The 250,392-nt window shown below is 45.1% G+C and overlaps 1 protein-coding gene across 3 annotated transcripts; it reads left to right on the top strand.

The window, feature by feature from the left end:
* Positions 1–60,787: 60,787 nt before the first annotated feature.
* coro2ba (coronin, actin binding protein, 2Ba) lies at positions 60,788–235,774 on the top strand. Of its 3 annotated transcripts, none has more exons than XM_068018131.1 (12): positions 60,788–61,255; positions 153,346–153,546; positions 172,987–173,103; positions 196,886–197,035; positions 198,399–198,563; positions 208,932–209,048; positions 213,769–213,873; positions 215,030–215,126; positions 220,386–220,498; positions 223,208–223,298; positions 226,671–226,807; positions 227,627–235,774. In XM_068018131.1, the coding sequence occupies exons 1-12, from the start codon at positions 61,241–61,243 to the stop codon at positions 227,756–227,758; spliced, it is 1,440 nt and encodes a 479-aa protein (XP_067874232.1). In that variant the 5' UTR covers positions 60,788–61,240; the 3' UTR covers positions 227,759–235,774. The 3 variants fall into 3 exon arrangements, with proteins under 3 accessions (XP_067874232.1, XP_067874231.1, XP_067874233.1); XM_068018130.1 differs by lacking the exon at positions 60,788–61,255 and adding an exon at positions 61,268–61,354; XM_068018132.1 differs by lacking the exon at positions 60,788–61,255 and adding an exon at positions 64,620–64,685.
* Positions 235,775–250,392: the final 14,618 nt, after the last annotated feature.

Genomic DNA, 250,392 nt, shown 5'->3' with positions numbered 1-250,392 from the left:
GCTTGGAGTAAAAATTTTCTTTCAGAACGCTCCTGTAAAGTACCTTGCTACATTAGAGGCCCTACATAAATGCAAGTTGTTGTTGCATTAGCCATCCCTAGTTGCAGACTAGAGTTAAAGATGCAATGGTGGACTGGAGTCACATATAAGCTAGGTCGGGTGGCAGGTTCTCTTTGCTGAAAGACATTGGAGAACCACCTGGACTTGTGTGAGAATCCAATCATTTTTCTGCTGTTAACCCACAAATTACTAGATTTATTGAATTCAACTTCACAAATGACCATGCTCGGATTTGAAATCTTAACTCTAGTTTCTTAGCTTGGTCGTACAACTGCTAGGTACCAGAATATTGAATGGCCGCATCCCTTCAGAAATGTCGAAATCTGCTATCTGATATATCTGCAGCATTATTTAAGACAAACTCCTGTCCTGGTGCACTCTCAGTGTAACTACTTGTGTTCAAATGTTTGTGGTAATACCATTGAGTTCCCAATTTCACAACAATACAAGTTAAATTGCAGAAAGTGATCTGAAAAACGCTGGAATCACATGTAAAAAAAATGATCAGCCACCATAAAGCAATCCTAAAGATCTGAGGTCTGTATAGAGGTTTTGAGATGCCAGTTGTTCATTGAATTGTCAGATTTCTGGGGATTGTTTCAGTTTTTTTTAAGGCTGCTTGTCAGCATTTGCCAGCTTTCCAGTTGTTAGGACATTGCCAAGATTGTAACACTATCGCTAGCTGTTAAACTGGAAGCAAGAACAGACTTGCATTTCTATAGCGTCTTTCACAACCTCAGGACATCCCAAAGTGCTTTACAGCCAATGAAGTACTTTTGAAGTGTAGTCACTGTAGGAAACACGGCAGCCAATTTGCACACAGCAAGCTCCTATAAATAGTAACATGACCGGATAACCTGTTTTAGTGATGTCCGTTGAGGGATACATTTTTTAGTTCCACCTGAGAGGGCAGACGGAGCATTGATTTGTTGTCTCATCCTAAAGACAGCACCTTCGACAGTGCAGCATTCCCTCAATACTGCACTGAGGTGTCAGGCAGGATTCTGTGCAGTGAGAATGCTACGGACTAAGCCAAGGCTAACACCTTGGAATTCATGAAGGATAAAGATATGATGGTAAATAAAACACAAGCTCCTCCAACCTGTCATCCATCGTCTTGGGTTCTGCTGAAATGGAAGTTTATAATCAGGTATTTCCTTAACCTTCCAACACTGGCACAAACATTTCCCAGGCTGCCCTTCACACAAACGCTTCCAACCTCCAATTTACACATTCTTGTATTTCAACCACACTAATCTGCTGTAGGCACTGAACTGGGTCTTAAAAAGGCAAAATCTCAGTGGTCTTAAATAATGCCACGTCTTGATTTGGCATGCTCTGGATCTTATGTGGACTGGGAAAGGTTAAAAAAGGAAAACACTTTTTTTTTTCATTCTATTCTTTATACAGTCTGGAAGCTAGGCCAGTTTACATGGGTGTGACCATTCCAAATATTTTGGCAATTCCTGACTGACCTCAGACTAGCCAGAGTGCTCTAATTTGATAATTCAACTTTCTGAAACATACAGTACAGCAAATGCATGCACTTCACTGGACATGTTGGCTTTAACTGCCCTCTCGGAACGGCAGGGAATTGGTCTTATAATGACTTTAGGGAGGGAAGACATGCCGTTTCTCTTAACCATCATCTGTAAACAATTCAGTCCATTAGGAGCACCCACGCATGGTGAGGCAATCTTGATCGTGATGCCAAATTCTTACAAGTTCGTGGTATTTTCATTTTCTTAAGAGTTTCTCTGAAAAGATCATCATCGATGACTGTCTCAGAAGATGTCATAGTAGATACAAATGGATAAGATCTTAAACCTTTGCTGTGTGGAACCTGCTGTCATTATCATTTTCGGCACAGTAGTGTAGTGGTTCTGATAATTAGCTAGTAACCTAGAAGTCATGAGTTCAATTTAGGGATATAGGAACAAGAGGAGGCCATTCAGCCCCTCAAGCCTGTTGTCGTTCAGTTCAATCATGGCTGATCTTAACTCCATCAGCCTGCTTTGGTTCTGAAACCCTTGGTAACCTTGCCCAACAAAATCAATCTCAGTTTTGAAATTTTCATTTGACCCTCAGCCTCAACAGCTATTTGGGGGAGAGAGTTCCAGATTTCCACTACTCTTTGTGTGAAGAAGTAACACCAGATTAAAAAAAAAATCGGAGAAGTCTCCAGATTGTTGTAAAATCCAACCGGGTCACAACTGCCCTTCAAGGAAGGGAATCTATCCCTCCTACATGGTCTGGTCTACACGTGATTCCAAGCCCACACTATGTAGTTAACTCTTAATGGGCTCTGAAGTTACCTAGCAAGCCATTCAGTTGTAAACAGTCACTGCAAATAGACCAACCGTCACCTTCTCAGCATGGCTAGGGATAGGAAATTAATGTGACCTTGCCAGCACCACCCACATCTCGTAAGCAGGAAAAAGAAAGGGTTTCATCAGCTTACTCTCTATAGCTCACATTTGGACTGGACAATTCATCTCAACTGGTACTGACGTCAATATACATCACACATCAGGGAGGCCTAGATATATATACAGATCACTAAAAACCAGACCACCTGGACAAAAAGCAATCAAAAAGACTAATGGAACGTTAGTCTTCATCTCAAGTGGATTGAAATACAAAAAGGAAGAGGTGATGCTTCAGTTGTACAAAGCCTTGGTCAGACCACATCTGGAGTACTGCATTCAATTTTAGTCACCAAACCTCAGAAAAGATATAAAAGCAAAATACTGTGGATGCTGGAAATCGGAAATAAAAACAGAAAGTACTGGACATGCTCAGCAGGTCAGGCAGCATCTGTGGAGAGAGAAACAGAGTTAACGTTTCAGGTCCGTGACCTTTCATCAGAACAGACCTGAAATGTTAACTCTGTTTCTCTCTTCACAGATGCTGAGTATTTCCAGCACTTTCTGCCTTTATCGCAGAAACGATATTCTGATCTTAGAGGGGCTACAGCGGAGTTTCACCAGAATGACAACTTGTACATCCTGGTTTTGACTCTGCGTGTCTCAGTGAAGATTCTTGAATCCGATTGGCTGAAGAGCCCTGCTGCTGCTTGCCCTGCTCACACACCTCACACTCCCTGTCGAGGGCGAAAGGTCTGTGGGCAGATGCAAGTGTAGTGAGCAGTAGGCACCATTCCTTTGCCACTGACAACAAAATCCAGATCAATTTAGAGTTGAATTGGCAGTTTAAAAAGAAAAAAAAATATATTAGATTTCTAAACACCTTATCATATCATCAAAGCATTAAGCTTCATAGTGATTTATTTTCACAGTCCAATGGCTTTTTAATGGTTTATTTGCAGTAATAAAGCTACTTCGGAAGTTAGGGCATTTTTAACTATTGTAATAATATTTATTTTAGAGTCACATTGTGAGTGCTGGGATCAAACTAAGCAATTGGGTCCATGGAAACAGACGATTTCTCATGAATGCCAGCAGTCTGAGGGTTAAGGCTGCATGTGAATTGTATCCTTTTTGGGTGCTTTTCCCATTTTCCTAAGGATGACAGATGTAATATTTGTTCATCTTAGTGAGCACCTGGAACTGTGAGAGGCAAAAAGGTTCACAATATATATTAACCCCAATGTATAATCAGATCAAAATAGCTTAAGATAAGGAGATTGTCTGGTTATGTGCTTGTAATAAAGATACCATAGTAGAGGGAAGCATGTAGCTCAATGAGTAACGGCAGCATATTGTGCAGTGTTAAGATCATGGAGCAGAAGATTCGGGTTCCATTCCCACTCTGTACTCCACTATAAAGGCCTGCTCGGGTATAATATTGAAACCCAATCCGAGCCTGGCTCGGGACCTTTGATTTTTTTTCCCGTGCCTGACCCGACCCGACCACCGTAATAAAGTTAATTATATCAAACATACCTTGTCCAAATGTTTTGATCCTCCGTTCCGGCAGCAGGCTATTCCTGCAGGATCCTGCAGAAGTTCCCTCCCTGAGCAAGGCAACACTGTGTCCGTGTCCAGCCTGACCCCACCCGAGCCCGTATGACGGACCCGGAAGAGAGATCCAACCCGACCCGAACCCGACACACCTTGTCGGGTCTGGTCGAGTTCGGGTCGGGAAGCCGTGCTTTACGCCACTAACTGGTCTTAATGGACAGGACAGCAATTTGCTAAAATTGGATTCTTTTTCTGGAGATCCTGCTGAAAAGCATGGTAGATTTGGGCTTGGTTTTTGATCGGTTGTGATGTCAACAACAACAACAATTTGCATTTAAATAGCACCTTTGACATTATAAAAAATCCCAATGCGCTTCACAGGAATGATATCAAAACCAAATTTGAAACCAAGCCACAATGAAGAGTCTTTAAGAGGGAGTTGGATTGGTCCTTTACTGGAACAGAGATTGCATCATATAGAAGGCAAGTGGATCAACAGATAATGTACACAAGGTCAGTGTGATATCCTGGACTGGTTTTGAGGGGGTTACAGAGGAATTTTCCACAGACTTTCCCCCCTTTATTGGCCCTGAGTTCTTTTGCCACTCCCAGGAGATTATATGGCCGGGGCTGAGGCAGGGAAGGGGTGTGGGTGAGTGCTTGCCAAGTGTCTAGTCATAAAGCTCCAGGCATTCTGAGGGGCAGGCTTGATGGACTAGCTGGTCTTTGCCTGCCCATTATCTTTGCCTGTTCATATGTTTATATCACGTATTTACAGTGTAAAAACATCCCAAGGTGCTTCACGGAGGTGTAATCAGATTAAAACGGACCCGTCAAATAATTGGGAGCTGTTACGAAAGTTTGGTCAGAAATTTGGGATTTAAGGAGGAGAGGGAGGTGACAATGTTTAAGGAGGCAGTTCCAGAGTGTGGGGCCTAGACAGTTCACCAATGGTAGGGCAAAGGGAAGAAGTTTGCAGTAAAAGGCCAGAGTAAGAGGAATTGATAACTTGGGGAGGGGGTTTATAAGGCTGGAGGAGGTTACAGAGACAGGGATGGACAAGGCAATGAAGAGATTTAAACATGAGGATTTTAAATTGGAGGCATTCTAGGCCAACAAGGATAGGTAAGCAAGACCTGACCAGGAATAGGCTAACGGGCAACCGAGTTTTGGATGAACTAAACTTTATAGAGGGTGGAGGATGGGAGGCCAGCCAGGAGAGCATTGAAATACTCAAATCTGGAGGTGACAAGGACCTGGATGATGGTTTCACCAAAGGATGGGCTGAGGCAGGGTTACAGATGGAGGCAGGTGATGTTACAAAGGTGGTAGTAGATGGTCTTTGCGTATGGCAGCTCAAATCTGGATTGAATAGGATGTTGCGATTGAATATAAATTGGTTCTGCTTCAGACAATAATGGCCAGGTGAAATAAATTTGAAGTCCCTGTGGGCTGTCTGTTCAATAGTTCACAGCTGACTTCATAATGATAACAGCTATGGTTTTATTTGAGCTTAAATGAGATTTAATACATTACCGTATTCAAGCAACAGTTTATAATAAATATTAGAGAATTATATTACCCGTTATTGTCCTCTGGGTAGAAAGCATGGCCCATTCCTTGTTCCTGCTAATCAGATACTCGCCTGCACCGATGGTGGATTCAAAATTGGCTTAGCTGTAGGAAACAAAGAGTGATGACAGACGGCTGTTTTAGTGACTGGAAGCCAGTGTCCAGTGGCATACCACAGGGATCTGTGCTGGGTCCCCAATTGTTTGTCATTTATATAAACGACATAGATGACTATGTGGGGGGTAGGATCAATAAGTTCGCGGATGACACAAAGATTGGCCGAGTGGTTAACAGTGAGGTTGAGTGTCTTAGGTTACAGGAAGATATAGACGGGATGATCAAATGGGCAGAAAAGTGGCAGATGGAATTTAACGCTGAAAAGTGTGAGGTGATACACTTTGGAAGGAGTAATGTGACATGGAAGTATTCAATGAATGGCCTGACACTGAGAAGTTCCGAGGAACAAAGGGACCTTGGCGTGTTTGTCCATAGATCTCTGAAGGCAGAAGGGCAGGTTAATAGGGTGGTGAAAAAGGCATATGGGACACTTGCCTTTATCAATCGAGGCATAGATTACAAAAGCTGGGAGGTCATGTTGGAGTTGTACAGAACTTTGGTAAGGCCACAGCTGGAGTACTGTGTGCAATTCTGGTCACCACATTATAGGAAGGATGTGATTGCATTGGAGGGGGTGCAGAGGCAATTCACCAGGATGTTGCCTGGGATGGAACATTTAAGCTATGAAGAGAGGTTGGATAGGCTTGGGTTGTTTTCGCTGGAGCAGAGAAGACTGAGGGGTGACCTGATCGAGGTGTACAAGATTATGAGGGGCATGGACAGGGTGGATAGGGAGCAGCTGTTCCCCTTAGTTGAAGGGTCAGTTACGAGGGGTCACAAGTTTAAGGTGAGGGGCGGGAGGTTTAAGGGGGATTTGAGGAAGAACTTTTTTACCCAGAGGGTGGTGACGGTCTGGAATGCCCTGCCTGGGAGGGTGGTAGAGGCGGGTTGCCTCACATCCTTTAAAAAGTACCTGGATGAGCACTTGGCACGTCATAACATTCAAGGCTATGGGCCAAGTGCTGGCAAATGGGATTAGGTAGACAGGTCAGGTGTCTTTAATGCATCAGTGCAGATTCAATGGGCCGAAGGGCCTCTTCTGCACTGTATTATTCTGTGATTCTGTGATTCACCTATCCCAACTGATGCCCTTCCTGGCCTTTCCACATTGAAAATGATGTGAACCCACCAGGATAAAATGCAAAAACTTCAACTGTGGAGAAACACATCCAATCATAGGCACAGCAGATCTGTGTCCGGAACAGGCCTTGGGCCTCCCTTATCTGCTTTTTAGCCTTAGCACAAACTTTTTCATAGAATCATAGAATGATTCTGTGCTTGTTTTCTGTTTCCATGGTAATGACACACTCAAGACCTTGAGGACAATGAAAATTAAAATCTTTTTTAACATACTTTTCCCTAATTTAAGCAGAGGAGAAATAAAACTATTAATAAAACTATAAACAGGCAATCTTAATATTAAACTACAAGCTAGCAAAAGCTTAATGATGAAAATTATAAAAAGGAATTGATAGTTATCTATGTTTCAATAACTCGCAAAAGTTTGAGCATTCCCACAGACAGAAGGAGATAAGACACAAAACTGTAGACATCTCTTATTCTTTTCCCTCGCTTTGGTAGCAATAACAAGGCCACTTGTGATGCAACCCCGCTCTGCGGTCAGCAAAAAGTCCAAGGCAGTCTGTTTCTGCAGAGCTATGCTTTTAGAGAAAAGCTTAGGGTCATTTAACCCTTGCAATGCTTGACGCCCCCAAAATATCCTCAAAAGCCCATATTCTCACAAGGGAGGGAATCAATGGCAATGATACGGAGTTCGTGGCAGGGGTTGAAGACAATGGTTCCAGTCTTCTCAATGTTTAACTGGAGAAAACTGTTCTCATGGGATATTGGACAAGCACTCTGAAAACACAGAGGCAGTGGAGGAGTCGGGAACTGGTGGAGAGATACAGCTGCGCGCTATAAGTGTGCATGTGAAAGCTGAATACATGTCATCAAGGGATAGCGTGCAAATGATGCAGAGGACAGGGCCAAGGGCGGATCCTTGGAGCACTCCAGAGGTAATAGTGCTGAGATGGGAAGACTTGCTCTGGCTGCCATCATATAACAAAATGAGGAAAATCCCATTGAACTGGACAATGAACAAAAGTCATTGGGGGACAATGGTGTTGGGAACAGTGTCATAGGCTGCAGAGAGGATGAGAAGGGATAATACACCACGACCACATTTGGGGCTTTGGTTATGGCTGTTTCACTGCTGTGATATGGGCGCCAACCTGCTTGGAGAGTCAAATATGAAGTGGGAAAGATTTGCACTGATTTGCGGCGTGACAAACACGTTCAAGATCTTTGGACACAAAAGGGCGCTTGCAAACACAGAGTGTGGACTTTATAAGAAGGAGTGATGATGTCGGTTTTGAAAGGAAAGGGGGCAGTACCAGAGGAGAAGGAATCCTCTACAAAGTCATATAGCATGGGGACCAGGAACGTAAACTGAGCAGCAATTTACTGGAAATAGGGTCACGGGAACAGGTGAGGTTTGTGAGCAAGATGAGCTCAGAAAGCGATTACTAGGAGAGCAATCCGAGAAAGATGTTCAGGACTAGGACAGGGAAGAGTGTGGGGGAGCTTTGATTCGGTGGGCAAGGAGAAGGGAGCTTTGTGGTAGAGGCAGCGGAATGGATGGTCTCAATCTTAGTGAAAAAGAAGCCCATGGAGGAAGCTGGGAAAGAAATTTAAGGAGACGGTCGGCAGTGAAGAAAAGAAGTCAGAGGTTAACTTTTCTCTCCAGGTGATCCTGAAGTCGGAGGCAGTTTTGGCGGAGGGGAGTGAAGCCTGATAGCTGAACCTTTTGTTCTTTTTCCACCCTCCCCCATTTCACTTGACTTAAAACCGATTACATTTCAAACTTCTCCTCATTCTGATGAAAAGTCATGGACCTGAAACATTGGGGGGAATTTAATGCCGGCGGTGGGGGTCTCAACATTTGGAGAAATCGACGCCGAGATATTCGCGTCGCCTCTTTGCTGGAAGGCCCGCTGAATTTAGTGCAAATCAGGCACTTAAGTGGACAGCGGCGGGCCTTCCATAGGAATTAAGACCCCGCCGCCGGAATCCTGCCTTTGGAGAGCTGCAGACCAATCAGAGGTTGGCAGCTGCTACACCACCACGCAAGTGGTGGCTGCTGCTGGAGGTGACTGTCCTGGAGGCTGAGGAACGTCGCTGGAGCCAGGCCTCAGGTAGGTCAGGGTGGGAGGGGTATCGTGGGATGGGGTTGCGGGGGAGGGGGAGGGGGGAGGGGCTCGGCAGTGGGGTGGCCCTCAGCAGGCCCTCCCCTTCCCAATGCCAGGTCCCTCGGTCAGGCACTAAGTGCCTTTGAACGAGGACCCTCACTGTGCCACCTGCGTCACCCCCACCCAGAGCTGGGAAGCAGCCCGCACTGTTTTTGCTAACATGGTAATTGCGGCTTATTGTGGATAATTGAATAATTGTGACGGAAAAAGACCTTTATTTGGGGGTTAATTTCCCAGTTAAGGACCTCAATTAGCGGTGGGGTGGGAAGGCCGTTCAGAGGCCTTCCCGCCCTGGACTAAATTTCAGCGGAGGTGGGATGGTGGTGGGGGCGAACATAAAATTCCACCTGTTTCTCTCTCCACAGATTCTGCCTGAGCTACTGAGAGTTTCCAGCATTTCCTATTTTTATTTCAGATTTCTAGCATCCTCAGTATTTTGCTTTTGTGTTCCATTAGCAGTCAATGTGCTCCAGTCAGATGGATCGATAAAGCGGTTGTGTGTGAGATATGCTTAACTCTGCATTCCTTGGCATTAAGGGAGTGAAAATGGGGGGCCATTTGGGGAGAGGAGGGGTGGCATCAACCAGAATGAGAGGAAGTATAGAGTTTGTTGAGGACCAGAGCAACAAAGATGGACATGGGGGAATGGTTGAGCAGGTCAATGGCTGCAGAAATGAGTGACCACTACTATTGACCCATCGCCCAGGGTCATGCGTAAAAGGATGGGCACTTGAGTAAGGGCTGGTTAAGCCCATGGAATTGCAACCCAGCAAGAACCAATACCTTGAGATAAGGAGAAAGACTATGTTTATTTTTTAATTACAAGGTCTTTTTCTAATAAAAAGTAAAAGATTGGCATCTTGAAACGTGCTCCCTCACCATCAAACTCATCAGGGATTGTTGATTAGCCTGCCCACTGTTTCCTGGCATCCTTTCATGAGTAACTTAACTTTGCATGCCCTTTAATCTTTAATCCTTTTCAACTTTTACTTTAATTAAGAGCAACCCTAAACTAGGAATGCTGAGGTTTACATTAATTGCAGAAAATATTTTTTGGTTAAAAAAAGACTATAGTTTTTCCAACCCCATGAGTAAGGTTCATGTATAATGGGCTCGAACAAAACACATTTGCCTAGGAGAACATTCTTTGGTCTAAGGAAGGGAGAGAACTTGGCAGGAAAAGTAGCTTACTCATGTTTTTATGAAACCTTTAAAAAGATTGATACAGTGGCTTATATTGACATTTTTTAAACTAGTGTTTGTTGACTCTTAGTCAAACCCAAGAGGTTGACTCGTAGAATGGAATGAGCTCAGACGAGATTGTTAGTATCTAAGAACTTCCACATGTATTTCTTACCAAAGTGACATTGACTGCATCCAGAGACAGAAAAGAGAAATAGATAATGTCATTGTTGGAGTATTCCCAGCACAGCAATTATCTGGCTACTATAACTATGCCATCCCTAACATGCTGTTATTAAATACGTATTAATTTTCTTCCATTCTGTGCTGAAATCAAGACTCAGCACACTGCCTCCAGCTCTATCTCCTTCTTTTCCATGACCTCAAAACTGTGGACCTTCTCATCCCAGTCTTTTCCCTTCTTCCTATGATCTTTCAAACCAGCTTTTCAAATTTAACTACTTCCTGATTTACCTCATCTTCTCTCCTGCCCTCTTCATGGCGTTCAATGTTTTGGACTTTGTGTTCATCCAGATTCCTTATAAAAAGAAAGTCAATCATATATCAAAATCCTCATAATCGAGCTCCTTGTATAACCTTGATAGCCCAATAAGCAGGAATACCATTTCGACAACTAAACAGACAAGTAAAGACTGGGCGTTGCAACAGTATCCATGGCATCGTATCCCAGCACCTTCAGGAGTGGAGGGAGGGGCAAAGAAAGAACGATTTGCATTTATACAGCAACTTTCACCACTCAGGCCAACCCAAAGTGTTTTGCAGGCAATCTTTACTACCTTTGAAGTGTAGTTACTGTTGAAATAGAGACAAACACAGCAATCAATTTGTGTACAGCAAGTTCCCACAAACAGCAAAGAAATAACAATCAGATCATCAGTTTTAGCGATGTTGGTTGAGAGATGAATATTGACCAGGATACCAGGGAGAATTCCCTTGCTCTTATCTGAACGGATCTTTAACGTCCACCTAAGAGAGCATATGGGGTCTTGGTTTAACGTCTTATTCAAAAGACAGCACCTCCGACAGTGCAGCCCTCCCTCAGTACTGCACTGAAGCATCGGCCTAGATTGTGTGCTTACGTCTCCAGAGTGGAACTTGAACCCACTATTTTACTCTGAGGTGCCATCAATCTTACCAATAACCTCATCATTGATCTTCTTCCACAGAACTGGAAGCCGAATAAGGCAGGAATAAGACATCTTGACATGCTAGTTATTAATAGTTTAAGCACGTGCCTTTTTCACCCTTTATTTTAGCATAAGAGATTCTTTTGACCGAGATGTATAGGCAACAACATCATCTATGCATTGGGAGCACTAATGAAATTGCAAATGGTTTATTAAAAGGGATAAACGCAGAATCTCTCCTTCTGCCCCCACCATCCCCTCTCCATAGAAGGTCCAATTTCACTGAATTTGTAAGGAAATGGGGACACACCTAATCACCAGATCAATGGGGGTATATTTCACAATCTACCATTTGGACCACCAGTGTTGATCATGACTCTACAGAAGATTAGGCACAACATCTAGCAAGGATATAACATCAACATCCAATCTATAGACCAGCCAGTCAATACGTTCTATTGCTAGAGATGACTCCACCCTATTTCACCAAAAATCATGACTCAAACACTAGTAGGTTAAAAGGGAGAAAAGGAATAAGTCCTGCCTGTACTGGGATAGTTCCAGACATAGATAGCAGATTCCTGCCCACCATATACCAAGGATAATAGTCAACTATGGTGTCCCCAATGGCCAGGAGAACCTGCAGTGTGACTTTTCCATGTGCTTCCATTGCAGAGCACATGAAACAAATATGGAGGGAATTTGAGAAAGTGATGTCACGGTAAACATCACATCACAAGGAGCGGTGTTGGAGGTTAGTTACAGGGAAATATTTAACTTAACCTACCTCTAACTTAATATAGATCAAGCAATTAATTCTTATTTATTTCTGGTAAGTTTAGATAGAAATCTAATAAATAGAGGCATGATAGGGCACCTCAACTCTGTTAAATGCACATCCTGCTCCATGTGGGAACTCCAGGCCACTTCTTGTTTCCTGGACAACCACATGTGCAGGAAGTGTAGTCATTGGAGGCGCTCAACCTTTGACTTTTGGAGCTTGAGCAGCTGCTGGCGTCACCGCAGTGCATCCGGGAGACTGCGGGCTACATGGATAGCATGTTTCAGGAGGTGGTCACTCCACAGCTTAAGAGGGAATGGGTGACCTCTAGGCAGACAAGGAGGATGAGGCAGGTAAGACAGGAGCCTCCTGGATGCATTTTGCTTGCAAACCGGTATTCAGTTCTGAATACTGGTGAGGGTGATGGTTCCTCTGGGGAGTACAGTCACAGCCAATTCCACGGCACCATGGGTGATTTAGCTGTACAGGGGTGGGAGGAGGAAGGTCAGGAAAGCAATAGTGATAGAGGATTCAAAATTTAGGGGAACAGACAGGCATTTCTGTGACCACAATGGTGATTCCAGGATGGTATGTTGCCTCCCTGGTGCCAGGGTCAAGGATGTCACTGAGTGGCTGCAAAACATTCTGAGGGAGAAGGGTGACCAGCCAGAGGTCGTGGTCCATATTGGTACCAATGACATAGGTAGAAAGAGAGATGAGGTTCTGCAGGCAAATTTTATGGAGCTAGGAAAGAAATTAATAAGCTGACCTCAAGGTAGTAATCTCCAAATTACTCCCAGTGCCAAATGCTAGTGATTACAGAAATAGGAGCATAGAGCAGATGAATGCGTGGCTGGAGACATGGTGCAGGAGGGAAGGCTTTAGATTTGTGCGGCATTGGGACTGGCTCCAGGGGAGATGCGACCTGTACAAAGCCGAAAGGGTTACACCTCAACAGGAGCAGGACCAATATCATGGCAGGGTGTTTTGCTAGTGCCGTTAGGGAGGGTTTAAACTAGCTTGGTAGGGGGATGGGAACCTGAGTGTCAATTCAGAAGTGAGAGAAACAAAGCTAGAAATGGAAGGCAGAAAATTAGTAAGCAAGTGTTGAAGGCAAAGGAAACAAAGGCTAGAAAACTGACAACAAAGGAGTTTGGCAGTGTTTAATGGTGTAAACTTTAATACAAGGAGTGAATAAGGGCACTGATAAACATATGGAAGTATGATATCATAACTATTAGTGAAACATGCCTTAAAGAAGGGCAGAAACGGGAGCTCAACATCCCTGGTTACAGGGTTTTCAGAGGAGATAGAGAAGGGGGATAAATAAGCAGGGGGCAACTGGCGTATTGGTTAAAATAACAATTACAGCTGTGAGGAGGAATGATATACTAGAAGGATCATCAAATAAGGCCATATGGGTTGACTTGAAGAATAAAAAAGGGGCAATCACATTCCTGGGAGTGTACTATAGACCCCCAAACAGTCAGAGAGAGATAAATGGGCAAATGTGTAGACAGATTTCTGAGAAGAACAAAATCAAATGGCTGTAATAGTAGGAGATTTCAACTACCCTATTAGTATCTGGGATAGATTCAGTGTAAAGAGTATAGAGGGCACAGAATTCTTAAAATGCATTCAGGAGAACTTATTAGCCAGTACAAAGTAAGCACAATAAGAGAAGGGGTAGTTCTGGACTTAGTTTTAGGGAATGGAGTTGGGCAGGTGGAAGGGGTTTCAAAAGGAGACCATTTTGGTGGTAGTCATCATTCAGTTAGATTTTGGGTAGTTATGGAAAAGATCAAAGTTAGACCAGGACTAAGAGTTCTCAATTGGGGAAACGCCAATTTTATTAAGCTGGTTGATAGTGAGGAAGAAAGCTATAGACTGCAGGAAGATATCAATGGTCTAGTTAGGTGGGTGGAACAGTGGTAAATGAAATTCAATCTGGAGAAGTGTGAGATAATACATTTGGGGAAGGTAAATAAGTCAAGGGAATACACAGTATATGGTTGGATACTGAGAAGTGTGCAGGAACTGGGGGAACTTGGAGTGTATGTCGACAGAACCCTGAAGGTGGTTGGACATGTAAACGAGATGGTTAAGAAGGCATATGGGATACCTTCCTTTATTAGCCAAGGCATTGAATAAAAAAAGCAGAGAAGTTATGCTGGAGCTCTATAAAACAGTAGTTAGGCCACAGCTAGAGTACTACATACTGTTCTGGTCACCACATTACAGGAAAAACTTGATCTCACTGGAGATGGTACAGAGGAGATTTAAGAGAATGTTACCAGGACTGGAGAATTTTAGCTATGAGGAATGATTGGATAGGCGAGGGTTGTTTTCTTTGGAACAGAGGATGCTGGGCAGAGATTTAATTGAGGTGTATAAAATTATGAGGATCCCAGATAGAGTGGATAGGAAGGACTCATTTCCTTTAGCAGAGAGGTCAATAACCAGAGGGTATAGATTTAAAGTAATTGGTACAAGGATTAGAGAGGAGTTGAAGAATTTATTTTTCCCCAGAGGGTGGTGGGGCTCTGGAACTGACTGCCTGAAAAGGTGGTACAGGTAAAAATGCTCATTGCATTTGAAAAAAAACACTACAGGGCTACGGACAAGAGCTAGAAAGCAGGATTGAGAGGATTGCTCATCTTCGGCCAATGGCCAAGTGGCCTCCTTCTGTACCGTAGGTTTCTATAATAGCAATGCTTTTTTTTCAACATACAAATGAGACTGTGTTTCAGTGGCCTCTGGTTTTATGAAACTGATGGTATGAAAGATTGTTGGTCAAAAGGATACTGTGTGACATGAGTTTGAGAGTTCAGTCCCACAGATAATAAATACATTTTTAAAATTCAAAATTATTCCAGTTGTAAGAACTTTAACGCTAATACATTAAAAAAGGCCAAACACCAATAATGAATATAACGATTCTACCCTTGATGAACCTCACTGAAAAGATTGATGTTGAAACACCTTGTTCCCTAAATTCGTTCAGTCCTCACTCACTAGTTATTCTAATCAGTGAGGTAGTGCATGGCACCAGTAATTCCATTGAAAATAAGCTCACCACATCTGTCCACAAATTCAGACAGTAGCCTGGAATCTACCCAGAATCAATCTTTAAACCCCCCCAGGGAGTGCTGCAGAATGCACTCAGCTGGTATCTAATTACTGCAGAATGTTTTCCCTGACTTCATATTTCTGTCTGGTTTGTGTATCTGACCAGCTGATGGAAAGCAACAAATGCCTAATATAAAATGATAAAACCAACTGAAACTGTTTAAGTTGCGGTGCTAGTGTTGCCAACCCTCCAGAATTGCCCTGGAGTCTCCAGAAATGAAGGACTAATCTCCAGGGCACAGCTGTGAGAAAAACCAGGGAGAAAAATCATTGGGGTGTTAAAAATTGTATTTTTTCTAAAAATCTGTCTTTGAACACATTTGATTATAATAATATCATACTGGAAGTGGGGGAAGAAAAAGGTTGTTTTTGACTGACTCTGCTGCCTATATCCTAACTCACACCAAGTCCCATTCACCCATCGCCTCCTGTGCTTGCCGACCTACAAGGCTCCCAGTTAACCAATCATTTTATAATTCTCATCCTTGTTTTCAAATCTCTCAATGGCTTTGCCTCTCCCTCTTTCTGTAGTCTGCTCCAGTCCCACAATCCTCCGCGATATCTGCACTCCGCTAATTCCGGCCTCCTGAGCATCACTGATTTTTACTGCTCCACCATTGGTGGCCGTGCCTTCAGTTGCCTAGGCTCCAAGCTCTGGAATTCCCTCCCTGCACCTCTCCTCCTCTTTAACTCACTTCCTTCCTTCAAGACATACCTTAAAACCTAACCCCTTGACCAAGCTGTTGGTTATCTCCTTATGTGGCTCAGCATCATATTGTTTCATAATGCTTCTGTGAAGCCCCTTGGAACGTTTCATGATGTTAAAGGCGTTATATAAATACAAGTTGTGTTGTTGTTGCTGTTGACAGAATCATCCAATCGGGTAATGAAGCGTGTTCAAGGGGAAGGTTATGAAGTTTTTTTTTTGAGTTATGAAAAATTGTGATAATGAATAAGGAAAGACTGTTTCCTCTGGTCAGACACTCAGTGATGAGAACGCATCAATTTAAAATTAGCATGAAGTGAAGAGAGGTTAGGCAAAATTTATTTTTGTCAAGGGATTTTTGGAGCATGGATTGCTTTGCCACAGGTGTTGGATAGAGCAGAGGCTGTTGCATCTTTTGAGGGAAAAATGGATAAGTATTTGAAGCAGGACTATGGGGGGAGAGAGAGCAGGATGGTGGGATTAGTTGCTGATTGATCTAGCAAAGGATCAACATGGCCATGAAGGGCTGACTAACCTTCTGTGCTGTAAGCTTTGATATTCCTACTAGAGAAGCCTTGAACATGATCCCTCTGTAAAATATTTTAATGTGCTACAGTCCATGTCTGATCAACCATTGCTAATAACATCAGACTAACAGAGCTCCATATACATTATTGCCCCTGGACTTATTTAGTATAATGGTGCCAACTGATTATAGAAAAATTGCACTTAAACTAAAAAAAAACTTTCATGTTGTGCAGTACATTTCCATGATGCTCTTAATTCATCATCTCACTTGCTCCCACTATTAAAATGGTCCAGTGCATGGAACTATTCAGCCTTAACCTTGCGCAGTACTGACCATAACTGGGATTGTTCAAGGGAGTTCCTGTTCCCTATAAGATTTGGCTACAGTTTATGTCACAAATTACTTGTTTCTTGAAGAGGTGTTTATAGAATTAATAGGAGAGAAAGTAGGAAAATTTTAAGGAGCACTCTCCCTGCAATGTGTTGTGCGGGAAAGATTTACATGAATGGTTTCGGAGATCAGAGGCTTCAGTTACGAGGGTAGATTGGTGACGTTGGGGCTGCTCCTTTTATAGAAGAGAAGGTTGAGAGGAGATTTGATAGAAGTTTTAAAATCATGAGGGGTCTGGACAGAGTAGATAGAGAGAAACTGTTCCCATTGGCGGAAGGGTTGCGAACCAGAGGACACTGATTTAAGGGGATTGGCAAAAGAAGCAATGGCGACATGAAGAAAAACTTTTTCATGCACGAGTGGTTAGGATCTGGAATGTACTGCCTTAGAGTGTGATGGAGGCAGGTTCAATTGTGGCTTTTAAAAGGGAATTGGATAATTATCTGAAGAGAAAAAATGTGCAGGGCTATGGGGAAAAGGAGGAGGAGTGGGACTTGCTGAGTTGCTCTTGTGCTGTAACCATTTATTCTATGGTGTTTGCTTTCCTAATGGCCATGGGCTATGGACATGCTGGCCACCAATGATAGGAGTGTGGGGAGGGGAGATCATGTGATGACACCTCTAGGAAGACATCCAACCAGAGTTGACAACCTTAAGTTACACTTCTACTGAAATGAGCAGTCTTACCAGTAACAGACAGGTAGGAGCTCCTTCATACTTGGGGCTCTTTTCTCTAGAAAAGAGAACACTGAGGAGTGACCTAATTGTGGTCTTTAAAATTATGAAGGTATTTGTTAGGATAAACATAGAGAAGATGTTTCCACTTGTGAGGGGAGTCCAAAATTAGGGGACATAAATGTAAGATAGTCACCAATAAATTCAATAGGGAATTCAGGAGAACCTTCTTTATCTGGAGAGTGATGTGAATGTTAAACTTGCTTCCACATGGGATAGTTGAGGCGAATCACATAGGTGAGTAAGTGGATGAGGGAGAAAGGAATGGAAGGATATGTTGATGGGGTGAGATGAAGTAGGGTAGGAGGAGGATCATGTGGAGCATAAACACCAGCACAGACCAGTTGGGCTGAATGGCCTGTTTCTGCTCTGTAAATATAGTGTAATTTGCATAGCCTGGTCTGGAGGGATCTCTGTGTTCATTCATGTAAAGATTGGACATAAATATTGTGGTGGATTTTTAACCCCCATTATGTTTCCGGTGATAAACCAGGCTGGGGAATTAGTTTCCGACCTGATGGCAGCATAAGGCCATGGCAATTTTAATTGCTGGAATAGATGGGAAGCAATTGCCAAAATCATCCAGCCCATGGGCCACTCCCCATGATATAGGGGCATGTGTGGATTGGGGTTCTGGAATGATCTCCCAGGAGGGAAGGTGTGTGGGGCAAGTCCGGGGCAAAGGAGGCTTAATTTCCCTTGTCTGACCCTGAGGAGTGCTATTGCTCCCCCTTGGCCCCTGCAAAGAGAAAAAAACTCACCTTGCCAGGTCTCTGCACCTCCCGATCCTCTTCTGATGGTTTCAGGCTGGCGGGCGAGCAGCAGCCACTTCCACTTCCACTCAACATTGAAATCGGGGCCCAGTGACATCATCAGCCCTCAATCTGCATGTTTAAAGCAGGATCCCACCAGCTTCAGGAACTGGTCTCTCAGATGCTCAGGTTAAAATCAGCATTGCCACAAAATCAGCGGACACATTACGTGAATTTTAACGCTCTACCCGTTTGGTTTCCACTGGGCGAGTTGGGTTTTGGTCGCCTGAGGCGGTGGGAGAGGAACGTTTCAGAGTATGATTTCAATTTTTTGCCCCTGCGTACGTTCTAGCCTGAACATTTAACAGTGCGACATTCCTTCAGTACCAGAGCTTCAGCCTAAGGTGATGAGATCAATTCCTGATGTGAACTAAATGTATAACAGCTGCACCACACACTAATGTGTAAACCAGTGAAACATTTTGATAAAGTACTCTTTCACCAACCATACTCCAGAAGGAACTGCGCTGACAATGATGGATTAAAATCTAATGCTACATAACTAGGTACGCTGAGAGCAGGCTGCCAGTATCCATTACAGTGAGTGCTGGAATCATTCGAGGAAAATATTACATCGAGTCAGTATTATGCTTGCAAGTGTTACATCTGGATTCGGAATGATGTGTCAGTCAATGGGAAATGATTTGGCCTATTGGAATTCTGTGCTTGGATTAAAATCTGCTCTCATGTTAAGTCAAGTGTACTTGTAAATACTTTAACAATTGGATAGATCATTTTCTAAGTTCACCTGCTCCTTGGTTCTTTCCTCTGTGAATACGCATTCATTTATGTTATTAGTAATGACATAGGATTAGGTTTGATAAATGGTCCACAAGGCCCCAAAGTCTCCACAAGGGTTTGTTACCAATTCAGGATGATCATAGCTACCTTCTCTGATTGAATGGTGCCAGTCTCTCCCTTAGGTGCTTTGAACATTTGTTTGTGTGGAGGTTGACTCCCACCACCTTGTGTCTATTTGTGCAGGACCCAGTGTGTAGCACTGAAATGCTCTGCCAATCTGGCCACATGTCTGTGTTTTACAATAACTTGCATTTATATAATGCCTTTAGTATTATCAGACAAAATCTGACACAGAGTCACGTAAGGAGATATTAGGACAGGTGACCAAAAGCTTGCTCAGAGAAATAGGTTTCATGGAGGATCTTAAAGGAGGAGAGAGAGGTGGAGAGGTTTAGGGAGGGAATTCCAAAGCATAGGGCTGAGACAGCTGAAGGCAGGGCCGCCAATGGTGGGCGAAGGAAATCAGGGATGCACAAGAGGCCAGAATTGGAGGAATGCGTGTTAATTGCGTGTTAATTGTGTGTTAATTGTATATTAATTGAGTTTAATTCTATGCGAATGGTTGACATTAACACTCGTGTCCCTATAAACAGACACAGACTGCAACTGTTGGGTTAAGAAGTGTATGCTGAGAATGTCTATTTCTAATAAAGGGTGTTCCAATGAAACTCAATGCAAGCTTGATGCACCTCATCTTTCAACTGGGCATTTTACAGCCTTCTGGACTCAACATTGAGTTCAATAATTTTAGATCATAACCTCTGCACCATTTTGTTTCATTTTTCTTTACTAGTTTTTTTTATTTTTCTCTCTCTTGTTTCTGTTTTTATGTTCCTTTCTTTGCTTTTCGTGGCAGCTGTTCATGATCTTGCCATTCATACCTCCTCTAGACACATCTTTTGTTTCTTTACTTGTCCCATTACAACTTTCTTTTACCTTGCACCATCAACCCTTTTGTCATTTAATCTCTCTTGCCTTCCACCCTATAACAGACCTTTCCTTTTGTTCTTTTTCCCACCCTTCCCACTTTTACTTGCTTAAAACCTGTTACATCTCTAACTTTTCTCAGTTTGGATGAAATGTTAACTCTGTTTCTCTCTCCAAAGTTGCTACCTGACCAGCTGAGTATTTCCAGCATTTTCTGTTTTTATCTCAGATTTTCAGCATCTGCAGTATTTGCTTTTGTGTAAAGCATGAATCCAGTTCTCTCCATAGAACCATAGAAAAATTACAGCACAGAAGGTGGCCATTCAGCCCAACGTGCCTGTGCCGGCCGAAAAAACTAGCCGCCAAATCTAATCCCACCTTCCAGGACCTGGTCCATAACCTTGCAGGTTACAGCACTTCAGGTGCATGTCCAGGTACCTTGTTAATGAGTTGAGGGTCTCTGCCTCCACCACTGTTCCTGGAAGTGAATTCCAGACACCCACCACCCCCTGGATGAAAAAGTTTTTCCTCATGTCCCCTCTAATCCTTCTACCAATCACCTTAAATTTGTGCCCCCAGTAATTGAAAACAATTCAATGATAGTTTCATGGCACCATTGCTGAGATTATCTTTCAATGCCAGATTTTTTTTTAATGAATTGATTTTATTAATTCATTAAATTTTAAATTCCAGCAGCTGCTATGGTAGGATTTGAACCCATATCCCAGGGCAGTAGCCTGGGTCTCTAGATTACTAGCACAGTGACATTACCACTGTGCCACTGTCTCCTTCACCAACCAGCTTTCTGGCAGAGACTAATGGGAAGCTCTTGGATGGTTGTAGGTTTGGAGAAGCCTTCGGAGATAGGGAGGAGTGAGGACATAGAGGGATTTGAATACAAAGATGAGAATCTTAAAATTGAGGCTCATGTACTTCTTCAATCTCTGTAGAGGCCAACTGAGCTAACAATGGATGAAGCAATCCTTGGTTCAAATCATGAGCAAATCAAGACCATGACAGATGGGCGACACAGTGGCGCAGTGGTTAGCACTGCAGCTTCACAGCTCCAGTGACCCGGGTTCGATTCTGGGTACTACCTGTGTGGAGTTTGTAAGTTCTCCCTGTGACTGTGTGGGTTTTTGCCGGGTGCTCCGGTTTCCTCCCACAGCTGAAAACTGATAGGTAAATTGGCCATTATAAATTGCCCCTAGTATAGGTAGGGGAATTGAGGAAAGGTGGGGATGTGAGAGGGTAATGGGATTAATGTAGGATTAGTATAAATGGGTGGTTGATGGTCGGCATAGACTCGGTGGGCCAAAGGGCCTGTTTCAGTGCTGTATCTCTAAATAAATAAATAAGACACACAGAGCAATGAGACTGTTAAGAATTGCTCAAAAAGATTGGGACAACTTCTGCCTGCACACTGTTACAAGTATTACGACCGAGGCAGGAGGAGTGAACTGTTAATTCAGTCCCACCTCTCCACAGGTCACAGCATATCAATAAATTTTCCAAATTATCGAAACAAGCAATTAGATACTCTATCTGTCCCCAGAATAAAGCACACCAACCAGGTTTCTTTAATCAACAACATAAATTAACTATTTATTATAAAACCAAGTCTTAACCAATAATGAAGTAAATATATACAACAAATCAAAGTATTAAAGCCCCATATTATTATTGTAGTCCTCACACACATACATCCAAAACCTGGCTAATCGGGAAAAAGGGATTTTTGTTTACAACTGTTACAAAGGAATAGAAGGAATAAAATAAACTTATACTGAAGCGAAGAGTCCCAAGCGAGGTGTCCCAAAGTTGAATAGTTGGATGCCACTCGGAGTCTTTCCAGGTGAGGCTGATGAACAGTCCGTTTTGGGTAGGCATTCAAAGAAATTCAACTGCAGAAGCTTCAGATAGGTCTTCCGTCAGGTGTGCAGCAACAAGTTCTTACATACATTCGATGCAAAAGTCCTTTTTAAAGATGCAAGGTTTCTGCAAGCATTCAGGGTTTCTTAAAAATTGCAGAAGGCAAGAGTACCACTTCATACAGGCTTTTGGTTTTCACTCACAGGGATTCTTCAAAGAGGGTAACAGTTATCTGTTGTTTTCTTCTGATCTCCTGGCAGGTCCATATGCAGATTCCAACTGCCTGCTTTCAGTCCAAATACCAGCATCTTTTATCAGTTCAAAATGAAACCATCTTTTTCAAGCAAGTCTCATGCTAAGTCCTAAATTCTCTCTTGTCACAGCAAAGGGTAACTCTTGGGTCAAAACCCCCTGCTATGTTTACTGGAAATCACATACTTCCCAGAAAAACTTGTTTACTGGTCAATCTTCTTTAAAAAAAAATCACCCAGAGGTCAGCCTCTTCAGTTTTAAAAATACAGATTCCAAGTTTTGACAAAAAATATATGGAAACTCCGTAACACAAGGATAAAGAAGAATTGAATGTTAGCCCACTCCACTGGGTTGTCGAAATCAATTTAAAAGGTACAAATAAAAACATAAAATGCTGAAAACACTCAGCTGATCAGCAGCATCTGAGTTAATGATTCAGGCCAATGACCTTTCATCAGAACTGGAAGATATTAGTGTTTTAATAGTTTTTAACAGCCAGGAGAAAAGTTGGGGGAATGGAGGATGCAACAGAGAGGAAGGTAGGGAGGATAAGAAAAGACATGATTTTGCAAAGCAAAAGAAGGGACAAGTAGAGAGACAAAAGATGAGTCCAGAGGAGGTGTAAAAAGTCCAATCTCTTTGTACACTATCCTTCTGTCCCGAATGGCAATTTACTCCCTTTGCAGATTTCTGCTGCACCACTTGCTTTGTGTTCTGATTTTTAGAAGCCTCTTTCTGAGCCCCCTGTGGAGATCTCAGAAATGGTTTCCAACATCCAGATACAAAGTCTCTGAATAACCAGACATGGCTAATGAATCGTCCATTATTTGCGTCTCTGAGAAATCTTCCCATCTTGTATTGTAATCAGCATTCATTTGCCTATTCATCCATAACTCACCCTGGGACCTGTCTTGGGAAGTGGGTTCCTATCAGACAAACTTTAGCTAAAAATAAACCCAACATCGTAACATGTCTGATGCCCAAACCCTTTCTGGAAAAGTTGGCCAAATAACCCTGAACTGTGACAGTGTCCTTAAGGTCAAGGGTTGCTGCACATAAGAGGGAACAGCACAATTATGTAACTGCATCATGAGATTGGTACAGTCAACTTTATGTGGCATGCACTAGGTGTATTGTGGGGTGGCATACTGTGCTTTCATTTCTGAGACCTGAGCTTGAGTTCAATCAGACTTCATCTTTCTAACAATGATAATGTTTTAGAGTGAAATTATGCTGGGCAGTCTTTAACCAGTTCTTCCGAGGGTGGAGTGAAATAGGGAAAATAAAGAAAAAAAGAGAAAGAGAGGTAAAGAAAGAAAGGAAAAATGAATTTGTATTTATATCGAGCTTTGCCAGTCCTCAGGATATCCCAAAGCCATAGCCAATGAATTACTTTTGAAGTACAGTCACTTGAAATGCAGCTAAACATGGCAGCCAATTGGCGCACAGCAAGCTCCCAAGAATAACAAATGAGATAAATAACCAGTTAATCTGTTTTGTTGGTTAAAACATAAATATTGGCTTGGATATTAGAAGAACTCTCTTGCACTTCATCAAATAATGTCGAAACGTTTTGACTCAGATGTGATACCACTAAGCCAAACTGACATTTGAAGTTGCTTCTACGCATCATATACCTGACACTCTGGCAGTAAGTAGGAAAGTGCAACATTCCTCAGGCCCATCATCCTTTGCCTCGATCAATGCCAAAACTTATTTGGGATAATTTTAACCATGGGTGATGGATGATATTGAACTGGCCCATTATACATTCCATTCGATTTTCCCTTTCATTGCCATTGAAGGAAGTGGGAGATGTAGAAGAGGCTAAAGTTGGAGGAACGTAGAGTTCTTGGAGGGTTGTAGGGCTGGAGGAAGTTACAGAAATAGGGAGAGTCGAGGCCATAAAGGGATTTGAATACAAGGATTAGAATTTTACATTTAAAACATTGGTGCAGTTGGTTCCAATATAGGCCAGTCAGAACATTGAGAGTGATGGGTGAGCGGGACTTGATGTGGTTTATGATTCCAGCAGTATAATTTTGGATGAGCTAAGTTGATAGAGAGTGGAAGAAACCAATAGCACTTATCTTAATATTTCTTATTTAAACAAGTATGCACAGTGCTCCAGTGATTAAATGGATACATGTACTGTCTGGTGTGGTGCTGAACCATATAGAACTGGAAGGTTGATCCCTGCCCTGAGTCTAGTTAGCTAACCTCAGATCTGGACAGTTACAATTAGTTCAAGTTCACTTGAACTTGAGGGGAAAATTAACCAGAGCTCCCCATTTCAGGTCACAATCCAGTGACCTCTACTGAGAAATGTACATAGGTGGATGTTGGGTGAGGACTGAATTAGGTTTGTTTGTGATGCCTCCTGCTGCCTAATAGCCAGCTGACAAGGACGATCTAGACTTGCACATGGAAAATGGCCAATTGGACAAACTAGTGGAGTGCTGTCCAAACCCATGGAACCATCTTTCAGCATAAAGCTTCAAGGAAGAAATAAAGACTAGAAAGGGCCAGATCAGTCAAAGACTATTAGATGTCTTTAAATTGTCATCAGCATGTATATCTTTCCTGAAACAGTGCTCATTAAACTGACAGTTACACATAGATCTCTGAAGAGCTTAGTGGATACATGAAGGCAATCTGAACCTCAATGAGTGGCTCCATTTGCTCCTCCACTAGCCACAATGCTGCTCCCAGGAATATAGACAGTTATACGACTGCAGAGGCAGGTAGGTATATTCTTGTATGAAGAGGCATTCATTGAACAATGTGAAAAGTTCAGCCAGAACCTAGGCTAAATAGAGGTCACGTTTGTACACTTAATCCCCAACAAAGATCCTTGCCAACACGGCGTCAAAGTTGTCTTTGAGCAGTCAGTTGCTACTGTTGTTGGCAGACACAACACTGACCTTACACTGCCAAATGCAGCTTCCCAATAACTTCACTTGCTGCTGCTATTCTAACTGTCTCCCACCACAATTGATTAACCAAAACCCCAACAAACTGTTACACAGAATTAAAAGCACAGAAACAGGCCATTCGGCCCACCTGGTCTATGCTGGTGTTTATGTTCCACATGAGTCTCCTCCCACACTACTTCATCTCATCCAAATAGCATATCCTTCTATTCCCTTCTTCCTCATGTACTTATCTAGTTTTCCCTTAAATGCAGCTACGCTATTCGCAACTACTCCTTGTGGTAGCGTGTTTCACATTCTAACCACTCTCTAGGTTAAAGAAGTTTACCCTGAATTGGATTTATTAGGGACTATCTTACATTTATGACCTCTAGTTTTAGTCTCCCCCACAAGTGGAGACACCTTCTCTCCGTTTACCCTATTAAACCCCTTCACAGTTTTAAAGACTGCTATCAGATCACCCCTCAGCCTTCTCTCTCCTAGAGAAAAGAGCCCCAGGCTGTTCAATCTTCCCAGATAGTTATAATCTCTCAGTTCTGGTATCATCCTTGTAAATCTGTTTTTTTGCACCTTCTCCAATACCTCTGTATCTTTTTGTAACATGGGCGGTGGAATCAGACCTCTAACTCCTTCCTTTGTTTAATTGAGAAAGCTAGATGGTTGACCAAGACCCAACAGGGGCAGAACAGCACCAAGATTTAGGAGATAGAATGCAAGCCACAATGGGCTGAATGTTCAGGCCCTGCTGAGATCGGGAGTGGAACACTACCCACCATATTGAATCCAGCTGCTCTGTAGGTATCTGTGCATGGAAATGAATGAAACTCTAATTTAAATATTTAAATAGGGTCTTACACTTGTTGTTGGTCCCTTTTGTGATAACTGGCCTGCCCCAGTAACGGATTCGCCATGTGATAAACTCACTCAGCAACTCGTGGAGCTACCAATAGCAAGGATATTTAGAGGGTTCATCCACTACATGCTTCATTGCTGGTTTGTCCTTTTTGGATGCTGGTTGACTTCTGATCTTTTTTTGGCCTGTTTCAGACTACTATAACATAATTCTGACTTTTGAGGAGAAGTTTCTACTGGTGCTGCACTGTTTTCGGCAACTTTCAAAGCCGTTTTGCTGCAGTCATGGGTAATCTGGTAGGTCTGCCTTTGTGGCTGGAGGATGAGTGGGAGCAGCTGGGAGGCCAGGAGGGAGCAGGAGAAGCTGGGAGAAGAGGGAGAAGAGGGAGGAGGAGGCCATTATCATACAGTGGGTCTTCAGAGAGTACATCTCCTGTCTAAACCTCTTGAAGGATCAATGTCTTAAGCCCCTTACTTCGCAAAGCAGCCCCTGTCATGCAGCTACATCACCTTCTGTAGCCACACTTTACAGGAGCGCTAGGAATAATATACGAGTGCACAACACAGACACTAAGGGCTTGCACAAGACTCAGAAGCCGCCTTCTGTTCCACCAGCTGTGATGTGTCCACTGGTGGGGACGGCATGGGGGGAAGGGTGAGCAGGCAGGCTTGATCTGCTCCGGTGGCAGCCTCCAGTCACAAGCTGCACACGCACATTCTCCTGCAAAAAAAAGGGGAGCGTGTTAGTGACTGTCTCGTGGCGTGTTTAGAGAATGTGCCTATCATGGAAGAACAGTTAGCATTGCAGTGTGTAAGGTGTGAGATGTGGGGATGTGATGGTTGCAATACTGGTGAGTGTGCGAGTATTAGGGCAAAGAGGCAAGTGATGCGTGGTATAGTGATTGTAGCAGAGTGAAGGGGAATGGGGGAGAGGCATATTATGAGGCTGGAGGTGTGAGAGAGAGTAAGAGAGAGTATTCGTACCTTGACAGCTCTGGCCAAGTCATTGAACTTATTTCTGCATCGCAGCCATGTCCTGGGAATTAAGCATTGATCACCTATGCTACGTCTGCTCACTGACAGTGGCATGTTGCCTGGAGGGCTTGCTCCCCCACACAGGATCCTCACCCCAAATATCAGTCTACATGTCCTCCACTCCGTATCTTCAGCGCATCCACCCTCCATTACCAGCACCCGCCGTTCAAGAAAATGGGAGTGGTGCTCTTCTTCGGAAATGACACTATGCAATTTTTTACAACCACCTGAGAGGCCCCTTGATTCAAGACAGCACCTCTGATAGTGCTGAAGTTTCTGGAGCAAAACTTGAGCCCACAAGTTTTTGACTTAGAGGCAGGCATGCTACCTGCTCTGCTCAACTGATTAACAAGAACAGTTTCCTACTCTGATTTGTTTACCGTTAATTAAACGTGGGAATTTTCTTTGAAAATGCAAACTTCAGATTCAGACTTTAGCCCCCAAACAAGCTGACCAATAATGACTGAAATTGGAGCACCAGTTCTCTCCGAAACCTCGACTTCGAGACAAGTCACTCTGAGTAAAGTAAAGATGGAAAGCGAGGGAAAGACTTTGGGCAATTTCCCAAGTACAAGTCTAGTCTGATCTTTAGACAGTTCAGAAAGAGCCAAACTATGACACAACAGATGGATACATACCATGGAAAACTAGATTGGTGCAGTGAAGGCAAATATCAAATTCTCCTTTACTGAAACAGAATATTTGATCATGTCATTCCAGTTTGTTAATAATCTACACACCACCTCTACTATTACACTTGGAAGCTGTTTATATAACAGCCTGTGTCCAATATTAGACATATTTATGGCTATTACTTGGCTGTGTGCCCCATAATCTAAAATTAGTATCAGACCTGTATCTTTTTCTGCTCTGGCCCCAGTGGTAGCACACTGCGGGATTCATCTGTACTGGCTAAACGTTGATCTACATTTTTATATCCATTTCCAAGAAAAAAAAATCATCCTGGATTATTGTTTTAAATCACAGGAAGGAATTCAGTATCAGTGTCTGAAAGGAAGCTATTCAGGATTTTCCAGGCACTGCTTAATGTTTGCCAAATTTAGGTTCTATTATAAATAGATGATTTGTTAACTGTACCTGGGAGATGTTCCCTATTGTAGACTATTGTCATTAGCACCACTCCGTGGCAATGCAGACATATGAAACTGATGTACAGGAAAAGATTAGTTTGTTCATCAAGTCTGCCCCACACTCGTGATGACTGGATGATCGTGACTAAACACTCTCCTCACTCCTGCACCCCTGCCCTTCCCCCATCCGTAACTATGTAATCTCCTTGGAGAGGCAAAAATAGAGGGCCAATAAGGGAAAAATTACACTGGAGAATTCTTCTCTGACCACCCCTCACCTCAGGTGGTCAACACCAGTCCAGGAGTAACGAGTATGTCTCGCCATTACCAGTTCTACATTGGTCAGTGAAGCTCTTCCAATGGGTTATTGCAAAGACATACAAAAGCCAGCAGGTTTTGAGGGGGTCATTCTCTGATTGCACGCTGGAGGTGGAGAACCCTGCTCTGATGTCATAGTGCTCATTAAATTACCCCTCAGGTTTGATGCCTGCCCTGTAGGGATATCGGAACTGGAGTAGGCCATTTCGCCCCTCAAGCCACTTCCACCATTCAGTTAGATCATGGTTGATCTGTAACTTAACTCCATCTACCCGCATTGGCTGTTTAAATCTTCATAACCTGCCGAGTAAAAATCTCTCCATTCAGTCTTGAAATTTTCAATTGACCCCCAGCCTCAACAGTTTTTTAGGGGAGAAAGTTCCAGATTTCCACTACCCTTTGTGTGAAGAAAGGCAGCACAGTGGTGCAGTGGTTAGCACCGCAGCCTCACAGCTTCAGCGACCTGGGTTCAATTCTGGGTACTGCCTGTGCGGAGTTTGCAAGTTCTCCCTGTGACTGGGTGGGTTTTCGTCGGGTGCTCCGGTTTCCTCCCACAGCCAAAAGACTTGCAGGTGGTTAGGTAAATTGGCCATTATAAATTGCCCCTAGTATAGGTAGGGGAATTGAGGGAAGGTGGGGATGTGAGAGGGTAATGGAATTAACGTAGGATTAGTATAAATGGGAGGTTGATGGTCGGCACAGACTCGGTGGGCCGAAGGGCCTGTTTCAGTGCTGTATCTCTAAAAAATGAAAAAAAGAAGTGCTTCTTGACATCACATCTGAATGTCCTTCATTTAATTTTAAGCTTGTGGCCGTTTGTTCTGGACTCCTTGTCACCTGACCTCATACACCTGACCTCATCCTTTTATTAGTTTGAAAACCTCAATTAGGTCACCCTGCAACTTTCTAAATTCAATAAAATACAAACCAACTTTATGCAACCTGTCCTCATAATTTAAGCCTTTAACCCCTCGTGCTGATCTAAGTCAGAGTGGGCGCTTGAATTGACATGTTCCTCGGCTAGCAAGAGTGGATTGGGGGGGTGGGGGGGGGGGAAGGGATGGGTGGAGGAAAAAAGTATTGGCCAGGCTCAAGGTGGGGCCTGTGGACATCAGTGAGGTCAGGTGCAGATTCAGGTGTGTTGTGTGTGTGTCCTCAGCTTCCCCATCCTCTCCCCCCGCTCCCATTGTTGGACAGACTGCTGACACTACCTGAAGATTGGGAAATTGGGTGAGATATAGGAGCAGAGCCAATGCCTGAGGAACCAGTAAGGTTCAAGAAGAAAGCAAGAAAACTGGAAAAACAATGAAATTCATTCAGACGTTGAGTTTAAAATATCTCTTGGGCATTTTGCAATGTGTGCTGTTCCTTAGATTCACAACCCTTGGACATATTCTCCAGTATCACTCTTCTCACAGCTTTTACTATCTCCAAGCAACTGAAGCAATTGGGTTGTGGAATTTGCTTTTCTATATTTGAAAGATTATGTAAACTTTCTGGGAAGGCATTACACAATAAACCTCAATAGTTCTTCACAAGTTGCACATTCCTCCCATTTTATGTTTAAAGTTGGAAATAAACCAATAGTTGTTGATCACCAGAGGGTAAATATTAAGATTATCGGCAGCATGAGAGGCCAGTGCACTGCTGTCTCCAGAGCTCCCACATCTAAAAACGATACACAAGTCTCCAGTCTGTACGCAGTTAGCGGATTTCAGCTGGTCAGCAGCTGGTGTTAAAGTGAAGCTAGGTGCAGTGGAGTAAGGAGAGGAAAATCAACTGGTTGCTATTTAGTAAGCCCATGTGGTGAGTGTGTAAGACCATTTGTGTGTGTGACTGAGAGAGTATGTTTTTTAAAATTTGTTTTTGTGGGATGTGGGCATCGCTGGCTAGGCCAGCATTTATTGCCCTTCCCTAAATTGCCCTTGAACTGAATGGCTTGCTAGGCCATTTCAGAGTTTCCTTTTAAGAGTCAACCACATTGTCGATACATGGAAAGTCATGGATGCACCACGTGTCCTAAACAAATACATCTGCAGGAAGTGTCACCGACTGCAGAAGCTTCAGGTTTTGTAACGCGAGCAGCAGCTGGAGTCACTGTTGTGCATCTGCGAGGCAGAGGACTACGTGGATAGCACGTTAAGGGAGGTGGTCACACCGCAGGTTAGGAACATGCAGGCAGAGGGGGAATGGGTGACCACCAGGCAGTCTAAGAGAACCAGGCAGGCAGTGCAGGAGTCCCCTCAGTCTATCTTGCTTGCTAATTGGTTTTCCATTTTGGATACTGGTGAGAGCGATGATTCCTCAGGGGAGTGCAGCCAGAACAAAGTCCGTGGTACCACGGGTGGCTCAGCTGCACAAGAGGGGAAGAAGAAGAGCGGAAGAGCAATAGTGATAGGGGATTCAATAGTCGGGATCAGATAGGCATTTCTGTGGCAGTAAACATGACTCCAGGATGGTGTGTTGCCTCCCTGGTGACAGAGTCAAGGATGTCATGGAGCGACTGCAGGACATCCTTCTGGGGCAGGGTGAACAGCCAGAGGTCATAGTCCACCTTGGTACCAATGACATAGTTTGGAAGAGGGATGAGGTCCTGAAAGCAGATTTTAGGGAGTTAGGAAGGAAATTAAAAAGTAGAATCTCCAAAGCAGTAATCTCAGGATTACTCCCAGTGCTGTATGCTTGTTAGCATAGGAATAGGAGGATTGATCGATTGAACATGTGGCTGGAGAATTGGTGTGGGAGGGAGAGCATCAGATTTCTGGGGCATTGGGACCGGTTCTGGGGAAGGTGGGATCTGTACAAGATGGATGGGCTACACCTTAACATGACCGGAACTACCATCCTCGCAGGAAGATTTGCTAGTGCTTTTGGGGAGGGTTTAAACTAGCTTGTTAGGGGGATGGGAACCTGAGGGGTAGCTCAAATTGGAAGGAAGTAAAGCTGGTAACAGGAGGTGAAAAATAGCAAGTGACATTAGAAGGCAGGCGAAACAAAGGCGAGCATCAACTAGGCTTAGAATGCAAAATGTCAAGAAGACACGGTTAAGGGCACTCTACCTGAATGCACGCAGCATTCGCAGCAAGGTAGATGATTTAAAGACCAAATAGAGGTAAACGGGTATGATCTAATTGCCATAACAGAAACGTGGCTAGAGGGTGACCAAGACTGGGAAAGGAATATTCAAGGATATTCGACATTTAGGAAGGACAGGCAAAAAGGAAAAGGAGGTGGTGTTGCACTGATAATAAGGGATGGGATCAATACATTAGTAAGGGAGGATCTCAGATCGGAAGAACAAAATGTGGAATCTGTTTGGGTGGAGCTAAGAAACAGCAAGGGGCAACAAACATTGGTAGGAGTTGTTTATAGGCCACCAACCAGTGGTAGTGTGGGGCATGGTATTAATCAGGAGATTCGAGAAGCATGTAGCATGGGTAATACAATAATCGTGGGTGACGTTAATCTGCATATAGACTCGGTAAACCTAATGAGCACTAATGCTGTGGAAGATGAGTTTCTGGAGTGTGTTAGGGATGGTTTTCTAGAGCAGTATGTTGAGGAACCGACTAGAGAACAGGCTTTTTAGATCTAATATTATGCAATGAGAAAGGGCTAATTAATAATCTTGTTGTAAAAGAACCTTTAGAGGTGAGTGACCATAATATGATAGAATTTTACATTCTGTTTGAAAGTGAGGTAGTTCAATCTGAAGCCAGGGTGTTAAATTTGAACAAAGGAAATTATGAAGGTATGAAGGGCAAATTGGCTGAGGTGGACTGGGAAAATACATTAAAAGGTATGACAGTACATAGGCAATGGATAGTCTTTAAAGAATTATTACATAATTTACAGCAACTATACATTCCTTCAAGGCACAAAAATCCCAAAAGTAAAGGCAGTCAATTGTGGATACAAAGGAAGTTAAGGATTGTATAAGATTAAAAGAAAATGCGTATAAAGTTGCCAGAAATAGTAGTAAACCTGAGGATTGGAAGGATTTTAGAATACAGCAAAGGAGGACGAAGAAACTGATAAAGAAAGGGAGAATATAATATGAATATAAGTTAGCAAAAAATATGAAAATGGACTGTAAAAGCTTCTATGGGTATGTAAAAAGGAAGCATTTGGCTAAGACAAATGTGGATCTATTATAGGCAGAGTCAGGAGAATTTATAATGGGGAAGAGAGAAATGGCAGAGAAGCTAAATGATTACTTTGTGTCTGTCTTCACTGAGGAAGATACAAGAAATCTCACAGAATTAAAGATCCAAGGGATTAGGGGGAATGAGGAATTGAAGGAAATTAGTATTAGTAAGAAGGTTGTATTGGAGAAATTAATGTGGCTGAAGGTTGATAAGTCCCCGGGACCTGATATTCTACATCCCAGAGTGTTGAAAGAGGTAGCTATGGAGATAGTGGATGCATTAATGATCATCTTCCAAAATTCTATAGATTCTGGAACAGTTCTTGCAGATTGGAAGGTTGCAAATGTCACCCCGCTATTTAAGAAGGGAAGGAGAGAGAAAATAGGGAATTACAGACCTGTTAGCCTTACATCAGCCATTGGGAAAATGTTAGAATCTATTCTAAAGAATGTGATAAATGGACACTTGGATAATAATGATCTGATTGGACATAGTCAACATGGAATTATGAATGGGAAATCATTTTTGATGAATCTGTAGGAGTTTTTTGAGGTCGTTACTAACAGAATTGACAAAGGGGAGTCGGTGGACATGGTATACTTGGATTTTCAAAAGGCCTTTGATAAAGACCCCCACAGGAGGTTGGTTAGCAAAATTAAAGCACATGGGATAGGAGGTAATATACCGGCATGAATTAAGGATTGGTAAACAGGCAGAAAGCAGACAGTAGGAATAAATGGGTTATTCTCGCGTTGTGATTAGTGGGGTACCACAAGGATCAGTGCTTGGGCCCCAGCTGTTCACAATATATATCAATGATTTGGATGTGGGGACCAAATGTAGTATTTCCAAGTTCACAGATGATACAAAACTAGGTGGGAATGTGTGTTGTGAGGAAGATGCAAAGCAGCTTCAAGGGGATTTGGAAAGACCTAGTGAGTGGGCAAGAATGTGGCAGATGGAATTTAATGTGGAAAAATGTGAGGTTATTCACTTTGGTAGGAGGAATAGATATGCAGAGTATTTCTTAAAGGGTAAGAGATTAGAAAGTATAGATGTACAAAGGGACCTGGGTGTCCTTGTCAATAAGTCACTGGAAGCTAACATGCAGGTGCAGCAAGCAATTAAGAAGGCTAATGATATGTTAGCCTTTATCGCAAGAGGATTTGAGTACAGGAATAGTGAAGTCTTGCTTCAATTGTATAAAACCTTGGTTAGACCGCACCTGGAGTACTGTGTGCAGTTTTGGTCCCCTTACCTTAGGAAAGATATTATTGCGATAGAGGGAGTGCAACGAAGGTTTACCAGACTTGTTCCCAGGATGGCAGGAATTGTCCTATGAAGAGAGATTGGGGAAAATGGGCCTAAAGGCCTGCTCGGGTCTGCAAATGAGACCTGACCCGAGCCCAACAGAACCACATCCGACCCCGACCCGGCCCGAGTCCTTCCATTTTTTCCCTCGCACGACCCGACCTGACCATCAGTTAACTTACCTTCCTTTTTTCACTTTGTTCCTTACCTGCACAAGCTTAAAATAACGAAAACAAAACTACCTTTAAAATCCAAAAAGTAAATTAACATTAGAGTCACTTACCTGAGGTTGTGATAGAGCGTGTCCGATCCGGCCGGACCTGACCCGACCCTAAATGCCGGACCCGGAAGTGCGACCCGACCCGACCTGAACCTGACACGTCATCGGGTCCCATCGGGTTTGGGTCGGGTAGCAGGCCTTTAATTGGGCCTATATTCTCTAGAGTTTCGAAGATTGAGAGGTGATCTCATTGAAACCTACAAAATACTTAAAGGGATAGACAGGGTAGATGTAGGCAAGATGTTTCTACTGGTTGGGGAGTTTAGAACCAGGGGACACAATTTCAAAATAAGGGGCGGCACAGTGGCGCAGTGGTTAGCACCGCAGCCTCATAGCTCCAGCGACCCGGGTTCAATTCTGGGTACTGCCTGTGCGGAGTTTGCAAGTTCTCCCTGTGTCTGCGTGGGTTTCCTCCGGGTGCTCCGGTTTCCTCCCACACGCCAAAGACTTGCAGGTTGATAGGTAAATTGGCCATTATAAATTGCCCCTAGTGTAGGTAGATGGTAGGGAAATATAGGGACAGGTGAGGATGTGGTAGGAATATGGAATGAGTGTAGGATTAGTATAAATGGGTGGTTGATGGTCGGCACAGACTCGGTGGGCCGAAGGGCCTGTTTCAGTGCTGTATCTCTAAAAAAAAATAGTTTCATGGTCACCATTAGACTAGCTTTTAATTCCAATTTAATTAATTGAATTCAAATTTCACCATCTGCCTTGGTGGGATTCAAACCCATGTCCACAGAGCATTAGCCTGGGCTCTGCTGTGAATGTGCAGTTGTGAGTGTGCACATGCGTGTGTGTCGTGTCAGTGTGCAGGTGCGAGTGTGTATGTGTAGGGGTGTGTATCTGTGTAGGGTGTGTGTGTAGGGATGTGTGTGTGAGATTGTCAGCGTGTGTGAGATTGTCAGCGTGTGTATATCACAGGACAGGATAGGACTCACCAGCGACGTTCCCCAAATTTGAATAACCTGCCGACACTCACAGTCTGAGCTCGGACATGAGGAATGATCACATGAGTCAGGCACCACATCTTGCTACTGCCCTGGAAACATATCCCAGGAAATAGTAAATCCTTTCAGGAGGAAACGGGACAAAGTTGGCAGGAAAATAAATAGGGTGCACCAGTAGTATTCCATCAGTCTCGGAGAAGGATCATTGTTATGTTAAGTTGGGCACTGCCAAAAGCCATCATTACACACACAGCAACCATGTGCTGCCGTGGTATTCTGCACTATATTAAGCCTTGGTTCCAACTTCTGTTGCCGTGCCAGTGCAGCTCATGTTTTCACTGATTATAAACATATTCACTGCTTGGAAAACCCTTCTTTCGTGTTTACAGACAAAACAGAAAACCACTAGCTAAGATCCACCCGAAATCTCAGATACATTCAAAATCTGGGATGTACACATTTCAGATCTGAGATGTGGCATTTTAGCCATTGCTTCTATTCGTTTTACTTGAGAATATAACCCAGCCCTGACACGAGGGAGTCAACGTTAAGGCTCTGTCACCATCAGGCAGATGCCTGGACCACCCGTGTAAAGGCCCCAGCCAATATTCCGGATGTCATACTGGGAATGTATTTCCATTTCTTGGCTCACTGCCATCGTGTTCCTGTTGGGCGAATGCCGTGAACATCAGCCAAAGTTATTACTTGAGGCCCAATTTTAACTTTGTGCAAGTGGATGGGTTTTGAATATGTTAACATCAGGCCCATTGATGTATCCATAACTGGTGAGCCTTCCATGGCATTGCTCATGGTGAGTCATCTGATGCAAGGAAGGGGCAGGGTGCTTTTGATGCAGAGGGTACATTGGGAAGATACTGGGTGGGGTCTATTCCCTTGAGTGTAGGCGATTGAGAGGTAATCTGATCGAAGCGTTAAAAGTGTTAAAAAGTGTTTGATAGAGTAGATATATGGAAACTACTTCCTCTGGTGAGTAAACCCAGAAAAAGGGAAAATAGTCTTAAAATTGGTGCTCAAGCATTTTGGAGTGAAATCAGGAAGGACGTTCCCTCACAATGGATGGAGGATATCTGGAAATCTGGCCTGTAAAAGCTTGTGGCTACTGGGACGATTTCAGCTTCAAGATTGATAGATTTCTTTTGGAGAAAGGGATATGGGATAAAGATGGGGAAATGGAGTTGAGGTGGAGATCAGACATGATCTAATTGAGTAACAGAACAAGCTCATGGCACTGAATGGCCTTGTCTTGTTCATATTGCGGCCTCCCAGAGGCATCACCATTTTGTTCCTGTGTCCTGGCTATAAGGTAGTGAGCTGCCAGAATGAGGAATACATATTCCACAATTTTCCTTTTTGAGTAGGAAGCAATCTTGGAAGGGAATTCATCAAGGAAGCACAGACTCTGATATTACTGGTGAAAAACCATGGGCTGTGTTCCTTTGGTGTGCCGCCTGTGAGGGATTTAAAGACAGAAAGACCGTGCCTTTAAGTACAGCACCTTGCAGAACCTCAGGATATCTCAAAGCACTTCCGCCGGCATTGTTCCCCATTGGAAAGTGAGAACAGTGGATTCAATCCTGCTAAATTCTGTTCTGTAAATATTTCATGAAGCAGGAAAGATGCAAGAGGAGATTTTCATCCCGTCAGTCGAACAGGGTTTCACTTCAAGCCCCAGGAAGGATGCTGACTAGGCTGCTTTCACATCCTGCCCATCCCCCACCTTCCCACTTCTCCCCTCTTGCCCTTCCCCCTCCCCTGCACTTTCCCCCTCCTACCCTCCCACTTCCCCGCCCCCCCCCCCCATGCCTTTTCCACTTCCTGCCCTTATCTTCCCTCCTCCCGCTTTTCCCTCTCCTTCCTACCCTCCCCTCTTTCCTACTCCTGCCCGTCCCCCTTCCAGCCCTTCCCCCACTCCAGCCCTTCCCTCTTCCACTAGTTCCCTGGGTTTCAATGTCTGATGTAAGTCTGTAAACATTACACAAATTGTTTTGCATTTCAAAGCAAAGAGGAGGTTAGAATTTCACCCATTCTAAGTCAATGGGGAACGGTTTCATCCAGTAACTTTCAAGAAAACATATTAAACACGACAGACCAAATCCTCTGAGGGATTAATGAATTACTTCAAACGTCTGGTCTGGTACAATCCAAACAACACAGGGCAGGGTCCTGTTACTGCCAGTGTTCTGTAATTGAAGTGCGGGACCTCAGTGATAGAAACTGAGTTTCACTGTGGTACCAACAGATATTGTCACAGAAACATCTCATGATTCATCTCAGCGTTCTCCCAGCGATGAGCGGGAATACTCCCCACGTGGTGCTAAGTAGATCAGATCCCCAGTCCAAGCTGAGTTATACAAACTCAGCCAAAACAACAGCCTGACTACTAGGCCTCAGCATCTCTGGGCTGGGCTGAGCTGAGCTGAGCTGGGCTGGACTGAGATGGACAGAATAAACATCAGACAGGGCTTCTGGTCCTGAATACTGTCCAGTGACGACTGCTGGAATGTGTGTGTGTGAGACTGGGGGTTGAGGTTACATCAAACTGCCAGGAATAATGAAAGGGAGATTTTGCATTTATATAACTCCTATCACAATCTCAGGAGATCCCAAAGTGCTTTACAACCAATGAAGTACTTTAAAAATGTAATCATTTTTGTAATGTAGTTAACACAGTAGCCAATTTGCACACAGCAAGATCCCACAAACAGCAATGTAATAATGACCAGATCTGTTTTACTGATGTTGGTTGAGGAAGGAATAACAGCCAGGACATTGGGGATAACTCCCCTGCTCTTCTAAGAGGGCAGAGAAGACCTCGGTTTGACATCTCATCTGAAAGACTGACCCTCTGACAGTGTAGTGATCCATCCCTCAGTATGGCACTGAATTGTCAGTCTGGACTATGTGCTCCAGTCTCTCAACTGGGGATTAAACCCACAACCCTCTAACTTACAAGGGAGAGAGTGCTACCCAGTGAGCCAGGGGCTGATAGCCTATACAGATATATGACTATGGTAGGGTCCACCCATGCAAGGCTACACTTCCTGGTTAAGAGGGTTGACAGCAAACTTATAAATTAGGTACTTGCATCTAATCATATTATTTGCCATTTTAAAATGCTTTTATGAAGAGTTTCATTTTATGGCCATTTTAAATTAGAAATGCAATGTAACCTCTGCTTTCTGAGCAAACCCTTTTCTTTTAGAATGTGTTTCCTTTCAGTTTTATTGATGCTTCTTTTCAGGGTAGCACAACCTCTGTGTCTGATTGTAGCAGCCACGCAATATTGGGACACTGACCGAATGAGCAGTCCGGCCCTCGTGTCCTGTACCACACATCGTGATGGAAGGAGGGCCACCTGCAGAGGCAGCTTTCAGCAGCTGCATCTTCCTGAGCCAGGACAGCTGTGACAGGGCAGAGGATCCTCAGAGGAACCACTTCATTCCAAAAAATACAAGGTTTTAGTGAATTTTGTGGTCAATGAGGTTTGTGCTGGGAATCTAATGGAATCACATCTCATTCAGGAATGCAGGAACAGGAGAAAACCATTCAGCCCCTTGAGCCTCTTTCACCCTTCAATTGGACCATGGCTAATCTGTATCTTAACTCCATTGTTACCACATGGAGTTATTGAGGCAAGAACACAAGAAATAGGAGCAGGAGTAGATCATACGGCCTGTCGAGCCTGCTCGACTATTCAATATGATCGTAGCTGATCTTAGTCTTCAACTCCACTTTCCTGCCCACTCCCTATATCCCTTGATTTCCTGAGAGACCAGAAATCTGTCTATTCCAGCCTTAAATGTATTTAACGATGGAGCATCCACAACCCTCTGGGGTAGAGAATTCCAAAGATTCACAACCCTTTGAGTGAAATAATTTCTTCTCATCTCAGTCCTAAATGATCGGCCCTTATCCTGAGACTGTGCCCCCATGTTTTAGATTCCCCAGCCAGCGGAAACAATCTCTCAGTGTCTACTCTATTCAGGCCCTTCAGAATCTTGTATGTTTCAATGAGGTCGCCTCTCATTCTTCTAAACTCCAGAGAGTATAGACACAACTTTCTCAGCCTCTCATCATAGAACAAAGAACAAAGAACAAAGAAAATTACAGCACAGGAACAGGCCCTTCGGCCCTCCAAGCCTGCGCCGATCCAGATCCTCTATCTAAACCTGTCGCCTATTTTCTAAGGGTCTGTATCTCTTTGCTTCCTGCCCATTCATGTATCTGTCTAGATACATCTTAAAAGACGCTATCGTGCCCGCGTCTACCACCTCCGCTGGCAACGCGTTCCAGGCACCCACCACCCTCTGCGTAAAGAACTTTCCACGCATATCCCCCCTAAACTTTTCCCCTCTCACTTTGAACTCGTGACCCCTAGTAATTGAATCCCCCACTCTGGGAAAAAGCTTCTTGCTATCCACCCTGTCTATACCTCTCATGGTTTTGTACACCTCAATCAGGTCCCCCCTCAACCTTCGTCTTTCTAATGAAAATAATCCTAATCTACTCAGCCTCTCTTCATAGCTAGCGGGACAACACTCTCCTCCTGGGACCTCTGCTGTACCGCCTCCGATGCAAATATATCCTTCTTTAAATATGGAGACCAAAACGGCATACAGTTTTTCAGGTGTGGTCTCGCCAAAGCCCTGTGCAATTGTAATATTTAAGGGGAAGTTGGATACGTACATGAGGAAGAAAGGAACGGAAGGACATGCTGATAGGGTGAGACGAAGAGGGGTGGGAAGAGGCTGGTCATAGAGTCATTATGGCACAGAAAGAGGCCATTTGACTAATTGAGTCCTTGCCAGCTCTCCGTAGAGCAATCTTCTCAGTTCCATTCCCCCACTCTATCCCCATAGCCCTGCAACTTTATTTTCCTCAGGTACCCATCCAATTTCTTTTTGAAATCATTAATCGTCTCCATTTCACCACCCTCAGAGGCATTACCACCTGCTGCATAAAAAGTTCTTCCTCACATTCCCCCTGCGTCTCTTGCCCAAAACCTTCAATCTGTGTTGCCTAGTCCTTGTGCCATCAGCTAATAGGAAAAGTTTTTTCATGTATAACTTATCTAAGTCTGTCATAATCTTGTACACCTCTATCAAATCTTCCCTCAGTCTCCTTTGCTTCAAGGAAAACATGCCCAACTTCTCCAATCCAACCTTGTAGCTAATATCCCTCAGCCCTGCAACCATTCTGGTAAATCCCCTCTGCACCCTCTCAAGGACCCTCAGATCCTTTCCAAAGTGTGGTGACCAGAACTGGACACAATACTCGAGTTCTGACCTAACCAGAACTTTATACAGGTTCAGCATAACTTCCCTGTTTTTATACCCAATACATCTATTTATGAAGCCCAAGAGCCCATATGCTTTGCTAGCCTCTCTCTGAATATGTCCTTCCATGTTCAAAGGTCTATGCATGTGAACCCCCAGGTTCCTCTGTTCCTGTACACTCTTTAGAACTTTGCCATTAAGTATATATTGCCTTTCCCTGTTTCTCCTGCCAAAATTTGTCATCACACACTTCTCTGTATTAAATTCCATCTGCCACATCTCTGCCCATTCTGATAGCCTATCTATGTCCTGTTACAGTTGATTGGTATCATCCTCACTTTCTGCCACAACTCCAAGTTTGGCATGATAGGCAAGTTTCAAAATTCTATTCTGTATTCCAATAACAAAATCATTTATGTTGTTACAACCGAGGTGGGAGGAGTCCACTGTTTTTCTAGTTCCACATCTCCACAGGTCACAACATCGATTTAAATTTTTTCCCAGTTACTGATACAGTCAATAATAGACTCTATTTTTATCCTAGAATAAAGTACACCAACCAGGTTTCTTCACTAAACAACAAAATTATCAATTTTTTATAAAACAAGCCTTAACCAGTAATGAAGCAAAGCAGAAACACACAGATTGAAATATAAAAGTTTCCTTTTTACTTTAGGCCTCTCACATACACGCTCACACACATACACTGGTTAACAGAAAAAATAAAGAGATTTACTCTTTAGAGCACTATTACAAAAAGAATACTTTGGACAGACACTTGCTAATTCTTGAAGAAAAAAAGAGAAGATATGGAAAGATGTCCTTTGTTTTGGTTTGGCGTTCCAAATATACGTAGACAACTGTCACTGGGATCTTCCTGGAACAGTCCTTGTCAGGCAACACTGAAAATCAGTTTGGGCAGCAACAGGGGTTTCAGGCAGTTTCTTACACTTGCTTCTCAGAGCTTCTCAAAGAGATGGAAAACTGGCAGGCTTTTCAAAGAGCTGGAACAGGCTGAGTTGGGGCTTGTCCTTGGCAGGTTGATTCTTTAACTCCTTTTCATACCATTGTCCATTTCCCAACTGCCTGTCCAAAGCGAAACCAAAAACATCTTAGGAGTCAAGCCTCCTGACCCCTATAAATCTTGACCTGTCACTTCTTTGTAAACATATTTCCCCAAGTCAAAAAAATCTCCTGCTGGGTAATTATCTGAAGACAGGTGACTTCCGGTAAGAGCTTGCTTTTAGCACTCCTTGATTCTTCCAGTAATTGTTGTTTACAAGCTAAGTCCAAAAGTCCTTCTTATGACCTTTTTCCAGCAGCTATGGAATCCTTTTCAGTTTTAAAACCCAAGTCCTCAAAACAAATTTAACAAAAAAAAATGGAAGCACTTGTAACAATATATATCAAAAAAAGCAGTGGTCCTTGCACTGATCCTTGGGGAACACTGCTATCATTCTTCAGTCTGAAAAACAACCATTTACTACAACTCGCTGTTTCCTGTCCTTAAGTCAATTGTTTATCCAAGCTGACACTGACCCTCCTATTCCATGAGCCTCAATTTTGTTAACCAGCCTTTCATGTAGTACATTGTCAAACAGTTTCTTAAAATCCATATAGACAATATCCATTGCATTCCCTTCATCAGCCTTCTCCGTTACTTCATTAAGAAATTCAATTCGATTAGTCAAGCATGATCTGCATTTTACAAATCCGTGCTGGTTATTCTTAATTAACTGAAACCTGTCCAGGTGCCTGTTTTTTTTTCTCCCCCGTTTATTGTTTCTAAAACCTTACCTACCACTGATGCTAAACTGACTTGCCTGTAGTTCTCAGGAATGTCCTTACACACTTTCTTGAATAAGGCTGTCCTATTTGCCACTTTATCATCCTCTGGCACTTGCCCCATATTTAGGGAAGATTGGAAGATTATAGCAAGCCCTGCTGCCCCCCCCCCCAATTCTTTTAGCAGCCTGGGATGCAAGCCATCCAGACCAGGTGACTTTCCACTCTAAGCACAGCCAACATTTCATAAGAACTAGGAGATGGAGTAGGCAATTCAGCCCCTGGAGCCTGCTCCGACATTCAATACGATCATGGCTGATTTCCAGTACATCCTGCCTATCAATCCATTACCTTTACAGAATCATAGAATTGTTACAGTGCAGAAAGAAGCCATTTGGCCCATCGTGTCCACAACGGCTCTCTGAAATAGCAATTCCCTCAGTTCCATTCCCCCAACTTCTCCCTGCAACCCTGCACATTCTTCCTTTTCACATAACTCTCTACTTCCTTTTTGAATGCTTCAATTGAACCTGCCTCCACCATACTCTCAGGCAGTGCATTCCAGACCTTAACTACTCGCTGCATGAAAAAGTTTTTCCTCGTGTCACTTTTGCTTCTCTTACAAAGTGTTTTAAATTTGTGCCTTATCGTTCCCGATCCCTTAAAGATTGGGAACAGTTTCTCTATCTACTCTGTCCAGACCCCTCATGATTTCGAATACCTCTATCAAATCACCTCTCAGCCTTCTCTTCTCCAAGGAAAACAGTCCTAACTTCTCCAATCTGAAATTCCTCATCGCTGGAACCATTCTCGTGAATCTTTTCTGTACTCTCTCCAATGCCCTCACGTCTTTCCTGAAGTGCAGTGCCCAGAACTGGACGTAATACTCCAGCTGAGGCCAAACTACTTTCTTATGTAAGTTCAACATAACTTCCTTGCTCTTGTACTCTATGCCCCTAGTAATAAAGCTCAGGCTACTGTGTGCTTTATTAACCGCTCTCTCAACCTATCCTACTACCTTCAATGACCTATGCACACATACACCCAGGTCCCTCTGCTCCTGCAGTCCCTTTCGAACTATATCCTTTACTTTATGATGTTTCTCCATGTTCTTCCAACCAAAATGAATCACTTCACATTTCTCTGCATTGAACTTCATCTGCCGCCTGTCTGCCTATTCCACCAACTTGTCTATATCCTTTTGAAGTTCTACACTATCCTCCTCACAGTTCACAATGCTTCCAAGTTTCGTACCTCTACCACCTCTGTTTCTATCGATATTTTGCCAGCATCCCCTTCCTTAGGAAACACCAAATACAAAGTACTCATTCAGTATTCTGGCCTTGCTCTGTACCTCTAAACATATATCATCCTCTTTGCCCCTAATAGGCCCCACCCTGCCTCTTACTACCTGCTTACTATTTACATGTTGTTGGAAGGAGTTCCCTTTTATGTTGACTGCTATTCTATTCTCATATTCTCCCTTTGCCAGTCTTATTTTCCACTTCACTTCCCCTCTCTACTTAACATATTTGGCCTGGTTCTCGCTTGAAGAATTCACCTGACAAGCATCATACACCCTCTTTTTTGTTTCATCATATTCTCTAACTGCCTCATCACCCAAGGATCCCTGATTTTAATTCCCTTACCTTTTCCCCCTTGTTGGAATGTACCTAGCCTGTACCTGAATCATCTCCTCCTTAAAGATCACCCATTACTCCGTTACAGTTTTTTCCTGTCAATCTTTGGTTTCATTTTACGTTGGCTAGATCCCCTCTCATCCCATTGAAGTTAGCCCTCTTCCAATTTAGAAGTTCTACTTTAGATTGTTCTTTGCACTTCTCCATTACTGATCTAAACCTTATTATACGATGATCGCTCTTACCCAAGTACACCCCACAGACACTTGGCCCACCTCATTCCCCAGCACCAGATCCAGCAATGCCTCTTTCCAAGGAAGTTATCCCGAACACATTTCAGAAATTATTCCTCTTCCTTACCCTTTACTCCAACATTATCCTTTACTTGAATAACATTGTGGATCATAGAGCAGTTGGGCTGAATGGCCTATTTCTGTCCTGTAGACTCTACGTAATGTATGCACCTGCCCTTACTCCATAATTATTAATACTTTTGCCCAACAAAGATCTATCAATCTCAGTTTTGAAATTTTCAATTGACTCCCAGACTCAACAACCTTTTGAGGGAGAGTTCCAGATTTCCACTACCCTTTATGTGAAGAAATTATTCCTGACATCACCCCACTGCCTAGTTTCTTTCTATCTACCCTATCAAATCCTTTAATCAACTTAAACACCTCAATTAGGTCACCCCTTTATCTTCTAAATTCAAGGGAGTATAAGTCTATACAAATCATACTCATGCATAGTGGGGCAGTGGTTAGCACCGCAGCCTCACAGCTCCAGCAACCCAGGTTCAGTTCTGGGTACTGCCTGTGCGGAGTTTGCAAGTTCTCCCTGTGACTGTGTGGGTTTCCACCGGGTACTCTGGTTTCCTCCCACAGCCAAAGACTTGCAGGTTGATAGGTAAATTGGCCATTGTAAATTGCCCCTAGTGTAGGTAGGTGGTAGGAGAATTGTGGGGATGTGGTAGGGAATATGGGATTAATGTAGGATTAGTATAAATGGGTGGTTGATGGTTGGCACAGACTCAGTGGGCTGAAGGGCCTGTTTCAGTGCTGTATCTCTTAATAAAAATAAATAAATGTAACCCTTTCAGCTGCAGTATCATTTGGTGAATCTGTTTTGCACCTGCTGCAAGGCCAATATTTCATTGCCAAGGTGGGGTGCCTGGGCCTGGCCTGGCATGGTATCCAACTATGGTTGAACATATTCCTGGAGGATTCATCTGCCTCTTCCCATCTCTAATATTTTTATAACTAATAAACAAATGTGTGCTGGGGGTGACGGTGACGTAGTGGTAATATCACTGAACTAGTAATCCAGAGGCTCAGATCAATGTCCTGGGGACACAGGTTCAAATCCCACCCTGGCAGCTGGTGAAATTTAAATTCAGTTAATAAGTTCAATTAATTAGTAACAGAAACATTGGAATTGAAAGCTAGTCTCAGTAATAGTGCTATGAAACTATCATCAATTGTTGTAGACACCCATCTGGTTCACAAATGTCCTTTAGGGAAGGAAATCTGCTGTCCTTACCTGGTCTGGCCTACATGTTACTCCAGACCCACAGCAATGTGGTTGACTCTTAACTGCCCTCTGAAATGGCCTAGTGAGCCACTCAGTTGTCAAGGGTAATTAGGGATGGGCAACAAATTCTGGCCTTGACAGCAATGCCCACACCCATGAAAGAATTTTAAAAAAGTACACATTTTTTTTGAAAACACCCCTGTGATCTTTCTGTCAGGTGTTACTCGCTGCAGTGTCCACAAGATTAACCTCAGCTCCAGGGCAGTCCTGGAGGGTTAGCACCCGTAGGCACTGCCAGATTGGAAACCGAACTGTCTGATGCAGAGGTCAGTTCTCTTTGCTCTGCTCCGATGATGCACTTCAGCCCCAGCTTCAAAAGTGGCCGATTATGTGACATTTTTCTATCTCCCACACGCTCCACCTCAGTGTAGAGTTAGGAGAAATTCTGTGCTGTGCGCCCATAGGAATTTGGGATGGAGACTGAATCTGGCAAAGCAGATTCAGACATATAGCAGGGTCTGTTGTACGAGGTGAGACATTACCTGCACCTAATCAAATGTGCACCGCACCAATCATTATGAGACCAGGGAACAAGTGCCTCAACCAACAAAGGCACTTGAAGGCAACATAGTGGTAATGTTATTGGACTAGTAATCCAGAACACATTTAAGAAATTCCTCTCCCTCCTTACTCTAGACTATCTGGACCAATACTCCGGAGACAGGAGTTCAAATCCCACCATGGCAGCAGATGAATTTAAATTCAATTTTAAAAATCTGGATTAAAATGCAAGTCTCATTAATAGTGATCACGAAACTACCGGATTGTCATAAAAAACCCATCTGGCTGGTTCACTAATGTCCTTCATCACCATCTCCTCAATGGCAATCATGGATAGGCAATAAATGCTGGCCTAGCCAGTGACGCTCAGAGCCCAAGCACAAATAAAAAAACATAGGAACAGGAGTAGGCCACTCAGCCCCTCGAGCCTGTTCTGCCATTCAATGAGATCATGGGAGATCTGCAACCTAACTCCATATACCTGCCTTTGCCCCATATCTCTTAATATCTCTTAAGAAAAACCTAACAATCTCAGTTTTAAAATTAACAATTGATTTAGCATCAACTGCCATTTGCAGAAAAGAGTTCCAAACATCTACCACCCTTTGTGCATAAAAGTGTTTCCTAATTTCACTCCTGAAAGGTCTGGCTCTAATATTTTAGGCTATGTCCCCTAGTTCTAGGTTCCCCTACTTACCTGCTTGATGATATAAACCACACAGAAAGATCAAGTAAAATAGACACTGTCTAAATTCAATTCACAGTTAAAGTCGGAAGAGTGTGGGGATGGACTTGTAGCAAGCCTGCCTTGTTCCTGTCTTTAGTTTTCATTCTCATATTTTAAGACATGTTTCCTTTTTATTGAATTTGCAAAATAAACCCAAAAGCTGCAAGAATAAACATTTCCACCAGAGGATGCTGCAGGACTAAGAAACTGGGGAGGCTGGGCCTCTTCACTACATTCAGGGTCTTGATTCATTGTAGTTAAATACTGTTTTGAATATATGGGGTTTTGGGGGCATTTTTTTTTACCAGTGTTTTGGGTATCGCATCCTACAAATCTACCTGTATTTCTGTGGAATGGGAATGCTATATATTTTCTGAAGTTTGTTATCCAGTTATAATAGAGGTGTTAACCTTCTTAAAATACACGGGTTATAACTGCTCTGTTAAAAAAGCAGTGAAAGGAAATTGTGAGAACTCTTTAAATGCTCATGCGTTAATATTGATGCCATTTTGAGGCAGCAATTGCTGTATCTCTAGCAGGGGACAGTGTAATCATGGTTAGGAACGTGGAGGTACAGAATGGGAGGCCTTAGGCTCAATCCCCAGTCCTTGCCAAGTTAACGAATGGCAGCTTGGGTGGACATAGGGATGCTACAACTGGCCTGGACTACAGGGGTGGGGGAAGGGAGGAGGGGGAAGGGGAGGAGGGGGAAGGGGGAAGAGGGGAGGGGAAGGAGTTGCATGGGAAATGGGCTGGGGCTCCCCTCCTTATTACTATCTAGTGGCCCCTTTGGTTGGAAAGTGCATGCGTGTGAGGACAGGATTGGAATCCTCTGCGCTGGTCCCCAATGTTCAATAGCCCACCAACAAGGTCGTGGGTCACACCGAGAGCCTTCGGGAAACAGGGTAGTGGCGGAGGGGTGGGGGGGGGGGGTGCGTGAGTTAGCGGGGGAGGGGGGGTGGAGAAAAATAATAAACCAGAGCTCAAACTTGGTAACAATTTAAATTATTGTAGATTACAAGACTTTTTCTCCGCAGTCCAGTTGAGTAACAGGGAATATGACAACGTCACAGACATCCAGCTATTCATCATCCCAGTTCATCTCTGCACAGATTGAGCTGATTGATACAAGGAAATTACAATGAGCCTGTGAATAAAGTTAATTATTTGCTAGATATTTACAGTGTTCTTAAACCTATGGGAACACTTGTATTTTGTAGAAAAAAGAGCCCCAGGAGGGAGAATAAATAAGGAAATCAGGGTTGTAAAGAAAGGAAAGAAAGACTTGCATTTATATAGTGCCTTTCACAATCACAGGATGTCTCAAAGTGCTTTACAGCCAATGAAATACTTTTTGAAGTGTAGTCACTATTGTGTTATAGAAAGAAGCAGAATGAGAAATTCAAAGAGACACAGAGGGAAAAGGAGAGAGCAAAACAGAAAGAGAGATAAACACAGAGGTGGAGAGAGGAGCAACGTGAGAGAAATAGAGAGATGGATTAACAGATGCGAAAAGCGAGAAAGATGTGGAGGAAGACACAAAAGGAGATATAGAGAGAGCCTCAGAAAGGGATAAGTACACAGAAAGGGGAGAGTCAGAAACAGAGAAAAAGGAGCAGCAACAGTGAATGCTAAAGAGGCAGATAAAGAAATGCAGAGAGAGAGATAGGGAAGGAGAGAGACAGATAGACAGAAAGAGGAATAGGGAGTTTGTGAGAGAGAGAGAGAGAGAGACAGAGTGAAGGACAGAGAGAGACAGTAGGGAGAGTATGTGTAAATGTGTGAAAGGGAGAGAGCAGGACGGGTAGAAAGACAGAAGAACAGGGCGAGTGTGTGCGTGTGTGAGGGAGAGACAGAGAGAGACAGAGAGAGAGAGAGTGAGGGAGAGAAAGAAACAGGCAGACAGACCAAGAAGCAGGGATAGTGTGTGTGTGAGAGAGTGAGAGACAGTCAGACAGAGACACAGAGAGGAAAACAGCAAAAAATGAGACAGAATTGCAGAGAGAGAGACAAAGCTATGCAAAGATATGTTCACAGCCTCAACAGCAATTGTGTGTACAATGACAGCAATCCTTTCTGCTTTACACTCCAAGATCTGCTTTTTCAGATTATGAAAGGAACAACGGGCCAGTGTTTGTTATATTCATGTGTTTTATGTGTGATTTATGTCAAGAATACTGGTATGTAAAGTCGATTAGATTGTAACTACTCCTTTGACCCCTAACCCTGATTTAGCACAAAGCAACATAGACTGATCAAACACATTCATTAAGATGCCTTATCACAGCATTTTCTGTCTGGCTAACCACAAATTCCATAGCAATGATTTCTATGGCAACTCATCCCATTGCTGTGAATCTAATATCCAAAAAAATTAAGGGCTGCCAGTAATAAGGATGTGTAATAGAATCATTTTACAGTCCCAAACGAGTTAAAGATATCATTTTATCAGGGCTTCGGGAACATGTCAAGCTGCTTCACGTATAATGCATTACTGTTATATAAGCAAACACAGAAGCCAATTTGTGCATTTCCATCAGTAATGGGATGAATAAACATTTAAAACTGGTTTGGTTGAGGGAGGAATATTGTCCCAAGACAGTGGGATAGTTCACAGCTCCTCACTTAGAGCACAGAATTTACTCTAATGTCTCATCTAAACAGCAGGGAGCGCAGTAAATGCTCAGAACTGCCCTCCAACGGTGCAGTGTTCCCCCAATACTGCATTGGAGCAGCACCTAGAATACGTGTTCAGGCTGTGAGGTGAGCTTTCAGAGATGAGTGTAAAGCATAGCTGACTCTGTCCGACTTGCTACACCCGCTGAGTGAGAGCAATACTGAGACCTTCCTGTCCCAGCCCATCAATCTGCACTGGTTCCACAGAGGCCTGGAGTTTAGAATGCAAACTTTGTAACTATCCCAGACTAGAAGGAAAACAGGAAACTACATTTTACACAGCATATCCATCACAGACCCTAGGCGTTGCCAAAGTCTTTCACTTCTGAATTGCTTGTGTGCAGTGTAAATACTGGCATTGACCAGTTGAGTTGAATGGCCTGAGTTGGTGCTGTAAGTTCTATGTAACACCATGTAGCTTGCATTTATATAGCATAGTAAAGCCACCCAAGGTACTTTACAGGAGTATTATCAAACAAAACTTGACACTGAGCCAAATGAGGAGATTTTAGGACAAGTGGCCAAAAGCTTGTTCAAAGATGTAGGTTCTAAGGAACATAACCTGGAGTAACCTGGATTGGGGACTGAGAGTAGCCAAGACTTGGACTGTGAGTAACCGGAGCTTCGATGGAGAGTAACTGAGACTGGGGAATGAGAGGTAGAGAGGTGGTGAGGTTTAGGGTGGGATCTCCAGAGCTTAGATGTTAAACCAAAGCACAGTGTGCTCCCCAGGTGAATGTAAAAGATCTCATGGTACAATTTTCAAGAAGAGCAGAGACATTCTCACCAGTGTCCTCACCAATATTATCCCTCAGCCATCATCACTAAAACATTATCTGGCCATTATCACATTACTGTTTGTGGGAGCTTGCTGTGTGCAAATTGGCTGCTGTGTTTTCTACCTTACAACAGTGACTGCACTTTAGAAGTGTAAAGTTCTTTGGGAATTCCTGTGGTGGTGAAAGGTGCTGTAGAAGTCTTTCTTTGATTCAACTTTTGTTTGAGGGTTCCATGAACCTCCCTCTCCAATGGGTCACGGCCTTAAAACAATATTCTCCATGTTGTCTACCCTGGAATACTCCAGAGTCAGAGATTCAGTTGTCTTATTGGTGTGTGCAATTGCAGTAACAATAAAGGGAAGTCACCACCAGGCGCCAGGCAGACAAACAGATTAACTCAGAAAGAAAAACAGAAAATGCTGGAAATACTCAGCACACTGGCAGCATCTGTGGAGAGAGAAAACTGAAGAAAGGTCACAGACCTGAAATGTTAACCCTGTTTCTCTGTCCACGGATGCTGCCAGACCAGTTGAGTATTTCCAGTATTTTCTGCTTTTATTTCAGATTTCCGGCATTCACAGTATTTTGTTTTTGTATTAACTCAGACAGGCCTGGATGCAGAGACCAGGTGTTGTCCTGATTTCAGCAGTGGCAGCAGGGCTTTCTCCCTCCACCTCAACTCCTGTTGGCCCACTTATCGTACAATCCAAAACTGGATGGTGAGCGAGGGCTGAATCAAGGCCCATGTTCTGAGGTTTGTTTTGCTACTGATGAAAGGTCATTGAAAACCTGAATAACTCACGTCTCTCTATATATCAGAAATTTCCAGACAGCGAACTCAAAGAATTGGACTGTCCATTTGGCAACTGTATCAGGGGCGGGTGCTCCCTCGATCCATCTGACCTCGTTTTTCCAGAAGAAGAAGTATGAGCTTGGCTGTGATGCTCCTCACAGTTTAATAGCACTTAAATGAACACTTTCTGTCCACAGCTTGCATTTCTGCTGTGCTCACTATGCCCAAAGACATCTTGGAGCACTCTAAATGGTAGGGAATAGCGCCGGGGCACCCAGCTGAGGACGGCAGTGGGAAGAATGAGGAAGAGGGTCAGGAGTAGGCACAAGCGCCATGAAAGAGGAGGGTCTTTGGGAGATTTTTGGAAGGCAGGGAGGAACTTGACAAAGTGGAAAATGTGAGGGAAGGAGTTTGAAGAGAGTTCTATGCTCTCACATCAAGTTCGGCCTTGCAGACAGAGTACTTTAGGGGAGTGGGGTCTATGAATTCATAGCCCAGTAAAAGTCAGCACCCACAAGGGAGAAAGATGTAAAGGGGGAAGGAAGGAAAATCAGAGGAGGACATTGGCACTGAGGTATTAATGTAAGAAATCAATTTACCCTAATGTCCGTTAAATAGATCTAATGTGCACAACTTAAAATGTATTCTCTATAAAGATGATAATTAGCTGAAGTTAAGCTCTACAATGGGACAAAAGCATTCACATTGAATATTCAGATAAGTTGACTAAACACTGGCAGGATTTGTCTCAGAATCACAGAATCGATATATGACAGAAGGAGGCCATTCAGCCTATTGTATCCATGCTGGCTCTCCAAAAGAGCAATTTACCTAGTGCCACTCCCTGGCCTTCTCCCCACAGCCCTCTTGAATTCCCTCTTGAATGCCTTGATTGAACTTCCCTCCAATACACTCTCTGACAGTGCATTCCAGATCCCAACTACTCGCTGCATGAAAAAAGTTTTTCCTCATGTCGCCATTGCTTCTTTTGACAATTACATTAAATCTGTGCCCTCATGTTCTCGATCTTTCCAGCAATGGGAATAGTTTCTCACTATCTACCCGGTCCAAATCCCTCATGATTTTGAACACCTCAATCACCTCTCCTCTTAATCTTCTCTTCTTAAAGGAAAACATTCCCAACTTCTCCTTTCAGTGCAGCAGCTTTTTCGGGAGCAGCTTGTGAGCGAGTGAGCAGCTGGGAAAGTCCGTTTGAAAGTAAATTTAATTTCCTTTTGTTTTTCGGCGGAGGCCAGGGGGCTGCTGGGTAAGTAAAACACTATATATTTGGGCGGTTTCTGAACCCGAGACACCACACTTGTAGTGTCTCCCACCCGCCCTCCTCCTCTAACCAAAAAAAAAAGGACTCGGTGGGGTGTTTATAAGGTAAGGCTTTTTCGATTTCTCTGGTTTTATTGTGATTGGTAGAAACTTTTCGTTCCTTTTTCATTTAACTAAGTTTAAACTTAAGATTAAAAATGGCAGGAGATCTCAGACCCGTATCATGCTCCTCTTGCTCAATGTGGGAGCTCAGGGACATGGCTGATGACCCTGACTCCTTCACGTGCAGGAAGTGTGTCCAGCTGCAGCTCTTGTTAAACCGCATGACGGCTCTCGAGCTGCGGATGGACTCACTTTGGAGCATGCGCGATGCTGAGGAGGTCGTGGATAGCACGTTTAGTGAATTGGTCACACCGCAGATTAGGATTGCTGAGGGAGAAAGGGAATGGGTGACCAAAAGGCAGAGAAAGAGCAGGAAGGCAGCGCAGGAGTCCCCTGCGGTCATCTCCCTCCAAAACAAGTATACCGTTTTGGATACTGTTGAGGGAGATGGCTCACCAGGGGAAGGCAGCAGTAGCCAGGTCCATGGCACCGTGGCTGGCTCTGCTGTTCCAAAGGGCGGGAAAAAGAGTGGAAGGGCTATAGTCGTAGGGGATTCGATTGTAAGGGGAGTAGATAGGCGGTTCTGTGGTCGAAAACGAGGCTCCCGAATGGTATGTTGCCTCCCAGGTGCACGGGTCAGGGACGTCTCAGATCGGCTGCAGAACATTCTAAAGGGGGAGGGTGAACAGCCAGTTGTCATTGTGCACATAGGCACTAATGATATAGGTAAAAAACGGGATGAGGTCCTACATGCAGAGTTTAGGGAGTTAGGAGCCAAGTTAAAAAGTAGGACCTCAAAGGTAGTAATCTCAGGATTACTACCAGTGCCACGAGATAGTCAGAGTAAAAATGAAAGAATAGTCAGGATGAATGCGTGGCTTGAGAGATGGTGCAGGAAGGAGGGTTTCAGATTTTTGGGACATTGGGACCGGTTCTGGGGGAGGTGGGACTATTACAAATTGGACGGTCTACACCTGGGCCGGACTGGAACCAATGTCCTTGGAGGTGCTTTTGCTAACGCTGTTGGGGAGGGTTTAAACTAATGTGGCAGGGGGATGGGAACCAATTGAGGTCAGTTGACAGTAAGGAGGTAGTAACAAAAGCCTGTAAGGAACTAGATAATGAAGTCAGTGTGACTAAGGGGAAGAGCAGGCAGCGAGCAGATGATGAATATAAAGGGACTGGTGGTCTGAGGTGCATTTGTTTTAATGCAAGAAGTGTAGTAGGTAAGGCAGATGAACTTAGGGCTTGGATTAGTACCTGGGAGTATGATGTTATTGCTATTACTGAGACTTGGTTGAGGGAAGGGCATGATTGGCAACTAAATATCCCAGGATATCGATGCTTCAGGCGGGATAGAGAGGGAGGTAAAAGGGGTGGAGGAGTTGCATTACTGGTCAAAGAGGATATCACAGCTGTGCTGAAGGAGGGCACTATGGAGGACTCGAGCAGTGAGGCAATATGGACAGAACTCAGAAATAGGAAGGGTGCGGTAACAATGTTGGGGCTGTACTACAGGCCTCCCAACAGCGAGCGTGAGATAGAGGTACAAATATGTAAACAGATTATGGAAAGATGTAGGAGCAACAGGGTGGTGGTGATAGGAGATTTTAATTTTCCCAACATTGACTGGGATTCGCTTAGTGTTAGAGGTCCAGATGGAGCAGAATTTGTAATGAGCATCCAGGAGGGTTTTCTAGAGCAGTATGTAAATAGTCCAACTCGGGAAGGGGCCATACTGGACCTGGTGTTGGGGAATGAGCCCGGCCAGGTTGTTGAAGTTTCAGTAGGGGACTACTTTGGGAATAGTGATCACAATTCCGTAAGCTTTAAAATACTCATGGACAAAGACGAGAGTGGTCCAAAAGGGAGAGTGCTAAATTGGGGGAAGGCCAACTACACCAAAATTCGGCAGGAGCTGGGAAATGTAGATTGGGAGCAGCTGTTTGAAGGTAAATCCACATGTGATATGTGGGAGGCTTTTAAAGAGAGGTTGATTAGCGTGCAGGAGAGACATGTTCCTGTGAAAATGAGGGATAGAAATGGCAAGATTAGGGAACCATGGATGACAGGTGAAATTGTGAGACTAGCTAAGAGGAAAAAGGAAGCATACATAAGGTCTAGGCGGCTGATGAAAGACGAAGCTTTGAAAGAATATCGGGAATGTAGGACCAATCTGAAACGAGGAATTAAGAGGGCTAAAAGGGGTCATGAAATATCTTTAGCAAACAGGGTTAAGGAAAATCCCAAAGCCTTTTATTCATATATAAGGAGAAAGAGGGTAACTAGAGAAAGGATTGGCCCACTAAAGGACAAAGGAGGAATGTTATGCTTGGACTCAGAGAAAATGGGTGAGATTCTAAACGAGTACTTTGCATCGGTATTCACCGAGGAGAGGGACATGACGGATGTTGAGGTTAGGAACAGATGTTTGGTTACTCTAGGTCAAGTCGGCATAAGGAGGGAGGAAGTGTTGGGTATTCTAAAGGGCATTAAGGTGGACAAGTCCCCAGGTCCGGATGGGATCTATCCCAGGTTACTGAGGGAAGCGAGAGAGGAAATAGCTGGGGCCTTAACAGATATCTTTGCAGCATCCTTAAACACGGGTGAGGTCCCGGAGGACTGGAGAATTGCAAATGTTGTCCCCTTGTTTAAGAAGGGTAGCAGGGATAATCCAGGTAATTATAGACCGGTGAGCCTGACGTCAGTGGTAGGGAAGCTGCTGGAGAAGATACTGAGGGATAGGATCTATTCCCATTTGGAAGAAAATGGGCTCATCAGTGATAGGCAACATGGTTTTGTGCAGGGAAGGTCATGTCTTACCAACTTAATAGAATTCTTTGAGGAAGTGACAAAGTTGATTGATGAGGGAAGGGCTGTCGATGTCATATACATGGACTTCAGTAAGGCGTTTGATAAGGTTCCCCATGGCAGGCTGATGGAGAAAGTGAAGGCGCTTGGGGTCCAAGGTGTACTAGCTAGATGGATAAAGAACTGGCTGGGCAACAGGAGACAGAGAGTAGCAGTAGAAGGGAGTTTCTCAAAATGGAGACGTGTGACCAGTGGTGTTCCACAGGGATCCGTGCTGGGACCACTGTTGTTTGTGATATACATTAATGATTTGGAGGCAAGTATAGGTGGACTGATTAGCAAATTTGCAGACGACACTAAGATTGGTGGAGTAGCAGATAGTGAAGGGGACTGTCAGAGAATACAGCAGAATATAGATAGATTGGAGAGTTGGGCAGAGAAATGGCAGATGGAGTTCAATCAGGGCAAATGCGAGGTGATGCATTTTGGAAGATCCAATTCAAGAGTGAACTATACAGTAAATGGAAAAGTCCTGGGGAAAATTGATGTCCAGAGAGATTTGGGTGTTCAGGTCCACTGTTCCCTGAAGGTGGCAACGCAGGTAAATAGAGTGGTCAAGAAGGCATACGGCATGCTTTCCTTCATCGGACGGGGCATTGAGTACAAGAGTTGGCAGGTCATGTTACAGTTGTATAGGACTTTGGTTCGGCCACATTTGGAATACTGCGTACAGTTCTGGTCGCCACATTATCAAAAGGATGTGGATGCTTTGGAGAGGGTGCAGAGGAGGTTCACCAGGATGTTGCCTGGTATGGAGGGCGCTAGCTATGAAGAGAGGTTGAGCAGATTAGGATTATTTTCATTAGAAAGACGGAGGTTGAGGGGGGACCTGATTGAGGTGTACAAAATCATGAGAGGTATAGACAGGGTGGATAGCAAGAGGCTTTTTCCCAGAGTGGGGGTTTCAATTACTAGAGGACACGAGTTCAAAGTGAAAGGGGAAAAGTTTAGGGGGGATATGCGTGGAAAGTTCTTTACGCAGAGGGTGGTGGGCAGCTGGAACGCATTGCCAGCGGAGGTGGTAGATGCGGGCACGATGGAGTCTTTTAAGATGTATCTAGACAGATACATGAATGGGCAGGAAGAAAAGAGATACAGAACCTTAGAAAATAGGCGACATGTTTAGAGAGAGGATCTGGATCGGCGCAGGCTTGGAGGGCCGAAGGGCCTGTTCCTGTGCTGTAATTATCTTTGTTCTTTGTTCTTTGTTTGTTCTCCAATCTATCCATGTAACTGAAGTTCCTCATTCCTAGAACCATTGCGTAAACCTTTTCTGTGCTGTCTCTAATGCCTTCACATCTTTCCTGAAGTGTGGTGCCCAGAACTGGACACAGTACTCCAGCTGAGGTCGACCCAGTGTTCTATACAAGTTTAACATAACTTCCTAGCTTTTGTACTCTATGTTCCTATTAATAAAGCCCAGGATACTGTATGCTATGTTAACCGCTCTCTCAACCTGCCCTGCCACCTTCAATGAATTATGCACGTATACACCCAGGTCCCTCTGCTCCTGCACCCCCTTTCGAATCGCACCCTTTATTTTATATTGTTTCTCTTCCTACCAAAATGAATCACTCTTCTCTGCATTAAATTTCATCTGCCACTTGTTCGCCCTTTCCACCAACTTGTCTATGTCCTTTTGAATTTCTACATTATCCTCCTCACAGTTTACAATGTTTCCAAGTTTTGTATCATTTGCAAATTTTGAAATTGTGCCCTGTGCACCAAGGTCTAGGTCATTAATACATATCAGGAACAGCAAGGGGTCCTAACACCGACCCCTGGGGAACTCCACTACAAACCTTCCTCCAGTCTGAAAAACATCCATTAACCACTGCCTTTTGTTTCCTGTCAGTCAGCCAATTTCGTATCCATGTTGCTACTCTCCCTTCTCTGTTAAATGTCACTGGACATTATAGACTCCGAACCATTTCCTTACCATCAGACAGCAGCGCTCACACCAGATACACACAATGTACGTTTATTAGGGCCGAGATCAGTTCTCAAACCTCAGAGAACTGAGTGTTTGCCCTTTGCTGCTGTCCTGTAGAGATTCAGAATCGTGGTCATCAGAGGCTTTAGAATTTTCTTTGAACCTGCTGCCCCTCGATGAAATCATCCAAAAACATGACATCAGGTTCTACATCTAAGCTGATGGCACCCAGTTCTATCTCACCACCACTCCTCTCCACCTCTACACTGTGTTGTCTGACTGCTTGTCCAACATCCAGTCCCAGATGAGCCAAGATTTCTTCCAATTAAATACTGTGGAAACTGAAGCCATTGTCTTTGGTCCCCACTATAAACTCCATTCCTTAGCCATCGATTCCATCCCCTTCCCTGGCCACTGTCTCAGACTGAATCAACTGCTCACAACCTCAGAGTCCTACTTGACCCTGAGCTGAGCTTCCGACTCCATATTCTCTCCCTCATCAAGACCGCCTACTTACACCTCTGTGATATTGCCCAGCTCCACTCCTAACTCAGCCCATTTGCAGATGAAACCCTCATTCATGCTTATGTTACCTCCGAATTGACAATTCCAATGCCCTCCTGGCTGGACTTCCACCCTCCACAGTCCATAAACTTGAGCTCATCCAAAACTCTGCTGCCCATATCCTAACTTGCATCATCAAATCACCCCAATTCACCGATTTCCTTGTTTTGTACTGTGTTGAAATGTGATTCTAACCACCTTCAACTTTCCTCATTCAAAAAATTCTATTTTTTATTCTTTCATGGGATGTGGGCATCACTGGCAAGGCCAGCATTTGTTGCCCATCAATAATTGCCCTTGACAACTGAGTGGCTTGCTAGGCCATTTCAGAGGGCAGTTAAGAGTCAACCCCATTGCTGTGCACTTGGAGTCTTATGTCGGCCAGACCAGGTAAGGATGGCAGATTTCCTTCCCGAAAGGACATTAGCGAAACAGATGGATTTTTACAACAATCAAAGATAGATTCATGGCACCATTACTGAGACTAACTTTCACTTGCAGATTTTTATTAAATAACTAAATTTAAAATCCACCAGCTGCTGTGGTGGGATTTGAACCCATGTCCCCAGGGAATTAGCCTGGGCCTCTGGATTATTAGTTTAGCGATATTACCTCTATGCCACCATCTCCCCCAATATGGCTGATGCACTGGATTGTGCAGAGCTGCACTTCAGCAAGAAACAGAGTCTTCGAGAGAGGGAGGGAACAAAGACCCTGAAAGTACAAATTGATATTGAATCGACAGAGAGCCAGCTCAAGATCCCTCTAATTCATTTAAAAATGGGTCCTGGCAGTGCACACTCAGTTGTTGGTGAGCGACTGTTACAACAAGGCAAAGAACTGCCAAATGAACAAATAAAAGCGTTATTCATTTTCAAGGGTTCTTTTCAATCCTAGGTTACAGGTTCCTCTGGAAAGCCAAGCAGCTGTGACTGAGGAATGCAGATGAATTGTTATTTGAACTGCGCACCCGACAAACAGATTGAATTAGTCAGTAATATTGCCCATGAGTCAACTTGGAGCACTCACAAGGGAAGGAAATGGAGGAAGAACCTATTTTTGGTAATTCATTGTTTCAATAAATTGGGGGCCGAATCATAAATAAGTGTGACAGGACAAAATCACAGAGCACTTTGAACCGTTCAGGAAAACCCACAGCATTAAAAAGTCCTTATACTTCCCCCTCCCCTCCTGAAAGTGCAAATTCATGGCTTCAAAGTACACACAGGCACATATTGATGATGCGTGACTCTATGCTCTGAATATCAGCTGGTTATTCATGGCCAATCTGTACCCCAACTCCATTTACCCAGCTTTGCTTCATTCCCTCCCCGGATACCCTCTTCTAACAAAAATGTATCGATCTCAGACTTGAACATTTCAATTGACAACACTTTAATCTTGAAAAGGAATGACGATATTGTGAATGGAGCCATTCCCAGTTTTACAGCCTGCATTTCACTAAGGCTTCAGTTATACAACCACTTTTGAACCCAATCTGGCCAAATAAAATTAGTCATTCATTTCATTCCTTGCTGTGAAAATGTGCTGCTTCATTTCACAACATAATCATCATTTTCAGTTCTAAATAATTTATCACATGTGAGGAAGGCGAGAAGTGTTTCTGAGCAATGTAATAATGTGCGATATAAATGCCAGTTTGGGAGTTTCAAAAGCAAAGTCCAAATCGCAAGCTGAAGCATAACTCCGCTTTCTTCATTACACGAAAAGGACATCTGCTGAATATGTTGCATCAAGGCATGATGGCATTGTAGCACCAGGGCCATTGCAAGTACTGCCCAGCGAGAGGTAGCAGGTCAAAGGACAACAATAACAATATACAGAACAGAAGGAGGTCATTTGGCCCATCTGACCTGTACCAGCTGTTTGAAGAATGACACCCACCCTGAGCCGTGAACCGGCTCTGGATAGGACTGGCTGCACACTTGGGTGGTATAACTGTTAGCCAATGCCTAAGGTCTGGAAAACTGCAGTTGGCAATACGAGAATAAGGGTGCTTTGTGTGTTTTTATGACATTCCTTTGCTTCGTATCTCAACAGAGGAGTTAAAAGCCTTGAGACATTTTCCTACATTAAAGTGACTATTTGGATGCATGTTGTTGTAGTTTTAGCCAACGGGCTAAAATAGTGAGACAGGAATGTTATACAAATGGGTCAAGCAATCTCACACATCAATTATCTGACACACCAGTGCAGTACTGGGGAAATGCTGCACTGTCGGAGGTGCCGTCCTTCAGATGAGACATTAAACCGAGGCCCTGTCTGCCCTCTCAGTTGCACACAAAAGATCCAAGGACACCATTTGGAAGACAAGAGGAGGGGAATGCTCCGCGGTGTCCTGGTCAATCAACATAACAAAGAAAACCAGCTGATCTGGTGATTGTCTCATTGTTGTTTGTGGGAGCTTGCTGTGCACAAATTAGTTACCACCATTTCTACATTAAAACAGTGACTTCGCTTGGAAAGTATTTCATTGGTTGTAAAGCGCTTTGGGGCGTCCCGAGGTTGATAAAGGGTGCCAGATAAATGCAAGTCTTTTTATTCACCCAGTGAGCAAAGCAGTTACATTTTCCTAGTCTGTTAAATCAGCAAGTGTTTTGGGAAATACATAGAATCTCTATCATGAAGGTGACGCCATTGAGTGAGATCTTACTAAATTACCCTCGGAATTCATAGTAGATCGGGGATCGCATGCACAGAATCTCAACTGGAAAAGTATTACTGTTTTTGAAAGGCGTCGAGTCTTTTGGGATCCTGTCAAGTCCTTAATGTGGTTTTTCCAATTCACAATCATTTCACTGGGAAGCAAAGGCTGAAGATAAAATTCTGTGCTCTCCCGGGAAGCAACAGTAAGATATAACCCACAATTAGTCAGACAGCTGGGACCCCACAAAGAAACCCATTGTCTGGGAGGTTGAGAAATAAAGTTTTTACTCATATTCAGAACCAGATTCTGAAATCTCAGAAATGGCATCTTGCAGATTCTTCTCGACCTTGTGTATCCTTCACATTCAGATTTACGAGGCTGCTGTGAAATATTAATCCGGTGCACTCTATTCAGCCCTAACGCAGCAGGTTAAACTCCGGGGTTTCCCCTGTCCCTTGCCCTGATCTGAAAGAAGGGAATACTAACTCTCTGCTGTCAGAGTAATTCAGCCACCCTCCTCTCCTGGGCTGTTTGAAGCTCTCCCTGGAATTGCTATTGTTACTGGTGATCTGGCAAGCAAAAATCCTTCCACTTCCTGCTTGTTTGTGCTCTCTTGCTGTTACACATACAATCTCTCTCTCTCTCTCTCATTCTCCTCCCTGTGTGAAGATTTCCCTGGTACCAGCCTCCTATCCAGGAGCTCATCCATTATAAATGAAAGCTGACATCAATAAGCTACATTAGGCTGGGTTAATCAGATTGGAAAGAGTTCTCGGGCTTCCTGTATCACTGACGCCTACCCACTGCAACAAGAACAGCAGCAGCAGCACAGCAGAACATCCCCGTTCCTTCAGGACCATCTCTCTACCTTCTGGAAGCTTCTCGTACTCGCACACCCCCCTCCTCCCACTCCAGCAATAATTTCTGCATGACTGTCACAAAGGTAAGACTGGAACAAACCAAAGATTTTCTTTTAAATCTACAGCCAGTAGAGATGCTTAACTTTGAAGCGAAGAGGTTTCTAATCTGCTCTGTGTTAACTGTGAGTATTGCAGATGCTTTGCACTCAACACAATGCAGTAAAGGGCTGGATCTGTTCACTGCCCAGCCTCCCTGGATGTGCAGTATACGAGGTGCTTTAGAAGGAACCAGTAAAGGTCAGGATGCAGTGTCTGCCCGCCATGCACTCACGATCCGTGTTAAAGCGAATTCCGGTATTTGATGTATTCTTTTGAAGAGGAGGCAGGTATCAAAGGGGAGAGTCGGTGGTGGGAGGGGGAGGTTCCTCCTGCATAGATCCAGAGTTTGCTTATCTGCCAGCTCTGCTTTTCACTGCATTGCCAAGGAGAAATGAAAGCCATATGTGTGCTGGCAAAAGCCAGCTCCCACTCTTTACTAGACAGAGGCAAGAAATGAAAAGTAAACTTAGTATTACCATCTGTGTTAGCCAGGGAGTTTACCGCCTCCCCACCCCCAGTGTAGTTTTCCAGTGTGTTCCTTTAATGAAATGTGTGTATGGGTGTTCAGAGCCTGCATTCCTACAGTGCCTTCCACATCCTTTACGATGCTGTCCCAAAGAACTTTGCAGTCAATGAAGGACTTTTGCAATTATTGTGCAGCTGCCAGTTTTCACACAGACAGCTCCTGCAAACAGGAATAAGATAAAGGATCAGTTGATGTTTGTTTATTTGTGTGGTAAGTGCTGGCTGCGACACTGGAAGAACTCCCCTGTTCTTTGAATCCATGGGGCCTTTGAGATCAACATGAACAGGCAGAAATCTTGAACTCACTCTTGGCGGTATTGGAGCAGAGACTTTTCAAACACTGCTTCACTGAAGAATTACTCGGTTATTCTAGGTCGATTGTGTCTGTGTTAAAATTGCACAGAGAGATAGGTAATATAAATACACAAGTGGGATCTTCCTGGCATCCCTCCCCTGTTTACCCACCCTTTACCACCAGACAGGTGCCCAGTAACGCTGGGATGTCCTGTCTCTCTGCAGCAGGTTTAGGCCCTACCAGGGGAGAATCAGGACCGACTGGCTGTCAATGGAAAGCCCCGACTGGACAGTAACATCCTGGAGTCAGGCTGATGGCTGGGCAGGTGATATTTTGTGAAACAATCTTACCTGCTTTCTCCAGCTTGCCCTTGGAGCCCCTGCTGTTTGGAGTTCCCAACTCTGGTTTGACATATTCCTGGAGATGTCATCAAATGACTCCACACCTCCAACCACGCTGCCCTCAAATAGCTTTAACCCCCCTGTCTCCAATATTTTTTACATCTAAGAAACGAAAGGTTTTCTTTTAAATGAAAAAAGAACACACAATGTTTTTTAATGCCGCTATGATATTTCTCCCGAGTTGCTCACCAGAGTCTGCTGGAGACAGGAGTGTCCAGGAAATTAATCTTTAATTCTTGGAGACTCCAGGACAATCCTGGAGGGTTGGCAACCCTATTCACAGACCCTATGTTTTTGGGTAAGCGGGGGGGGTCCTTCATTGGTTTGTAGTGCCGTGCTTTCTCAGATACCCATGCTCCCACAGGAAAATGAGGTGGGGGGGGGGGGTGGAGCAAAGAAGCCAAGGACACCACGTCAGAGTCATTTAACTGCCTCACAGGCCTGAGTTGAGCAATCATGGCCTCCACCACTGTTACTTGACCTTTGCACCCAGGGAACTGTGCGTACCCCAGGGCTAAGGTCAGCAAAATTAGCCCTATTAATACATCGCCCATGAGCATCACCAACAGTAGTCATATCTCAAGCATAATTTAGTAACATATTCCAGATATTATGCTTTAACTAGATGTCCATATGGGATATGAACATACAGTACCACACACGCCATACTGCAAATGTTTTATTTTGTATTCCAATCTTGTGGAATCAATGGGACATAAATACGTCTCTAAAACATGTTGTATCTGTGGCTTGAATCACAGGCAACAAAAATTGGGTTAATTCTACCACTTACAAGTTTGCTCGTAAGTTACTCCTGACTCTTGTGTTCACAAGTTACTCAGGTCAGTTTCACGAGCAGAGATCTTTATCATAATTTATGGTTAAGAGTGCTAGGCAAGAGTATATGAAATAGAAAAGCTGCCAAATATACAGTCTATAAATATTCCAGATAGTTATTTGGGATACTGGGTTCACTCCAGCTACTTGTGATGTGTGATATCTTGAGGACTGAAGGAAGGCTATTGTTTAACATCTCATCTGTCTTTTGAATGAGACATTAAACCAAGACTCTGCCTGCTTCTCAGGTGTATGTAAAAGATCCCGTGATACTAGTCAAAGACGAGCAGGGGTGTTGCCTCTGGTATCCTGGCCAATATTTATCCCTCAACCAACACTTCTGAAAAAAACAGATTAGCTGGTCATTATCATATTGCTGATTGTGGGAGCTTGCTGTGCACAAACTTCCTGCTGCATTTCCTACAACAGTGACTGCACTTCTAAAGTTCTTCATTGACTGTAAAGCGCTTTGGGACGCCCCAAGGTGTGAAAGGTGCTATATTAATGCCAGCCTTTCTTTCTCTTGTGTGTATCCTATTTAATATCTGGTGGCTCTTTGTATCTTGTGCTTTTCAGCTTGACATGACCGAGAAGTTAGATTATGAATTTGCTTTCTCTCAAAATTATTGGAAATGCATCGTGATATGGGTACACATTGGAACGCCAAGATATTGGGTGTCAGGGAGGTGAAAAAAGATTTTAATCATAAGTTCCCCACACATTGGGATCTTGGTGAGAGAAGGAATTAATGGAAATAGTGACAAGATGGACAGTTGAGGTTGATGTCAACAACAGGCTTGTTGGGCTGAATGGTCCCCTTTGGTTCCTAAAAGTTCTGCCATTCACAATTTTGGCTTAACCATAATGGCTAATTGGTTGTCAGAACAGAGAGAGAGAGAAAAAACATTTGGTTTTCTCCCACTCATCTCCTATAGAGAGCACCTACAGGACTGCAGTGGAGAGGGGCTGAATACCAGGTTATTTGCAAAACACTAACGCGATATGTTGGCAGTGGGAGGGGAAATCAGACAGAACGAGAGTAGAAAAAAGTCAGATTTACATTGGAAAATATAGTGGGAGGAGGAAACTGCAACAGACATCATGTGCAGTTAAATTGTTCTTTCTGAATGAATTACAATGTTCCTATAGCAACTAGAGCAATTTTTCTTATTCATTCACTGGATGTGAATGTTACTAGCAAGGTCAGCATTTATTATCCATTCCTAATTGCCCTTGAGAAGGTGGTGGTGAGTCACCTTTTGGAATACAACAGTATAGCTTGCTAGGTCTTTTCAGAGTGCAGTTAAGAATCAACCACCTTACTGTGGGTCTCGAGTCACTTTTTGGCCAGACTCTGTAAGTATAGCAGATTTCCTTCCCTAAAGGATATTAGCGTACCAGATGAGTTTTTATGACAATCCAGTAATTTTGTGGTCAGCATTACTGATACTAGCTTTTTATTCCAGTTTTATTTAATTGGATTTAAATTCCCCAGCTGCCATGGTGGGGTTTGAACTCATGTCTCCAGATCATTAGTGGAGGCTCTGGATTAATAGGCTAGTAGCATAACCACTATGCTACCGTACTGTATTCTTATCCCAAGGAATTAAATTCCTGCTGTTGATAATATTAGAAAATTTATGACAACTTGTTTGCTAAAATTATTGATAACAGAAGTGTTAACCCCTCTGCTTGGACCTCCAGCACTGGGTCATAACAGTTGTTGTTTTTTCTTTGTCCATTGAACTGGGCTTTGGTCATCCATTAATTGAATCTTGAAATGTTACAAAGGCTAGACTGCTTCATTCTGAAACCCCCTTCTATTTGAGTTTCTCCATGCTCCACCCCTCATTCCGGAGGAATACTCCTGCGCTTGAACTTGGTAGCTGTTGAATCCATTTCTATAGGAGGGCAGGATGGGGGGGAGCAGATGCTGCCATTGCTGCGGTGGGGGAGGTGGCAATGAAGAGACACTTAAGCTGGCTTTCCTTGAATTGGGCTTCTGCCAACCAATTGCGGACAAAGCAATCATTGATTCATGTATGCACTTGGCTGGAAACTGACTGCTTGGTAGAGACTGGACTAGGAGAATGTGTGGCAAAAAAAGAAATTTGCCTGGGGTGATTGAATCTTTCCATACTGATTAGGGTTGCCAACCTCCAGGATGGTCCTGGAGTTTCCAGGAATTAAGGAATTAGTCTCCCAGACACTGCAGTGAGCAACCCAGGAGAAAGTTCAAAGGAGCATTAGAGAAACTGTGGGTTTTTCTCCCTTTTCTTTCAGTTCTATTAGTTATAAAAACATTGGAGTCTGTTCAACTGGGTGGGGCAGTCACAGGCAGGAGGTCATATGATGAAACCTCCAGGAATACATCCAACCAGAGTTGGCAATCCTAATAACGGACCCTTGGTAAATATGCTGTGAACTTTTGAAAATGTTATTTTAATTAAATCACAATTATGTGATGTTGATCAACTATTGCTCCGTTTGCATGATTGTTGCATTTTTGCACTGGAATAATTTCAGATACCAGGGAGGGAATGACCTTGGTAAATACAACAAGGTAATTTACTCCTCTAGTCTGACAGGTCAAGTTCATATATCACCAAACCAAAGCTCAGGGTCTGAGATTTCACATTAATATCGTCCTCATCTTAATGACGCAATAGACAAGTCCACTTAGTAGCTGGAAGTAGGGGCAGGTAAACAAATAGATCATTTATCTGTCCTACAAACATTAACTTGTCAATGATTATTGAGAATTGAAAGCTCTTGGTTAGAATGCTAAGCTGTGGCATCTGAGCTGGTGATTCAGTTCAACGGTTCTGACAACATCAAACTATGAGGTCAAGCTCAAGACACATAAAAAAGTTATCACAATCACAATCAAATTGCCACTTGAACCTCAAGGAGAAACAGGGAGTTGGGGGCTAGGGTCCCATTCTCAGCTGTGTTGTCATGACATGGTGCCAAGAATGGGATGAGTACCTCTGCAACGAGGAAGGTAAAATCAGGGACCATCAAGTGTGATCATGGAATCATAGAATAGTACAGTACAAAAGGAGGCCATTTGGCCCATTGAGTCTGCGCCAACCCTTTCGAAGTGCAATTCAGTTAATCCCACTCCCCTGCTCTTTCCCCATATCCCTGCAAATTTTTCCCTTTCAAGTATTTACCTAATTCCCTTTCGAAGGCTGCTATTGAACTGTATCCACCACACATTTAGACAGTGCATTCCAAATCCTAATCACTCGTTCCATAAAAACATTTTCCCTCATGTTGCCTCAGGTTCTTTTGCCAATCACGTTAAACCTGTGTCCTCTTTTTATCATCCCATCAGCCATTAGAAAGTTTCTCTTTATTTACTCTATCTCAACCCTTCATGATTTTAAACACCTCTATCAAATCTCCTCTTAGTCTTCTCTGCTTTAAGGAGCTTCTTCAGTCTATCCATGTAATTGAAATCCCTCATCGCTGCAACCATTCAAGTCAATCTTTTCTGTACCTTTTCCAAAGTCTTCACTCTCTCCCTAAAGTTTGGTGCCCAGAATTAGACACAATACTCCAGGTAGGGCTGAAATAGTGTTTTCTATAGCTTTAGCATAACTTCCTGACTTTTATACTCGATGCCTCTACTTATAAAGCTCAAGATTCCATATGCTTTATTAACTGCTTTGTTAACCTGTCCTGCCAGCTTCAGAGATTTGTGCACAAACACCCCCAATTCTCTTGGTTCTTGTACCCCACTAAATGGCTGTGTTCAGAGTGGTTTTGGCTGAGGCCTGGGAGCAGGTGGCGGATGGAGCATGGCACAGGGTGCTCTGGGAAGCTGGAAGGAAGACAAGCACCTCAAAAAAAAAAGAGGGAGACTTGATTGGATGGAAGTCAGCTGTGTTGACTGTAAGGGCCCACCATGAAATTAGATTGGACAGTCCCAATTCAGTACCTGGTGGGCAATAGTGCCACAACACAAAACTCCCCCTAATTTGGCATTAAATTGGCAATCTCATTCCGAGAGGCAACAGAATGGCTGATCTCGACGACACCTGCTTGAAACAACAACTATATATTATCCAGCAGCTCGAATGAACCAATAGTAATAAAGCAGAGACATTTTCTGCTCGAATTAAATTTGAACTAACAGATAATTTGAATTAGGCAACTTTGAATGAAGAGGGGTAGACTGTAAACCAAAATGGAGAGGTGTCACACGGGAAAAATGAGGAGAGGCAATGTAAACTAAATGGTACAGTTTTAGAAGGAGTGTCGGAGCAGAGAGATGTGGCAGTGTATGTAGCAACTTTGGCAGGCAAATTAATTTAACCGGAAGATGGATAAATACAGGAGGGAGAAAGGAATAGAATATGTTGATAGGGCGAGGTGAAGAGGGGTGGCATGAGGTCAGTGTGGAGCACTAACACTGGCATAGAACTATTGGGCCAAATGACCTATTCCTGTGGTGTATATTCTACAAAATTCTATGTACATAAATTTTTGAAGGTTGCAAAACAAGTTGAGCAGGCTATTAAAAAAACAAACAGGATCCTTGTCTTTAAAAACAGAGGCATAGAGCACAAAAGCAAGGAAGTTATGCTAAACCTTTCTAAACCCCTGGTTAGTCCTCAGCTGGTCTATTGCATTCAGTTCTAGGCACCAACTTTAGGAAGGATGTCACGGTCTTAGAGAGAGTGCCGAGAAGATTTACTAGAGTGAAATCAGGGATGAGGGACTGGAGAAGCTGGGATGGTTCTCCTTATAACAGAGAAGGTCAAGGGGAGGTTTGATGCTGCTATTCAGAATCTAGAAGGGTTTTGATGAACAAGGAGACACCGTTGCCAGTGACAGAAGAGATTTAAAATAATTGGCAAAACAACCAGAGGGGAGATGAGGAGAAAGTCTTTTATGCAGCAAATGATAATCATCTGGAAAGTGCTGCTGGATAGGGTGGGGGAAGCAGATTCAATAGTAACTTTCAAGAGGGAATTGGATAAATACTTGAAGGGGAAAAACGTGTTGCGGGGGAGTGGAACTAATTGGATAGCTCTTTCAAACAGCCAGTACTGATATGATGGGCTGAATGGCCTCCTTCCATACTGTGTCATTCTATGATTGTATGATGCTGTTTTGAGGAAGAGTAAAGTAGTTGCTGTACCTGTCCACTGGGTCCCTGAAGTGAAACGTCTTCTATACTTGGCTTTAAAAAATTAGCTAAAGAAAGAAGCCTTGCATTCAACAAAAAAAAGATAAATAGCACGAGCAAAGAAAACACAGGTTACATTCTCCAAACATGCTGTTCCTGATGCTGAATGGGTTAACATTCGGTACGCAGTGCAATGATTATCCCTGCATGTATGAAACTGGATGAAAACTGAGCTACTCACATGCCTTGTAACAACCTCAGCTGCTGTGCGTTCAGACTGTAAATCAAGTGCATTCATGTATTTAAGGGGAAGTTGGATAAGTACATGAGGGAGAAAGGAATAGAAGGACGTGCTGATAGGGTGAGATGAAATAGGGTTGGAGGAGGCTCGTGTGCAGCAAAAGCACCAGCACAGACTAGTTGGGCCAAATGGCCTATTTCTGTGCTGTAAACTCTATGTAAGTGTTCGCTGCTAATTCATTGAGGTCTTGCAGTGTATAGCTCTTGTACATTTCAGTCGCATCTCCTCTACATGTACATCTTGCTCAGTAAACTACATGTTCAGCATGGCAGAGAGAGTAAATGTTTGACTTTAGCAGTCGGTATTAAACTAGTCTAATATCTGGTGCAGCTGCTACATATAATTTCAATATTTGCCCTATACAAATGCTGCATGTAGGTGCAACTCCCAAGGCTCAATAGGTGTGTTCGCTCCTTGAGAGGTACAGATCCATACAAGGAATACAATCCATCCAAGGAACAAAACTGGGATACACTCCTTTGTCACTGTCTCCCATCTGCCCAATTTCCAATGCTCTGTTACCCTCTCCACCTGCCCCCTCCCAATTCCTGATGCCTGCCTCTGACAACCCACACACTCTACGCCCTTCAAACCCATAAATTCTCAATGACTCAACTGATGGTATTGGCAGTTGTACTCTCCCATGCCGCAGTTACAGCCTGCATGGATTGTTTTGGCTAGTGTTGGGCCAGTTTGACAGAATGCATCAATTCACCGTCTACAAGTCCTCTGCAGCCAGTTCAAATTTCCTGTGCTGTGGTGACTGACGCTGCAGATCCCTGGAAAATCGGAATCAGATATTTAGGTGGTTTTGAAGGATAAATGGAAAACCGACTGGAGCAACCTGGCAATGAGTCAGGTCCCAACTGAGGCACAGTCAATCATCTCGAACCCGGGAAAGATTCCATCGCCACTATTAGTTCTGAGGAAGCTGTGATTCTCAGGGCCCAGGTCAGTGTATCATCTGTGCTGCATTAACTGTTCTCAGCTGAGGCAGTGGTCGGGGCAAAACCATCGTCCTCAGTGCCTTTGCCCAAAGGGCAGTGGTGGGTGGTGGGGGGGCGGAATTAACCAGGGTTCCTGGCCCTGATAACATTCCCTTGATTCCCTAGGGAAAATGTTGGGCAAGGACAGGATCAGGTTAGGCGTTGATGAGCCCATGACCAAATAGCTAGCTCTCTAGGGTCACACATGTTGACTGGCCACAGACAAGGTATTGGATGGCAGCCAGTGTCCCACGGAACCTGCACTGCAGAAGTGTCAGAGCATCAGGGAAAGGAGGCCAAATGAAAGAAGAATGTAAAACAAATGAAACATTTAAATGGTTTATAGCTCCGAAGCAACTGCCTAGCTCTCTATCTTAGCATATGATGCAGCTATGTAAATACTAATACAGCGCTCACTGGATGGAGTATGCTTGGGTGATTAATACAGATTGTGGTTTCACTTGTGCATTCAAATGAGAGTTTGAGTTTGATTTGAAAATGGGTGGTTAGGATCAGAAGTTCTTTATCTGTCTGTCTCTGTCTGTCTTTATCCCTCTCTCTGCCTGTTTCTCTCTCCATCTCTGTATTTGTCTCTCTGTCTGTCCTCTCTCTCTTACTCTCTCTATTTCTGTCTCTCTCGCTTTCCGTCCCTCTCTCTCTGTTTCTCTGTCTCTCTCCATCCCTCTCTCTCCTTCTGTCTGTCCCTATGGCTTTATTTCTGCCTGTTTTTCTCTCTGTATCCGTCTCTCTTGCTCTCTGTATTTCTCTCCCTCTATCCCTGCTCTCTCTCTCTCTCTGTATTTCTGTCTCTCTTTATTTCTCTCTCTCACTTTCTGTCTCTCTGTCTCTCTCTCTCTCTGTCCCTCTCTCTCTGTAATTCTGTCTCTCTTGCTCTCTCTGTTCAGGTGAAATTACGCACCATTCATTCAGCAGGCTTTTAATGACTGGAAGCACAGTGCAAATGATATACCCATCTGTCAGGGCCACTGTGAACCTATCAATCTGCTCTTTCAAATCTTGTGGACATACATGAGGAATGCTTGACTCCAGGAAGATCCCTGTTATTTTGTTGAAAGCCGACTGATTCAGAGGGTTTCGCTCATGTGATATCTTCTCTTTCAGTTGGCTTTCACTGCAGAGGTTCTGTCATAAAGACAATATTCATTGCATGAATTGTGTGTTCTTGGATGGAGCTCAAATTAAAGGCCTAAGGTCATTATCCCCTTTCCCTGTCCCTCACAGCTACCTCCACACGCAGCCCCCCCACCCCCCCCCCCCCCCCCCCCGCTCCCCTGAAGCTGATTACTCCTGTTTGGGGGTTTGGTTCCACAGAAACCATTTGAACACCAAAATGTGAACATTTGCACCGCAGCAACTACATCAACTACCGAAGGTGCGTATCCATGCCAACCAATACGGCAACACTTGAGCAAAGGCCTCTGACTAGATTCTAGTTTCATTCCCTTGGTCCATCCAGCCTGCTCCATGTATCTGTTGCCCCCAATATTAACGAATATTAAAGGGGATAAATTGAACACTGCTGCATCTGTTTCTTGGGAAAAAAATAGTCATTGAGTGGGTGAATATCTGGCCACAATCTCCAAGGCACGATTGTTTTCAGAAGTGAGTCCACTGCCACGTTGGAAGCCACCGATTATTAAATGTGCAGAGTGCCCGTCTGAAACTAGGGTTAGGCTCCTTGCGTAACTAAGTCTGGGTTCTAACATCAGTCGCAGGGTAGAAAACCTCAGGTGGTCTAAGCTTTGACTGTCAGAGAGCCAGGTCAGCGGACAAAACAGGAGGGTCAGCATCAGGATTGGTTCTGATTTGGTTTCACTGAAGCTTAGTGCTGTTTTGTCACTTGTGTGATCAGTGAAGATGACAGCCAATAAAGATAGAAAACTGCTTATTCTCACACCGCCTAATGGCAATGGTGAACTCCAAGGTATGCAACTTTCTATTGAGGAGTCTGAGGGTAAAGCAAAGGCTGTCAGACCAGGCAAGTTGAACACCTAATTTTCCTGCATTACAACAGTGCCTGTACTACAAAATATGGTACTTTATTGGCTGCAAAGCTCTTTGGGACATCTTGAGTTTGTGAAAGGTGCTATATAAATGCAAGTTCTTTCTCGACTTCAAACCTCCACATGGCTTGATTGGTCAAAGTGAATTTGAGTTTTTTCAGAGGATTTCCTGTGCATTTGCAGACCCTATCTCCTCTTCGTCCACCACCCCTGCACCTCCCTAAACCTGCCAAAGTTAGGCCCCAGAAAAGACTTCCCATCTATTGAGCACCCTTCTATTAGAGGGGCATAGTCTTTTGTCAAGCAATTTCTGTGCGTAGGTTGCAAAGAATCGGAAGAGGTGCAAGTCATGTTTCTCACCACAATATGAATGGGTGGCACAGTGGCGCAGTGGTTAGCACTGCAACCTCACAGCTCCAGCGACCTGGGTTCGGTTCCGGGTACTGCCTGTGCAGAGTTTGCAAGTTTTCCCTGTGACCATGTGGGTCACACTGCCAAAGACTTGCAGGTTGATAGGTAAATTGGCCATTGTAAATTGCCCCTAGTGTAGGTAGGAGAATGGCAGGGAATATGGGATTAATGTAGGATTAGTATAAATGGGTGGCTGATGGTCAGCACAGACTCGGTGGGCCGAAGGGCCTGTTTCAGTGCTGTATCTCTCTAGGAATATTGCATGCTGGTGACACAATTCAATGCAAGTTTTGTTATTGGGAGTGACTAAATAAAGATTTGCCCTAATCTTCTTCTTTGGCCTCCTTGTCTTGGGAGACAATGGGTAAGCGCCTGGAGGTGGTCAGTGGTGTGTGAAGCAGCGCCTGGAGTGGCTATAAAGGCCAATTCTAGAGTGACAGGCTCTTCCACAGGTGCTGCAGAAAAAATTGGTTGTCGGGGCTGTTACACAGTTGGCTCTCCCCTTGCGCTTCTGTCTTTTTTCCTGCCAACTGCTAAGTCTCTTCGACTCGCCACACTTTAGCCCCGCCTTTATGGCTGCCCGCCAGCTCTGGCGATCGCTGGCAACTGACTCCCATGACTAGTGATCAATGTCACAGGACTTCATGTCACGTTTGCAGACGTCTTTAAAGCGGAGACATAGACGGCCGGTAGGTCTGATACCAGTGGCGAGCTCGCTGTACAATGTGTCCTTGGGGATCCTGCCATCTTCCATGCGGCTCACATGGCCAAGTCATCTCAAGCGCCGCTGACTCAGTAGTGTGTATAGCCTGGGGATGTTGGCCGCCTCGAGGACTTCTGTGTTGGAGATGCGGTCCTGCCACCTGATGCCAAGGATTCTCCGGAGGCAGCGAAGATGGAATGAATTGAGACGTTGCTCTTGGCTGACATACGTTGTCCAGGCCTCGCTGCCGTAGAGCAAGGTACTGAGGACACAGGCTTGATACACTCGGACTTTTGTGTTCCGTGTCAGTGCGCCATTTTCCCACACTCTCTTGGCCAGTCTGGACATAGCAGTGGAAGCCTTTCCCATGCGCTTGTTGATTTCTGCATCGAGAGACAGGTTACTGGTGATAGTTGAGCCTAGGTAGGTGAACTCTTGAACCACTTCCAGAGCGTGGTCGCCAATATTGATGGATGGAGCATTTCTGACGTCCTGTCCCATGATGTTCGTTTTCTTGAGGCTGATGGTTAGGCCAAATGTGTTGCAGGCAGCCGCAAACCTGTCGATGAGACTCTGCAGACACTCTTCAGTGTGAGATGTTAATGCAGCATCGTCAGCAAAGAGGAGTTCCCTGATGAGGACTTTCCGTACTTTCGCCTTCACTCTTAGACGGGCAAGGTTGAACAACCTGCCCCCTGATCTTGTGTGGAGGAAAATTCCTTCTTCTGAAGATTTGAACACGTGTGAGAGTAGCAGAGAGAAGAAAATCCCAAACAGTGTAGGTGCGAGAACACAGCCCTGTTTCACGCCACTCAGGATAGGAAAGGGGTCTGATGAGGCGCCACTATGCTGAATTGTGCCTTTCATATTGTGATGGAATGAGGTGATGATACTTAGTAGCTTTGGTGGACATCCGATCTTTTCTAGTAGTCTGAAGAGACCACGTCTGCTGACGAGGTCAAAGGCTTTAGTGAGATCAATGAAAGCAACGTAGAGGGGCATCTGTTGTTCGCGGCATTTCTCCTGTAGCTGGCGAAGGGAGAACAGCATGTCAATGGTCGATCTCTCTGCTCGAAAGCCACACTGTGCCTCAGTGTAGACATGCTCAGCCAGCTTCTGGAGCCTGTTTAAAGCGACTCGAGCGAAGACTTTCCCCACTATGCTGAGCAGGGAGATTCCACGGTAGTTTTTGCAGTCACCGCGGTCTAATTTGTTTTTGTAGAGGGTGATGATATTGGCATCGCGCATGTCCTGTGGTACTGCTCCCTCGTCCCAGCACAGGCAAAGCAGTTCGTAGAGTGCTGAGAGTATGGCAGGCTTAGCACTCTTGATTATTTCAGGGGTAATGCTGTCCTTCCCAGGGGCTTTTCCGCTGGCTAGAGAATCAATGGCATCACTGAGTTCCGATTTTGTTGGCTGTACGTCCAGCTCATCCATGACTGGCAGAGACTGGGCTGCATTGAGGGCAGTCTCAGTGACAACATTCTCCCTGGAGTACAGTTCTAGGTAGTGCTCAACCCAGCGGTCCATTTGCTTGCGTTGGTTAGTGATTGTGTCCCCTGATTTAGATTTGAGGGGGGCGATCTTCTTGATGGTTGGCCCAAAAGCTCTCTTAATACCATCATACATTCCTCTGATGTTTCCGGTGTCTGAGGCCAGCTGAATATGACTGCATAGGTGTTGCCAGTAGTCATTTGCGCAGCGCCTGGCTGTTCTTTGTGCAGCGCTTCTGGCTGTTTTAAGTGCTATGGATGTTAACTCGCTGGGGGCTTTTTTGTAGTTCAGCAGTGCAATGCGCTTAGCGGCTATGACAGGTTCCAGCTCTTCAAAATGAGATTGAAACCAGTCTGCATTCCACTTCACACATTTGCCGTAGGTGGTCATGGCTGACTCATAGATGGCATCTCTGATGTGGGCCCACTTGGTCTCTGCATCCCCTGTGGGAGTGTTTTGAAGGGCTTTTTCAAGTGAATTTAGAAATTTTTGTAACAGCTGTGGATAAGAAATTCTGCTCGTGTTGAATAGTTTTTCATAAAGGCAATGCTCTTTTAAGAGTGCCAGCTGTGCAATTACAATAGAGGATCCCTTTTAAAAATACACAATAGGATATCCTATGAAAGGTTAGGGCATCCAGTCATTGTAGGCATAGATTCAAAGTTTAAACGGTACTTGGGGATCAGATTACAGCTGGATCGACACTTCAAGGTACCGTCCATTAATTACGCTTCTATTTTATTTTTAGACTGTTTTTGATTTGCTAGTCAGTGTGCATGGTCAATGTCAGTATATTTGGTGACGTGAGGACTAGAGAGGGTCTTGCTTCAGGTGCATGAAATAATAATTATTTGCAACTTAGTACCTGACCATATGCTAATGCTGATGCAATATGTTTTGTAATGTTAGCTCAAACTAGGTGCACAGAAAGTTTTAATGGAGTGACTCATTGGCCTGTGTACAACATACCAGGAAGGCTGCGGCCTCTGTCACTGCTCTTTGGCTACAGTTGGCCTTAATGATCCTGGGCTAGGGCAGGATGGGTAGAAAATGAGTGAGGCTTGCTGTTCCATGTGGATATCTGGAGGCTGTGTCTGGATGCTGCTTGCTTGTGCAATCGGAAAAGAATTACACTGCGTTGCGATACCCCTTCCTAACCACCGGCTAAATAACCTGCTGGTACTTCCTGTCCAGGCTCACGTGGATAAGGTGCCTGAGGGAAGGAAACCTGCCATCCTTGTCCGGTCTAGCCTACAAATGATTCCAGTCCCAAACTGACACGGTTGACTCTTAACTGCCCTCAGAAATGAGTGTATGCCACTCAGTTGTATCAAATCACTACAAAAGAATTTCCGTGGTTCAAAAAGAAGGCCCACCACCACCTGCTCAGGACAAGTAGGTATAGGCAACAAATGCCAGCCTTGCCAACGATGCCTGAGATTGAATGAATAAAGATATGGTTGATAACAGCCTTGCAACTTCCCTATCCCTAAGCTAGGATGGCGCAGTGGTTAGCACCACAGCCTCACAGCTCCAGCGACCCAGGTTCAGTTCTGGGTACTGCCGGTGTGGAGTTTGCAAGTTCTCCCTGTGACCGGGTGGGTTTCTGCCGGGTGCTCCGGTTTCCTCCCACAGCCAAAGACTTGTAGGTTGATAGGTAAATTGGCCATTGTAAATTGCCTCTAGTGTAGGTAGGAGAATGGTGGGGATGTGGTAGGGAACATGGGATTAATATAGGATTAGTATAAATGGGTGGTTGTTGGTCACCACAGACTCAGTGGGTCAAAGGACTTGTTTCAGTGTTGTATCTCTAAATAGCAAATAAATAAATAAATAACACTCCTCCAATTCTGACCTCTTCAGGGTCCCTGATTTTGGTCGCTCCACCATAGACAGCCGTGCCTTCAGCTGCTAAGTGCCTAAGCTCTGGAATTCCCTCCCTAAAACTCTCCACCTCTCTTTCCTCCTTTAAGATGCTCCTTAAAACCTACCTCATTGACCAAGCTTTTGGTCATCTGTCCTAATATCTCCTTATGTGGCTTGTGTCAAGTTTTGTTTGATTACGCTCCTGTGAAACGCCTTGGGACGTTTTACTAAGTTAATGGCGCTATTTAAATACAAACTGTTGTTGGAGCTATATCCTGCATCTTCAGGAGAGGAGGGAAAGAAAATGACAAACCTACTCCACCCTCTAAATGTAAAGCTGGATCTTATTTTATAACATTCCCATTTGCTCGTAGAGTTAAATTCATGCTCTCTCATTCATTAACACTAGTAGAGGTGTCAATCATGACACATAATTAAAACAGGCATCACCCAGAGTACCTGGGGATTCAGTTTCACACTCAGAATCTGTACTACAATTTTGAGCAGTGTTTTTTTTGAAGAAAAAATAAGAAGATTTAATGAGCTAAGCCAGCAAGATTGAAAAGCATTGGGTTGGGAAGGTAAGGAATAGTGATTAAGTGAACCCTTTACTTCGTATTTAGAGTACAGAAACAGGCCATTTAGCCAAAAACGTCCATGTTGGTCAGTGTAGATAGAAGCTGTTAAATTGTACATCAATTGTGTTTAATTGTATGTAGGTAGTGGCATCAATTTGGGTTTCACTTGAAATTGTGGTTGAGTTAGGAGATGTATGCTTGTAATGTTTCACTCTGTAAATGTAAGACTGAGTAAAGATTGGTTCCAGTACTATTCTTCACCAACTGGCTTTCCAGAATACAATGAAAGTAATGCTGGAGGGAACCATGAATTCCATGGGTTTTGAGGCTCTGGGAAAGACTGGTTAGAATAGAGGAATTTGTGGATCAGAAATGATTTCAACGGTGATGGTATAAGGAGAGGGCAAGAGAATATAGAATGATGCAGTTGGGATTTAGAAGGATAAGGAGAGTAAAGCTCAAAGGAGCAATGACCATAAGTACAATAGAGAAGCTTTGGAATGGGAGACAGCCGTTTCAGACTGAGATGAAGAGAAATTGCTTTACTCGGAGGGTTGTGAATCTTTGGAATCATCAACCCCAGAGGGTTGTGGATTGAGCATTGAGTATATTTAGGTTGAGATCGTTAGATTTATGGACTGTGAGGGAATCGAGGGATATGGGGATCGGGCGGGCAAGTGGAGTTGAGTAAAGGATTGGCCATGATCTTATTAAATGGCGGAGCAGGCTCGAGGGAGCGTTTGGCCTACTCCTGCTCATGTTTTTATGTTCTTTAGAAATTGGAGACTAAATGTCAAAGAAGCACCTCTACAACAACAAGCTTTCTCTAGTGGTATTATCAGTTTTTATCAACAATCATATAAATTAAAACTGATACGATTTACAACTCAGATATTCAACATACATCTGTAAATTTGTGATAAGACCACATGGATATCACATAATTTACAAAGGTGATCTAAACCAAACATTACACGCAGCAATTTTTACATTCCAATCATGGCCTTTTTAGAAAGCCTCAGTGCTGCCATGGTAACGGTATTTTCCAGAACCCTCATTTGGTTGTAGATTGTTCATTGAGAATTGCTGCAATGGTATTACTTCAATTGCCCCATAGTTACAGTACAGCTGTGCATGCCAGCAGCAGAATACTGCGGCATTTAGCCTTTTGTGCCACCTAGCCCCTGAGGAGGTGCCAGTATCTGGATTATTCAAACATCTATTTGTATTGTGTCTCCATGGAACAGCAGTAGCTGCTGCCGCAGTCTGCGCTATAGAGCAGAGCAAACAAAAATGGACAAGAATTGTTCTCCAGAGTGAAAAGGACACAGCTATAAAAAGGTGAATCACTCTACAGAAGAATTAAGTTATTCTGATTTATGGTCTGTATTGCTCAGGTTGGCCTAATGGCTCGATTGGATAAAAGCACTCCTGATATGGTACAGAGTCGGACAGACCTGGAGGTTCTCTGGTTTGATGCCCAGTCTGTGCTGCATTAGTAACCTGGCAGTGGGGTGGGGGTGCCACAGGGTTAGATGAGCATGTCTGTGAAAGGGAGCTGAATTAATTGACGTAGGGGTAGATTTTGAGTAGCTGATCAAGCGGGCTGCTTTGTCCTGGATGGTGTCGAGCTTCTTGAGTGTTGTAGGAGCCACACTCATTCAGGCTGATGGAGAATATTCCATTACACTGCTGACTTGTACCTTGTAGATGGTGGACAGACTTTGGGGAGTCAGGAGGTGAGATATTCGCTGTAGAATTCCCAGCCTCTGATCTGCTCTTTTAGCCACAGTATTTATATGGCTGGTCCAGTTCAGTTTCTGGTCAACGGTAACCCCCAGGATGTTGATAGTGGGGGATTCAGCGATGGTAATACCGTTGAATGTCAAGGGGAGGTGGTTAGATTCTCTCTTGTTGGAGATGATGATTTGCTGGCACTTGCGTGATGTGAATTTAACTTGCCACTTATCAGCCCAAGCCTGAATGTTGTCCAGGTCCTGCTGCATGTGGACACGGACTGCTTCCAAAGAATTTTACATCCAATGAAGTACTTTTTGAAGTGTGGTAACTGCTGTAATGTAGGAAACAGGGCAGTCAATTTGTGCACAGCAAACTTCCACAAACAGCAATGCATTAAAGCTGAGATGCTAAAACTGAGCGAATTTTCAGCTAATTCTCGCCCCTTACCCAACTTTCAAGGGTAGAATTAATTTTATGCAACACCAAGCAGCCAAGGATTAAGAAGGGTAATTCTTCTAATTGGGTGATTATTATAATTTCTGCCACGCAGTGACGGTTTGGATCTCTTAGTGCTTTTCTCAGTTGTGTTTTTGTGCTTGTGCCTACTCAGTGTTACACACAGTGATGAGGAAGTGGTGGATGGGTGTTGTTAGACAGAAGCAGTGGCAGATCAGGTTCACATGTGAAATTCAGTACGTGTGAGACAGTTGCTGCAGCATGGAATGTTGCCAGATGTGCGTCACAGCTGTACATAGAATCCAGCTGCCAGCACATTAGGTATGTTACGATGCATGGGATGTGATTTTAGAAAAGGGAAGTGAAACAGCTTGTCAGAACGAATCACGTCAGTGATGCCATTATACCTCTTCAGATAACGAAACGAGAATCAGTTTTGTTTCTTCCCTTCACCAGCTCTGGTAAGCCCAAGATGGCTTTAAATCGGTCAGTAACGGATTAGTCGGTGTGCAGACATCAGGGGCTCTCACACACCACTCAATATTCAGGCTGGAGGAGAAAGCAAAAGCCTAAAACTTTTCGAGGAAGGGACTTCTCCCTCGTGTCCTGTGCCAACATTTATCCCTCAATCAATATCAGTAATAAAAATCATCTGGTCATTGCAGTTTGTGGGATCTTGCTGTGCCCAAATTGGCTGTGATATTTCCTACATTACAGCAATGACTACACCACAAAACAAGAAGCACTCCATTGATTGTAAAGCACTTTGGGACGTCCTGAGGTTGTGAAAGGTGCTATATAAATGCAAGTCTTTCATTTTCTTTCAACACTCTCACCTCTGAGTAAGTAGAATGTAGGTCCAGACCCTGTCGCAAACCTTTATCCCAGGCTCACTGGTCAGTGCAGTACTGAGGATCTCACCTTCCTAAATGATGCCTTATATGCTCTGTGACCTCTTACCATGTGTTTGTTTGGAAGGCAATCCTTTACTGATTTACAAGATACTGGGACAGTATAGCATTCCAGTCAATGCTGAATGAGCAGAGCAACACCCTCCCATAGGCTAATACCAACACCCTCCCATAGGCTAATACCAACACCCTCCCATAGGCTAATGCCAACCTGGGGGCATTTTGTTCAGTCCTACATTTAGGTCTGTGACCCTGCAGTGATTAACGTTCTGGAGCAGAGTAGCTGAGCCTTCCACCACAAGGGGTTTGACTACAGTGAGACACAACCCAGAGTAAGAACAAAGAGAGAAAGTCCATTAATGGAGTGGAGTAATGGAGGGTCCCTGCGGCTGAGGCATGAGACTAAACGAGCTGTGGAAAACAGCAATGGAATCTACACGATCAGATTCTTCAAATCTGGGCCTGGTTTTGTGTCCGTCAGTACCGACAGCAGCTGTCAGCACAATCAACCTCATTAGCATGACAGCAAGAATCAGCGGGCAGTTCATTACTGAGAGGCTCTGCTGTGGTATATGATGCATTGCATTGGCTCCGATTGGGAGAGGGGTGGCTCAGCTCCCAACTGAAGCTCAGTGACAGGCAAAGGCTTGAGTAAGTGAGGACCTGGATAGGGTAAGCTTTCTGCTTCTGCCTTCCCTTGAGAAAGGTTTCACCTGCTTTGAGAGCAAATCATCCCTGACCAGGCACTGACAAGAGCTGATGTGTCTGGCCGGTGAGATTTATGGCTGGGACTATAAAATTGGAAATGTTACCGTCAAAGCCTGATAGGCTCAATGACTCTCAACAGAATAAAGTCCTTGCTATTAAATTGTAGCTCACCTTCATTACCCCCATGTGCCTGGTTCTTTTGGACTCCAAACCATTTTCTCCATAGGACAGGCCATTTCGCCCAACTTGTTCTTGCTCCACATGAGTCTCCTCCCACCCTTCTGCGTCTTACCCTATCAGCAAATTCTTCTATTCCTTTCTTCCTCATGTGTTTATCTAGCTTCCCCCTTAAATGCATCTACACCATTCGCCTCAACTACTCCCTGTGGAAGCGAGTTCCACATTCTAACCACTCTGAGTAAAGAGGTTTCTCCTGAATTCACGATTGGATTTATTAGTGACTGCCTTATATTTATGACTTCTAGTTTTATTCTGCCCGACAAGTGGAAACATCTTTTCTAAGTCTACCCTATTGAAACCTTTCATGAACTTAAAGACCTCGATCAGGTCCACCCCTCCGCCTTCAGGGAAGAGCCCCAGCCCTTTTGTTTGCAGGATGGGTCACCGCAGATGTTCAAGCATTGGGTGCACCCAAAGAGACAGAGTCAAGCATTACTGCAGGGCCAAAGAACAGCTGCTAATGGGACCTCAATGTCAATGAGCAGCATTAGATTGACAGCCGTGACCTAATCTGAAGCAAAGCAGCTTGTCCCTGTCTCTAGGGGTTGTAACAAACCTCATTAAAAGAGGCCAATGAGAAACAATCAAGGCCAATGTTGAATTAATTATACCTCTTTTTTTTCTTTTCTCCCCCTGCCTTTTGTCTCCTCTTTCTCTGTCAGTGGTTGACTCCTTGCCTGCGCAGCATAGCACAGATGTCGGTTGCCCTGCAGCATCTTTCCACAATAGTATTCAAGTTGGATGCTAGAATGTAAGGGTCAGTGGGCTATTCCACTACATGGGCATCACTCCTCAGCCAGTCCCTCCCCTGACAAACATCCAGGCACTGTCTCAAAGTGGGGGAGGATTACTGGACAAGCGATCTGGAGCAAGAATCCTGGCTTATTTTCCATCCCCTAGCCCAGATGGACGGAGTATGCTGGCACCAATCCAGCTGAATCTGGACGGACTAAGGAACGTACTGATTTGTTTCTTGTGCTGTGAAACTCCGCTGCCTGTGTCCTAACTCACACCCTGCAAGTGCTATTCACCCATCACCCCTGTGTTCACTGGCTTCCATTGGCTCCTGGTCCAGCAACACCTTGATTTTAAAATTCCCATCCTTGTTTTCAAATCCCCCCATGGTCTCATCCCTCCTTATCTCTGTAATCCCCTTCAGCACTACAACACTCCGAGATCTCTGCGTTCCTCTAATTCTGGCCTTTTGAGCATCTCTGGTTTTACTTGAGTACGAAACTGCGTTAGCAGCATTCGACAGACAGAACTTGGCAATCCCATAACCAACGGATCAGATCTAAGCTCTGCAGTCCTGCCACATCCACTCGTGAATGGTGGTGGATAATTAAACAACTAACAGGAGGATGTGGCTCCACAAATATCCCCATCCTCAATGATGGGGGAGCCCAGCACATCAGTGCAAAAGATAAGACTGAAGCATTTGCAACAATCTTCAGCCAGAAGTGCCGAGTGGATGATCCATCTCGGCCTCCTCCTGAAGTCCCCAGCATTACAGATGCCACTCTTCAGCCAATTCGATTCACTCTATGTGATATCAGGAAACGACTGAAGGCACTGGATAAAGCAAAGGCTATGGGCTCTGACAATATTCCGGCAATAGTACTGAAGACCTGTGCTCCAGAACTTGCCGTGCCCCTAGCCAAGCTATTCCAGTACAGCTACAACACTGGCATCTACCCGGCAATGTGGAAAATTGCCCAGGTATGTCCTGTACACAAAAAGTGATGGAAGGTGTCATCAACAGTGCCATCAAGCAGCACTTGCTTAGCAATAACCTGCTCAGTGACGCTCAGTTTGGGTTCCGCCAGGGCCACTGAGCTCCTGACCTCATTACAGCCTTGGTTCAAACATAGACAAAAGAGCTGAACTCAAGAGGTGAGGTGACAGTGACTGCCCTTGACATCAAGGCAGCATTTGACCGAGTATGGCATCAAGGTGCCCTAGCAAAACTGAAGTCAATGGGAATCGGGGGAAAACTCTCTGCTGGTTGGAGTCATACCTAGTGCAAAGGGAGATGGTTGTGGTTGTTGGAGGTCAATCATTTCTGCTCCAGGACATCACTGCAGGAGTTCCTCAGGGTAGTGTCCTAGGCTCAACCATCTTCAGCTGCTTCATCAATGATCTTCTTTCAATCATAAGGTCAGAAGTGGGGATGTTCACTGATGATTGGACAATGCTCAGCACCATTCGTGACTCCTCTGATACTGAAGCAGTCCGTGTAGAAATGCAACAAGACCTGGACAATATCCAGGCAAGTAACATTCGTGCCACACAAGTGCCTGGCAATGACCATCTCCAACAAGAGAGAATTAACCATCTCCCCTTGACGTTCAATGGCATTACCATCGCTGAATCCCCCACTATCAACATCCTAGGGGCTACCATTGACCAGAAACTCAACTGGAGTAGCCATATAAATACTGTGGCTACAAGAGCAGGTCAGAGTCTAGGAATCCTGAGGCGAGTAACTCACCTCCTGACTTCCCAAAGCCTGTCCACCATCTACAAGGCACAAATCAGGAGTGTGATGGAATACTCTCCACTTGCCTGGATGGGTGCAGCTCCAACAACACTCAAGAAGCTCGACACCATCCAGGACAAAGCAGCCCGCTTGATTGGCACCCCATCTACAAACATTCACTCCCTCCACCACCGACGCACAGTGGCAGCAGTGTGTACCATCTACAAGATGCACTGCAGCAAAACACCAAGGCTCCTTAGACAGCACTTTCCAAACCTGCGACCTCTACCAACTAGAAGGACAAGGGCAGCAAATGCATGGAAACACCACCATCTGCAAGTTCCCCTCCAAGCCACACACCATCCTGACCTGGAACTATATTGCCATTCCTTCACTGTCGCTGGGTCAAAATCCTGGAATTCCCTTCCTAACAGCACTGTGGGTGTACCTACCCCACATGGACTGCAGCAGTTCAAGAAGACAGCTCACCACCTTCTCAAGGGCAATTAGGGATGGGCAATAAATGCTGGCATAGCCAGCGATGCCCACATCCCATGAATGAATATAAAAACAAAATCGCTGCACCATTGGTGGCTGTGCCTTCAGCTGTCTGGGCCCTAAGCTCTGGAATTCCTTCCCTAAACCTCTCCATGTCTTCTCCTTTAAAACGCTCCTTAAAACCTACCTCTTTGACCAAGCTTTTGGTCACCTGCTGTAATATCTCCTTATGTGGCTTGGTGTCAATTTTGGTTTGATAATGCTCCTGTGAAGCCCCTTGAGACAGTTACTATATTATAGACTCTATAATAAATGCAAGTTGTTGTTATTAATATTATTACAGAGTTAAGCTGCACCCAGAAACCTCTCCCGGTCCACTTTCTCAACTTCCTTCTTGATGCTATATGCTTGAATTATGTCCTTCCCCTGAGAGAGTTAGTAGAAGGCCCAGAGCATTGGTGCAGACGTGTGGTATCGGACCACAGGACTGGAAGGAACCCTAAACAATGATGCACTTTGATTGTTAGGGAATGTCGCTGGGAGGAAGTAGGAAATGGGACTGTGTAGCTGCAGCTGAGATTGCACAGTGAGTGTCAGTTATGTTCTGGATTTGTGCCTATGAGGATGAGATAAGAAATTGCTAAAGATCTTTTTAGCTTTTGACCCTTGGCAGGAAAAGGCTGTTTGTTGTACCACCCTTGTTTTGGAGCTGTTTGTTGTGTCTATTCTTTAGAGTTAATAATGGGAATAAAATTGGCCCTAGCCCCCGATAGACACCGAGGAGTCTTGTTGCTGTTACTCAGTGAGTTACATATGTTCACTTTGTCTCCTGAAGCTTTCCACAGTGCACTGTCCAGTCTGTTGGAAGGAATTGGTACGATGTTAGATGTCTAGATGGAGGCGTTCAAGTTCAGAAACTAGCTTCAGGTGGCATTTTAAGTATGTGGCAGGCTCCCCCTGGTCCCCAGTTGGGCTACTGTGTGTAAAGGAGTATGGGAGGTGGGGGTGTAGTAGCAGCACCTGTGAGCATGTCCCTTATCTCCTGCTGTTTGGGGTGGGGTGGGGTGGGATGGGTTGTCTCAGCTGCAGGAAGGGAAGGAATCACTAGAGAGGTGGGGAAGGGGAAATGCCAAAGGGAAGCACAAGCATTGAGTGTTGGCTGCCTCACTGACTGAGTGAACACTGTGACAGTCACACTGCACGTCTTGCGCCTGCTGCAGTGATGTGTTTACAGGACACGGCTAACATCACTCTCGAACGGTGCTGCACTTCCCCTTGGGCAGACAGGTAAAAGGAAGGAGAAAGGACAAAAATATCCCTTGCCCATCAACCAACAAAGCTGCAATGGTTTTTGTTTTGTCCTTTTTTAATATATGGAGGCAGTATAGCTACATTAAACGTGCATTATCCCTGTTCTTAGGCCTCTCACAGATCTATGTTCAAATCTAATTACAATGAAGTGTGTTGTCCCCACCGAATGGAATGTAATTATACCAAGAATGAGCAGCATTCAGGAATCTGTGCCTGTGTTGCTAGGAAGTTCAGAAGAATCTCCTGGAGTTACTCACTGATTTTTTTAAGATAATAAATTGGTACACACTGATGTAGTTAAATGGAGAGACACTGAACAGAGATTAGAGCACCTCCTAGTTGAAATTCCTCTGTGTGGTGGGTGTAAAATTTACAACATAGAAAAACCATTAAGGCCCAACAAGCTGGTGTTGGCGTTTACCCTCCATATGAACAGTAGCCTTTATTACAGGTGCCTGCTCTGTCTATATATTCCCCTTTCCTTCAACCACCTTTGTAACCTAAACTCAAATGTTGATATGTTACAATCACATCATTAATACATGCCATAGCTGCACAACAACAATTTGCTTTTATATAGCCTCTTTAGTGTAGTTAAAAAGTCCCAAGGCACTTCACAGAAATGTAATCAGACAAAGATCTGAGTCCAAGACACACAAGGATATTAGGATCCATTGGCCAAGAGCATGATCAAAGAGATAGGTTTTAAGGAGCATCTTAAATGGAGGAGCAAGAGGCGGAGATGTTTAGGGAGGGAATTCCAGAGCTTAGGACCTAGACGGCTGAAGGCACAGTGATCACTAGTGGGATGAAGGAACTTTATAAGATTATCCAGTTAAATAGAGTCTTGTGTTTAGTCCAGGTATACATTTGAGGGCTGCTTTTTGCATTGGGGTTTTTGCTTGGGTTCAATAAAATAAATAGTAATTAATTAAATTTGGTGCATGTATCAAATTAATGGCTTTTTTTGACATGATCCATTAAGCAGCACATACACTGACGCGTGACTGAATATCAAAATGTGTTTTTGCCACATATATGAGGAGGAATAGGCAGATGAGGGGAGGTTGGGGGTCGTTGGGGGGAAGCTATCAAGACAGCAGGAAGAGTTGCTGCCAGTCTTAAAGCTGTAAGCACTATGGACATGAACTGACAGTTATACAATGAATTCATATTGCTACTTTCTTTAAAAATAACTTTAAATATGTCCTTCCTTTGAGAAGCTCCTGAACAGAATCTGGGCTGTTATGTTTTGCAATACCAAGTGGCTTAAAGACTTTTAAAGATATTTGAGTAAGTTGGAACAAACATAAGTTTTCATTTTATTTCCTAAGGTGATGAAAATTGCTCTAGCTTCATTTCTGCAGTTGAATTTGACCCAAACAATGGGTCTAGAGATATCCCTCAAGCTCTCTCGATTTTCATTTCTTCCCCTGCTAATCAGTCAAGGGTCATCAATAAAATGAGTTCTGCCTGTCTCAATGAACGTTTCAGCATGTATTAGTTTACAGTACAGGTCTCCTCACTCCCCCCAGATTAATTTCAACAACAGAATATTGCAGAATTTAACTGGCCTTTCAGCAGGCTCAGGTAATGGCACAGGTTTTATGATCTGGAATGCGTTGCCTGAAAGGGCGGTGGAAGCAGATTCATTAGTAACTTTCAAAAGGGAATTAGATCAATATTTGAAAAGGAATAGTTTGTCATTTCCTCCACGCACACCTTCAAGAGGCCCAATGGAATTCTGAACAGCTGAGAGACCTGGCATGAATTCTGTTCAGGGCCTACTATATCCCTCAATAGTCACCAGACAGAAGTAATCAATACCAGAGGAGATCAATAGCTTTTAAACTCATGGCCCTGAAGTCTCTTAGCTGAAGGAAAAAAAGGCTGAATTTATCTTTGACCCAAAAATGGCCTTCCTGTTCCTCTAATAGAATCACTATGAGTCACTCCGACCTGCAGTTGAAGATCTGAATGCGGGGCCTCTGCTTGTTCTTACAGGAACAAGCCACCCACCCCACTCTTGTTAATGACCACGTCCTCTCAACTACGGCTGGGTTCTGTTTCTATCCAGGGTCGCCTGCAGTTGCATTGCATCGTATTTCTGTCAGCAGAGAGGAGTCAGCTGTGGCTCATTTGGTAGTGCTGTTACCTCTGAGTGTCATGGGTTCAAGACTCCAGAGACCTGAGCACAAATCTCGGGGCTGACACATATGTGCAATACTGAGGGAGTACTGCACAGTTGGAGGTGCTGTCTCTCAGCTAAGCTGTTAAACTGAGGCCCAGCCCTCTCAGGTGGAGGCAGAAGATCCCATGCCTTTTTAGAAGACAAGAAGAGGTCCCGGCCAACATTCATCCCTCAACCAACACCACCCAAACTGATTATGTGGCCATTATCACAGTATTGTTTGTGCATGAATATTCTGTCATGTTTCCTACATTCTAACATTGGCTATAAAACAGTTCAAGATGCCCTGAGGTTGTGAAAAGCTCGATAGAAATGCAAGTCTATCTTTCTTTTCCTGGGTCAATTCTGGGTCAAAGTGTTTAGGTAAGAGAAAAGCATAATATGTTTGTGCAAAGAACTGGTCCATGCCCTACTCAGAACATAATTCTGGCCATTGTACTACAGTGGGGACATCTGACATTGGACTGTGTTCAGTGAAAGGATTGATAACTTGGGTTAGGCAGCAAGCAGCTACTCGACAAGGTTATCGGAGTGAGTGAAGAAAAGAATGGCGATATTATTGAGATACTCAAGATTGTAAGTGTTGCAAATAAAAATTTATACCTTTATAACAGGTTTATTTTGATTACAAACCTTACTAGAACCATGGGCTCAAACTCAGAAGAGGGAATGTGAACGGACAATTTAGATTTAACTACTTTTCACAGAGGGTGGTGAATATATGGAACAGATTGCCCATGAAGATGGGAAGGTGGACAGTAACAGCAGATTCAAGAGTGAATTCAAGTGATTACTACCAATAGATATAATGGGTGAGGCTGGAGTGCCCAAGCTTTTGGGACAAGCTAGTGACCATGTACCATGGAAACTTTGCGGCCACAGAGAAGGTTGATTCCACAATTCATTGCTAATGTTGGGCAGACCATCTTGGGAAATCATGGGGGCACAATCTGTGACACACCTCCGACGCCATGACTCTCAGTTGGTAATATAGGATGGTGCAATCACCCCTATAAAGTTTAAGTCTGCATTCACGGTAATCAGCATGTATCGCTAGCTACTGGTATGAATGGATCTTGGCGTCTAGTTTAAGACTCATCCATATTTACAGAATGTATAGCTCAGAAACAGGCCATTCGGCCCAACTGGTCTGTTCCGGTGTTTATGCTGCACACAAGTCTCCTCTCTCCCTACTTCATCTAACCTTACCAGCATGTCCTTCTACTCCTTTCTCCCTCATGTACTAATCGTGCTTTCCCTTAAATGCATCTATGCTATTCACCTCAACGACTGCGTGTTAGCGAGTTCCACATTCTAATCACTCTTCAAGAGTAAAAAATTTTCTCCATATTGGATTTGTCAGTGACTATCTTATATGTATAACCCATAGTTTTGGACTCCACCATAAATTGAAACATTTTTTTTGTTAGTTTCATGGGATGTGGGCGTCGCTGGCTAGGCCAGCATTTATTGACCATCCGTAGTTGCCCTTGAGAAGGTAGTGGTGAGCTGCCTTCATGAACCGCTGCAGTCCATGTGGGGTAGGTACATCCACAGTGCTATTAGGAAGGGAGTTCCAGGATTTTGACCCAGCGACAGTGAAGGAACAGTGATATAGTTCCAAGTCAGGATGGTGTGTGGCTTGGAGGGGAACTTGCAGATGGTGGTGTTCCCACACATTTACTGCCCTTGTCCTTTTAGGTGGTAGAGGTCGCGGTTTGGAAGATGCTGTCTAAGGAGCCTTGGTGCATTGCTGCAATGCATCTTGTAGATGGTACACACTGCTGCCACTGTGCGTCGGTGGTGGAGGGAGTGAATGTTTGTGGATGGGGTGCCAATCAAGCGGGCTGCTTTGTCCTGAATGGTGTTGAGCTTTGAGTGTTGTTGGAGCTGCACCCATCCAGGCAAGTGGAGAGTATTCCATCACACTCCTGACTTGTGCCTTGTAGATGGTGGACAGGCTTTGGGGAGTCAGGAGGTGAATTACTCGCCGCAGGATTCCTAGCCTCTGACATGCTCTTGTAGCCATAGTATTTATATGGCTACTCCAGTTCAGTTTCTGGTCAATGGTAGCCCCTAGGATGTTGATAGTGGGGGATTCTGTGAATTGCCATTGAATGTCAAGGGGAGATGGTTAGATTCTCTCTTGTTGGAGATGGTCATTGCCTGGCACTTGTGTGACGTGAATGTTATTTGCCACTTATCAGCCCAAGCCTGGATATTGTCCAGGTCTTGCTGCATTTCTACATGGACTGCTTCAGTATCTGAGGAGTCACGAATGGTGCTGAACATTGTGCAATCATCAGCGAACATCCCCACTTCTGACCTTATAATTGAAGGAAGGTCATTGATGAAGCAGCTGAAGATGGTTGGGCCGAGGACACTACCCTGAGGAACTCCTGCAGTGATGTCCTGGAGCTGAGATGATTGATCTCCAACAACCACAACCATCTCCCTTTGCATTAAGTATGACCCCAACCAGCGGAGAGTTTCCCCCTGATCCCCATCGACTCCAGTTTTGCTTGGGCTCCTTGATAAAATACTCGGTCAAATGTTGCTTTGATGTCAAGGGCAGTCACTCTCATCTCACCTCTAGTGTTCAGCTCTTTTGTCCATGTTTGAACCAAGGCTGTGATGAGGTCAGGAGCTCAGTGGCCCTGGCGGAACCCAAACTGAACGCCACTGAGCAGGTTGTTGCTAAGCAAGTGCCGCTTGATAGAACTGTTGACGACCTTCCATCACTTTGCTGATGTTTGAGAGTGGACTGATGGGGTGGTAATTGGCCATGTTGGACTTGTCCTGCTTTTCGTTTATAGGACATACCTGGGCAATTTTCCACATTGCTGGGCAGATGCCAGTGCTGTAGCTGTACTGGAATAGCTTCGCTAGTGGTGCGGCAGGTTCTGGAGCACAGATCTTCAGTACTATTGCCGGAATGTTATCAGGGCCCATAGCTTTTTCAGTATCCAGTGCCTTCAGTCGTTTCCTGATATCACATAGAGTGAATCGTATTGGCTGAAGACTGGCATCTGTAATGCTGGGGACTTCAGGAGGAGGCTGAGATGAATCATGAACTCGGCACTTCTGGCTGAAGATTGTTGCAAATGCTTCAGTCTTATCTTTTGCACTGATGTGCTGGGCTCCCCCATCATTGAGGATGGGGATATTTGTGGAGCCACGTCCTCCAGTTAGTTGTTTAATTGTCCACCACCATTCAGGACTGGATGTGGCAGGACTGCAGAGCTTAGCTCTGATCCGTTGATGATAGGATCGCTTAGCTCTATCACATGCTGCTTATGCTGTTTGGCATGCAAGTAGTCCTGGGTTGTAGCTTCACCAGGTGGACACCTCATTTTCAGGTATGCCTGGTGCTGCTCCTGGCATGTCCTCCTGCATTCTTCATTGAACCAGGGTTTGTTCCCTGGCTTGATGGTAATGGTAGTGTGGGGGATATGCCGGGCCATGAAGTTACAGATTGTGATTGAGTACAATTCTGCTGCTGCTGATGGCCCACAGCGCCTCATGGATGACCAGTTTTGCATTGCTAGATCTGTTCGAAATCTATCCAATTTAGCACAGTGGGAGTGCCACACAACACGATGGCAAGTATCCTCAGGGCGGCACAGTGGCGCAGTGGTTAGCACCACAGCCTCACAGCTCCAGCGACCTGGGTTCAATTCTGGGTACTGCCTGTGTGGAGTTTGCAAGTTCTCCCTGTGTCTGCGTGGGTTTCCTCCGGGTGCTCTGGTTTCCTCCCACATGCCAAAGACTTGCAGGTTGATAGGTAAATTGGCCATTATAAATTGCCCCTAGTATAGGTAGATGGTAGGGGAATATAGGGACAGGTGAGGATGTGGTAGGAATATGGGATTAGTGTAGGATTAGTATAAATGGGTGGTTAATGGTCGGCACAGACTCGGTGGGCCGAAGGGCCTGTTTCAGTGCTGTATCTCTAAAAAAAATCGAAATGTGAAGACGGGACTTTTTTATTTATTTAGAGATACAGCACTGAAATAGGCCCTTTGGCCCACCAAGTCTGTGCCGACCAACAACCACCCATTTATACTAACCCTACAGTAATCCCATATTCCCTATCATCTCCCTCCACTGGGGGCAATTTCTTTCTTTCTTTCTTTTGGGCCTCCTTATCTCGAGAGACAATGGATACGCGCCTGGAGGTGGTCAGTGGTTTGTGAAGCAGCGCCTGGAGTGGCTATAAAGGCCAATTCTGGAGTGACAGGCTCTTCCACAGGTGCTGCAGAGAAATTTGTTTGTTGGGGCTGTTGCACAGTTGGCTCTCCCCTTGCGCCTCTGTCTTTTTTCCTGCCAACTACTAAGTCTCTTCGACTCGCCACAATTTAGCCCTGTCTTTATGGCTGCCCGCCAGCTCTGGCGAATGCTGGCAACTGACTCCCACGACTTGTGATCAATGTCACACGATTTCATGTCACGTTTGCAGACGTCTTTATAACGGAGACATGGACGGCCGGTGGGTCTGATACCAGTGGCGAGCTCGCTGTACAATGTGTCTTTGGGGATCCTGCCATCTTCCATGCGGCTCACATGGCCAAGCCATCTCAAGCGCCGCTGACTCAGTAGTGTGTATAAGCTGGGGGTGTTGGCCGCTTCAAGGACTTCTGTGTTGGAGATATAGTCCTGCCACCTGATGCCAAGTTACCTATCACCTGCAAGTCTTTGGATGTGGGAGGAAACCGGAGCACCCGGCGAATACCCACGCAGACACAGGGAGAACTTGCAAACCCCGCACAGGCAGTACCCAGAATCGAACCCAGGTCTCTGGAGCTGTGAGGCTGCGGTGCTAACCACTGCGCCACTGTGCCGCCCTTTGTCTCCACAATGACTGTGCGGTGGTCACTCCTACCAATACTGTCATGACAGATGCATCTGTGGCAGGCAGATTGGTGAGGACGAGGTCATGTATGTTTTTCCCTCTTGTTGGTTCCCTCACCACCTGCCACAGACCCAGTCTAGCAGCTATGTCCTTTAGGACTCAGCCAGCTTGATCAGTAATGGTGCTACCAAGCCACTCTTGGTATTGGATATTGAAGTCTTCCACCCAGAGTACATTCTGTGCCCTTGCCACCTTCAACGCTTCCTCTAAGCGCTCTTCAACATGGAGGAGTACTGATTCATCAGCTGAGGGTGGGGGGGGGGGGTGGTGGGTGGCGCAGCAGTTGGTGGTAATCAGCAGGAGGTTTCCTTGCCCATGTTTGACCTGATGCCATGAGACTTCATGGGGCCTGGAGTCGATGTTGAGAACTCCCAGGGCAATTCCCTCCCGACTGTATACCATAGTGCCGCCACTGGGACTGTCCCGCCAGTGGGACAGGACATACCCGGGGATGGTGATGGCAGTATGTAGGCTGCTCTACAACCCCAGTATAGACAGGGCAAGGATCAAGCAGTCCAACATGCCAGGCTTTTAAGTGTTGATCACATTTTTGCGTGAAGAAGAACTTTCATCTGTTCCAGCCTTTGCCCAACTGTCATGGATCAGGAACATAAGAGTAGGAGTAGGCCATTTAGCCCCTTGAGCTTGTTTTCCCATTCTCTTAGATTATGGCTGATCTGTCCCTCAACTCCATTTCCCCACCTTTGCTCCATATCCTTACCTCACAAAAATCTCTCAATCTCAGTTCAACTTAAAGTAATGTCTTCATTGAAGAGGCTGAGTTATCTCTTTGAGGGTTTCCTCTCATTTAATTCCTTTAAGGCTGTAAGGCCTAAGTTTCTCTTTCTCAGATAACTCCCCAGAATGCATAAGCCCCAGATTGCTACAAATTTGCAACAAACACAAACAACTCATCAACATATTGGTACCATGGCTCCGACTATGTGGACCTAGTTTAGCCTGTTGATTCATCATGTGAATTCCAGTTGCGAAGGAGGGCCAAACAAAGCTACTGAATGTGTATTATCATTGTTAGATGTCAGAGAGCAAATGAACACAGATACACAGCAGAGGGATAAACTATCAACAAGTCTTGATACTCTGAAGACAGGCAATTCAATGGACAGTTTTCATTTGTTGCCTGTTTCTAGTGAAAGATGCGGGATGAACATTCCTTTCTTTCCTCCAACTTTGAAAAGGTCAAGCAATGTCACAACATAAATAGCATGACGCAGAGAAATTCACTGGAGGCCACATGATAAGATGATTTCAAAATGCGGTGATATAGAATGACATAGAATGCTTACTGAGCTGGAAAGCACTTGGGCTGGGTAAATAATGCAAGATAGTTCTCACTGCCATTTGCCAAAGAACATAGGAAAAAAACCATTAACTTTGAGGTGCATCATTGATCTAACATAACAGTTCTGCTGGAAGGAAATGTTCCTCAGAAAAAGGTTCCTCAGAAAGAAACAATGCAGATAGAAGTTTAATGGTGAAGGAGGAAGAGTTCCAGATCATTAAATAGACAAGCAGCAATTGGACTAGGTTCTGAATGTTATTGGATACGTAGTTTGGTCTTTTGGCCTTTTCTGTACTCTGTCCCTTTTTTAGTGGTGGGATTAATCATTGAAAAAAAACCCACACAAATTCATTGAATTGTTCTTCTTAGAGCAGAGACAGTTAAGGGATGATGATTTAATAGAGGTATTCAAAATGGTTAAAGTAGCTCCTTACAAATTTGATATGAGATTCTTTCAGTGGAGATTTGCGCCTCTCCACTACATCCACACCTCTTGCATCAGTGCAACCTTTGACTGCACATGAGCAAACCTCGGCTAAATTGTGAGTTGAGAGTGACAATCACATCTTAAAATATATAAAAGAGAAAGAAAGACAATTATTTCACACTTAAGCTGAAAATTGAATAGCTGCTTTGTTACGCACTGCTTATTTCAGATCCGGAGCTGGCCATTCACAGGTACTGTCCGATCTATAAACCTTGCTCAGCAACAGCAATTAATCTATAACTGACCTTGTACGTGTGCTCATTTACAGCTGTTAGACATCGTGGCCTTAAAGGGACAAATCACCTTAAGCTCATTTCAATTTAAAAATTGAACCATACATTGTGCATTGCATGGTATAAAGGAGCTCTCAGTATAAAATAGTGTATCATCTAACATACTGTGAACAATGCCACATAAGAATCAAACTTTAAAAAAACACATACACTGACCATTTGAACCCTTGCTATTAAAAAAACCACGGATTTACCCCAACCTTCTCTCAAACTCTTGCTGTAAGATCCATTTTTTCTCATGGAAACAAGGAAACGCAGAATATTTTGATGTTATAATCACCCCAGGATTGATAGAGCTTCCTGAAGCAAATTACATCTTGATGTTGAATGAGATTAGGATGGATTTAGAGAATTGGAGGTCATAACTACTGTCGCTGTGGGGAAAACTTAAAGTAATTAAAAAGAATGCAGTATGCACTAGGGAAGGATAATGCTGATGTCCATGTGGCAAAACATTTAATATAATGTTGAAAGACTTATTTTGCTAGATAAGGCTCCACAGAGGAATAGAATCATAGAATCTTTCAGTCCAGATGGAGGCCATTTGGCCCATCATACCTGTGCTGGTTCTTTGCAAGAGCTTTCCAATTAGTCCCACTCCCCTGTGTTAACTATCGAATCCCTAGTGTGTGAAATGTCAGATAAAGATACTGGTCGCCAGTAGTATTACTTGCTCCCATTTGCAGGGATTTTGAAGGGCTGCAAGTTACCAATGCCTCACAGCATTGATGCTGTTGTTCCTCTTGATGGTAGAGGTCACAGGGGAGGGAGATGCCATCACCTTGGTGAGCAGATTGTAAATATTGTAGCTGCGGGTGGATATTGAGTCAGGTGCCAGCGCCACCAATCCAGTGGACTGCTCTGTCCTGGATAGTGTCGAACTCCTTGAGTGTCTGTCTTTATTACAAGTCAGATCACTGTTTTAGCAGCTACATTCTAACTTGTGAATCGACATTACTTCAACCAGAAAGGTACCAAGTGAATCATAGACTTGTCTCCATGACAGGTGCCATCTGATAGACACATATGCAATTACAGTCACCCTACATGTCGTGGCCATGTTTGTGCCAACATGATTTGCCTGCTGATCGAAGCTCCTTGCAGACCAGACTTTGCCTGAAACCAGCAGAGCTTTTAAATTATTAAATCGTGAACTCCACAATATAGTTGACGTGCTTAATAATGGCTAAACAGTGTCTTTGAAATTGACGTGTCTGGTGATGGTAAATGGTTAACCCCATTTGCCCAATAGAAGGGGATGCGCATGTTAAATGGCTTTGGGTTACATCTGCCAAGTGTATCATATTTATATGGCAACAAGGAGGAGAAATCTGAGCTCTGATTATCCTAGCTGTCAACAGCATTTATTAAAAAGGCTTTCAAGAAATTACACAACAGTAAATACGTTATCAATATCGGTAACCATCCTCTGCTTTTCACCCCAGCCGCAAGAACACAGAGCACTGTCCCAGAGAACTTGGTACCATTGATGACTCATCCATCGCACATCATTAGTTTACCCCTTTCACACAAGTGTCCCTGACACATGACCTCCTAACAAAAAGATGGCTCATTCAATTAACCTACAAAGATCACTGCCTATTAACCCTTTGAGGATTGGGTTTCCCTAATGCTCTGCAGAAAGAGATTTTAACTCATTCAAAACCCATCCACTTACAGAGTTGAAATCGGGCCATCAGTGCCCAATTTCAGTTAGCGAAAGTTGCACATTTATATTCATCCAACATGTAATTTGACTCTTTTATTGCTTTATTCATTAAAAACCTGTAAAAAATACATTACAAAACAGTTCAAAACTGCACCAAGTTGACATTCCAAAATGTGCAAAGGAAATCAGTTTTCTTCAATACAGGAGTGAGTTGCCTCACAGCCCTTCCATTTCATTTTACATGCCATGTACATTTTACAGCAAAACCATATTTGGTGTATACAGCCTGAGGGGTTTCCCATGGGTCCAGCCCCTCGGTTCACTATGGTGGGAGGACCTTACAAGTGGTCTTTCCCCATTGAGCCTTTGCAGCAGCTGCACCAAGCTTTAGTATGTCTCTCAGCAGATAGTCCTGGACCTTGGCATGTGCCAGTTTGCAACACTTGGTCGTGGACAACTGTTTTCACTGGAAGACCAGCAAGTTTCGGGCAGACCAAAGAGCGTCTTTCACCGAATTGATGGTCCTCCAGCAGCAGTTGATGTTTATCTCGGTGTGCGTCCCTGGGGGAACAGCCTGTAGAGCATAGACTCTTGTGTTATCGAGCTGCTTGGGATGAACCTCGACAAAAACCACTGCATCTCTTTCCACACCTGCTTTGCAAAGGCACATTCCAGAAGGAGGTGGGCAACAGTCTCTTCCCCACCACAGCCACCTCGAGGGCAGCTTGCGGTGGCAGTGAGACTCTGGGCGTGCAGGAAGGATCTGGCCAAACATGTAATTTCACCGGCTTGTAAAATGGTCAGAATGGACTCCCTTGTGGCCAAAGTGGGTTATTGCCATGTACCTACCTTGCTTCCATACCCCTTAAGATCCTTGCAAAACAAAAATCTACTGACCTCAGTTTTGATATTTTCAATTGACCCCCAGCCTCGACAGCTTTTTAAGGGGAGAGGGTTCCAGATTTCCACTACCCTTTGTGTGAAGAATTTCTTCCTAACATCACCTCTGAATGGCCTGGCTCTAATTATAGGCTGTGGCTCCTTGTTCTGGACTCCGTCTACCAGAGGAAATAGTTTTGCTTTATCTACCATATCAACTCCTTTTAATCATTTTAAACACCTCAATTAGATCACCCCTTAAGCTTCTGTACTCAAGGGAATACAATATGTAACCTGTTCTTATAGTTTAACCCTTTTACCACCAGTATCATTCTGGTGATTCTGCAGCTGCCCCTCGTCCGAAGTCAAGGTGTAGTGCCCAGAACTGAATGCAGTGCTCTAAATGGGCTTTGGCCAGAGCTTTATACAACACAGCATTCAGGCACGAAAAGCAAGATATGGGGACTAAGGGAATGAATTTTTGGTGTAGATGTCAGTATATCATTGGCAATATTTTTACTGCCCTCTATTTTATTTATAAATCGACACTATGCCGTACGAGATGCTTTACTGTGATGACATCCCCATCCTTTAAAGATTGCATGATAGTTGAAAGGCAGATGTGCTTTCAATTCACCAAAATTAACTTTCCTCAAGCCCTCTAACCCAAAAGGAACTAAAACCATTGATGTATTTCAGTGTTGACTGTTCTCAATTATGACATAATCTCCAGAAAATATGAAAAATATTTCATGCGGGTGATATCATCATCCATGGCTTAAAGTATCAGGAACACCTGCAGGGGCCCAATTTCCATAGAATGTGGGAAAGTGACACCGAGACCATGACTCGTAGTCAGTGGTAGGATATGGAGTTTGGAACATCCAACTGGAAATACTACAGCAATCTGCGAAATGTATCCCCTCCCCTACCCAGGCCTTTGTCTACAGGTTGTCATTTCAGAAACTCACTTAGTGTAAAATCAATTTCTTCTTCATGGGGGGTTCCTGGGTGTTAGTTTACGGCCTCATTTTAAAATGGTGGGCTTCCTCCCCTCCCACAGCCTGCCTCCTAAAATTGACATGGTTTTTAAAGTCCAAATTGGCCACCTAACTAATCACTACTGTTCAATCACCTCCTCTTCTCCCAACATTGCAACAGTGACGACAATTCAAAAGAACTGGGAAGCACTTTGGGACATTCTGATGTGGTGGAAGGCACTGTACGAATCAAAGTTCTTTCCTTTTCACTGGTGTTTGTCTGCGCTGTGGTCTTCACTCCTTCATTTAGCTGTCCCAGTAAAGATGTACACACTTAAATTTAATAAAGATGGATGGATATTTTAAACAGTATACCACCGTGTGTTGCAACATGTATTTGCTTATATTGAAGCAGAGAAGATGTGCAGGAAGTACAGCTCTGACATCAGAGTGCGAGTTGAGATAATAAAGGAATGTTTTCACAAAGAAAGAACCAAGGAGTGGGACAGCAGGTCAGTATTGGATATCGGATGGCTTGGAGTGCTTTTAAAGCAGTAATTTCAGAGAATAGCCCAAATCATAGTGGTGATCGCTGAGTGTTTTTATAAATTATATACATGCAGAGGGTGCGGATTGCAGACTTTGAGACACTACGGGCAGTGTGGTGTTGGTTTAATATAGTTACTGGTTTAATTTTATTTTGTTTTAGCTTTGTTTTTGTGAGTAGTGGCTGTCACTGCACATCAAGTCATTTACTGAATGATGGCATCGATCATATTGGAAGATTGCTGACTGTGATGTGGTGTCAGCTGTGGCTCAGAGGATAGCACTCTCGGCCTTGCTGGCATCGAGGCCCATGGCGGGCCTCTCCCGGAAGTATTTTCTGGGCCCCCCCTGCCACGACCCCTGACGTCGGGGGGCTGGTAAAATCCAGCCCAGTGTGTTTTTATTAGAATTGTGTTTTAACCCTTGAGCATTTTAATGGTCAAGAAACAGACAAATGACAGGTTTGCTCATAGGTTTAAAGGAAGATAAATGTTTATTAAACAATACCCAAAAATATTCACAACTTCACCCATGCGCCACACGCACACACACACACACACATGCACACATACAAGAAAAGATAGAGATTAAAATATAGCATGCGTTTAGGTCTGATGGTGTTAACCAAGAGATCGTTGTGAAACCTTGTTTGTTCCCTGGGAGGAAGATTTAAAAATGGTGCTGGCCTGTTTTTTTCTTTTTCCTGATTCACTGATGTCAAACTTTGGAAAGTTTCAGGTGAACGGATGTTTTGCTGCAGACTGCTTTGGTTAACTCTCAGTCACAGTTCAATGGCAGAAATCGTGTAACAATTGCTCAGGTAGGGAGTTTCAAGGTCACCTTTCATCTCTGCCTCTAGGTAGTTTAGATATGGTATTCTGGCAGGGTCCATCTTGCTGCAATGGGTCACTCTTCCTTCTGGCTTCTGGCATTCTGCACAGAAAATGTCTCTTGTTCAAACCTCCTTGGCAGAGACTTGGTTTCTCTCAGGTCACCCAAGTTTCTCTCCCATTGTGTTTTCATAAATTGCGTTTGATAGTATGGCCATTGTTAGACAATGAGTTTGGATATTGCTCATCTCTATGCTATCTTGATAAAGTTGTGCTTTTCACACCCATTATCCTGAGTTTGAGTCTGGATTCTCCATGTCTGCCCACTTGTTGAAGAGGGGTAGCCATTAACATTGAATGGGCCATTTACATTTCTAATGGTTTTTTCAACACTTGACGAGACATGACAATCTGTTCAGGGTTCCAGAGTTACCATGTGTATATGCAGTACAGGAGAGGTCCCCTGGCCTCTTACTCCACCTTGTTTTGCAGCAAAGGGTGTCCGTTTTGAGTTCAATTTATCAGTTCATTTTGTAGTTCATAATTTCTCCTTGGGTGAGTGTGACAATGTGGCCGTCAGAGATTCCACAGCGCTATTTTAAAGAGAAGGGGAGCTCTCCCGGATGTCCTGGCCAATATTCATCCCTCAACCAATGTCATCTAAACAGATAAACCCAATCATTATCACATTGCTGTTTGTGGGAGTTTGTTGTGTGCAATTTTGTCTCCATTCATCCATCTAACTAACTAACTCTTGTTGGACCTATTCCTGGAGGTTACATCTCACCATCTTCCAGCCACCCTACCCAAACAAAGATTCCCTTTTTTGTGCATCACCAATATTTTTATAACCCTGTGTCCTAGTTAATATTTAACTATTAACCAATGCCATAAAACAGATTATCTGGTCAGTAACACATTGCTGTTTGTGGGAGCTTGCTGTGCGCAAATTGGCTGTCGTGATTCCTACAGTGACTACACTTCAAAAGAACTTCATCAGCTGTAAAGCACTTTGGAACACACCGAGATTGTGAAAGGTGCTATATAAATGCAGGTTCTTTCTTTATTGACCGTTATGCTCGCACATGAAGACTGGCCACTTGAGCAGATTATCAGAGGGCAGCCTGTACTCTATCTGAGTGGCAGTCCTTCATGTGTGAGCATCAACAAAGAATGTTCGCAAGCTGTCCAACTGAGCAAAATTAGAATAGCCAAGCTTGATCAGCCCAATTCTGTGCTTACCAACTCAGCATAGACTAAGGTTTGAAACTGACATGTCGACCTCATTTCCACAAAGAATTGTGCATTCACTCGTTCAGCCTTTGCGGGGAGCAATACTTGTAAATTAATAAACCCTGCTTGCAGGCAGTCGTGTCAACCTCACAGAATACCAAGTGCCAATGACAGCCCTCTTTTGCAGGTTTGTGAACGAAGCAAATAGATTTCGGAATAATGTCAGAAAGTGGCGAGGTCCCTTTAAGGAGGATATCTGGATTCACAAAGTTGAAGGATGGCTGGGCTCTCTGATATCTCCTTTATATTACAGTCTCTGGCAGGAGGCCTGTCCTTAGAGGGAATGCTGTGGCATAAATGGGTCAGACGATACTCTGGAGTTAGGGAATGTCACCTCTGAGGTGTTTTTATTCCCTGGATCCATAGGTAGACCGAATGGGGGATGGTTTGTGACCAGAATGATAAAATGAGGGATGTTGACTTTCTAGTAATTTTGTGTGGTCGCTGTAATACCGCTGGTCTCCGATTGGCCCTGCCGTATGACAGGAACTGGCACCATTACAGAAATACTCACACACGAAGCTGAAATGTAAAGTGAAAGGATATCTAACAGCCCTCCAATGCAGCACAACATTAACCTATCTTAGAACACTTCCACTTTGTCCTGTCTGACTTGTACTGCTTGAACACTCTCCTTTTCCTTGAAACAATCGCTTCACTGTTTCAAGGACATTACTGGATGATGGAGATGGGGTGCAAGAGAGTTCAGAGCGATGCACAAGTCCATTTAAAGCTCAGGAAGTGATGGACTGCAGTCCTTGGCACATTGCTGTATTATCGAAAGAGGATTAACTCAACTGCAGATGTCAGGAAAGAATGACTTGGAAACAGGCACTGGGCAGGGCTGGGGAAATGAAGCAACAAGGGCTTATTTATTTCTGCAGTTGTTCACGTTTATCAGAGCAGCAATCACCGCAGGAATACAGACTTTTAAATATACTGTGTCATCAGTTTAACAGTGAGTCATCATTCAGACAATAGTAATATGTGCGAATGAACATAAGAACATAAGAAATAGGAGCAGGAGTAGGGTATTCGGCTCCTCGAGCCTGTTCTGCCATTCAATAAGATCATGGCTGATCTTCTACTTCAACTCCACCTTCCTGCACTATCCCCATATGCCTTAATTCCATTAGTATCCAATTATCTGTTGATCTCTGTCTTGAATATACTCAATGACTGAGCACCAACAGCTCTCTGGGGTAGAGAATTCCAAAGATTGTGAGAAGATGTTCCACATTTTTGAAGTCTTGGAAGGGAGTGAATTAAGTGTAGGAGGCAGATGAGAATTTAAAAATCACTCTCTGTTTCAAATGCGTCCATGCCCTGCACATTCCTATCTTTGTATCCCTGTAGCCTCCTCCAGCCCTACAAACCTCTGAGATCTCTGCACTCCTCCAACACTGGCCTCTTGCAAAATGCTGAACTTAATCACTGCACCATTCAGCTGCCTGGGCCCTAAGCTGTCGAATGCCCTTCCTAAACCTCACTGCCTCTCAGCCTCTCTCTTCTCCTACAAGACGCTGCTGAAAAGCTACCTCTCTGATCAAGCTTTTGGTCTTATATTCTAATATCTACTTATGCGGCTCAGTGTCAAATTCAGTTTGATAGCACTCCTGTGAAGCACCTTGGGACGTTTTACTTTGTGAAATATAAATGCAATTTGCTGCTGTTGTGCAAGAGTTTTAATTGCAAACTGGGATACAGAGCGGAAGAAGCATTATCCAGAAGTTTTGCAGGAACAAAAGAGAAAAATTCAGGAAGCCATGCTCAGTTCCTATAATCCTGTGTCACTGGCACATGACAGTAATGACACAGCACATTCTCATTTGGGTAACATCAATTAAATGATTATTTTGAGCTTTGCGCAGATAAAGAATCACTACATGCCATTAAAATACAGCGACTGTGCTTTGTCTCATCATCATCTGTCTTTATGGAATGTTCCGTCAGAGCCTTTTGCAGCTTCATAACACAGACTATGGATTGACCCTGGGATCTTTCTGATCTATATAGCTCAGTACCACACTGCAAAGTGCATACAACAACTCAGCCACACAGCCAGGCTTACTTCTTCCTTGGAGCAGTTACACGATGAATGCAGTTACGAGGATGAATTTTCTTTGTATCGACCCGTCGAACTGACATTTTGTTAAGTTTGGAGAAACAAAGAATTGGCTAGCAGGTACTGTCGTACTGAGGCTCTTGCATCGATTAGGGGAGGGACAAACTGGAGGAAGTTTCATATAGCTTATTCCCAGTTCCCTTTTAGACAGGCAGTATAAAATATTGGGAAGAAACGAGAGGAAGAAAGAGAGAAAGAAAAAGCAACCTGGCATTTATACAACACCTCTCGTGTCTTCAGGACGTCCCAAAGTGCTTTACAGCCATTTGGCCCAACAGGTCTGTGCAGTGTTTATGCTCCACACAAGCCTCCTCCCAACCCTCGTCATCTCACCCTACCAGCATATCCTTCTATTCCTCTCTCCCTCATGTACTTATCTAGCTTTCCCTTAAATGCATCTATACTATTCATTTCCCCGTGGTAGTGAGTTCCACATTCTCACCATTATCTGGATAGAAAAATTTCTGCTGAATTCCCTAATGAATTTATTAGTGACTGCCTTATATTTATGATCCCTAGTTTTGGACTCCCCCACAAGTGGAAACTTTTGAAATGTGATTGCTGTTGTAATGAGCTGAGTATTTGAACACTGACCATGAAGGGTTAACCAGGTTAAACACAACTCCATCATAGCAGCTGAACACCCTGACTCTGCTGCAGATTGCAGTCTACACAGGAGCAATGCCAGAGGAGATCCATTAGTAACCGAAATATTTGGATATAGAATGACAAATTGGAAGGAATAATCTGGAGATGTCGTCAGTTTCTTTAGTGTCCAGAGAATGGTCAATGCATGGGCAGTTGACAAGCGATGTCGGTGTTGGGGGGGTGGGGGGGGGAGTTGGTGGGAGGGGGGAAGTGTGAGTATTTCTGCTTGGGAATACAGTAGTTTGTCTGTGCCTTGGAATGTTTCATTCCCACACAAAAGTACATTAAAATCATTATAAAATGCAAACACCTTCCCATGGCTCAGTTAGTAGACAACTGCCAGGCACTGCTAGCAGGCTAAACCGTCAGGATTGAGATCAGATAAAGAAACATTTGTGGATAGGCGTGAATATTTGCTGAAAGAAAGCTTGGCAGCAATGCATGCAACCGTTGCCGTAGCGACGGTAACCAGATCAGTGCAAAGTCACAGAGAGTCATTGAAAAGGGAGAGCCTGCCTATTTTTTTTCAACAGAAAGAGGGAGGGTATGTGAAAAAAGAATCGGAGCCAAACAGAGATATCAATGAAATTGTGTGAAAATCATTCGTGGGAGGAAGAGAGTGAGAGAAAATAGAAGATGAAGAGAGAGAAGAACGCAGAAGGAATTAGGGTGAGAGACAAGCAGCGAGGGTCAGCTACACCAGGAGAGACACATGTTTCCCTTAGACCTTTGTTATGAGCAATGGAATGGGAGATCAACTCGTTAGCACAAAACTGTTTTCCTTATAACTGCGGAGTGTTGAAGAGGCCCCTTTAATTTCGTCAATGCCATGAGGATTTCACTCCAGCTGTCCCACTGGGCAGACCAAACATATTCAGTTACAGACTTTTAGCTATACACTGTCAACCTATAAACCATGAATGCCTTCCAGCCCAGCATACCCAATTGAACAGTTCTAGGTATTTCCAGCAATTCAAAATGCAAATATATGAATTCCGCCTCCCCACCCCCGCAACACTCCAGTCTTTTAAAGGGACAGCCACTGCTGTCACAGGGGACAGTGACTAGTTCCAGCCACACTTCCACAATAAATACTCTTCCACTGGTTACTGTCATTTACTCTCTTCATGTTACAATCTTGAGTTCACTGGCATTGCTGAAATATAAAAATCTGACACCAACTCCCCCTTCAGAGGAACAAATTAGCAACAGGGAACATAAATAAATCCTGTGAGTTAGTAAAAATGTAAAAGGGGCGATTTTAACCCTATCTGTCTTGGTGGACGGGCAGTTAAAAGCCCTGGGACTCACCCACTCTTTTCCCACAGGCTATGCTTTTAACGTGCGCTTTTGAGCAGACGAGAAGGACACCCAGTGGAAACCAGCAGGGTCCTTCTTTAAATGAGATTAGACCCAGTGATGTCATTCAGGCCAGACTGCTATTTTAACCAGAGGCCTGTGCGAGGAATCCATTGTGATCTTCCTGCCGGGTCAGGTTTGAGCCGTGGCCAAAAGAGGGTCAAATGGGTAAGTATTTTTAAATTACTTTTTCTTGCTTTCCTTGTGAGGCCAGGCAGAGCAGGAATGCCTGTAGGTAGCACGCTTGTCTCCAAGTCAGAAGGTTTAAGTCCCACTCCAGAGAGCACAAAATCCAAGCTGACATTTCCAATACAGTACTGAGGGGATGCTGCACTGTTGGAAATGCCATCTTCTGGATTAAATCCATTAAATCTAGGCTCCGTCTGCCCTTCCACTATTACCCATTTTACACCATCGCAAGTCAAAGTCTATCCCAGTGACTCCTAATGATTTACAACAGGAAAATAGTGCAGATGCTGGAAATCTGAAACAAAAACAGAAAATGCTGGAAATAGTCAGCAGGTCAAGCAGCATCTGTGGAGAGAGAAACAGAGTTTCGATCCTTGACCTGCTGAGTATTTCCAGCATTTTCTGTTTTTGTTTTGACTCCGAATGATTTGTAATGATGGTGTAATGCAACTGGGAGAGCTCTACCCCCATGTGATGTTTTACTAAGTTAAAGGCACTATATAAATGCAAGTTGTGTCACTTAAATCATTGCAGCACATGTTTGTGAATGAACATGGACAGATTATTTTTGCATGGACAGCCTCTTTAGTGACTGCAGCATTCTGCGAATATGATTTGATTTTTTTTGATTTAGAGATACAGCACTGAAACAGGCCCTTCGGCCCACCGAGTCTGTGCCGACCATTAACCACCCATTTATACTAATCCTACACTAATCCCATATTCCTACCACATCCTCACCTGTCCCTATATTCCCCTACCACCTACCTATACTAGGGGCAATTTATAATGGCCAATTTACCTATCAACCTGCAAGTCTTTTGGCTGTGGGAGGAAACCGGAGCACCCGGAGAAAACCCACGCAGACACAGGGAGAACTTGCAAACTCCACACAGGCAGTACCCAGAATTGAACCCGGGTCGCTGGAGCTGTGAGGCTGCGGTGCTAACCACTGCGCCCTCGCTGTATCCCACATGAGTGAATTGGGAGAAGTGATTAAGAAATGTGCTGAAAGTTTCCAGAATATAAACCTCCCATACTTCAGAAGGACAATAATAAAGATTTTTAACATGGCCATTTCCCCTCCCCCTCCCAAACAATGGATAATACAGTCCCAACACTCACACTGTCCTCAATTATCCCAGACAGCTGTCTATATGGAAAATGGCACTGACCATTTGCCATCACCATAGGTGTCAATTACAAAGGCGCTGGTTAAACTGCATTAACCACATTGATTACTCAGGGTTCAATAATTCCCCAATTGGAAATGCCCTAAGTCTCCACTTTCTGACTGCTTCCTGGGGTTATCAATAGCGAACAGCTGATGGAAACTTCAGGCAGCATCAATCAGACGGTTTTATCTTCCATTGCATGTACTGGGCAAATCATGCTGGCACAAACTCACCCACTATACACCATGGGGACTGTCCTGATACATCTGCTCATATTCTGACTTTCTCCCCTCCTCTACTGAAGTCTTTGATTCCTGCCATCCACTGTTGCTGGCTGCTTCCCAACGCTTTTTCCAAAGCTACTTAACCACAAAGAGCATCGCAGCTGAGCCCGGTCCTGTTTTCATCCCGATATCCACGTGTTTCCCAGAGGACTCAATGGATAGTGGTCAGGAGAGAAACCCCACCCCCAACATCCAACTGGCAATCCCCTCAATTGCTCAAGAATGCCAAGAGGGACTAGAGTGTTCCAGTTGGCACCCTGGCTGACATTAAATTGAACCTGGGACCTTTGGGTCTGTAGGGCGCAGAGCCAATGATCACTGAGATGCACTATCGGGGTTATAGGACTTCACCGCCCTTGGTCGTGACACCCACAGGTCACTCTCAGTCACTCACCCATTACAAGAACAGAAAATGCTGGTAGTACAAAGCAAAGACATGCTTGCATTCATATCGCACCTCAGGATGTTGCAAAGCACTTTACAGCCAATTAAGTCATTTTGCAGTGTGGTCATTGTAAGAAGTATGGCAGCTAATTTGCACACAGCAAGCTCCCACAAATGACAATGAAATAAATGACCAGATAATCTATATTTCAGTGATGTTGGTCAGGACAAATTCCATTGCTTTTCTTTGGAATTGTGTCAGGGGATCTTCAATGTCCACCTGAGCAGACAGATGGGATCTCAGTTTAACATCTCATCAGAGAGACAACATCTCTGATAATGCAGCACCCCTTCAGTACTGCACGAGAGCATCAGCCTGGATTTCAAACTCAGGTTTCTGGAATGGGTCTTGAACCCACAACTTTCTGACTCAGAGGTAAGAAGTGCTACCCATTGAGCCACAGATCCAAATTGGGAGCTGTCTAAGGTTTGAAACCAGTCAATCACGTGTTGCTGTGACAATTTCCACATAAAATGCCTTTAAATCAGCTTCGCTGAAGGAGGATTTGAGACTAAGTAACATTAGCAGGAAGAGTTAGGGAAGGTTGAAGAGTTAGTTTTTGAGGAGGTTTCTGATGCGTGGAGTGAGGGATAGGGGTTTAGGGAGAGTAATTACAGATTGTGAAGCTGTAGTGGCAGAAGGCTCTGCAACAGATAATGGACTTAAGGAAGAGGAGAGGCAAATTAAATCTTAATGGGAGGGGCTTTAGGAGGAGGTTGTAGAGGCAAGGCATAGGCTATGGATGAATTTGAAGATGAGGATGAGAATTTTGAAATCAATGAGCTGGGGTTCTGGAGAGGTCAACAAGGCCCCTGAACACTAAAAGCACAAAAAAGGCCTTTACATGAACTGAGTCATAATTACAATGAAACACTTTATGAATAACAATTTTGACTGAGTAAAATCCTGCTGATCTGTAGCTGTAGTGTGACATAGCAGGATTCTTCAGAATCCTAACTGTAGATCAGTTTTTATTTATCTCTGCTAAACCTCTGGACCTACTCATAACCCAACAAAACCACCGTCATGAAGGATGGTTTATCCAACACTTAGTCATGTCTGAAATGACATTTTTCCTCCCAGTCTCTTTAACAAGATGCTCAAAAGATCAACTGTTTGGTCTCTTTTCTTTCCCACATTTCTGTGAATACTTCCCACGTAACCCGACTTTCTGTAGATGGACTTGATTGAGGAGGATCAGAACTCACCCTCTGACTCAGGAATCTTTCTGTCTGCAGCTGTCAAGATGAACATCTGCTATATTCAGCCATTCCTTTATAATCCAGATGTTTTTCTTCATCGACATTGATCTGCAATGCAAGACGTTAAAAAAAAAATCAGCAAGAGCTGTTTTCACATGGGCAAAACCAATGGGACATTTTACTTTCCCTTTTAACAGTTTTCTATACCAAAAGTTCCTTCACTCCAGTCAGCTGCTGAAGGCTTGGATTCTGACTTGGAGACCTCTTCTCCAAATATCTGACACACTTCAGTGCCTCACCCCAGTGCCAAGATAAACAGTGAATGCAAACAAACGATTTAACAAGAAGGAATATCACAGCCTAGCTCGAACTTGTCCTCTCCTTAAACAAATGGATTTCCAATAAGGGTTATTAGTTAACTCGGGATCAGGAACCCTGAACGATTTCTCCTTCCTTAAGCACAGAACCTCGATTCTCCTGCTCCATATTGTCCTACTCACAGGACAAACTCACTGGTAATAATTTTACAAGTCTGCAGAGGCATTGGGAAGCCTTGTCTACTAGCAGTGACTATCATAGATTTGTCTACACACTGACTAGTTTGGAAAATCTTGGGCATTGCATGCCAAAAGCTTAGATTTTAACCTAATCCACCCATTGGAATGGCATTGTTCGGAACTAATACCCATTCTTTGTTCTGCCCGATTATACATCGCAGTGACTTTGATGGAAGGTAAAGTCAATTGGGGTGGAAACCTGGAGTCCAACTCAAACCCGCTGGGCTGGTTAGGTTAAAATCAGGACTATTATTTCTTTAACTCAAATGTTGTGAGTTCCGATCTCATCAAGACAAGATGAGAAATTGAATTCAATAAAATCTGCCCATTTGTGTGCTGGAACTATGGAAAAAAGACAAGTAAAAGCTGCTGGATAATCATAAACTAGTTCACTTCTATCCTTCAGCAAAGGGAACCTGCCATCTCTGCCCAGTCAGGCCTACATGTGATGCCCATTTGTCTCTCAATGCCCTCTAAAGTGACCTAGCAAGTCATTAAAAAGTTAAACAAAACACAATCGCTCAGGGCAACTTAGGACGGTCAATAAATGCAGCCTTGTCAAAGGCGACCACATCTTGAGAACAAATTTTTAAAAAATCTCCCAGGGTCTGCTGTCCTATTTTTAAAAAGACGCCCCAAGTAAACAATGCTTCCATTGTGAAAGACATTGTGTATCAGTGGATAGAAATAAGGCAAGTCAACGACACAGAAATTGAGTGACAGATGAACAGCAATCTCGACACTACAGGGCTGCCCTCATGAACCCCAGATTACCGATCCCCATTTTGAAAAATCTGTGAATGACAGCAATCTTGCCATCACTTTAATTAACTGTGCTGCAAGCAATCTGGAACATTCTGTAGCGCCCTTGCCTGCTCCTGAGATATTTGCACTGCCCATTTTATGAAGGACCTGCTGAGTTTCTTGGTTCCTTGTCTAAACAGCCCCCTAAATGTCACCTGCTTCTACAAAATGCTTTGTAAGAGTGTGCAGAGATGGCCTGAGGAAGTGAATAATGCGCCTTGTTTATTAGAGGAGGCAAGCTGCGATCTCTGTGCCACAGCAATGATTGTGATTTGGCAAAACCCGGCTACTGGCTCTTTTAATGAGAAAGCGAGTAAGTAGATTTATTCTGACATCATGTTGAGGCTATGTTCTGACTCGTTATGAAGAAATAAGACTGAAGCTGGGACAAACAGATTGTTTCGAATCTGTTCTTGACGGCTTTCGTTTCAAAGATAATTTTTTTGGAAATGCAATCTTTTCTTCCCCCTCCAATTTTTTTGTTTTGTTTTCCTCTCCATTTGTTCCAGCTGGCAGTTTCCAAAAAGGCTTTCGCACAAACCTCTTTCCCTCAGATGGACAATGGGCCACTCACACAGCCCCTCGTGACTTGGCTGACAGCACTGCTCTCTGGGGTTTGCAAACAGGAAGCTTGCTCAGCGTAACACAACATGGATGTTGCTCCCGTAACCTGGGAGACATTAACCAGACAGGAGGGAGTTTTTCAGGTTGTGTCGCAAAGATCCATTTGGATTGCCCAACATCTCGAGCGTCGATTTTGTTTTATTTTTCCTCTGCGCTTTTCACCCTCCCTCTCCTGAAGGCAATAGTCAAGTTACAATGATGGCTTCAGCCCTCTTGTATCTTGCTCATTCTTTGTTTATGACCCTTAACTCTCAATTTTGGCAAGCGTAGAGAGCAGAATAGAAAGAAGGACTTGCATTTACATAGTACCTTTTAGCACGTTCAGACATCCCAAATCCCTTTACAGTCAATGAAGTACTGTTACTATTTTAATGTAGGAAATGTAGTCGAGTAATGAGATAACAGCCAGATAATGTTTTTGATGTTGGCTGGCTGAGAGCTAGGAGAACTCCTCTGCTGTTCTTCAATAGTGCATCCAAGAGGGCAGATAGGATCTTGCTTTAACATCACATCTGAGAGCAAGCACCTCTGACAGTGCTGTAGTCCATCAGTACTGCACTGGGAGTGACAGCCTGAGTTTTGTGCTTAAATCTCTGGCGTGGAACTTAAACCCACAAACCTTCTAACTCAGAGATAAGAATGCTACTCACTGAGCCACATAAATAGCTTGTATAAAATAAGCATATTTGGTTCTGTGCCTCTTTATATATATCTCAGATATATCAATCAGATTTCAGCCTGAAATGTATTGCTGAGTAACTATTATTCTAGACATAAATATCGAGCCCCTAGATCAAATTCCAGCCTCCAGTCACTCTAGGGCTTCCATTATTCTACATTTAATGCTAATTGCGGAAACACTTACTGATAGGTTAATACCGAGAGGAAATTTCCCTGCAATGATTTTAGTCTAAAATATTTCGAGGATATCGAGAATCTACTTCAGATTTTTCATCGGATCGAATTGTTGGAGACTGACACCTGGCCTGAGGGAGCTGCAGAGTTTCTCTCAGTGGCAGAATAGGCCTGTGTCGACAGCTGGGGATCCCATTGTGCTTGGCGGATGTCGATGTAAACAGACTCAGCTTAGACATGGAAAACTTAGTCCCCAGACTTTGCACTTTCACAGTGGGAAAGGAGCAGATGGGAGACTCTCTAACTGAAATCAGAAGCCTTGGCACATTAATCTACAACAAGCAAATTGTCTTTCGCCCACGGATTCCACAATCGGGCAATCCCACCTGAATGAATTAAAGATCCATTCCCTGGGCGCTGCTAACACCCAGGTGAAAAATCAAAGGGGGCATTAAAAAAGCTGTGTTTGTGTGTGTTTTATTAATCATTTCTGGTCATTATCTCATTGCTGTTTGCGGGAGCTTGCTGTGTGCAAATTAGCTGCTGTATATCCTACATTCCAACAATCACTACACTTCGAAAGTACTTCATTGGCTGTGAAGCACTTTGGGATGTCCTGAGTTTGTGAAAGGCGCTACAGAAATGCAAGTCTTTCTTTAATGAAATATCAGTTTCCATTTTCTATCCCAATCCCCAAAAATGGGTTTCTCCTGTCCTGCAGCCACTAACTCTTGTTGGGGGCTTTTTGATTTTTGGATTTTTATCGTTTCTTTGGGTCAGTTACAAGCAATCCATTATAGACAAGGCAGTACTGTAAAAAGGAGCAGTGTATCACGAAGAGTATACTACGATTGGGTGAATAATGTTGCATACAGAGAGAAGAGGCTTAGTACAATGCACTGGTCAGCTGCATTTTCCAGAGGAACTAGATGCTACTTACTGTGAAAATGAATCATTCAAGACTTCTGAAAAATAAGGCTGTCCTTAGTTGTGTGTGGAATCAGAGGAGGTAGGGGAAGTGTTAAATGAATATTTTGCGTCAGTATTTACAGTAGAGAAAGAAAATGTTGTCGAGGAGAATACTGAGATTCAGGCTACTAGGCTAGATGGGATTGAGGTTCACAAGGAGGAGGTGTTATCAATTTTGGAAAGTGTGAAAATAGATAAGTCCCCTGGGCCAGATGGGATTTATCCTAGGATTCTCTGGGAAGCTAGGGAGGAGATTGCAGAGCCTTTGTCCTTGATCTTTATGTCGTCATTGTCGACAGGAATAGTGCCGGAAGACTGGAGGATAGCAAATGTTGTCCCCTTGTTCAAGAAGGGGAGTAGAGACAGCCCTGGTAATTATAGACCTGTGAGCCTTACTTCGGTTGTGGGTAAAATGTTGGAAAAGGTCATAAGAGACAGGATTTATAATCATCTTGAAAAGAATAAGTTCATTAGCGATAGTCAGCACGGTTTTGTGACGGGTAGGTCGTGCCTCACAAACCTTATTGAGTTTTTCGAGAAGGTGACCAAACAGGTGGATGAGGGTAAAGCAGTGGATGTGGTGTATATGGATTTCAGTAAGGCGTTTGATAAGGTTCCCCACGGTAGGCTATTGCAGAAAATACGGAAGTATGGGGTTGAAGGTGATTTAGAGCTTTGGATCAGAAATTGGCTAGCTGAAAGAAGACAGAGGGTGGTGGTTGATGGCAAATGTTCATCCTGGAGTTTAGTTACTAGTGGTGTACCGCAAGGATCTGTTTTGGGGCCACTGCTGTTTGTCATTTTTATAAATGACCTGGAAGAGGGTGCAGAAGGGTGGGTTAGTAAATTTGCGGATGACACTAAGGTCGGTGGAGTTGTGGATAGTGCCGAAGGACGTTGTAGGGTACAGAGGGACATAGATAGGCTGCAGAGCTGGGCTGAGAGATGGCAAATGGAGTTTAATGCGGAAAAGTGCGAGGTGATTCACTTTGGAAGGAGTAACAGGAATGCAGAGTACTGGGCTAATGGGAAGATTCTTGGTAGTATAGATGAACAGAGAGATCTTGGTGTCCAGGTGCACAAATCCCTGAAGGTTGCTACCCAGGTTAATAGGGCTGTTAAGAAGGCATATGGTGTGTTAGCTTTTATTAGTAGGGGGATCGAGTTTCGGAGCCACGAGGTCATGCTGCAGCTGTACAGAACTCTGGTGAGACCGCACCTGGAGTATTGCGTGCAGTTCTGGTCACCGCATTATAGGAAGCTATGGAAAGGGTGCAGAGGAGATTTACTAGGATGTTGCCTGGTATGGAGGGAAGGTCTTACGAGGAAAGGCTGAGGGACTTGAGGTTGTTTTCATTGGAGAGAAGGAGGAGGAGAGGTGACTTAATAGAGACATATAAGATAATCAGAGGGTTAGATAGGGTGGATAGTGAGAGTCTTTTTCCTCGGATGGTGATGGCAAACACGAGGGGACATAGCTTTAAGTTGAGGGGTGATAGATATAGGACAGATGTCAGAGGTAGTTTCTTTACTCAGAGAGTAGTAGGGGCGTGGAACGCCCTGCCTGCAACAGTAGTAGACTCTCCAACTTTAAGGGCATTTAAGTGGTCATTGGATAGACATATGGATGAAAATGGAATAGTGTAGGTCAGATGGTTTCACAGGTCGGCGCAACATTGAGGGCCGAAGGGCCTGTACTGCGCTGTAATGTTCTAATTCTAATTCTCTCAGGTAGATGTAAAAGACCCCATGACACTATTTCAGGTCAGGCCAATGTACCTAGCCTAGTACTGGAGTTAACAACAATTCCGAATGCATGGTTTCCACTTGAGTTTTTTTTTAATGCATGTATTGTTACAGTCAGGAATGTGCTACCTGAAAGGGCAATGGAAGCAGATTCAATAGTCACTTTAGGAAGGGAATTAGATGTATACTTGAGAGGGAAGAATTTGCAGGGCTGTGGGGAAAGAGTGGGGGCGGTAAGTTTCAATGGATAGCTGTCTCAAAAAGCAAGCACAGGCATGATGGGCCGAATGACCTCCCCTTGCTATCTGATTCTATGATTCATTCTATAAGCAGGTGCTCCCACTCACTGGATTGTAGACTGTACCACACAGCCTCATTAGCTTTCTGTGGACCATTTCCTCTTTAAAACACTGGATACATAGCAAAAGCTGAAAACACCTCATTGGCCCCAAGCCCCTGAGATTCACTGATGCAGTTTGCTCATTGTGAAATGCCATTTGAGGGGAGTTCCTTGAATGACTTCTTAAAATATTAGATGATTAATTGCAGAATCTTCTTTGATATGAATATAAAAGCCACTTCTTGTCTTTCCCAAAAATTTAAAGTGGGTAAAAACACTGCTTAGTTTAGCACTAACTGTACATTCCTGAAGGGCTCAGCTTTGATTCTTGCTAGGGGCTGAGTTACAGATCACGCTGGGAGCAGCAGCAGGGAGTGTTACAGCTGACCTCAGCATCCCAGGATTTGAGGGTGGAAATAGGGGCGAAAAAAGAGCAGTCGGGATTCCTGCTCCCCATCCACCCCATCTTCCACTCGGAATCTTTTGCATGAAGACATCGATGAGTTTTGCTGCAATGCCTTTTGCAGTTGAATAGCCAGCCGTTGTTTAGGCTCGCATATGAAGGAACAAAGTTTGGGTGAAGTGATGGAGGACTATTGGCTTCTGTGGAATCATAGTCCAGTTACAATCTGGAATGTGCTTCCTGAAAGGGCAGTGGAATCAGATTCAATAGGAACTTTAGTAAAGGAATTAGATACATACTTGAGAAGGAAAAATTTTCAGGAGCAGAGAGGAGTAAAATTGCAGGACAAACAGAAAATGTTTCATCTTGCTTCTTGTCTCCCAGCCTCACGAAATGGGAATCAGGATATCCCAACACTGAGTTTAAAGCAAAGGCCATTAGATCAGAGCTCCTCAAAAGACTTTTAAGTTTAATAAATGATTAATTTTAGAATCTTCTATGAAGTGAGTAAAAGAGGTTTTGATTTATTTCTGCTCTAGTTCCGTTTGCAGTGGCGACTCGCTTGTTATTTATTGTGTTACACAAGAGAAGTGAAAAAAGCCACATTTGATTAGATTAGTCAGACTATTGCATATTTAATTTGAGCCTCTAACAATGTATCATTATCCTGATTTTTGATATAAATTTCAGGATTGCGCCATGCAGGCGCAGATGGGACAGCCGTTCTCTGCCAAAATAATCGCCAGGGGACTGTGGTATTTTATTATTTATGGAATCACAGCGAGCAGGGAACACTGAGCTGACTTTAAATGCAGCCAAATACTTGGAAGAATTAATATAACGAAGCAGCAACAACACAAAGCTCCTTTTTGCATGGTTGGTGAAAGAGGTTTGGTCTGTTTTTTTCTGTCAGTACTCGTGTGTCTTTGACTGTGTCGGGTTGATGGAGACACTTTATTGTCTCTGGGTCCCTACCTAAAAGAGCTGAGGGAGCATCTTCACCACGTGGACTGCAGCTGCTCGAGGAGAAGGCTCACCACCAACCTCTAAACGGCAACAACAGATGGGAAATAAGTGCTGGCCTAGCTAGCGATGCCGACATCCCCAGCATTATTTCTTTTAAAACTTCCAGGATTATTGGGATCCCAAATGGATCAATGACCTTCATTGTAGTCCTGCGGCAGGGTTTAAACCTCCCTCCCCCGTAGGCTGAGTTTCTTCGTATCCTTGTAGACTCACCTGCACCTTCTTTCCAATGGGTTTTATTTTTGTATGAATATTATGCTCCTTGATGCGAGGTGCATCAATACTGGGAAATGGAACTGCATTCCTGTAGGTGTGGACTGTGGCTCAGTGGGTTGCACGCTCATCTTTTAAGTGAGAAGGTCTTGGGTTTAAGTCCAGAGCCTTGAGTACATAATTGATGCTGACAACTCAGTGCAGTACCGAGGGAGTGCTGCACTGTCGGAGGTGCCACCTGCCAGCTGAGATGTTAAATCAACACCCCATCTGTCCTCTCAGGTGGACATGAAAGATCCCATGACACTATTTCGAAGAAGAGTAGGGGAGTTCTCCCCAGTGTCCTGGCCAATGTTTATCCCTCAACCAACATCACAAACACAGATTATCTGGTCATTATCACATTGCTGTTTGTGGGAGTTTGCTGTGTGAAAATTGGCTGCTGCATTTTCTACATTACAACAGTGATTACACTTCAAAAGTATTTCATTGGCTGCAAAATGCTTTGGGATGTCCTGAGGTTGTGAAAGGCACTATAAAAATGCTGGATCTTTAGTTAATGAAATATCAACTTGCATTTCCTACCCCAACCCCCCACCAAAAATGAGCTTTTCCTGTCCTGCGGGCAGTAACTCTTGTTGAGGTGATCATACAGACACTGTACAGTGACAATAGTATCTCATGCAATGGGCCATTTGGTTCATACGGCATCTTGATTTTTGGCCTTTGACAGACAATCTTTGTGTCAGTTACAAGCAGCCCATTATAAGCAAGGCAGTGCTGCAAGAAGGACCATAATATCGCAAAGAGTACATCACGATTGGATGGATAATGTCGCAGTACGGAGAAAAGAGGCTTAGTATAATGCACTGGTCAGCTGCATTCTTCCAGCTGTGCTACAGACTGAGAAAATGAATCATTCATGACTTTTGAAAAATAATGCTTTTTGTTGTTCGATCCGTAGCGATATAGTGCGGTGTAATGGGATCTTGGTGGTGTTCTGGGTGGTTCTGCAGAGCTGACTGCTGAGCAGTTAAGGCTGTGTTACTGAGATTTTCTAACTTAATCTCTGACTAGGCCTGTTGTCCTGAACGACAATTGTTGTGTCAAGAGTATGTTGACAGAGCATTCATGGATCCTTGGCAATGCATTACTCAACTTAAATTGACTGCAAACCCAGCTGCTGAGGTGTGAAAGGTCCATGCTCAAGCACGGTACTCTTAGGGCCAACCTTAATACATTCCTGCATAGAGCCGATTCAGAAATGCATTCTGACGTTTTGCCTGTGCAAAGGTGGAGTTACACTAACAGTGCTAACCTCGCCCATTCCTTTCCTGACGTCACGACAGTATCGATGGCCTGTATGACTGGAGCCAAGATAAAGGATCGAAAGCGAGACTGAAACCGTATAAGCAAAAGTAAGTGTAGGATTTACAGAATTGACAACTGCACTTATCCACAGCATTCATATGGAATTGAAGCTAATTCCTTTCCACAGGCTTCAGATCAGAACCTGAGGAAGGTCCACCCAGAACAAACATCATTAAAGGCCCAGCTCATTCCCTACTTAGCATTATTTTGCCAACAAAAGTATGGTCACTGTTGCAATGTAGGAAACGCGGCCGCCAATTTGTGCACAGCAAGCTCCCATAAACAACAATACTGATGAATGACCAATCACTGGTGTTAGTTGAGGGTTAAGTATTGGCCAGGGTGCTGGGGAGAACTTCCCTTGCTCCTGTTTCAAATTGTGCTGCAGGATCTTTTACCTGAGAGGGCAGGTGGGGCTTAACTCTTCATTGGGTTGACGGCACCTCAGACAGTACAGCACTCCCTCAGTATACTGGACGGGCTCAATTCTTTGGAGAAGGTCTTAAACCCACTGCCTTCTGACTCAGAAGCAGGAGTGCGGCCCACTGAACCACGGATGATGGAATCTAGGGAGGGAAAATATGTATTTCTCATGTTCCTGCTCTTAATCTAGGGGTAGGCGGTGGCGTAGTGGTATTAACACTGGACTAGTAACCCACAGACCCAGGGTATTTCTCTGGGGACATGGGTTCGAATCCCACCACAGCAGGAGGTGGAATTTGAATTTAATTAATAAAGCTGGAATTAAAAGCTAGTCTAATGATGGCCATGAAACCATTGTCGATTATTGTAAAATCTCATCTGGTTCACTAATGTCCTTTAGGGAAGGAAATCTGCTGTCCTTACCTGGTCTGGCCTACATGTGACGCCAGACCCACAGCAATATGGTTAATTCTCACATGCCCTCTGAAATGGCCCAGCAAACCACTCAGTTGTACCTAACTGCTACGAAGTCAATAAAAAGGAATGAAACTGGACACACCACGCGGCATCCACCTGGGCTCCAGAAACGACAACGGCAAACCCAGCCCTGTCGACCCTGCAAAGTCCTCCTTACTAACATCTGGGGGCTTGTGCCAAAGTTGAGAGAGCTGTCCCACAGACTAGTCAAGCAACAGCCTGACATAGTCACACTCACGGAATCATACCTTACAGACAATGTCCCAGACACTGCAATCACTATCCCTGTGATAGTAGAGGTGGTGGCACAGTGGTATACAGTAGGGAGGGAGTTGCCCTGGGAGTCCTCAACATCGACTTTGGACCTCATGAAGTCTCATGGCATCAGGTCAAACATGGACGAGGAAACCTCCTACTGATTACCACCTACCGCCCTCCTTCAGCTGATGAGTCAGTACTCCTCCATGTTGAACAGCACTTGGAGGAAGCACTGAGGGTGGCAATGGCACAAAATTTACTCTGGGTGGGGGACTTCAATGTCCATCACCAAGAGTGGCTTAGTAGCACCAGAGCTGGCCGAGTCCTAAAGGACATATCTGCTAGACTGGGTATGCGGCAGGTGGTGGGGGAACCAACAAGAGGGAAAAACCTACTTGACCTTGTCCTCACCAATCTGCTTGCTGCAGATGCATCTGTCCATGACAGTATTGGTAGGAGTGACCACCGCACAGTCGTTGCGGAGACGAAGTCCTGCCACATCCAGTCGTGAATGGTGGTGGGCAATTAAACAACTAACTGGAGGAGGTGGCTCCACAAATAACCACATCCTCAATGATGGGGGAGCCCAGCACATCAGTGCGAAAGATAAGGCTGAAGCATTTGCAACGATCTTCAGCCAGAAGTGCCGAGTTGATGATCCATCACGGCCTCCTCCTGAAGTCCCCAGCATCACAAATGCCAGACTTCAGTCAATTCAATTCACTCCGCGTGACATCAAGAAACGACTAAAGGCACTGGATATTGCAAAGGCTATGGGCCCTGACAATTTTCCAGCAATAGTACTGAAGACCTGTGCTCCAGAACTTGCTGCGCCCCTAGCCAAGCTGTTCCAGTACAGCAACAACACTGGCATCTACCCGGCAATGTGGAAAGGTATGTCCTGTACACCAAAAACAGGACAAGTCCAACCTGGCCAATTACCGCCCCATAAGCCTATTCTCAATCATCAGTAAAGTGATGGAAGGTGTCATCAACAGTGCCATCAAGCGGCACTTCCTTAGCAATAACCTGCTCAGCGATGCTCAGTTTGGGTTCCGCCAGGGCCACTCAGCTCCTGACCTCATTACAGCCTTGCTTCAAACATGGACAAAAGAGCTGAACTCAAGAGGTGAGGTGAAAGTGACTGCCGTTGACATCAAGGCAGCATTTGACCGAGTATGGCATCAAGGAGCCCTAGCAAAACTGAGGTCAATGGGAATCAGGGGGAAAACCCTCCGCTGGTTGGAGTCATACCTAGCAAAAAGGAAGATGGTTGTGGTTGTCGGAGGTCAATCATCGGAGCTCCAGGACATCAATGCAGGAGTTCCTCAGGGTAGTGTCCTCGGCCCAACCATCTTCAGCTGCTTCATCAATGACCTTCCTTCAATAATAAGGTTAGAAGTGGGGAGGTTTGCTGATGATTGCACAATGTTCAGCACCATTCATGATTCCTCAGATACTGAAGCAGTCCGTGTAGAAATGCAGCAAGACTTGGACAATATCCAGGCTTGGGCTGATAGGTGGCAGGTAACATTCGCACCACACAAGTATCTAGCAATGACCATCTTCCACAAGAGCGAACCTAACCATCTCCCCTTGACATTCAATGGTATTACCATCACTGAATCCCCCACTATCAACATCCTCGGGGCTACCATTGACCAGAAACTGAACTGGAGTCGCCATAGAAATACCGTGGCTACAAGAGCAAGTCAGAGGCTAGGAATCCTGCGGCGAGTAACTCACCTCCTGACACCCCAAAACCTGTCCACCATCTACAAGGCACAAGTCAGGAGTGTGATGGAATACTTTCCACTTGCCTGGATGGGTGCAGCTCCAACAACACTCAAGAAGCTCGACACCATCCAGGACAAAGCAGCCCGCTTGATTGGCACCCCATCTCCAAACATTCACTGCCTCCACCACCGACGCACAGTGGCAGCAGTGTGTACCATCTACAAGATGCACCGCAGCGACGCACCAAGACTCCTTAGACAGCACCTTCCAAACCCGCGACCTCTACCAACTAGAAGGACAAGGGCAGCAAATACATGGGAACACCACCACCTGCAAGTTCCCCTCCAAGTCACACACCATCCTGACTTGGAACTATATCGCCGTTCCTTCACTGTCGCTGGGCTGGGTCAAAATCCTGGAACTCCCTTCCTAACAGCACTTTGCGTGTACCTACCCCAAATGGACTGCAGCGGTTCAAGAAGGCAGCTCACCACCACCTTCTCAAGGGCAATTGGGGATGGGCAATAAAATTGCTGGCCTGGCCAGCGACGCCCACATCCCATGAATGAATTTTTAAAAATCCCAGCTGGAAAGTGTTTGGTGACAACCAGATCAAGCTCAGCTATTTGCATCAGGCCCTTCCCCAAGCACACTGTGTTACACAGTTCCTGCCATTACCAAGTTGCCCTCACAGATACTATAATCTGCTCACAAGTGTTGGTTTGAGCCCATACAATTAGAGAAATGTCCATTGGATTTACTGTGTCTAGTTAGCAGCTCAATGAGAGATGTGACGTATATGTTGCCCTGTGCTGTAGTTGCTGAAGCACATGCCAGCCTCCAGGAATGCCGCAGGATATTGTTTACGGATTTAGAGTACAAGGTCAGTCCTGTTAACAACAGCTGAATACTGAAGGTTTGGAAAAGATTAATCAAAAAGGATGAATTCCATCTTCCAGTTCTGCTAGTTCCCTCCTCAATGACACAGTTCATCAAAAATAGGGGGAATTCCTCAGGTGTCTTCAGCTGGCTGTGTGTTAGCGTTAGTGTAAACATAGAAGGAAGATTTCCTGCAGTCACACTTTCAAATGAAACACAATGGCGTTGAGGCTCATCTTGGACAATAGCAGATATTGGACGGAGTGTAAAACTGGCTGCTGATTCATTGTTACCTGCTTTCTACTTCTGCTCAAGATGAATTGGCCGTGTTGCATTCCTTTATGTCTCATCCAAATGGTGGCACCTCTGATAGTGCAGCACTCCCTCAGTATTGCACTGAAGTGTCAGCCTCGGTCAGGGGTCTGCAACCAGTTGCTCCGGAGCCACATGCGGCTCTTTAACGTCTCACTTGCTGCTCCCAACCTTTTCCAGTTGGATTGACTTAAGATGAACATAGCGTAAAAATAATTAGTGCTTTTTAATGGGATGTGGTCATCACTGGCTAGGCCAGCATTGGTTGCCCATCCCTAATTGCCCTTGAACTGAGTGGCTTGCTAGGCCATTTAAGAGTCAACCACGTTGCTGTGGGTTTGGAGTCACATGTAGGCCAGACCAGGTAAGGATGGCAGATGTCCTTCCCTGAAGGACATTAGTGAACCAGATGGGTTCTTACAACAATCATTTTATGGTTATTGTTAGACTAGCTCGTAATTGCAGATTTTTATTAATTAAATTCAATTTTCTCTATTTGTCATGGTGGGATTCACACGCATATCCCGAGAGCATTAGCCTGGGCTCTGGAGTACTAGTCCAGTAACATTACTACTATGCCACCACCTCCTCACGAAAAGTAAGAGCATGTTTTTATTGTGGGGATAAAAGACTAATTATTATGCTGCACTTTACGGTTTCAAATGATTATTTTAATCAAAAACATCATCGTTCTCTAAATAAATCTGTTTGAGTGGTGTACCTGCACCATGGTGATAGATAAGGCCTTTGGTTCGAGGAACAAGTTTTATGTTTGCGATCGTTTTTGTTTGATAAGATGCTAAATTATTCTGAATGTGCTGTTAGAAGATACTTTATATCACAAGAATCAATAGCCGAAAAAATTGTCTTAATTTGACTCATTGTTACGACCAGGTGAGAAAGGTGTCTAGGGGTCCCTCTCAGCCTTCACCTGGTCTTACCGTAACAGGGTTTAATTTTAAACACCCCATGTTTTTAGCTCCCCCTTGGTGAATCCTTGTTCACCACTTTCCAATTATAAGGCAAAGAAACCAGCACAAACAGGCTTTCATAGGTTTAAAGAAGAAAAGTTGAAATTTATTAAACTTAAACTCTAAGTCAGTTAATGCCTACTAATGCAGGATACACCCACGCTAGCATGCATATGTGATACACGCATGCAAATAGAGACAGAAAAGAGCAGAAGAAAAACAAAGTGGAAGAGTTTGAGGCAATACCTGAAGAGTTTTTGTTACGATTATCCGAGCTCGCTGTAGAGTCCTTGATGGTCGATTGATCTTGCTTTTTGTTGGGGCCCAGTATTCTTCTTAAGCTTTTTTTGCTGTAGGAGACTTTTCTCTCTTGGGGTTCATGTGCTTCAGTGGATTCAGAGGCTTGTGAGAAAGAGATGGGAGAAGACAGGAGAGAGATCTTCTCAGTCCAGGAGCAAACAGTCTTTTTGAGTTCAAACTCTCTGTGGCCAGTTCAAAAGGAAACCTTGGAACAGCCAGGTAGTCATGTGACCAGCTGGTCGAACCATTCCTGGCCCTTGTGGATTGTACCCTCCTTAGCAGGCCTTGGAATGCTCTTCCTCACCTTCGATGTCTTTTAGTATGTAAATGCTATTTTCCAGCCTCGGCTGATCTGTTTAACAACTCATTTCCTCACTCCAACAACAGTTAAAAAATCAATGTTCATGACAAAATTGATGTGCCTCATTCTTGGCAAGTGGGGGCCTAACGTGACAACATCTTAAGTTAAAGTTTATTTTAAAGATTACTTTACTGACAAAATTATAGTTAAAAAGGTCAAAAAACATTCCCTTTTTTCTATTGAATCATAGGTTCAACCTTTGTTTTTTTTATTATATATGCAAATTATGCATTTGACCAGAGGCATTTGACAATTTTCCACAGTGGCGCACAGTGGCACAGTGGTTAGCACCGCAGCCTCACAGCTCCAGTGACCTGGGTTCAATTCCGGGTACTGCCTGTGTGGAGTTTGCAAGTTCTCCCTGCGTCTGCGTGGGTTTCCTCCGGGTGCTCCGGTTTTTTCCCACATGCCAAAGACTTGCAGGTTGATAGGTAAATTGGCCATTAGAAATTGCCCCTAGTGTAGGTAGGTGGTAGGGAAAATATAGGGACAGGTGGGGATGTGGTAAGAATATGGAATTAGTGTAGGATTAGTATAAATGGGTGGTTGATGGTCGGCACAGACTCGGTGGGCCGAAGGGCCTGTTTCAGTGCTGTATCTCTAAAACTAAAAACTAAATTCGGTTTAGAAATGCTGAATTTTCATCTCGCGGCTCCCAATAGTTTTTATTTTAGGCAAATTTTTTTTTTAAAGTCTCTTCAGGTATAAAAGGCTGCAGACCCCTGGCCTAGGGGAACAGGCTTGGTGGACTGAATGGGCTTTTCCGTTCCAAGACATCTTATGTTCACTGCAATGGCCTCACGATTAGAAAGTCAGTTTTCAAAGCACCATGGAGACATATGTATATCTTTGCTCCTTTGTGCCTATACTCTGAAGCACACTGCAACTTCTAGGCCCCCAATAGTGCTGCGCTATGACAGAACATAAGATGCATGATAGGCCTCAAGAACAATGGCTGCTCAGAGAAATAGGGTTGCCAACTCTGGTTGGACGTATTCCTGGAGGCTTCATCACATGACCTCTCGCCGCCAACCACCCCACCCACGCAAACAGCCTATTATTCCCACCTCCAATATTTTACTAACTGAGAAAAATGTTCAAAGGAAATGGAAGATCATTTTTAAATGATTTTTCTTCTGAGTCGGCTCGCAGCAGTGTTCAGGAGATTAATCTTTAATTCCTGGAGATTCCAGGGCAATCCAGGAGGGTTGGCAACACTATTGAAAAGCCATCCCTCAGCATCAGCATCTGTCAGCACCTTCAGCAGAGGAAATACAGAAATTCAGGAATTAGCTTAAAAACTTACCTCAAATGAGCATTTGTCTGATTTCACCAATCATTGGCCATACGTAACACAAAGAATAAAGGTGGAAAAGTAATTGTTGCGATGCCAGCCTTGGGGCAACAATACTCAGGTGCCAGTGTCAATCAGCTGAAGAAGATTCACAGGCCACAGGCAAAACTGGAAGGTTAAGAACAGTAGGATGAGTCCAGAGAGCCAAGACCTAAAATAGGAGTTGCCAACCCTCCAGGATTGTCCTGGAGTCTCCAGGAATTCAAGGTTAGTCTTCTGGACACTGCAGCGAGCAAACACCCAGGAAAACAATCATAGGGTCATTAAAAAAGTGTATTTATTCCCCTTGTTTGGGCGGGGTTATTGGAGGTGAGAGGTTATGTGATCAAACCTCCAGGAATAGGTCCAACCAGAGTTGGCAACTTTATCTATAGATGAGAAGGAATGTTGTATAAGAGCTGGGAGATCACTGGGAACAGCCCGTCGATAATCAAGGGGATGGAGACAGCATGTCATTGAGATAAGAGGCAGACAGCAGAAGACTGGACACACAGGAGAAAGACAGAAAGAAAAATACAGGAAGGAAGATCCACACCATTGATAGTCAGACAGGGCAGAGAGGAAATGAAAGGAATGGGCCTAACAGAGACCAGCTTTACGACAAGCTGCTTTTTTAGTGCAGCTCGTTGCATGTAAAAGTTCATACCACTGAAGTGATTCCCTCCGCACAACTGCACAAGTGACCAGGATCCCACAATGTGTTTTTCACATTTATAGTTTAGTTCCCAGATGGTCTCTATTTCTGGCAATGTAAGTGGGTGAAAGGTAGGGTTGCTCTGTGACTAAGAAGGTGCAAAAACCCATCCTTCCTTAAATTCAAATATTTTCTCAAAGGAGGAAAGGCAAGAAACAAAGTCCCTAAGATGCCCATTTTTTTTCGGCCCCTCTTTATTTTCTCCCTTTCTGCTCCCCTGAAGATGCTAATCCTTTCTGGGAAGAAACATCCACCTTCCAAAGCCTCACCCAAAAGACCGGTTTCCATGAGGCAGGCAGGCAGGTTCATTACGAGTCTTGTTAAAGATGAGTGAAAGAGCCAACTGGGATTTTCCAGCCGGCCTCCTGTTTCCCGATTCGACGGAGGGCAGATCAACTGCCAGGAGGTAGGCACCAGCAGCATGCCAGGGTGCCAGGGCTCCAGGCAGACATAGAACATAGAACATACAGCACAGAACAGGCCCTTCGGCCCACAATGTTGTGCCGATCCTTTGTCCTCTGTCAAGGACAATTTAATCTATACCCCATCATTCTCCTTTATCCATATACCTATCCAAAAGCCTTTTGAAAGTCCCTAAAGTTTCTGACTCAACAACTTCCCCGGGCAAGGCATTCCATGCCTCGACCACTCTCTGGGTAAAGAACCTTCCCCTGACATCCCCCTTATATCTCCCACCCTTCACCTTAAATTTATGACCCCTTGTAACGCTTTGCTCCACCCGGGAAAAAAGTTTCTGACTGTCTACCCTATCTATTCCCCTGATCATCTTATAAACCTCTATCATGTCACCCCTCATCCTTCTCCTTTCTAATGAGAAGAGGCCTAGAATGTTCAGCCTTTCCTCGTAAGACTTATTCTCCATTCCAGGCAACATCCTGGTAAATCTCCTCTGCACCCTCTCCAAGGCTTCCACATCCTTCCTAAAATGAGGCGACCAGAACTGCACACAGTACTCCAAATGAGGCCTTACCAAGGTCCTGTACAGCTGCATCATCACCTCACGGCTCTTAAATTCAATCCCTCTGCTAATGAACGCTAACACCCCATATGCCTTCTTCACAGCCCTATCCACTTGAGTTGCAACTTTCAATGATCTATGCACATAGACCCCAAGGTCTCTCTGCTCCTCCACATGCCCAAGAACCCTACCGTTAACCCAGTATTTTGCATTCATGTTTGTCCTTCCAAAATGGACGACCTCACACTTTTCAGGGTTAAACTCCATCTGCCACTTTTCAGCCCAGCACTGCAACCTATCCAAGTCCCTTTGCAGACGACAATAGCCCTCCTCGGTATCCACAACTCCACCAACCTTTGTATCATCTGCAAATTTACTGACCCACCCTTCGACTTCCTCATCCAAGTCGTTAATAAAAATCACAAACAGGAGAGGACCCAGAACTGATCCCTGCGGCACGCCACTGGTAACTGGGCTCCAGGCTGAGTATTTACCATCTAAGACCACTCTCTGCCTTCTATCAGTTAGCCAATTCTTAATCCAACTGGCCACATTCCCCACTATCCCATGCCTCCTGACTTTCTCCATAAGTCTACCATGGGGGACCTTATCAAATGCCTTACTAAAATCCATGTACACCACATCCACTGGTTTACCCTCATCCACTTGCTTGGTCACCTGCTCAAAGAATTCAATCAGGCTTGTGAGGCAAGACCGACCCCTCACAAAACCGTGCTGACTGTCCCGAATCAAGCAGTGTCTTTCCAGATGCTCAGAAATCCTATCCCTCAGCACCTTTTCCATCAACTTGCCTACCACCGAAGTAAGACTAACTGGCCTGTAATTCCCAGGGTTGTTCCTATTCCCTTTCTTGAACAGGGGCACAACATTTGCCACCCTCCAATCACCTGGTACCACCCCCGTCAGCAGAGAAGATGAAAAGATCATTGCCAGCGGCTCTGCAATTTCATCCCTTGCTTCCCATAACATCCTTGGATATACCCCGTCAGGCCCGGGAGACTTGTCTATCTTCAAGTTATTCAAAAACCCCAACACATCTTCCCTCCTAACGAGCACTTCCTCGAGCTTACCAGTCTGTTTCACACCGTCCTCTTCAGTAATACACCCCTTCTCATTCGTAAATACCGAAGAGAAGTACTCATTCAAAACCTCACTTATCTCTTCCGGCTCAACACACAGTCTCCCGCTATTGTCCTTGACCGGACCTATGGTCCCCCTAGTCATCCTCATATTTCTGACATACGCGTAAAAGGCCTTGGGGTTTTCTTTTATCCTACCCGCCAAGCATTTTTCATGCCCTCTCTTAGCTCTCCTAATCCCTTTCTTCAGATCCTTCCTGGCCATCTTGTATCCCTCCAGAGCTATGCCTGTGCCCTTTTTCCTCAACCTTATATACGCATCCTTCTTCTTCCTAACAAGACTCTCAACCTCTCTTGTCAACCACGGTTCCCTCACATGACCATCCCTTCCCTGTCTGACAGGGACATGCTTATCAATGGCCCCTACTATCTGCTCCTTGAAAAAGTTCCACATTTCGACCGTGCCCTTCCCTGCCAGCATATGCTCCCAACTTATGCTCCTCAGTTCCTGCCTGACAGCATCATATCTACCCTTCCCCCAATTGTAAACCTTGCCCTGTTGCACATACCTATCCCTCTCCATTACCACAGTGAATGCTACAGAATTGTGATCACTATCTCCAAAGTGCTCGCCCACCAACAGCTCTATCACTTGCCCTGGTTCATTACCTAGTACCAAATCCAATATTGCCTCCCCTCTGGTCGGGCAGTCTACATACTGAGTCAGAAAAGCTTCCTGGACATACTGCACAAACACTACCCCATCCAAACTATTCGATCTAAAGAGTTGCCAATCAATATTTGGGAAGTTGAAATCCCCCATAATTACTACCCTGTGACTTCTGCTCCTTTCCAAAATCTGTTTCCCAATCTGCTCTTCCACCTCCCTGCTGCTATTGGGGGGCCTATAGAAAACTCCCATCAAGGTGACTGCTCCTTTCCTGTTCCTGACCTCAACCCACAGTGCCTCAGTCGGCAGATCCTCCTCGAAAATTCTTTCAGCAGTTGTTACACTATTTCTAACTAACAATGCCACCCCCCCACCTCTTTTACCACCATTCCTAATCTTATGAAAACATCTATAACCAGGTACCTCCAAAAACCATTCCTCCCCCTCACCTATCCATGTTTCAGTGATGGCCACAACATCGTAGTCCCAAGTGCCCATCCACGCCTTCAATTCACTCACCTTATTCCTGATGCTTCTTGCGTTGAAGTATACGCACTTTAACCCTTCTCCGTGCCCATCTGTCCTCTGTGACAGTGCTACCTTCCCCAATACCTCACTACACTCTTTGTCTTTCTGAGTGGACCCACTGGTCCCTGGATTACAAGTCCGGTTCCCATCCCCCTCCCAAACTAGTTTAAACCCTCCCGAACAGTACTAGCAAACCTCCCTCCCAGGATATTGGTGCCCCTCTGGTTCAGATGCAGCCCGTCCTGTTTGAACAGGTCCCATCTTCCCCAGAATGCAGTCCAATTATCCAAGAACTGGAAGCCCTCCCTCCTACACCATTCCTGCAGCCACGTGTTCAGCTGTGCTCTCTCCCTATTCCTAGCCTCACTATCACGTGGCGCCGGCAACAAACCAGAGATAACAACTCTGTCCGTCCGAGCTTTCAGCTTCCAGCCTAACTCCCTAAACTCACTTCTAACATCTGTGCCACCCTTCCTTCCTACGTCGTTGGTGCCAATGTGCACCACGACCTCTGGCTGCTCCCCCTCCCCTTTAAGGATCCTGAAGACGCGATCACAAACATCACGGACCCTGGCACCAGGGAGGCAACAAACCATCCGTGCGTCTCGCCTGCGCCCACAGAACCGCCTGTCCGTACTCCTCACCATCGAGTCCCCGATGACTAGTGCTCTCCCATTCTCCCTCCTTCCCTTCTGAGCCACAGTGCAGGACCCCGTGCCAGAGGCCCGGTCACTGCAGCCTGCCCCCGATAGGCCGTCCCCCCCAACAGTATCTAAAACTGTATACTTGTTGTTGAGGGGAACGACCACAGGAGATCCCTGCACTGACCTCTTCCCACCTCTAACTGTTACCCAGCTGCCTTTGATTTGTGGAGTAACGACCTCCGTGTAGCTTCTATCTATCAACCCCTCAGCTTCCCGAATGATCCTCAGTTCATCCAGCTCCAGCTCCAATTCCCTAACACGGTCTGATAGGAGCTGGAGACGGATGCACTTCCAGCAGGTGAAGTCGGCAGGGCCACCGGAGGTTTCCCTCACCTCGAACATTCTGCAGGAGGAGCAATACACTACACTGGCTGCCATTTCTTTTATTCAATTACCCCTTAGTTAAGTACAACTATAGATATTAACAAAAACAGTAAATAGCTTACCTGCTCAGTCCTTTTTGGTTAGAGGAGGAGGGTAATAAGGGTCTTATTATTAGGTTAGAGGAGGAGGATGGGTGGGAGACACTACATGTGTAGTGGCTCGGGTTTACTCAGCTCCGCACCTTTAAGGAAAATACCTACCCAGGAGTCCTCGCTGCCGACAAGCTTCCGGTTCCTCCGGCGCCAAAAGAAACTCAAAGACAAGGAAAACAGTAAGTAAAACAGTAAGTACTTACTTTCAAAACACAGCTCCTGATGCCTTCACTCACCCACCGAAGAGTCGCTACCTTCTCCTGCTGCTCCGCCGGGAAATGAGGACCTATAGACTCTCCCTGCATGCCTGGGCAGGGGTACAGCCAAAGGCCGTCCTGTAGAGGGGCTCCCCCATCTCACACTGGAGACCTTACTGATTGCTCTATTTTTTTAATCTAATTTTTTTTTTAAGTGGCTGAGAGGGCACCTTCCTGTTGAGGCACCCTCTCAGTTACTTACCATTAACTGCAGCCTGGTGCTCCTCTGAGGCTGGAAGGTTGCCGATTGGCCCTCTGGTTTCAAGAGCCTGCCCGCCACCCTTAATTGGATAGGGTCCCTGTCTCCATGCCAATTAAGGGGGTGTCCCAGTCAAAATCCCAATGAGTGACTGTTTCCCCCCGAGGGTGGGTTCGGAACCCGGAAACAGACCCGACTGCCGTTTCCTGCCCCCAAAGCGAAAGTTCAGCTGTAACTGTATTGCACTCACATCAGGCAATGCAACCGAAGGCTGGTTGTAGCTGGGATCTTTCTAACCTGTACAGCTCAGTCCCACAGTGGGCATTGAATTTACTTTAGCTGCCAGAGTTTAAAAAAAAAGACTAAAAACGATCATGCTCATGACTTTACCAGACATCGATGTGAGGTTTCCAAGTGTCACTGTGAACCAGGTTAATGCCAGATTCTAACATCTGTGACTGGAAATGCAGAAGGAGTGGGAATGACCTTCACTGTGCTCCCTCGTAATCCCCATTATAATATCTTCAGTTTTTATGCGGTAGGAATGCAGCTGACTACAGGCCAACATCCTGTCTGATAATAAATAGCAGCAGTATGCTCAGCAACAGAATGCTGCAATCGGCATAAAAAGGAATGCTTCGTTGCATCCCTCCAGCAAGCATCTGAAGGGCCCATCAGTCACAGTCTCTTCCAAAACAGTCCTGCCAAGTTTCTGAGCTGCTCTGGATATTGAGCCCATCCTGTTCATCCTTGCATTTGGTTCTCATTTATTTTACTGCTTCTCTAGGAATGAAAATTCTCTCCTTCCTGTTCCGTAACACTTGTCCTATACTGCTTGAAGCAATACCAGTGTTACCCATAATATAAGCTGGGCGTGGTGGGGGGGGAAGGTCAGTCTTGACATTGAAGTCACATGAACAGCCCAATGAGGGCTACCGATCAATGAGGTAGATGCAGATGAAGGAGGTAATTTAACTCATCCATTCAGACTGCACCCACACTCATCTCCCACTCCCCCATCTCTATCATCCAACTGTTTCTGAAATTTATTTATTTATTTAGCGATACAGCACTGAAACAGACCCTTCGGCCCACCGAGTCTGTGCCGACCAAGAAACACCCATTTATACTAACCCTACAGTAATCCCATATTCCCTACCACCTACCTACACTAGGGGCAATTTATAATGGCCAATTTACCTATCAACCTGCAAGTCTTTGGCTGTGGGAGGAAACCGGAGCACCCGGCGAAAACCCACGCAGTCACAGGGAGAACTTGCAAACTCCGCAAAAGCTGTACCCAGAATTGAACCCAGGTCCTGGAGCTGTGAGGCTGCGGTGCTAACCACTGCGCCACTGTGCCGCCCTGTGATTCCAGGGTTTTCGCCTTCATTCTTTTGATCAGTCTTATGTATAGAGAACTTCCTGACCTCAGTCCTAACTTTGCTGTTAAATCACTCCACCCTTGGTCCCTTAGCCTCACTGTTATGGATCAGTGCTCTGCTCTGACCTTCTCTGTACCAATTACTGCCTTGTGTACCTACCACCTGTTTGTTGCTTGTGGGATCTTGCTGTGCGCAAATTGGCTGTCACATTTCCTACATTGCAACAGTGACTACCCTTCAAAAGTACTTTTAATTGGCTGAGAAGTACTTTGGGCCGTCCTGAGATAATGAAAGGCGCTATATAAATGCAAGTCTTTCGTTCTATATCCTTCCACTCTGCTTCCCTCCCTCCTACGCTTCACCCCCCTAATTCTTCTCTGCTTTTCCTTTTCTCTCCTCCCCAGGGTTCTGTGAACCCCTGCATGTCTCTCACCGCATGTCAGGAGTGGTAATGAAATGTAATTTGTTCTTGTAGCCACTGGAATTCTGGAAATAATTTTTTTTTAAAAGATTTCATTGGCTGCAAAGCACTTTGGAACATCCTGAGATCATGAACGTCGCTATATAAATGCAAGTTCTTTATTATACTAGGGGATGTAAAACTTGTGGTGTAATCCAACAGTAATAATTTTAGAAGGATTTTCTTATGGTGGTAGGTTCGGATTCAGAGTAGATGCATTTGCTACTTGTCTTTTGATGGCCTGCCTGCATAATCTCAGATTCATCAGGTTTGGCAATCGCAAGCCAAATATTAAAGAACTCACAGATAGGCTTGCTGCTGAGTTGACAGACGTAAGAGACAGCTGGCTGGGGCTCTGAAAGGGAGGTGTCAGTGAGCAGGTTTTAAAGAGGACCCTCCCTGCCTGGTGATGAGGCTGAAGCCAGGATAATGAAGGTGTCGCAAATGAACCTGGTTCAGTGAATTGATTATCAGGTCTGATAGGAGACAGCGAGAGAGGGAGAAAGACAGAACGAGAGGAGAGACACAGAGAGAAAGAGAGAGACACACACACACACACACACAGGCATAAAGGGGAGACACAGAAAGATAGAGAAAGACACAAAGAGAGAGATACACATACACAGAGGCAGAGAGAGTGAGGAGACACAAAAGGAAAGAGACAGAGGCAGAGAGAGAGATATGGAGAGAAAGAGAGATACAGTGATTACAGTGATGCAGTGAGAGCGACACACACACACACAGGCAGAGAGAGAGGGAGGAGACACAGAGAGGCAGAGAGAGAAACACACAAGGAGGTAGAGATACACAGAGAAAGAAGCAGAGAGGGAAAGAGAAATAAAAAATGAGTGACAGAGAGAGAGAGATAGTGAGAAAGAGAGACAGAGATAAATTGGATGGATATATGTGTCAGGACCATATGCAACAACAACTTCCATTTATATAGTGCCTTTAACATGGAAAAACATCCCAAAGTGCTTCACAGAGGTGGAATCAAGCAAACCTGGATGCCAAACCAAAGAAGGAAATATTAGGTGGTGTCTAGACAGCTGAAGGCATGGCTGCCAATGGTGGAATGAGGGGAATGTGTAAGGAACAGAGATTTCAGAGAGGAAAGTAGCACTGGAGAAGGCTGCAGAGATAGGGAGGCGTGAGACCATGATGGAACTTTAAAAAGAATGAAGAACTACGGGATGTTTTATTCATACATGGACAAATAGGTTTACAATTAAAGAGGATTATTCTGATTATTGGAGGCGAAGATGCCTAGTTGATCCAGAGGAGAGAAAGCGAAAGATGACTGCATTGCCCCGCTCTGGTTGTTTCGAGCTATTGCGTGATCTGAAAAAAAATGAAATACCTGCATTTATTAATATCCAGCGCACATTTTATCCAGGGAGGAGGGCAGATAGAGGATACTGAGCAGAAGGGATTGGCAAGGGAAGGACAAAACAGTGGAAAAGGGAGGCTTTTGGAAGGAAGAGGAGTGATAGGGGAGGTGGCGTCTCAAAGAAGTCCCATTCATATACATTGAAGATACAGCACAGAAACAGGCCAGCTGGTCTATGCTGGTGTTTATGCTCCACACGGGCCTCCTCCGACTCGACTTCATCTCAGCCTATCCGCGTATCCATCTATTCATTTCTCCCTCATGGGTTTATTAAGGCATACAAAATTCTCCCAGGACTCAACAGGGTAGATGCAGGAAGGATGTTTCCCCTGGGGTGTCTAGAATGAGGGGACACAGTCTCAGAATAAGAGGCAGGCCATTTAGGACTGAGATGAGGAGGAATTTCTTCACTCAGAGGGTGGTGAATCTTTGGAATTTTCTACCGCAGAGGGCTGTGGAGGCTCAGTCATTGAGTATGTTCCAGATAGAGATTGATGGATTTCTAGATATTAAAGATATCAAGGGATATGGAGATAGTGTGGGAAAATAGTGTTGAGCTGGAAGATCAGCCATGATCTAGCTGAATGGTGGAGCTAGGCTGGAGGGGCCGAATGGCTTCAATTTCCTAAGTTCCTATCTAGCTTCCCCTTAAATGCATCGATGCTACACACCTCAACCATTCCATGGAGTAGTGAGTTCCACTTTGATGTTTCTCTTGAATTCTTTAATGGGTTTATTAGTGACTATCTTACATCTATGGCCCGTAGTTTTGGACACTCCCACAACAAAAGCACCTGTTTTAGAAGCGGGAACATAACTGAGCAGACACTTGGAGTGCTTAAATCATGATTGTGACGTTCAGACAACACCTGGAGTGCTCCACAATAGAGGGAGTTGGCAGAATAGTAATAATATACTACGTGCTACATGACATGGGAATGTGGGGTTACAACAAGTTATAGCTCAGGAGGTACATAGGAAAACTGGAACAGGAGTAGACCATTCAGCCCATCGAGCCTGCCCCGCCATTCAATATGATCATGGCTGATCATCCACTTCAATGCCTTTTTCCCACACTATCTCCTTATGTCACTGGTATTTAGAAATCTGTCAATCTCTGCTTTAAATATACTCAATGACTGAGCTTCCACAGCCCTCTGGGGTAGAAAATTTCAAAGATTCACAACACTCTGAGTAAAGAAATTTCTCCTCACCCCCTTATATTGAAATTGTGTCCCCTGGTTCTAGACTCCCCAACCAGGGGAAACATCTTACCTGCATCTACCCATCTCCTCGGAGTTGACAGAGAATGAAGAACCAGAAAACCAGATAACGAGCTAATATCAGCTGAGGCTCAGTGGGTAGCACTCTTGCCTCTGAGTCTGAAGATTGTGGGTCCAAGTCCCACTCTAGAGACTTGAGCTCAAAATCTATGTTGATGCTCCAGTGCAGCACTGTTAGAGATACTGTCTTTTGGTTGAGATGTTAAACGTGGGCATTAATGATCCAATAGCACTATTCTGATGAAGACGAGGGTAGTTCTCCCTGAAAAAACAGATTATCTGGTCATTATCACCTTGCTGGTTGTGGGATCTTGCTGTGTGCAAATTGGCTGCTGTGTTTCCTACATTACAACAGTGACTACACTTCAAGCGCTTTGAGATTCCTGAGGTCATGAAAGGTGCTATATAGATGCAAGTTCTTCCCTTCAGAGAGGAGACCAGCCACTGCAGGAAAGGGTAGAGATTTGCTCGGCTCTCATTGAGATGCTCTTCATTGACCAGTTAAATGGTCAATTAGCAACATCTTGCGAGTGTGCTTTTGGATCAGTGTGTTAGTTTTAACCTGCCCAAGCTTCCAGGAGATGCACAGTGTAACTCCTGCGAGTTCATCAAAAACAGATGGACCTCCCATTTAATACAATGAATGGGCGTAAAATGGGAATTCACCCGGAGAGATGGCACACTCTGTGATCTGACTACAATAAGTTCTAAAAGTTTAAGGAAAGTCAAGCAAAAGAATGTTTATTCACAGTACCTCCCAATTAAATGTGCAAAAGGTGCGGGCGGTGAAATTGGAGATGGGGGCGGGGACCAAAATCACACAAGTCACCCTTGTAATCCCACCTAATAATTAGGGTCCTTGACCTCAACAGAATTGAATAACCAGCACGTGTCATCAAAAGTGACTCCGCCCATTCCGCCTCTCCCGCCCAAGTCCAATTTTAGTCCTTATATCTTCACGGGAATTTACAGAGTTGGGGAAATTAATCGGTGGATCTGTGGCATCACCATCCTTCATGTTGCCCATGCCACTTTTTATTTTCTTTTGGCAGCCTGAATCCAGAAACCGTGCCTCCATTTCTTTTGCTGTTTGAATTTCTTGGCCGAGTCTGTATCACATTCACGGAGCCAAGACTGCAGCAGAGAGAGATGGGGAGGGAGTCAGTCAAGAGAACTTGAGGAGGAGGTTTAGAGGTAATGCTGGAAGAAAGATAGAGTAACTAGCTTGTGTAAATCAGTATCCTCGGAAGGCACTGAAGCGAGAGATTACTGTGAGTTAGGCTACAATCCACTGCTCTGATCTCTGCCAAGCCTTGTTCCCAGCACAGAGTAATGTATGCTGACTGATGGTTTGAGTGCATTGCTGGCTGTAGCAGTTTCATCTCAATTTCCTCTGGAAATGTACAGTCAATGGGTTCCATTGGTTGTGAGAGATTTGTGGATATTTGAAGAAGGTTGCTAACAACTGTCTCACTTGTAAAAGACCCCAGGGGGCTTGTTTGCAGAACATCAGGGGAATTCTCCCCAGTAGTCCTGGCCAATATACATCCCTCGCCCAAGACTCAAGCCCTAATATTGCTGTTTGTGGCAGCTTGCTGTGTGCAAATTGGCTATTATGTTTCCTATGTAACAACAGTAACTATGCTTCAAAAGTACTTAATTACCTGCAAAACACTTTGGGACATCCTGAGGCTGTGAAAGATGCAAATCTTTCTTTCTATGGAGCTCCAGTGCACCATTATTTTATAAACAGCTGGGTCTGTTTTTGTTTTGAATTACAGATTGACTTTTTTTTAAATTCCCATACCCTTATTGTTCCCTTGTGTCTTGCTTCCTTGTTGGTGCACAGTTCCTTTGGTGCCAGTATTCCTCTCATACCTCACTTCCATGTGCCAGGCTACACCGTGACCATAGTCAGGGTGGTCAACTAGGGAAACATCACACATGATCCTGGTCCAATGTATTTGTTACCTCTAGACTTGACTATTCCCATGTTCTCCTGGCCGATTTCCATTCTTCCACCTCCATAAACATGAGCTGATCCAAAACTCCGTTGCTTGTATCATAACTCGCTCCAAATCCCATTCACCCATCATCCCTGTGCTTGCTGACCTACATTGGTACCTGGTTCAGCAATGCCTCGAATTTTAACTTTGCATTCTTCTTTTCAAATCTCTCCATGGCCTCTCCCTCCCTATTTCTGTAACCTCCTCCAGTCCTACAACCCTGCGGGATCTCTGTACTCTTACAATTCTGACCACTTGCATATCTTTGATTTTCATTCCCCCACCATTGCCTTCATCTACCTAGGCCCTAAACCTTTCCACTTCCCCAACTCTCTCTCCTTTAAGACACTCGTTGAAACCTACCTCTTTGGCCAAGTTTTTGGTCACCTGTGCTAATATCTCGTATGTGGCTCAGCATCAGATTTTGTTTGATAATTGATCCTGTGAAGCGCGTTGGGGCGTTTTACTTTATGTTGTGGAAAGCACTGTATATATGCAAGTTGTTGTTGGCCTATCCTCATCCCCTGAGCACTGGCCAGCAGGGACCTGAGATCAGGGGCAGGAACCCTGGTTGATTTATTTTGTTCTTTAAACCCGTAGCCTAGGCAATTGCAGCACCAACCAGCAATCAAACCTGAGGGTTTCTGGTTTAGATATAAATGATGGCAGTATATGAACAATGAAAGGCAAGCCTAATTCTGTCCTCAGCTGAGGCTCCCACTTCCTAGAAAGTGCCATAGAACACCAGTGAGGAGCAGAAACCCTGGCTGATTTTCCTGTCCTGTTTCAAATAATTGGTTGGTCAGTAGTGACTGACTTGTTGATCTTGTAGGATCATAGAATAATACAGCAGCGAAGGAGACCATTTGGCCCACTGTGCCAGCTCTTTGAAAGAGCTGTCCACTTAGTCACACTCCATGCCTTTTCCCAACAGTCCTGCAAATAGTGTCATACAGCACTGAAACAGGCCCTTCAGCCCACCGAGTCTGTGCTGACCATCAACCACCCATTTATACTAATCCTACACTAATCCCATATTCCCTAACACATCCCCTCCTACAGTAATCCCATATTCCCTACCATTCTCCTACCTACACTAGGGACAATTTACAATGGCCAATTTACCTATCAACCCACAGGTCTTTGGTGGTGGGAAGAAACTGGAGCACCCGGTGGAAACCCATGTAGTCACAGGGAGAACTTGCAAACTCCACACAGGCAGTACCCAGAACTGAACCTGGGTCGCTGGAGCTGTGAGGCTGCGGTGCTAACCACTGTGCCACCCACGCCCTTTGGGGACTTACCCCAATTCCCTTTAAAAATCACTAGTGAGTCTGCTTCCACTACCTTTTCTTTACACCCTTGCTAAAGTGCAGTGCCCAGAATTGGACACAATACTCCAACTGAGGCCTAAGCATTCATTTATTAAGGTTTAATATCCACTCAGGATGTTGCTTGTGTGTGTTTGGAAGGGGGGGGGGGGGGGCGGAATATTAAAGAAGAATTCAACTGGCTTACTAATTGTCCTACAATAGAGTGATAGGAAGCCATTCATTGCTGTCTCTGGGTCTTCAGCCAATAAGGCCACAACAGCCCATGTATGTCCATGTATGTGTGTCAGAAAGAGAGAGGAGAATAAAATAGGTTTGTTGTCTGCTACTGATGTTTAGATGAGCTACACATTCCCTCAGATTACAAGGCTGCAGTGTCTAGAGAGAACGTATCTTGGATCCTAGAGGCAGAATATGGTAAGTTTGTACCATGTCGTCCTTGGTGATTGTTTTGCCTTTCTCAAAGGGCCATTTTTTGCCCCTGAATTGTGAAAGCTTCTGTTGTAATGCAATAACTTTCGAATTGTGATTGTACGAGGCATAAAAGGCAAGTCAATTTAAGAAAGGAAAATTGTGGTGAAGAGAAATTCAGTTCTGTTGTTTGTGCAACGGAGAGATCAATTAGAATTTTAATGAGGATTTCAGTTATTGTCCTAGGCCTCTTGATACTGTCATCAGTAATTAATTGACTGCACCACATGAAAGTAAAAAGCCAGTGCAGGGATTTTTTTTTTACAGCAGGAGATCTTTTGCTCTTTCCTCTGCTGAGGCTGTTGACTCTCGCTGGGGTCCAGTTCCACTGGCAACAATGGCCCTTCAGTTCCTCACCCATCTGGCCATTACAAATGTGTGAACTGGGATTGCCAGCTCAGGTTGGATGGATTCCTTGAGGTGTCATCACTTGACCTCTTGCCCCCAAAAACCCTGCCCCCCACACTCCTGCCATTGGTCGTCTAACATGCCCAAATTTGTGGTGCCCTGCCTTCCTATGCCAATCAGAAAGCCAATAGCCTCTTCATTTCCTGATCACCTTTGTTCCCAATTACTAATTAATAAACAAAAGGTGAGCAAAGCAAGTTAAAAGAAAACACAATTTTTTAATGCACCTCTGACTTTTCTCCTGGGTTTTGCTGGCAGCTGTGTGTTGGAGGTCAGTATTTAATTCCTGGAGACTCCAGGGCAAGCCTGGAGGGTTGGCAACCCTAAAATGAACCCAGGCAGAAAAGCCTACATTTTCCTCTATTGTACGGTATCTCCAACACCTACTTGCAAAGAATTAGGGGAGCTGACTGAAGGCATGGTTAAAGCCTTTGCGGATGCTTCTGATGTTGGGGAGAGAGTTAACAAGGGGAAGAGTTAGGGAGAGAAGGCCCAAAATTGGACAGCTTTTCATCTTAAAATATGTATTTGGGATGTGAGGGCTGCACGCCAGGCCAGTATTTATTGCCTATCCTAAGTGCCCTTGTGCAGGTGATGGTGAGCTACCTCCAACAGAGTGGCTTGCTAGGCCATTTCAGAAGGCAGTTAAGAGTCAACCCCATTTCTTTTGGGTCTGGTGTCATGTGTAGACCAGGCTAGATAAGGACAGCAGATTTCCATCTCTGAAGGACATTAGTGAACCAGATGGGTTTTGTATAACAATCCAGTAGTTTCACGATCGCTATTAATGAGACTAACATTTTATTCTAGATTTATTAATTAATTTGAATTTAAATTCCCCCAGCTGCAGTGGTGAGAAGTGAACTTGTCTCCAGTGCACTAGTCCAGTAACATTACCACTATGCTACCATACCCACCCCACCCCTTCCAGTTATGGATGGTAGAATGGGGAGGAGAGGAATGCAGAGGAGGCTAGTGTTGGGAGAACAGAGTGTAAGGAATTTGCAGCGGTAAAGTTGGGAGCGGGCAATGCTCTGGGGGATGAAAAACAAATGGAGGTGAGTGAGGGCCATGCGAGCTATTTAAGGTGCGGTAGCATAGTGGTTATGTGCATAGACTAATAATCCAGAAACCCAGAGGCAGGAGTTCAAATCCCACCACAGCAACTGGGGAATTTAAATCCAATTAATTAAATAAATCTGAAATAAATAGTAATGGTGACCATAAAACTATTGGATTATCATATAGCCATCTGGTTCACTAATGCCCTTTAGGGAAGGAAATCTGCTGTTCTTACCCAGTCTGCCCAAATGTGACCACAGTAATGTGGTTGATTCTTAACTGCCCTCCGAAATGGTGGAGCAAGCCAATCAGTTGTATTCAAGATGGTGACAGTAGCTCATCGCCACCTTCTCAAGGGTAATTTGGGATGGGCAATAAATGCTGGCCTTGCCAGTGACACCCGCATCCTGTGAATGAATGTTAAAGAGAAGGGTTTGGAGGAAGCAGGTCTTGTTGGAGGATAGTGGGGAACAGAGCTTTGAACTCACTAAGGATAACTTGCTGAAAGGCAAGCAGCAGTCTCCATTGGCTTTAGTCATTCTCTCAAGGCTGAGTTTGCACATAAACTCGCCGCTCAGTTACATCAGCAGAAATATTGTCATTTCACCTTGGACACTGTATGAACACACTGTACAGCACCACACTCACTGCAGAATCCTCTGCGGCCTTGGCATATTGTGAACTGAACAATTCACCAGAAATTTTAATTGAGAAACCTTGTCAATGTCAGTCCAGTATTGTGGTATTTTTCATTCTCTACCAACCCGTCATTAATCAGCAAATTAATACCTTTTTTTTAATGATTCCTCTGTAGAAAGAAGAATTAATTAAATAGGCAAAAATATTACAAGATGTTAGATTTGATTTCTTTGTCTGCTTATCCTGCTGAAAGAGGGACTGGTGCAGCAGGTAAATCTGATCTTTCATCCCTGGAAAATGCCTATCAATCGAGTCCATTCTGATGGGATTTACATCGCTCCTGTCTGCCTGTTGAAAGAGGCCATAAACTGCATGGCTTTGAGCATCTGTATGCCATTTGTTTAGTGAGTGTGAGTTTGTAACTGTGGTTGCCTTATTGAACAGCACAGGAGCAGGGTGCGAAATGGAAGGGCGGGGAAGTTGCTGAATAGCTTTTTCAATTATCAGATTGATTTGTGATTGCGAAGTGCGGGGGATTGAGGTTTGGGTAGTATTTCTGTCCGGGAATCCCTTGCACCCCCTTTCCTAGTACATAACACAGACAGGGTGGCTTGGGTCGGAGATGGACAGAGCATGGTGATGCGATACACAGTCAACTCCTGATTATAAAACAAATAATGGAGCTCATTATGGTACCAGGTAAGTTTTTTTTTAAAACTTCAAATGCTGGAAATACCCAGCAGAACCATCAGGGAAAGTAGAATGGAGAGAATTTCCATTTATGTAGCGCCATTTATGAAATCAGGACATCCAAGAGTGCTTCACAGACAATGAAATACTTCTGAAGTGTACTGCTGTACTACATCACTGTGGTATTAAACAGGGCAGCCAATTTGTGTACAGCAAGATCCCACAAACAGCAGCAAGATAAATGACCTGATAATCTGTTTTGATGCTGTTGGTTGTGGGATAAATATTGGCCAGGATGCCAAGGAGAACTCCCCTGCTGTTCTTCAAAATAGTGTCATGGGATCTTTTACATCCACCCGAGACAGCCTCAGTTTAACGTCTCCTCCGACAAAATGGGAAAGAACAGATGAACATTTCAGTTGGGAATTCTGAAGAAGTGTCACGTGAAACATGATTGTATTTTACTCTTTTTTTTTATTCATTCATGGGATGTGGGTGACGCTGGCCAGGCCAGCATTTATTGCCCATCCCTAATTGCCCTTGAGAAGGTGGTGGTGAGCTGCCTTCTTGAACTGCTGCAGTCCATGTGGGGTAGGTACACCCACAGTGCTGTTAGGAAGGGAGTCATTCCTTTTTATTGACTTTGTAGCAGTTAGGTACAACTGAGTGGCTTGCTAGGCCATTTCAGAGGGCATGTAAGAATTAACCACATTGCTGTGGGTCTGGAATCACATGTAGGCCAGACCAGGTAAGGACAGCAGATTTCCTTCCCTAAAGGACATTAGTGAACCAGATGGGTTTTTACAACAATCGACAATGGTTTCATGGCCATCATTAGACTAGCTTTTAATTCCAGATTTATTAATTAAATTCTGCTGTGGTGGGATTCGAACCCATGTCCCCAGAGAAATATCCTGGGTCTCTGGGTTACTAGTCCAGCGATAATACCACTACGCCACCACCTACCCATATGCTGGTTGTGCTGCTGTGCACTCCCAGCTTTTCCTGCAGCTATGGAACTGCTCACATCGTCGGTTGAGTTCTGATTCTGTTCAGTTTTAAGCTGCAAGTGTATAAATATTCCTTTTGTTAAGAATCGCTCCGGTTGCTGTAGTATAATGTACGTAAACTGTTGCTGGGTAGATTATGTATATAGACCTTAAACATCATCACAGGATGTGATGTCACGAATCGGTACCTCTGCTGCTCAATGTTCATGTAGATACCCGGGTGAGAAGACCTCTCGAAATAAACTCCTGTTATTTTGACCCAAAGTCTACTATCCTCATTCTAAACTGATAGCACACTGACAAGATAGTACTGCCACAATGTAAAGTTACATTGTAACCTGTTTAAGGAGTGAGTCTTTGGCTCAGTGGGGAGGTTCTCCTTGGCGTCCTGGCCAATCCCATTCCCACCTGAGTCAGAGAGTTTGAACCTCTATCCAGAGAGCCTCAGTGAAGACAGACCGAAACTGTGGCTCAGAATTCTGCGTTGGTGGCCTGCGGAATGCTCACATCCAATGAGAGCCTTCCCCAAGCCCCAGTTGTGGGAGCCCATGAAATCCTCCCGCTATCTGGACCTAGCCACCCCTATGAGCTGGTATAAAGATGGTTGTGGCCATGAAAGGATTGTTCATGACTGACTGTTAATCACCCTGCAAATCCTTCTCCTGTGCGGTGAATGGAAAGCAGCCTGTTTTCTGCTCGTTTATTTCCAATTAAATCACAAACACCTTGTACAACATGTTTTACAATAAGTCGCCACAGACAAGGTCACAGTGTCCCGACACTTAATAACTGAGAGCAACCCTCTGTGTTAAAACCCCATCTGTCCTTTAGTTGACGTGTTAAACCCACCAGTCTGTTCAGTGTTAAAGATCCCAGGGCACGATTCGAAGATCGGGTGTTCTGGCTCACACCTCTCAATCAACACTACTAAAAAAATAGGCCACTTGTCTTATTGCTGTTTGTGTGCACAAAATGGCTGTCACTGCTATTCAAAGTGATTACTGGTTAGTGAAATGCTTTGGGATGTGCTGGGAGACCAAATAAGGTGCTAGAAAATGCAAGTTCTTCCTTTCTGAAGTATGTTGAGGTGGCCTGTTTGGAGATAACTGGCAGAACAGGAATGTTCTAACTCTGGATAGCACACTTAGTAATTGCCAGTTCTAAATTACATTGGAAAGAGAAGTGGGATAAGCTTGGTAATTAGCGTATATTTGGGATCAGAAGTAATTAGTTCAAGATTAAGTGGTCTGCTGCCTTAATTAACACTTCTGCCACATCGCAAGGAAAACACATGTAATTATGAGGGCTTCGTAAACCTGCAGAGGCTGAATTCATGAAAGGTATTCATGCTTGAATGCAGTTGCTACCAATGGCTTGCACTGTCCTCCAGCAAAGGCCGGGTCTCATTATACAGAAGGTGGGAGATCTTCAACTGGCAGCCGCACTGCTGTTTGGAGCTTTTACACTTTGGCTGCTCACCAGATTGGAGGTAGACTGAACCCAGCTCACAGCTCAAGTGGTCTGAGATTAAATGTGTTGAATTGGTGTCTCACCTCTTGATTTTCACATTGTCAGAGCAAGGGGTGCAGTCTTACTTAGGATCCAAGGGTCATACAGCACAGCCATTTGGCCCATCTTGCCTGTGCTAGCTCTGAAAGAGCTATCCCATTCCCCACAACCCTGCAAATCTTTCCTTTTCAAGTATATTTATCCAATTCCCGTTTGAAAGTTACAACTGAATCTTCTTCCATCAGCCTTTCAGGCAATGCATTCCAGATCACAACAACTCATCATGCAAAGAAAAATCTCTCCTCATCTCCCTCTAGTTCTTTTGCCTTTACCTTGAATCTGTGTCCTCAGACTACTTTTTAAAAATTTGTTCATGGGATGTGAGTGTCGCTTGCCAGGCCAGCATTTATTGCCCATCCCTAATTGCCCTTGAGAAGGTGGTGGTAAGCTGCCTTCTGGGTGGCTGTAGTCCATGTGGGGAACACCCACAGTGCTGTTAGGAAGGGAGATCCAGGATTTTGACCCAGTGACAGTGAAGGAACGGCGATATAGTTCCAAGTCAGGATGGTGTGTGGCTTGGAGGGGAACTTCCAGGTGGCGGTGTTCTGATCCACCTGCTAGTGGGAACAGAGTACATGAGGAGAAACTATCAAAACTCTTCATAAATGTTAACGCCTCAGTTAAACCTCCCTTTACCCTTTCCTGCTCTAAGGTGAACAACCCCAGCCTTTCTAGTCTCTCCACATCACTGAAGTTCCTCATCCGTGGTATCATTCACATAAACCTCCTCTAAGGCCTTGACATCCTTCCTGAAGTGTAGAGTCCAGAACTGGGCACAAAACTGCAGCTGGGGCCTAACCAGTGATTTACAAATTACCTGCCACATCCATGTCAATGGGCTGACAAAACCACTTCCTGTCAATACGAAAGTTAGAGTGCAAGAAAATTGTTTGAAAACTCAGCAGGGATTTGTATCTGTATGTGCACTTTTATCCCAGGTTTGATCCCCAGTCTGTGCCCAGTTTGCTGATCTCAGCCAGGACAGCTCTGCTATTGACCTCAGTACCCCTGGCTATCCAGTGGCCCCTGCTGGAAGCCTGTGTGTATGTATGTGGGCATTGGGAGAGGATAAGCTAGGGCTTGATTGGGTGAATAGTCTGACAACACTTACAGATGAAGATGGCCAATTGAGAGCAAAATACTGGTCAGTGACGAGCCTTCATCAAATCGTACTTCAGCAAGGAAGTGGCATCTGCAGGCATGAGGAAGTAATGACCAGGTGGAAATTAAACCCAACTATGTATCAGTGGATCTGTGGTCGTAGAATCTACTAATTGCCTGATGTTGACAGTTCCATTGAATGGTCTCCAGACGTCCTGGAATAACAATAAATCTGTCTCTCAATTAAGATTTTAACTGCTGGTGGTAGTAGATTAGTCAGCTAATTTTGTGTGTTGGGCTTGGGAAAGGAAGTAATGGTGGTGACTGACAGTGCTTACTACCAGAGGGAATGAGAGTAATCGTGTGAGCAAGAAAAAGAGATTTGAAGTGAAGGAGGTACAAGATTTCACTTACTCCAGTGATAAGTCTACATTCAGGAACATCGCCAAGGATAATGGGCCTCAGTGGAGGTTTTGCCTTGTTCCTGAGAAACCTGGTGAAAGGCCAAAGTTCGTAATACAGACACCACCGAGTGGGAAAAGAATCACAGAATCGTTACAGCACAGAAGGAGCAATTTACCGAGTGCTACTCCCCGGCCTTCTCCCTGTAGCCCTGCGCATTCTTCCTTTTCAAATAACAATCCAATTCCCTCTTGAATGCCTCGATTGAACCTGCCTCCACCACACTCTCAGGCAGTGCATTCCAGATCCTAAACACTCACTGAACCTGCCTCCACCACACTCTCAGGCAGTGCATTCCAGATTCTAACCACTCGCTGCGTGAAAAGGTTTTTCCTCATGTCACTATTGCTTCTTTTGCCAACAGTAGGAGAGGATCAGGGGCTGAGGTGATTAGTGAGTCTAGGTTTGGCTTTTAAAAGTCTGATGATTGTAGATGGAGAGGAAGACTTAGAGGTAAAGAGGTTTGACGTTTTCCTATGGCCTAGCTCCAGAATCCAGACTATTGGAACTGATAAAAAGGAGAAAGAATGGAAAAGTGAAGTCTGTCCTTGGGAATTTACTGTCTTTTGGAAAGCACCCAATGGCTTTTCTTTACAGCTCAAATGGAGAGAGATTGATGGGTCCATACCAGACTGGGGTAGATAATGTCTTGCATGTGTCCCTTTATCTCACTCCCATTTTGCACAGCCCTGCATAAGAAATCTCTTTGTTACAGTTAACCTTGTCTCTAAGGCAGATTTAACAATTTGTTTTCTCATTCCAGGTAGTTGGTTTTGAAACAGAATAACTTGGGGATTTGTATTACACTTAATCATACCTCTTAGAAACAACTCAGTGCTTCACATACGATTAATTCTTTTGAAGTGCTCTTGTTATTTAGGCAGTGCAGTAGTTATTTTACACAACAAGATCCCACAAATAGCAATGTGATAAATGACCAACTAATTGAATTTTTTTTTTTGATTACGTAGAATGTACGACACAGAAACAGGCTATTCGGCCCAACTGGTCCATGCTGGTGTTTATGCTGCATAAGAGCCTCCTCCCACCCTATCTCATCTCACCCTGTCGATAGATCCCTCTATTCCTTTCTCCCTTATGCACTTGTCTAGCTTGCCCATAAGGTATTATTCCCATTTTGGCACTGCTGAGGGATCCATGCTAGACAGGACACCTAGAGGGCTCTTGTTCTTTGTCAAAATATTATCATGGGATCTTTAACACGCCCCTCAGTCAGAGACAGATGGGACCTTGCCTTAAAATCTCATCTGAAGGCTGCACTTTCAACAACGCAGCACTCCTCAACATTGCACTGAAACATCAGACTAGATCACAAGCTGAAAATTTGGAGCTTGGCCTAAATCCTCAACCGTCTGACTCGTGTGAGTGTTTTTGAAAGCTCCTGATGGATCAATTATTTCTGCAGCGCATTTGAACGTCAGGTGACATAAAATTACATTCCCGTTAAACCTCTAGCAATAAAGGTTTCAGTAGTAACCTAAGAAGATGTGAACCTTTGTGCTGAGGGCAGATTTCCACTGGAATTTTCCTGCTGGTCCAACATAACTTTGGTGGAGAGTTGCAGAAACCCCAGAAAAATGAGGCAAATGATTGTTCAGTGGGAGAACCCCACTGAGATTCAGCCCCGCTATGTTTAGGATTGATTGAAAATTGCGCTATACAATTAAATAAATCACTGAATATGGCAGTAACTTCAAAACACTCCATCCCTCCTTAACATTTACCATGAAAACTGATGAACTGGTCAGTCATTTCATTGCTCTTGTTATGCGCAAAACCGTTGCATTTTCCTACATAACCTTCAAATTTACTCATTACGTGTAATGCAATTTGAAATAATTCTGAGAGATGAAGTGCTATATAAATGCAAGTTGTTCTGTCATTTAAATATTTACTTGTCTTGTTTTTCCTTAAGTTTATTTTGGTGAGGAATTCTCTGCTCCTCAAGGTGAGGGACATTAGTGCTGGAGAATGGAATGCTTTCTAATTTTGGCACAGTGTCAGCTCTAACACTCCTAGGTCAGTGCAGCCTGGTGAAGTACAGAATAAAACTAAGTGCCTCAGCCTCATATAAAAACAAGCCCTACTGCACCATTTCCCAAATCAGTCATCAGTCACTAAAATAAAAGCAAAATACTGCAGATGCTGGAAATCTGAAAAAAAAAACAATAAATGCTGGAAATACTCAGCAGGTCTGGCAGCATCTGTGGAGAGAGATGAAGGGTCACTGACCTGAAACGTTAACTCTGCTTCTCTCTCCACAGACGCTGCCAGACCTGCTGAGTATTTCCAGCATTTCTTGCTTTTATATCAGATAGTCACTCTTTAGTAAGGTTTCCAATTAATGTCAATTGTGGGTCCCATTCTAACCAAACACTCTGCCACTCGCAAACTCCATCTATTGCAGAATGGTGCAGCATCAGTCTTCTCTTGCACAAAATGTCACAATCCCATCTGCCAGGAGTCACCAATCTCCCTGTGTCCTAATAAACTGATATCAAAATCCATGTCTCCTATCCAGTTTTCAAAGCCTTCTATTTCTTGTTCTTACCACGCACAAACCTGGTAGAGATGATACACTCGGGGTAGGAATTTCCCCACAGCTTCGGAACCCCGCTGTTATGGTCAAATTGGGGTCAGAAACGCACACAGTGCGGGGAAGCCACCTGGCTGTGACTTTCCCCGAATTGGCCAATGAATGGCCAGAGGGCCTGCACAACGTCTAATTAAGGACAGCAGGCAGGCTCTCGAAGCTGGAGGGCCAATAGGAGGCCCTCCAGCAGGGGAGAAGCAGCCGGCTGCCTTCGCAGGTAAGTGATGGCGGCACGCCCTCCAACTTTTTAAACTTTAAATTAAAAATGGCCTCAGCAGCCATACCACCATTGTGGAGGGGGAACTTCTCCACAGAATGGCCTGTGGCGGCAACTGAAGCCAGACAGGCATGGAGGGCCTCTAAGCCTGCCTGGAGTGCTGGCCCTTCGGTCTGACACTGGGAGGCTGTCTCCAGGCAGCTCAACTGTCCCCTGGTGTCTCTGGGACCTGGAGGCCAACTGGAAAATCCCGGATGGCCTCCTTCAAGAGACCTTAAGTGGCCCAGAATGAGCTGAACTGGCTACCCGCGACTTGCAGACGGCACCCCCATCCTGCCTCTGGGAAAATGGCCCCGGGGGCAGATGGCAGCAGTGCGAATTTTCATGCCCACTCGCCTGCCTCCATTCCTGCCTGTGGCATAGACTAAAAATCCTGCTCTTGGTTGACAACATTCCAAGGCTGGGAACAGGCTTGGACCAATTCCTACCCCTATAAATGTAGCATTGTTGGGAAGTGAAATGGTTTTAGATTGACGACGTCCACCTTTAAATTCCAGTAGATTTCGTTTACTCTGCAGACTATTTTTAGCACACAAGGTAACATAATTGCACAGATTCCTGTCAGTGCTAATGCAATATAATCGTTCATCTGTTTAAAATAGCACACAGAGGAAATGTAACCCATAAAGGTGTAAAACCTCGTGGTGTTTGCAAAGTGACAATCCCAACCCAGATCCATTCAATCCATTAAAAAGAGATTCAATTGTGTGACCTGGCAAAGTATGAACATGAGTCTACTCATTCCTACAAAGCCAAGGGAGGTCAATAATGGGAAACCATTGACCTTTTGAAACTGGAAGTCACTTAAAAGGCCCATTTGTCTTCTCCTGACTGATGCTTTGCTCCTAAAAGAAAACAGAGTGTCTCCTGACAACGCAGAGCATGTGCACAGCGATCATTGATGTCATCAGTGCGTACGAACATTGCCAGCTTGCCAGTATGAATCTGCGCATGTGCGCATCAATGCCACCACGCAATGACGTCAGACGTAATGACGTCCAAGTGTTGCCTCACCCCTCAATGGCTGCAATCGGGGAGCGAGTGGCTGAGGGGAAGCAGCAGCGAGGCGGGGAGGGAGGGAGCAGCGATGGCAAGAGGGAGCGGGTTATTGTTGGGGGTGGGATGGAGGCGGGGGGGTTTAGATTCAATTCATTTTTTTGTAACAAATTGAGCACCGCCATCTTTATTACTGGCAGCTGCCTGAGACGTCACAGACAGTGACGTTTCAGTGGATGAGGCTGCATTCGCGCGTGTGCCAGTCCTGCGCCACCTAGTGGTTGCATTGTCAGCAAACGCAGCCAACAGAAAATGAGTGGGAACTTAAATTACAGTCACCTGGTTGAAGAAAACAGTCAATCCCATTGCCCACCAATCAGGGAACGCTTTGAATGAGCCAGTGGACACTATGTGCCCGTACTCCAGCATCTCTCGGGCACACAGTAAACCTCAAGAGCTAACTGAGTAGTCAAGCTTCAGTAAATGCCCTGTTATAGTCATGCCGATGAAGATAATCGTGGCTGATCTTGACTGGGTACGATGGTATAAACTGGCTGAAAGTGAGTCCCCACAGCCCGTTTTTACAGCTCTACTGATTCTTAATTTCAGTACTGTTCATTAGCTTTAAGAGTCCCACATGAAATGGTTTTGGACAGACTCCATCCAGTTCCATGGGTTCACAGCATAAAAGTGCTCTAATTTGGCACTTATGTGGTAATTGCACTCAGAAAGAACACTGGGTGACTGCTGTGGGAATCAGAAAAATTCTACCTGGGAATGAGGAGTGCTTTTATGAGACTGAATACTAAGGTCCATTGTTGGGGCAGTTAAGAGGGAGCTTAGCTCTGCGTCTAACTGAACTGTACATGACCTGGGATTACTTGAAGCTGACATCGAGTACCTGAAATAGGAAATTAGTACATAATCCAGGCTGTTAGTTCACCACAACACTGAAGGAATGCTGCACTCTCAGAGGAGCTTTTAAGATTTTTTTTTTATTCATTCATGGGATGTGGGCGTCGCTAGCCAGGCCAGCATTTATTCCCCATCCCTAATTGTCCTTACTGAATGGCTTGCTAGGCCATTTCAGAGGGCATGTAAGAGTCAACCACATTGCTGTGGGTCTGGAGTAGGCCAGACCAGGTAAGGACAGCAGATTTCCTTCCCTAAAGGACATTAGTGAACCAGATGGGTTTACGTCCCAAAGTGCTTTGCAGCCAATGAAGTACTTCTGAAGTCACCGCTGTGATGTAGAAAACGTGGCAGCCAATTTGCGCACAGCAAGCTCCCACAAAAAGCAAAGTGACAATGGCCAGTTAAACTGTACATGGTGATGTTTGTTGAGGGATACATTTTGGCTAGGAAATCGGGAAGAACTCCCTTCCTCTTCATCAAAATATTGCCGTGGGATCTTTTACATCCACCTGAGAGGGCAGACAGGGCCTCATCCAAATGTCGCACCTCTGACAATGCAGCACCCCTTAAGTACTGCTGCAGCTGTGTCAGCCTAGATTATTGTGCTCAAGTCTCTGGAGTGGTACTTGAACCTATGATCTTTAACACAGAGGTGAAATTGCTACCCAATGAGCCACAGCTGACAGCCTTTAATGAGATGTGAACCTGTCAGTCCACACAGCAGTTTCAGCCTCAAATAAACAGAGCACTTAAGACGCTGTAACCGGCAACTTTGAAATTGACGTTAATGTGAATGAATAATGGTTATTATTTATTGTCTAATATAAGCAAGTGCCCATTTTAAATGTGACTATTTTGAGTGTGGGATTGTATCTACAAAGGGATCTTATAGAACCAGCTGTCTCGCACTTTTGGGAGTCTAACACTTGCCTGTTGCTGTTTTTGGTTTTTCTGTAATTGCAGGAAGAGTGGGGCTGTTGTTTTCTCTGGACTGCCTCATTCATGCAGGAAGTGTGTTCTTTTGAGTTCATCTGGGTCCAGTGTCAGGTCAGCCTGTCTGTATAACACTGTGTCCAATAAAAGCAGATCCCAGGGAATTGAGAATCCTAGGCATTGAGATGAAAAGGTTTGGCCCTCGCCCGTTACTGACTTAATTTACCCCGTAAATCACAAGGAATGAAGTCATATGCGAACAAATAGAACTTGACATTCCACATGCAGCATGTCAGCGAGAAAGAACAGTCCTGTTAGAGGACGGCCGTCCTCATGAAAAATGTGCGTGGCAAATTTTTTATTTGACTGCCAAGTATTCGTCTTCGTGCAGCCCTTCAAGGTTAGTTAAGCAGCATTGCAAGGAGTTATTCTGACAACTGTAGTGATTATTTTATTCTGAGCCCTGCTCCCGGCCTCCCTCCCCCTCATCCCACCCCATTGCACATTGGCAACTCCACGGTGACCGTGGCTGCACTCATGCCCTCCAGTGGAGTGAGGTACCACCTCAAAAGGAACGGCACTGGCGGCTAATGTAATCTCCTGTTGCTTGTACTGCTGGGGGCTGTTAGTTACCATAGTACCAGGCTTGACCTCGGCCTACAAACACAGGCTGGGAATGTATCTTCCATTATTCCTTTAAAACACTTGTTACACTTCACTGATTACCAACAAAACACAAGAAAAAAAATAATTTTCAGGAGCCAATTTAGCAGATGAAAGTGTTCTGCCATGTTGTCCATTGAGTTAGGTTTCACCGCGAGGAAATATAAACTTATATTTAACTTGATGAGCTCTTTTAGGTCATTTTATCAGTCATGGCTCAGTGCTACCACATGATTAGTTGGTTCACTCTCATTGTCGTGCTACATCCATACAGCTTTCCTCTCGTCTCTGAGTCAGAAGGGCAAGGGTTCAAGTCTTACTCTAGAAACCTGAGCATGTAATCAAGGCCGACACTCCAGTGCAATACTGAGGGACTGCTGCACTGTTGGAGGTGCTGCCTTGCAGATGAGATGTTAAACTGAGGCCCTGTCTGCTCTTATGGGTGGGACTAAAAGATCCCATGGCCACTATATGAAGAATAGGAGGAGTTCTCCCCGTTGTCCTGATCAATATTTACTCCTCAACCAACATCACTTAGACAGATTATCTGGTCATTATCACATTGCTGTTTGTGGGATCTTGCTGTGTGTAAATTGGCTGAGGCATTTTCTACATTATTACGCTTCAACAAGTACCTTATTGGCTGTAAAGTGCTTAGGGATGTTCTTGAGGTCATGAAAGGTGTGATATAAATTTCTTATTTTGCATTTGCTGCAAGAGCAGAGACGCACAAGTTTGAGATAAATAAATAAAGCTTCTAATGGTTAACTAATATTGTGCATGTCTGGGGACCATTTTGTGGGATTAATCTCATGTGAGATTCCAGCAGTATTAGAGCTGTAAGAGCAAAGCTTAAGCAATTTATAATTGATGCCCTGAAATCATTGAGCTAAAATTACATTAAAAGTACACACTATCCTGATTCGATATAGGGGGTTTTATTCAATCTGGTGGTGATGGTGACCATTCACACTATCGATTTAATGCCAACACTGTAGATAAAAAGGGCAGAATTCACAGGACAGTTGCTGGGTACGAGGACAGTGTGTGCTGCAAAGTGGTTTTGCTGCTTCTGAGTCTGCACATCCTTCTAGCAACCCTCTGTGGCGGAACATTCCAGCTTCAACCCAACATCAGTTTTCCATCAGAGGTGAAAGGTCAAGGCCGGTAGTGGAAGCTGTTTCAGTAATAACTTCCAAAAGGCAATTGGATATATATTTGAAAAGGAAACATTTGCAGGGCAACAGGGAGAGAACAGTGGAGTGGGACTCAATGGATAGTTTAAAAAAAAATTCTTTCATGGGATGTGGGCATGGCTGGCAAGGCAAATCCCGAAATGTCCTTGACAACTGAGTGGCTTGCTAGGTCATTTCAGAGGGCAGTTAAGAGTCAACCCCATTGCTGTAGGTCTGGAATCACATGTAGCTCAGACCAGGTAAGGAAGGCAGATTTCCTTTTCTAAAGGACATTAATGAACATGATGGGTTTTTACGACAATCGATGATAGTTTCTTGGCACTGTTACTGAGACTAGCTTTCATTTCCATATTTTTATTAATTAATTGAATTTATTAATTAATTGAATTTAAATTCCACCAGCTACTGTGCTGGGATTTGAATCCATGTCCCCAGACCATTAGCCTGGGCCTTTCGATTACTAGCTCAATGACATTACCACTATGTCACTGTCTCCCCTTGAAAGAGCTGGCACAGGCATGAATGGCCAAATGGCCTTTTACCTTTCTGCAATGATTCTATGATTCATGGGCTAAGATTTGGTCTGTTTGTTATTTCTCATGAAATTGTAAACGTGTTGTAAAAGAATGTAGTTACAAATTTGTCAGAAAGAAGGAAACCTCGGTGAATGGATTTACAATGTCACTACAGATGGGAACCAGGGGAAATCACCCTCCATTTGTCCGTTTAAGAGGGGACCTTCAGTGGGCAGAGGGTACACACATCCCACAATTCATTGTCAGATGGACCTCGAACCACTAGAGGGGTCAGTGGCTGAATCTGTTTGATCTTATGATTGCTGCTGCTGAGTGTTAGCTGTGCACTGGCCCGCTGGAGGACGATATTAACACACTTGCTCCGCTTGCTTTACAGATGTCATGGCGCCCGCAGTATCGCAGCTCCAAGTTTCGGAATGTTTACGGAAAAGCTGCTAGCCGGGAACGCTGCTTTGACGGCATCTCCATCACCAAGAATGTCCATGACAACCACTTCTGTGCCATCAACCCCAAGTTCCTCGCCATAGTAATCGAGACTGCCGGTGGAGGGTCCTTTCTGGTCATTCCGCTGGAACAAGTAAGAAGCATTTCCATGGCGATGCGCAGCCATTGGCAACCTCAAGCATAGGCAGGATCAAGTTGTGCACTGCACAGGAAGCAGGAATCAGTGCCAAACCCCCTTTCTCAGATTCCGCCCCCCTCAACCACCGTACAAAAGAAACAATAAATAGATTAAACGGGGGGGGTGGGGGGGGGGTGGAGGGCTGGGAATATTTTTAAAGCTTAAACTCCTTCTGCTTGGAAACTTTCCTAAGAGCGCAAATACGATTAAACAGTATTATAGATGTAAAGAGGGGATTGAGGCTGCTGTTCCAGTTAGGGGGATTACTGGAGCTGCAAATAACAAGCAGAATGTGGACAGGGTGAGAGGAGACCAGGGAAAGAGGGCAGGGAAAGAAGGAAACATATTTGCTGTTTGTGGGATCTTGCTGTGCACAAATTGGCTGCCGTGTTTCCTACATTGTAACAGTGACTACACTTCAAAAGTCTTTCACCGTCTGTAAAGAGCTTTGCAAAGTCCTGTAGTTGTGAAAGGAAAGTTGTTTTACTAAAAGCTTTTAGCTTTTCTCACAGAATGTGGGGCCCCACAGTGCCCTCTTACAGAATAGTGGGTAATTCCTAGTAAATGCACCGTCTGTGTGTGATATGTCGGAAGTATTGGGCCAGCTGTTGGGTAAAGCAGTTTGGCTGGATCTGTGCCCCAGGGGCCAGTCAGCAGTTACTGGGCACAACTGTCAGCACTGTGAGGCAGCTGAAGCTGACAGTGTGGGAGCCTAGATGCTGCCACATCGTGATCCATCAGTCAAATTGGAAAAAATGTTCGTCAGAAGTGGGAGTTTGGAACACTGAAGGCCAGACAAAGACCATCTGATGCATCCGTTCTTGTCAGCCCTCCTTCATGGTTCCGTTGGGAAAGGTGTCATCCAGTATGGAATAGCAACATAGAGGAACGAGGGTCTCAGGTGTTCACCCAACATTCACCCCCAGCAACGCCACCCCCTCCAAACCTCTGGACGTGTACTGAGCTGATCAACCGGTTTCCACTTTCTGATTGATGTTGAGTGACTCCCGCTGCACCTTGTGGGGTAGGAATTGCTCTGGTGGATATAAGAAATCCCACAGCCACTATTTCGAAGAAGAGCAGGGGAGTTCTCCCCAATGTCCTGCCCAATGTTTATCCCTCAATAACGCTTTAAAACTAACGGATAATCTGGTCATTATCACATTGCCGATTGTGGGAGCTTGCTGTGCGCAAATAGGCGGCCACATTTCCTACATTACAACAGTGACTGCACCTCAAAAGTACTTCATTGGCTGTAAAGCCCCTTAGGGATGCCCTGAGGTTGTGAAAGGTGCTATATAAATGCAAGTCTTTCTTTAAAACATAGAGGGTAGATCTTCCCTTTCCTCTATCCCTCATGATTTTCAAAGGAAATCTTCCGATCTTCACAAAGGCCATTGTGATGGATTTCAGAGCTTCTCCTGCTTTGCAGACGTAGCTCGGGCTGGAGTTTAACAGTCACGCCTTTTATGCATTTGTGAAGTGGGAGAAATGTTCGCCCCCCCCCCCCATGAGTATTTATGGTTCAGTCACCTCCAGCAGTGCCCCATGCACTTGTCTGCATCGCTCAGACCTTACTCTAATGCCAGACTTGCATAGAAATTAAGGGATTGAATCTCACGAGACCAGTCTCTCTGTAGGTGCATCAAAAAACAGTCCAAACACAACATAAACATCTGAGCGGCAACTTTACGCTAAACAAATAATTGACCAAACCTCAGCCAGTTTCTTTTCAGTCTCCTCTGTCATTACATTAAGCCACTTGACCGAGAAGCAGGGACCGATTAATAATTGAATCGTGTTGGACCTGCATTGGGGGTGAAATGTTGAAAATGCTCATTCTTTTGGCTTTCCGCTGAGGAAACATTTGGGAATCGGCCGCCTGGAGGTTAAGGAATTGCTCAATTATTAATCAACTGCAGGACTGATTAGCAGCCAATGTGTGTCTTGAAGGTTACCGGAGATATTGGGCAGGAGACTGTTTAGTGAGACTAGACTGCACTGTGAAAACTCAGAGGCAAAAATATGAAAGCCGTGAAAGCTTTAAAGAAAGAAAATGCCTTGAAACCAAAATGGTAGAAGAACACGAGATAAATACAGTTGAGGAAGGTCATTCAACTCATTCAAACTCAAAACCAATTGCCATCCTCCATCTCAGCAACCAACAGTACAGATTCACCAGGGTTAACGTATGAACTCAGGTTACAGAGGCTAACTAGGCTTGTATTCCATTGAGTATGCAAGATTAAGGGGTGACCTAATCAAGGTGTTTAAGATGACTTCTCAGGGTGGATAGAGAGAAAAATATTTCCTCTGTTGAACAGAGTCTAGAACAAGGGAACATAACCTTAAAATTAGAGCTAGGTTCAGGGTGATGTCAGGAAGCACTTCTTCACACAAAGGGTAGTGGAAATCTGGAACACCGTCCCACCGTCTGCACCCCCCCCCCCCCCCCCACACAAAAAAAATGTAATTCAGGCTGGGGGTCATTTGAAAATGTCAAAACGAGGATTGATAGACATTTGTTAGGGAAGGTTATTGAAGGATATGGAACTGAGGAGGGTGGAATCAAGATACAAATCATGCGATGATCAAATGGAATAATGGAACAGGCTAGAGGGGCTGAATGGCCTCCCCCCCCCCCCCCCCCATTCCTATGTTTCTTCGTGAATGCAGGATTTTTGCCTAAGCTCACCTACCTGGATCAAACTCCCTGTGGGAAAAATAAATTCCCAATATCAATCCTAAATTTGTCTTCTACAGTTTGAATTTTCTTCTGTTGCCATGGTATTGTTTAAAACTGGTTCCAAATTTGTCTTTTCGGTGTAATTTATCATCTTCTGTACCTCGACAAGGTTCCACCTCATTCATAGCCTTTCAAGACTGAAAAACTCAGGTTTTCCAGTCCTTTCTCGTAGCTCGATCCTCAGAAACTAGGGGCTGGATCTTTCTCCTCGATCTTTGGAGTGGAAAATGAGGCGCAATCAGGCAGCCAGCTGATCTTGCTGTCACCTTCCTGACCTGGCCTTCATTCCTCTCTCCCCTAGTGGGATTGTTTCCGGACAGTCCTTTGCTGCTTGCTGTATGGAAATGAGGAAAAGGGGGGGCACAGAGTCAAATTTCCGACCAGTTTTACTTGCACCGTCCCTCTATTGCCACCTGGTGCTGCCTGGTGAAAACCCAGCAGTAGGCCCAGAATAACCCAACAGTGCCTAGTGTGAAACTGGGCCAAACTTAACAGGTAGGCCCCAGGTTTGGTCCCTGGCCTGTGCTAGGTTAACTGAGCTTTAGTTGGTCTCAAAATGGGCAGAATTCCTGCTGCCTCTTTACTATTCTGTGCCCATTGTGCCCTTCCCCCCACCAAAACCTTGCAAGAACGTGTGTACATGGCCATGTAGATAATGAGTGTCAACAAGAGATCAGGCCTGCCTGTGACGCTTGCTACAGTCAACAGGCCTGCAACACTCAGGCCTAGACTCTCCCCTCCCCTCTCTCCTGCAGACTGAAGGGGGTGGGTGGAGGCTGGAAAGGGACTCAGGGATGACATCTGCTGCCTCGCTGCCCGAATGCTCGCAGAAAACTGATTACCCGCTAAAAAATGGGCAAGTGAGTGACAAGTGCCCACGGCCATGTTTCACGACATGTTCACTCTTTGAACACAGGACGCAAACACTACCTTATGTCAACGGAGGAGTCAGAGAGGATGTAGAAGCACCATCAGAGAATGGACCGCAGGCCAGGCCTTGTCAGGAAAAGGAGAAGAGACTTCCCGCCCATTCCCCATATCCCTCGATTCCCAGAGAGACCAAGGGTCTGTCTGTCTCAGCTTTCAGTATGCTCAATGACGGAGCATCTACTACCCTCTGGAGTGGACGGTTTTGGGGATTGACAACCCTTTGAGTGAAGAAGTTTCTACTCATCTCAGTCCTAAATGATCGACCCATTGTCTTGAGATTTCTTTTATTAACAGGCAGCTTTCTAGCTAATTCTTTTACCCCACCGTCGGCTATGCGTCAAGTCCCATGACTGCCTGTGGAGATCAGGGAGACTGGCTTCCATCTGTAAATGACCCTAGCATTGAGGGGGCTCTTCTCAGGTGCGAGTGGAAGCCCTGCCTCACCGTGGATGGGAGAAAGCGGGTGGGAGAAGGCCCAGGCTTCTTTCTGTCTGTGCACTAGTAAAGAATGGCTGTTTGGGTGAGGTCCTGAAGGAGGGATCCATCCAGTGAATCCAGTGCACACAACCAGAGTCAACACCGTTTAGTTTAGAGATACAGCACTGAAACAGGCCCTTCGGCCCACCGAGTCTGTGACGACCATCAATCATCCATTTATACTAATGCTACACTAATCCCATATTCCTACCACATCCCCACCTGTCCCTATATTTCCCTACCACCTACCTACACTAGGGGCAATTGCTAATGGCCAATTTACCTATCAACCTGCAAGTCTTTGGCATGTGGGAGGAAACCGGAGCACCCGGAGGAAACCCACGCAGACACAGGGAGAACTTGCAAACTCCACACAGGCAGTACCCGGAATTGAACCCAGGTCACTGGAGCTGTGAGGCTGCGGTGCTCACCACTGCGCCACTGTGCCCTCTTGAGGAAACGTGGGGAGGAAGCAGAAGGAAAGGCTTCACAGCTAGAGGGGGTTACAGACCACGGCTGATATGCGAATAAAGGCAAAAAAAGGGTAGTGGAGGAATCGAAATCGGGGAAAAAAATACTGGCTTCAGGTGAAACACAACCCCAAACCATCTGTGGATCTGTGACTTCACCCTGTGCCCATGGAGTGGCTGAACGTTGTCCAGTGCCCGAATCCCATTGTTAGTGGATAAAACTGCAATCCCCATGCTCAGACTAACCAGCAGATTTTACACAGCACAATACAATGCTCCTTAAACACATTTCCTGCATTTTTGTTCAATTAAAACATCCCACACTACCCCCCCCCCCCCACCTTCCACCCTCCTTCATAATCCACACTGAGTGAAAATAACAACCAAATACTTGAGTCTAGTGGGAGAAGTCTGTCATTGCTGGAACTGGGCCAACAGAATGAAATTATCTGCACAGGTGCCCCACTTTTAATGGAAAATGTGTCAGTTTAAATGAATTCTACAGCAGGGAGGTGTAAACAACAGGCCCAGAGATCCCACGGTAATGAGTATTTCACCCACAATGCCAACTGTATGCAATCGGTCACTTATTTTATCTGCAGTTCTCACTGGCCTGTCATTTTTCACAGTGACGGAGAAAAGAGCTTTCATTTCCGCCTGCTGTTTGTGTTTGTCACACACTATAGCCTTCAGTAGCACTTCCCAAACCCGCCATCACCATCACATAGAATGACAAGGGGTGCAGATGGTCTAGTGGTTATATTACTGGACTATTAGCCTGGAGGTATAAGTTCAAATTTCATTACATCAACTGGGGAGGTTAAACTCCATTAATTAAATAAATTTGGGATTTAAAAAGTGGATATTAGGAACAGTGACCATGAAACTACTGGATTGTTACAAAAACTCATCTGGATCACTGATCCCTTAGGGAAGGAAATCTGTGCTATATATGACTCCTGAGTTACATAAAATGTGATGGACTCTTAACTAGACTCTGAAACCGCCTAACAAGCCACTCAGTTATATTCAGGAAGGTGACTCACCACCACCTAACCCAGGGTAATTAGGAATGTGTAATAAATGCCCACAGCCTGTGAATTTGCCACATGAACTGCAGATGTTCAAGGAGAAGACTCATCTTCCGAAGGGCAACTAGTGGTGGGCAATTAAAACAGGACGTACATTTATATTCAAAGCACCTTCCAGCCAATGAAGCACTTTTGAAGTGTAGTCACTGTTGTAATGTAGGAAATAGAGCAACTGATTTGTGCACAGCAAGATCCCACAAACAGCAATCTGATAAAGACCAGATAATCTGTTTTTGTGATGTTGATTGAGCGATGAATATTGTCCAGGACACAGGGGTAAAACTCTCCAGAATGGGACTTGATTCCACAACCTTCTGACTCAGAGGCGAGAGTGCTACCAAGCTTATAACTGAGGTGTGGCCTGCTGTAAGAGCCATTTCAAGTCTTCTCCTTCACTACGTGAAGTGCCCCATAAACCACAAGAACAGAAAATTCCGTGCTGACCTAAATCCATTCCAGTTTCCACTGGCTCCGCGTGTTTTCCTTGTCAGACACTGGCAGCTGAGCGTATATTGTGGCACTCACTCCTGAGTAAGAAATTCAGGGAATCTGCACCCATTAGAGGGGCACTGCCTTCATCCCCCAGTGAGGGAGAAGTTCCAGAGTAACTCCCTCGGCCATCTCCAAAACTAGCACATTCACATGGAGCATAGTGATATTTTTTGATGTAAGTTGAGCCCCGGCATTGATTGTTTGGTGCAAACACACAGAAAAACTTGGAATTGTTCACTGAGAGGGCAAGGGATGTTTTTGTGAGTTTGCAGTTCCACTGGGGAGCATTACCCCTCCAGGGGTGCCAGCTCTGATTGGGCCTATTCGTAGCAGTTTCATCACATGACCTCCTGCCACCAAACAACCCCACCCCACGATTGGTCACTCAACACTGGCAGAGTTCTGCCTTTCACAGAATTGTTACAGCACAGAAGGAGGCCATTCTGCCCATCGTGTCAGCGCTGGCTCTCCGAAAGAGCAATTTACCTAGTGCCACTTCCCCGTAGTCCTGCACTTTCTTCCTTTTTAGATAACAATGCAATTCGATTGAACCTGCCTCCACCACACTCTCAGGCAGTGCATTCCAGATCCTAACCCCTCGCTGCATTAAAACAAAATGTCCTCATATTGCTATTGCTTCTTTTGCCAAGCACTCTTGTTCTCGATCCCTCCACCAATGGGAACAGTTTTTCCCTATCTACCCTGTCCAGACCCCTCATGATTTTGAACATCTCTATCAACTCTCCTCTCAATCTACTCTTTAAAGAAAACATTCCCAACTTCTTCAATCTATCCATGTAACTGAAGTTCCTCATCCCTGGAACCATTCTCGTGAACCTTTTCTGCGCTCTCTCTAATGCCTTCTCATCTTTCCTAAAGTGTGGTGCCCAGAACTAGACACAATACTCCAGTTGAGGCTGAACCAGTGTTCTATACAAGTTTAACATAACTTCCAGGCTTTTGCACTTTATGCCCCAATTAATGAAACCTACAATACTGTATGCTCTGTTAACCGCTCTCTCAACCTGTCCTGCCACCTTCAATGATTTATGTACATATACCCCCAGGTCCCCCTGCTCCTGCACCCCCTTTAGAATTGCACCCTTTATTTTATATTGTCTCGCTGCATTCTTCCTACCAAAATGAATCATTTCACACTTCTCTCTGCATTAAATTTCATCTTCCACTTGTCTGCCCATTCCACCAACCTGTCTATGGCCTTTTGAAGTTCTACACAGTCCTCCTGCCAGTTCATAATGTTTCATAGAGTCATAGAGAGATACAGCACTGAAACAGACCCTTCAGCCCACCAAGTCTGTACCAACCATCAACCACCCATTTATACTAATCCTCCCACATCCCCACCATTCTCCTACCACCACGAGGGGCAATTTACAATAGCCAATTTACCTATCAACCCACACAGTCACAGGGAGAGCTTGCAAACTCCACACAAGCAGTACCCAGAATCGAACCCGGGACACTGGAGCTGTGAGGCTGCAGTGCTAATCACTGTGCCACCCTGATTCCAGCCAATAGGAAAGTGAACAGACCTTTTATTATCCAATTGGATAATTCTTGATTCTCAGTTACCGACCTTTTCTCCCATCTTCAATATTTCAATACCTGATAAACAAAAGTGTTCAAAGAAAATTGTAAGAACACAATTTCTTTTTAAGGGTCCTATGATTTTTTTTCTCCTGCGTTGCTCGCAGTCGTGTCCATGAGATTAATCCTGAATTCTCAGAGATTCCAGGAGAATTCTGGAGGGTTGGCAACTCTAATTTCCTGATTTGGATTACCAGGAAGGGACACGACTCTTGTGCAAAAACATGGCCTACCTGAGAAAAATTGAGATTTCAAGCCTTTTGGGTGCCCTCTGCTGTCCAAGTTATAAAATGACCTACAGCTCGTTAACTTGGCTGCGTTTGTTGACAACGCCACCACTGACACATCACAGTCTGTGACGTCAGGCAGCTGCCAGGATTAAAGATGGCGCGGCTCAAATAATCACACGATGGCAACCTAAACACATGGCAGCACACAATGGCTGGAGGGGGAGCGAGCGAGCGGGCCGGGGAGGGGGGGCGAGTGGGCGGGTGGGTGAGCGAGCAGGCGGGGGGGAGGGCGGTGAGCGAGCGGGCGGGGGGGGGGTGCGGTGAGCGAGCGGGCGGGGGGGGTTGCGGTGAGCGAGCAGGTGGGGGGGGGGTGAGCGAACGGGTGGGGGGGGGGGGGGGGGGGAGGAGGAGAGCGCAGCCCCCACCAGCATGGTCTTCGGCCGCGCTCTCCCCGCACCCGCTCTCTATCCCACCATCTGCCCGCGATACGCGATGACGTCATCTGCGCATGTGCCGACCAGTCCTGGCACTGCGGAACGTAGCGCATGCACAGAGGGTAGGGGACAATCTGCGCATGTGCACAGACTGGCGCAGTCGGATGACGTAAGCTGCCGGCTGCGTTGTCAGTAATCACTTTGTAGAAACTCACAGCACAGGAAGAGGCCATTTGGCCCATCGTGCCAGTGCTGGCTCTTGGAAGGAGCTTTCCAATTAGACACTCTCCCCTGCTCTGTCCTGACAGTCCTGCATTTTTTTCCCCCTTTTCAAGTATTTATCCAGTTCTCTTTTTGAAACTTATTATTGAATCTGCTTCCACCGCCCTTTCAGGCAGCGCATTCCAGATCACAACAGCTCGCTGCTCCTCATCTCCCCTCATGTTCTGCTGCTAAGTCACCGCTCATTAAACTGTTTTCAAAACTCCCCAGAAGCTGATCATCGCTTGAGATTAAAATTGCTCTCAGTGCCGCATGCATGCACTGGAAGGTTAGAGTTCAAACAGGGGGAAAATATTGAACACAGAAACAAGGCAGGTGTTTGATTAAGAATGGAATTTAAGGATGGAAGTATCAGTATAAATATAAGAGGGTAGGATTACAATCACACTATTCTCACATTGTATGTTTAACTTACTGTATCCTTCCCTGCACGATAACCCCCACAGTCTTTTTAAAGATAACACTACCAAGTAATGGTAAAGAACTTGCATTTATAGTGTCATGGAGCCATTTACTGGACAGAAGGAGGCCATTCGGCCCACGGAGTCCATGCCAGCTCTCCCTGGAGCTATCCATTCAGTCCCACTTCCCTGCTATAGTCAAACAGCGTCTTCCAGATCCTAAGGACGCCTCAAAGTGATTTTCAGCCAATGAAGTAGCTTGAGGTGTAGTAATGCTAATGTAGGCAAATGTCACAGTGAATTTCTGCACAGCAAGATCCCACAAAACACTGAAATAAATGACCAGTTTATCTGTTTATAGTGATTTGGGATGAGGCAAAAATGTTGGTTAGGACAGTAAATGAATTTCCCTGGTCTTCTCCATGGGATCTTCCCCCAGGTGTTACTCGCAGCAGTGTCCCAGAGATTAATCTTTGATTACTGGAGATTCGGCAATCGTAGACCTCAGACCTCCAATTTGCAGAAGCAGTGGTGTTAATGCTAGCTGCAGGCAGGCCTCCCAGGCCACTACCGGGCACCCTAACCAATATGACGGGTAGTATACTTACAGTGCCAGCTGTGGCTCAGTTGGTAGTACTCATGTTTCCGAGTCTGAAGGGTGTGGGTTCAAGCCCCGCTCTGGAGTCTTGAGCCTTAAAATTTAGGCTGGCGCGGGAGTGAGGGAGTGCTGTGCTGTCTTTCAGATGTGATATTAAACCAAGGCCTCAGTAGATGTAAATGCAGCTATTTTGAAGAGGAGCAGGGGAGTTCTCCCCAGTGTCCTGGCCAATATTTATCTCTCAATCAACATCACAAAGAACAGATTAGCTGGTCATTGTCACATCGCTGTTTGTGGGATCTTGCTGTGCACAAATTGGCTGCTGCATTTCCTACATTACAACAGTGACTTCACTTCAAAAGTACTTCATTGTCTGTAAAGCGTTTGGGATGTCCTGAGGTTGTGACAGGCGCTATATAAGTGCAAGTCTTTCTTACAGTGCGGAATGAGCATTGTTCACGCAACCCACCATACTGGGTCCTGGTGCGTCTGCTCTTTATCCAAAATAAGGGGGTCGTCACGCAATGGAATTTCTAGGCCGCTGGCCCTCTGAGTGTGGGTATCGCGGTGCGGCGAGGATCTGGGATTGAGTGCCCATCAGGTGGCTGATGGTGCCGGGAATCCTGCCGCTTCAGTCCAGGGCATTGCCAGCCTGTGAGTCAGTCTTAGCTTTCTATTAGATTGATGCTGCCGGGAAACAGGAATTCTATAAAACTGAATTGGCCGCAGCTCCTGAGATAATAAAACATTTGGAAACGGTTATAATTTACAGCACACTGCAGGCCTCTACTTACTGCTTCAGTCAGGTAATTGTTTGCTGGATTAATTGAAGTGTAGATTGTTGGTTATCATTGAGGGCAGCGTTAGGAATCAGGTGGAGGGGGAGGCAGTGCTGCGAGGCAGAGGCAGGACTGGGTTAGAACAATGTACGTGGAGGCTGATATTCTTGTGTGCAACCAGCCTTGCTTCTTCCCTAATTACACTGGATCAAGAGCAGTCTCATGTCGGGGATTGACACTGAAAGATTACAGTGTCGCTGGGTGACCTGGCTCTCAACCCTCACTATTGACCTTTTTAACTCGCAGTCTGTACCAATGCAGAAACCTCATCTGTAAGGCAAAACATCCCTGCACCCCTTGGTGTGGGACTTTGTGGCTCTGCCATGATCTGTAATGGCCCTAAGTGCAGTGGTGAGTGTCGCTGGCCTGTTCCTTGGACTCAAGGTATATTTGCTGTGCCTTTCTGAGGCCAATCAGAGGTTAATTCCTCATAGGCAAATTGATCTGAAGACACGAATAGGAAATTATCCCTTTTTTTTCAGGCGTTATGTTTCGAAGGTTGCAACACCATCTCTGGAGGAAGTAGGAATAGCAGCTGTTACCATCACCATTGATCTGAATGGACTGATGGGATGGGAGAGCATTCGCTCCTCATGGTTTTAATATAATTCCTGGAGAATCTCCCCAAGGTTTAGTGGGAACAAGTGGCAAGAGGGAGGCATTGTGTGATTGCCTTTAAGAGTGATGTCCCTTTAAGATCTTAGTATGCTAATGAGCTAAGTACCAGGATATGGTCATGCGACTATGTGCCATGCTCATACTGTAACTGTAAGACCAAGAGGCAAGTCCTGTAAATAGTTAGCTCTGCACTGTATATACCTGTTAGCAGTTAATAAACCTGTTTGAGATCTTCAATCAACTGAACTCCATGCATCTCATTTATGTTGCACTAGACAACATAAAAAGCTTCTCATTACATGGTGACGGAGGTGGTAAGAAAACAGAATCTAAAATTGAAGACCATAGGGAAACAGCTTTAAAAACTACCAACAGCTAAAAGAGAAAAAATTAAAAGAAACATTGGTCCAAACAGTGTAAAGAAAAAAATAACTCACCTCAAGCTGTAGAAGACAGAGCTGAACGACAGACTGCAAATCAATCACTGTGAGCAGCTGAGTTAGTGTGCCGTCGGTACAGGAACTCCAGTTAAAAAAAAAAGCTTTGAGGTACTTGAAAAGTTGTTTTTTTAAAGCTCAGTAAAAGAAAAGAACAGGGAAAACCTAATCCCAATCTCAGGCTGATTGATTGTTTTCAGAGGCTCCTGCATGCTGATCAGGTTGGATCCATTACAGGAGGCACCTGACAGCAAAATGCGCGGGAATCCTCCTTTCACGCAGCTCGCAACTAAAGCTATAAAAAGAAACCCATTAAATAACTCCAGCATGAAGAGCTTTCATTCACTCAGCCAGAGTTTTAAAAAACTCATAAAACCACTCAAGCATGAAGAATTGCCTCTTGAACAGCTGTATAAACAAACCTTAGTTTTAAAAAACACTTGAAATTCTGTCTGCACAGCTGTATAAACATACAGTCTAGAGTGCTGAAAGCTAAATAAACAGACAAACACTGTAAAATACTTGCTTCTGACAATCAAAGCCGCTTGTCCAGAGAACTGACAGTTTTTAAAGGGAAAGCAGAACAGAGTCACAGAACTGGGTCTTAAAGCAAGTTTTAAAGCAAAAGAACAGCAGAAAGATGGATACCAATTTTGCCAGCATGAGCTGGAAAGCCTTGGATATCCTATCTGAGTTCAAATTGTTCCAACAAAGAATGCAATTATGCTTTACAGACCCAGTAATTGTAGAACCAGCAAAACAGGCTGTAAAAATAATGATAGTGATAGGAAATGAGGGATTGCACAGAATCAATACCTCTGGATTATCTAAACAGGACCAGAAAGAGCCCACAAAGATATGGGAAGTGCTGGAAGATCAGCTCTGATTACAAGTGAATTTTAAATTCACCACCTGGAATTCATGTACTACAAGCAACGGCCACAGGAATCAATAGACCAGTTTGTCAGTAGATGCTGTAGCAAGGGCAACGAGTGCGATTTCTCAGAAGCTGAGCTGTCAGACTGAATAATGGAGCTGGTGATTGTACCAACGCCCATTGAAGCATTTCAGGAAGACCTGTTGGGGAAAAAGAAAGGTCACAGCATTGACGAACTGCTGGAAGATGGCAGGGAATATGAAGCCATTGTAGCTGGATAACAGCACGGGCAAGCACTAAATGCAGCCAACCATATCAGCATGATAACCAGGTCAAAAAGAGCAAGTACGCTGTGCAGCAAGTGCGGTCTGCCCCACTCACAGCAAAATTGACCTGCATTTCATGACCTGTTCAAGGCGTACGGTGTAAAAGGACACTGGATACGCCTATGCAGGAATTCTGGTTCCAAAGATGCAGCCAGAAGTCACGTTCAGATGCAAACGAATAGACAACAGGGCAACAGCAGCACAGAAAGTGCCAGAGACCTGTATAAACACAAACCAATACAGAAAGTCACCGGCGAAACAGACCTGAGACAAGACCCAGAGAGAAGTAGTTCTCAGGCAGAAGATGAACAGGCATTCCACATTGTGAACCTGATACATGACGTTGATGAATTCCAACAACTGGAAGCTTTTGCCACTATCAACATCGCGTGCCCAAAGAAAGCTGGCAAACATACATTCAGGGTCAAGACTGACACCAGCACTAGTGCAAATATTCTACCAATCCAAATCCTCAAAGATATATACTGGAGTCATTGGAAATCAATAATACAACCAACGACTATCAAGTTATCTGCATACAACAGGTTACCCAACCCTTGTAGTGGCATATTATCAATGCAATGCAAATATGGCAAGTCAGCTGGGAAAGCATAAGTATTCTACCTAATGGACACGAGCGGACCAACAGTGGCAGAACTACCAGCATGTAAGGACCTCAATATCATCACCATCCACAAGAGCATTGCCAAGGGGAAATCTCCAAGGACCAGAACCCGCTCATAGACTCTGACCAGCAACAAACGGTGCAGCCTGGCAACCCATGACTATGCTGCACCTTCACTTCTGCTCTATAGAGAACTGCCAGCACCACAATGAGCCAGAACGGGCAGGTATCTCTATGAGACCGAGTACACTCCCCCCAACAAGTCCTTGACATTGAGCCCCAAGCCTTCGGACACAGAGGATGAGGAGAGGCGAGGGACATGCAATGTCCTTAAGAGGCAGCGGAGGAATGAGTTGAAGCATTGTCTGTTGGCTCTTCGAGATGAGGTGCTGGAATGTTCCAAGAATGACAAGGCCTCAAAAGTGGTCATTTTGAGAAAAGCAACAGAGTATGTTAGCAGGCTGAAGGCAGAGCAACAGAAAGTGAATGCAGAGAGGGAGAAACTTCAGAAAGAACAGCAACAGATAAGACACAAATTCCCCGAGCAAGAGTTGTCAAACCACCGAGATGAAATATGCACTTTTGAGCCTCTATATTTGTAAAGTTCATAATCTCTATTCACATGTAAATAATTTTGATGTTATCTAATTTTGTGTGTTTCTTACTTTTAGCATGTCCCTTTAGGATCTTAGTATGCTAATGAGCTAAGATCCAGGATGTGGGGTCATGTGACTACATGCCAGGCTCACTCTGTAACTGTAACACCAAGAGGCAAATCCTGTAAATAGTTAGCTCCGTACTGTAAATAGTTGTTAGCTGTTAATAAACCTGTTTGAGATTTTTAATCAACTGAACTCCACACATCTTATTTATGTTGCACCAGACAACATAAAAAGCTTCTCATTACAGGAGGGGTAATTATCGCCTGGGCAGCAACTTGATGGAATAGACTGCCCACCTGTTGTAGAATTCAGCAAATTTCATTCTATTGAAAACAGCAGAGTGGAAATGGACAGATGATTCAATTCACCAGATTAATGCCCAGGCAGGAATGGTGAAAATTAAGCCCAGTTTAGAGTTGTTACTTGCAAGGGGCTGAGTTACAAGTGTTGCCTTTGGACAAAGCAAGGAGTTCTTGCAGTGTTGGTTTTAGGGACAACACTGCCATCATGTGGAGGAACTATAAATAGCAGTTACACACACAGCTACAGCATTACCCACTGATCTCAATGGACTGGAGTCCATATGTTACCAACTCAGGAATAGATGTAAAGAAGATATTTATACATGTTTTTAAAATACTTTATTCTAAAACATTCTCCCCCATTTATACCTTGTGGACTCAACACTGACCAGGACTAATGTTAATGCTGCAAAATTAGGCTTTATCGCATAGAAAGATCTGCAGGGCTATTGGGGAAATAAACAGGGGACTGAGACTAACTGGATAACTCTTTCAAAGAACCAGCACAGGCATAAAGGGCCGAATGGCCTCCTCCTTTGCTGTATGATTTTAGAAACTAACAACATGTATTGCACTTGGATTTTTTTTTAGCAAGGAAAGAACTTGCTTTTCATTTTGCCTTCGCCCCTGTCTCACCTCATCTGCTGCTGAAACCCTCACATCATGCTTTTGTATACTGGACAAATACCTGGAATGGGTGGGTTGTCTGACGAGGAAAGCTTGGACAGGCTAGGCTTGTATCCGCTGGAATTTAGAAGAGTAAGAGGTGACTTGATTGAAACATATAAGATCCTGAGGGGTCTTGACAGGGTGGATGTGGAAAGGATGTTTCCCCTTGTGGAAGAATCTAGAACTAGGGGTCACTGTTTAAAAATAAGGGGTCGCCCATTTAAGACAGAGATGAGGAGAAATTATTTCTCAGAGGGTCGTGAGTCTTTGGAACTCTCTTCCTCAAAAGGCGGTGGAAGCAGAGTCTTTGAATATTTTTAAAGCAGAGGTAGATAGATTCTTGATAAACAAGGGGTGAAAGGTTATCGGGGATAGGTGGCAATGTGGAGTTGAGTTTACAATCAGATCAGCTATGATCGTATTGAATGGCCTAGCAGGCTCAAGGGGCCGAGTGGCCTACTGCTCCTAATTCATACGTATGTACTGCTACACTTGACTATCCCAAGGCTCTCCTGGCCAGTCTCCCACATTCTACTCTCCATAAACTTGAGGACATCCAAAACTCTGCTGCCCCTCTCTTAACTCGCACCAGTCCTGTTCCCCTTTCTCCCTGTGCTCGCTGACCTACACTGGCTCCTGGACAAGCAATATCTTGATTTTAAAATTCTCATCCTTATTTTCAAATCCCTCCATGGCCTGACCCTTCCCTATCTCTGTAATCTCCTCCAGTCCCTCAACTCTCCAAGATATCTGCGCTCCTCTAATTCTGGTCTCTTGTGCATCCCTGATTTTAATCGCTGCACCATTGGTGGTTGCAGCTTCAACAGCCTGGGGCCTAAGCACTGGAATTCCCTCCCTAAACCTCTTCAGCTCTCCACCTCGCTTTCCTCCTTTAAGATGCTTCTTAAACTGAAGTCATCTGCCCTATTATCTCCTTATGTGGCTCAGTGTCATACTTTGCTTTATACTGCCCTTTGTGAAGTGCCGAGAGGTGTTTTGTTCCATTACAGGTGCTATATAATTATAAGTTGTTGTTTTTGTTGCAGTTGAACAGTAGAGGGCCCCTGTTTGGGTTTAGCAGAGAGTGAAATGTCCCACTACATTACTGTTTAAAATAGACTCGGGGAGAAGTCTGTTCTTTTAGAGTTTTTAGTTCAATGTGGAACCTGGAACATGTGTCACTCACCCAGCAGGTGGCAGGACCTGTCCTGAGGTTTCTGTTGAAGCATATCGCTGGTTCACTGAATCGAGAGCTTTAATTTGCATCGAGCAGAGCACGGTTTTTAATGGTTCCGACACTAAATGCACAACTGGAGACATGGCCCCCCACTCCCCATTCCACCACCTGCCCCTACCCCAATCCCTGTACTAGTCCCCCTTCCTCCCCCCCCATGCCCTGACTCAACCCCCTCCCTCTCCTCCCCAACCCCAGTCCCCATACTCTCCCTCTCTGCCCCTGCCCTGCCCTATTCCTCCATTAAACCCCATCCCTATACCCCAGCCCCACTCCCCCAAGCCTTCTCCTCCCCCATGCCCATCCCTATGATCTAAACCCCTCCCCCTCTCCAACTCGTGTCTGTCATCTGCCTGAGGTGCAGTTTAAGATTTGGCAAAAGGTGTCCCCACCGTAGGCAGAATGCACTGGTATAAAGGGAGACACGCTCTGTTTCTGATGTTCAGTGTGAAGCAGGTAATGATGTCACCCTCAGGATGGAGCAGGTTACTCATGAAGAGGGAATATGGGTTGGATTATTGGGCGAAACCTTGAGCGTAAAACTGGCGTTAATGATCAGCCACCTGTTATGCACCCTGTTCAATTTTCCTTGTGTTGAGTTCAGTCGGGTTGGGTGTATAACTGTCGGCCAATCCACTGCCACCTGTGTTACCCCCCCCCCCCCCCCCCCCACTCTGTGTTCTAAGTTCTTCCAATTTGCACTTCATGAACTCCCATCAACACTCTGTCTACCTCTAGCTTTTTGGCGCCACCTGGCAGCAGAGTCTGCAACAACACCTTTCATTGCAAACCCTCTGCTTTTGTCTCTACAAGCACACAGCTCATTGTTCTCTCTGCTGCATTCTTCTGAAAAAGTTATTTTCAGAGGTACACATGTTGTATAATTAGCTGTTTTCTGGCAACGTCTGCAATTTTGACTTTCCTTTCCTGTGCCGTCTTTCTGATGAAGCATTAAACCGAGGCCCCGTCTGTCCTCTCAGGTGGATGTAAAAGATCCCACAGACACTATTTTGAGTAAGAGCAGGGGAGTTCTGCCCTGTATCTCTCAATCAACATCACTAAAACAGATGATCTGGTCATTATCATATGGATGTTTGTGGGAGCTTGCTGTGCAAAAATTGGCTGCCTTGTTTCCCACATTACAACAGTGACTACACTTCAAAAGTACTTCATTGGCTGTAAAGTGTTTTGGAACATCCAGTGGTCGTGAAAGGGGCTATATAAATGCAAGTCATTCTTTTCTGCACAGTTGATCATTAATCGTATCGAGCCTGAAGATGCATTTCTTAAATACATTTTTCCTTTCTCTTTTCCCCCCTCCTCTCCCAAAGGCGGGGCCTCTTTACTGTGGTATCGTTCCATGGAGACTGGGTGCCACCCAGCACCTCACGCGAGTGACCCTATCTCACCCAGTCAGCATACTATTTGACTGCTTGGGGCATCACCATTGAAGCAGTACTGGCCTTGCCTGCTTTGCTGTTGCCTGTTGCAGTGTCTATCATCTCTTGGCGCACTTTTCAGTGCAAGTCTCTGGGTAATGAATGGGAGCAGGAGCCCCGACTCATTTCGCTCCTGTTTAGCCCACGAAGCCTGGAGCCAATTAGAGCATCACCACTGGTATCCCAGAGGGGACTCAATAACTCAGCACAGGCTGGGACTTGGAAGCTGGGTCTTCATGCTTTATCATCACCCACATGAAGCTCCTCTCCATTTAGCCAGTAAAGAGGCCAACATGTCTGAAGACAAGTGAACTCCGACCTTTCGTTCAATGGATATTACAGAGAAATCACATCGGCCTCTGGTTTCAGAAACTGTCACTCAGTGGGTAGCACTCTTAGCTCTGAATCACAAAGTTCTGGGTTCCAGTCCTATGCCAGGAACTTGAACACCTCACCTAGACTGACAGTGCTGTTTTTGGATTCAACATTAAACTGAGGCCCCATCTTTCCTCTCGGGTGGAGTGTGAAAGTTCCCTCGGTACTATTTTGAGGAAAAGCAGGGGAGTTCTCCCCAGCGTCCAGGGCAATGTTTATCCCTCAACCAATATCATACTAAATAAATTACCTGTTTATTAGAACATAGGAGCAGGAGTAGGCTATTCAGCCCATCGAGCCTGCTGCACCATTCAATCCAGTCAAGGCTGATCATCCATTTCAATGCCTTTTTCCCACACTATCCCCATATACCTTTATGTCATTGGTATTTAGAAATCTATCAATATCTACTTTAAACATACTCTGACTGAGCTTCCACAGCCCTCTGGGGAGAATTCCAAAGTTTCACAACCCTCTGAGTAAAGACATTTCTCCGCGAGTGGCTTCCCCCTTATTTTGAAATGGTGTCCCCTGGTTCTAGATTCCCCAACCAGGGAAAACATCTTACCTGCATCTACTCTGTCTATCCCTTTAAATACTTTGTAGATTTCAATGAGATCACCTCTCATTCTTCGAAACTCTAGAGAATACAGACCCAGTTTCCCCAAAATAAAAGCAAAATACTGCGGATGCTGGAAATCTGAAATAAAAACAAGAAACGCTGGAAATACTCAGCAGGTCTGGCAGCATCGGGCAGAAGGGTCACTGACCTGAAACATTAACTCGACTTCTCTCTCCACAGATGCTGCCAGACCTGCTGAGTATTTCCAGCGTTTCTTGTTTTTATTCTAGTTTCCCCAATCTCTCTTCATTGGACAGTCCTGCCATCCCGGGAACAAGTCTGGTGAACCTTCGTTGCACTCCCTCTATGGCAATAATATCCTTCCTAAGGTAGGGGGACCAAAACTGCACACAGTACTCCAAGTGCGGTCTAACCCAGGTTCTATACAATTGAAGCAAGACATTATCACATTGCTGTTTGTGGGATCTTGCTGTGCACAAATTGGCTGCCATGTATCCTACATTCCAACACTTCATAAGTACTTCATTGGCTGTAAATGGTTGGAGACATTCTGAGGATGTGAAAGGCGCTATATAATTGCAAGTTCTTTCTTTCACATATTTCACAGCAATCAGTTCTGGAATAATCACCCTCTCTTTTTCTTCCTCTAGACAGGCCGGATTGACCCTCTTTATCCAAAAGTCTGTGGTCACCAAGGAAACGTGCTGGACATTAAATGGAACCCGTTTGTGGACAATATCTTAGCTTCCTGTTCAGAGGACACTTCTGTGAGTAATGTTATAATAAATATTGCAGTCCCTAAAAGACGATTTTTCACAATAATTCATCTCTCAGGAGCTATTTACTCTGAGGTGTTTAGTTTAGTTTATGTTTAGTTTAGAGATACAGCACTGAAACAGGCCCTTCGGCCCACCGAGTCTGTGCCGACCATCAACAACCCATTTATACTAATCCTACACTAATTCCATATTCCTACCACATCCCCACCTGTCCCTATATTTCCCTACCACCTACCTATACTAGGGGCAATTTATAATGGCCAATTTACCTATCAACCTGCAAGTCTTTTGGCATGTGGGAGGAAACCGGAGCACCCGGAGAAAACCCACGCAGACACAGGGAGAACTTGCAAACTCCACACAGGCAGTACCCAGAATTGAACCCGGGTCGCTGGAGCTGTGAGGCTGCGGTGCTAACCACTGCGCCACTGTGCCGCCCCAAAGTGTATTTACACTTCAGTGCGCTGCACTGCCGGAGGGGCAGTACTGAGGGCGTGCCGCACTGCCAGAGGGGCAGTACTGAGGGCGTGCCGCACTGCCAGAGGGGCAGTACTGAGGGCGTGCCGCACAGCTGGAGGGGCAGTACTGAGGGCGTGCCGCACTGCCGGAGGGGCAGTACTGAGGGCGTGCCGCACTGCCGGAGGGGCAGTACTGAGGGCGTGCCGCACTGCCGGAGGGGCAGTACTGAGGGCGTGCCGCACTGTCGGAGGGTCAGTATTGAGGGCGTGCCGCACTGCTGGAGGGGCAGTACTGAGGGGGCGCCGCACTGCCGGAGGGGCAGTACTGAGGGGGCGCCGCACTGCCGGAGGGGCAGTACTGAGGGAGCGCCACACTGTCAGAGGGTCAGTACTGAGTGCGTGCCACACTGTCAAAGGGTCAGTACTGAGGGCGTGCCACACTGTCAGAGGGTCACTACTGAGGGAGCGCTGCACTGTCGGAGGGGCAGAATTGAGGGAACGTTGCACTGTCAAAGGGTCAGTACTGAGGGCGTGTCGCACTGTCAGAGGGGCAGTACTGAGGGCGTGCCGCACTGCCGGAGGGGCAGTACTGAGGGCGTGCCGCACTGTCGGAGGGTCAGTATTGAGGGCGTGCCGCACTGCTGGAGGGGCAGTACTGAGGGGGCGCCGCACTGCCGGAGGGGCAGTACTGAGGGGGCGCCGCACTGCCGGAGGGGCAGTACTGAGGGAGCGCCACACTGTCAGAGGGTCAGTACTGAGTGCGTGCCACACTGTCAAAGGGTCAGTACTGAGGGCGTGCCACACTGTCAGAGGGTCACTACTGAGGGAGCGCTGCACTGTCGGAGGGTCATTACTGAGGGAGTGCTGCACTGTCGGAGGGGCAGAATTGAGGGAACGTTGCACTGTCAGAGGGGCAGTACTGAGGGAGTGCTGCACTGTTAGAGGGTCAGTAATGAGGGAATGTTGTACTAATTGAGAGGTGCCATGTTTTGAGTGAGACATTAAACCAGCGTCCTGTCTGCCCTCTCAGGTGGACATAAACGATCCCATGACACTGCTGTCCTGGACAATATTTATCCCTCACCCAACATCACTAAAAACATTTTCAGGTCATCATCACATTATTGTTATTCTGTCTGTCAGTTTGTATCTGAGCGCTGTGAAGCTCGTTAAGGTTTTGCAACAGACTGTCAGCAGCAACAGGCGATTATTTAAAGAATGAATAGGTTCTGGATGATTAGATAGTCCGCTGTTGATTTTGCAATGCTGTCAGGCTGTGTTAAAGGGTGAATGATTCTGTTCTCAGTAAAGAGCTGAAAAATTGAATCGTAAAGTGAAATTTTGACTTGTGATTTATATTTGCTGCTCCCAATCTTCCTCAACAAGGGAACCGAACATTTTTTTCTCCATTTTCGTTTTGGTATTTATTGTTTGCAGGCAGATCTCTCGGGATTTTGGTTGGAAGTTCAGAGCATGCTGAATGTTTTCAATTGGCTGCTCCCTGTTTGGCTTAATTTGACAAATGGAATCTGGTCATTAATTACCCAATGGCCTAGTTTTCAAGCCTCACGGTGCATTAGATAAAGAGTTCCTAATCATCTCCCTTTTTGTCTCTTGTAATAAAAGATTCATGCCCAGCTCCCTCCCCTTCTGTTATATCTCCATGTGTGTCCTAAGCACGGCTCTTGTGGGGGATGGGAGGCTGCCGGTAATTTGTAAAATGGATGATCCTTTGTCCAAAAGATGTGCAGTTGTCCTCTTACTGACCGTTTTAACCCACTCCTGGCCGGACTCCAACTGTCTACCCTCCATAAACTTGAACTCCTTCAATACTCTGCTGCCTGTGTCCTAACTCACACCAAGTCCCGTTCACCCATCACCCACTGTGCTCGCTGACCCACCCTGCCTCCCGGTCCAGGCAATCTCTCGATTTTAAAATTCTCATCCTTGTGAAATACATTTGAAGTGCAGTCCCTATTGTAATGTAGGAAAGACAGCAGCCAATTAGTGCACAGCAAGCTCCCACAAACAGCTATGTGATAACGACTAGATAATCTGTTTCGGTGATTGATACAGGGATAAATATTGGCCAGGACACCGGGGAGACCCCTGCACCTCTTCAAAAATAGTGCCATTGGACCATTTACATCCACCTGAGGGGGCAGACATGGCCTCAGTTTAATGTCTCATCTGAAAGACGGCATCTCCGACTGTGTGGCATTCGCTCAGTGCTGCGCTGCAGTGTCAGCCTGGGCTCGGTGCTCAAGGCCGGAATTTTATGTTGGGCGGGAGGGCCGGGCGGGAGGGCCCACCCACCGGCCACAAAATATCGGTGGCGAGCCTGCCTTCACTGGGCCTAGGAGACACACCACAACCTTACGTGGCCCAGGCCCTTAATTGGTTTCAGGTGGGATTTCTGTCCCTCTGAGGCAGGAAGTCCCACCTCCAAGAGCTGCTGGCCAATCAGCGGGTCGGCTGCACTCAGTCCCTGCAGCGCCACTGGGAGTGGTGGCCATTGCTGGGATTGCAGCCAGGGAGAGGAGCAAGCCTCAGAAAAAAGTGTGTGGGGCTATGCTGGCGACAATCGGGGTGGGAGGGATGTAGTTCAGTGGGGGCAGTTTGTGCAGAGGGGAGGTCCTCCATGGGACACAGGGTGCCCGATCAGGAGGGCCTCCCACCCCGCCAAGCCTGCAAGGAGGCCACCAGGTTTTACTCTCAGGTGCCTCAAGCAAGTGGTCATTCTTGTGTGACCCTAGACAGTACAGAATATTCGGCCATGGAAGGTGTCACAACTAAGCCCAATGATGCCCTCGTCCATTGCCCACACATCCAGCAAGATTCAGTGAACAGCAATGAGCAAGAGCAACCCTAATTGACTTGTTGCCCATGTTGATGCGGTGCAGAAGACAATAGAGACTACACTTCAAAAAATACTTCATTGGCAGGAAAGCACTTTGGAACAATCTGAGGGTGTGAAAGGCGCTATATAAATGAAGTCTTTCTTTCCTGCTGGTGCCCTAGTTCAGAGCTGGGCTTGAACTGTGAACTTCTGGTCTTCAAGGCCAAATGATAAACCAATTCCCACTGAGCCATTGGAGGAGCCTCAGACACCTCCGCAGTCTCAGACTCATCTCCGCAGTCTCAGACACTCCTCCACAGTCTCAGACACTCCTCCACAGTCTCAGACTCACCTCCACAGTCTCAGACACCTCCGCAGTCTCAGACTCACCTCCGCAGTCTCAGACACCTCCACAGTCTCAGACTCACCTCCGCAGCCTCAGAGTCTCCTCCGCAGTCTCAGACTCTCCTCCGCAGTCTCAGACACTCCTCCACAGTCTCAGACTCACCTCCGCAGTCTCAGACTCACCTCCGCAGTCTCAGACTCACCTCCACAGTCTCAGACACTCCTCCACAGTCTCAGACACTCCTCCGCAGTCTCAGACTCTCCTCCGCAGTCTCAGACACTCCTCCGCAATCTCAGACTCTGCTCCGCAGTCTCAGACACTCCTCCGCAGTCTGACTCTCCTCCGCAGTCTCAGACACTCCTCCGCAGTCTCAGACTCTCCTCCACAGTCTCAGACTCTCCTCCGCAGTCTCAGACACGTCCGCAGTCTCAGACTCTCCTCCGCAGTCTCAGACTCTCCTCCGCAGTCTCAGACATCTCCACAGTCTCAGACTCTCTTCCGCAGTCTCAGACACCTCCGCAGTCTCAGACTCTCCTCCGCAGTCTCAGACTCTCCTCCGCAGTCTCAGACACCTCCACAGTCTCAGACTCTCCTCCGCAGTCTCAGACACCTCCGCAGTCTCAGACACTCCTCCGGAGTCTCAGACACTCCTCCGCAGTCTCAGACTCTCCTCCGCCGTCTCAGACTCTCCTCCGCAGTCTCAGACTCTCCTCCGCAGTCTCAGACTCTCCTCCGGAGTCTCAGACACTCCTCCGCAGTCTCAGACTCTCCTCCGCAGTCTCAGACTCTCCTCCGCAGTCTCAGACACTCCTCCGCAGTCTCAGACACCTCCGCAGTCTCAGACTCTCCTCCGCAGTGTCAGACACTCCTCCGCAGTCTCACACACCTCCGCAGTCTCAGACACTCCTCCACAGTCTCAGACACTCCTCCGCAGTCTCAGACAGTCACCCGCAGTCTTAGACACTCCTCCTCAGTCTCAGACCCTCCTCCTCCGTCTCAGACTCTCCTCCGCAGTCTCAGACACTCCTCCTCAGTCTCACACTCCTCGACAGTCTAACTCCTCCGCAGTCTCAGACTCTCCTCTACAGTCTCAGACACTCCTCCGCAGTCTCAGACACTCCTCCGCAGTCTCAGCCTCTCCTCCGCAGTCTCAGACTCTCCTCCGCAGTCTCAGACACTCCTCCGCAGTCTGACTCTCCTCTGCAGTCTCAGACACTCCTCCGCAGTCTCAGACTCTCCTCCGCAGTCTCAGACACTCCTCCACAGTCTCAGACTCTCCTCCGCAGTCTCAGACTCTCCTCCGCAGTCTCAGACACTCCTCCGCAGTCTCAGACACCTCCGCAGTCTCAGACTCTCCTCCGCAGTCTCAGACTCTCCTCCGCAGTCTCAGACACCTCCGCAGTCTCAGACACTCCTCCGCAGTCTCAGACTCTCCTCCGCAGTCTCAGACACTCCTCCGCAGTCTGTCTCCTCCGCAGTCTCAGACACTCGTCCGCAGTCTCAGACTCTCCTCCGCAGTCTCAGACACTCCTCCGCAGTCTTAGACACCTCCGCAGTCTCAGACACTCCTCCACAGTCTCAGACTCTCCTCCGCAGTCTCAGACACTCCTCCGCAGTCTCAGACACCTCCACAGTCTCAGACTCTCCTCCGCAGTCTCAGACACTCCCCCGCAGTCTCAGACACCTCCGCAGTCTCAGACACTCCTCCACAGTCTCAGACACTCCTCCGCAGTCTCAGACTCTCCTCCGCAGTCTCAGACACTCCTCCGCAGTCTCAGACTTTCCTCCGCAGTCTCAGACACTCCTCCGCAGTCTCAGACTCTCCTCCGCAGTCTCCGACTGTCCTCCGCAGTCTCAGATTCTACTCCGCAGTCTCAGTCACTCCTCCGCGGTCTCAGACTCTCCTCCGCAGTCTCAGACACTCCTCCGCAGTCTCAGCCACCTCCGCAGTCTCAGACACTCCTCCGCAGTCTCAGACACTCCTCCGCAGTCTCAGACACCTCCGCAGTCTCAGACACTCCTCCGCAGTCTCAGACTCTCCTCCGCAGTCTCAGACACTCCTCCGCAGTCTGACTCTCCTCCGCAGTCTCAGACACTCCTCCGCAGTCTCAGACTCTCCTCCGCAGTCTCAGACACTCCTCCGCAGTCTGACTCTCCTCCGCAGTCTCAGACACTCCTCCGCAGTCTCAGACTCTCCTCCGCAGTCTCAGACTCTCCTCCGCAATCTCAGACACTCCTCCACAGTCTCAGACTCTCCTCCGCAGTCTCAGACACTCCTCCGCAGTCTGACTGTCCTCCGCAGTCTCAGACACTCCTCCGCAGTCTCAGACTCTCCTCCACAGTCTCAGACTCTCCTCCGCAGTCTCAGACACTCCTCCGCAGTCTCAGACTCTCCTCCGCAGTCTCAGACACTCCTCCGCAGTCTCAGACTCTCCTCCACAGTCTCAGACTCTCCTCCGCAGTCTCAGACACCTCCGCAGTCTCAGACACTCCTCCGCAGTCTCAGACATCTCCGCAGTCTCAGACTCTCCTCCGCAGTCTCAGACACTCCTCCGCAGTCTCAGACTCTCCTCCGCAGTCTCAGACACTCCTCCGCAGTCTCAGACACTCCTCCGCAGTCTGACTCTCCTCCGCAGTCTCAGACACTCCTCCGCAGTCTCAGACTCTCCTCCGAAGTCTCAGACTCTCCTCCGCAATCTCAGACACTCCTCCACAGTCTCAGACTCTCCTCCGCAGTCTCAGACACTCCTCCGCAGTCTGACTCTCCTCCGCAGTCTCAGACACTCCTCCGCAGTCTCAGACTCTCCTCCACAGTCTCAGACTCTCCTCCGCAGTCTCAGACACCTCCGCAGTCTCAGACTCTCCTCCGCAGTCTCAGACACTCCTCCGCAGTCTCAGACTCTCCTCCACAGTCTCAGACTCTCCTCCGCAGTCTCAGACACTCCTCCGCAGTCTCAGACATCTCCGCAGTCTCAGACTCTCTTCCGCAGTCTCAGACACTCCTCCGCAGTCTCAGACTCTCCTCCGCAGTCTCAGACTCTCCTCCGCAGTCTCAGACACTCCTCCACAGTCTCAGACTCACCTCCGCAGTCTCAGACTCACCTCCACAGTCTCAGACACTCCTCCGCAGTCTCAGACTCTCCTCCGCAGTCTCAGACACTCCTCCACAGTCTCAGACTCACCTCCGCAGTCTCAGACTCACCTCCACAGTCTCAGACACCTCCGCAGTCTCAGACACTCCTCCACAGTCTGAGACACTCCTCCGCAGTCTCAGACACTCCTCCGCAGTCTCAGACTCTCCTCCACAGTCTCAGACTCTCCTCCGCAGTCTCAGACACCTCCGCAGTCTCAGACTCTCCTCCGCAGTCTCAGACACTCCTGCGCAGTCTCAGACTCTCCTCCGCAGTCTCAGACTCTCCTTCGCAGTCTCAGACACCTCCACAGTCTCAGACACTCCTCCGCAGTCTCAGACATCTCCGCAGTCTCAGACTCTCCTCCGCAGTCTCAGACACTCCTCCGCAGTCTCAGACTGTCCTCCGCAGTCTCAGACACTCCTCCGCAGTCTCAGACTCTCCTCCACAGTCTCAGACTCTCCTCCGCAGTCTCAGACACTCCTCCGCAGTCTCAGACTCTCCTCCGCAGTCTCAGACACTCCTCCGCAGTCTCAGACTCTCCTCCACAGTCTCAGACTCTCCTCCGCAGTCTCAGACACCTCCGCAGTCTCAGACACTCCTCCGCAGTCTCAGACATCTCCGCAGTCTCAGACTCTCCTCCGCAGTCTCAGACACTCCTCCGCAGTCTCAGACTCTCCTCCGCAGTCTCAGACACTCCTCCGCAGTCTCAGACACTCCTCCGCAGTCTGACTCTCCTCCGCAGTCTCAGACACTCCTCCGCAGTCTCAGACTCTCCTCCGAAGTCTCAGACTCTCCTCCGCAATCTCAGACACTCCTCCACAGTCTCAGACTCTCCTCCGCAGTCTCAGACACTCCTCCGCAGTCTGACTCTCCTCCGCAGTCTCAGACACTCCTCCGCAGTCTCAGACTCTCCTCCGCAGTCTCAGACTCTCCTCCGCAGTCTCAGACACCTCCGCAGTCTCAGACTCTCCTCCGCAGTCTCAGACACTCCTCCGCAGTCTCAGACTCTCCTCCACAGTCTCAGACTCTCCTCCGCAGTCTCAGACACTCCTCCGCAGTCTCAGACATCTCCGCAGTCTCAGACTCTCTTCCGCAGTCTCAGACACTCCTCCGCAGTCTCAGACTCTCCTCCGCAGTCTCAGACTCTCCTCCGCAGTCTCAGACACTCCTCCACAGTCTCAGACTCACCTCCGCAGTCTCAGACTCACCTCCACAGTCTCAGACACTCCTCCGCAGTCTCAGACTCTCCTCCGCAGTCTCAGACACTCCTCCACAGTCTCAGACTCACCTCCGCAGTCTCAGACTCACCTCCACAGTCTCAGACACCTCCGCAGTCTCAGACACTCCTCCACAGTCTGAGACACTCCTCCGCAGTCTCAGACACTCCTCCGCAGTCTCAGACTCTCCTCCACAGTCTCAGACTCTCCTCCGCAGTCTCAGACACCTCCGCAGTCTCAGACTCTCCTCCGCAGTCTCAGACACTCCTGCGCAGTCTCAGACTCTCCTCCGCAGTCTCAGACTCTCCTCCGCAGTCTCAGACACCTCCACAGTCTCAGACTCTCCTCCGCAGTCTCAGACACCTCCGCAGTCTCAGACTCTCCTCCGGAGTCTCAGACACTCCTCCGCAGTCTCAGACTCTCCTCCGCCGTCTCAGACTCTCCTCCGGAGTCTCAGACACTCCTCCGCAGTCTCAGACTCTCCTCCGCAGTCTGACTGTCCTCCGCAGTCTCAGACACTCCTCCGCAGTCTCAGACTCTCCTCCACAGTCTCAGACTCTCCTCCGCAGTCTCAGACACCTCCGCAGTCTCAGACTCTCCTCCGCAGTCTCAGACACTCCTCCGCAGTCTCAGACTCTCCTCCACAGTCTCAGACTCTCCTCCGCAGTCTCAGACACCTCCGCAGTCTCAGACACTCCTCCGCAGTCTCAGACATCTCCGCAGTCTCAGACTCTCCTCCGCAGTCTCAGACACTCCTCCGCAGTCTCAGACTCTCCTCCGCAGTCTCAGACACTCCTCCGCAGTCTCAGACTCTCCTCCGAAGTCTCAGACTCTCCTCCGCAATCTCAGACACTCCTCCACAGTCTCAGACGCTCCTCCGCAGTCTCAGACACTCCTCCGCAGTCTGACTCTCCTCCGCAGTCTCAGACACTCCTCCGCAGTCTCAGACTCTCCTCCACAGTCTCAGACTCTCCTCCGCAGTCTCAGACACTCCTCCACAGTCTCAGACACTCCTCCGCAGTCTCAGACTCTCCTCCGCAGTCTCAGACACTCCTCCGCAGTCTCAGACACTCCTCCGCAGTCTGACTCTCCTCCGCAGTCTCAGACACTCCTCTGCAGTCTCAGACTCTCCTCCGCAGTCTCAGACTCTCCTCCGCAATCTCAGACACTCCTCCGCAGTCTCAGACTCTCCTCCGCAGTCTCAGACACTCCTCCGCAGTCTGACTCTCCTCCGCAGTCTCAGACACTCCTCCGCAGTCTCAGACTCTCCTCCGCAGTCTCAGACACTCCTCCGCAGTCTCAGAATCTCCTCCGCAATCTCAGACTCTCCTCCGCAGTCTCAGACTCTCCTCCGCAGTCTCAGACACTCCTCCGCAGTCTCAGACACCTCCGCAGTCTCAGACTCTCCTCCGGTCTCAGACTCTCCTCCGCAGTCTCAGACACCTCCGCAGTCTCAGACACTCCTCCACAGTTTCAGACACTCCTCCGCAGTCTCAGACTCTCCTCCGCAATCTCAGACACTCCTCCACAGTCTCAGACTCTCCTCTGCAGTCTCAGACACTCCTCCGCAGTCTGACTCTCCTCCGCAGTCTGAGACTCTCCTCCGCAGTCTCAGACTCTCCTCCGCAGTCTCAGACACTCCTCCGCAGTCTCAGACTCTCCTCCGCAGTCTCAGACTCTGCTCCGCAGTCTCAGATTCTACTCCGCAGTCTCAGTCACTCCTCCGCGGTCTCAGACTCTCCTCCGCAGTCTCAGACATCTCCGCAGTCTCAGACTCTCCTCCGCAGTCTCAGACACTCCTCCGCAGTCTCAGACTCTCCTCCGCAGTCTCAGACACTCCTCCGCAGTCTCAGACTCTCCTCCGAAGTCTCAGACTCTCCTCCGCAATCTCAGACACTCCTCCACAGTCTCAGACGCTCCTCCGCAGTCTCAGACACTCCTCCGCAGTCTGACTCTCCTCCGCAGTCTCAGACACTCCTCCGCAGTCTCAGACTCTCCTCCACAGTCTCAGACTCTCCTCCGCAGTCTCAGACACTCCTCCACAGTCTCAGACACTCCTCCGCAGTCTCAGACTCTCCTCCGCAGTCTCAGACACTCCTCCGCAGTCTCAGACACTCCTCCGCAGTCTGACTCTCCTCCGCAGTCTCAGACACTCCTCCGCAGTCTCAGACTCTCCTCCGAAGTCTCAGACTCTCCTCCGCAATCTCAGACACTCCTCCACAGTCTCAGACTCTCCTCCGCAGTCTCAGACACTCCTCCGCAGTCTGACTCTCCTCCGCAGTCTCAGACACTCCTCCGCAGTCTCAGACTCTCCTCCGCAGTCTCAGACTCTCCTCCGCAGTCTCAGACACCTCCGCAGTCTCAGACTCTCCTCCGCAGTCTCAGACACTCCTCCACAGTCTCAGACTCTCCTCCACAGTCTCAGACTCTCCTCCGCAGTCTCAGACACTCCTCCGCAGTCTCAGACATCTCCGCAGTCTCAGACTCTCTTCCGCAGTCTCAGACACTCCTCCGCAGTCTCAGACTCTCCTCCGCAGTCTCAGACTCTCCTCCGCAGTCTCAGACACTCCTCCACAGTCTCAGACTCACCTCCGCAGTCTCAGACTCACCTCCACAGTCTCAGACACTCCTCCGCAGTCTCAGACTCTCCTCCGCAGTCTCAGACACTCCTCCACAGTCTCAGACTCACCTCCGCAGTCTCAGACTCACCTCCACAGTCTCAGACACCTCCGCAGTCTCAGACACTCCTCCACAGTCTGAGACACTCCTCCGCAGTCTCAGACACTCCTCCGCAGTCTCAGACTCTCCTCCACAGTCTCAGACTCTCCTCCGCAGTCTCAGACACCTCCGCAGTCTCAGACTCTCCTCCGCAGTCTCAGACACTCCTGCGCAGTCTCAGACTCTCCTCCGCAGTCTCAGACTCTCCTCCGCAGTCTCAGACACCTCCACAGTCTCAGACTCTCCTCCGCAGTCTCAGACACCTCCGCAGTCTCAGACTCTCCTCCGGAGTCTCAGACACTCCTCCGCAGTCTCAGACTCTCCTCCGCCGTCTCAGACTCTCCTCCGGAGTCTCAGACACTCCTCCGCAGTCTCAGACTCTCCTCCGCAGTCTGACTGTCCTCCGCAGTCTCAGACACTCCTCCGCAGTCTCAGACTCTCCTCCACAGTCTCAGACTCTCCTCCGCAGTCTCAGACACCTCCGCAGTCTCAGACTCTCCTCCGCAGTCTCAGACACTCCTCCGCAGTCTCAGACTCTCCTCCACAGTCTCAGACTCTCCTCCGCAGTCTCAGACACCTCCGCAGTCTCAGACACTCCTCCGCAGTCTCAGACATCTCCGCAGTCTCAGACTCTCCTCCGCAGTCTCAGACACTCCTCCGCAGTCTCAGACTCTCCTCCGCAGTCTCAGACACTCCTCCGCAGTCTCAGACTCTCCTCCGAAGTCTCAGACTCTCCTCCGCAATCTCAGACACTCCTCCACAGTCTCAGACGCTCCTCCGCAGTCTCAGACACTCCTCCGCAGTCTGACTCTCCTCCGCAGTCTCAGACACTCCTCCGCAGTCTCAGACTCTCCTCCACAGTCTCAGACTCTCCTCCGCAGTCTCAGACACTCCTCCACAGTCTCAGACACTCCTCCGCAGTCTCAGACTCTCCTCCGCAGTCTCAGACACTCCTCCGCAGTCTCAGACACTCCTCCGCAGTCTGACTCTCCTCCGCAGTCTCAGACACTCCTCTGCAGTCTCAGACTCTCCTCCGCAGTCTCAGACTCTCCTCCGCAATCTCAGACACTCCTCCGCAGTCTCAGACTCTCCTCCGCAGTCTCAGACACTCCTCCGCAGTCTGACTCTCCTCCGCAGTCTCAGACACTCCTCCGCAGTCTCAGACTCTCCTCCGCAGTCTCAGACACTCCTCCGCAGTCTCAGAATCTCCTCCGCAATCTCAGACTCTCCTCCGCAGTCTCAGACTCTCCTCCGCAGTCTCAGACACTCCTCCGCAGTCTCAGACACCTCCGCAGTCTCAGACTCTCCTCCGGTCTCAGACTCTCCTCCGCAGTCTCAGACACCTCCGCAGTCTCAGACACTCCTCCACAGTTTCAGACACTCCTCCGCAGTCTCAGACTCTCCTCCGCAATCTCAGACACTCCTCCACAGTCTCAGACTCTCCTCTGCAGTCTCAGACACTCCTCCGCAGTCTGACTCTCCTCCGCAGTCTGAGACTCTCCTCCGCAGTCTCAGACTCTCCTCCGCAGTCTCAGACACTCCTCCGCAGTCTCAGACTCTCCTCCGCAGTCTCAGACTCTGCTCCGCAGTCTCAGATTCTACTCCGCAGTCTCAGTCACTCCTCCGCGGTCTCAGACTCTCCTCCGCAGTCTCAGACACTCCTCCGCAGTCTCAGACATTCCTCCGCAGTCTCAGACACCTCCGCAGTCTCAGACACTCCTCCGCAGTCCCAGACACTCCTCCGCAGTCCTAGACACTCCTCCACAGTCACAGACACCTCCGCAGTCTCAGACACTCATCCGAAGTCTCAGACTCTCCTCTGCAGTCTCAGACAGTTCTCCGCAGTCCCAGACACTCCTCCGCAGTCCTAGACACTCCTCCACAGTCTCAGACACCTCCGCAGTCTCAGACACTCCTCCGCAGTCTCAGACTCTCCTCCGCAGTCTCAGACACTCCTCCGCAGTCTCAGACACCTCCGCAGTCTCAGACTCTCCTCCACAGTCTCAGACTCTCCTCCGCAGTCTCAGACTCTCCTCCGCAGTCTCAGTCACCTCCGCAGTCTCAGACTCACCTCCGCAGTCTCAGACACCTCCGCAGTCTCAGACACTCCTCCGCAGTCAGACTCTCCTCCGCAGTCTCAGACACTCCTCCGCAGTCTCAGACTCTCCTCCGCAGTCTCAGACACTCCTCCGCAGTCTCAGACTCTCCTCCGCAGTCTCAGACTCTCCTCCGCAGTCTCAGACACCTCCGCAGTCTCAGACACTCCTCCGCAGTCTCAGACACTCCTCTGCAGTCTCAGACACTCCTCCGCAGTCTCAGACACCTCCGCAGTCTCAGACACTCCTCCGCAGTCTCAGACACCTCCGCAGTCTCAGACACTCCTCCGCAGTCTCAGACTCTCCTCCGCAGTCTCAGACACCTCCGCAGTCTCAGACACTCCTCCGCAATCTCAGACACCTCCACAGTCTCAGACTCTCCTCCGCAGTCTCACACACCTCCGCAGTCTCAGACACACCTCCGCAGTCTCAGACACTCCTCCGCAGTCTCAGACACTCCACCGCAGTCTGAGACACCTCCACAGTCTCAGACACTCCTCCGCAGTCTCAGACAGTCACCCGCAGTCTTAGACACTCCTCCTCAGTCTCAGACCCTCCTCCTCCGTCTCAGACTCTCCTCCACAGTCTCAGACACTCCTCCGTCTCAGACCTCCGCAGTCTCAGACACTCCTCCGCAGTCTCAGACACTCCTCCGCAGTCTCAGACTCTCCTCCACAGTCTCAGACACTCCTCCGCAGTCTCAGACACTACTCCGCAGTCTCAGACACTCCTCCGCAGTCTTAGACACTCCTCCTCAGTCTCAGACCCTCCTCCTCAGTCTCAGACCCTCCTCCTCTGTCTCAGACACTCCTCCACAGTCTCAGACACTCCTCCGCAGTCTTAGACACTCCTCCACAGTCTCAGACACTCCTCCTCTGTCTCAGACACTCCTCCACAGTCTCAGACACTCCTCCTCTGTCTCAGACACTCCTCCGCAGTCTCAGACACTCCTCCACAGTCTCAGACACTCCTCCTCTGTCTCAGACACTCCTCCACAGTCTCAGACACTCCTCCTCTGTCTCAGACACTCCTCCGCAGTCTTAGACACTCCTCCGCAGTCTCAGACACTCCTCTGCAGTCTCAGACCCTCCTCCTCTGTCTCAGACCCTCCTCCACAGTCTCAGACACTCCTCCACAGTCTCAGACACTCCTCCGCAGTCTCAGACTCTCCTCCTCTGTCTCAGACACTCCTCCGCAGTCTCAGACACTCCTCCACAGTCTCAGACACTCCTCCTCTGTCTCAGACACTCCTCCACAGTCTCAGACACTCCTCCTCTGTCTCAGACACTCCTCCGCAGTCTTAGACACTCCTCCGCAGTCTCAGACACTCCTCTGCAGTCTCAGACACTCCTCCACAGTCTCAGACACTCCTCCACAGTCTCAGACACTCCTCCTCTGTCTCAGACACTCCTCCGCAGTCTCAGACACTCCTCCACAGTCTCAGACACTCCTCCTCTGTCTCAGACACTCCTCCACAGTCTCAGACACTCCTCCTCAGTCTCAGACACTCCTCCGCAGTCTTAGACACTCTTGCGCAGTCTCAGACACTCCTCTGCAGTCTCAGACCCTCCTCCTCTGTCTCAGACCCTCCTCCACAGTCTCAGACACTCCTCCGCAGTCTCAGACACTCCTCCGCAGTCTCAGACACTCCTCCTCTGTCTCAGACACTCCTCCGCAGTCTCAGACACTCCTCCACAGTCTCAGACACTCCTCCTCTGTCTCAGACACTCCTCCACAGTCTCAGACACTCCTCCTCTGTCTCAGACACTCCTCCTCTGTCTCAGACCCTCCTCCACAGTCTCAGACACTCCTCCACAGTCTCAGACACTCCTCCGCAGTCTCAGACACTCCTCCACAGTCTCAGACACTCCTCCGCAGTCTTAGACACTCCTCCGCAGTCTCAGACCCTCCTCCGCAGTCTTAGACACTCCTCTGCAGTCTCAGACACTCCTCCGCAGTCTTAGACACTCCTCCGCAGTCTCAGACCCTCCTCCGCAGTCTTAGACACTCCTCCACAGTCTCAGACACTCCTCCGCAGTCTTAGACACTCCTCCGCAGTCTCAGACCCTCCTCCGCAGTCTTAGACACACCTCCGCAGTCTCAGACACTCCTCCGCAGTGTCAGACACTCCTCCGCAGTCTCAGACACTCCTCCGCAGTCTGAGACACCTCCACAGTCTCAGACACTCCTCCGCAGTCTCAGACAGTCACCCGCAGTCTTAGACACTCCTCCACAGTCTCAGACACTCCTCCATCTCAGACACTCCTCCGCAGTCTCAGACACTCCTCCGCAGTCTTAGACACTCCTCCTCAGTCTCAGACACTCCTCCGCAGTCTTAGACCCTCCTCCTCTGTCTCAGACCCTCGTCCTCAGTCTCAGACACTCCTCCGCAGTCTCAGACACTCCTCTGCAGTCTGTCACTAGGGTTTTTTTCTATTTGTTTGTGGCCTGTGGGTGTTACCGACAGGGCCAGCATTTGTTGCCCATCCCTTGAACTGAGAGACTTGCTCGGCCATTTCAGAGGGCAGTTAAGAGTCAACCACATTGCTGTGGGTCTGGAGTCACATGTAGGCCAGACCAGGTAAGGACAGCAGATTTCCTTCCCTAAAGGGCATTAGTGAACCTGATGGGTTTTTACAACAATCGACAATGGTTTCATGGTCCCCATTAGACTAGCTTTGTTTAAATTAAAATTTCACCATCTGCTGTGGTGTGATTAGCCTGTAGTATTAGCCTGGGCTCTGGATTACTAGGCCAGCGACTAAACCATCGCCTCTCCCATGTGTATGTGTAAAGGTTCTCTGATTTTCCCTTACTTCTCGCCTGGCCATCCCATGGGGGGAAAAAAATGGCAAGTCCATTATTCAGGGAAGAAACAAAGAACTTGCACTTATCTGGGTCAGAAGATTGTGGGTTCAAGTCCCACAAATTCTCTGGCTGGAATTTTACACCCCCTGCTGGAGCGGACTGGAAGCGGTGGGGCAGCGGGGGGAGGAGGGGTGTAAAATTAAGTGGGAGGTGAGGCCATTCCTGTCGCCTTCCCACCCCTGCTGCGATTTTACAAATGTACACTGAGAGTTAAACCCATCGGGAAGGATGAGGGGGGAGGAGGAGCGGGATTAATGAGGAAAGGTTACTCAAGAGGGCATTCGGTATTGGGAAGATATAAAGGGGTGTTTAACTTCAGCACAAAGCTCTGGTGAATACATTAATTAATGAACCATCCTCTGCCAGAAGGCTACTGAAGAGGCACCAGACTGAGGTTGCAGGAGTTTCTCAGTCGGACCAACGCGACACAGTTTCATTAACGCACGCAGCTGAAATGATAAAATCAGTCAAGCTGCCTGGACGAATGACATTTTCCCCCTGATGTCATTCCGCTCTACTAGACACTCTGCATCACATTTCACCCCTGACCTCCTTCCAACCAGCACTCAGAATTCTAACACAAAAAATGTGTTTTCAGAAATCACAGGCAAGTGAGTTAATGGTAACTCTGCTCGTCTGCTCTTTAAAACGGGTGGCCCCTGTGAGCTTTTGCTTGTAATGAGGATTTTGATGGCATGGATGTTGAGAGCAGTGGCCCTGTCTCTCTGTGCGAGCGCCTGGGATCACTTGCAACAGCCGGAGGGGTCAGGGAAGGAAAGGGAAGGGAGGGAGGGGTCAGTATCTTGTGTCTGCAGCATTTACAATAAGGATTTACATACAAACATACTAAGTTCACCGACAGGAAAAGACCACTTGATCCATCATCCACAGTATGGTGGCCTGAGTATTGGGACTACTTGTTCCCTCTTCCTCTCTCCAGCAGGCACACAAACAAACACACACACAAACAAACACACACACAAACACAAACACACACACACAAACACAAACAAACACAAACACACACACACACACACACATTCCCCACAGCCATGTATTCTCTTGGGAGAGGTTAAAAAAAAAGAGGAAAAACCCAAGGCCAATAAGGGAACAAATACTGTGTAAAATTCCCCCGCCAATCCCTTCAGGTGATTGACACCCGGTCCAGAGATCACACGCGCCAAACATTATCAGCAGCAGTACTGACCTTCCAGATGATGCAGTCTCTGCCCCCGTCAGGAAATGTTCCGGCTACTCTTGGACAACAACAACTCTTTATCTTTATATAGCACCAATGACGTAATACAATTTCCCAAGGCACATCACAGGAGCGTTACCAAACAAAATATGACACCGAGCCACAAAAGGAGACCAAAATCTTGGTCAAAGAGGGAGGTTCAGAGAGAGAGTCAGCGCCCACCACACGTCCTTGAAGATCACTACTCTCAGCTTTTATTTTGTAAACAAAAAAATTCCCCTTTCCCTTCCACAAATACTAACTCAAATGCCAGGGCCCCTCGCCCAGGTGACCACTGAGATAGTTTGACTGGGGGCAGGGGGTGGGGAGGGGACTCACAGCTTAGCCTGATCTTGTCCAGTTTTGAGCACCGGATACTGGATAGAAATCAAGAGCAGAAACACCTGGTTCATTTCTTCTTTTACTCCCACTTCCCAGGTGCAGAGACACTGAGGCCAATTTAGTAGCCTGAAGGCTGAGATGATTTAACCCAACAAGGGATTAAAGCTTGGACCCACACTGTGTGATGCCTTTACCCAGTGTTATATATTGTTATACTATCTGTAAAGCGCTAGGAACTAATTAGCTAGGAACTAATATGTATGTGCTAGTGTTCCAGTGAGACCACATTCATGACTGCACTGGAGAGTCAATTGACATGTAACAGGAAACCAGTATCAAGCAGTCCAACACCAGGAAGCATGGTGGCTTAATGATTAAACAAAGACTCCAGCCTTTCCAAGTTTAAAGTGTGATTATTTCCAACATATCAGAGCCAAAAAACAACCAGAAGACATAACACCGAGTCATTGTGAGAGCTTTCCTGCAGGGAGGGTTACACTCTTGCTAACCATATTTTAAAATGGATCCCACTTTCATTAAATACCAAGGATAAACGTTCCGGCGATATCTAATACAAAAGCCTTAGTTAGGCCGAAAGGCAGAACATATGGTGCCAGAACTTGCAATCACTGTAATTTAAAACATTCAAGATGCTCACAGGGCCTTTTAACGAATGCCGTTAGACTTTGCTCCCTCATACAACGTTCCCTAAATGTTGGAATGTACCTCTGTGCTGCTTCATGGCCTGTGAGAGTTGGTCAATGAGTGTGAGGCCTGGTATGTGATGAAGCTCATCGTGCTGCAGAATTGTTTCCCGTCCAACGCGCTTTAGAAGGTCATCATCAGGCTGTGGACAGTGAAACTCATGAACTTCCCATTTCTATCCCTTAAGTCAGGGATCTGCATCCTGCGGCTACAGAGCCAAATGCAGCTCTTTTAATATCTCATTTGCGGTTCTGGACATCTTCCAGTTGGGTCACATTATCATGAAAAAAAAACCTAAAAAAAAATTAAGTCAAGAAAAATAAGAGCCGTGTTTTTATTGCAGGGATAAGAAACTAGTCGTTAGGCTGCACTCTACAGTTTCAACTGATTGTTTCAATGAAAAACATCATCGTTCTCTAAATAAACCTGTTTGAGTGGTATACCTGCGCCATAGTTATAGATGATGCCTTTGGTTCGATGAACGGGTTTCATGGTTGCGATCATCATTGTTTCTAATATAGCTGAAATGATAAATTATTCTGAATGTGCTATTAGAAGCTTTTCTTTTATCATGAGAATCATTAGCCAAAGAATTGTCATAATTCTATGCATCTTAAGTCAAAGTTTGTTTTAAAAATGACTTTACTGACAAAATAACAGTTTAAAAATGATAATCAGAGTTAGATGTATTTTAATTTTTATCCTATTGATATATAAATTCAATATATGTATTTTATTTATTATACATGCAAATTATGTATTCTACCAGAGACACTTGGCAATTTGTCAAGTATTTGCATACGTTTTGTTTTTGCAGCTCCCAATTATTTTTATTCTAGGCAAATTTTTTTAAAAGGCTCTTTCTGTATAAACGGTGGCCGATCCCTGCATTCAGCATTGCTGACTCTCGTATGCTGCATTGTTTATTCTAAGATTGAAAACGCTCCCTGATTTCTCTCCCATATATCAGCTAACTATTGAGGTTAAAACAATATTTCTCCACTTTCTGTAATCCTAACTCTGAAGCATTTGCATAGAAATTCCCTAAATTAAGAACTGTTTTTAGTCTTATGTTTTCCAATTAGGTTTTGCAAAGTTCCAACATGCCAAGAGTAGCAGAACTCACATCCTTTCTTCTCTGGCTGTTCGTCACCTTAAGTCTTTTCTCCCACACACACCTCCCATCCCTCCTCTCCTGAAGACGTTGTTCCTTCGATGGGAGGTGGTCCCTCAGTCCTACAGCCCCTCATCCCTCAGAAAAATGGCCATTTGTCCTTTATGTGTGAGGTCGAACCCTTCTTTAGCTGAAGGCCTTGAAAATGACATGACTCCCGTTGCTTGGTTAGGTTCCCAGGGACGATGAATATCTCCTGTACACCCTGTAATATGTCCATTCGCAAGTCAGTTGATGGAGTCAAAATTGGAACCCCACAACAGCCCTCTCTAGGGTAAATCTTTAGTGGGTGCGGTAGTATAAAACAGGTGATATCGAGTTAACAGCCTGTCTTACATCCCTCCGGATTTTGATTCCCACTGAATTGTGACTCAATAAAGTGATGGAAGGTGTCGTTGACAGTGCCATTGGCACTTACTTATCAATAACCTGCTCACTGACGCCCAGTTTGGGTTTCGCCAAGGCCACTCAGTTCCTGACTTCATTACAGCCTTGGTTCAAACATGGCAAAAAAAACTGAATTCCAGAGGTGAGGTGAGAATGACTGCCCTTGACATCAAGGCAGCATTTGATCGAGTATGGCATCAAGGAGCCCTATCAAAACTAGAGTCAATGGGAATCAGGAGAAATCTCTCTGCTGGTTGGAGTCATACCAAACACAAAGGAAGATGGTTGTGGTTGTTGGAGGCCAACCATCTCAGTCCCAGGACATCACTGCAGGAGTTCCTCAGGGGACTGAACTAGGCCCAACCATCTTCAGCTGCTTCATCAATGACCTTCCCTCCATCATAAGGTCAGAAGTGGGGATGTTCGCTGATGATGGCACAGTGTTCAGCACCATTCACAACTCCTCAGATACTGAAGCAGTCTAAGTCCACATGCTGCAAGACCTGGAAAACATTCAGGCTTGAGCTGTTAAGTGGCAAGTAACATTCTCACCATACAAGTGCCAGGCATTGACCATCTCTAACAAGAGAGAATCTAGCTATCTCTCCTTGATGTTCAATGGTATTACCATCGCTGAATCCCCCACTATCAACATCCTGGAGATTACCATTGACCAGAAATTCAACTGGACCAGCCATATAAATACTGTGGCTACAAGAGCAGGTCAGAGGCTGGGAATTCTGCAGTGAGTAACTCACCTCCTGTCCCACCCTAAAGTCTGTCCACCCATCTACAAGGCACATGTCAAGACTATGATGGAATGCTCTCCACTTGCTTGGATGGGTGCAGCTCCAGCAACAATCAAGAAGCTCGACACCATCCAGGACAAAGCAGCCCACTTGATTGGCACCCCATCCACAACCTTAAACATTCACTCCCTTCACCACCAACGCACAATGGCAGCAGTATGTACCATCTACAAGATGCAGTGGAGCGACTCAACAAGGCTCCTTCAACAACACCTTCCAAACCCACGACCTCTACCAACTAGGACAAGAGCAGCAAATGCCTGGGAACACCACCACCTGCAAGTTCCCCTCCAAGCCACACACCATTCTGACTTGGAACTATATCGCTGTTTCTTCACTGTCACTGGGTCAAGATCCTGGAACTCCCTTCCTAACAACACTGTGGGTGTATCTACCCCACATGGACTGCAGCGGTTCAAGAAGGCAGCTCACCACCACCTTCTCGAGGGCAATTAGGGATGGTCAATAAATGCTGGCCTAGCCAGTGACGCCCACATCCCATGAATGAATAATAAAAACTATCACATGAATTTAAAATCCACCCATTCCCCCATCTTTCAGAAAGCTGATGTTATAATAGGTCAGTACGTCGTTGCAGTTTTGAAGCATTGTGTCGGCTAGGTTTATGGAGAATATCTTAAATATCTCACAGAAAAAGCAGATGGCGTCTAGTTCCAATCACTAGCCCTTTGCTGTGTTTGTCACTCTCACCTGGGATTGTAGAAGGCGATGCCACACCTGACCTCGGTCTCCTTAGGTTTGGGGATGGAAAGGGCTTCTGCCTCTGACCACTAGCCAGCTGGAAAGTGTGCATTTGTTGAAATTGGCTCATGATTTGATGTACTGTTTCCAACCAACTCTGACAGACCTTTCAGCAGCTTTGCCAAAACGTACTGTCCCGCTCTCATAGAGTCCTGGTTTTGAAAGGAGAGGAGAGTTCATTGTCATTTCAGCTCCATCACCTAGCCTTAGCTGTCTTGTCTGATGCCACTTTTGTTGGAAGTGTCAGTACTTTCAATGGTTGAATTTACTCTCCAATCTTTTTTCTTTTTCTTTTGGGCCTCCTTATCTCGAGAGACAATGGATACGCGCCTGGAGGTGGTCAGTGGTTTGTGAAGCAGCGCCTGGAGTGGCTATAAAGGCCAATTCTGGAGTAACAGGCTCTTCCACAGGTGCTGCAGAGAAATTTGTTTGTTGGGGCTGTTGCACAGTTGGCTCTCCCCTTGCGCCTCTGTCTTTTTTCCTGCCAACTACTAAGTCTCTTCGACTCGCCACAATTTAGCCCTGTCTTTATGGCTGCCCGCCAGCTCTGGCGAATGTTATATTCTCTCCAATATTTGCAATGTTATAGTGATCTGCCTAAGGACAGGCCCCCTGCTCATTACTCCGTGCCTTACCGTCTTGCACTTTCTTCTTCAGTTGCTCGCAGGAACTTCCCAATTTCAATAAGTTGTCGAATATCATCATTCTCTTTCTCCCTCTTGGTCTACATTCCTCTAATCTTCCTTCAATCATCTCCTTCAGCAACTTCTCATGCCTGAGAACATGGCCAATCCAACCTGGTTGCCTTTTCTTGGTGATATTCACTAACGATCCACCTGCCTGAGCACTTGCAATGAATGTGTTAAAATATTATGCAGAGGAACAGAGAAGCAAATGTTGGGGAATTTTCAGCCCAGCAGTGAATTATTTTCTCCTTTCTCCCAAATCACATTAATGTTTCACAAATATAATTTATTCTGTACAGTATATCTCTCAGGAGTAGCGATGTCAGTCTGCGGCCATGCCATATTGCCAGTCCTCCAACGCTATGGTTAGACTGTTCCAGTAGATCAGCTCTCTCCCCTCTATTTCTCTGCTGAGCTGCTGGATTGATGTATTTGCATTATGTACCTCCAAACAGAAGCAGAACATGTTCCTAATAACTTTGCAGGGGCCTATTTATAAAGCATGTGATTTGGAAGCAGTTTACCCCATGGATCAGGCCTGGCATCAGTCAGTAAGAGTGAGGAGGTGAGTTCCTGAAGCAGTCATTCCCTGAGACAAGTCAATTTTTTTCACGGAGTATTGAACTTGTGGGTTCGGAATAGGAATCAGCTGGAGATTATGGCAACAGCAGAAAGAGCAATATTGCCATCATTTGCCATTTTGTTAACCATTTACTGATTTTGTGTTTGGTTCACAGAGATAGGCAGGAGGAACCATTCTCCATCTCCCTTCTGTCCCAATGAATTTCACACATTAAACAATAACAACTTGCATTGATATGGAATCATTAACATAGTAAATCATCACAAGGTGCTTCACAGGAGCAATAATCAAACAAAATTTGACACAGAGTCAGATAAGGAGATAGTAGGACACGTGACCAAAATTTTAATGTCATAGAGTCATTACAGCACAGAAGAAGGCCATTCAGCCCTTTGAGTCCATGCTCGCTATAGCGCAATCCAGTCAGTCCCACTCCCCTGCTCTATCCCCATAGCCCTGCAAGTTTATTTTCCTCAAGTGCCCATCCAATTTCCTTTTGAAATCATTCATGGTCTCTGCTTCCACACCCTCAGAAGCAATGAGCTCCATGTCATTAGCACTCACTCTGTAAAAAAGTTCTTGAGTATTGCTGAAAATAGAGACATTTTGTCAAAGCTTTTCATCTTGTATTCATCAGGACAATTCGAAAGAAGGGAAATAACAAATTTATACTGTATGAGAAGAGAGTGCTGATTGATTGGCAAGAGGACTCTGATTGATAGAGGCGTTGACGTGGAGAAAACACCAATTGGTTTAGAGAGGGAACTACAGAGTTTGGAGCCTTGGTAGCTGAAGGCACGGCCGCCAATGATGGAGCAATGAAAATCAGAGATGCACAAGAGGCCAGAATTGGAGAAGCAGAGAGATCTCGGAGGGTTGAAAAATGGGGGTGGGCAAGAGGCCACAAGGGTTAGGTAGAGGTCAAGTTTAGGACCAATGGCAGGAAATGTTTCTTAATGGAAGGCATGATCAGAAGTTGGGACAGGTTTTGCGAGGAAGTAGGGTTGAGGCCAGAATATTGGACTCATTTTAAACAAAGAAGCCAGCTGCTGTAACAGGAAGATGGTAGAGTGGGCATTCGAGAAGGATGAGCTATAAGCGAGAGGAAGGCCTGTCTCCAGGTTGTGATGTATGGAATGCAATGGGCCATGCTTGATTAACAAACATTAGAAGATTCTATTGTTCTAGAATTATTGCTGAAATACCTTCATAAATGGAGCAGGAAGTTTACAGGAATCTCCCAGTGTGGGAGTTTAGCCTTGGATTACTCTGCGTTGGGTACAGTACAAATTCTAATTGGTCTCTCAGATGGACTCAGCTGATTGGCCCAATGGGTTTCTCTCGTCTCATATTTTATTAAAGACTTATCACACTGTGTCTTAAATGATTTATTTCATTATTGTTCCCAGGTGAGATTATGGGAGATTCCAGAAGGTGGCCTGAAGCGGAATATGACAGAATCCGTTCTAGAATTGTATGGACACAGTCGGCGAGTTGGCCTTATTGAGTGGCACCCCACAACCAATAATATTTTATTTAGTGCGGGTTATGACTATAAGGTAAAAGATTCCATGCGTTACCTCTCCCTCTTCTGATCTGGGATATATCTGTTGCTCTATGTAAAGATCATACTGAGGGAGTGCTGCACTGTCAGAGGTGCCGTCTTTCAGATGAGACGTTAAACTGAAGCCCTGTGTGCCCTCTCAGGTGGATGTACAAGATTCCATGGGACTGTTGGCAGAAGAGGAAAGCTGGTCTCCCCAGTGTCCTGAGCCACATTTATCCCTGGTCATTTATCACATTGCTGTTTGTGGGAGCTTGCTGTGCACAAATTGGCTGCCATGTTTCCTACATTACAACAGTGACTATACTTTAGAAGTAATTCATTGGTTGTAAAGCAATTCGGGGCATCCCGAGGTTATGAATGGCACTATATAACTGCAGGTCTTTGCTGCATTTATCACATGCTCGAAGCCGCGGAGTGCTTTACAGCCAATGGATTATTTATGAAGCGCTGCCTTTGTGTTATGTGATTAAATATGACAGCCATGGCATTGGGGCAGAGCAATGGGAGCTTTACCTTGTATGTACCTAGTGCTGTATCTGTCCTCAGACAGTTCTACCACTCCACGGTGCTATCTGGGCCATACTGGAACTTTCTGTGGCACCTCAGGGGCACAGAAGCACTGGCAATACCAAGCGTCTCTGGTAGAATTGTGTGTCCAAATGATTGATCACTTTGTGAAATTGAAACGAGTCATGGAGAATTAGGCCCTGCCCTTTTAACCCGAGACCAGAGTACGAAGCCAGCATACTGATGATAGGAGAATCTCCTCTGGCGTCTTATACTACATGTGTTGGGTATTCTAATTCGAGTGGGCATAAACCTGTTGCAGATTGCCATAATTTGATGCTAATTGGCAACCTCACTCAGCATAGCCACCGATTGTTGTGGTAAATGGAAATTGTCTCATTGGCTCTTCTGAAATTGATACTGAGGCACGTTGTCAAGGTGGAGACAAGGCAGCTTTCCTTTGCTTCAAGCTATTGTAGACTCGGTGATACCATGTCTGAAATCGTAAACCTTCCTTTCTTGTGCACTGACACCTTTTACTGGATGAGCATAAACCTCCCAACAAAAAATATTGGAAACAAGGAGAGAAATTCTCCCTGATCCAAAAGTGCAGCAAAAACTCAGGGAGGGATGGGGAACACAGTACAAAAGATAGAATCAATAGCCAATTTTAAAATCTAATCAATGCCTGATAAAGTCTGGGGAAAATCTCAGCTGTAAACAACGTGAGTATAACGGAAGATGTCAAGACATGTTTGTCAACTAAGTCAAGTTGAGGCACTGAAGTCGTTTGTGTATGAGACAAAGATGATGATGCGCAAATCAATATAACCACTTTATTTTCCTAGATCCTGATCTGGAACCTAGACACTGGCGAACCTGTAAAGATGATAGACTGTCATTCAGATGTCATCCTCTGCATGTCCTTTAACATAGACGGAAGCCTGTTTGCTACCACCTGCAAGGATAAGAAGCTGAGAGTCATTGAGCCACGATCTGGCAGAATACTACAGGTAAATAACTGAATGTTTCTTTAGAAAAACAGAATATATTTTAAGTGGTGAGAAACTGTTAAATGTTGGTGTTCAGAGGGATTTGGTTGTCCTCGTACAGGAAACATTGGAAGTTAAAATGCAGGTGCAAGTAGGACTTTGGAAGGGAAATGGTATGTTCGGCTTTGTTGAAAGAGGATTGGAGTACAAGAGTATGGACATTTATATAGGGCTTTGTGAGACTAAACTTGGAGTACTGTGTACAGTTTTGGTCTCCATATCTAAGGAAGGATATACTTGCCTTTCAGGGGCTGCAACGAAGGTTCACAAAATTAGTTCCTGGGATAAGAGGATTGTCCTATGAGGGAGAGATTGAGTGGAAGGGGGCCTATACTCTCTGGAGTTAAGAAGAAAAAAAAAATTGAAGCATAGAGATTTTGGGATGGCTTGACAGGGTTGATACTGAGAGGCAGTTTTCCTGGTTGGAGAGTCCAGAGCTAGGAGCCACAGTCTCAAGATAAGCGGGTGGCCATTTTGGACTGAGATGAGGAGAAATTTCTTCACTCAGAGGGTGAATCTTTTGGATTCTTGACCCCAGAGAGCTGTGGCTGCTCAGTTGTTGAGTCTATTCAAGGCTGAAATAGATTTTTGAACTCCAGGGGAATCAAGGGATATGAAGATCGGGCGGGAAAGTGGAGTTGAGGTCAAAGATCAGCCATAATCTTAATGAATGGCAGAATAGGCTCAAGGAGCCGAATGGCCTACTCCTACTCCAGTTTCTTATGTTGTTATGTTTTGGCACCGTGCAATGCTTTGTTCTCTCCTGACAGGAGATTTATGATAAGCAACGTACAAAAGGAGTTCAATTGTCAGTGACTCAGTACTGATACAATTGAAAACAGTGACAACCTGTGACTGAGAGAACACCCAACACCCTCACCAAAAAGTCAGCCTTGTTCACTGGTGGTCGCAAACCAGTGTTGAACATGACGTTTACTTTTAGGAGGAGAAAATGGGAACCATCAGCTGCTTAAATCCTTGATCCCCTTACTAGTGTTGATCCCCAAAGGCTATTTATATTTATTCTATTTTCTCCCCTCCTGTCCGAAAGGAGAGATAAAGCAGCCTTCTGGTACTTTGATTGAGTGTTTATTTTCATGGACATTTAAGTGTGAGCCATGACATTCTGATTCAGAGGGACTTGAACCCATGACATTCTGATTCAGAGGGACTTGAATCCATGACATTCTGCCTCAGAGGGTCTTGAACCCATGACATTCCGATTCAAAGGGACTTGAACCCATGACATTCTGATTCAGAGGGACTTGAACCCATGACATTCTGATTCAGAGGGACTTGAATCCATGACATTCTGCCTCAGAGGGACTTGAACCCATGACATTCCGATTCAAAGGGACTTGAACCCATGACATTCTGATTCCGAGGGACTTGAACCCATGACATTCCGATTCAAAGGGACTTGAACCCATGACATTCTGATTCAGAGGGACTTGAACCCATGACATTCTGATTCAGAGGGACTTGAACCCATGACATTCTGATTCAGAGGCGACACTGCCACCCGTTAAGCTGAGAAAATCAGTACGGATGTAGCATACAATGACAGTAAATTGAATAATTATTTGGTGCCAAAGATCTCTGGATTTCATGGTGCAGCGAAGCCTTCTGACGTGAACCTCACTACACCAGTATGAGAAAAGCCAGACTCAAATCCCCGCTGAAGATGGCTTTGCCAAAAAATAGCAAAAAAAAATTTAACAGATATTCACTTGTTAAGATTAGCTCCGTTGCCAAGGAGATATCCCTAGCAACACCTGCAGGGCTGTCGGCCCTTGTTTTCTTGACAACTTTTCTGTGTGGAGTTTTTGTAGAGTGGCTTTTTCGTTCGTAAAGCTAGCCAATACAGACAGCTTCGGAATCTGTAGCGGTCATTCTTCAACGTCACTTCTGTTCAAACTAAAAATATTTTTGTTTTTAATTTTTTTTCATCTGGTATACACTGCCTGACAGAGCGGTGGAAGCAGATTCAATAGTAAGTTGCAATAGGGAATTGGATATATACTAGAAATGGAAAAATATTCAGGGCTTTGGGTAAAGAGTGGGGGGGAATGGGACTAATTGATTACTCTTTGAAAGAGCCAGCACAGACATAATGGGCTGAATGGCCTCCTTTTGTGCTATCACACTGTAAGGAGTAATTTTTTTTAAAACTTGTTGGATGGGAATCCCACAGGAGTGGGTAGAATACACAAGGATACTCGTTTTATGCCCCACCCAAATCAGAAACCAGCACAACTGGTCTATGCTGGTGTTTATGCTCCACATGAGCCTCCTCCCACCCTACTTCATCTCACCTTATCACCATATCCTTCTATTCCTTTCTCCCTCATGGGTTTATCTAGCTTCTCTTAAATGCATCTATGCCATTTTGCCTCAATTACTCCCTGTGGTAGCAAGTTCCACATTCTCACCACTTGCTGCGTAAAGAAGTTTCTCCTGAATTCCCTATTGGATTTGTTCGTGACTATTATTTATAGCCGCTAGTTTTGGTCTTGCTCACAAGTGGAAACATCTTCTCTGTATCTGCCCTATCAAACCCCTGGTGCTGGAGGTAAGTATTGTTACATGTTACAATCAGTAAGAACGAGTTAAAGTGAATTAGCACATGGTTCACATGAAGGGAAGTAGAATTCTGAGCTGTTGGCTGGTCTGATTGGCTGTCTCCAGTCCAGGGTTTGCAATCAATTCTGCACTTGTTGACTATTAATGACATTTTTCACATTCCCCCCTGGATGGTTCCCACTCCAATTTGGATGCTTCAGCCTCTTTCCTCTATTACTCCATGGAACCAAAGTGTGCAGAGCAACTGAAAACAGCTTTCAAGGTTATAGAATATAACCAGGTGCTCAAATCCACCCACAAGCAGGCCAGCAGTCTGCATTACACATCTCAGGAACATGTTGCCAATGTTTGACTTCCAGATGTTAGTAATCAATAAATGCAGTGATAGGAATCTCAAGCAGAGATGCTAATGGGTTTGCAGTAGGGAAGATTATCCTTATCTCAAAGATCAATGTTATGTGGAAGCACCCTTGACAAAAATAAACTTTCACAAAAGATAGCAAATGGGCATGCTCCAGAAACTTGCTGTGACAAAAATATCAAAGTTTCTGGAAGTGATATTTTAGCAGCCTATTTGTTGTACACAACTTCACTGGTTCAAACATAGCACTAGTTGTGACTATCAGAAACCATCCACTCAACTTAAATCTTTTCTGGTTCACACTCACGTGCAGCCAATTATAGGAGAAGGTACTGTCTGATTGATGGGTTCTGATAGGCTCGGTTGCACCCTCCAAATCATCTGTTTGGTTATAACAGCTTCCAGTCACGCCTTCAAACCAATCTGACTGGCTGACACAGTCAACCTCCAATCTCAGTTTTCAAAAACACTTCTTTTCCCATGAAACACTTCTTTCTTCTTTGGCCTCCTTGTCTCGAGAGACAATGGGTAAGCGCCTGGAGGTGGTCAGTGGTTTGTGGAGCAGCGCCTGGAGTGGCTATAAAGGCCAATTCTAGAGTGACAGACTCTTCTACAGGTGCTGCAGAGAAATTTGTTTGTCGGGGCTGTTACACAGTTGGCTCTCCCCTTGCGCCTCTGTCTTTTTTCCTGCCAACTGCTAAGTCTCTTCGACTCGCTAAGTTCGCTAAGAGCTTCGAAACACTAAGAAACTGATAAATAGGTTGGAACTCTGACAATCAGCTTAAATGGTGCTGGTTTGGTAAGAGCATCAAGGGATAGGAAGCTAAGACAGGCATATGAAGTTGAGGTGTACATCAAGCCGGATCTAATTGAATAATGCAGCAGGCTTGAAGGCCTGAATAGCCTGCCCTTGTTCTTGTGTTCCTACATGGAGCAGTCAACACAGCAAAGAACAAAGACTGAATACATCTTTTTCTCAGGCAGTCCTTTGGGAACGAGGATGACTTTCTTCCACTTCTGGGTTGTGGGGCCTTAGGTGACTGAATAGTCCAATTCTGGATCCGCAGGCTCCGCCACAGGTGGGGCAGGTGGTGTTTGGTGAGGCGAGTGAATGGGAAGCTCCAATTTCCAAACGCTCCTTCCGCTGTTTGCACTTGGTCGCTGCCTGGGCATGTCGACATTGTTGGAACTGCCTGGCACCGTTGTGGATGCTTCTTCTCTATTTTGGGTGGTCTCAGGCAAGAGATTCCCATGAATCGGTGGAGATGTCACATTTTTTCAGGGAGGCTTTAAGGACATCCTTGTAGCGTTTCCTCTGCCCTCTTGGTAGCCTCTTGCTGTGATGGAGCTCAGAGTAGAAAGCTTGTTTTGGGAGTCTTATGTCAGGCATGTGGACGATGTGGCCCGCCTAACATAACTGACTAGCCATGACCAGTGTCTGAACACAAAGCCCTTTTCTTATGTCAGTACACTTACTTACTGATGCTGGAATCCATCATGACAGTTTGGGAAACAGACAAGAAATCGCCTAGCGATTTTGTACCACAAAACAAAAATAATACAGTGAGCACGCTGTACCAGGATCATAGCATGGCTGGAACTACATTGTGCTCGAGTTGAAATTCCTCACCACTTTCACATAAGAGGCAGCTGTTACATGTGTTATGATTTGTGTCAGAGTCAGAAAGGAAGAACTTGCATTTCTGTAGCGCCTTCCACAACCTCAGGATGTCCCAAAGCACTTTACAGCCAATGAAGTGTAGTCAATGTTTATTTATTTTTTTATTTAGAGATACAGCACTGAAACAGGCCCTTCGGCCCACTGAGTCTGTGCCAACCATCCATTATACTAATCCTACATTAATCCCATATTCCTACCACATCCCCACCTTCCCTCACTTCCCCTACCTATACTAGGGGCAATTTACAATGGCCAATTTACCTATCAACCTGCAAGTTTTTGGCTGTGGGAGGAAACCAGAGTACCCAGCGAAAACCCACACAGTCACAGGGAGAACTTGCAAACTCCACACAGGCAGTACCCAGAATTGAACCCGGGTCGCTGGAGCTGTGAGGCTGCAGTGCTAACCACTGCACCACTGTGCAATAGACTACGTCCAATTACCTATAATTATCAGCAGTAAGTGCCTGTCAGTTTTGCCTTAGTTGTGTCTCATTCTGCTATTTTTCAGTGCTGTTGCTTGAGTGCTGCAGCCTCCAGAATGGATTGACCAGGTAATAAATAGTGAATGATGGATGGATGGTGTAATATTAGATTTAGTTACACTCATCCAGCTCTCAGTTCCAATCTGCCTTAATTACAGTGTTCACCACACAACCCGTTAACTTGTCAAGATATTAACAGGAAAAGACAGGCTAGATAAAGATAAACTATTTCCACTGGTTGGAGATTCTAAAACTAGGGGGCATAATCTAAAAATTAGGACCAGACCGTTCAGGAGAGATGTTAGGAAGCACTTCTTCACGCAAAGGGTGGTAGAGGTTTGGAACTCTCTCCCACAAACAGCAGTTGAAGCTAGAACAGTTGTTAATTTTAAATCTGAGATAGATAGATTTTTGTTAAGCAAAGATATTAAGGAATATGGGCCAAAGGCAGGTATATGGAGTTAGGCCACGGATCAGCCACGATCTCATTGAATGGTGGGACAGGCTCGAGGGGCTGAATGGCCTACTCCTGTTCCTATCTTCCTATGTTGTCATACCACATGCAGCCTGCAGGTTCTTATTAAGCAAATCTTTCTTCTCCCTTCCTGAAAGCAGGGTTGCCAACTCTGGTTGGACTTATTCCTGGAGGTTTCATCATGTGACCTCCCACCTCTAACTGCCCCTGCCCAAAGAGTTGTTTTTTCCACAGCTCCAATATTTTTGTAAATATTAAACAAAAGTTTTCAAAGAAAATGGAAAACACACCATTTTTCTTAATACCCATATCTATGATTTTTCTCCTGGGTTTTTACTCACAGCAGTGTCCAGGAGATTCACTTTAAATCTTGGAGACTCCAGGAGAATTTTGGAGGGTTGGCAACCTTAGACCTTAGGCCCCTGATTTGCCATGTCTCTGTGGAGGACACAAACCCTAGGTATCCCTGCCGAGCAACCATTCTTTGTGTCTGACCTAAATAGTGTCCTTCGCTAGTTTATAAAAACAAGAACATTATACTTCAGATGGAAAACACTGGTAAGGGCCCAGCTGCAGCACTGGGACAAATTCGGGGCACCACACTGTAGGAAATTGTCAAGGTGTTAGAGAGGATGCAGATGAGATTCCCTAGAATGATACCAGGGCTGAGCACCTTTGGTTATGTGGACACACTGGAGAAGCTGGGGTTTTGCGCCTTAGATCAAAGAAGGCTAAGGGGAGATTTAATGGAGGCGTTCAAAATTATGAAAGGTTTTAAAAGGCCTTTGAAGAGAAACTGTTTCCATTGGCAGGAGGGTCAGTAAGCAGAGGACACAGATTTAAGATAATTGGCAAATTAACCAAGGGGGGAGATGAAGAGAATTTTTTTACACAGCGAGATGTTATCATCTGGAATGCACTGGCTGAAAGGGTGGTGGAAGCAGATAGTAACTTACCCAAAGGGAATTGAATATATAGTTGAAAAGAAAAAAAAATTGCAGGGCTATGGGGAAAGGGCAGGAGAGGGGAACGAACTGGATAGTCCTTTAAAAGAGCTGGCACAGGCATGATGGGCTGAAAGGCCTCTTTCTGCACAGTACATACCTTATTATGGACATAGTCTAGCCCAGTCCTGTTCTCATGTACTTTCCAGTTTTGCAGCAATCAGGAGTGATTACCCTGGCTGAATTGTCCCTCCCTACTGCAAATTCTTGGAGGCCACTAAAGGATCACAACTGTGGCCATAGCAGAGAACAAGTGTTGCATTTTTAGCCCCCACTGGCAGGGAATGGAGGTGGGCGGGTGTGGTATTTCGTGCACCGACCTGCGTGCGAGTTCCCCGCTTCCAACTCGCCCTTGGGCCATTTTCCCTGAGGCAGGATGGTTGGGTGGGGCAGGGTAGCAGGGCTACCCGCCTGCAAATGGCAGGTAGCCAATTGCCTCAATTAAAGGCCTATTAAGGCCTGTTAACAGAAGCCAACTGGGATTTCCAGGGGGGAAGAGTTTAGCTGTGTTGAGGCCCTCCCTGCCTGCCTGCCTGGATGCAGCAGCAGTTGCAGTCTGCCCTGCAGAAGGGGTTCCTCACCATCCCCATACCACAACTGCAAAGGCCATTTTTAATTTAAAGTTGAAAAATTTGGAGAGAGGGCACCTCCATTTTGAAGTGTCTCCTCCCTCACTTGCCTACTGTGGCAGCATGCTGTTGCTTTCAACCTGGAAGGCCTCTGATTGAGCCTCCAGCTTTGAGAGCCTTCCCCTTAATCAGATGGGGAGCCCATCCTCTGGCCATTATTTATTTAGAGATACAGCACTGAAACAGGCCCTTCAGCCCACCAAGTCTGTGCCGACCATCAACCACCCATTTATACTAATCCTACATTAATCCCATATTCCTACCACGTCCTCACCTTCCCTCAATTCCTCTACCACCTACCTATACTAGGGGCAATTTACCTATCAACCTGCAAGTCTTTGGCTGTGGGAGAAAATCAGAGCACCCAACAGAAACCCACATGGTCACAGGGAGAACTTGCAAACTCCGCACAGGCAGTACCCAGAATCGAACCTGGGTCGCTGGAGTTGTGAGGCTGCGGACCTAACCGCTGCGCCACTGTGCCGCCCAATTGACCACTTTGGGGAAAATCACACTGCGTGACTGTCACCCACACTGTGCGGTCTCTGACCCCTATTTGAGCCTGACGGTGGGGTTCCAAAGCCCACAGGAGAATCCTGCCCCCAATAATTCAGAACAGACCATTAACTGTACCTGGAAAACTTCTGATCTCTTCTTCAAGATGGTTAAGGAAATGTTCTTTCTGCCTTTCGCCTAGCTCAGGTGTGATGCTGCTCGTGGTAAAGCAGCTTGCCAATAGTTAGGATTGTAACTTCCCTTGCGAGCGTGTTGCTCAGTGCTCAAAATTCCTTTTCTAGTAAAACCATTTAAAAGCAACATGTTGATAACTGAGGCATTAACGGACATACAGCTTTCCAAAGAAAGCCAGTTGTAATGTCTCGTATCTTACCACTTTAAAATTAAGCGACTTACTACAACAGGAGCCTGCACTTATATAGTGCCTTTAACATAGAAAATGTCCCATGGTGCTTCACAGGAGGTGGGAGGAAAATGGAGGTTAGGACAGTCTTGGTCAAGAGCTGGGTTCCAAGGAGGGTCTTAAAGGAGAAATGTGAGGTGGAAAGGTTTAGTGAGGGAATTCCAGAATGTAGGTCTAGACAGGTGAAGGAATGGCCGGCAGTCATGGGGGTTTAGGGGACGGTGGGGTGTTGGTGGTAGGGAAGGAGGGAATGCACAAAGCCTGGAGTTGGAGGAATTGAGAGTCTTGGGAATGGGAGCAGCATGACCATGGGGGGCTTTAAACACAAGGATGAGAACTTAAGATTTTAAGCAGTTTTGGAGATCTGGGAGAACAGTTGTCGACCTTTCAGCAGTCTGCAGGAATTAAAGATCAATCTCCAGCTCACTGCTGTGAACAAGAACCAGGAGAAAACTCAGATTTATTTTAAACGTGTTTTCTTCATTTTGCTTGAGCTTTAACTTATTAATTATAAAAATATTGGAGATGAGAAAAAAAGGCTGTTTGATTGGGCGGGGCGGTTAGCGGCAGGAGGTCATGTGATGAAACCTCCAGGAATATATCCAATCAGAATTGGCATCCCCATCTGGGAGTCAACGACAGCAAAGACAGGAGGTAATGGGTGAAGAACGCTTGAGGCAGGACTGGCTAGAGGCAGCAGAGTTTTGGATAAGTTGAAGTTTATGGAGAATGGAGGGGAAACAGCAGAATGTCTAGCATCGCCATTGCAGAATGGCACTTTTGAGTTATGGGAGAGACTGTTGACCCTCGTTACAACTTGTATAAGTCAGCAAATTAGAACAAAATAGTAGAATACACAGCAGAGTGATCCAAATATGACTGAAGCAGCTGGCAGAACAGTGGGATGGATGCCACTGTCTGAGGTCACTGACAGCTTTGAGAATAGGAGTCAATATAATTGCCCACATTCCCAGTAGGTTTGGTGAACCTTCTCCACCCCAATCACTGATGTCTTGTGAGGTTGAACCATGATCGCCGAGCCTGCAAGTTGTCCTTGATTGGTTCTAATTTTTGCAGAGCAAGAAACTCGGGTATATTTCAGACAGTTAAATATTTAAACTGCCATTTGGCATCTCTATTATCACTACACCATGAATAATGCATCACGCAATACAATTTAAATATCAGATGTATCTCAGCAATCCATTTCTCCTTGAAGCCTTTAAGCAGTGCCAACTTGTTAGAGGCTGCAGTCTGTACCATGTAAAAAACCTTTCAATACTACATTTAACACATTTAAAAAAAAAGTTATTTAAATGATATACTTTAGAGCAGAAAATGTGAGGCTCCATTACAAGCAAAAAGGCTAAGTAGATGGAAATGCAGGTTGGAGATAGGACTGAATCACTGAAGCTCCAATTCTGCATCCTGCATTTATACCAAGCAAGACTCCTTGGATCTTCTGCCCCTTTATATATCTATATGTGTATTAACATGTTCTATAAATTGACTTGAGACATCAAAAGCAGATAGAGGCACATGAAGGTGGAACTTATTGGGCCAGAATTTACTGTAAAAATAACGGTGAAGTTAATGGCACTCACCGTTATTTAAGTGCAAATCAGACAGCAGCTTCCTCTGAGTGTAGATGCACGGTTAAACGTGAAAATCTGAAGTCACTGCCAAGATGCAACCCTCCTCGGTAAGCTGTGCGAAAATGGCATCTCGCTGTCTGGCTCCCTTTTTAATGTAGTAAATGGCGCAAAATACTGGCATTGTTGATACAGACTGAATTGCTGCAGAAAGTTAGGAATTGCCCATTTCAGTGTAAGGACCCATTTTAACATGGTAAGTCTTAATTGCTTCCAAACCGCCCCACTGTTAACGAAAATTAATTTTTTTACAAGTATGGAGTCTCACTCCTTCAGCTTTTAATTGTTGTTGGAGATTTCTTTTTAAAATTTAAATGATTCCTTTTTTACTTTTTCTTTCTAAGTCAAAACTTGCTTTCCATTTCTGTACCTGACTTGACATTGAATCCATTATTCTAACACTTCCTGGTTCTTTCTGCACTGTTCATTAACAATACTCAATCTGGGGAACAGCTGAAAGCCTTAATAAGGATTTAGCGACTCCACATTTACGGCAAGACAATATAAAACGTAGCTGAAGTGATCTCTCTGTCTCTGCAGGAAGCAAACTGCAAGAACCACAAGGTGAACCGGGTGGTGGTCCTGGGGAATACGAAGAGGTTGCTCACCACGGGTGTCTCCAGATGGAACACCAGACAGATTGCTCTGTGGGATCAGGTCAGTACAATAAGACCACATCCACCAGGATCTCCCGGGCCTTTACGATACTGTAAAGTCTGGAAATCCGAGCAGGATGAGGCTACATTTTCTGTGCTTGAAGTGATGTCATCAAAAACTAAATGCACTGCAGTGCAGCTTCTCAGCGCCAAGGTCAAAGGGCAACGTGATTAGAGTTGCCAACCCTGGTTGGACAAATTCCTGGAGGTTTCATCACATCGCCTGCCTCTAACCTGTTCACTAATGTTCTTTAGGGAAGGAAACCTGCTGTCCTTACCCAGTCAGGCCAATATGTGACTTCAGTCCCACAAAAAGATTGTTCATTCTTACCTGCTCTCAGAAGTAGCCAAGCAAGCCATTCAGTTGTATCAAAACCGCCACCAGTACATCAAAAAGACAACCCACCTTGCCAGTTCCACTCATATCCTGAGAACGAATCATTTGTTTAAAAATTAGATTAATATAAGATATCCCAATTAAACTAACAGTGGGTCACGTACAAGGGATGAGAAGTGGGCAGCAAATAAAATTCACACAGATGAACTGTTCTTTATTAATAAAAGCAAAATACTGCGGATGCTGGAAATCTGAAACAAAAACAAGAAATGCTGGATTCACTCAGCAGGTCTGGCAGCATCTGTGGAAAGAGAAGCAGAGTTAACGTTTCGGGTCAGTGACCCTTCTTCGGAACTGACAAATATTAGAAAAGTCACAGATTATGAACAAGTGAGGTGGGGGTTGGGCAAGAGATAACAAAGGAGAAGGTGCAGATTGGACCAGGCCACATAGCTGACCAAAAGGTCACAGAGCAAAGGCAAACAATATGTTAATGGTGTTTTGAAAGACAAAGCATTAGTACAGATTAGGTGTGAATATACTGAATATAGAACATCAGCAAGTGCAAACCTGAAGAAAAACAACCTGAAAAAAACAGTGGGTAAGCAAACTGAACAAACTAAGATGAAATGAAATAAATGCAAAAAATGTAAAAAGGAATGCAAAAAAAAAGGAAGAAAAAATAACTAAAAATGACTAAAAATGAAAGTAAAGTGGGGGGCTGTCATGCTCTGAAATTATTGAACTCAATGTTCAGTCCGGCAGGCTGTAGTGTGCCTAATCGGTAGATGAGATGCTGTTCCTCGAGCTTGCGTTGATGTTCACTGGAACACTGCAGCAATCCCAGGACAGAGATGTGAGCATGAGAGCAGGGGGGAGTGTTGAAATGGCAAGCAACCGGAAGCTCAGGGTCCTGCTTGCGGACTGAGCGGAGATGTTCCGCAAAGCGGTCACCCAGTCTGCGCTTGGTCTCCCCAATGTAGAGGAGACCACACTGTGAGCAGCGAATACAGTATACTACATTGAAAGAAGTACAAGTAAATCGCTGCTTCACCTGAAAGGAGTGTTTGGGGCCTGGGATAGTGAGGAGAGAGGAGGTAAATGGGCAGGTATTACACCTCCTGCGATTGCAAGGGAAGGTGCCCTGGGACGGGGACGAGGTGGTGGGGGTAATGGAGGAGTGGACCAGGGTGTCGCGGAGGGAACGATCCCTTCGGAATGCTGACAGGGGAAGGGAGGGGAAGATGCGACTGGTAGTGGCATCACGCTGGAGGTGGCGAAAATGGCGGAGGATGATCCTTTGGATATGGAGGCTGGTGGGATGAAAAGTGAGGACAAGGGGAACCCTGTCACGGTTCTGGGAGGGAGGGGAAGGGGTGAGGGTAGAGGTGCGGGGAATGGGTCGGACACGGTTGAGGGCCCTGTCAACCACAGTGGGGGGAAATCCTCGGTTGAGGAAAAAGGAGGTCATATCAGAAGCACCGTCATGGAAGGTAGCATCATCAGAGCAGATGCGTCGGAGACGGAGAAACTGGGAGAATGGAATGGAGTCCTTACAGGAGGTAGGGTGTGAAGAAGTGTAGTCGAGGTAGCTGTGGGAGTCAGTGGGCTTATAATGGATATTGGTAGACAACCTATCCCCAGAGATGGAGACAGAGAAGTCGAGGAAGGGAAGGGAAGTGTCAGAGATGGACCATGTAAAGGTGAGAGAAGGGTGGAAATTGGAAGCAAAGTTGATAAAGTTTTCAAGTTCGGGGCGGGAGCAGGAAACGGCACCGATACAGTCATCAATGTACCGGAAAAAGAGTTGGGGGAGGGGGCCTGAGTAGGACTGGAACAAAGAATGCTCGACATATCCCACAAAAAGACAGGCATAACTAGGACCCATGCGGGTACCCATAGCGACACCTTTTACTTGAAGGAAGTGCGTGGAGTTGAAGGAGAAGTTGTTCAATGTGAGAACAAGTTCAGCCAGGCGGAGGAGGGTGGTGGTGGATGGGGACTGGTTGGGCCTCTGTTCCAGAGGCCCTGTTACTTGTACTTCTTTCAATGTAGTATACTGTATTCGCTGCTCACAGTGTGGTCTCCTCTACATTGGGGAGACCAAGCGCAGACTGGGTGACCGCTTTGCGGAACATCTCCGCTCAGTCCGCAAGCAGGACCCTGAGCTTCCGGTTGCTTGCCATTTCAACACTCCCCCCTGCTCTCATGCTCACATCTCTGTCCTGGGATTGCTGCAGTGTTCCAGTGAACATCAACGCAAGCTCGAGGAACAGCATCTCATCTACCGATTAGGCACACTACAGCCTGCCGGACTGAACATTGAGTTCAATAATTTCAGAGCATGACAGCCCCCCACTTTACTTTCATTTTTAGTCATTTTTAGTTATTTTTTCTTCCTTTTTTTTGCATTCCTTTTTACATTTTTTGCATTTATTTCATTTCATCTTAGTTTGTCCAGTTTGCTTACCCACTGTTTTTTTCAGGTTGTTTTTCTTCAGGTTTGCACTTGCTGATGTTCTATATTCAGTATATTCACACCTAATCTGTACTAATGCTTTGTCTTTCAAAACACCATTAACATATTGTTTGCCTTTGCTCTGTGACCTTTTGGTCAGCTATGTGGCCTGGTCCAATCTGCACCTTCTCCTTTGTTATCTCTTGCCCAACCCCCACCTCACTTGTTCATAATCTGTGACTTTTCTAATATTTGTCAGTTCCGAAGAAGGGTCACTGACCCGAAACGTTAACTCTGCTTCTCTTTCCACAGATGCTGCCAGACCTGCTGAGTGAATCCAGCATTTCTTGTTTTTGTTCTTTATTAATGTTCTTTATTAACCAGCAATGGGTGTACAAGGGTGGCATTAGATGGGTTGTGTCTCTCATTCCCTTTGGCCAACATTGCACCCTCCAACAGCACCACTAATTCGTCACATTGCTGTCTGGGAGATCTTCCTGTGCTTAAATTGGCTGTTGGGTTTTCCCAGGGTTACTGTACTTCCAAGAAGGCAGGAAACAAAGGGTAATTGTTGACGGGTGTTGTAGCAACAGGAGGGCTGTTTCCTGTGGCGTTCCGCAGGGCTCAGTACTGGGGGTCCCCTGCTTTTTGTGGTATAAATTAATGATTTGGACGTAAATGTAGGGGGCATGATCAAGACGTTTGCAGACGACACAAAGATTGGCCGAGTGGTAGATCGCGAGGAGGATAGCTGTAGGCTGCAGGAAGATATTGACGGTCTGGTCAGATGGGCAGAAAAGTGGCAAATGGAATTCAACCGGGAGAAGTGTGAAGTGATGCATTTGGGGAGGTCAAACAAGGCAAAGGAATACACGATAAATGGGAAAATACTGAGAAGTGTAGAGGAAGTGAGGGACCTTGGATTGAATGTCCACAGATCCTTGAAGGTAGCAGGACAGGTCAATAAGGTGGTTAAGAAGGCATATGGAATCCTTTCCTTTATTAGCCAAGGGATAGAATATAAGAGCAGGGAGGTTATGCTGGAACTGTATAACTCATTGGTTAGGCCACAACTTGAGTACTATGTGCAGTTTTGGCCACCTCATTACAGAAAGGATGTAATTGCACTAGAGAGGGTACAGAGGAGATTTACGAGGATGTTGCCAGGACTGGAAAAATGCAGCTATGAGGAAAGATTGGATAGGCTGGGGTTGTTCCTCTTGGAACAGAGAAGGCTGAGGAGAGATCTGATTGAAACGTACAAAATTTTGAGGGGCCTGGATAGAGTGGAGGTGAAGGGTCTATTTACCTTAGCAGAGAGGTCAGTGACTAGGGGGCATAGATTTAAAGTGATTGGTAGAAAAATTAGAAGGGAGATGAGGAAAAACTTTTTCACCCAGAGGGTGGTGATAGTCTAGAAGTCACTACTTGAAAGGGTAGTTGAGTCAGAGACCCTCAACTCATTCAAAAGAAGTCTGGATATGCACCTCAAGTGCTGTAATCTGCAGGGCTAAGGACCAAATGCTGGAAGGTGGGATTAGAATAGGTGGATCTGAGTGGCTTAGTAGACCATTTCAGAGGGCAGTTAAGAATCAACCATATTGCTCTGGGTCTGGAGTCACATGTAGGCCAGACTGGATAAGGAATGCAGATTTCCTTCCCTAAAGGAATATTAGGAGACCAGATGGATTTTTACTGCAATCCAGTATTTTCACTGATACTAGCTTTTTAATTCCAGATTTATTTAATTAACTGATTTAAAATTCCCCAGTTGCTATGATGGGATCTGAACTCATTTCTCCCAATCATTAGTCCAGACCTCTGATTTACTAGCCCAGTAACAAATCATTGTGCTACTGTGCCCCACGCTCTGTGTTAGCTAAATGAAAGGCTTTTATTTAACTTGGATCCTCTTTCCTTCTTCAGGAAGACTTATCAATGCCAATAAAAGAAGAGGAAATTGATGGACTGTCTGGGCTCCTGTTCCCTTTCTATGATGTTGACACTCACATGCTTTACTTAGCCGGAAAGGTACATTCTCAGTCATTTAATCACAAATTCTGATGTTGGAGGTGGGGGTTTCTTATTAACACCGTAACACCAAGCAATACCACCCAGTACATCTTTCAGTCTTCCCACTATCCTTGAACCTCGTCCTTTTATGCTTGGCCGACTGGGAAAAGTCTCCTCTCATTCCAGGTGCAATTATACTTTAAAGGGGAGGTTCTTAAAGGGGCCTTACCCTTCCTCTGGCATCAGAGCCCTCATCAGCCTGCAACATCAGGTTTGTTTTAGCCTGCTAATATCACATAGTCATTTATAGATTGATTATTCTTTTGAGCAGTTAGACCCATGGGGCTCTCCCAGTGTCCTGCTCCCCTGGAGTCAGCTGTTACCTCGGGGATTCTGTTGGTCTCTGGGGTTGAATTACAGCAGGAGACTGGGAGAACCCGATCAGAATTTCAGGGCTAATTGGCAAATAAAAAATATACAGAAGGAAATAATATTTCTGCTTCTACATCTAAGTGGAGCCCTGAGTTTACAGACACAGGTTAAAATTTGTTCAAAGGATTTGGTAGGGCAGATACGGAGAAACTATTTCCCCTGGTGGTGGAATCATGAGCAAGGGAACATAACCTTAAAATCGGAGCCAGGCCATTCAGGAAGTACTTTTTCAAACAAAAGGTGGTGGAAATCTGGAACTCTATCTCTCCATAAAACTGCAGCTGCTGGGGGTCAACTGAAAATTTTAGAACTGAGATTGATAGATTTTTGTTGGATGAGAGCATCAAGGGATATGGAGCAAAGGTGGTTAAATGGGGTTGAGGTGCAGGTGATCCATGATCTAGTTGAATGGTGGAGTGGGCTTGAGGGACTGAATGGCCTCCCCCATTCCTATTTTGCACATCATTCTTCATACATTCCTCCCTGGCTGACTCACGGAAAGGTAATGGGAGGTCATTTTCAATGTTGCCCGGGTGGTAACCTGGCAGATTGTGTCACCTGCCCATTCTAGAACTCAGCCAACCATCATCCAATTGAAATCAAGATGATGGAAATGGGCCACGTTTCACAATGGCTGGATGATCCAGTCCATCAGGTTACCAACCAATCAGCAACGTTGAAACTCCACCCCTGATAAAACTAGCATTTTTTATTTTTAATTACTCAGTTTTCTTTTTCACAGGGTGATGGGAATATTAGATACTATGAAATTGGCAGCGAAAAACCATACCTGCAGTATCTGATGGAATATCGTTCACCTGCTCCACAGAAAGGGATGGGTAAGATCGCACTTTATTACCAGTGATTTCATAAGTGATTACGATAAATGTTAATGGAAGCCAGTGAGGGTCTCCACTAGCAGTTAATGGAACCAGTCCCCATTGCCCCCTATTAGTAACACATCCCAATTGCCTACTAACACATCCCCATCACCCACTAACACATCCGCATCACCCACTAACACATCCCCATCACCCACTAACACATCCCATCACCCACTAACACATCCCATCACCCACTAACACATCCCCATCACCCACTAACACATCCCATCACCCACTAACACATCCCCATCACCCACTAACACATCCGCATCACCCACTAACACATCCCCATCACCCACTAACACATCCCATCACCCACTAACACATCCCATCACCCACTAACACATCCCCATCACCCACTAACACATCCCATCACCCACTAACACATCCCCATCACCCACTAACACATCCCCATCACCCACTAACACATCCCCATCACCCACTAACACATCCCCATCACCCACTAACACATCCCATCACCCACTAACACATCCCATCACCCACTAACACATCCCCATCACCCACTAACACATCCCATCACCCACTAACACATCCCATCACCCACTAACACATCCCCATCACCCACTAACACATCCCATCACCCACTAACACATCCCATCACCCACTAACACATCCCCATCACCCACTAACACATCCCATCACCCACTAACACATCCCATCACCCACTAACACATCCCCATCACCCACTAACACATCCCCATCACCCACTAACACATCCCCATCACCCACTAACACATCCCCATCACCCACTAACACATCCCCATCACCCACTAACACATCCCATCACCCACTAACACATCCCATCACCCACTAACACATCCCCATCACCCACTAACACATCCCATCACCCACTAACACATCCCATCACCCACTAACACATCCCCATCACCCACTAACACATCCCATCACCCACTAACACATCCCCATCACCCACTAACACATCCCCATCACCCACTAACACATCCCCATCGTCCAGTGACACATACCCATTACCCAGCAACATATCCCCATTGCACAGTAACATATCCCCATTGCACAGTAACATATGCCCATTACCCAGTAACACATACCCATTACCCAGTAACATATCCCCATTGCCCAGTAACATATGCCCATTACCCAGTAACATATCCCCATTACCCAGTAACATATGTCCATTACCCAGTAACATATCCCCATTGCACAGTAACATATGCCCATTACCCAGTAACACATACCCATTACCCAGTAACATATCCCCATTACCCAGTAACATATCCCCATTGCACAGTAACATATGCCCATTACCCAGTAACATATGCCCATTACCCAGTAACATATCCCCATTACCCAGTAACATATCCCCATTACCCAGTAACATATCCCCATTGCACAGTAACATATGCCCATTACCCAGTAACATATCCCCATTACCCAGTAACATATCCCCATTGCACAGTAACATATGCCCATTACCCAGTAACATATCCCCATTACCCAGTAACATATCCCCATTACCCAGTAACATATCCCCATTGCACAGTAACACATACCCATTACCCAGTAACACATACCCATTACCCAGTAACATATGCCCATTACCCAGTAACATATCCCCATTACCCAGTAACATATCCCCATTACCCAGTAACATATCCCCATTGCACAGTAACATATGCCCATTACCCAGTAACATATCCCCATTACCCAGTAACATATCCCCATTGCACAGTAACATATGCCCATTACCCAGTAACATATCCCCATTACCCAGTAACATATCCCCATTACCCAGTAACATATCCCCATTGCACAGTAACACATACCCATTACCCAGTAACACATACCCATTACCCAGTAACATATCCCCATTGCACAGTAACATATGCCCATTACCCAGTAACATATCCCCATTACCCAGTAACATATGCCCATTACCCAGTAACATATCCCCATTACCCAGTAACATATCCCCATTGCACAGTAACATATGCCCATTACCCAGTAACATATCCCCATTACCCAGTAACATATCCCCATTACCCAGTAACATATCCCCATTGCACAGTAACATATGCCCATTACCCAGTAACATATCCCCATTGCACAGTAACATATGCCCATTACCCAGTAACATATCCCCATTGCACAGTAACATATGCCCATTACCCAGTAACATATCCCCATTACCCAGTAACATATCCCCATTGCACAGTAACATATGCCCATTACCCAGTAACATATCCCCATTACCCAGTAACATATCCCCATTGCACAGTAACATATGCCCATTACCCAGTAACATATCCCCATTACCCAGTAACATATCCCCATTGCACAGTAACATATGCCCATTACCCAGTAACATATCCCCATTACCCAGTAACATATCCCCATTGCACAGTAACATATGCCCATTACCCAGTAACATATCCCCATTACCCAGTAACATATCCCCATTGCACAGTAACATATGCCCATTACCCAGTAACATATCCCCATTACCCAGTAACATATCCCCATTGCACAGTAACATATGCCCATTACCCAGTAACATATCCCCATTACCCAGTAACATATCCCCATTACCCAGTAACATATCCCCATTGCACAGTAACACATACCCATTACCCAGTAACACATACCCATTACCCAGTAACATATCCCCATTGCACAGTAACATATGCCCATTACCCAGTAACATATCCCCATTACCCAGTAACATATGCCCATTACCCAGTAACATATCCCCATTACCCAGTAACATATCCCCATTGCACAGTAACATATGCCCATTACCCAGTAACATATCCCCATTACCCAGTAACATATCCCCATTGCACAGTAACATATGCCCATTACCCAGTAACATATCCCCATTACCCAGTAACATATCCCCATTGCACAGTAACATATGCCCATTACCCAGTAACACATACCCATTACCCAGTAACATATCCCCATTGCACAGTAACATATGCCCATTACCCAGTAACATATCCCCATTACCCAGTAACATATCCCCATTACCCAGTAACATATCCCCATTGCACAGTAACACATACCCATTACCCAGTAACATATCCCCATTACCCAGTAACATATCCCCATTGCACAGTAACACATACCCATTACCCAGTAACACATACCCATTACCCAGTAACATATCCCCATTGCACAGTAACATATGCCCATTACCCAGTAACATATCCCCATTACCCAGTAACATATGCCCATTACCCAGTAACATATCCCCATTACCCAGTAACATATCCCCATTGCACAGTAACATATGCCCATTACCCAGTAACATATCCCCATTACCCAGTAACATATCCCCATTGCACAGTAACATATGCCCATTACCCAGTAACACATACCCATTACCCAGTAACATATCCCCATTGCACAGTAACATATGCCCATTACCCAGTAACATATCCCCATTACCCAGTAGCATATGCCCATTACCCAGTAACATATCCCCATTACCCAGTAACATATCCCCATTACCCAGTAACATATCCTCTTTATCCAGTGTTATCCTCAGCCTTGCCGATAATCTTAAACTCATCGGTTTATAGAAACACTACTATTTAAAAAAGAAAAAATTGAAGTGACAGTAGGAGGGAAGATGAGGCAAATCAAGAAGCAATGATTAGATGACACTAAGTTTGGGCTTTAGGGAAGGGAAGACTAAGGGAGACCAGGGGTTCCACAGTCTGGAGACATGGCTATGAATAAATCTGTGTCAGAGTCAGCCTTCAGTTCAGCACTGTGAGGATGCAGCCAGGAGGAAAAGCATACTGGACAGTTAATTTGCAACTGAGGTAGCAGCTGGTGCTAGAATTTGATTTTGGGGGGAACTCTGGTGATCAAACCCAATATTTAAGGCAAGAAAATATATCCTAGTGTAGTTTCAGGGTCCCTGTTCTGATGGATGAGCCCCAGGGAGTATTTAAGGCTATGGTTAAAGCCACTTGGTATAAATAGTGAACAGATAAGGTGCTCCCATAAGTTTGATATTACTGGAATCATCAGATTTAGTTACAAAATAATGAGCGGTCCAAGCTTCTACTGAATGTTCCAGTGAGTAAATATACTGAAAGAGCCAAAGTACAATCCTTCCTTATCTCAACAAAACTCTAAATATAGGCTGAACCTAGAGGGTGCATGAGGTCACTGCTGTTGGCAAGCAGCCAATTGGCAGCTAAACTACCTGAGATATACCGTTACTATCTCCTGTCATCACAAAGAGTACCTTGTACAGTGGCTGGTGCTTCCTCACATCAAGCAGCCCAGGGCTGTATTGCTTTGCAAGAATTTGTATTCCTCAGGGCCAGCACAATAGCCAAACTCCAGAGAGTAAAGCTGTACCCAATGGCATAGTGAATCCAGCAATAATCTCCACAGTTTGCTGTCCACTACTTACAACAACAACAATAATTTGCATTTATGTAGCATCAAAAGGAGCAAAACATCCCAGGGTGTTTCACAGGAGCCATTATCAAACAAAATTTGACGCCAAGCTAAGGAGATACGGGGACAGATGGCCAAAGGCTTTGTCAAAGAGGTGGGTTTTGAGGTGGATTTAAGGACTGAGGGAGGGAATTTCAGAGTTTAGCACCTAGGCAGCTGAAGGCATGGCCGTCAATGGTGGAGTGAAGAAATTTGGGGATGCTCAAGAGGCAGAATTGGAAGAGCGCCGTTATGGGGACACTGGGACAGAATTCTATGATGGTGCAATTCTTCATAAAACATCTGTTATCATGTATCTTTTAACCAGCAATCCTAAAATATAAAGCAGCAAAAGAGACTACCAAATGTACAGATATCTCAATTCGAAATGTTCAGAGCTATGGGCTCATATCATAGGATGCGGACTTCCTTTAATAAACAATTTATGTTTTTATATTCCTCATTCAGTTTGCTAGTAATATGAAATAAAAACAAGAAATGCTGGAAATACTCAGCAGGTCTGGCAGCATCTGTGGAGAGAGAAACGGAGTTAACATTTCAGGTCAGTGACCCTTCTTCGGAACTCAGTTCACTGACCTGAAACGTTAACTCTGTTTCTCTCTCCACAGATGCTGCCAGACCTGCTGAGTATTTCCAGCATTTCTCGTTTTTATTTCAGATTTCCAGCATCTGCAGTATTTTGCTTTTAGTGCTAGTAGTATGAGTTTGCTCATGGCTTCTTTCTACCTGTCACAGGTGTGATGCCAAAACATGGGCTGGATGTGTCCATTTGTGAGGTGTTCAGGTTTTACAAGCTGGTTACACTGAAAGGAGTGATTGAACCGATCTCCATGATAGTGCCAAGAAGGGTGAGTGGCATCCATGCATTCAATATGTTTGCTGTTAATTCCCATGCTAGGATAGGTACGTTGTTGTCATCTGGAAAGCACTGCCTCAAAAGGTGGAAACAGTTTCAATGGTAACTTTCAAAAGGGAATATTTTTATATTTTATTTATTCGTTCATGGGATGTGGGCATCACTGGCAAAGCCAACATTTATTGCCCATCCTTAGTTGCCCTTGAGAAGATGGTGGTGAGCTGTCTTCTTGAACCGCTGCAGTCCATGTGCTGCAGGTATACCCACAAAGCTGTTAGGTAGGGAGTTCCAGGATTTTGGTCCAGTAAAGAAATGGCAAAATATATCCATTTCACAGCCATGCCAAATCCCACAGCCGATGTCCATGGACATATATTTTCCAGCAGTGGCCACTGGATATTGGTCAGGGGATGGAACCTTGACTGATGTGTTCTTTCCATTGCCCAGGATGTGATTTCAATTCTACCACGTCTACAGCTGCTTGACTGAGAACTGCCTTTCAGCCTGTAATGCTCAGCTCCACACCCTCATTAAGCTACTAAACCTCAGAATAATCCTGTGCCCCTTCACACTGTAGCTTTTCCTAGACAGTTTCCCCCTTGACATCATTAATCTTCACCGTTTAAACAGGGGGAAAAAGATTCCTTTTTTAGAATGAAAAATAGAAGGCTTCAATGAAATCATTTTTTTTTAGTGATTTGATTTTTCATGTGGAGTCGAATTTTGTTTGATAACGCTCCCGTGAAGCGCCTTTGAACATTTTACTATGCTAAAGGCGCCATACAAATGCAAGTTGCTTTTGTTGTTGTTGGAGTGCTAATGGTCAGACTCTATCAGTGAATTTGGCCAAAGCCCCTTTAAATAAGCCTAACACTGAAAGCCAAAGGGCTGTACAAGCCATTGCTGTCCAGACATTCACATTATCTGATCAGCTGAAGAAAGGATCTTTCTAATCTGTTGCCATGTCAACACACCAATTGGAACAAAAGCTGAGTTCAAGTGTGTCCAGATTGATTTCTCTCACTTTAATCCACAGGGTAATCATTTCCTGAATAGCATGTCACTCCAGACTGTTTTTTTCAAAATCCCCGCAAGCCTCCCTGTGCATGAGTTTTCTCCAACAGAATTAAACAAAAAAACTTCCGGTAAGTTCCCTGATGGCCCAGTTGGTAAAGATGGCAAATACCCAAGACCAGGAGAGGTCCCTGCCTTGATTCCTGATGAGCGCCGAGTTAATCAATGCCGTCAAGAGGAGATAGCCTGACGATGATCAGCTCCAATGCGCCTGTGTTGGGACGAGGATCGCAAGCATGTATTCCCTGCTGGAAAGTGCGTGCGCATGGATGTTGGGTGTGCTGCCACACATGATTGAGCAGCAGTCCTTGTGTCGGCTCACACATGAAGATTTGCCACACAGTTAATAGAATAGCAGCTGGTGCCTTTATAACAATCTGCAGCAGCGCCTTCAGGAGAAAAAGGAAATAACTGAAGGGGAAATCTCCATTTCAAAAAACCTATGAGGAAGAGGGGGTAGCAAGTGTCTTATTTTTTGCGGGAATGTAACCTGTAATGTTTTCCCTTATTTTGATCCGTCACCTCCCTATGCCATGCATTACCAGAAAGGGAACTGCTGCAGTGTCCTCCTTCCTAGACTTCTTTCGGGCCTGTTCTTAGGCTTCTTCACCCAGTTTGAAGTGAGTAACAAAAGAGCTAAGAGACCAGGGGTGGCACCTCACTCGATTTTTCCTTCCTCTGAGGAAGGACCTTTGCTGTCCACTCAGAATATTCCATCAGAAACCAAGATCAACAATCCAATAGAATGGGAGAATCAAAGATTAAGGATTTGATTGGGTAGGTGGAGAGAAACTATTTCCTCTGATGGGGGCGAGTCCATAACACAGGGGGTGTATCCTTAAAATTAGAACCAAGCCATTCGGGGATGGAGTGATGTCGGGGAGCACTTCTTCACACAAAGGGTAGTGGAAATCTGGAACTCTGCTCCCCAAAAGCTGTTGAGGCTGGGAGTCAATTGAAAATTTCAAAACTGAGATAGATTTTGTTGGGTAAGAGTGTCAAGGGATAAGGAGCTAAGGTGAGTAAATGGAGGTGAGGTGCAGATCAGCCACACTAATTGAATGGTGGAGCAAGAAGACATTGAACAACCTCCTCCTGCTCCGATGCAACAAGGCATTATTTAAATATTTTAACGAGGCTCCCGCCTGTTTGATTGACGCTTTAAAATTGAGTCTGGAAGAGCTGGGTGGCAATTGAAGTGTAGATGATTCCTTGAAAGCGTAGGTGATTTCTCATGGGTGTACAGTAGATCTGCATCCTGAGTTTCAAAACCCACCCCAGCAGCTGGTGAATTTAAATTCAATGAATTAAATTAATATGGATTAAAAAGCTCGTATCAGTAACGGTGACCATGAAACCACTGGGTTGTTGTAAAAACCCATCTCCTTCACTAATGTCCTATAGGAGCCTCTAAGTTGTATTCACCAGCACCTTCTCAAGGACATTTAGGGATTGGTAGTAAAGGCTAGCCTTGCCAGTGGTGCCCACTTCCTGTGAATGGATGATTAAAAAAAAAAGTATCAATTTGCCTCCGGTTGAGTGAAAAACTAGCAGTAGGCAGCAAAAAAAATCACCGACTTTGTGACTACTTTCTATTTTACTGAGTTTGATTCCTCTTTTATTTCAGTCTGAAACGTATCAAGAAGATATCTACCCAATGACACCTGGGACCGAACCTGCACTCACAGCGGACGAGTGGCTGAGTGGCATGAACAGAGGTCCTAATGCTTACCGTTAATATTCGTGACATTACGTGCTGTGCCAATTGTACCAACAGGTGTTGCCAGCAATCACATTCAAGAAATTCTTCACCTCGATTTACGACATTCTGATGCCTGCGCCAGGATAAAGGAGCAATGAGCATCAATTTATCAACCTAGAGCTTTCAGTCGCTGCCATTGTCATTCGTTCTGTCTCGGATGTTATTTGCTGATGAACCTCAAAGTTCCACATAGGCTAATTTTTCAGTCCCTAAATCAGAGGAAAATAATTGTTTATTATTTGCAGCTCCCTCGTGGTGATGCTCACAGTTCACACTGGAGGATACAATTTTTTTATCACAACGGGAGCTGCATGCCACAAATTGCGTTTGATAAAATATACAGCACAGAAACAGGTCATTTGTCCCAACAGTTCATGGCAATGTTTATGCTCCACTTGAGTCTCCTCCCATCCTTCCTCATTTAACTCTATCAACATAACCCTCGATTCCTTCGCCTTCATATGCTTGTTTAACCTCCCCTCAAATGCAACATATTAATCTTTTGTTAAACTGAAGCTGTCTTTAACATTGTGCATCCCTTTATGCCTAATTGCTGTGAATAGCCATGGTCAGTCAGAGGCTAATTGCTGAAAGAAGTTTGTCTATGGATTGGCAGATGCTTGTAAAATCCCTGATTCCTCCCCATTTATGTAGCAAAATCCAAGCCATCTCTGTCAGAAGAACCAGGAAATGATTGGTCAATAATTTTTCACTTACTTCTGACTCTTGTGATATCAGAATTTGTCTGTCAGGGTTCTAAAGAATTTTAATGAGGAACAAGGCACCTGTCATATCCTTAGCCATGATCCCGTCCCTGCCCTCCCTCTCGCTTCTGCCTCTTGTCCAGTTTTGGAGTAGTAATCCTGCTCACAGTGAACAACCATATCATCTCACGTCACAACACAAATTACAAAAACATGGTGAAGTAGATTCTCGTCTTTATCATACAGGCATCATACTGGGCCATCTCTGGGTGCGTTAGCCTTTATTACAAAGGGATTAGAGTGTAAGAGTTAGGAAGTCACTACAATTATATAGGGCCTTGGGGAGACCTTACTTAAGGAAGAATATAGTTGCCTTAGACCATTTGCAACAAAGGTTCACTAGACTGATTCCTGGGATGAGAGAATTGTCCTATGAGGGGAGATTGAGGAGACTGGGCCTATATTCCCTGAAATTTAGAAGAATGGGGGGTGATCTCATTGAAACATATAGAATTCTTAAGGGGCTTGACAGGTTAGATGTAAAGAGGATGTTTCCCCTGAATGGGGAGTCCAGCATTAGGGGTCGCAGTCTCAGAATAAATGGTCAGCCATTTAGGAATGAAGTGAGGAGAAATTTCTTCACTTAAAGGGTTATGACTCTTTGGAATTCTCTACACCAGAGAGCAATGGATACTCAGTTGTCGGGTATATTCAAGATAGAGGTCGATAGATTTTTGGACACTAAGGGAATTAAAGGATTTGAGGATGGGGCAGGAAAGTGGAGTTGAGATAGAAGATCAGCCATGATCTTATTGAATGTCAGAGCAGACTGGAGGAGCGAAATTGCCTTCTCCTGCTCCTATTTCTTATGAAGGGAAAATCAGATAGGAAGGACAGAAAGAAAATTCGGTGATAGGTGATCCTTCCTTCCTGATTTTCCTTTCTGTCCTCCGCTCCCAGACTAATGATTATCGACCAGGACATAGAGACAAAAACAGCAATTCAGACAGAATACCAGTGTCGATTTACAAGCTAACATTTTGTTCAGAATAACACATGGAGATAAACCCCTGTTTTTAAAATGACAAGGCACAGCATTTATTCAGGAGATGGACTGTGACTTAAGCTGCCATCTGTGCCTGTTTTCATTCACAGATTAGATGCACCATCTTAACATTTTGTAACTTCAGCAGCGATGTTATCTGCTTGCTTCTGACCCATATAACTTACACTCACACACTGACAGAAACATTTTAAAAAGCTGGTTCTTCATTGACAGAGAGATTGAATGCTGAGGCATGTTCCTTCCTTATATTTGCACAGAATTTACAGCACAGTAAGAGGCCATTTGGCCCAACAGTTCTATGCTACTGATTACTCTGCACATGAGCCTCCCCCACCGTACTTTATCTCACCCTATCAACATATACTGCTATTCCTTTCTCCCTCATCTTCCCCTTGAGTGCATCAATGTTATTGATATGATTATTTTCCACTTTCCTTCGAGGTATCTCCTATCTGATAGAATTCTCTATCAGTCCAGGAGAATTCTGAATCCCGAGCTGGCTCTTCCTGCAGTGTGGTTCCATGCTGTCCTGTGGTACCTCACTCAAGCGACTAGTTGTAAGAGCCTGGACACTAGTGTTAATTGGCTATTCAACTGTGGAGGGCATCGCGCTCAAACCCGATCCAATCCTCATCCGACATCTGCACACATTTACATTCACTGGATAGCAATCGGGAGCAGGAGCGCTAGCTGTCACGTAGATACTTCCGAGGCATCACCCTATCCTTCCACTGCAACCTTTTCCAGCTCTCTGTTCCACTTTGCACACTCCACTCTTTTACATCTGGATTATGCTCCTTACCATCTACCATTGGTGGCAGGACTTTGCATCCTTCCTTCAAAGACATGAAAATTGGATCGTCTACCCAGAATCTGTTTCGTGTGTTGACCACTTTGTGCGAAGAACATACTGATTTCAGTCCTTCAACTATGTTTGAACCTCTGTCCCTTGTCCAACTGTTTGGGTTTAGTACTTCAACTATCTCGGCCCTAAGCTCTGGAATTCCCTCCCTAAACTTCTCAGCCTCTCTCTCCTCCGTTAAGACGATCCTTAAAACCTACGTCTTTGACCCCGTTTGTGGTCACCTGCCTCAATATGCCCTTATGTAGCTCGGTGTCAGGTTTCATTAGATTAGTTCATCAGTTCTGATGAAGGGTCACTAACCTGAAATGTTAACTCTGCTTCTCTCTCCACAGATGCTGCCAGACCTGCTGCGTATTTAGAGCATTTCTTGTTTTTATTTCAGATTTCCAGCATCTGCAGTATTTTACTTTCATTCGATTACATTCCTGTGAGGTGTCTTGGGATGTTTTGCAATGTTAAAGGGCTATATAAATGCAAGTTGTTGTGTTTTATGCTGAAGTAATGTTCTGGATTTAGCTTTTATATATAGTTTACACTTTAATGTAGAACATGACATGAGTATTCCCTCATTGGGAGAAAAATTGCCAATTTTTTTTATGATCCAAATGTGGGAAGATGTGACACACTCCATGTTCATTATTTTCACTCTACCATTTTTCCAAACTCTTATGCTCTGCGTATTTTTTGTTGCAGATCCGATTCTGATGTCTTTGAGGGAAGGTTACAAGTCCACAAATGTTGCTTTCAAGGCTCCTAAAAGGGAGAAGAGAAGTGTTGTAGTAAACGGAATCGATCTATTAGAAAACGTGCCGCCTCGGACAGAGAATGAGGTGGGTCTGGAGATAGCCTGCAGACAGCAGTTTAAACTCTATCATTTTTTCCCCCAAGCTCTTCCCTCTCCTGTGTTTCGGATGGGAAGCTAAACTCAGGATGTAAAAGATCCCATGGAGCTATTTTGAAGAGGAGCAGGCGAGTTATCCTTGGTGCCCTGGCCAATATTTATCCATCCATCGACAGCACAAAAAAAATTAGCTAGTCATAGTCACATTGCTGTTTGTGGGAGCTTGCTGTGACTACACTTGAAAAGGACTTCACTGCCTGAGGTCATGACAGGTGCTTCATGAGTACAAGTTCATTCTTTCCTCTGAAAGAGATGGATCAGACTGACTCAGACAAATGCCTGGTTCAATCCTTAGTCTCTGATCACAGTTGGGGTAGCAGTTCAACTATTACAACTGGCTTCAATGTCACCAGGCTAGGAAGAGGGAATATTGCACCCTGCTGGAAAGTGCATACATATGGACATTGGGTGATGCTAAGAATATGTTGAACCATGATGCTGAATAGATAGCAGATACTCACTGACTAGGCTGGCACAGGAAGAGCAGCACTTGGGTAAGGTATCAGAGACAAGCCAATACTTGGGGAATGCCAGCAAGTGCCAACGTCCTGGGAAGAGAGTGAACAACAGAGCAGAGGAGGTGGGAAATGGTGGGGGGAGAGGGAGGAGAAGACAGAAGAGAGAGCGGAGGGGATTGGAGAGGAGAGAGTGGACAGTAGGACGGGAGAGAATAAAGTAAATTAATAAGGAACAAATCCACCTTCTTCTTGTCACCGTAACTGATTTATTTAAAATTTTACTTGTTTAGCTCCTCCGAATGTTCTTCAGACAACAAGACGAGATCCGGCGGTTAAAGGAAGAACTGACGCAGAAAGACGTGAAGATACGCCAACTGGAATTAGAGCTGAAGAACCTGCGGAAGGTCCCGACGAGCACCTGACCCCGTGGCACCCACACTCCTCCTCATCCCTCCAGCATATCACAGAATTATCAGCAACAGTTATGTGCAGACTATAAGAACCCCCAACACTATAGGACCTGTAAAAACCCACAGAATTCTTCCACACTATCCCCCAAAAAAGATAAACTGGAAGCCAGATGTCTTTTGTAAAATGTTCATTTACGTGCACAACATAACGCAGGACCCTAGATGGTCTGCACACTGCGTTTCCAGCAGGTACCTGGCAGGCTGAATACGGTCTTTTTGGATCCTGTTCTAATCAGCAGTTTAGAGACAGATGTATTTAAAAAGTTCTGTGCTAGTGAACCACTTTAACATTGTTTTACATGAAGTACTCCAAGGTGCCTCATGGAAAGCATCTTTGTGAGCTTTGCCCCATGCAGCTGCTATGGTTAAAGCTAAGTTTTAATATGAGAGCTTAGAACAAAAGGCCATTCGGCCCATCCAGTCTACTCCTTGCTCAGTCCATGCATCACTACCTCAATCGTGGACTCTCTCCCACCACCTCCCCCCTCCCCCATTTAAACATAGTTGCGTCTGTTACATTCCACCATATTGACCTCTGACCAATGTATTGAGATAGTTATGGTACACAGGCTAATCCAGGAACATCAAATGTTGAGCCCCTCTGACTTTCATACTGAGCGAGGCACTGTTTCAAAGTCAAGTGTCCTTACAGCAGGCAATTTGCTGATGATAGCAGACTTTTCGATATCCGGGTGAGCTGTTGGTGCATTAGAATGTAATATTTCTGTTCCATCTTGGGTGATCAGTTTAAACAATGTCCCTTCACCTCTGCAGCCTGATTGCAAATCCAGTTACAACTGAGGGGATGAAAGTATCCCCTCTCTAAGGGTCAGGTGGTTTTTGCAGTGAACGCACAGCACAAAACTGTCCATAGTCGGTCACTAGTTTGACATAACACTCCAAAGGAAGTGGAAACGTTCATCCTGATACAGTAAAGTGCTTTTCTGAGGTTGGGCACATTGTTGGGTCACAGTAAAAACAGGTTAGATGTGATACAGACATGGGGTGACACAAACCGAAAAAACAATCCCACTCCCAAGCACAGATAGTCTTTGCACAATGAGCTCAAAAAAATCCCACCCCACCCAATCTTTAACCTTAGTGAATGTCAACCGTGAGGGTGAGGGTTGCAATCAGGATCTTTCACTACAGTATTTGTTCAAAGGTCTATTGGTAAAGCCTTGAGTTTCCTTTAAAGAAGGCACTGCCACCTCGCTTTGGGCAGTTGGGTCTGGGGTTATTTTCACTACAGGGCAGCTATAGGCTGCTCTGCTGAAACTCCAACACTGGGAGTTAGGCTAAACCAGACATGTAGACGAGACCCACTTTGACATCTATCTTTCGAACGTTTGTGTATGTGGGAAAAACACTTGTAATGGCGAATGTTATGCCACTGCAAGGATCTACGCACACAAACATTGAATAGAAAAGTGAGTTCGGGCAACTGGATGCTACTAGCCTTTCACTTCTGAGACCCAACAGATTAAAGTTTCCTTTGTCTGCCAGTTTAAGGGTCCTAAGTGAAATGAGTTTGGGCTGTCTCAGACCTGTTCCAATTCAGCATGGGCTCAAAACTTCCCCTAATTTAACATTAATTGGCAATGTGACTCAGACAGGCCTTGGGAAAGCTGGTGTGGGCAATGGAAATAATGAAATTCTGATCTATTCAGGGGGTCTTTGAGGTTGGTGCTTGAGATGCAGTGTTGGGGTAGAGCAGAGGGAACCTTACTCTTCATCTTGCTGTACTTGATGCACTTTGAGACTTTTCACAAGAATGGTGCCAATCATGTTGCAAGGGCATAAAACTGCACAGCTAGGTAAAATGTGATGAATTTTGAATGTTGATCGTTGGCCATTAAAGTACACCAGCGCTCCTTCCACCCTCCTGCAGCAGACGGTGAAAATGTCCTCACATCCCCTTTACAACAACAACTTATATTTATATAGTGCCTTTAACGTAATAAAATGTCCCAAAGCGCTTCATAGGAGCGTTATAAAATAAAGTATGACACTGAGACACAGAAGGAAATATTAGGTCAGATGACCAAAAGCTTGGTCAAAGAGGTAGGTTTTAAGAAGTGTTTTAAAGGAAAAAAGTGAGGTCGAGAGATGGAAAAGTGTAGGGAGGGTATTCCAAAACTTGGGAACTAGGCAACTGGCGCAGCCACTAATGGTGGAGCGATTAAAATCAGGGATGCTTAAGAGGTCCAATATATAGGCAAATGTAGCAAGACTATAAACCTCTCTTCACTACTGCAGCTCACTGCTATATGGCATCTGTGATCTCCTCATCCTCAAAGGATTGAAAATTATACACTCGATCCCGAACAAGGCTTAGGCGGTAAAACATTTTATTTAACATTAAACAGGTAAATGAAAACTACAAACTGTATATTTATAGTAATTACATTTATTCTCCTCCTCAAAATGCAAAACAACCAAGGCACCTCTGTGCAAACCCTTCAACATAAAATTGATCTGTAAAACACCTTACACGGTGAAATTCTATCATAGAACCTCTGATTAGCTTCATGTTCCCAAATGGTCTCAGATTGACCGAACTACTGACTGGATTTGTGCCAACATATAACCCCAATTCCTTGGGAGAAATTCTTGAACAAAGAGCTTAATACCATGTGGGGTAGACCTTGACTTTGTCAAACGGGTGATAGAAGTAAATGGAAATAAAGCACGGGAGAACTGTGAAATGTTATGACTCTTTATAACCACACAAAGTCAAGATCTACCCCTCTGCCTTTCCAACTCTGAGCTGCCAATCCAACCATTGAAAACCCACTAGGATGTTTGAATTGAATTGGTGGCTAAACCTTATTGATCTATTGCAAACACTTTAATTAAACTGTGATTGCCAACATTGTGGTTTCTCTAAAATAAAAGCAAAATACTGCAGATACTGGAAATCTGAAATAAAAACAAGAAATGCTGGAAATACTCAGCAGGTCTGGCAGCATCTGTGGAGAGAGAAGCAGAGTTAACGTTTCAGGTCAGTTCTGATAGACACACATTAATGCCTTTGGCATAATAGACCAGAATATGTATTCAATGCAGCCACAAATGTGACTCGCAGGAATGAGTCTAATAAATAATCCATCATAATGGCTTCTCACAGTGTACAGTATCTGAGTAAGTCTACCTGGATGGCAGGTAATTATTTTTATGGTATTGGCTGCAGAGAGATTGTTGGCCGAGGAGTGGGATGTTGGCCAGGAATTTCTTGCTTTATATAGTGCCATTGGATCTTATTATCCATACAGACAGATGGGTGCTCCAGTGGAGTTGCCAACCCTCCAGGACAGTGGTGGAGTCTTCAGGAATTAAAGATTAATCTCCTGGACACTGCTATGAAAAACAATATCAAAGCATTGAAAAATTATGTTTGTTTTCATTTTCTTTAAACACTTTTGTGCATTAGTTGTAAATATATTGGCGATGGGGAAAAAAGATCTGTTTGACTGGGTGGGGCGGTCAGAAGCAGGAGGTCACGTGATGAAGCATCCAGGAATTCCAACCAGAGTTGGCAACCTTTATGTCGGTTTCCAAAAGATGGCACTTCCACCAAGCCAGCACTGTCCTCAGTGGTATCAGTCTAGATTCGTGCTGAGGTCCTGGAGTGGGGTTTAAACCCGCAATCTTCTGAAATGAAAATAAGTTTGTTTCCCACTCTTGCACGAGGGGTCGTTTTATGAAGTGGCACTCTTGACATAGAACCTCATCCGTCAGGAGCACACATCGGGAATTCAGGTGTGCCTCCAAATCCCTCAGATGAGCTCCGGACAGGTGAACTCAGTTCCAGGAGTGCAGTTACATAAAACTCCTCCTTTGGAATTGATTCCCAGCTAAAGTAATCAATTTAGTGTTGTTTCATGCCTTTCTGAGAGAGGATTAGAAATGGATCTGAGAATTATAAGGATAAGCTCAGGGAGGGATGATAGAATTTGGTGTAGACTATGATGGTCCTTAAGGTACTGGGACCATGGGAATGTTGTACTGAGGATCAGGTCTGTATATTGGAGGATGCGTGGTTAGATAGGGATTGTGGAGTTCTGCTGGATGTTCTTAAGGAGCAAAGCTTTGCCAAAACGTTCCTCAGGAAATTAGATGAGTTGTGGTAGAATCTACGACAGAGCAGAAAGTGTGTGAAAGGACTTGATGGGTCAATTAGTCTTTTCTTACTCCATTGTTTCTGGTATTGACTCATTGATTTCTTCACATAGGATCACACAAGCAATCTGTCTTTGTACCAAGATCTAATTTCCACACACCCCTCCCCCACCCCCATGCCAATGCAGGGCTGATATCATTCACCATTTCAACTTTTTCAAAATACCATTTTACACTAGGGGTCTCCCCTTCCAGTTGATTTACAGTTAATGGTAACCCCAGTAAGACAGGGCTCTTGTCTCTAACACAGTGCACCCTCAGACTCTGTGATAACATTGACAACACGTTTGGTTTCTATTTGAGGGTGCTGTTTCATCTTCAAACAACATCAAAAAACCTGCACATCAAACAAAAAGGCGCCACTGATCACCACAGAAATGCTAAAGTGATTTAAACCTGTCACTACTTTGTATGTTCATCGATAAGAATGGATATAAATATATTCATTTCCTCCAGCTGTGTGATTTTGACATTCACAAATGTGTCAGAGGCTCTGCATGTTTTATGTGAATCCCTTGGACAGGTTACTGCCGTGTCGTTCAGTGACAGCTATCCTGTGCGTGATTGCTTTCTCCCCAAGTCCCATGTCCAGCTGCCTGGTCAGCTGCTGGAAACCATTCTTGGCAATGCCAATAAGCAGCAGCACACAAATACTTCTTCAGCAGAGTAAAGGAAAAATCATTGTTTGTCACTGGGGGAAAATGAAACAAAAATTGTACTAACTAAGGCAGCAATTATTAAAGTTTAAATGGGGCAGTGTTGCCGAGGCAAATTCTCTGGCAGGTAGGGAAAAGGCTGATTGATCAGGAAAAAACCTAGAATGTGCACATTTCCTTAATGGTTTGAGTGTTACACAACAGAACACAGATCATATATGCACTAATCAGAACGTGCCCGTGTTGTATTTACACTTGTTTGTTCGGACTCTCTGGGGCATGGGCAGGTTCCTTTCTTAAATCAAGAATTTGAATGCTGGATCAATGTTCAAATGCTCATTATTTTGCTATTAACACTCTCTCTGAACTAATGCTTTGTCTTTCAGCACAAGCATTAACATATGCTTTGCCTTTGTCCCAGGACAGCTTTGTTATTTAATCTCTCCTGCCCTCTGCCCTATCAAACACCTTCCCATTTGTTCTCTCCCCCACCCCTCCTCTCCTTCACTTGCTTAAAACCTAATTCTTTTCTAACCTTTGCCAGTTCTGATGAAAGGTCACTGACCTGAAAACGTTAACTTTGCTTCTCTCTCCACAGATGCTGCCAGACCTGCTGAGTATTTCCAGCACTTTGTTTTGTTTCAGATTTCCAGCATCTGCAGTATTTTGCTTTTCTTCAAATGTCAACACCAACAAGTGGGCTGCCCAGCTCTAAACCAGACAGCTGCGCTTGAGTCGCATTTACTATGTCCTGTACACAGCAGGAGGCGGCTCGGTGACACATGGCTGCATTGCCATTACAAGCACACCTGCTGCAATGAATTGATTACCTTTAATCTTGGTTTTAACTTAAAAAAACAATGAGGAGAAATATAAAAACTGGCAGCCACCTTGAAGTTGTGATTGCATTGGTTGGTAGAGAGCTGAGCCACACAGGTCAGGACGGATTCTTCTTGGATCACCTGTCTGTGCAGAGCTTCCTGGGGGGTATTTGGGGTATAAGCAATTTTTGGATGTTGGCATTAATTGGGCTGCAGGCAATAATTATGGAGTGGGTAGAGTTGGGCATGGGCAGTAGTGTGAGCAAGGGCAGTAGTCATAGAGCAGGAAGTAATTTGGACATGGGCAGTAATTGGGGCGCCAATATCTAAAGAGTGGGAAAATGAGCCTGGATTTTTACTCCTGCTCACCATCCAATATTCTCATGTGTGTGCGTGCACGTGACAAAGAGTGTATATGTGTGTGTGTGTGAGAGAGAGAGAGAGAGAGAGAGAGAGAGAGAGCTTTGATCGAGATCAAGAATAGGCTGAATTGTGATTACCACATGGTAGAAAATCCTGTCAAAACTCCTTCCAGTCCAACTGTAAAGAATGGTCATTTGACCTGCATCTGTACCCCTATTGAGCTCAGTTCCTCTGGGTTAGGAACTATGAGCAGACACATACGCACACACACACACTTCCCAGTAGAGATTTCTGGACAGTGATCAGGAGTGGGAATGTTGGATAGCCCGGGGACCATGTCCCGAACACTGTCAGTTAACTTGGCACAGATCTGGAGTTGGACATTCACTGTCCCTGGTCTGTATAGCTCTATGCCACATCCCAAAACACAAAGCAGTTTGGCATCAAGAACTTACAGTTCTGATGGAAAGGTCATTGACCTGAAATGTTAATTCTGTTTCTCTCACCACAGGTGCTGCCAGACCTGCTGAGTATTTCCAGCACTTTCTGTTTACATGAATTAGACATGTAGAAGCCCCCAACATTGTCTTAGTATCACTAATGATATCTGTATAATATATGAAAATCTTACACCTTTTAGTTTTTTGCATGATAGATATCTATGTCTCCATCTGTAATGGGAGTTGTCTATGTAAACCTGTCACGGTGCAGTTACACCATGCCACCAGTGGAGGTGCTGCATCATGACAGATTTTCATAGGCAGTTCCTATTATAAATATGGACCAGGAATTCACAATGGAAATATGAAAATAATGACAGAATAGGGACTGAATTACCTTGATCCAATTATCTCACCACTCTCTAACTCTGCTTCATCTGAAGAATACGCTTGGTCGTGACGCTCAGTGTGATCAACTAATAGCACTATTGAAAAAAATGAATCAGCAAACATTGTTGCACAAAGGATTTCTGGCTCTGTTTGAGCTGATTCTGTACTTGTCCTTAAGGCTGAGGCCAAAGCTTATTCCCTCCATGCGAGGGAGCCTGGGAGACCACAAGATATACTGTGAAACTGCCACTCTAGCACACCATTACTACATGTATTACACACAAACAATTGTCCTCATGTTCTGTGTTGAGTAACAATTAAAAGCATGTAGAGATAATCTGCTAATGTAAAATGATTTGCATCTAACAATGCTTTCAGAGCAACTAAGGCCCTTATCTAATTGAAATTGACACAATCTTATTGATTCACTGGTGGCTTACTCAGTCATCTCTTTTTGTCTGGGTTATGGAAGTCACGAGATTTGTGTGGGATCATATTTTTGCTGGAGAAAGATTGGGGAGAAATCTACTTATTTTGATCTGTGTGCCTAGCATCAAGTGCATGCTGTTAAGATTATTGATGGAGCAAACATTCACTTGGGAACAGTGACATTTGCAGAAAAATTAAGACCATGCAGGAAAGTCAGAATGACATCTCAATCCCAGAGTGATTCTGGTAAGGGAACACATGCAGAAAAACTCTGAGTGAGACAATACACACTGGGAGAACAGAATAGGTAGAAACACCAAGATCTAAAATGGCCAACGCAAGTAACAGAGAGGGACTCTTGAACAAGGAAATGCCAATTGGCCAGACTTAGTGGGAGGTACAAGTTAGATAATGTTGATGCCTTCTTAAATTGTGGGCCAATAAGTTAGACCCCCCCCCCCTTCATGTGAATTATTCTGATTAGATGGTAGTTAAAGACTCCGTGATATGTATGTATATTTTATTTTTGACTATGTATAATGTTCTACTTTGCCATCATTGTGTAATGTGAATACCCATGGTCTTCAACTAATAAAGTCTTGGTCACTGTGATTTTACCTTTCTAAAAATCACATGAACTGCAGTTAGTAACAATAACAATAAAATGTTGTTTTCTCAATTTTTAAATATCCTGATTACTTAAGATTATTTAAAAAAAAAAGACTTGCAATTATATAACAGTGTATCACGTCTCTTCGGAGCATCTCAAAGTGTTTCACATATGATGAAGTGCAGTGACTTATTAAGTAGGCAAATGGAAGCGGCCGTTTTGCAGACAAGATCCCACAAGCAATTCATTTGTTTTGTTAGTGTTGGTTGAGGGAGGAATGTTGGCCGGGTACCAGGAGACCTTCTTGATCTTCTTATGTTATGGGATCTTTAACATTCACCTGAACAGGAGATGATGCTAAAGCTTTAGATTTCCGTTATTGTACAGCACCTCCGACAATGCAGCATCTATTGTCACTTGTACAGGACCACTGATGGCACAGAACTCCCACTGACAACTGTCAGCTGCTGTGCTCTTCCATACATGTAACTAAAGGAAGTCACCTCTTCATGATGCAAAGCGATCAATGTGAGCATCGAGCAAGGGCTGTCTATGAAGTCTCAGAATTATTCTGTGCTGGTTGCCTGTCATCACTCTCCTAGAAAACCATGACAATGTGGAGGAACCAATGTGATCCATAACCTTGTGACCTCTCCCTTTCAACAGCCACACCATCAAGAAAATACCTGCTCCAAGGGGTCTCCAGATCTCAGAGCACACTTAAATCAGTTAGATTTCTTTCAGTCAACAGCAAGATTAGAGCTTTCTCACCAAAGATATCAGAGAACTGTGGAAGCATTAGAGACTTACAGGATACCTCTGGGGGTCAACTGTGCCTCAAACCCAAGCTAGGTGACTCCAGCCATAATTACATAGTGGATGTTGGACCCAAAGCCTTCATAGTATCAATAGGAACAGTGACGAGAGAAATTCCTACTGTATCAAAGGCCTGCAGAATTGAAGTCTCCATGATATTGCCACATGATTAAATCCAGGCCACAGTGCAGACAGCCATTGGTCCATTGAAGTCAATGGAAATAACGATCATTAGAGATGTAAAAGGGGTTACAGACTTGCTATCACCTGTTTTACACTGTTGCTCAAAGTCAATATTTACCCCATTGTGTGGTGTAATCATAGAATCACAGAATTGTTACAGCGCAAAAGGAGGCCATTCAGCCCATTGTGTCTACACCAACTCTCTGAAAGAGCAATTCACCTAGTGCACTTCCCTGCCATCTCCCCATAACCCTGCACATTCTTCCTTTTCATATAACTGTCTAATTCTCTTTTGAATGATTCAATTGAACCTGCCTCCACCACACTCTCAGGTAGCGCATTCCAGACCTTAACCACTCGCTGCGTCAAAATGTTTCTCCTCATGTCGCTTTTGCTTCTTTTAATAACTACTGTAAATCTGTGCCCTCTCGTTTTCAATCCTTTCACAAGTGGGAACAGTTTCTCCCCGTCTACTCTGTCCAGACCCCTCATGATTTTGAATACCTCTATCAAATCACCTCTCAGCCTTCCCTTCTCCAAGGAAAACAGTCCCAACTTCTCCAATCTATCTTCATAACTGAGGTTCCAATCCCTGGAATCATTCTCGTGAATCTTTTCTGCATCCTCTCTAACGCCTTCACATCTTTCCTAAAGTGTGGCGCCCAGAACTGGACACAATACTCCAGCTGAGGCCGAACTAGTGTCTTATACAAGTCAATGTCAGCAGCACTAAGAATAATGAAAGGTAGCATTAACAGAAGAAATAACCCCAAAAGGGTGATCTTTCCAACAAAATAAACCGTTGAATGCAGCAAAATGCAACTGGAACAGCAGGGAAAAGAACACAGCAACAAAATTGGCCATGCTCTTCAAAAGGCTTACTTGAGAAGGCCATGTCCAAGGGCTTCCAATATGCCCATGCTATATGGACAAGGGCCTGTTGTATCAGAGCCTTGCCCAAAGCTGTGAGAGTCAGTGTGTTCACCTGATTTGCACTGTGAATGGATGAAAAATGGTGCAGGAATACTGACCTCTGAGCAAAAAATTCTTGAAATATGTACTGTTCACACAAAGTTCTCTACTGAATATTAAATAGCAATTTTTTTTATTCATTCATGGGATGTGGGCGTCTCTGGCTAGGCCAGCATTTATTGCCCATCCCTAATTGCCCTTGAGAAGGTGGTGGTGAGCTGCCTTCTTGAACTGCTGCAGTCCATGTGGGGTAGGTACACCCACAGTGCTGTTAGGAAGGGAGTTCCAGGATTTTGACCCAGTGACAGTGAAGGAACTGTAATATAGTTCCAGGTCAGGATGGTGTGTGACTTGGAGGGTATAAAATATTAAGCAAACAAATTACTGAGCTCCAAAGTTTCAATCTCTTTGGTTTTGGCTACTGATTAATTTTAAATCGCAAAGAGTCACGGATTTTATTTATTTTTATTTATTTATTTAGAGATGCAGCACTGAAACAGGCCCTTCGGCCCACCGAGTCTGTGCCGACCAACAACCACCCATTTATACTAACCCTACCGTAATCTCATATTCCCTACCACCTACCTACACTAGGGGCAATTTACAATGGCCAATTTACCTATCACCTGTAAGTCTTTGGTTGTGGGAGGAAACCGGAGCACCCAGCGAAAATCCACGCGGTCACAGGGAGAACTTGCAAACTCCGCACAGGCAGTACCCAGAATTGAACCCAGGTCCCTGGAGCTGTGAGGCTGCAGTGCTAACCACACAATAAAGGTGGTCCTTCTACCTACAGGTGTGAAATGTCCAACCGATTGGTTATGGTGTTTTAAAAATGTTCTGGGATCATCACATCCTATCTATTTGTTAGATCAATAATCTAAATACGGAACTGGAGACAAACGATAGAAACCAGTTGTACAAGGTGTGCAGAATGTTTAGCTCCACAACTAGAAACAACAGGTTTAAACCAATTGTACAGGAAATGCAGAACAGTATAAAGTAAAAGAGCCTCGAGCCTACCTGTTCTAGACCAGGCATCATTCCCCACACCAAGTTCATGACACAAACCAATTTCTAGGCCCAAGTTCCAATGCCTACAGAATGCAATGGGAAAAAAAAGATGGGGAGAGATGTTATGTCAGCTCACTATCACCATATCACACAAAACACAATCTACACCACTGTGTGTGAGAGAGTGCATGTGTAAATGTGAGTGTGCTTGATCATGCTTGTGTGTGCGGTTGAATGTATATGTGACTGTGGAGGAGTGTGTTTGAAAATGGGTGGCTTTGAGAAAGCCTTTCAAGGTGTTGGAAGAGATTTTAAAAAGTTTAATTTGTACAATCAGTAGCTACGATTACCTACATTAGTAACTGCATTTCAGAATAATTCACTGGGCATTTTAAGACATTCCAACATGGGAAATGCCAATGGTATTATACAATGCTCACAAAGGGCGTTGACTGAACTGCATGAAATATGCATTTTGAAGCCAATTCAAAGAAACTCACCCATAGACTATTCCCTAAAGAAGTGCCGAAATCGTTCCCATCCCCAAGAGTCTCTCCTACCTGTGTCTGAATTGGATAAATTTGACTTCCACACAAGACATCCTATTGGTGTCAGACATACGGAACAAGCCAAGGATTCTGTACCTCACCTAGTTTCTATGAACTCCCTAAACCCAAGCAGTCCCCTGTACCTCACGTTGACTGCCAATTGGAGAGGAGCTTTATGCTGTTGTAATCCAGCCTGCAACTGACACTTCTGTGCTCCAAATTAGCCCTGGCACTGAAGCAAACAAACCTGAGGGGAAGGTTTTACACCTTGGTCTGACCTGCCAGCTGTGCAGCAGAAACTAACTGCCAGACCGTGAACCCACTCACGTTATTGTACTGACATAGGAATTGGTCAGCTCCAGCTCCAATGCAGCATCAACTGCAGCTCGTGTGAAGCAAAAAACTGATTCTAGCTCTGGATGGGCCGTCCAAGAGCAAGCAATCCACCCACACTGAATGTAACATCCTGGATCCTTTCAAATCCATTTGTAGGCTAAAAGTTGCCATATTTTTATTCTTCTGCTTTGTTCTTATATTTTGGAATACTTTACCCACCTCTACTGCCTCTCCCTTGCACAAACTAACACAATCTGTTCTTCTTGTTCCCTAATGGGGCAGGCTGGATAGACCAGTGTGTCTTTTCCTGCCTATCATTTTCATCCCTCACTCTTATCCATATCTCCCCAGTCCTTGACACCCCTCCTCCTTTTCTTTCTAACCTCCTCTTTCTGTCTTTGCCTCTATTTCCCTGTCTCTATCCTTCTCCTTCATTTTGCCTCTCTCTTTCCCCTAATCCCACTTTCCTTTCCCTTGCTCTGCTCTCTGTTTTATGCTTTAACTCACCTGATTGCCAATGAATGATCCTGTTAAGCAGCTATGGAAACACTTGGCACTGTAGCTTATTAGGTGCATAAATCATAGCTATGTAAGCATGTATATGACTGCTGAACATCACCACTTCATTAATCAAGTGATCTAAATTGATGGCAACTATAAATTTCCTATTTTGTACACATTAGTTCATTTATGTTATTTAATGCTCTAATCATTGTTCTGGCTGCTCCTGATTAACCATTTTATCAGTTTTCACATAATTTCTCTAATGTACCAACCTCTCCCACTCTAGTTGAATTATGTTATAGTAATGCTTTAATGCAGTAGTGCTGGAAGAATATAGTAAAAAAAGGAACGTAGAGGAGCTTGATATAGCAGGAACACTTGCACTAGGCTGCTACCTGCCTGGTTTTGTGTGGTCTGTCTAGAATTTCTTAAATGTCAAACTAGACATGCAGAAGTCTGATAATTAAAATAAAAGTCAATTTCTTTCTAATCACTCCTAAAGTTTTCAATGGATGTTCTTGAGCAGCAAAAAAAAAATGATCATGTGCCATTATCCCACCTGTCTGACTTCTCCCTCCCCAGCTTGCTTGATATCCCACCCTTATATAATTTTTGTTTGGCAGAAGGTGGTCACAATGACACAGCATGAGCATTTAAAGATCTTCCTCAGAATAATTTCTAACTATAATTAGAACCTGTTCTGATAACTTGACAGCTGATAATGAGAGCGACAAAAACAAAGCTGTTTCCTTCAATATTAAAACCAAACTTCCACTGTAATTCTAAGAGGCCTCATTAAAGACTGTGGAAAGGTGGGGAGGAAGGATGAAAATTATCTGATACAGCAATGGATACTCATCCTAGATTCTGTCTCAGTTGTAGGGAGGGTTGGTACTAATGCGTATCTGATGACAAATACCAGCTCCAATACTTAGTGAGCAGCAGAGGTCAGATTGCCGAAGTCCTGATTTACAATAAGGGGGTTGTGCTTGTTGTCAGGCAAGACTATCAGGGTGAGTGTCATTAATAAAGCTTCCTGTAAAGCTGAAGGAATGTGAAGTGTCCAGCCCTAGCACTTCTCCAGAGCAGTGAATCAACTTAACACCTTTCTAAGAACATAAGAAATAGGAGGAGTAGACCATATGGCCCTCGAACCTGCTCCGCCATTCAACATGATCATGGCTGATCTTTGGCCTCAACTCTGCTTTCCCACCCACTCCTCATATCTCTTGATTCCCCAAGAGACCAAAAATCTGTCTATCTCGGCTTTAAACATATTCAACGATGGAGCATCCACAACCCTCTGGGGTACAGAATTCCAAAGATTCACAACCCTTTGAGGTAAGTAATTTCTCCTCATCTAAATGGTTGGCCCATTATCATGAGACTGTGCCACTGTGTTCTAGATTCCCCAGTCAGGGGAAACAACCTCTCAGTGTCTATCCTGTCAAACCCCATCAGAAACTTTTATGTTTCAATGCGATCACCTCTCCTTCTTCTAAACTCCGCAGAATATAGACCCTATTTACTCAGCCTGTCATTATAGGACAACATTCTCATCCCAGGAATCAATCTAGTGAACCTTTGCTGTACCACCTCCAAAGCAAGATATCCTTCCCTAAATATGGAGACCAAAACTCTGCACAGTACTCCAGGTGTGGTCTCACCAAAGCCCTATACAATTGTAGCAAGACTTCCTTATTCTTGTACTCCAATCCCCTTATAATAAAGACCATGAAACCAAAACCAAAAGCCAGCTCTATTAACTTGGTGAAAATTCATTAATTCTATTTCTCCCCCAACAGATGCTGCCTGACCTGCTGAGTATTTCCAGCATTTACTGTTTATAGACATCAGTTGATACCCCTGAATGATTTACATTTGGAATCCATGGGATACATCTAGACAGATGCAATCAATTCTGCCATTTCTGTGTATCATATCTCAATAGTTTGTTGTTCTTTGGTTAAAGTTAGTTGTCCTAATTAATTTGCGATCATATATTTAATTCAGGTTGAAGTTGCTATTTTATGCCAAATCCAAACTGGATATAGGTAGGATAGGTGCATGGCAGGGAAAGGGCAGAATAAGGGCATGGTATGGCAGGCTCGGGATAGAAGAGGGAGAAGGTATAGTAGTGAGTTAATAAATGCAGGGCAAGGGTAGGATTAGAACTATTAGGGACAGGGTAGGAAAGGGACAGGATAAAAGCACAGTTAGAGCAAGATAGGGACAAAGTAGGGACAGGGATAGAGAGGGTAGAGGCAACATTGAGGTAGAACAGAATAGGGGCAAGAAAGGATTTATGAAACATATAAGATCCTGAGGGTCTTGACAGGGTGGATGTGGAAAGGATGTTTCCCCTTGTGGGAGAATCTAGAACTAGGGGTCATGTTTAAAAATAAGGAGTTGCCCATTTAAGACAGAGATGAGGAGAAGCTTTTTTCTCTCAGAGGGTTGAGAGTCTTTGGAATTCTCTTCCTCAAAACACGGTGGAAGCAGACTCTTTGAATATTTTTAAGGCAGAGGTAGAGAGATTCTTGATAGGCAAGGGGGTGAAAGGTTATCAGGGGTAGGTGGAAATGCGGATTGATCTGTTCAGCCATGAACTTATTGAATGGCAGAGCAGGCTCGAAGGGCCGAGTGGCCTACTTGTGCTTCTAATTTGTATGTTCATATGTTGAGAGCTTGTATATAAGATATTTCACTGAGTTTATGGCCAGTCTTGCTTTTTGAGTAGATTATCCAGAGGTTTCGTAAATGTAAATTGAACATCAAATATTTTGTTATTAAATGAAGGGGATGATTATGCAAATACACCAATCCTAATTTTGCTTGCCATCAACTCCAAGGCAGGTGTAAAGCAGGTGACCAGGGTGGTTTGGGCTAAAGTGACCCTGATAGACTTACAAATATTGATTGGCGTTCATTTATTTAATTTCCTGACGGAGTAGGAGGACAGCCAGTCTGAGCTTCCAGACACCATGACACCAGGCTATTAACTATCAACGAGGTCGCCTTGCTTTTCACTGCCTCTGGATGCACTAGACGTTGGTGAAGGTGTGGAGTGGCCGAGAGAGACCAATCAGGCAGATATCTGAGTTGCTCATAAAACTAGCAATTTTAATCAAATGCAAATCAAAATTTCCGATACTGTAAATTAGGAGGGAAGTTTAAAAAAGAAAAGGTGTCCCCAGACTTTCCCCTTTAATTAAACGACCAGATTAGGGTTGCTAAAACTGGTTGGACGATTTAATCACATGACCTCCCATCTCCAGCTACCCCTCGCAGTTAAACAGCACTTTTCTCTCCCATCTCCAACGTTTTTCTAACTAATAAACAAATGCAGTCCAAGGAAATGAGGAAAAAAAACAATTTTTTTTGAAGGCCTTATTTTTGTTCAGACTTGCTTGCAGCAGTGTTGAGGGAATTAATCTTTAATTTCAGGAGAGTCCAGGATAATCTAGAGGATTGGGAACCCTTGTGCAGATATGTACATTGTACAGAAGGGTATATTTCTGATTATAAATAGGGAAACTATGGAGACATATCATGCTTTTGAAGAAAACATGTGATTTCCAAAGGCTTAATGTTTAGACGTAAATCCTACAGAATCAGCATATGGGTTATAAAGTACTGCAGCCTAGGTTGATAAGAAAAGCATTGACCTATGCGTCATTTTATTTAAGAGCAATATTTCCACGGGTGAAGATGATAAACTGCCAGATGAGTACTCCTCTCTTAGGCACCTTTATGAGCCTTTGACCAGCTGAGTCCCTATTGTTTTTTAAAGCAGGTTAGATGACTCAACTCTTTTTAACAGGTTCTGACAATTGGAAAATATATCATGCAAAACTAATTAATAATATTTAAAATAATAGTCACAGGACGGAGAGTTACAAGATACCAATTCAGTCGTGTCAGCTGTGACTCAGGGGGTAGCACTATAACCTCTGAGCCAGAAGGTTGTGGATTCAAGTTCCACTCCTGGGACCCGAGCACAAAATTGAGGCTGGCACTTCCCCAGTGCAGTACTGAGGGAGTGCTGCACTGTCAGAGGTGCCATCTTATGGTTGAAAGGTTAAACTGAGGCCCTGTCTGCGCTCCCAGGTGGACGTGAAAGATCCGATGGCAATATTGCAAAGAAGAGCAGGGGAGTCTCCCCTGTGTCCTGGTCGATATTTATTCCTCAACCAACACTAAAAACAGATTAGCTGGTCATTATATCATTACTGTTTATGGGAGCTTGCTGTGTGCAAATTGGCTGCTGCGTTTCCTGCATTACACCAGTGATTAGACTTTAGAAGTACCTCATTGACTGTAAAGCACTTTGGGATGTCCTCAGATCAGGAAAGCAAGTTACCCAACATGAGCCACTGCCTTCAGGAGACAAGGGAAGAAAAGAAAACTGAGAGGCTATGCTCTTGATCCACTGCCACAGCTGCCAACTTAAAGTCCTGTTGTCGTGGTGAAGGAGCTGGGGGCAGTGATTGTCTTATGCTGCTTTTTATTTAAACTTAATAAACCTCCAGAGTTATTATTGGATGAGCAACCTTCATCCAGATATCTGGCTGAGTTGAGAACTTCAGTAAAGCTCTCCTACCACATGCTGAAATCACACTGAAAGATTAAGGAATACAACAACTCTGCCCGTAGACCAACAAACAGATTGGACACAAGCTCTTTTCCAGCCACAAGTCTAAACGTTCTCAAACAATTGCAGGCAATCTAAATCCCAGAAATAAAAGGTATCCATGGCCAAACACTGTCCTTTTGGGATTGGACTTTGCCTGAGGATGTCATTCATCTTATACTTTCATTGCGGAGTTTGGAAGGAAGGAAAAGCTGCAGTTTCCTATTTTAAATGAACCAATAGAGGTGACGCTAGGGTTGCCCCTGTGTTACTTATGTGCAACTGTACAAGGGCCCCCTCAAACTGAGGAGGCACCACGAATAGAATTAAACATCAAATCTAGTTAAACTAAATTAAATGCATGGAGAAAAAAAATGTGCACGTACCTGGGGAAAGAGTGGGGCAGTGGGACTAACTGGATTGCTTTTTTCTGACCTCTACAATCAGCTGAATACAGAAGAGGAGATAATATGTATCTCAAGGCACATAGTTAACATCACTCTGAAGAAAAAGCAGCAGCACTACTACAACAACAACCTATATTTATATAGCACTTTTAATCTCATGAAACGCATCAAGGCGCTTCACAAAGGCATTGTAAAACAAAATTTGATACCAACCCACATAAGGAGATATTAGGGGAAAGGTGACCAAAAGCTAGGTCAAAATGGTAGGTTTTAAGGAGCATCTTAAAGGAGCAAAGTGAGGTAGAACGGTAGAGAGGTTTAGGGAGTGAATTCTGCAGCTTAGGGTCTCAGCAGCTGAAGGCACAGCCACCAGTGTTGGGGCGATTAAAATTGGGAATGCGCAAAAGGCCAAAATTAGAGTAGCTTTATGAGCATATACATATGTAAATGTTTCTTGAAACAAATTATATTTATCCACAATATTTTTTTCTATTTCTTGTAACTTCAAAAAATAACTTGCATTTATATAGTGCTTTTCACAATCACCGGATATCCCAAAGTGCTTTACAGCCAATGAAATACTTTTGAAGTGTAGTCACTGTTGCAATGTAGGAAACGCAGCAGCTAATTTGCGCACAGCAAGATCCCACAAACAGCAATGTGATAATGACCAGATAACATGTCTTTTTGTGATGTTGATTGAGAATCACAGAATTGTTATAGCACAGAAGGAGGCCATTCGGCCCATCGTGTCTGCACCAGCTCTCTGAATGAACAATTCACCTAGTGTCATTCCCTGCCTTCTCCCCGTAACCTTGCACATTCTTCCTTTTCAGATAACAGCCTAACAGTCAAATTCCCTTTTGAATGCCTTAGTAACTCCCCTGTTCTTCTTCAAAATAGTGTCATTCACCTGAGCAGGCAGATGGGGCCTCGGTTAAACGTCTCATCCAAAAGAGGGCACCTCCAACAATGCAGCACTCGCTCAACATTGCGCTGGAGCGTCAGCCTTGATTTTTGCCCTAGAGTGGGACTTGAACATGGAACCTTGCAACTCACAAGCAAAAATTCTATCAACTGAGCCACAGCTGACAATCACAGAAAACAACATTGTGCAATGCAGTATGTGAGTAACTTGAGACATAACATGTGGCAAGTGTAACATGCTTAGGAGAGAAAAGTGACTTTTGACCTGTGGTTCCCAAAGCTCTCCAGCACTGGGGATTCCCCTACCTCATGTCTGGGTTGGTTGTAGACTAACAGAGAGATTGACTGCTGTGATTAGTCAACAACTCTGTTATTGTATTATATGAATGCCAGGAGGATAGGTGGTGAACTATCTGGACCTTGGCTTTCTGTCGTCTAGCTAAGCCTATATTCCAAAATTTCTTTCCTTCACCTATAATTATGGTGCCCACTGCCATCGTTACCCAAACGGCTGTGTGGTCCTAGACAGTGAATGTCAACTGTCTATTCAAAAGTGGAGGGCATCACAGTGGAGAGTGTATCCTGAACTGACATCCACACGCATATAACATCCAGCACACATCAATGGATAGTATTCAAGGTCTGAGACTGATTGCCATCTGGTTAACCACAAACACTGGAATGAAAACCCTCAGTGTTAAAATAGAGTAGATGAACAGAATGAAGAGATGGTCTAATCCTGAGGAAATGGGGTGTTAGGCAAGTTTATAAACTGAGAAGCACTTGATTTATGACATGATTAGCAAAAGAACCAGAGGTGAGGAGAATTTTTTACTTACGCAATGAGTTGTGATGATCTGGAATGCGCTGCCTGAAAGGGCGATGGAAGCAGATTCAACAGTAATTTTTGAAAGGAAATTGGATATATACTCAAAAAGAAAAAGTATCTGCAGGGCTTTGGGGAAAGAGCAGGGGGCAGTAGAACTAATTGGCGAGCTCTAGCAAGGAGCCAGTACAAGTATGATGGGCCTAGAACAGATGCCTGAAAAATCTATTAGACATCACTTGCTCCAAACTAAATATTCCGAATTCCAAGTTTCTTTAATTTCTGGGCCAAATCTCACTTCACTAGTCATTAATTTCACGTTTTTCTTTGCTAAACATCTCTAAACTAAAAACCCTACCAAATGCTTTTGGAAAACCAAATATCCCTTTCTCACTAATTTAGCTACATGCTGAATTACAATAAATAAGAACCTGCATTTATATAGCAATTTTCACATCCTCAGGACATCCCAAATTGCTTCACAGCCAGTGTTACTTTTGAAGAGTAAGCACAGTTGTTACGTAAGCAAATTGGTGTCTAATTTGTGAACAATGAATGAATTGGATGACTAGTTAATCTGTTTCTAGTCATGTGGGTTGAGGGAGAAGTGCTGCTCGAGATACATTTGTACCATGTAATCTTTTACAGGGTCTCAGTTTAACAACACCTCTGATAATACAGCATTCCCTCAGTATGCCACTGACGTTTCAGCCTTGATTATGTTCTCAAATCCAAGATTGGTGCGTGAACGTACAACCTTCTGATTCAAGGTGAGTACTAGCAAACGGATATAGTAAATTATGGCTTATTGTTTTAAAAATTATTCTGAATACTTATTCTGAATTCTCAAGCAAACGGGCACAATTGGTGGAAACTCAACCTCCTGACCATTTTGCCCTGGGGCCGTGGCCAGTTTTGTAGGCGGGACTGCTTAGGGCAAATTGACTTTGAGCCAATGTGAAAGATCTTAAATAGCTGTGGCCGTAACTCACTTACGTTTTAAATTCCATAATCTTCTGCGCCACTTCAATTGTGCTGATATCTGGGCGAAAACCAAAACAGGAACTCCAGGCCTTAGTATATAATTAAAAGTGGACTTTGAATTGTTTTGTTGACAATAAATTATAAGCAGTTTGGGCTGTGGGCACATTCTAAATAAGAATTGGGTTGAGTGTCTAAACTATTAAATGGAGACATATATAAATATTAGAGTAAGCAGACTTTCATTCCAGTCGTAATTCCAATCCTACCCAGATTCCAAAGTTCAAAAAGTATTGTTCTAACCCATTGTGCCGTGCAATGGGCAGTGTCCTAGGCCCAAACATCTTCAGCTGCTTCATCAATGACCTTCCTTCAATCATAAGGTCAGAAGTGGGGATGTTCGCTGATGATTGCACAATGTTCAGCACCATTCGCGATTCCTCAAATACTGAAGCAGTCCGAGTAGAAATGCAGCAAGACCTGGACAATACCCAGGCTTTGGCTGATAAGTGGCAAGTAACATTCGTGCCACACAAGTGCCAGGCAATGACCATCTCCCCTTGACATTCAATGGCATTACCATCGCTGAATCCCCCACTATCAACATCCTAACGGCTACCATTGATCAGAAACTGAACTGGAGTAGCCATATAAATACCGTGGCTACAACAGCAGGTCAGAGGCTAGGAATCCTGCGGCAAGTAACTCACCTCCTGACTCCCCAAAGCCTGTCCACCATCTACAAGGCACAAGTCAGGAGTGTGATGGAATATTCTCCACTTGCCTGGATGGGTGCAGCTCCAACAACACTCAAGAACTTCAACACCATCCAGGCCAAAGCAGCCTGCTTGATTGGCACACCATCCACAAACATTCACTCCTTCCACCACCGACGCACAGTGGCAGCAGTGTGTACCATCTACAAGATGCACTGCAGCAACGCACCAAGGCTCCTCAGACAGCACCTTCCAAACCTGCGACCTCTACCACCTCGAAGGACAAGAGCAGCAGATGCATGGGAACATCACTGCCTGCAAGTTCCCGTCCAAGTCACACACCAGCCTGACTTGGAACTATGTCGCCGTTCCTTCACTGTCGCTGGGTCAAAATCCTGGAACTCCCTTCCTAACAGCACTGTGGGTGTACCTACCTCACATGGACTGCAGCAGTTCAAGAAGGCAGCTCACCACCACCTTCTTAAGGGCAATTAGGGATGGGCGATAAATGCTGGCCTAGCCAGCGACGCCTACATCCCACGAATGAATAAAAGTTTAACAATCACAATCACTATCCAGTGAACCCTCGCAGAGCAAATGTGTGTTTGTAGGTGTTGGGTCAGAAAGGAGCTGGGCTCAGGCTCAATGCCTGTCACAGTTGAATAGCCTGCGAGCACTCACTGAGCAGGCTCAGGTTTAAAGTGGGCGAAGCGTTGGAGGGCGGTAAGCACCAGTGGAACATTGTCCCAACGTCATGGGAAGAGAATGAAGGAAAAGTTGGAAAGAAAAATGAATGCCATTCTAGTTGAGTTAAAGGTCATCGTCAGGGACGGGATGTATCCCCTTGGTAACAAGGGCAGAGTGTACAATCTGTTCTATTCAAACTTACCCAATGTAATTCAACAGTGATCAAGACTTTTTAAATATTATATTCATTTATTAGAATGTGTTTAGCAAGCCATACTCAGGATGACCTCAGTTATATTGCAATATCCATAGTTTTAAAGAACTGTTCTCATCTGCAAAGTGGCAGCCTTCACTGAATGGAAAGTTGTTATATAATTTATTGATTTATTCACCTAATTGCAAACCAGGTGAAAGGGTCCAGACTATGCGCCACAGTAGTGCACAGCAGCATTGGGGATAAGAATGTTGTTGATTCAGCTGGGGGTTTTGGGGGGACCGAGGAGTTAGACCCCTACCATTTCTCCCAGATCCTCGGGTTTGTGAAGCAAAGAAATCCACCAACGTTCCCACTACTGACCGCTACCTGGCATCGCCTGCTAGAGCCATAGGTGGTGGTCAGTGGCACAATCAGGCTTAGTTAAGACGCCCTCCAGAGTCGAGTACCCATTTAGGCAGAGGACCACAGGGCAACTGGTGCCACATGATTGATAGCTTTATGGTAACAAGGGTATTAAGGGTTACAGAACCAAGGCAGGTTGATGGGAGTTAAGTTACAGATCAGTCATGATCGAAATGAATTGGAAAACAGACTCGAGGGGCTGAATGACTCACTCCTGTAGCTAAAAAAAAAAAGAGAGTAAAGAGAATTATTACAACCCAAAAGCTGCAGAAGTTGAATCATTGACCTATCAAGGTTCTGGCTTTGTTTACAGCCCCAGATTTTCGAGACCTATGTTTTTAACTTGTAGTGGATTTTTTCTTGGGAGTTGGCGTTTTTTTAAGCGGGAATGTTGTGGCTTTTTTATTTAAGCGGTTGGTGACTTAAGAAGACAATATTAAAGTCCCTGTGAGGATCAAGCATCTAGTTTTGCTTAAGTTACAAACTGGCAAAGTCTTCACAGCCAGGCAGCAATACAATTAAACAA

Source organism: Heterodontus francisci, chromosome 38 (assembly GCF_036365525.1).
Source record: "Heterodontus francisci isolate sHetFra1 chromosome 38, sHetFra1.hap1, whole genome shotgun sequence".
In the NCBI taxonomy this organism is placed as follows: Eukaryota; Metazoa; Chordata; class Chondrichthyes; order Heterodontiformes; family Heterodontidae; genus Heterodontus; species Heterodontus francisci.
This window is presented reverse-complemented; position numbering and strand designations above follow the sequence as displayed.

Bases quoted from the DNA above. Each gene is read 5' to 3' on its own strand.
- coro2ba (XM_068018130.1), top strand. From the start codon at position 61,307: ATGCTTAACTTTGAAGCGAAGAGGTTTCTAATCTGCTCTGTGTTAACT. The intron at 61,355-153,345 runs GTGAGTATTGCA...CTTGCTTTACAG, and splicing joins TAATCTGCTCTGTGTTAACT to ATGTCATGGCGCCCGCAGTA. The intron at 198,564-208,931 runs GTAAATAACTGA...CTGTCTCTGCAG, and splicing joins GATCTGGCAGAATACTACAG to GAAGCAAACTGCAAGAACCA.